We start from the raw sequence: 243,028 nt of genomic DNA on the forward strand, positions 1-243,028 counted from the left end.
AGAACGAATGGCTAAATTCTGGTAACAAAAACTCCATCTGTACTGTGGCTTAAATGACAAAGACCTCTATCTTGCAAGTGCTGGTCTAAGCTTCCTGCCATCCTGCCATTCTCCAGGGCCTCCTCTTCATTTCTGTGGTTGAGCTGGGTCACTGCCACATCCGGGCTCAAGCCTGTAACAGTGGGAAAGAGAGAGCATAGGGGAGGGAAGGCCGCCGCCTCAGTGGCCCTGGCCCAGAAATGGCACCTGTCACTTCTTCCCACATTCCAGTGGTGAGGGGGTCATGTTACCACCCCAAACTGCAAGGAGGGTGGGGGAAGGCGGCCACATACCCAGTCAAAACTCTATTTCTGGGGAAGGAGGGAATAATGAATTTCAATGCATAGTCTCTGCTGCCCACAGTATCCAGCAAATAACAGTCTCCTAAATATTTCTACAGTCAAAAAGATACACAGAAATAAGTGGTCACTGATAAAAGTTTAAGCATTAATCTTGTCCTTGGAACATCTTGCCCCATGTTATATTTTTACTTAAATTTAGCAAGTTAGTCTAGTAAGCAATCAGGGGTTTATTAATTATTGATATCATTTTTAAAATGTTTATCACTTCAGGACTACCGAATTAAAATAGGTTGTGTTTTCATAGAAAAGGAGCTGAACAGGCAGGATTATAACTTCTTTTTCCTTTTCCTGCCTAGTAACCACAGACAAGCATACCGCTGTTCACCTAGGGAGTTCATGGTTTGTGCCTAGGAAGAGATCAGCTGCTCCCAAGAAATTGGCTTTGTAAAATCAACCTGTTCTCAACCCAAGGCTCTACTGTGTGCTCTGGCACCCCTCTGGCCCCGCCCAACCCAGGAGGCCTTGGGAGTGTGGAAGGGGACTGGCTTGTGTTGATCAGTCACTGGGATATGCTCTCTGAGGACAAGGAGAGTAAATGTCCTGCGATGCCCAGGACAGCCCTGTACAAGAGCTGGCCTGTTTAAAATGTCAGGGGTTCCCCTGTTGATAAACACTGCCAGACTGTCACCCTCACCTTTCCTGGGGTGTTAACAAATTTTACATTTCCATTTTCCTATACCCAAACAGCTTATCCAAAGGAAAGGAATGCACTGGGCATTTTTAAAACAGCATTGCAGTTTGCTCATTGTACCCATTCTTCTTTGTTCCATTTGTTTTCCTTGTCTTAACAGAATGTCGAGCAGGACTCACCCCGATATTCGAAGCACAGCTGAGCTTAGCAATCCCAGAATTAGTTTTCTATCCGTCCGTGGAGTCTAGAGTGAAGGGTGGCTTCCACAACATTGTTGAGGGTCTTGTCACCAGCATTTTTGGAATATCGTCTTTGGTGCCACAGCTTTCCCCACAAAACGGCTCTCCCCACTATCAGGTACTGGATCTGTGACCATCCTGCCTTCCAGCCAGCTCTGGAACTTCTTGAGAAATGCGGGTGTAACCTACCTGCCGTTGTCTTGCTCCCCAGGTTGACGTGGAGGGCATGGCCCGTTTGGCCAGCATGAGGAGCACCCTCATGGAGAGGGTTCAGAGCATGATGGCCCTCTGCTGCAGCTATCGGAACACCTTCAGCCAGTATTCCTACCTCTACGTGGAGGATCCGAAGGAGGTCCTGAGTCAGTTCCTGTTGTATGGGCGTGTCCTCACACCCGAGGAAATTGAAGCCCATGCAGAAGATGGCATCCCAAAGAACCCTCCCCTCCTCCATCAATTTAAATCGCAGATCGACTCCTATGAAAAGCTCTATGAAGACGTGTGCAGGCTGGAGTCCATCAGGGTGTTTGAGAGCTGCGTGAAAATTGATGTGCGACCCTTTAAAGCATCTCTACTGAATGTAATTAAGAAGTGGAGCCTCATGTTCAAGCAGCATCCTATTGACTATGTCACCGACAGGTAATAGAGTTGTCCCAGCTTTCTTCCAGCATTCCAAGCTGTTGAGAACACCATGTTTTTAATTTTCTTTATATTTCACTATAGGTTCATTGGTTAAATTAAAAATGAAAGCAGCTATTGGAGGTTCCAGGCTTCTGGACACCAGTGGGAACTTTCCTCCTGCCTTTACTTTGCTCTCCAGATATGGCCTCTTTTTGTTTTATTTTCCATTTGGTGCCCAGTGTGTGAAAGGCACCCAGTAAGTGGTAAATAATGTTCTGTGCACTCATAGCAGATCCAGCCTCCCCTCACAACTCTGACTGTGAAATCTCTTTAAGCCTGGGAAGCAGAGGGCGTCTAATGGACCTCTTAGATTTTATTTCTACCACTTAACTCCTTGTCTCAGATGATCTAGCTGGGCAATGCGGACGTCACTAAATCCACACATTCCTGATGCCTGCCTGGGCCATTCCAGCCATGTGATAGGACTGCATCTGACATTCTGTCTATTCCACTGTGGGCTTAGACTCCCCAGCCCAGCACCAGGCTCACCAGCCCAGAGCATCAGCTTCTGATAAATAATCAGTCTGGGCAGCAGTCCCCTGGTCACCTCACCTTCGCTTTGTCCCTGCGGATCTGCCACAGTCAGAATGTTAACCCCCACCCCCACCCTGAATCTTGTGGGGAGCCTTGGTCTCTCTGTTCAGTGTCCAGCCTTTGATATGACAGCTGGTGCTCCAGGGGAGCCATCCTGTCCCCTCCCCTGCATTCGGTGCTGCTCTTAGTTAAGGTACAGCCTCCCTGCTCAGTGAACTAGAGCTGTGAGCAGAAGGAAAATGGCCAAGTCGGGTGTGTCTGTCTGCAAGCAAAACCCCAAGACGTGGATTAATGATTGAGCATTGACCCCCCTATACAGAATTTTATTGTGGTTAACAACCATTTGATCAATAAATATGAGAGATGCCCTCACAAAAAAAAAAAAAAGTACACACTTCCAATTGTAAAATAAATAAGTAACCAGGATGTAATGTATAGCATAAGAAATATAGTCAAAATATTGTAACAACTTGGTATGGTGATAGCTGGTACCTAGAATTATCATGTATATAAATGTTAAATCACTGTGTTGTACACCTGAAACTAATATAATACTGTGTGTCAACTACCCTTCAATTAAAAAAAAAAAAAAAACCCAAGAGATTTGCAAGGCTGTTGGCCTGCCCCTCCGGGCAACCCCAGAGAAGCATCACAGGGTGTTTTAAACGGGGCTTCCTAGGTGTTCTCTAAGAAGCCAGTTTTCCATGTTCACAAAAACTTTTGCTCCCTGAGGAGCTGAGAGGCAAGGAGCAGAAGCCCTGGTGGGTACGGGGGCAGCAGCAGAGGTGCCCCCAGATAGAGCACCGCTGAGAGCGGCAGCTGCCCTGGCTCTTCTTCACTGGTAGGTCAGATGATCCAGAGATGAGGGGCATGTTTCAGAATACAGGTTTTATTTTTATTTAGGTGTGGCATGGCCAACAGAGAATCGGTAGGAGACGACTGCCATTGAAAAGATAGTTTGTTACACTTGTAAATTCCAAGAGGGAGTGTAAACCCGACATGGAGGGCCACACAGAGAAGCGCCAGGGTCCATCAGGAGGCAGAGGTGTGAGGGGGAAATGTGGGCAAGAGACTCCATTCTGGTTTCCATGGAGAAAATGGGCAAGACAGAGTGAGCAGGTTTGGGACTGGCTTGTTTGAATCATTTCATCAGGCTCTGGGGCACAGTGGCTGTCCCTAGTTGTCTGGCCCCTGGACCCGGGGGGCTAGGGCAGGTGGTCATGGTCTGGATGTGGGCATTGGGTGGAGGAGATGGTTGGGGATATGGACTCTGGGTTGACTGGCTTTCTCACAAAAAAGCGTGCTCAAAGGCAAGTCCTTTCTATCCCTAGGAATTGGCCAGCCCTGGGAGGGGCGGTCCCTTCAGCATCAGCAAGGCCCCAGATGTTTGGGCATCAGGAACACATGGTTGGTACAGGGTGTAGTGACAGCAGCTGCCTTGTCTCTACCACGGAAGGCTTCACGGGATCTAACCATTTCACAGGATAAGCATGTTGTAGAGCAATTAGGAGGCCTGAGTTCTTGTCCTTCAACCCCTATTTCACTATTTCTGAAGGAAGGCAGGATGACTGGGTTCCTCTAAGGTGCCTCTAGTGTTATCAGTTGGTGATTCCATAAACTGAGTGCTTTGCTACACTTTGGGAGAATGTGTTACTGTGTTCTCAAGGATTAGAAAAAGTGAAAATAATGAGGACAATGAGAAACATTTATTACTGTCTGCTATGTGTCATGTAATTATGTGATTCCCCCAACCCTTAATAGGTCAGGTGGAAGCCCCTCAATCCTGCCTCGCCTTACATCTTATACACTTCATTTATGGGCGGAAGCTCAGCCCTTCTTTATCAACTGTTCTTTTTAGCTTGGGCTGTTGTGATACTATGATTTATAAAAAGAAATATGTATTTGGTCTTCATCCTCATCTCTGGCACAGAGCTCCTAAAATCCTTGGAATTTCCTAAGTGATGAGAGTGAGAAGATGCTCTTTGTTATGTTAACAAGGTGACTTTTGAACCCATCTAAGGATGGAGGCAGGTTACCAGGAGGACAACCATGTGGTTAGAAGGTTGGGACTTGCAGTTCCACTCACCTGGCCTTGGGGCAAGGGATGGACAGGAGGCCAATCAATAGCCAATGGCCAATTATTTAATCAATCTTTCTTATATAATAAAGCCACCATAAAAACCAAAAGGATGGGGTTCAGAGAGCTTCCAAGTTGGTGAACATCTGGAGACATGTGGATCATGGCAGACTCAGAGAGGGCTTGGAAGCTCTACACCCTTTCTCCATACCTTGGCCCTATTAATCTCTTGTATCTGGCTGTTCTGAGTTCTGTCCTTTTATAATAAACCAGTAATCTAATGAGTAAATGAGTTTCCTGAGTTCTGTGAGCTGCTCTAGCAAATTAATAAAACTCAAGGAGCGGGTCATTGGAACCTCCCATCTATACCCGGCCAGTCAGAGGCAGAGATGGTAACTTGGGCTGTGACAGGTATCTGAAGGGTGGGCAGATTTGTGAGACTGAGCCCCTACCCTGTGGGATCTGATGCTACCAGATAGATAGTGTCAGAATTGAGTTGAATTGTAGGACACCCAGCTGGTGTGGGACAATTACCTGGTGGTGTGGGGAATGCTCCCCCACCCCCAACACACACACACACATTGGAACTGGAATTCGAATCCTAGTAGCCACCATAACAAAATGCCACAGACTGGGTGGCCTAGAAACCAGAAATTTATTTCTCCCAGTTCTGGAGGATGGGAAGCCCAAGATCAAGGTGCCTGTGGTTTGCTGCCTGTGGGGAGCTCTCCTGGCTTCCTCACTCTGTCCTCATGTGGCCTTTCCTTGGTGTCTCTGCACAGAGAGAGAGATCTCTTTCTTTTTCTCATAAGGCCACTAATCCCTTCTGAGGAGCCATCCTCATGACCTCATCTAACCCTTATTACTTCCCAAAGGCCCCACCTCCAAATGCCATACCATTAGGGGTTAGGGCTCCAACATAGGAATCTGTGGGGCGCACACACATTAGGGCCATATATCATCTAAATTCTCATCCCTGTTCAGCTCTTCATGCCCTGATCTGGCTCACCCCTGACCTTGCCCTCAGCAAGCCTTCCCACAGATCTCAGAATCTTTCATCAGCAAATGCCCACTGTTCCCTTCATCATCCCCCATCCTCCTCTTTCTCTAACTGAACCCTGGCTCGCTCTTGAGGATGCTGTGTTCCTTGCAGCCCTCCCCTGTAGGGCCTGATTTTCCTCCTGTATCCCTCTGAGCCCTGGGCCTGGAGGCACTCTTACTGGTCCTTGCTTCTTCCAGACCATGTCTCCACCATCCTCCCTCAAAATCCCCAGCTTCCCTGGAGCAAGTTCTTCCAGACATCAGCAATTGCCGTGTGTCTTTGCTGCAGCTGCCTCCCAAGCTGTTAGCCATTCTTCCCCATCACTGCAGCTCTTACCATCTGGCTCAGCCTCCCTTCCCCATTCTTCTGCTGACAATCATCCCCAGGGAGCCAACATGCACATAGAGTCTCCATTGTCCCTGCTTCTTACTTTGCTGACTTCTCTCCCCAGTGCCCTTCCCCTCCTCCCTAGCTCTGATGCCTCATTCCATGTCATGCTCTCCATGGGTAGAGGAAAAGTTGCAGAAGTAATTTCTGTCCTTCAGAGCCTCAGGTTCAAGCATTCCATTCTCTGACCACCGCCTAGTATCCTTCCAGCTCATGTACTTGGCAACCCCGCCACATACTTTCTTCAGACCCATCAGGATCCCCAATCCATTCACCCTGATGTTTCTCATTGTGTCCTTGATGTTTTATTTTTCGGTCCCTAGTATAAATGAAATTTTAAAATCATGTTTTCTGTGGAAATGGAATTGACTTTTGTGTATTGATTTTGTATCAAGCAATTGCTAAATTAACTTATTAACTCAAATAATTTGCATCCTTCTTTGGGCTTACCATGGACATAGTCATCATCTACACATTTATGATAGGTTTATTTCTTCCTCCTCAGTCTTTTTATAAAATGCATTTCATCGCTATTTCTTATCTTGCCACACTGTCTAGGACTTCCAGTATAATGTTGAATAAAGTGGTGATGGCAAGTACCCTTGTTGTGCCCCAGTCTTAAAGGGGATGCCTTCAACATTTCATTACTAAATATAACATTTGCCATGATTTTGTGTGTGTGTGTAGATTCTCTTTATCTGATTAAAGAAGTCCCCTTCTATTCCTAATTTGTTAAGAAGATTTAGCATGAATGGATATAGCATTTTGCCAAGTGCTTTTTCTAGCTTCATTAAGATAATTCTGCTTTTTCCCTCAAAATGTTCAAATGGTGAATACATTATTTTATTTCTAATATTAAACCAACCAGGTGTTACTGTAGTAAGCCCAACTACGAAGTATTATCTTTTCAAATATGTCCACTGGGTGATTTTGTTTGCAGATATTTTGTTTAGCACTGATAGGTTTATGTTTGCAGTTGAGATTGGCCTTCAATGTTCCTTCCTTATAAATGAGTTTCATAAAATGAGTTAGGACATAATCCTTCTTGCTTATTCTCTGGAAGAGTTGATATAAGACTGAAATTCTCTGATCCTTGAATGTTTTATTTAAATCTCCTATTGGGCCTTCTGAGCTTGATATTTTCTTTGTGGCAAGAGTTTTACCTATAATTTCTCTAATAGTTATAGGAGTTTTAGGTTTTCCATTCCTTAGTAGGCCATATTTGTCTAGGAATGTGCCCATTTCATGTAAACCTTTAAATTATTGTCATAAAATTTATAATATCCTCTTATCTCTTTAATCTCTATAGAATCTATGGTTATATTTCTTTTCTCATTTCTATTTGTTTTTATTTGTAATACTTTATTTGATCAATATTTCTAGAGATTTATAGAAATTTATCTTACGAACTCATTGATCCTCTTTATTATAACTCAATTTCCATTGTAATTTATTCTCTTATGCTTATTATTTCCTTCTACTTTTTTGGATTTGTTTTCTGTTCTTGGCTAACTTATGATTCTTTTTTTATTGATTTTGAAACTTTGCCTTTTTTAATATAACTTTTAGTTATAAATTCCCTTTTTTAAATTGAAGTATCACTGGTAAACAATCTTATATTGGTGTCAAGTGTAAATTCCCTTTTAAGTACAATTTTACCTACATCTCACAAGTCTTAACATGTAATATTTTTATTATCAATTTAGTTCTAAAACAGTTTTAATATCCATTATGATGAGTTTACATATATTTAAAATTTCCAAACATAGGGTTCTTCTAGTTATATTTCTGTTACTAATTTCTAACAATCACACTGTGGTCAGAGAATGTGATACATGTAGTAACAAGCTTCTGAAATTTGTTGAAGTTTGCTTTATACACCATCTAATGGTCAGTTTTTATAAATATTCTGCACACATTTGAATAGAATGTGTATTCTGTAGCTGCTGGGTCTAATGGTCTGTGCATGCCTATGTGATCAAATGTGTTAACTGTTTCATTCACATTCACTGTATCCTCACTGTCTCTTTTTGTCTGCTTAATTTATCAATTACTGAGGTAACTGTGTTAAAAATTTCCACTTTGCTGGTAGATTGTTAATTTCTCCTTATATTTCTTTCACTTTTTGTCTCATTTATTTTAAGGTTATGTTCTGTGAACATGCAGAGTTTGATTCTTTCTATCTTCCTGGCAAACTGAAACTTTTAGCCATACATTAATCTTCTTTATCTCTAGCTAGATTTCTTGTGTTGAAGTCTGTTTTGTCTTGTTTTAATATGACTAAACCAATTTCCCTTGTATGATATTTGCCTAGTGTCTCTCATTTTACCTGTTGGCTTTCAACCTTTCTGTGCTTTTATATTAGGAGAGATTTTTATAAGCAGCATTGAACTGAATGTTTCATCTACCTCAATACTGACATTTTAATGGGATGTTCATCAACATGTCTTTTGCTATTTTTGGATCCGTTTCTACCATTTTATTATATGCTTTCCATTTGTTCTTTTCCTTTTAATTTTTTCCTTTCTTGCCTGCTTTTTTTGTTTTCTTCCATTTTTCCTTTTTCTTACTCCATTTTCTTCCCTTCTGCTAATTTGGATCTTGTACTATTAAGGTCTCCAGTTCTTATGGTTCCCATTGCTATTTTAATAAGCATCCTTAAAAGAAAGAAATTTGTCAGCATTATTACTCTCTTCACAACCAATGCAAAGACTTTAGAATAGTTTGAACTCAACTGTTCACTCCTAGAATTATATTCTGTCATTCCCAGTAATTTCAATTGCTCTCTAGTATTTAAACTACACAAATTATACTTTATTTTTATACACTCAATGTTTATTTAAATTTACCTACATATTCACCAATATCTTTGCTCATTAAATCTTCCTACATCACAGAGCTCTTACCTGAGATCTGTCCACTAGAGGTTCCCTTAATAAGGGTCTATTGTAGAACTCTCATGCTTCCTTTGTCTGAAAATGCGTGTATTTTGACCTTGTTCTTGAAAAAAGTTTTTTAGAAGATAGAATTCTAGGACAACAGATATCTTCTTTATGTATTAAAGTATTATCCCACTGTGTCCCGGCTTCCATTTTTTCATGGCCTAGTCACATGTTAGTCCGATTCTTTTTTCCCTCCCTGGTTTTGTAGAAGTCTGTCTTTGCTCTGAAGCCATTTAACTACTTTTAAGGTTTTGTGGGTTTTTTTTCCTTTTTGGCAATCTTCAGTTTCATGAAGTACCTATGTGAGGGTTTCTTTATATTAATTTTGCCTGTAATTTGTTGCTTTTTTAATCTCACATTTGGAGTCTTTTAGCAATTCAAGAAAATTCTCCACTAGGATCTCTTCAAAGATTGTTTCTTGCCCATTCTCTCTCTTGCTTCCTCCTGGAGCCCTTGCTACACTTACGCCAGATCTTTTCACTCCTTCATGTCTTCACAGCTCCCAGAGCTTTCCATTTTTTGTCTGTCTGCACTGCAGTTTGGAAAACTTCATGTTCTCCACATAGAGCAATCTAATTCTCTCTTTCAGCTTTGTCTAAATCTCCTCTTTTAACCAATCACTGAGCTTTAAATTTTAATTATACGTTCCATTTTTAGATTTTTATTTGGTGATTTTATTATTTTGCTTGCTCATCTTTTACCCTCTTTTGTTCTTTTCTCAAATTTTAAGGCTTCTCTTTTATTTATTCATTTTTTAAGTTGGAGAACATGTTCATTAGATGATTTTAAGACAACTTCTGATGTGTCAACTTAAAAATTATTTGTTTCTCCATGCTGTAGATTCAAGGTAACATAAAGGCCTACAGGAAATTACTAGCTTCTTTCTCCTGGAATTGTCCATCAAAAAGCACAGTATGATCATTTTTGCATTGCTAAAACACATATTAAAAGCTTTTATATGCTTCCCTTCACAAAGTAATGCCATCACAGGCCATAATTTTCATGTTATCCACTTCAGTGAGTTTTGTCACTTGTTGGAATCCATCATTCAGACAAAGGTCCACATGCTATCACCGGTTCTGGCATATTTGGAAGGCCTCTGAAATTGCTTCCATTCCTGACTCGGAGATAATGCTGAATTTACACTTGAACTTAGTACTGGGTCAGGGGCAGGGTCTGTGACTTATTAAGGCTGTGTGGACTTATCTAGGCTTCTAGAGTGATTCCTGAAGAAAGCACTTCTGTCTAAACTAGCATATGGTGCTTAAAAGGATAAAGTTGTTTTTCTTAGTCTTGAATTGATGTCCAAGGAACTGCAGGAAGTCACTTTCTCCTGCTATATGGGTCAGAAATGATAAAGTGAAACACTCAAACAAGAACTCGTTTGTCCTTTCAATATATTAAATATTGCTATTTTATATTCTGCATCTGAATTCCAGTATCTGAACTCTTCACAGGTTTCGTGTCTGTTTCTGCTAGCTCCTACTGATGGTGACTTCTTGTATGGGTTATAACTTTTGATTGTAAACCATCTTCCTTGGAATTTTCTCTGTGGAAATCCTTTGAAGATTAGATTCCAGGTTCATTCCTCCAAGAATGATTTGCTTTTGTTTCTACGAGTCATCCAGGGGATTCTTCCAATCCCAGACCACCTACACTTCAACTAGCAGTGGCCCACCTAGTGCCCAGGGTAAAGCAGGCAAGTTTCCCTACAGTCCCTTTCTGTGCAGTGTGTTTATTTCTTGTTCATTCTTGCTGTGTTGCAGCTTCCTATTAGCTTAGCCTACCCACCTTGTGTGGGCCCTCGGCTCAAGCAATCAAAGTGGAAGTTCAAGGTCTTCATGGTGCAGTAGAAACCATTATATGAACGCCAACTTAAAACCTTGGTTGGTTCTTGCTCTTGATACGTCTTCAGCCTCTGGAGATTCCTTAATTTCATGCCCTGCTACTGATGTGTGTTTTAAATGATTTTGAAATAGTTGCTTATGCCTTCTAGTTGTTTGAGCAGGAGGGTTACTCATGTCATCATGTACATCATACAGCTAGAATCTGAAGTCTGCCATTCCCCAGCTTACTCTGCAGTCAACCTTGAACTAGACCAGCCCACTCAAACCGCTCATGTCAAGGTTGATAATGGTTTTCACATGGCCACACCCTGTGGTCACGATCTGTCTTCATCTTCCTGTGTACCCCTCAGGAGGAGTTGGCATAGCTGATCATTCCCTCTTTCCCCATTTCTCCCTGTGGCTTTCAGAATACCTCACGTTTCTTGTTTTCCTCCTGTCTCACTGGCTGTGCCATCTTGGTCTCCTTAGCTGGGCTTGTCTCTTCTAGACCTCCACCTATTAGAATTCCTGAAACCTTAATCCTGAACTTTCTTAGCTATCTATACTCATATTCCACGTGATATCTAACCCAGCACTTGAAGGACATCTGTGTGATAACTACCAAATTTATATTTTCAGCCCCATCTCTTAGGAACTCTCCACTGACTAATAAATGTCTCCCTGAAGTGTCTAGTGTCTGGGAGGCATCTTAAACCTCATGTGTTTAAAACATGTTCCTCTTCCCCTTCTCCCTCCACAAAAACTAGTCTTCCCCAATTCTTCCCCATATCTTTTTTTATTTATTTTTTATTTTGGTATCATTAATCTACAATTACAGAAAGAACATTATGTTTACTAGGTTCCCCCCTTCACCAAGTCCCCCCCACATACCCCTTCACAGTCACTGTCCATCTGCGTAGTAAGATGCTGTAAAATCACTACTGTCTTCTCTGTGTTGCACAGCCCTCCCCGTGACCCCCACCCCCATATCTTTTTAAATGGTACCATTGTTCACCTCACTGCCTGGGCCACTATTGATCTCTCTCATTTCCTCACATCTCTCCCCTAGTCCATCAGTGGGTCCTATAGGCTCTACATGCAAAATTATCTTGAATCTGACCACTCCTCAGGTCCACCAGCCAGGTGAAAGTCAATTATTTTCTGTCACATGGACAATGATTATAGTCCCTAAAGCCCTCCTGGCTTCCATTCTTGTCTCCCAACCAGCAAAGCCAGCACCACCATCTTCATTATCACCTCCCGCTAAAACACGTTCTCCTCCAGCTGCAGAGCTTTTGCTCAGAATAAAATCTGGAGTGCTTATCATGGCCAATAAGGCCCTGCCATGTCTGGCCCCTTGCTAACTCTCTGCCCTCTTTTCCCTCCATTTTTTCCCCATTTGCCTCATGCTTCTGCCATGTTGACTTTTCCCCTTTTCCTCAAACAAGTCAACTGAATCCAAGTTCTGTGCCTTCCCTCATGCTGTTCCTTCTATATGAAAACTTTTCTATTTCTCTCTGTGGCTCCCTCCTTCATACCATTTGTTTCTGCTCAAAAACCACCTCAATAGAAAGGCCTTTACTAACCACTCCATAGAGAATAGAGCCATCCTAAATAGTCTCTACCCATTTATAGTTCTCATCACTACCTGAAACTGTGCGGCCTATTCCATCCACTTGTTTCCTATTTATTTTTCCCACTAAGAGGTAAGTTTCAAAAGAGCAGAGCCTTTGTCCTATTTATTCTCTCCTCAGGACCTGGAAGCATGTTAGGGCTCATGTGTTAGACATATTAATTTTTTTCTCATATCATGTAATAGATATAAATATATCTGAGTTAAAGACAACTCTCACAATAACCAGTGGACAGAAATGATTTCTCCCATCTTATAGGTGAGGAAACAGGCTCTGAGATGTTAAATGACTTGGCCATGATTACACATACAACCTGAATATGTATGATTTTAGATACCACAGTATTTTTGTGATTTACAGTTTTTTTGAAAATTTCAAAAAAAATTACAAAAAACATTGCAAAACAGTACCAAAGTTTCCTTTCTGTGCAGTGTATTTTTATTTACTTATTTGATTCATTTATTTACTTTTACCTTCACTCAGATTTCCCAAATGATAACACCTTGCATAACCACAGTACAGTCAAGATTGGAAAGTTAATATTGATGTACTAGTAACTAACCTACAGACCTTGTTCACATTTCCCCAGCTGTCCTACTAATATGTCGTGTCTCCGGAGTCTCCATCAAAGTGCTCATCTTTGTCTTCATGACTCTGACACTTCTGAAAAGGCTCATATTCTTACCATCAGTGTACAGTCTATGCAGAGAGCTGTGCACATGGAAGGTTCTCCATTGCAATAGCTATATTTTTGGGGCAATAAATAAATCTACTTTTTGGGGAGAGGCAGGAGAGTGGCTCCTCATGTTCTGTTTGTGTTTTGCTTAGCTTGGCCGACCTTGAAGTGTTTATAAAAAATAGTCAGAGTTCAAAGGAAGTTGAAAAAGGCGATTTTAAAGGATTGGTTGAGATTATGGGACACCTTATGGCTCTTAAAGAATGGCAGGGCAGTATTGATGAGATGTTTGAGCCCTTAAAGCAAACTATTGAATTGCTGAAGACCTATGGACAAGAATTGCCAAAACGGTGTTTAAGCAGCTGGAGGTCAGTGCAAAATTTGTTTTCCTAATAAAAGAAAGAGTGGGGGAGTTTCAGGATTTCAGAGTCAGGTGAGGTGGATTGAAATAAATGAGAAACACGGCTTAGCAATTGCCCAAGGCCCATAATTTAGAACACTATGTGTAAGGTATGTGTCATATCTAGCACATGGTGGAAACTCAATAAATATGAAACACTGTAATTCTGGAGGATATATGAGAGAATTGATGTGGACAAAGTGTGTCAGGGTTTTTTTCCAGAATTAAGGGTGAACAAATTATTTTCATTCAGAGGAGAAAAGAGCAGATCTGAGGAGTGTTAAGTTGGTCTAAGAGGAAATGAGGGGCATTACAGAAAATAACCAAGTATTCTTGGAAAATATAAAAAGGGAAAGGGTTACTGGGTCAGAGGCTGAGGGCAAGAAGGATAGTGTTGAGCCCAAAGTAGGTGATCATTGATAGAACAACTAACTAGGGAGATAAGTCAAGGAAGGGGAGTTGTTGAAAACGGACAAATGATACCATGGCATTGCAGCAGGTGTTGTGGCACACATGAAGATATCTGGGGTCTGTCCAGTTTCAGGACTGTGGTGAAGGGAGGGAACAATGTGGGTCTGACCACACTGAGGTCTCCATTGCAGGAGCTGCCTAAGGAATGGAACAACATAAAAAAGATGGCCATTACTGTGAGGCAGCAGGTGGCCTCACTGCAAGCGAATGAAGTGAGCGTCCTCTGCCAGCGGTGCACAGCCTTTGATGCCGAACAGCAGCGGTTCTGCGAGTGATTCCACCAAGAAGCTCCCTTCAGGTATGGATCAGTCACCACCACTGCCTCCTTACCTATAAACATGGCACCTTTGAGTCACTGACTGTCTTTCTGTTGAGTTTGTGTTCTTCTAGCAGGTAAGACTAGTTAACAGTCTTCCCTTCCATTACGGTTAGGACGTGGGGCTCGACTGGACAGCATCCTCTCAGAGCCTGCATGAGATGACCACAGGTTGTGCAAACAAAAGACCTTGCCTTCAAAAGTCTAGAAACTTCTGTGTCTCCAGGTCTATAAAGGGATTGTATGTGGTATAATTATAAAGTTTTCACTAAACTGTTGGTATTCTAAATTCTCAAAAACTCCTTTTCTTTTATGGCTGATAGAATTTTTAAATACTTTTGGAAGGCATTTTGGTAGCCTAAATTAGGAAGGATTCGAGGTGAAGGATTTACTTCTTTCATAGCTTAGTAATGCTCAGACACCTCCCTACTTGTGATTAGGGGTCTTTACATAAAACAACTATAAGATGGGCAACACCATTCACATGTGTGCACATTGTGCACACACACATAGGTTCCATTCTCTGAGCTTTCCTCCCTTAGTGGGGAAGACTGCTAGGGTCTGCCTCTGGTCTACTGCTCAGCATCAGAGGCTCTGAAATATTACACTGGGAGGTACATGTTAAAGCAACAAATGAAACAAACAAAAATCACAACTCTACTGAAAGAAAATAGAGCATAATGATTAAGTATTTGGACTCTGGACTCAGGCTGTCTAGTGTCTAATCTCAGGCTTAATGCCCATGTCAGGAAGCCACTCAATATGTCTGTGCTTCAGTTTCCTCATCTGTAAAATGGGGTTAAAAATAGCATGCACTGCATAGGGTTGCTGATAGGGTTAAAGCAATACCCTTTCCAAGTGTTTAGCATAGCATCTGGCACTAGGGTGACCAACCTTCTTGGTTTTCCCTTGACTGTTCCCATGTTACCACTGAAAGGTCACACATCTAGGGAAGTCCCTCTGTACCAGGCACATCGGAGCTGTTGGTCACCCAACCTAGCCCACAGTTAAGGGTCTACTTATTCTTACTGAATAATGTTCACCAAACATTTATTAAGCAGCTACTCTCCCCAAGTTATTATACTTGGGGCTAGAGAGAAAAAAAATGAGTGTGTTGAGAGGAAGGGAAGGGCAGATTTGTAAAACTGTGCAAAAGATGTGTATAGACAGATAAAACACAGGACTCTGAAGCAGTGTGCTACCATTTCGGCTGCACGTTAGAACTACCCAGGGAGCTCTTAAAACTTCCAATGTCCAGTCTGCCCCACAGACCAACTATATCAGATTCTCTGGGGGTAAGACCTGGCATCAGTAGCTTTGTGAAGCTCCCCAGGTGTTTCCAGCATGCAGCCAAGTTTGAGACTGCTGCCCTGGAGGGACGTAACTGCTTCTCTTCTCAGGAGTCAAACCAGGACGTTAAAACTGAGTCTGTCTCCCTCTAGAGTAATTGCCTTAGTAGCTATGCCCTCATTCCTAAGAAACATCTATTGTTCAAAACACTGTGGAACTCCTTTTGAAACTTATCAGACTTTGAAGCACATTGTTTTGACTCTCCTTTTGGGCATGCAGTTGAATTTTTAAAATTCAACACTGGTCATGTAGAGCGAAAGCTGTTGAGGGAGGTAGGATATCAAGCTGAGTAATACTGCTTAGTGTTAACAATCACACCATGGCAGCAGCCATAAAAGTAATGATACTAATAACCTTGGCATTAGTCTGTCTTAAGACTGTCTCCTAAGAAAATTTCAAAGAAGGAATTCCCAAGATGGTTTGGTGAAATGGCTTCCCAAACAGGCTTCTGAGATTGGTTGAAAGGACAATACTCATTTGCTAGTCATCTGATGGAAATCTGGTATTCCTCCTTCATGGTTACATTGTGTACGTGTATTGATTGGCTGTTGTTTTTTTATTTAGTAGCCACACTATTTTTTTTCCCTTTCTTAGCACTTTATCTGCTGGCTATGAGGATATCACTCCCCTTAGCTGGGTTTTCCAAATTCACATCTGTTAATTTGACATGCAGACGAATCTCTGGAAGAGAATGTTTTGAGAAGAACTGCTCACAGCAGTGTGGAAATCCAAACATTACTGCAATTTTGATGTATTTCTCTCCTCAAGAAAACCTTCAGGACTAGAGCAGAATTGTGGATTTACTGATGAAGGGAATCTTCGTGGGTGTCAATTCATTTTGTTTTGTTTCTTAGTTTGGTGTGCGTGAATGTGTGTGTTTAAAATGTTTAGGTACCATGAGTAGCAAATGAGTTTAGTTCTGGTTGCTTCACTTTGAGATCATTGACGAATTTCTAAAATGCAGCCTGTGGTGCATTCCTCGATGCATGCAAGTGTCTATTCCTGATTAGACTACAGATTAAGCTCCCATTTATCTTGTCTTTGAGGAAGAGAAAGAAATAAAGTGTCTCATTAGGCCCTTGCAGTCTGACAGGTGCTGGGTGACATCACATTGCTTGGGTTGAGGTTCTTCATGTCCAAGTCACGTTTTACTTCCTCTTTTAGTCCTAAACTCTCAGCTGTGTCAGCATATTCCTAGTTGAGCTCTCTCACTTCACAGTAATCGGCTAAATCATCATACTCAGATTCAAGGGCTTTATAGAACTCTTAAAATTGGAGACTAATTCTCCTCTTTGAGTGAAAGGGATGTTCTGTGCTTCCAGCAGCACTGTCTTGTTCAGTCTTCCTGACCTTAGGAATGATTCCAGGACATCTTATCCATCTCAAGACCAAGGTAACTCAGGGGTTTCTTAACCAAAGCATTTGACCCCTGCAGGCTCCAGCTTAATGGGGAACATTAGTGGTTTTAGTTGGCTGGCAACCAGATTCTGTCAATAGCTGGGGGGCGTTCTTGAAGACCCCCCTCCCATTGGGTACTATCCTGCATGTACCCAAGCAAGGCTTTCCAAATAGCCCAGAGAGCACGCAGGAGGGAAGAAGGACCTCTGTCTCACTTGGACAGCATCTTACCATCTCTTCAATCACTGGGGAAAAAAGCAACATTGGGTCATTAAATCTCCCAGGGACATATCTATAGTTCATTAGACTACATCATCAGTTGAGCTTGACCCTGTTCTTCCAGCTAATTTGACTCATTCACATGATTCAGGCTTCCATGGAACAAAAGAGGCTGTGGTCTCAACAGTGGAGTCAGCAAAAATGGTGCAAAGGCTAGGATTTTAAAGTAATACACAGTCCCTGACCTCAAGGACTTACAGCCTCAGGACAGTTTCAAAAATGAGTAAGTAGTCATGTTCACTGGATGCCAACTTCAACCCCCACTGGGAGGCAGTTCACACCCCCTAGAAGAGGGTGCTGGAGCCATCTTGAGAATTAGCCACTTGTTCTCCGTCTTCCATTTTGGACAAGTCATTGGAAGGGACTGTTCCACTGCTCACGCAGATGGGGGCCACAGGATGGGAAGAGCTGAAAGAACACAAGTTTAGATCAGATGTGCTGAGTTGTACAATACCTGTGGGGTATCAAGCAGAGGTGTGTCATCATTCGTTGTATACACGTATGGTGCTGAGGTTAACCTTTACCAACTACTAGCTTCCCACAAAACAGTTTAAGTCACTGCTCTTTCTCTGTCTATGCTCAAGTGTAGGTCAGGCTGGCATCAGTCATTTTTCCAAGATCACATGCATGAACACCCTATTTCCATCTCTCTTAATTATGGTTTTATTCATCCAGACTTTCCAGACATTTCTCTTTTAGATTAAAATACTTTTGCATTATTATTTCAATTTCAAAGACTTAGTACACCTTTTTCCCTCCTATTACTTTCTTGTTTTTGTACTGTATTGCTCCCCTGAGTTTAGAGAACCGCTTGTAGTTTATTAGGCACATTAATCAGGTCTATGGCTATCCTGACAATTCACACTACAGTGTTTAAATGGGAAAAAGGTTACCTGCCCTCATGTCCAGAGGTCCTTTTCACTACTTAGGCCGAATTAACTTTTATGTGTGCTTAGCTGTAGGAAATTACTGTCCACAAATTTAAACTATAAACAAAAACTATGCCACAGGGTAGATGAAGTTTGGGATAGGTTTGACAAATGATCACCTCTTACAAATATTTGAGGAACCAATATTGATTTAAGGATGTTCATATGTGCTGAGGAAGGAATGGTTAGGAAGATCATTTATCTTCTTTTGTGTGCACCCCCAAAACTCTAATAGTGCATATCTTACCTATTAAGTTATTCTTGAATTTTACTCCATTAATATATTAAACAGCATGTGGGCTACTAGAATTTGTCTAGTCAATCTTGTGCTAATACCAAGAGGCTAAGTTCACTGCAGTCAAGATAAAAAGTAGAACCTACACAGTGACAATTAGTCTCTGGAAATTAAGAATAAACAGGACCATTCAGGTATGGTGATCTTCCCTGCTGGACCGCTTGCCTTGAGGATGTTACATTTCTTTCCTTCTAGTTCTTTCTCCACTGTTCTCATGGGGGAGAGGGTTCCTTGCCTATATAGATGAAGGGCCCTCTTCAGCTCTGTCATCTCCAAACTCATATTCTGTTCTGAGACAGCTGGCAGCTGGAGAACAGTGAAGACGTGCACTGTTGTTCAGCCTCATTCCCGTGAGGAGTAAATCCACCACCATAACACAAGGGCCAAAAACTATTTAGATGGAACAAGCGGAATCAAACAGAGCAAGCATCAAAGTTAATCTGACACTAATTTAATGGTATGCATAACTGTTATTGTGTTGCATGGCAATTAGGCTTAAGTGGTGAGCGGTTCGGGTAAATGACTTTAATTAGGATCACGTTCCATCCATCAAGTCCAATATTTCCAAAGAGGACTGAGAGAAGAGGCAGTTCAAGAAAGGGAATTTGTATGCCATCCTTCTCCTTTCTCCCCTCCCCTCCCCTCCCCTCCACATCCCCCCAGCCAATACACACATACGGATACGCACACTCAGTTGGAGGAAACGGCCAGTTCTCTAGTCATTCATGTCCTCTCAACTTTCCCTTTGAGGATGGACCCTGGGATGCCCTATTCTGACTTTAGAGGAACGCAGTGTTCACATGTAAGTCGTGGTGTCCCCAGTACCTAACCCAAGCATACAGAAACAAGAAAACCTGAAAGAGGTGATGGCGAAAAAGTGTAAAGAGAGACTGCGGAGGAAAATGAGAGGCTCCTTGAACACTGGGTTCTGGGTGCTCCTGGCCACAGGAACATTATCTGCGCGTGTGGGTTCCTTTGTATGTAGAGTTCTTACATGGAGAGGCCAAACCAGGAAAGCAGGTCTGGGCGGGTGGCAGCATCAAGTAGGTTAACGCTGCTGAGCACCAGGAGCAGAGGACACCTGCCATACACATTGTAGAAAAGAGGATAAGGGGGCGTGAATTAAAACTCCAAAGCTAGATACAGTGTTTACTGGGGCAAGTGCAGAACCAGAGGCCACCCCAGGATGCAGGCAGAGCAGACCAGAGAGGGCGGAGGGGCTGCTGAGCACAGCCTGGAGAAGGGACTTAGATGAGGAGCCCGAGCTGAGGCACATAGTGAAGGAAACTGATGGTGACTGCAGAGTGCCTTGCTGAGGGCTTGTGTTCAAACTCCAAGGCTCCCAGCAGAGGTCCTCAGACTTGGAGGAAAGCACTGCAGGCCATCAACGTGAGTCTCACCACAGACAAGGACACCAGCGGAGCACATTGGAGTCACCCAGGGTGCTTGAAAACTGCCATTGCGCACACCCCAGCCCCAAAGATTCTGATTTAATTGATCTGGGGAGCAGCCTGGCATGGAGATTTTAAAGCTTCCAGAAGATTCTAATATGCAGCCAATACTGAGAGCCACCACTCAAAAGGAAGCGGTGCCAGATGGGGTCAGTGCTGGACTTTTAAGTGCCAGCCCTCTCGCTTAAAGATGACTTCCCACTAGCAGCTCCTGGTAGGCTTTGGCTTTTAGCATCTGCGGTAACATGCGGTGCTCTTTTGTGACAGGTGGTCTGGAAGCCAGTGAGTGGCAGCAGAGTCTGAAGGGGGCTTGAACAAAGGGATGATTCCCCTCTACCCTGGATAAGGGGTTGGGGGAGGTGGAGGAGAAGAGGAGCATTTTTACCTTCTCAGAAGTGAAGAAAAGATCCAAGCAGGGAGTTCCTCTTGGAGTGTCTTCCCTCCAGTGGGTTGTGTTCACTCTACTCCAACCTGCCCTGAATGTCTTTTCTTCCCAGGCTTTGGTGAAACTCACTGCTCTTTGCTCAGATACTAAGCATTTGTGCTCAGCAAAATAGGCCAAGCAGAGAAAGACAAATACTATATGATTTCACTTACATGTACAATCTGAAAAGCAGAACAAAGAGACAAACAAAAAAACAGAAACAGACACATAAATATGGAAAACAAATGATGGTTGCCATAGAGGAGAGGAGTGCAGGGATGGGCAAAATAGTTGAAGGGAATTAAGAGGGATGAACTCCCAATTATAAAATAAGTAAGTCATGGGGATGAAGAGTACAGCATAGGGAATATAGTCAATAATTTCATAATTTTATATGTTGACATCTGGTAACTACATTTATCATGATGAGCATTTTATAATGAATATAATTGTCAAAACACCATGTTGTACACCTGCGACCAATATAATATTGTATGTCAACTACACTTCAACTAAAAATAAAAAGTAAATATTGGAGTTGGTGGTACTTTGGTGATCCTAGGAAATGGGCCTGTACAGCAATAATATTACTAATAAGTGTGCTGTACTTACAAAGGAAACACATTGTGTCTTGTAGATTTGACAGCATTGACCCTTATCAAATGCGGGATGCCTGGCACACTAAGATCCAGCAGATGGCATCCACCATGGCCTCCACTGCAGAGTCTGCCAGCCTGTTTGAGGTTAGTGTTCCAGACTACAAGCAGCTAAAGCAGTGCAAGAAGGTCTCCCAGCTGAACGAGCTCTGGGACCTCCAGCATCCGTGTCTGGGAGACCACCATGTGGAGGGATATCAACGTGGAGGCCATGGATGTGGAGTGCAAGCAGTTTGCCAGGCACATCCGGAACCTTGACAAGGAAGTCAGGGCCTGGGATGCCTTCACGGGCCTGGAAAGCACTGTGCTGAACACTCTGACCTCGCTGAGGGCCGTGGCTGAGCTCCAGAATCCAGCCATCCGGTGGCGGCACTGGGGGCAGCTGATGCAGGCCACGGGTGTGAGCTTCACGTGGGCGAGGGCACGACACTGGCACAGCTCCTGCAGCTCCAGCTGCACCACTTTGAGGATGAAGTCCGGGGCATTGTGGACAAAGCAGCGAAGGAGATGGGGATGGAGAAGACCTTGAAGGAGCTGCAGGCCACCTGGGCCAGCATGGAGTTCCAATACAAGCCCCACCTGCAGACCAACGTCCCCCTGCTGCAGTCAGACGAAGGCCTCATCGAGGTCCTGGAGGATAACCAAGTGCAGCTTCAGAACCTGATGATGTCCAAGTATGTTGCTTTCTTCCTAGAGGAAGTGTCGGGCTGGCAGAGGAAGCTGTCCACAGCCAATGCTGTCATCGCCATCTGGTTTGATGTGCAGCGCACGTGGTCTCATCTGGAGAGTATATTCATTGGATCTGACGATATCCGGGCTCAGCTGCCCCAGGTACTTGCTAAGGAAACCCTGCCCTCTGTTCCCTTCCCGAGTCAAGGGAAGAGCACCCAGTTCCTTCATCCTCTAGACCTTTCCTTCTCTGCTGCCTGCCTCGGCCTCACTCAACAAATGCTTGTGCTTCACGAGCCACCAGAAGTCAGGCAGAGGAAAAGAAAGAAGGTGAAATGCACACCAGTCAGTTTGTCCCTGGGTGGGTGAGCAAAAGAGAACCTGGATTTTAAAAAAGCCCATGTACACAAGAGAAGGAATAGAAAATATTTTGCTACTGCAGTTTGTGGTGAGCTGCTCATGGGTTGTCCCATAGATGATTACAATGCAGCTATCGATTGGCAGAGAGCACTGTTTCCAAGCATATTCACATTCCTTCTCAGCAGCAAGCTGTTCTGTAACCCTCTGGCCTGTGCCACATAGTAAATACCAGTCTTCAGCTAAATACAAAACACGGAATTTCTCTAAAATATGCGTACTTCTCTTTGCTACCTTCCCTGTGGTTGATAGCCCTTTCTAATTTGTCCTAATTAATGTGCCATTAACTTAGCCCCTTCAGTGGACTCTAACTCATAAAAAGAATTTTTTTGGCAGTCTTTCTCTGGGTCCCTTCAGCACAGCAAGGTCTTTGCTTACAAATTAGTTTAATTCCAAAATGTCAAATGACGTCCAGATCTTGCTAAAAAGTTTAAAGCACATTTCATCAAAACATTTTATTTTCCCAGCTCATCCCGCAAAAGCATATTTAATGTAATAATACACATTAAAGGTTGCACATTTGGAGTGGAAACTAACAGAAAACAATTCTGTCAGAGCTTTTGTAATTATGCCAAATTGAATAAGCCAGGTTTTACTTATCTCCAGTGCTAGTGATTGAAGAAGAGCAGGTTTAATTATAAGGAGGTGAAGACTTTAACAGAAGCATTTGAGGACTTTCAATGAAATACAATAAAGAATCAGTATCATTAACTGCTCAACAGTGCCACAAATTTGTGTGTAAAATATGTAAATATGTGTTCTTTGTATTAACAAAACGACAATAGAGACAATCTCAAAACAATAAAATCAGTCATCTTACAACCTAATTAGTAACTATTTTCATTCATTAAGAATATTTCCCGGCTCCCCGCGGGTTTCACCATCTGACCCGGGGCAGGGCCGCGCTCCGGTCGCCCAGCTCGGCCTCGGCAGGGACTCAGCGCCCCGCGCCCGGGGCCGAGGGCGCAACAGAGCCACCCCAGCCCCGCGTTGTCCGGCCCGGCCGCCCCCCGCCGCATCCCCTAGTCCCCTCCTCTCCTGCCCTCCCCGGGGGCGGCCTCGTGACTCCGCCTCTCCCTGCTTCTCCCCGCCCCGCCCGGACCTCCGGACGGGAGGCGTCCGCGGTGCAGCCAGGGACCCGCGCTCCTGCACCCGGTACCTGGGAGGCTCCTGCGGCTACGGCTGCGGCTGCTCCACTTGGACGCCTCCTGTCGGCACTGAGCTCGGGCCAGGCTTCCGGCGGATGACTCGGGGCAGCCAGGAATGGCCGGCCGCGCCCTCGGGGACTGCGCACCCGCAGTCTGTCTCCGGGGGCGCCGGGCCGCGGGGAGAAGAGCGCCGCTCCCGAGCGCGTCCGCCCGAGGTGCGCCCAGCAGGGGACAGGCTTGTACTCCTGGGCTGGTTTGCGCGGTAGTCGTGTTCAGCGTGTGTGTGCCGGAGCAGATGCAAGGTTGGGACTTCACCTTGAAAAGAAACGAAAAGCAAACCAGAGCTTAAAGGTTCCTAAAGGCTGTGGCTTCCAAGCTTTTCTGATAGGATTCCCATCGAAAACAGTTTTTGAGCGTGCATCTCCGCATCACTTTGAATTTATATGTGCTAGTATGCTAAATACTGATGTTATGAACACTATCAAACAAAAATTTAAAGAATATGAAAAATCTTTTTCTTTAGATATACACATCTTTGTACTCACAAAAACCATTTTAAAATTTAGTGACATCAGTGTGATTGAATACATTTGTTTTAATCTTAGTTTAACACTTTGCAATATGCTAATTTGAAGATCTAGTTTTCAGTTCACTTCATTTCTCAACCTGGATTGCTCTCCTTAAGGAGGGAATGCTCTGCAGGAAATAAATTGGTTGATTCAAGTAGAATAAAGGCATCACTGATTGTACTTCATAAACCTTGACACTTGTCTTTCATCCACATACTAATTACCTGAAGATTTCTGGTTGAAATCCAACTAGTAAATTGTATTTATCCTCTTTAAAATCATTTGTTCTTGCAAACCAAACTTTTTAAATACCATGTTTAGTATTTTCTGATTGACAACCTCTGAGTATTTTGCGGGCCTTTATCCTGGCTTGATGTCTACGCTAACGACTCACTTGTTGCCTACATTTCTTTGGGATGTACAATGATACATAACATTTAAGTACTTTAAGTTTACTGGGACACAGACACGGGGAATTCTTTCATTGCTCCTTAGTGTGAGATTTTATGGATAGAAGCAAAATGTTTCATAAAGATATGACAATGTCAGGTACATTACAATTTCCTGTCTTTGGAGCTAGGCATAGAACCTTTTTTATTTATCCTATAATACTGAACCAAAATTGGTACAGAAATCATATATTCTTAAACCGAGTTACAAACGGTTCATGTCAGATCCAGTCTTTCATTTTATTAGATGAGTAGAAAGAAAGCAAGACAGTGTGATATAATCGGCTTCTAAAATGACCATAACAGCTAATGAGACTACCAATAAATAGTTGTGTGTGTGAATGTTTTTAAATAAGTTAAGAGAACACAGCCAATGTATGGAGATTCAATATTACTAAAAATACCTTCTTATAACCAATAATATACATTTACATAAATTAGAAATTTATTCTACTTTATATGATTTCTAAAAGCAGGGATGTTTGTACAACAGCTTTACACACAATAATTTTTTAATAAAATGTTTATTTTGGAACTTTGAAATTCACAGAAAAGTTGCCAAGGTAATACAGAGAACTCTATATGGTAGTAACACAGTTTCCCTTAATGATAATCTCCAACATTACCATGATACATTTGTTAAAAGTAAGAAGCCAACATTGGTGCATTGCTATTAACTGTACTCCAGATTTTGTTTGGATTTCTGTAGTTTTTTGTTTTTTCCATTGATGTCAACATCATAAGTGTTTGTTAAATATTCAGATAGCAGAAAGGGAGATTTAATTTTACCATGGTAATTTGTGAACTATTGAAACTACATTCTTGGGAAAATTCTTGCTTATCAATTTATCTCCCTTACAAAGATTTGTCTTCACTAAATGATGCATATGAAATACAGTGTTAATGATAACACGGTGGCCAAGTAGTTCATGAATTGTAAGACATTCGGTATTTCTGAGATGTAAATAAAAGTCACATTAAGACAAAATGTTAAATGGTAAAAATAAAACTTCTACAAGTTATATAGATACCATAGGGTTATTAGAGTGCATTATTTCAAGATTTATCTGCTAATATTCAAATATGAAAAAGATCTAGGCTACAAACTGATGTTCAATTGTGTTTTTCATTCTTATGATGCATTTTTTATACCATAAGATGGTCTTGTTTGATGAGAGAGATACAAGGTTTAGGGGGTGCAGAATCTCCCATTAAAGAGAATGCTGTTGGTTTTGTTGTGCCTGATGAAGAAGAGAAATGGGTGGTTTGCATTAAATTCAATGGATGGGAGGCTCATTTTTAAACCCACCTCACTCCCAGTGCCAGCGGCAGCCTCTGTGCCTTGCTCATTTATTTCCACATAGGACTTGTGGAAAACATTGGACAGATAACAGGTTTCTCTCTGCAGACATTCCTGAGAAATCAGCTTTCCTCTGGTCAAAGGCATCACTCATCCTCATCCTGCTCAGTGCTGACCTGAGATCGTAAGTCTCTTCCAGCCTGAACCTAGGAAGATGCAGCTGCCCGTCATACAACTGCATCATGTCTGCGCTGGTCCGCTCACTCAGCTTCTCATAGGTGGTGGCCTTTTCCAGCTGCAAGATTGGAACCAAGGAAGGATCAGCAATTCCGAAGGGGAGTAAGAAAGACTGCTTGAGTGAAATCTCTAGATATTACATAGATGAGTTACGGTCACTCCATCACCCAGGGTAACAAAACACACACGTTTGGAAATACAGCATAATGAGATCCTTCACACCGTTAACCTACAGAATCTTCGTTTTGCAGACTGAGAATTCTCAGGATATAGAAGAATTATACCTTGATTCAAAATAAAGTACTTCTATGACAGTATGCAAGACATACACTGCACATGCAAATACATCAATATATATATGCACACACACACTTAGATGTTCACTACACAAAAGCATACACTCTGTGACAAACTATGCCAAGGTACAGAATATATTTGTTTTATTAACATGGGAGACAGTGCTTTGAAAACAAAATCTGAGAGAAAATGTGTATATCCTATAACCATATGAAATTAGTATAAACTATGCAAAAAAATAAAGGAAAATCCCCAAGTCTGAAGAATAATGACTTCTTTAAAAAAAAAAAAAGAGTATTTCCCAACTTTTGTTTATGTATATGCATATTTTTACATAATTGCTCTTGGTGTAATTATAGTTCTCTCAATTCAGCTTTTTCATTTTAACATTGATGCTCGGTATTTCCAATACTTCTATAACCTTGATACCTTTTCCACCCATAACTGGAGCAAAGTATCTCATTAGGGAATCATAATTCACTTTACATGGCCCTGTTAGTCTAAGTCTTCCTGGAGAGGGGTGGAGTACAGAGGTCTGGGGCAGACAGGGCCTGCAGCGTGCTCCTGAGTCTGAATGCTGCCACTTGCAGCTGCGGGGTTGTAAGAAAGTCACCCTCTCTGTGCCCTGGTTTCCTGCGATGTAAACTGAGACTAATACTAGTACCTCTTTCAGGGTACTAGTAATTAAAACAGTGCACAGAGCACATACCGTTGTAACTGTTGTTATATAGTAATAATAATACCACAAACTCTAGGTCCCAGGTATTGAGCTAAAGTGCTTTGCATATGTTATTCTCAGAATCATTTCAACAACACTCTGGGGGGATGTGTGTTTGGGAAAAATGATGACATCTAACTTTGACATCACAAGTGCTGAGGAAAAACTTAGTCTGGTTGCCTAAACTTCTGTATGGACCCAGAAAGAATACTGGATCCACTATCTACCTGACTTAGGAGTTCTGTGTTTGATGCCAACATTTCTCAAAGTGTGGTCCAGTGACCTCCAAGAGTCAAAAGTCGAGGTCAAAACTGTCTTAATAGTAATGTTAAAATGTTATTTTCCGTTTGGACTTTCATTCTTCTATGAGCATATAGGGGAGTTTTCCAGAGGTTGCATGACATATGCTATCACAACACACTGAATGCAGAAGCGGAGAAGTGAATCTACTCATCTCATTAAAGTCCAACATTAAAGAGATTTGCAATAAAGAAAGGAGAAGAAAAGGAACAATGCCATTTTTTCTCTAAGTTATTTTGTTTGGGGGAATATAATTATTTTGGATAAAAGAACATGTTATGTTAACATAATGAGTTTAATATTGTTACTTTTTAAGTTAATTAACAAATATTTTTTAAATTTCTCAGCTTTAGCTGCTAATGTAGAAAACTGTATTGGTAGACAAACGAAACACCTACATACAGAAAAGCTTTTCGTACTCTCCAGTGTTTTTAAAAGGGTAAAGGGTTTTGAAGACAAAAATGTTTGAGAACTGCCATTGGAGGCGAAAGGTATCGCTTTCTTAGCATCTTCAGACAACCTAAGAACAGGTTTCTGCTCCTGACTTGCCTCAGAAGGGGAGATTTTGGAACTGAGGGGGGCGGTAGTTAATGTTTTTCCACATTTTTATTTGCAGGATTCTAAAAGATTTGAAGGGATTGACGTTGACTTTAAGGAGCTAGCTTATGATGCTCAGAAAACTCCAAACGTAGCCACCACCAAAGCAGGTCTTCACGAAAAACTGGAAGATATTCAGAGCAGGTGATGGTCTGTTAGCTGCCCCCTCTTGTAATGCAGGAGATGATATTCTCTTCTCCCCATTCTGTCTCTGAGCTCCTGACCTATTTAACTGCCCAAGTGAAAGAGTGAGTACGTGTGTTTCTGTGTGTGCCTGGATTTGCTAATAGTGGAGTGTTCATTCTGATGGAAATGTATCAGTGTTTATGTTTGCAATACCTATGTTTCTTGCACTCATTTCTGCATGTATTCCATATACTGTGTATGTTCACATCAAGGTCTGTGTATCTATGCACCTAGGCAAACTTAATTAGGAATTCTGTGTCTGTGCCCTCAGATTGTACCTGTGTGAGAAAGCCGTGGCAGAGTACCTGGATACCAAAAGGCTTGCCTTCCCTAGGTTTTACTTTCTCTCTTCTCCTGATTTGTTAGACATACTTTCCAACAGCACAGCTCCACAACAGGTAAGCTGAGGGAGCACCTGTAGAAACATCCAGAAGGCCTCAGGAGCTCCCAGCGGGAGAAGTGTGGGTTCCACTGATGCTTCCTCTCTCTGGCAGTGTTGCCAGAGTATCAGACCTGCATTGCCACCAGCATCATCCCTAATCTCAGTTTCTTCATCCCCTATCACGGCTTCCTGGGGGCCCTCCAGCCTATCAGGGGTGATGGCTCCCCAAAGTAGAACTGGAGAAGCATTGAGGATGGCAAAGGTGGAAAGAGCTAAGCTTTTACAGAGAATGCTGTTGATTTCATTATAAAGAGGGGTCCAACGAATTGTGGTCCAAAGTTAGAGCTAAAATTCCCATGGGGAGATAAGCTTGGAAGTTGTCTTAACTGGACATTGGGTGGTTGTGGAAGGAGTGGGTGTGAGCAGTCCAAACTTTTGGGTTCTAGCCCCTGGTTCTAGCCACTTGGTAACCAAATGGTCTTTGATGTACCACTTCTCTTTGAGGAACTTTCCTCCTCTGTGAATTGGGAGATGCCTACTGTGTTACAGGTTTTCAGAACATAGTAAAGTAACTAATTGAAGCACTCACTGTTATTATTTGGAGCTGTAGACAGGTGTTCTAACCTTGAGAGGGCAACAGAATCATCTGGAAGACTTGTAAAAATACAGATTCCTAGGGCCTGCCCCAAAGTCTCTGATTCAGTAAGTCTGGGTGGGGCTAAATAATTTGCATTTGTAAGGATTCCCCAAGCACTGCTGCTGGTCTCAGGACACACTTTGAGAACCACTGCTATGTATCAAAGGTCTGAACATCAGAACAGCTGATGGGAGGGGAGCTATGGCATCCCTATTGTGGGTTCCTTTGGCTTTCATCCCTTCTCACCTGCCTTGCCTGAGGGTTTCAGCCCAGGTCAAATTCATTATGGTTTCAGTGAGACCAAGAAATGACAACCCGGCAGTCTTGGGGTAAAAGGGTTTATACTCGGCTTTACTCTCCTGGCAGTAGTTGGAGCACTAGAATTACATCCACATCCAGCAGTTTGCAGGTCCATAATCCTCCTTCATCTCTGCTTCTGCCCAGAGCACCAGGCAGAAGTCTTTATATAGTGATTCAGTCAATAATAGCTCCTTGTGTACAGGTGTGGAAGCAGTAGCTTAGCAGCAGGCCGGTTACATGATCAAGTAGTTTAGGTTCAGGTGAGGATACTAGCTGTAGGATGTTCCATGTTCCCTACATCACTCTGTATCAATTCAAAGATATCTTTCTCATCTGCATCAAACTCCATGGACTAATATACCATAGGTTTTTAATACTGTTTTGCAATTACAAATAACTGGCATTGAATAACTTTGAGGTTTGTATTGTTGGAGGTCTATCTTCCAGGTAAATTTCCAGAAGCCAGATTTCTGGGTCACAGGGTAAATGATGTGGTCTTGTTACATAATCCCCTCTATAGGAATTGCAGCCTTTTGTACTACCAGTAATGGATGAGACCTTCTCCAGCAGAGCCAAAAGATGGCACCAGTGCATTAGTTTTCTGTCCTTGTCAGTGACTTTCTAACTTACTGAAATTATTTTTAGATCATTGGTAAGTAATAAAGAGAGAGCTTTCTCTCTCTCTTTATCCCTGGTAGTTAAAGCCTCTCTTTTTTTTCCACTATAGATTCAGTGTTCACAAAGTAGCCCAGGCATGGTGGAGTTGAAATATTTACCACATTAGCATTCTGTTTCTGTAACTATGTGTTTATTAATTCTATGTATAGGAGGGTCAAAGATCATTGTCAGACCTTTTATATCTTTTGTACATAAGGTACTCATTCTCAAATATATTATTTTATTTTTTTCTCACTTGGTTTGAGTAAATCTATACATAGTTGCCCCTTCCATATGACCCCAGAGATGAAGCATGGTAGAGTAATTCCCAATTCCTTCTATATCTGTGACTCTTTGTAGTTTTCACATGGAAGTGATTGAATGTTGGGGGTTGGAATTCACAGCAATTTCTCCTCAAATCCCTGCAAACATAGCTCTGCTGTGTCTCACAGAAGACTTGTACAGACTGCCTGCCTTTTAATTTCACCTTTCTGGGAAGCCTAATTTCTTTCTATTTGGATCTCTATGGAGATGAAAATTTCAATTAAATGTTTAGAAAATTTTTATGTTTATACATTTGCTTTATTTTGTTAATGTTCCCAAGATACACTGAGGTTTTTTCCTATCTGAAAACTAGGGCTTTCATTATCTTAAAAAAGTTTTCTTTCAGTATGCTTTTAAGTAACATTTATATTCCATTTATCTGGACATTTTTTTCCTTCAGGTTCATCCTACTTCTATAAGTTGAAATTCTATTTTCTCTATGTCACATATATTTCCTTCACATAGTTGTACATATTTTTATCTTAGTCCTCCTCTTTGGCATTCTTCCACAGTTTCCCAAGTTTATCCACCATGTTTAATGTTGGGTCACTTAGTCCTTCAGTATTGCTAATATTAGTATAGAACTGCTGTGTCGCTTTATTTCTCCACCTCTACCAACTTATCTTTCAGCTCATATTTCATAAAGATCATGTTTCTTGCATTTAATTGAAAAAAAATACAGTGTGATATTTTCCTAACTACCCCTGTTTCCTTTAGTAAAGCTTCTAATATATATGCTCATAATATAATGTAATAATAAAATTTTGTATATAAATAATTATATACTCTTGCTCTATCAGTTTAGTCCTCTTTTAAGTTGCACGTAGATCCCACATTGGTGATGGCGGTTTTCTTTTTTTTTTAATTCACTATTTTTTCTTGGATAAAGAAAGACCCATGCCATCAAGATATTTGTCCCGAATCACTGTGGGTGGGATCTTCTTGAGCACCTTCACAGTTTACTTCATTACACTTTGAATTCTTCTTCTGAAGCTCATAAGCCACAAAGCTGGTTATTGTAAATTCAAGATCACTATTCAGGATTCCAGCAGCCTGAAGGATCTGGTATTTCTTAAAGCCCTACCAGAAGGCCAGTTTCTGTTTATTTCCTCTCCAACCTGCCCTTTCCCTCCCTTCAAGACCATAGTGTGGCTCTACCTAGCCTCCCTCCTAGAAGTCCTTCTCGGGGCATCCCTAAGGGGCTTGTACCGAGAGATACTGGGCTAGGGAGAAGCCCTGGCATGGCCAGGCCTTCTGCTTGGGGTGAGCCTGCTTGCCCTTCTGTGGATCCTCCAGATACTGGTCTGTGTCATCAAAGCAGTTCCAACAACTGGGCGACTTCTTCCATAGGCCACTGTCACCACTGCCCTGTGGCCCTCTGGATTTGGGCGTGGTAGTGCTCTTCTGCAGACTCTCCTGTGCCTCTCTCCTGCTGCATAGTAGTATTTTCTTAGGAAGAGGGTTTATGAATTAGCCATTACTTTTTCTTCCAATCTGTTCCCATCTTTAGTAGATTAAGCAGAAGTTAATCAAACTTTTATGGCTTCATTGGTTTGTAGCTAGTCCATGATTCCTGCTAGTTTTCTATTTGTTTGGCCACTTCTGCCCAATTCAGTTGGTTCCTGACTTCACGTCATCATTGTTCCTATAGGCTTCCTTCTAAATGTTTGGTATCCAATACGGTAACAGTTATCACATGGTAGCTCTCTCAAAAATACTACTAAGTAAATCCCTGGACACATTCTCCAATCCTTTGGCATGGTGTCCCTTCATAGGTTCAACGCCACCTTTCCAAACCCTTTGACAGTATGGCCAAGATGCAGTTCCAGCTAGATGCCAGTGAGAGACCAACCAAGATAAGTATTGGCATGTACAGCAAGGAAGAAGAGTACGTGGCCTTCAGTGAGCCTTGTGACTGTAGTGGTCAGGTAACGTAAAAGTCCTTTCTCCTTATGTCTTCTCTGTCTCAGTGGTCTGCATTCAAATACAGTCAGCATCAACCTGCAGGATGACCTGTTTGACCTTGGGCCGGAACTGCTGTCTGTGCCCTGGGACTGCCAGCTTCCCTCCATTGATCCGATGTTGGAGCAGCCTCTTATCACCTGCTTTACTCTCTCTGGGAAGGACACATGTCACGATTCATACACCTTCCCCACCCAAAGACCCCTGCAGAGAGGGGTAATATGCACATAAACCACCATCTGAGTCAACAAGAAAAGGATTTTTTTTCAATGATTAGCAGTGCCAGGAGACTTTACAATGACAGCCCCTGGGGCACCCCACCAGGAAGTCAGGAACCCTGACATCTTCCCTGGGAGAAAATGCCCTTTGCCATCAGCCATTTTCCTGAGATGCCACTTCTCTGTGAAAATACACCTCGGAGCCACTTCCTCCCATAGCCCTACCCCTAACAGAGCCAACTACCACCCTGCTCCAAGAACTACTACTTCCAAATCTCCCATGATAATTCAGGAAACACAAAGCATGCAACAATTTTCTCCTTAAGTCTCCTTCCCATCTGGAGCCACTGCCACTAAAATATAATCCCTTCTTTGTTCATTATCCTAAATAATCCAGCAGAGCATTACCCCTGGAGGGTCTAGTCTAGTCCTAAGTAACACCTGGAGAGAGGATCTCTTATAGAATCCCACCTTCTACCACCCATATCTTGGAAGGCAGTTGCAGTACCAGAAAAGAATTGGACATTCTCAGTTTTATGAGAGGACCCTGGGGTTTGATTCAGAATGTGTTCTTTCTGAAGACCCGGAAAGCCCTTAGTTGAAAAACGTAAGCCTGGCTTACTTCTCCATACTCAGTGTGAACACGTCATGAGAATCCACTGACTTATTTACACCCAGCTCAACCCAGATGAAGATTTGTATGAACTCTAGATGGCAGCCCCCCATCCCCTTCACCTGCTACTGTCCTGCATGTTCTAAATGGGCACCACCTGCTGATGCTAACAGCCTGGTTCTCACCTATCACCATCTGGGTTACACAAACAAAATGTGTCCCTGTGCCTTCTGGCTGCCCTTTGGGGTTATACATCATGCTTGGGCTCCATTCTCTTCACTCCCTCAGGCTGAATGGACAAAAATGCATATTACTGATCATATCTTCTTAGGAACCCAGCATCTAACTCAGAGTTGTTCTTTCAGGTGGAAATATGGTTGAACCACGTGCTTGCTCAAAGGAAGGCCAGCGTAAGGCACGAGATGACAGAAGGTGTAACTGCATATGAAGAAAAGCCGAGGGAGATGTGGCTCTTTGACTACCCAGCTCAGGTGGTCTCCCACCCAGGACCTTGTGGGCCCCCATCCTCTGCTAGCTTGACCTCCTGCCTTCAGTTGCTGCCAGATACGTGACTCATTGGGCCTGCGAGGGGTCAGCAGAAGGAGCTGGACTGTCAGTCATGACCTAATCCAAACAATCCCTTGGAGAATCAAGGGCTGCCCATCTTTATCCTCTTTGGCTGCAGTAGGGAGAAAATATAAACAATTCAACTCATTGAACCAGCCAACTCCATGTGTGCCAAGCCCTGTGCTATGTACCAGAGACACCAGCAGGGAGCAAGACAATACTACCCTGCCCCACCCACTGGAGTTTGCAGACTGGCGTGGGAGTCAGGCCCTTCACATGGGACCTGGCTGGATGAGAGACTCGGGGTACTCTGGGAGCATATGGCTAGCTAGTGGGCTCGGGACCCCTGAGAAAATGATATTTAAGCTGAGATCTAAAACTGGAGTGGACAAGTTAATAATGGAGAAGAGAAAGAGCAACTGAGCATAGGGAAGAGCATGGAGTAAAGTCTCAGAAGCAAGGAACAGCCTAATGTGTTCGAGGAATGGAGAGGAACTCGGTGTGTTTGAAGAAAGAGTGAGGGAAGGACCGGGAGCTTAAAGCAGGAGATGGACTCTGGAGAGGAAACTCAAAGCCAATTCTTCAGACCATGTTAGGGAGTCTGACAGGATTCTAAGACACATCTGAATCCTTTACAGGGTTCTCAGCAAGGTAATAAAAGAGAGGGGAGAACTGATGAGAATTTTTGAAAATGACTCTGGCTGCAATGCACCACCCCTCCCTTCCCCTGGGAGCTACAGATATTGGTGGTAATGGAAGCAGTAGGAGTAGATAAGATTGTTCTCAACCAAGTGATCTATTTTACAAGGGCAGAAAGTGCTTTTTTCCCACTGTGTTCCCACTTCACCTCTCCAAGGAATTAGAAGCATGTGGCTCACTCATCTAGTCCATGCTGGTTGAAGAGGGAGGGGAGGAGCTAGTGCCACCCACACAGTTACTTGTGAGCTCTGGCTGGGTGATGAGTGGGCTGGTTGTGGAGACAGTCCTGGCAATGGCTTACTAAGTGCCTCTTGGTGCTACAGGTAGCCCTGACCTGCACTCAGATCTGGTGGACCACAGAGGTGGGCCTTGCATTTACCAGGCTGGAGGAAGGCTATGAGAATGCCATGAAGGACTATTATAAGAAGCAAGCAGCCCAGCTCAAAACCCTCATCACCATGCTGATTGGCCAGCTCTCCAAGGGGGACCAGCAGAAGATCATGACCATATGCACCATTGATGTGCATGCCCAGGATGTGATGACCAAGATGATTGCTCAGAAGGTGAGTCCCTGTTTGTGGGCAACTATACCATGAATACTCTGGCTGTGGAGAAGCTCACCTATGGCCTAAACATGGGGGCCCCAGACTCTGCATTGGCCCGAGAGCTGCAAGAGGATCATGGGGGCTGCTCCTATCTTTTAAAACCCCAGCAAAACAATGCGATCAGAGCAGCTCATGCTTTCTGCGCTGTGGGCACAGGGTGCTGTGCTTGTGTCTAGAGACAGCAGCCAAGTCCGTCAGTGCACTGTGTGTCCTGTGGCCAAGGGGCCACCTACTACCTGCTAACCTGTGGCTCACCCACCTCTTCTGCCCCTGCCACTCTCTCCAGGTGGATAATGCCCAGGCCTTCCTCTGGCTGTCCCAGCTGCGGCACCATTGGGATGATGAAGCCAAGCACTGCTTCGCTAACATCTGTGATGCCCAGTTTCAATATTCCTAAGAGTACTTGGGAAATACACCTCGCCTGGTGATCACGCCGTTGACAGACAGGTGAGTGTGGGCATCAGGCACTGACAGAGAGCCCTACTGCTGTCTGGCTCAGGCCACCCAGTGGCCATCCGGGTCAAGGCCACTGGGACTTCCTGAGGAACTACTAGGTAGTCATACACACCTGAATTCTAACACCAGTTCTAACACATTCCAGCTGCTTATCCATGAGAAACCTGAACCTAATTCTTGGTCTCCTCATCTCACACCACACATGAGTTTTAAGGAGTTTGGTGTATAGATGCTCAGTGAATGATTCCTAATGCTATTTTCTTATTATTCAATGGCCACATTTATTCAGCACCCCTCTCACTCTGGTAACACACAGATAAAAGCAAGGTAGTCTCTACCATGAATGGGGTTTTTAATTTTTTAGGGAACCATATTCTTTGTCATTCATATTAATTCATTTTTTAATGAATTCACACCAGACACTGAATGAGTCACTGGGAATACATAGATGACTAAAACATTCTCTGCCCTTAAACTCCAATTCTAGTGAGAGAAATCAGACATATGTAGATAAAAATTTAAATAGCACAAAGTAGAAACATTCAAGGCCATAGTATAAAAGAGGGCTTAAAGCCATAAAATATCCAAGCAAGTGACTTATCCAATTAAGTATCCAAGCAAGTAAACTCTATGAGCACAGAGGGACACAGCCACTGTGGGATGAAGCGAATAGGACTGGAAATACTTCAGGGAGGAGACGTATGTGATCTGGGCCTTAAAAGATGTGTCAGATTCCAATAGGATGGCTGTCACGGTATCCATGAAATTGTGCAGAAATCTGTGTGCTTGTTCTACTGAGAGGATCTTTATCATTCACCAATTCTTAAAGTGGTTGAGGATCCCTAAAAGTTAAGAACTACTGATTCTGGAAAATGGAATTTTATAGGCAAAGGCCTGGAAATTAGAAAACTCATGACATGTTCCTGGAAGAGGAAACAGACTCCTGATTTGGGTGGAGGTAGTTGGTCATAAGTCTAGGAAGATGGAGTCAGACTATAATGTGTTAAGAATATATTTTTTATCCAGTAAGCAGTGGTGAACTATTGAAAATTTTTCCTCAGAGGAGTAAAAATGATGAAACTGTACCTTATGAAGATTTATCTGACAGTAGAACATGTGCAAAGGAGAGGGGAGATGAATGGGATAAGGTCATGGACCATGTGAGAAATGGTGTTTTAATTCTGCTGAGATTTCTGTAATTTCTGTTAAGAACTGGTGCCCCTTCCCCTTGTAATTCCGTTGAGCACAAAATCTCTTCTATTCCAAGAAGAGTTGCCTATTTGCATAGCTGGCTCACCCTAAATAAATGACTGGTCAGTAATGAAGACATTGTCTTAAGTTATGCATGTTAAAATAGCCAAATAGAATCTGTGCCCTCTTTTACTTAACTTTTTTGTATGCTTATGTGAAGTGTTGCCACCTGTATTCTGGTTAAATCCTCAGGTATGTTTCCAAATGACATTTAGCGAAATTGTAATCACTGTGTTCCTGGAATGAATAGGAGTGTGGGAAATCCAAAGTAGTTGAAAATACCAACGTCATTCATAGACTAAGACCTCATGGTTCATCTCCCTCTGTGCTTTTCGTTGATTTCATTCACCCAGAATCCCTTACAGATCACTCCCAGTTGCTCTTGTGCCTCTTTTTTGTGAGAACCAATAGAGGTCACATCAGTAACTCCAGTTGCTCCCCGGTGCACTTAGACTGAAATATGAATTCCCCGTGGGACTGAGTTGTTCTTGCCCGCTGCCCTGATGCCTCATTCCTGCACTTCTGCCACACTGGCGTCCTTTCTTAAAATCATTTTCACATGGAGCCCCTAACACGCGTGGTTCCCTCTGCCTGGAATGCCCTTCCCCATGCTTTCTGTTCCACTGTTGGCCTCTCATCTTTTTGTTCTAGTCTCAGTTCTCAGGAAACCTCCCATGACCACTCTTTCTAAAAGACAACCTCTCCCACCACACACACACACACACACACACACACACACACACACACACACACACACACACACACACTCAGCAATAATCATGATGGATCCTCTATTTATCTTCTTCCTGACGTTTCCCACATTCTGAAATGATCTTGCTTGCTTGCTGATTGGAAGCATTCCCCTTTGCAATGTGAACTCTTTTCAATCAGAGACCTTTGTCTTATTTATTGCTATGTCACCAGCATCTAGTACATGTTGAATTAACATCTGTAGAATGGAGGTCCAATACTGAAGACCCAGACCATAAGAACAGGCAGAATCAAGAAGCGGAGGTTGGCTTAGAGGAGGGCTCTGAGGACTCTGCGTGCCTTGGCTCTTGAAGAAGGAGCACCAACTCTGTGCTCTGCTCCCAGCTGGGGGCGGACCCTCCTCCCTCCCTCAGCTCAGGATGGGAGGCAGATAAGGTCTGTTGGGGGAACATGCAGGCTTCTCTGCAGCTGGGACAGTAAAGCCTGCAGCAGCAGCCCTGAGGGTTTCAGCACCTTAAGGGTTGTCCTTGGGCTTCATTTGGGCTCACTTGGAGAGGTTCATTAGTGTGGGTTAAAGGAACAGGTTTCCCACCTCAAGCTACATTCAGAGTGGATCCTCCCCTGTGTCTTTGTTTTTCTAGTGATTCTCAGCAAGACACCTACCCTAAACAGGAAGGAAATCTGATTTAGTGTTCTCTTTTGCTGTGAGTTTTTCTACCTGCCTTGGGATATGACCTAATAGTTTGGGAATTTATATCATTTGGGACAGAACAATGAAGCGATTGTATATTTGAGTAATTTGATTGATGTCCGTGTCTCACTCTGGACTTCACGTTCCGTGATAACGATGACTTCGATTTGCCAGGGCTCTACCTCCTGGACCCAGCCCTGTGTCCCCCACATCAGAGGTATTCAGCAAACACTCCCGGAGTGCGTGCGGTGATGTGCGCTCTCAGCCTCTGCATCTGTGCCCCAGCTTCCCGATACCACCCAGAGTATTTCCTTCCTTTCCGCTGACAAATCAGACATTATTATTCCCGGTAATACAAAGTACAAGACCTTTCTTTTGACTGTGTTTTCACACCTGCCCAGGAATTGAAAAAGATAATTGCCTCGCTGGGATGTGGAAGTCTCTCATACGCTAATGTTGAATGCTTCATAGAGGGAAAGGATGAAGTTTGGACAATGAATTATTTCTAAAACAGGAAATAATCACCTCTTTTATGAAATGAGCAAATAAGAATCAAAGGTTTGCTGCAGATAATGGCAAATACTATGTAGACCTTGACTTTGTTTTGCACATTAGATGCATTTCTTACAAATGAGTATGTAGTGAATATTTATATGGCAAATTCCATTTTCTCACTGACTTCCATTATTATCTCAAGTATGTTTTGACCAGAAAAAAATTAGCCTCAACACAGCAAATCACATTTTAAAGAGCGTTCAGCTTTTGCTGGTGTGTAGCCTAAGTACATTTAATTCCCTCCTGCAAGGGGAATTAATCAAATGGACAATTGATCCGTATAACCTCTGCACATTCATTAAAGGCACACCCGCATTACAGTACATCCAACTGACTATGCCTGTTTCTTTGGAATTTCCTACTGGCTGGATGGGACTTAAATATATGAGTACAAGGGCTCAGCCATTGTTGGAGGACTTTGGCCCGCTGCTAAATTGAAAACTAAATGTAAATGTTTTTTTCAGGTTGAACAAAAGCACTGATCTTTGTTGTTTCTTATTCTTCGGGTGATTTGTTCCCCTTCTGGTCCCTTTCCCTCACCTTCACGCACAGACGCCCCTTTCAGCCCTGTGTTGTGTTAAGTACTATTTTAATCAACTAGTTTTCAATTTTGAGTACCTCTTAATTTCTTAGGAACTGCTGCAAGTAGGCAAAATACAATTGATTCATGAGTTTTTGAAGGTGATTGCCTGGACAAGGACACAACTAGCCAAGGTCATATGCTTTCTTTAAAGTTTTTAATCTGATATTTTCCCGGGAAAATTTAGTGATCTGTAAACAAAGAAAATATGAGTTGCTCAATTAATATTGTTAATATTTAGTCTGTGTCCTTTTACATGGAGACTTTGAAAAAGTGAAGTTGCAATCATATGCTATATATAAAATATAGATTGCTTCCTTTATGTAACATTACATCATGTGCATATCCTCTAAATATTATTCTAACATACTAATAGCTGAATTACCTTCTATTTAGAAGTATTATGCAATATAACCACATTGTGGAATACTTAAGTTATATCTATGCTTTTACTATTAAAAATAGAGCTGCCATAGACTCGCTTACACATAAATTTTTACTATTCATTATTTTCCCAGGAGAGTCCAAGAAGCAAGATAATTAGATGATACATATTTCATATTATTCTTAGAAAAAAATGTTTGCACTCTTACTAGCAGTTTATGAGGGTGTTCATCTCCCACCATCTTCACAGACATCAAGTATTATTGTTAAAAATGTTATTTTATAAGTCAGAATGTTATTGCATTTGGATTTGGACAGCCTTAATTACAAGCTTGAACATTCTTATGTGCTTATTGGCTATTAGATTTCTTTCTCCTGTGAATTGTTACTGTCATTGCCCATTTTATCACTCTTACACTCAGGAAGTCCTTGCCCATTTCAAGATCAGTTTAATATAATATTGACCTATAATATAGCTTATTTTGTTTTACTTTTTCTGTAACCTTTACAATTCTTTGGTAAACTTTTTGACTATTGAGTAAAGTGTGTTTTCATCAGAACATTTTGGTTACATGTGATAGAAGCCAAACTCATACTAACTTAAAACAGAAAAAGGACTTGTTATCTCTCATACCTGTAAAATGAGTCCAGCTAGCTGCAGTGTAAACAGGGAGATACCAAAGCTTGAACTCTCTGTCTCATATTGTGGCTTTGCTTTCTTCAGAATGTTGACTTCTTTCTTGCACAGAATTTCTTTCTTTGGCTCAAGATGGTCTCCATGCCCACACCTTTATGACTCCTGACCCAGAAGGAAGACAGTGTTTCCCAGTACCATATATGAGATTCCTTGAAGGGACTCTGATCCTGTTTGGATCATGCGCCGAGCCAATCACTGTGACCAATGAGATTGAGTATTTTGCCCAGCCTGAGCCTTGTGTCCACCCCTGGTGATTGACAGCTCCATTGGAGACACCCTGTATATACATATGTGTGTGTGTATATATATATATATACATATATATAAACAATTTTATTGAGGTTTATTTTACATATCAAAAATTCCACCATTCCCTATGTACAATTCAATGTTTTTAGTAATTTTATTGAGTAGCATAACCACCACCATAAATCAGCTTTACATTTTGATCTCCCTCAGAAAGAACCCTCACGCCCATTATAGTTAATTCTCATTCCTATGTCCAGCCCCAGGAAACCCCTAACCTACTTTCTATCAATTTGTCTTCTTCTGGACATTTCTTATAAATGAAACTATACGACGTGTGATCTCTTGTGTCTCCCTTCTTTCATTTTGCACAGTGTTTTGGGGGTTCATCCATGACAGAGCATGTGTCAGTAGTTGGTTCCTCTTGTTTCTGAATAATTTTCCATTTAATAGATACAACACATTTTCTCTATCCAATCACCAGCTGACAGACACTTAGCTTATTTCTAGTTTGGGGCTACTAAAATAATGCTGCTGGGAACATTTGGGTACAAGCTGTTGGGTAGACATATGTTTTCATTTCCCTCAGGTGGCTGCCAGAATTTCTTGAAAATTTCTGGGTGGTATGGCAGTTGTATTTTTAAATTTTTGAGAAACTGTGCAACTATTTTCCAAAGTGGCTGGATCATTGTACATTCTCACCAGCAGTGTATGAGTGTTCGCATTTCTCAATATCCTTGACATTTATTACAGTCTGCTTATTTTTTGTAACCATTCTAGTGGATGTGAAGTAGTTTCTCATTAGAATTTTAATCTGCATTTCCCCTAAAATTACATTAAGTACCTTTTCATGCGCTTGTTAACCATTTGTATATCTTCTTTGGCATAATCTTTGTTCATATCTTTTGCCTAATGTTTGGTCTGTTTGCAAATATTTCATAGTTTGCAAACATTTTGTCCCAGTCTGTTGCTTATCTTTTAGTTTTCTTAATGTGTTTTTTGAAGTACAAAAGTTTTTAAATTTGCTGAAGTCCTATTTGTCTAATTTTTCTTCTATGGACCATGCTTTTGGTGCTATAGCTAAGAAATCTTTGCTCAATTTTAGTATACCTTTAACTTTCTTCTCACTTGTGTATAGGGGAAGTTTGATTTTTGTAAATTTATTTTCTATTCTTCCTTGTATTAAAAATTCTAAGAATTTTACTCTTGATTCTCTTGAGTTTTCTAAGTCACTTCTAGAATTTCTAATCATATTTGAAACATACACATATGAAGCATAATTATAACTGCTCAAGCTTAGTTACTAGATGTATTAATTATTTTTGCCAGAGAGTTCATGTATCAGCTATTGCTCTCAGTTCTTTCTATCATGCTTTGAGAAAGACATTTACCAACTAGTGTAGGCAAAGGGAAAGATGAGCCCTGGGTGATGAAACATCTCATAACCAAATGGCACAAGGAATAGATCCTAGAATTGAGGGCATTTATCCTGAGGACAGACAATTTTCAAAATTCAAATATTAAAATGCTGTAAAATGGATAAATGTGTTTTAGGCTGATGCTGAGGGCATTCTTCTCCTATTAATGCTGTTTGTCATGTTGATCTTGGAACTTATTAAAAGCTCTGGGTCTTTTCCTGTGAGTTACCAGCTAACCACATCTCCTCCATTCTGCCTGTGTGGAAGTATTTGCTAGGTTAATTTGCATTTGTCCTTAAATTCCACTATTTTGGTCTACCCCACCATTTTCAATTGCTAAAATTATTTAGAACTTTGGTCTATCTTCTATCTAATCAATCATTTCATTAATTCAGATTGCCAATAAACATACTGAACATCAGAGACCTGAGTCCTGGTGATACCACTGGAGGCCTCCACCAGGTAGACTGAACATTACATCTGTGTTCATTCCTCAGCTATGATTATTGAACCATGTGGTAGGTAGACATCTAAGAATAATCCCCAATGGCATTTTCCCTTATATAATCACCTCCCCTTTAAGCATAGCTGAAAACTATAACTATGATGGTGTCATTCTCATGATTATGTTTTGCTTTATGGCAAAAGAGAAATTATTCAGGTGGACTCAATGCAATCATATGAGCCCATGTATCTTCTGACTGAGGGCAGTGTGGAGGTCAAAGAAATCTGAAGCATAGGAAGAATTTGACATGCCATTGCTGATTTTGAGGATGGAGGGAACCACATGTAAGGATGGTAGAATGGCCTCTAGTTGCTGAGAGATGCCCTGCCCAACAGCAACCAAAGAGGACCTCAGTCTTACAGCTGGTAGGTACTTAATTCAGCAAAGAACTCAAATGATCTTGGAAGCAGACTTTCCCCCAGAGTATCCAGAAAAGAGTCCAGCCAACTGATACCTTGATTTTGGCCTTTAAAATCCTCAGTAGAGGACACACCTGGACTTCTGACCTACAAAAGTGAGGTAACAAATGAGCATTGTTTTAAGCCACTTCATGTGTGGCAGTTTCTTACATGGCAATGGAAAGCGAATGCAAGCCAGCTGGGATCCCACCAGCTGTAAGATTAGCCAGACCACATTTCTGGGATAGCTACAGGATCTTCATAGCTGAAATCAAGGTACCACACCATAGTATTTTCTTTAATCTGCCAGTTGAAGAACTCTATCAAAAACAGAAAAGCTATATTTCATGTATTTTTTACTTTAAAAAGTAATACCGTGAAAGTGCTTGGCTTCCTATTTTTCAAGGTGTTTGTCATATCTCTTGTCTCCTCTTATTCTCACAAAAACCTGGAGGGGCAGATAAGAACAAAGCCTGTAGAAATCATTTGCCCAAAGGAGTCAAGACTGACTTCAGCTCAATATCAGCAAGGCCTTTCAAACAATTAGAACTGGCCCACTGCGGAGGGGGCTGCCCTCTAGAATAACAAACCAGCCTTGCTGGGAGAAAAGGTTATGTGATCATATTTGAAGGACTTAAAATGGGAGTGAGCCTGGCATGGTTATAGAGCCAAACCGCTGAGGTCTCTTCCGACACCAAAGGTTCTGTGTTCCCACGAAGCAACCAAACTAACTCGATCTATTATCTGTGTTGGGGTTACCTGGCTAGGCAGGAGCTCTTCTTAAAAAATTTCTTGCCATTCTCAAAATTGCTATTGTTTTTGAAGAAGCACATTTATCTGGATTCCTTTGTACAAAAAAAAATACTGTGTGGTACTTTTTTTAAGGCACCAAGGTCTAATAACGTGACTAAGTTTCACATAATTTGCAATAGAGGCAAGGTTTGAACTCTGAGTCCTGAGTCCTTGCCTTAAACCATTATGGCATGACCTGCAGGCCCCCCCCCCACACACTGAAAACAGGCAGAAGTAGCTGCCTTGGATGTTTAAACAGGTGGACAATCCAACAAGACCACAGATGGCAACTTAGAGCAGGAGTGTTGGATTTTCCCAAAGGAGGACGCCGCCCCAAATCACTCAGGAAAGGCGTCTCTTGATGCAATAAGCAAGAGGAATTTATTCAGGAACCAGCTAGCAGGGGTCCAAGTTAGCCCGACGTAGCGGGTCTCAACGAGGACCCTGAGCAGCTAAAGCCAGAGGTTTTTATAGCATAGCATTTTCAAAAAGACAGTATTTTCTTACACAGTGTTTCAACAAGATAAGCTTGGTATGCATGACTATCCGACCAATGTTAGCAGTCTGAAGGCCGCAGCTGCCCACCACCTGGTGTTCATGATTAACTGATTTGAGGTTAGCTAACTGAAGGTCACTACATTTAACACTGGCTGACTAACTTGTTTTCTCAAGATTCTAATAATTTTCCTTCTCCTAGGTTAGAGGGTGGTGTTTAAGCTTTTAAGATGGCTGTACTTATGCACTTATGCTAACTTTTGATTTTTCAGATCCTACATTTCCCCACTTCTCTTTAGGGGCATTCCAATCATGGAATGTTTGTGTCTTCTTGTGGGGTGAGTGAATGATATTGTTGCCTCAACATCAGCACATGAACAGCACTCACTCTTTCTCTAACAAAGTTATCAGCCGATTTAGTATGCAGGGTCCTAAAGTGAGGAGCAACACAAGGATGAGTAGGGGCCCAGCCAGAGTGGATATCAGGGTTGTAAACCACGGGGATCTAGTGAACCAAGATTCAAATAGCCCTTGGCTGGCTTCTCGTTCTTTCTTTCTCTGGCCTAGCCTTTCCCTAAGCTTTGACATTGAATCTCTTACTATTCCGGAATGGTCTGCATAAAAGCAGCATTCTTCCTTTAAAGCTGCACACAGTCCTCCTTCTTTTAGGAACAACAGATCTAGCCCTAGTCTATTCTGCAAGACTACCTCAGAGAGGGAAGTCAGAGATTCTTCAGGTTTTGTAATGGATTGCTCTATGGTCCTTAGGTCTTCATCAATAGCTGTCCTTAGCCCTTCATAATGTTGGTTCCCTTGGACAATAGCGGCTGCTCCCGTTCCCACTCCGGCTGCGACACCTATCCCTAACAATACAGCTAAGGTCAGCGAGACCGGCTCTCTTCTATATCTATGCCTAGGTTCAAATTCAGCTACAAATGAGAGATCATCATGATACATCAACCTGGGCACCAACTGGACCATGATACAGAAATCACGGGAAGAGTTGAAGGCAGAAGTAGAGACACATGGGGTCACTCCAGTGTTACAAGCCCACCATCCCTTGGGAGGAGGGATTAAATACCTGTTTTTACCAGGGAAGGCTATGGGTATGGTCTCATTCTTTCTTCTACAGATAGAGACTCTAGCTGCTGCTAGGGAAAAGGGGCGATGACCGCTCTGGCTGCTTCGTGCTGAGAAGGGGGCGCAGTAAAGGGTGCAGCTAGGTCTCCATCACTGGTCAGTTGAGAGGGCTTCAGAAGGCTGGCACTTTTATTCTGGGTTTCATTTTTATTACTATTTGCAGTTTTGTGGCTTCTAGGCAAGATAAAACAAATTGTGTTATTAGGTTATGTAGCAACATCTGGAGTTGGATTTTTTTATTCTGGAAGGAGGCGGCATTATTGAAACAATACTTCTCTCTAAAATCACTCGTTTTTACTAGAAGTAACCAGGTTAAGAAAATAATTAACAGCTGGCTTGATTATTTGCACAGGTGCAGCAAGAAGAGCAATTGATTACACAGGCTCTTTTAAATATGCTTTGCTGGAACTTTTTGTAAGGAATTTCAGATTGAACTTTTAAAAGCCTCTTGAGGCTAGACAGCCAAGCTAGATTTGCCATCAGGCTTTGCCTGCAGTACCTGTAGATTTGGATGAATTCTTCTCTTCTCGAGGTCTCTGCACCTGCCAGGAAGTGACCTTCTTTACTCACCTGGTAAGGCTGCTGGGAACTCTGTAAGCAAGGTACCAGGCCAGTTCTTCCAAGGGGCTTTGTTGGCTTTATAAAGTCAATCTTAGTTCTTTAAAGTTGTTCACATCTGAGTCTATACACATGTCTCTCAGGTATGACATTCCAGTCAAAGCCCTGGTAGTATAACCAGTGTTCTTAAGTAGTCTTCTCACAAGGAAAGCAGATTCTTATTGAACTCGTGCAAATAAACATACTGCCATGGAATACAAAAACAGTCACTGAAAGTTTTTAAACTCTGGAGGGATCAAGTAGAGAGAAGGACGTTTCAATTCTGCTCATAAAGATAGTCATTTACTAAACTGTTGTCAGTTTAAGAGAACAAGGTTAAAACACTTTATCAGCAACATTTGAAACAAAAAGACACAAAATCATTTTCTTTAGTTTATGTAATCTTATGTAACTAATACCTGTTCTGCTGAAATCCAGTTCTTTACCAGTTTAGGGATAATACTATGAATGACAAAAGACTTACAAATGACAATGGTTAAAGATCTGATGAGAGCTTACTGTAAAACAGTTGACATAAGGTAATTCAGATATTTCTGTAATACAAAACATTCAGTAACAAAGTTTAGCATCATTCTCTTTGACAGTGCTTTCCTGGTAAATACATATATATATAAATATAAATATGTATATATATATATATAAAGATATATATATATATATCAGATAAATAAGCCAAATTAGTCAAATACTTTCTCTAATGAGAAAAAATTCTTCTGACATGTTCCAGGGGCCCTCTGGAAAATATCAGAGTTAACTAGAGGTAAAAGCACCTTTTTGCATTTAATTTTTTTAGAACTATCATTACACATTTATTGTCTATATACTCAGCACAGTAAACGAGACATCTTAAAAAGGTGGGGCAGCAGGGGAGACTGCTGCTGTCAATTTTTAAAGACAATATACAGAAAGTCAAAATAATTCTAGGTTACTAAGCATTCTTGAGAGAATGGTAGCAGATGGTAGATTCTTCTGCTTTCATCTTCAGGAGGGGAAAAAAGCTATAATAAGAATTCATATTTAGCTGAAAGAACTGTCTAAACTCAAGGCAGAGTATAATATCACCAGGCATACAAAAGACCTGTTAGGGATACATACAAAGAATGAATATGGCTATAGTCAAATTCAACTTAAAAGTTTAAGCAGAATCTCAAATTTAAATGTCCCTTTCTTTCACACAGATATTCAGATCTGACCAGAAATATACTTTGAGATGAAAGAGATCAGGCATTTTACTTCTTCATTTAGGGACTGAGAAATGATGAATTTTGGCTTACAATCAATAGCTTACAAACAGTGAAAATAATAAGAACATAACTCAGCGTAAGTGTCTAAGACCAGATACAAAAAAGCAGAGAAAGTGCTTAAGTCTACAGGTCTTCCCTGAAAGCTTCAAGAATGTTTTACTCTTTAATAGTAGATATAAGCTGCTATGCAAATTCTATTAAAAGCTCTAAGATCATTTGCATTAAAAAATATGGAGAGTCCCCCATGTTTTTTAAAAACATACAGCATATAAATTAAACAAGAAGACCTGGTGGTTCTCAAAAAATCTATTACAACTTTTCTCAAAAGTGGTCACACGTTCGTCTATCTAAACCTTTACAGTGAAACCTGTTTTTCTGGGAGAAACATAATCTTGTCCAGATTCTAGTTTAATTTTTAAGAATAAATTTTGGTTTGTTAACTAAGTGCATTTAATCAGCTGAAAAAAAGCTTTGTTACCATTCTGCTTAGGATAAATTAAGAAAACAAATAATCAGTAACAACTTTAATCATTTGTTGGTTAGAGATTTTTCCACTTATAAAAATATATGGAATAATTCAATTTCTCATGCCATGCAATCGTTTTCAATAACAAAATATTTCAAAGGCAAATAAAGGTTACACAGTTGTTAACAAACTTTAGCTTTTAGTCTTTTTAATATTACGGTTTCATGGCAACTCACTGAGACTTTAAGCATGAGAAACTGCTTTGATCTTTCAACATTAAGAGCAGACTAACAGTTAAAGAAAACTGTTTAACTGGAAACGAGATTCTAATTTTGCTGTGCACTTGATATCAAGACTCACTTGCTTTAATTTCACTAGGCACGACTATATCTGTAAGAATATAGTAATTTATTCTTCATTTGCCCCATGGTCCCAAGCACATAAGCCGGTGAGAATTATGCCTGGGCTTGCCTGCGGCTTGACTGGGTTTATCTCACTTTATCTCTAAACATCCTAACCCTCCCCCCAAAGCAACAGGCTAGGCGGATCTTCCACAACAAAAAGCACCACGCTGTTTTCTCTCTTTGCCTCTCTTTAAATAAATAGCTGTACTTTAGAACAAAGTTACTTTCTTTTATCACAAAACACATTCTTTAGCATGCAGAAGAGTTTTCATTCTTTATACTTTTTCTTATTAAAACATACATCTTCCAGCATAGAGAAATGCCCTCTCCATCACTTTAAGCAGTTCTAACCAGAACTCAAAACTATTAGAAACTTCAAGCTCCAGTGAACACTGAGAAGCAGGACACTGCAAACTGTCAAACTAACATTCCCTAGACTGACAAACTTATGAACACATTCTACAATTTCTGCAACCATGAGCTTCACAGCACAATCTCCCAGCAAACACAGAGCACATCTTCTCAACTTAACAAAACTCTAAGGCCTTAAGTTACTACAAAGATTCTCAGGCTGCAGGTAGGCATACACACTGCAACACACAATTAAAAAGGTGTTCACTTGCCACACTTATCCAGCTCACCTACCTGCAACAACTACACTAGACTACTCACAAGACCCCCACTGAACACTAGACAAAGCCAAGCCTCTAAGCATTCTATTCTTAAAAGATTTAGCAGATAACATGACTCAAATGACTCTAGGTAAACTCAGGCAGCCCACAACTACCAAGACATGCCCGCCTCAGGCAAACTCAAATTAGCATTAATGTTTAACACTTTTTTTATCAGGTTTTCTGGAAGTTTTAGAATACTCAATTTTCACAAGCGCTTGTCTTTAAATCAATTTCATTAATACCATCCGGAAGTAGAAAGATATATTCATTTACACACTTAGGGGGTTGTCTGAGTCTGTCCCATTGTCAGTATAACAATTATTAGGCACGTGAAAGACACAAAAAACAGAGACACACACAGATTAGACACACAGCGGCCGCTTTTTGTTTTTTCTCAGATTCTTAAACAGAAACCGAAAGGAATCAGAGGGTTGATATTCCTGGCGCCTGAAAATCAACCCTATCTCATCAGATTCACCTTGCCGGAAAAACAGACAGGAGGCTACCAGGCGTCCCTGGCCTCCCAACCTCCCCGAGGCGTCCCCCAGGGTTGCAGCCTGCGGTGCTCCTAGTACGTCTACCGACCGCAGTCTCGACCCCTTTACGGGATCGGGACAGCTGCCAGACAGTGGGTACCCCCTTTCAGAATTCTGACCGGTCTTACTGAAAAACAGAAAACAGAATACAGACAAACCAAGGCGCCACTAATCTTACCTCTTCCTCCAAGAGCGACTTCGGGAGTGAAGCGGGGTGAGCGCATGATCCCGGACGAGCCCCCAAAATGTTGGATTTTCCCAGAGGAGGACGCCGCCCCAAATCACTCAGGAAAGGCGTCTCTTGGTGCAATAAGCAAGAGGAATTTATTCAGGAACCAGCTAGCAGGGGTCCAAATTAGCCCGACGCAGCAGGTCTCAACAAGGACCCTGAGCAGCTAAAGCTAGAGGTTTTTATAGCATAGCATTTTCAAAAAGACAGTATTTTCTTACACAGTGTTTCAACAAGATAAGCTTGGTATGCATGACTATCCGACCAAGGTTAGCAGTCTGAAGGCCGCAGCTGCCCACCACCTGGTGTTCATGATTAACTGATTTGAGGTTAGCTAACTGAAGGTCACTACATTTAACACTGGCTGACTAACTTGTTTTCTCAAGATTCTAATAATTTTCCTTCTCCTAGGTTAGAGGGTGGTGTTTAAGCTTTTAAGATGGCTGTACTTATGCACTTATGCTAACTTTTGATTTTTCAGATCCTACAGGAGCATTTGTCCCGAAGGACTAGGACATCCTGCTGGCTTGGTGGCCCAAGCATAATACCCTCAAGCAGAAGAGGAAAATACTGCTTCTTACTTTTCTTTGTGTTTTCTCATGGCCCAAGCTGAAGCCCCGTTGCCCCTGCCATGGTTATTACAAATCCTCAGACAGTCTGATTTCCCTCACTGAGCCTCAGTCTACCCATCTGGGAAATAAAAGGATTGGGTCAGCTGATCTCAAAACTCCCCTCCAGCTCTAGAATCCTATTATTATGGGAAAAATATATTTTGGCATTTCCCCCCAAGGGCTTCTTCTGGGGGTATTCAGAAGCTCAGTAGGTACTCAAAAACATACCCCATTCCACTGATTTTTTTTCCAAGAGATTCTTGAGTTTTCTCTGAGAATTCTATTTCTACAAAACTTGGGGCTTCAGATCCCTTGACAGCCCTCCAGCTCCAGAGAACAGAGGTCTGGGGTTGCCCTCTGGCTAGCAGAGGAGGCAGCTATGGAACAGAAAGAGGGTGGAAGAGAGAATGGAGAACAAAGGCACAGGATCTGGGATTCTGCTGGTCCAGACAGCTGCCTGTCCTGTGGGAGGCACAGAGCTGTGGCAGGCCTCCAATAGTTGTAGTAGAAGCCCGAGGCTGGGAGAGGTGGAAGGCACCGGGGCCAATCTGGAAGCAGAACTCAGGCCAGGAGGGTGAGTATCATGAAGGCTGCACGTAGGACTCCTTGAAGATCTAGCTACAAATGTTTGAGAAAGGAAAGATGCATTGACAAAGGGTAATAGTGACCGCATAAGGTGAAATGGGACTCAGCTTCTCAGCTTGCTCCTGACTCCCCTCACATCCTGGCTAAGATCCAGGCCAGCCTGACAGATCAAAAGCTTAGTCCCTCTGGAAAAGTGAGATGGCTGTGTGAACACAGCTCATCAGGGGTTACATGCAGTTCACTCCCTGATCAGCTGAGTCCCATATCCCACTACATAGGAAACCTCCAGGTTCCTGGGGAAACTTACCTGGGCTTCACTTTCGAAGAGGGAAGTAGATACAGGAATTTCACACTTAACTAAAGAAGAATTCAGGAACTCACTTCAAGTCTTTGCAAACCACTTTGGTGTCCCCATCATCATCTGGCATAAAAAGTGTTAACTCAGAGCTTCTGGTCAACTGTAGACATCAGATTCAGATATAAAGAGAATTCATTTTGGAGGCTCTCTCAGACTGCAAGTTGAGAGCATACACACAGTATTGATTTGCTAGGTATTAAAAAGTTAGGCCAGCACACATTATTAACAGCTTTAGTGAGGTATAAGTTAAGTGCCTTAAAGTTCACCCATGATGAATGTACATTTCAATGATTTTTAGTAAATTCATAGAGTGGTGCAACCATTACCAGAATCTACTTTTAAAACTTTGCCATCACCCCCTCTGCAGTCACTCCCCACTCTCCTGCTTCCCAGGCAGCCACTGATCTGCTGTCTCCATTTTCTGGAGAAATATCCTAAATGAAATAATATAATATGGAATCTTTTGCATCTGACTTTTTTCAGTCAGCATAATGTTTTTAAGGTTTGTCTACATTGTACCTTGTATCAGTACCTCATTCGTTTATATTGCTTGGCTACATCATATTTTGTTTATCCATTCACTGCAGATGGACATTTGAGTTTTTTCCAGCTTCTTGGTGTTATGAATATTGCTGCTGTAAACATTCCTGCATAAGTCTTTGTATGAACATATTCTTATTTCCCTTGGGTAAATCCCTAGAAGGGAAATTACTGAATCATACAGTAAGCTTTACTTTTTAAGAAACTGCAAAACTGTCTTCCAAATTAGCTGTTGCCATTTTACATTCCCAGCAGCAATGTATGAGGTTTTCCAGTTTTTCCATACCCTCATCAACCCTTGTGATTGTCTCTTTTTGATTATAGCCATTCTAGCTGGTGTGTTGCGCTATATCATTTTGGATTTAACTTGCATTTCCTCAATGACTGATGATTTTAAACATCTTTATGTGCTTATTACCAAAAGGCACATTTCAAACTCAATAGAAATATAAATTCTTTTTTAAAATTTTGATATCATTAATATAAAATCATATGGGCAACACTGTGGTTACTAGATTCCCCCCATTATCAAGTCCCCACCACATACCTCTACAGTCACTGTCCATCAATGTAGTAAGATGCTATAGAGTCACTAGTTGTCTTCTCTGTGCTACACTGCCTTCCCCATGCCCCACCCTATATTATATGTGCTAATCGTAATGCCCCTTATTCCCCTTCTCCCTCCCTTCCCACCCACCCTCCCCAGTCCCTTTCCCTTTGGTAACTGTTAGTCCATTCTTGGGTTCTGTGAGTCTGCTGCTGTTTTGTTCCTTTAGTTGTTGCTTTGTTTTTATGCTACACATATGAGTGAAATAATTTGGTACTTGTCTTTCTCCACCTGACTTATTTCACTGGGCATAATACCCTCTAGCTCCATACATGTATTTGCAAATGGTAGGATTTGTTTTCTTCTTATGGCTAAATAATATTCCATTGTGTATATGTACCACATCTTTATCCATTCACCTACTGATGGACACTTAGGTTGCTTCCATTTCTTGGCTATTGTACATAGTGCTGCGATAAACATAGGGGTGCACATGTCTTTTTGAAACTGGGATTGTACATTCTTAGGGTAAATTCCTAGCGGTGGAATCCATGGGTCAAATGGTATTTCTATTTTTAGTTTTTTGAGGAACCTCCATACTGCTTTCCACAAAGGTTGAACTAGTTTACATTCCCACCAGCAGTGTATGAGGGTTTCTCTTTCTCCGTATCCCAACCAGCATTTGTTGATCCTAGTCTTTTCTATGTTGGCCATCCTAACTGGTGTGAGGTGATATCTCATTGTGGTTTTAATTTGCATTTCCCTGATAATTAGTGATGTGGAGCATCTTTTCATGTGCCTGTTGACCATCTGAATTTCTTCTTTGAAGAAGTGTCTGTTCATATTCTCTGCCATTTTTTAATAGGGTCATTTGCTTTTTGGATGTTGAGGCATGTGACTTCTTTATATACTTTGGATGTTAACCCCTTGTTGGATATGTCATTTACAAATATATTCTTCCATACTGTAGGATGCCTTTTTTTTCTGCTGATGGTGTCCTTTGCTGTGCAGAAGATTTTTAGCATGATGTAGTCCCATTTGTTCATTTTTGATTGTGTTTCCCTTGCCTGAGGAGATGCATTCAGGAAAACATTGCTAATGTTTATATTCAAGGGATTCTTGCCTATATGTTTTTCTAAGACTTTTATGGTTTCATGACTTACATTCAGGTCTTTGATTCATTTTGAGTTTACTTTTGTGTATGGGGTTAGACAATAATTCAGTTTCATTCTCTTGCATATAGCTGTCCAGTTTTGCCAACACCACTTGTTGAAGAGACTGTCATTCTCCCATTGTATATCCATGGTTCCTTTATCATATATTAATTGACCATATATGCTTGGGTTTATATCTGGCCTCTCTAGTCTGTTCCATTGGTCTATGGGTCTGTTCTTGTGCCAGTACCAAATTATTTTGATTACTGTGGCTTTGTAGTAAAGCTTGAAGTCTGGGAGCGTAATCCCCCTGGATTTATTCTTCCTTCTCAGGATTGCTTTTGCTGTTCTGGGTCTTTTGTGGCTCCTTGTCAATTTTAGAACTATTTGCTCTAATTTGTTGAAGAATGCTGTTGGTATTTTGATAGGAATTGCATTGAATCTGTAGATTGCTTTAGGCAGGATGACCTTTTTGACTATTAATTCTTCCTAGCCAAGAGCATGGGATGAGTTTCCATTTGTTAGTGTCCTCTTTAATTTCTCTCATGAGTGACTTGTAGTTTCAGAGTATAGGTCTTTCACTTCCTTGGTTAGGTTTTTTCCTAGGTATTTTATTCTTTTTGATGCAATTGTGAATGGAATTTTTTTCCTGATTTCTCTTTCTGCTAGTTCATCATTAGTATATAGGAATGCAACATATAAGACCTAGCAGTTTTGGAGTGGGTTCTTTAGGGTTTTTTATGTACAATATCATGTCATCTGCAAACAGGGACAGTTTAACTTCTTCCTTGCCAATCTGGATGCCTTTTATTTCTTTGTGTTGTCTGATTGCCATGGCTTGGACCTCTGGAACTATGTTGAATAAAAGTGCTGAGAGTGGGCATCTTTGTCTTGTTCCCAGTATTAAAGGAAAAGCTTTCAGCTTCTTGCTGTTAAGTATGATGTTGGCTGTGGGTTTGTCATATATAGCCTTTATTATGTTGAGGTACTTTCCCTTTATACCCATTTTGTTGAGAGTTTTTATCATGAATGGATGTTGAATTTTGTCGAATGCTTTTTCACCATCTATGGAGATGATCATGTGGTTTTTGTCCTTCTTTTTGATGTGGTGGATGATGTTGATGGATTTTTTAATGTTGTACCATCCTTACATCCCTGAGATGAATCCCACTTGATCATGATGGATGATCTTTTTGATGTACTTTTGAATTCAGTTTGCTAATATTTTGTTGAGTATTTTTGCATCTATGTTCATCAGGGGTATTTTTCTGTAATATTTTTTTTTTGTGGTGTCTTTGCCCTGCTTCATATTAGAGTGATGTTAGCCTCATAGAATGAATTTGGTAGCATTCCTGCCTCTTCTACTCTTTGGAAAACTTTAAGGAAGATGGGTACTAGGTCTTTACTAAATATTTGATAAAATTCAGCAGGGAAACCATCTAGTACAGGAGTTTTGTCTTTAGGTAGGTTTTTATTACCAATTCAATATCCTTGCTGGTAATCGGTCTATTCAGATTATCTGTTTCTTTCTGGGTCAGACTTGGAAAGTTGTGTTTTTCTAGAAAGTTGTCCATCTCTTCTAGGTTATCCAGTTTGTTAGCATATAATTTTTCATAGTATTCTCTCATAAAACTTTGTATTTTGTGGTGTCCATAGTGATTTTTCCTTTCTCATTTCTGATTCTGTTTATGTGTGTAGACTCTCTTTTTTTCTTGATAAGTCTGGCTAGGGGTTTATCTACTTTATTTTCTCAAAGTACCAGCTCCTGCTTTCATTGATTCTTTCTATTGTTTTATTCTTCTCAATTTTATTTATTTCTGTTCTAATTTTTATTATGTCTCTTCCTCTACTGACTTTGGACCTCATTTGTTCTTCCTTTTCTTGTTTTGTTAATTGTGAATTTAGACTGTTCATTTGGGATTGTTCTTCTTTCCTGAGGTAGGCCTGTATTGCAATATATTTCCCTCTTAGCACGGCCTTTGCTGTGTCCGACAGATTTTGTGGTGTTAAATTATTATTGTCATTTGTCTCCATATATTGCTTCATCTCTGTTTTTATTTGGTCATTGATCCATTGATTATTTAGGAGCATGTTATTAAGCATCCATGTGTTTGTGGGCTTTTTCATTTTCTTTGTGTAATTCATTTCTAGTTTCATACCTTTGTGGTCTGAGAAGCTGGTTGGTACAATTTCAATATTTTTTAATTTACTGGGGCTCTTTTTGTGGCTTAGTATATGACCTATTTTTGAAAATGTTCCATGTGCACTTGAAAAGAATCTGTATCCTGTTGCTTTTGGATGGAGTGTTCTGTAGATGTCCGTTAGGTCCATCTGTTCTAATACGTTGTTCAGTGCCTCTGTCTCGTTACTTATTTTCTGTCTGGTTGATCTGTCCTTTGGAGTGAGTGGTGTGTTGAAGTCTCCTAAAATGAATGCATTGCATTCTATATCCCCCTTTAATTCTGTTAGTATTTGTTTCACATTTGTAGGTGATCCTGTTTTGGGTGCATACATATTTATAATACTTATATCCTCTTGTTGGACTGATGCCTTTATCATTATGTATTGTCCTTCTTTGTCTCTTGTTACTTTATTTATTTTGAAGTCTATTTTGTCTGATACAAGTACTGCAACTCCTGCTTTTTTCTCCCTGTTAGTTGCATGAAATATCTTTTTCCATCTCCTTACTTTCAGTCTGTGTATGTCTTTGTGTTTGAAGTCAGTCTCTTGTAGGCAGCATATAGATGGGTCTTGTTTTTTCATCCATTCAGTGACTGTATGTCTTTTTATGGGTGCATTCAGACCATTTACATTTAGAGTGATTATCGATAGACATGTACTTATTGCTATTGCAGGCTTTAGATTCATGGTTACCAAAAGTTCAAGGGTAATTCCCCTACTATCTAGCAGTGTAATTTAACTCACTTAGTATGCTATTATAAACACAACCTAAAGGTTCTTTTTTTTCCCTTCTTTTCCTTCCTCCTCCATTCTTTATATATTAGTTTTCATATTCTGTACTCTTTGTCTCTCCCTTGATTCATTTGGGGGTAGTTGATTTGATTTTGCATCTGCTTAGTAATGAATTGTTCTACTTTGTTTGCTGTGGTTTTATTTCCCCTGCTGACAGCTATTTAACCTTAGGAATACTTCCATCTATAGCAGTCCCTCCAAAATGCACTGTAGAGGTGGTTTGTGGGAGGTAAATTTTCTCAACTTTTGCTTATCTGAAATTGTTAAATCCCTCCTTCAAATTTAAATGATAATCTTACTGAGTAGCGTATTCTTGGTTCGAGGCCCTTCTGCTTCATTGCATTAAATATATCATGCCACTCCCTTCTGGCCTGTAAGGTTTCTGCTGAGAGATCTGATGATAGCCTGATGGGTTTTCCTTTGTATGTGATCTTTTTTCTCTCTCTAGCTGCTTTTAAAAGTCTGTGCTTATCCGTGATCTTTGCCATTTTAATTATTTGTCTTGGTGTTGTCTTCCTTAGGTTCCTTGTGTTAGGAGATCTGTGCACCTCTGTGGCCTGAAAGAGTGTCTCCTTCTCCAGATTGGGGAAGTTTTCAGCAATTACCTCCTCGATGACACTTACTATCCCTTTTCCTCTCTCTTCTTCTTCTGGTACCCCTATAATGCAAATATTGTTCTGTTTGGATTGTTCACACAGTTCTCTCAATATTCTTACACAGTTCTCTCAATATTCTTTCATCTTTGAGATCCTTTTTCCTCTCTGTGCCTTAGCTTCTTTGAATTCCTCTTCCCTTTTTTCTATTGCATTTACCATCTCTTCTACTATATCTAATATGCTCTTAAATCACTCCAGTATATGTTTCATTTCAGATGTGGAATTTCTTAATGATTGAAACTCCATCCTAAATTTGTCCCTGAGTTCTTGAATATTTTTCTGTACCTCCATGAGCATGTTAACGATTTTTATTTTGAACTCTCAGGAAGATTAGTGTGTTCAGTTTCATTTGTCCCTTTTTTTAGTGTTTCTGATATTTTTGTTTGAACCAGGTTCCTTTGATGCTTCATATTTGTATGTGACACCCTCTAGTGCCCAGAAGCTCTAGTCTCTTGAGCTGCTCAGCCCCTGGAGTGATGTCAGGGTCGCATGGGAGTGGCACTGGTGCCTGCGGGGAGGAAAGAGCTGTTTCCGGCCTCCTGGCTGCAGTGCCTGTCTCCACTGTCAGAACCAGTGGGCCAAGCACACAGGTGTAAGCCTCTGCGCTTTGCATCTGTAGCTGCAGTAGACAGGCCCTCCCTCTGGTTGGCCTGATGGCAGGGCAGAGACTGATGGTTTGTGAGCTGGTGCCAACAGGCCAGGAGGAAGAGAGAGCAGGCTGCATATCACAGTGGGGTCCTCAGAGCTGAGCAGCCAGCCAAGGGACAGAGTGCCTGAAGATCCTGAAAGTTCCCAAACTGCTGGGTGCAGCACACCCAGACAACCCTGTCCACCTATCCTTTCCCTGCGCAACAAGCTCCATGTCAACCCTGCCCCTTCAACAGCCCTCTTGCTGTTAGGAAGCCTCTCAGACCGCCCACATTTTCCTTGGTCCCAGTGTGGCCAGATGTTGATCCCTGTCCTCCACAAATGGCTGGAATCTCAGTCTCTCCAAGTATTCCACCTGTCTTAGCTTTCCAAGCCCACCAGTCTCCAGAGCACCATGCAGTGTAGGTCTGTGTTCCCAAAGCAGATCTCCAGGGCTGGTTGTTCAGCAGTCCTAGGCTTCCACCCTCTCCCTGCTCCATTTCTCTTCCTCCCACCAGTGAGCTGGGGTTGGGGAATGGCTTGGGTCCTGCTGGCTCAAGACTTTGGTATGTTACCCTGTTTCATGAGGTCTGCTCTGTTCTCCAGGTGTATGCAGTCTCAAGCACCTTTCTTTCCTGTTGCTCTCTGAGGAATAGTTGTATTAACTATATTTTCATATTATATGTGGGTTTGGGAGGAGTTCTCTGTCTCATCTCTCATGCCACCATCTTGAATCTCAATCCAGTATAAAATCCTTTTTACAAAACATCAGAAACAAGCTTAAACATGAGTTTATTTAATTGTCATTAGTAAAAAAAGTCGCAGGAGGATTAAACAGATTGAAGGATTGATCCATTCATTCATGAATTTGTTTGTTCCTTATATAATTATTGAAGACCTATATGTGGGTGGAGCCATGCTAGATTCTGGAGATGAAGCACTGAATAAGATATAGACCTATCTTCATATACCGTATGAAGATATATGTGGAAGATGTGTATGATATATACTTTTGGAAGTTGAAGCAGCCCAGCTGAGGGACACCTCTTCATTTACCTCAGGGTGGAGGGTTCTGGGAATACTTAGTTGGTAATGTCAAATATGAGCCTAAAGGAGTTCATAGCCATCGTACAGGCAAAGATTGAAGAGGAACCTGATCCAGGTAGGCTGGAAGGGTTAAGGAAAGGAGAGAGAGGGACAAGCACAGTCCTATTGTGTCTGGGTATCTTTGTCCGTTCAGGCTCCTATAAGAATAACCACAGACCGGAGGCTTACAAATAACAGAAATACATTTCCCACAGCTTTGGGGGCTGGGACATGCAAGATCCAGGTGCCAGCATGGTCAGGTCTCATGAGCTTTCTTGCTGTGTCCTCACACAGTGGATGGGCAAGGGATATTTCAGGGCCTTTTCCATAAGGGCACTAACCCCAGTCCTGAGGGCTCCACATTCATGACTTTACCCCCCCCCCCAAAGGCCCTGCCTCCTATTACTATAGTCTGTGGGAATTAGTGTTTCAACCTATGAATTTGAGGGAGACTGAAATGTTCAGACCAGAACACTGGGCAAGTGAAGATGGCTCTACAGGAGCAGGCTTCAGACTCCTGGGGGTTTTGAGGAGGGAAACAATGAGAAGTGAGCTAGAGAGGTAAGCAGGGGCAAGACCAGGAAGGGCCTGGAGGAAAGCCACTGATGCCCTTCGGGGAGATAGCCATGATCAGATGATTGTGTAGGAAGCTCTTCACATATTACTGTGGGGAACAAACAGGAGTGGGGGGCTCTGGGCTTTCCTTTCTGGAATCTGTGTCGGGCCTCCCATGGCTTTGAGCCCCAGCCTATCTCGTGAGGACCGAAGTGGGCCAGAATACTCTGTCGGGCCTCCCGTGGCTCTGAGAATGACCTACACCCTCCTGTGTTTGGCAGATGCTACATCACCCTCACACAGTCTCCGCACCTGACCATGAGTGGAGCTCCGTCAGGACCTGCAGGAACAGGCAAGACAGAGACCACCAAGGACCTGGGTCGAGCACTGGGCATCATGATCTACGTGTTTAACTGCTCAGAGCAGATGGACTACAAGGTACAGATCCATCTTTGAGAGGGACTAAGACCAGGTTTATCCATGCCACCTGGCCCAGCTCAGACAGTCAGGTCTCTGTGCCCCTTCCCAGGGGTCCTGGGGGTCCTAGACCCCTGCAAACTTGTCGACCTCCCTATAAACCTCAGCACCATGGAAACTGCTTCCACTGATGAGCTTTGGGACCACAGATGGGTTACCTCACCCCTGGGGTCTTCCTTTTGTCATCTGCAAAATGAAGAAGCTAAACCTATACCCAAAAGCCTGCATTCACTATCTGACCTAGAACCACAGAAAGTTTCCTAAGTGGCCAATATAAAATGGTCACATAAAAGTCATTTGTGCTCTTCCCTGAAAGTGGGCATTTCTCTAGAATTTCTCTTAGAGAAAAGTATTCTGTAACGACAGATTTGATTTGACTTCTGACGACAGAATAGATGAACCTCTGCTCCTAACAAGGGATGCCCACAAAAGACGAGTGTGAGGCTAATGTTCTTCATTCAGGCACTCATCATTTTCATGTTTTAATAAATATTCCAGGTTCGGTGTCATAGAGAAAAGCAAGAGAAGCTAGAGACCCATTAGGTCTCTTCTAAGCTAGGAATATTCTATTCACAACTGGACTTGTATGTAGATTCCTTTTTAAAAACATGTAAAACAGCTTGTCTCACAGTCTCACTATTTTTATTTTGTTTTATTGTACTGCTTTTGTAAACTGAAGTGCCTTTTGAAAACAAGAAGGCATGTAAATAAATTTAGAGTGGAAAAAATTGCATTAAATAGGTCAAATATTTATATATAAATCATGTGATATGTTGATTGCTAAATAAAATGTAAAAATAATTTTAGAGACTGCAAGACGATGTGTGCGGTTGCCACATATAGAACTCTTCAAATGTGATTCATCAGCTATAACTTTCATAATTTCTCTCATCTATAAAATTTTGCTGTGGAAAGAGTTGAAGAATCCTAGAGCATCATGTTTTCTCATAGCAAACAAACAAAATGAAATTCAGACCCGAAATACATGGCAGTGCAGTGACAGCCGGTTTGTGAACCGTGCCGTCAGGCCAGGAGGAAGGTGCAGCAGGCTGGGTGTCACAGTGGGGGGCCTCGGAGCTGAGTAGGCAGCCAGGGGGATGGGGCACCTGAAGCTCCCCAAAGTTCCCGAAGAGCTGGGCAGAGCGCGCCCAGACAACCCTGTCCAGCTCTCCCCTCCCCCGCACAGCGGGCTCTGCGCAAACCCCGCCCCTTCGGCAGCCCTCCTGCTGCGAGGAAGCCTCTCAAACTACGCCTGTCCTCTGGCAGAGTGTCCGGGTGTGGATCCCCCCTCCACAAACGGCCGGAATCTCTCTCTCAGGCACTCCACCTGAGCTCCTCAACGTCCGAGCACCACACAGTGTCGGTTTGTGCTCCCAAGGCAGACCTCCAGGGCTGGGTGTTCAGCAGCCCCAGGCTTCCACCCCCTCCCCCAGTCGGCCGTTTCTTTCCCCCCCCCACCCCCGTGGGTGAGCTGGGGTGGGGGAAGAGCCTGGGTCCCGCCTGATTAAGGCTTTAAGGCTTTTGTACGTTACCCGCTGGGGTGGGGGGAAGGGCCTGGGTCCCGCCTGATTAAGTCTTGTAAGTTACCCGCTAGGATGGGGGAAGGGCCTGGGTCCCGCCTGATTAAGGCTTTTGTACGTTACCCGCTACGATGGGGGAAGGGCCTTGGTCCCGCCTGATTAAGGCTTTTGTTCCTTACGCTGTTTCGTGAGGTCCGCTCTGTTGCTGTTTTAGGGTTAGTTGTATCAATTAACTATATTTTCATTATTTCAATTAACTATATTTCACTATTTGTGGGTTTGGGAGGAATTCTCCATCTCACCTCTCATGCCGCCATCTTAAATCTCTCTAGGTAGATGATAGAGAAGTAAATAGATAAAGGATGGATACGTAGATAATACATGATAGATAAATGGAGAAGATGAACAGACATGGGTAGGTACATAGATGATAGAAAGGTAAATAGATAAAGGATGGATGGGTAATAGATGATAGATAAATAGATAAGGTAAACATTGACAGGATAGACAGGCATGGGTAGGTAGCTAGATGATAGACATAGATTGATTATGATAGAGTATAATCCAGTTTACTTGGAGAGTTGAGGAAGATATAGGAGACATACTAGACAGTATGTAGAATGTGTGTTCTACAAACTCTTCTCCCTGGAAGAAGTAGGGGAAGAGCTACAGAATGGTCAGGAAAGACATCATGGAGGATGAGAGACCCGTGGCTGTTTACTGTGCCAAACGGGGGGTGTAACATTTTAACACAGCCTAACGCATTACAGTGTTAGCTTTAAGGACACAGCCAAGTTCTCTGTGCTGCTCCTGGGGCTGACTTCACCCTGGGCTCTCCTCAGAGAGCATGGTTGGGACGAGCAGAGGAGGAATAGAAGTCAGGGAAATCTGTTGTGCCTTTCACCAGGCATCCGTGTGATGGGCTGTGCACGATTCCCACAGCAGCATGCTCTCCGGAGAACAAGCTAGAAATGAACACAGAGCACTGGTGAGGACATCAGAGTGGATGGGGGAGCAGGAGAAGATGGGAGATAGGGTTGAATAAGGGGAGGGACACAAAACCTCCAAGAGAATGAGACCTCGGTGGTGGGCGGCAGAGACACCCGCAGTCTTTGGAACACGGTAGCATCATGATGAAAGCACAGTATTTCAGGACGACTCCCTGGGCAGCCAGATGAAAGGAGACAGGAAGAGACTGGAAGGAACGAAACTTTGGGTGAGACCATGGCTGTCATTCAAACCAGAGGGCGAGGAGCTGGAGGCTGGGGTGGTAGATGTGGACAAAAAAGGAGAGGCTCAGAAAGCTCCCATGATACCTAGTGGCTATGGAAGGTGTGGGCGGTGGAAGAGGGAGGCGTTCAAGAGGAGAGTGGGGCTGCACTCAAGGACCCACACATCCCCTTTGCCGCAGGATTGCTACGTGGGGCTGTCGGGTCAGCGCTGGACACAGAACAGCATGGAGACTTGGGAAAAGGAAAGTTTTTGCTTTACTCAGTGTCAGTTGGGAAATCTATAAAACTAGCCACTTTCTCTGGAAATGGTTTTAGTGCTAAGACGTTCTTTGTATTATACAGCAGTACTTCCCCCTTGACCTCAATTTGGAGATGCGATTGCTGAGACATCAAAGGGTTTTGAACCTGAAAGAATCTGGAATTATTTGTTGACCTCTCTGCAGCATCAACGCTATAGGACACCTGCGCCCCCTTGAGAAGCGCTGCCCCCTTGGTTTCTGACACATATTTCCACAGTTCTCCTCTAACTCTCTGATCCTGCCTTCCCAGTCTCGTTTCTGGTCCTCTGTTTTAAGTTAAAGTTCTCCCTGGGTACTGATGACTCCCAAATCTACCTCTCTGCTCACCACCGTCTAGCCGTCTCTCCAGCTGGGCAGCAGAGTCCCCATCCGGATGCCCATCTCTCCTACTTGGTTAACCCTCTATTTTCAGGCAGCTCCTACCCACTCCTGCCTTCCTCCCAGCCAGATCCCTCACCCCATCAAGACTGTCATCTCATTGTGCCTTGTGGTCCAGGGCGCGGATCATAAGACACCCTGATTGTAGCATGTCTTCCTTCTTGGTTCCATCAGTCACCAATGTTATTTCTCCTTCAGCACCTCTCACTGCCACACCTGTTGTTACTGTCCTGTCCTAGCCCAGAAGCTCACCATCGATGGCAAGGAACACACAGCCTAGCTTATGGTGCCGTGGTACAATGGCTGGTCACAGAACAGGGCTCTGTGGAGTCCTGGCCTCTGCCCAGGCCCTCAGGATGTAAAGTGAGGCGGAGGCCAGTATCTGCCTATAGAAACTACTCTCTTCTCTTTGATATATTGAATTTCCATTTGATGAAAGGGACCACAACTTTAAAAAGCTTTTAGAATTGCCGTTAATGCAGAAAAGTGTGGATTTTTATTTCTGAATGTCCACGTAAGTATTGGTGACATTGACAGGTTACTTTATATATCTCAAATCTAATAATATAGACAGCATGCCTCATTTTATTGTGCTTTGCTTTATTGCATTTGGCAGATACTGCATTTTTTATGGATTGAAGGTTTGTGGCAACCCTGCATCAAGACGATCTGTGGGTGCCATGTTTTCTGACAGCATTTGCTCACCTTGTGTCACGTTTGGGTAGTGATAGTCAATCTTTTTCATTATTATTGTATCTGTTATGGTGATCTGTGATCAAGGATTATGACTGAGCTCAGATGGTGGTTAGCATATTTTAGGAATATTTTTTATTTTGTATTTTTAATGAAGATATATATAATATTTTAATTAAAGTATTTTTAATTAAGGTATGTACATATTTTTAGACATAATGCTGTAGCATAGTTAGTGGACTATAGTGCAAACATAACTTTTACATGCACTGGGAGCCACAAAATTCATTTGACTCACTTTATTGCAGTATTTGCTTTTTGTTGGTGCGCAACTGAACTCACAATATCTCTGAGCTGTGCCTGTAATATACATTACTATGTATATCTCAAATATTATATATATATATATGTGTGTGTATACACACGTATGTCTATATACACATACTCACAAATATAATAATAGCAATATCTGCTTGCAGGATTGTTTTGAGCACACAGATGCAATGCCTGGAACTTACGTTACCTCTTTAGAGAGACTGTGACTTGCAGTCTGAAATAGCCACCCCACCCTCATTTTAAGACTCCAGTGGGACTCACCAGTATCTGATAGTTCTTTGTTTCTGTGTCATTGTCTGTTTCCCCCCTTATGTACAGAAGCCCCACAAAAATAGGGGCTTTATTTTTCTTGTTCACTGCTGATTCCTCGTGACCTAGGACAATCCCCAGCACATAGTAAATGCTTAGTAAGTTTTTGTGTTCGGCTTGGGGAATCAGTTCATTCAAGGAGCTTACTAAAAGGTAGGGTTTACTCTTCTTTCCTGACTTTTCAAAGTCTGCCCCAAACCCAACCTAGCTTATGTGATGTTAGACTGGTTCTCCTAAAATGTTAATTTTAATCACATTTGCTTCTGCTCCAGATCTCCAAAGAGCCCTTATAATAGTTCAAAGCTTTTCATAAACAAGGACTGCCTTTGGGTAGTTCAGCTTTCCAGCCAAAGTGACCCCTTAATGTTTCTCTGGACATATCTTATTTTGCTTATCCTATGTCCATAATCTTTCCTCCTCCTGGAAAACCCTTACCTTCCATTCTGCAGACACAGATACTGTTCTTCTATTACACCACTATTCTCAGTGTATTTTCTGAAGGTACCATATAGTTCTGTGAGATACCAATGCCCCAGATCCTCTGACTTCTGTTCTTGTGTTTCCACTACACTGTTTGCCAGTATGCATTCTGAGAAAACCAGGGGACATGAGGGGAGGAAAAAAAAAAGCCATATAACGAAGTTGAACTAATTTAATTTTGCCTTCTCAGGGCCCTTAAAATGCTGAGAGACAGTGTGAATTGGCAAAAGTAGGTTTTAGAGTGCAGTGTTTCCCAAACTTGCTTAACCAAAAAAACACTGTCTTCAAGGAGCATCTCCCAGATTTGGCACTGCATGAATTAAACTTTGGAAAGTGCTGTTTTAATACAATCTGAAATGCACCTCTTTGACAAACTGATCACTCTGGAGTGCTTTGACCCCCTCTTCGCTGAACTCTATAACACTTGTGGTATATTATCCATCAGAATCACTGTTCATGTAGCAATTTATACATTTTATTAGTATACTTTATCTCCACAACCTATTTAGAAGTTCTTGGAGGGACTGAGCCCCTCTGTGCCTAGCGCATGAGCCGTGCACACAGCTGATGGTGAGAAAGTGCCCACTTAGTACATGAGTGGGACTTTCCCATTCTTTGCATGTTCTCAGCACTTTAACAATGTCTCCTTGCTCATGGCCTTGAAGGTCTCCCTGTAACCTCTGCCTTTATATTGCTCTGTGCTTACTAGTTCACACTGAATGCCCAGAATGGTTTCTATTTTTAGGACAGATATATTATCTTCCCTCTGAAATTCTTTGCTGTCATTTGAAAAGATTTACCTGTAGTTTATTTTCTACAGATGTTATCACTTCCCATCCCAAGCTCCAGCTTCCTATCACTCTGGAAAACCTGGGTACTTGGGCATGGATTTAAAGATACAAACTTTTTTTTTAAATCAGTGCCTACCAAAGGCTGAATGGCAGGCTTTTTGTCTGTACAGTACAAGAAAAATAATATTTTATTCCTTTCTTGGGATTTTGGAAGCTACACAATCAACAGTAATGCAAACCTGATGGCATTTTAAAGGGATTTTAGTCCAAGTGTCTTGAAAAGGTTCTGTTTGATCCCATGTCTTATGTTGGCACCCATAGCCATAAAAAAGTCAATTGTCCTTGAAATTTTAAGTTAATCAAGTTTAGGCAGACTGAAAGTATCTATAATGAAGAGAATAAAAAATGATGTAGCTGTGTGATGGTAAGCCTGGCACTGACAGCAATCTCATCTTCATGTATTTTGTTGCAGTCTTCTGACAACATCTACAAGGGCCTGGCTCAGACAGGTGCCTGGGGCTGTTTTGATGAGTTTAATCGAATCTTCGTGGAAGTCTTGTCAGTGGTGGCCATGCAGGTATGGGGGCCAGATGCTGTTCAGAGCCTTGCAGTCTGGATGCCACGTGCTGTGGAAGTCTACAGCCTCTTGTTTTCTACCTCTCTTCACCCACTTCCCCATCCCTTTCTCCCTGGGCATTTCCCCTTCCCCCTCTGAACCCAGGCAGGGAGCAGCTTCTTTTCTCCTCTGGTCTTGGGGTTCTTTCTCTCCCTCTCCCTTCTGCCTTTCTCACCACTCTCCTCTACACCCTTCACACCTCCTCCTGCTGGCTCAGCCTCAGGCTGTCCTACCAAATGTAACAGTGTCCTTCCTCGAGGAGGCCATGCCCAAGAGCCACTGTCCCCAGTGCATAATGGGTAGACCCTGCATATTGGCCTTATTTTGAAACAGCCCAGCATGAAGCTGGTAATGGTTTCTCCACAGTCAGTTCCCTTTGTTTCTGAAGTTCTGCTTCTGAAATAAGTTCAGCCTGGAATTCCCTGATGCTTTTACACTCCAGCCTAGGAACACACCCACAGGGCACATTCTCAAGGAAGTGGTCAAACCAAAGCCCAGGAAAAATCTGAGCCAGGACCACTGAAAATCACACACTCAGCCAAGGAGAAAATTGCACCTAACTACTCATGCAGCAATCCAGGCTGGCATATTGGTTCAGGGACTGCACCAGCTGTGGCGTTTCTCTCCCCCTCTGCCTCTCCTCTGCTCGGCAGCTTGTCTGTTGGTGCTCCTTTTCCAGTAACTTCTACAAAAATGAGTATACTTTGGTGTCCTCGTAGGTGGGTATTTTCATGTCTCTGTCAGGTTGTTCAAGCAGAATTGCATATCCAATTGGAAAAAAGTGTGGCAATTCCAAAAGCAATTACTCTGCTATTTTTAAATGTATAACACACTTTTTTTCCTGGAATTTTGCCCTTATTGTTGCAACTGACTCTCTAGGCCTTTTGGGTTTTCTGGGCCCAGGACATGCTCCACCGGGACACACTCCTCCACTTTGTATGTCCAACCCCTTGTCCCCCTTCCACACTCTGGCCAGAAGTCCCTGCCCTTCCCTCCCTCCTCGGTATGAGCCCCCACAGTGCGCTGGGCTGAGGTGCAAAGCAGCCAGAGCTGCAGATCAGTTGGCAAGGCCTTGGGAGCCCCCCAAAGTGGCATTCTGAGTATTCAAGGTGTTGAACAAATGCAGGGGTTTCAGAGCCAAGGGAGCCTTTCTGTGTAACACCCTTTATAGGGGAGCTGAAGTTCTAAGGTAAAAACACAGACACATTTTGAAAATGTGAAAAGAGATGAGGGGGTTGCACTTCCTTAAGGCAGCAGACGCCAGCCTACCACTGCAGGGAGGAGCCTGGCGTGAGCCAGGTAAGATTTTAGCAACATGTGGCACCTGGAGGCAAAGGCTGGGAAAGAGGATAACACCACACACTGTAAGGGGATAAGGGAGAGGGGTGCGGAGAAGAGCTGGGAGGATTCATGTGACATAAAGCAAGCCGATGACTTCCCTAAAATATGTCACCAGCAAGGACTTTAATACTTTATGAGTGGGTCTGAGGCAAGGCCGTAGCCTGGGTGGGGAGAGACAGGGGCAGAGCCCTCTGTGGTCCCAAGTTCCAGTCTCTGAAGAGAGAGGTGTGCTCAGGATATCCAGTCAAGCCCCCTTGACAAGCAAACATGGCTTGTGCAGGTAATAGGACCAATCATTTTAAATCAGGGCTGGCCTACAATATAGAGAAATAAAACCTCTGCATTGAAAATATAAGGCAGAAAGGAAGCTACATCAGAGAAGTGCAGTTACACGTTGTGGAGGCTAGAAAGAAGTGGTAAGCCTGTCACTCGTTGAAGGCCCATGGAGGGAAACGAGGTACAGGGCAGGGTGGCCCAGTGGCAAGGACACTTAATGGACTCCGCCCCACCACAGACCTGCTGTGAACAATCTGCATTTGCAAGAGAGCTCTAAAGATTCCTACTCACTGGCAAGCTGGAGACATGCTGCTCTGGCTGCACATTAGCATGGCCTGGGCAAGTCTGAAAAAATAGGTAGACACAAATGCAGTTTCCATGCCCAAAGATTCTGATTTCATTGGGAAGGACCTACGCATAGAGTTGTTTCATTTTTTTCTAACTTCCCACATGGTTCTCATGTCTAATGTTCAGTAAACTTTGAGAACCAGAGCTGAGAAGGAGACTAAAAAGGAAGGAAACCATCTTGAGGGCTGGGGAGTTTGGTTCACACCAGGACCCACAGGATTGAGTGTGGCTGGTCCAGGTGGGTGACCTACAGGGACATGTCCTCTTCATGGCATGAAGGGAGTGAGGATGCAGGGAGGGGACAGTCTGCAGCTATGAAGGGGACAGGGCAGCAGCAGATCTGAGCAGAAATCTAAGAATCAGCTAGACTGCGGTGGTTCCTGAACTTTAGCATGTATCAGAATCACCTGGATGGCTTATGAAAACTCACCTGGTCATCAGACCTCACCCCCAGAGTTCCTGATTTGGCCCATTGGGGGTGGGGCCAAGAATTTGCTTGGGAATTTGGTAAGACCCAGAGACACAGTTTGTGGACTAGTGGACAAGTGGACAAGTCACTTATAGCTCTTGGCCTCTGTTTTCTCAATGGTAAAATGTGTAATCCAGATCCCAGTTTTCTCAACTTTTGGCACTGTTGTCTTGGGCCTGATAATTCTTTGTTACATAGATGTGTCCTGTGCATTGTAAGACATTTAGCCACATCTCTGGCCTCCACCCTGTAGGTGCCCCCTCGTTGTGCCCACAAGAATGTCTCCAGACATGGCCAGACATCCCCTGGGAGAACACTGATTTCTACTAGCTCTGCATTTTTGTTTGTTTTCTTTAATGGGTGGCAAAGTGCCTTGTCTTATTTCCTGGGAATTTAGGTCTCTAAATTATAACAAACGATTATTTGTAGGGCAAAACAAATGACTCAGAACTGGTATACAGTTGACAAGGGGCCGCATATGGCTGGGCACAGTCTTCCTTCTGGTAGGAGGCAGTTTGGGGAAGTGTCGAAAAGCACTGCTTTGGCACCAGATTGCCTGGTTTTTAACTCAGGTTGCCCCCCTTACCAACTGTTAGACATTTGGCAAGTTTCTTTTAACATTTTATTTTGAACCAATTTTAGATTCACAGAAAAGTTGCAAAAATAGCACAGAATTCCAACATCTCATTTCCATAGCCACCACTAATGTCAACGTCTTACCTGACTGTAGTACAGCTCCTTAGCTGCCTTCTGCCTCAGCTTCCTTGTCTGTTAAACAAGAATCCCCCCATCTACACAGCTGTTGAGAGGACTGAATGGAATGATCATGCAAAAAGGCTCTGAAAAGCACTGGCACATATCAACTACTCAACAAACACCAGTTGTTATTTTGTTGTCATTCCCTTGTAGCTTTAAAATCTCCCAAAGCGAAGAGTTTTTAATGGAGAAACAGACCCCTAGAGTGAGAAGTGTAAGTGATTTCTCAGGTATCAGTCTGTACCTACCTGTGTGCACCTCCAGCCGGCTGGGCTTGCAGGTTAATTCATACAGTCCCAGTCCACCTGCTTCTTCCTCTGGCCCAGCATCCTGAAGGACCGCTGGAAGTCGTCAGGGCCTCCTGGCCCTGACCACTGTTACATTCTGATGGCTCATGCAGTGCACTTTGGCTGCTGCTAAGGCAGTGAGGAAATGCCAGTTGACCTGCTCCTGTCCTGCACAGGCTGGGCCAGTGGAGCCAGCTATAAGCACTAACACACCAACGTTAACAGCATTCCTCGAGTCTGCTCAACATTCAACCCCAAGGGCCTTCCTATAGCATTTTTACACAGAAGCACAGATGCCTGCAGTCCTCCAGCACATCATCAGTTCTCAGTGAGTGTGAGGTTTCTAGTCTTCAGAGTCACAGGAGGGCATGCTGAGTCAGAGCGAGCTGCAGAAGGGGTCTGGGGGTTACCTTTGCCCAAGGGTGCCAGAGCAATTTGTAAGTGGCAATAAGCTCACTTCCCCATTTCAATAACAAGGTGAGAGCTCAGTATATTTTACAGATGGGAGGACAGGGCTGGAGGAGATAACACAGGCTTCACCACTCCCATATCTCGCAGGGTGACAGGGTGGCAGAGGGCTCGGCGGCAGAGCTGTGACATGAGCACCATGAGAAGCAGCAGGGCTCCATCTGTTGGTGGCGCACTGGGCACTGGAGACCACCTTTGCCAGAACGTCATTGACATTCTGTACACGGGAAAGAAGTTTCAGTTGCAAACTAATTGCTGTGAGCTTGAGTGTATTCAGTCATCAGAGCTTTACTCTGGGAAGGAGCTGAATCCTGATTGTGGAACAGGCATGTGTTCGGGCAGCCATTCCCTTCCAGGCACTGGAGAGACAGAGGTGGTCCAGCTGCTGTTTGTGGTCTGGCTGTCTCTCTGTCTCTTTCTCTCTCTGTCTCTCTGTGTCTCTCTCACACACATACCCATCCCTACAGTCCAGTCTCCACAGAAGCCGTGGCTATTCTAACCACCTTGAATGTAGCTGACAGGCTTGGGGCTCATTCAAAATCTTGCACTGAGCCTAGCTTCCAGGTTTTACATTCAAGAACCGTGAGAGGCTGGAAAGACTCAGAAACATTCTGGGGTCCAGCACCCCATTTGTCTTCCTCCTTTTGCTGCTGCTGATTTCTGCACACATTTTTCCAAAGCACCAAATGTGAAAATAAATGGATGAATTTCATTTCTGTTTCTCCTCCCAGAGCTATAAGAGCAATCTTGCAGGTAGATAAGACCCAGTCAGGCTTCAGCTTCAATCTCCTCTGGCTCCAGACCACATTTAAGAAAAAGCCAAATCTCTTTAGAAAGGCCCCAGTAGCCCTTGAAGATCTGGCTCCAGCCTCCCTTTGCCACGTTGGCCCTTTCTAGTCACCACCATGCATGGAACACTCCATCCCTAAAGGGGTCACCTGTGCATACACAGTCTGTTCTAGAACATAGTCTGGGGAGGAGTTAAACCAAGATGAGGATGATCACATTAGCAGTTTCCATGTGAGCTGCAATTTTTTGGCAGCATTTCCCGAATGCTAAGCTCTTTACAGACTGTATTTTGTTTAATCCTCCGAACAATCCCATTGGCTTCATCATGCTGTGGCTAAGAGCCCAGGCCCGGCTCATCACTGAGAAATGGGGACAGTGGTATTGAAGTGCTCCCCTCAAAGGATCATGGTGAAGATCAAATGAGTTAATGCACAAAATATGCTCAGAAAGGTGCCTACATGTGGCTGGTGCTAATACCCTTAGCTGTTTCCACAGAGGGGGCCAATGTTCAGAGAGGTCGGTTCACTCCCAGCCTCTTAGTCAGTGTGTTATGCATATGGATAAGGGTGCCCCGAGTTCTTTTAGAGGTGTAGCCAGGGCCCATCAGTACGGATCCAGCGTGCAATCCCGTCCTTCACTGAAAGGGTCCACAGAGCACGTATGTGAACCATGGGTTCCAGCCTGAGCTGCCACCCACCACTGAAGCACAGTAGAAGCATGTTCTGTTGACTTGTTCACCAGGTGAAAAGCATTCAAGATGCAATTCGAGATAAAAAGCAGCGGTTTGGCTTCCCTGGGGAGGAGATTAGCCTGAACCCCTCTGTGGGTATCTTCATCACCACGAACCCTGGCTACGCTGGCCACACAGAGCTGCCGGAGAAACTCAAGGCCCTCTTCAGGTGAGAGTCAGCTCTGCCCCAGGCAAGTGCCCCAAAGAGAAGTTTCTTTTATTTTTCCCACTGAAAATGTATGACATATGTATCAGAAGAAATTTGGAATGCTTTAAAAAGTAGATTTTACAAAACCATCTTTAATGCTATCACTGCTGAAATTATGTTTTGCTTAATCGTGTTCTGTTCTTCTTTATATGTATACTATAAAGTCATATTTGTAGTCTACATTTGTGGTCTACACACCGTTTCACATTGGTTTGTTTTTTCAGTTCACAGTCTATCTTAATCCTAGCATAAATAGTGTCTTCTCTTAGGCAGTCTTAAGAAATCTTCTTTCATGACTGCATTTTATTCTGTCAAGTGCATGCTTCACAGTGTAATTAACAAGTCCCCATAGTTAAATATTGGGACTGTTTCCAACATTTAAAATGAATTTATGCATAATGTGGTAATATATATCTTTGTATGTAAGTCTTTCTTTTTTCTGTATGCATGATTATTTTCTTTGGCTCGCTTCCCAGAAGTGGAATCACTGAGTTAAGAGGAAGGAACATTTTTAAGGTTCTTGATACACATTGCCAAATTGCTTTCTAAAGAGAGTAGTGCCAAATGACACTCCTAGTAGCAATGCATGAGAGCACCTCTTTTACTTTACTTTTGCCACCAGTGGGTATCGCCATGCTTGTAAATCTTCTTTATTGTGTGCAATAAAAGAAACACAAATGCATTTTGTAGCAGGGAGTGGAGTCTCCATTCTTTTTTCAGAAGAGAAGCCAGCCCAACAAAAAGAAAGTGGAAAGATGCTTCTACTTCATGGCTTTTGATTTTCTGCCTGTGAGCTGGTACCTAACAGAGAGAGGCTATGGGAGCTCTGATAAAGCTGTTGGTCTTGTCTCTAGACTGAGAGACCCAGGCCTGTTTGTTTGGGGATGCAGAGGCTTAGGGGACTGCCTGGAAGCTCCTGTATATGTTGGTCCCTCACATTTAAATGGTTTCCATGGTGGCAAACCCCTGTCTCACTTGGAGAGGTGTGTGGCTCTCCTTCAGGCAGATCCCCAGTTTAGCCAAGAGCTTGTTGGAATGTCAACAGGCTGTCTAAGCTGGTACCACAAGATACAGGATTGTTTGCTATTTGTTTACACAAAGTGTTTATGACATAAGGCTTGTGCTACAAATAATGATGGGGGTGACTTATCACCCTGGTAAGAATTATTCCTTATATTTTGTTGCTGAATTTCAAGGCAATACAGAAGAAAATTTGGGGGGACAAAACAGAAACATATTTGTAAAAACAATAAATGCAAACACCTACTTTAACATTAATTCTCACAAAACCCCTATGGGATTTTCCCTATTAGGGGAACCCCTATTAGTGTTCCCCTTGCTCAGTGAGAAAACAGAGTCAACAAATTGCCAGGGTAGATCCCTGTTACTGGGGTTAGCTAGTAACCTAACTACTAAGCAGCAGTACCAGAGTTTGAACCCTGGCATCTGACTGCAGACACTCTGTCCCTCCCCATCTCGGGCCTGTCATCCTGGGACGCTCAGCAGAGCCCTTGGCATTCTTTCTTCCAATGTGGTATGAACAGTGTTTCTTTTTCAAACTTGGTATGAGACCCTGTATATAGTTTAGTATGTTGCCTTTATTAGTTAATGTTTTCCCATGTCATTAAATAGTTTTTCTCATACCACATTACTTTTTGTGGCCACACTGCATTCTGTTGTATGGATGCATATTTAACTTTATTTCAGGCTTCAAAGTAATTTTGAGCATCTGAGCATTTGGTCGCTCCTTTGAGTTTGGATGCAATGTGAAACAACTTAAAGGAAAGATGTAAGTGACTGATATGTTTTTGAAAATTTTTATCTGTGTAGGAAAAATGCAATTAAAGGAATATAATAACCTTAGGCTCCTATTACATACCTAATAAGTTTTGAAGGTGAGTAATTTTAAAATCAAATGTTTCTAGAGCTAGAGGGGGAAAATCACAGGAAATCCTTATGCACAGATAAAAGTCCCCTTCTATAGTCTCCTATACACCATTCTGTGGCAAGTGGGGTTCATAGGTACCTACTTTAGATCTCAGCATGAGAGATTTCCACGAGTATGTGGCAAGTACAAGGGAAGCCTGAGCATTAGGGCTTGGAGGTGATGCATGTTCTGAGAATGCGGAATGGGGAGATTCTCATTTTCTTGTGGACACCAAGAGAGACTCAGTTCCTCAAGCTTAGCCCTTAATCTGTTATAGAAGATTACCAATCTAGTAATCCACTAATTACTAAGGCTTTACTGATCTGTGCCTTGTGCAAGGCACACAGGATTCAGGTTGCAAGACTCAGCTGTAGCCCCAGTTCTGCCCCTATCTGCTGACATCATCCATCACCTTGGACAAGAGTTCACTTCTTTTATCCTTAGTTAGCTCATCTTTAAATTGAGGGTCTTTGATGAAATAACTGCTAAGGTCTCAGTTTTTGCACTCACAAATGCCTCTGTCCATTGTCTCAGCCAGTGATTCTTGTCTTACAAGCTCCCTGCAACTCTGTGGTTGGGAAACCTAATCGGCTCTCTGTGTCCTTGTACGCAGGTCTTGTGTAATGGTTGTTCCTGACTTTGAGTTGATCTGTGAGATCATGCTGGTGGCAGAAGGATTCATTGAAGCCCAGTTATTAGCCAGAAAATTCATCACTCTCTACCAGTTGTACAAAGAGCTTCTCTCCAAACAGGTGCACTCCCTAGCTAGACTGCTCACCGCTCCTATGTGATTGCCCCAGCTCTGGACCGGTTCTGGGGCCAGGATGTTAGGCAAATGTTAGAGCCTTCTCAAGGACACTCACTCTGTGCTCAGCATATTAAAGCTCTGAACACTTCTATAATAAAGATCTGTGTTCATTTTCTTAGCCCAGCATTTTTAAATGATTTGGTTCTGGAACTCCATTTTTTAAAAGAATACTTAGCAACACCTTATAGATCCAGTGTCCCAAGAGAAATCCTACAGTGGCAAACAAAACCCTTGGAGGCAATGGTCTTTATCTGAAGGGGCATGATAAGGGGAGAGGATTGGAAAGAGAGAGTTAGGCAGTAAGGATCCCCGCTTCTCACTGCCGCTTGTCCTTAAAAGGACAAGAAGGACCTATGGCAGGTCCCCCGGCAGGAATAGCACCTTAAAACATGACTGAGCACCTCTAAGTCTAAGCCTTCAGGGGACCATTTCTTGCCAGCAAGGACAGCCATCAGGTTTCCCTGGGCTGCTCCCACAGACTCCTCTATGGTTTGGGGGTCTCTGGCATGGATCCCATTTGCCACCACAACATGGGCTCTCTCAGCCCTGTGAAATCTGTCCAAGGTGCATAACCACCTCCAGTTGAGCATCTGAAGCTGCTCTTCATGCCAGCCGCCCACCCCAAGCCTACTTCTCCTGAATTCCTCACTTCAGTACCAGGAACCATCATTTACTCACTTGCTAATTCCAGAACACTGCAGGTTATCCTCGACATGTGCCTCTTTCTCAGTCCTACCTCTTATAATGAATGAGCTGTTGTGCATTCTACCCCCTGGATATTTCTCACATGTGTCTCATATTCTCTCTACCCCTTTAGTTCGAAGCACCAATGTCTCTGGCTTAAACTCTTGGAACTGCTTCTCTGCAAGTTTCTCTAACTCTGCTCCAGTTCCTCGAGCCCATTCTTTAGCCACCAGCTAAAGTGATCATTTAAAAATGCTTCTCACTGGTTTTAGAATAAAGACCAATATCCTGATCACACCCTTAAAAGACTGTGTGGGGCTCTGCCTCCCACCTACTTCCACAGCTGCAGTTCACAGCCCTGCACTGGCCTTCCCTAATCTCAGTGTGCATTGAAGGACAAAGACATGGCTGCTGTAATAGGCAGAGGAGCAGACTTCCCTGAAGAAACAACATTAAAGTCCTGATGGCATAGAATTCAGTGAAGCACAGATGAGAAAGAAGTACAGCCCAGGCCAGAAGGACCAGGTTATCCACAGGCTGAGGGGCAGGAAGACAGTCAGTTTGGGGCAGAGCCACCTTGTCCCCTGTCTTCCTTGTGCAGCGAATTGCAGCATGTGTCACAGCTCTCATTAAATAATGATCTGCTATGAAGCAAGGAGCAGAGTGGGGACTTGAATCTAGTTCTGCCTGAGTGCAGGCTCTGCTCTGTACTACACACTTCCCCTACCATGCTGCTCGTACACGTGGTGTCAGCAGTATGGCTCACTCTCCCCTGGCATCTACTGTCAGGACTTGTGACCAGTGAGTTTTACTTTTGACAGAATTTTTAAGGAACTGTTTTTGGGGGAATTCCTTTCTCAGAGTGTTTGAAGGCTTCCTGGGTGGAGTGTGCGAGTTCAGCCTTGGCCATTGCTAAGAGCCAACAAGCTCCCTTCTTTATAACCCTTCCACCTGCTGGATGTACAAGGAGTAGCTAGACAGGTTTGGAAGTGGTTCTGTTTATTTTCCCTGACCTCCAGCCCCTGTATGTCCTGCATCTGTGTTATTGTCATCATAGCTGGAAAACTAATGACATACCAGGAGTGAGGATCCTGTGATCAGAATCTTCTACATCACTGGTCTTTTCCTGTGCCTCTGTCTTGGCCCCAGAAGTGACATAATCCTGATGGGATATCTATAACTTTGCAGACACCAGCCCAAGTTCATGGTGTTCTGCAGCACACAGCCCTGGTCTAACCTGCACTGCCATCCCACAGGATCACTACGACTGGGGTCTGTGGGCCATCAAGTCTGTGCTGGTGGTGGCAGGATCCCTGAAGTGAGGGAACCCTGACCGGCCCGAGGACCAAGTCCTGATGCGCTCTTTGCGAGACTTCAACATCCCCAAGATTGTGACCGATGACATGCCAGTGTTCATGGGCCCGATTGGGGACCTCTTTCCTGCCCTGGACATCCCTTGGAGGAGAGACCTCAACTTGGAAGGTTTGGTTAGGATGGCGGTGGTGAATCTGAAGCTCCAGGCTGAAGACAACTTTGTGCTCAAGGTACGTGGGGTTTTCCCTCCCAAAATTTCTTTGTCTCTTGGTCCTTTCCTTGGGTGATGGGTTTCCTTCATTCTCAATCCAAGGGGTACTTTAGATGTACAAATTTGTATCAATTTAGTAATAACCCAGTTCAAGAGCTCTTTATTAGGGCACTCACAGTGTGGAATGAGTGGTGGGGAATGCAAGAGAAAGACAGAGCCCCTACCATCAGGGAGCTGATGATCTAATGAAAGGAAGAAGACACGTCCATTGTGCTACAGCACTTGTTGCCTTCCTGCGAATTACTTCTACATGGTTATAGAGGGGTGATGGTACAATGTGGAAGTCACGTTGGTTCCTCTGCATTTTTCTGATCTTATAAATGTTTTGAAGTGATCAGGAGCAAGCTTTCTTACAATTAAAAAATTCCTAGTGTTAGGAAGACTGGTATAGCCCCCTGCAAGGTGTCCACATCCTAATTCCCAGGCTCTGTGAATTTGCTACATGGCAAAGGTCACAGACGGAATTAAGGCTGCTAATAAACTGACCTGGAGATGAGATGACCCTGGGTTACCTGGGCGGCCCAATATAATCATAGTGGTCTATAAAAGTAAGCAGAATGAATGTCAGAGTGACACCACAGGAAAGAGACTCGATCAGCCATTGGGGGCTTTTAGAGGGAAGAAGGGGCCACAGGCCAGGAATGGAGCAGCCTCTACAAGGTGGAAAAAGTAAAAACAAAACAAAACAAACAGATTTTCCCACAGATCTTTCAGAAGGATCCAGTCCTATCAACACCTTGGTTTCAGCCCAGTGAGACCCATTTTAGATTTCTGAGCACGTAAACTCTTAAGATAACTTGTGTTGCTTTAAGTCATTAAATTTGCAGTGGTTTGTTACAGCAGCATTAGAAAATGAATACATTTGGCAGTAAATAAAGACTTTAAAAAAAACGTTAACTTTAGTGCAAGGGTGACCAGTTGGCTATTGGAACCATGGTGGTGTTTACATTTTCTGGGGATGCTGCAGGAAGGTGAAGGCATTTCTCTGTTGGGTTAAAACTGTAGATTAATGAAGAAGTGTTCATCCAGAGCAGATCTTTAGTTGTGATCCAAATGACCTTTATTAGGAGTGAATATACCCATGACCTACCTCCTTAAAAAGGAAGCACAGGCCCCCAGATTTTGTGCTGCGAAGGATTGACCAACATGGGGCAAGGTGCAAGTGCTCTTGTGATTTAATTGTGCTGACATTTTTACTAGGATTAGGATATACTGTTGAGTTTTTAGGGCTTCAGATATAAAGTTCTGTACATGTTGAATGGTCTGCCCCAGTCCCTTTTCTCCAGAAGTCTATTACTTTTACTAATTTTGTAGAAAGTAACATTTTCACAATACATACATGTGGTTCCAGAAGTACCTGCACACAAATAGATGGGCCGTGGAGTGAAATATGACAGGTGCCACAAAGGAGGGTCCTAGGGTGTAGGGGTATGGAGAGATTTTTTTTCTTATATAATACTATCTTTAGAAATCATATGACCATCACTTCAGTGTTTATAAGTGTTTTTATATTCAGTATCACATTTGATCCCCACAACATATTCAGCTAATGATGCAGATGAGGGACTTTACAGAGGAAGAAACTGGAATGCCGTTACTTTTCCAACATAAGCCACTAAGTTATTTCATGGGACAGAAGGTGCTCCCCTTTGGGGAACAAACAGTCTGGGGGCAGGTTACTTCTACTCCATCCCAGGAGGTGCTTCTAAGCACACAATACTTCACTGGTTGGGATTAAGCCCTGGTGACATATAAATAGAATCACAAATTGGTATCTGCTTTCATTTCTGAGACCACGTTTTACAGAAAGAAGCAAGACATCACCTGGTCCTCTGCACCTGTAGCTGTTTTCACCGGTGGGCTCATAGCTACACCCAATGTCTCCCCTCCCAAGTTCACTGGATAGACTTTTTAAAGGTAGAGAAGGACAGGAGGGTCTGCCAGGTAGAGGGAAAGGCCCAGCAAAAGGGTAGATGGGGAACCATAGAGATTGTACAGCAGCAGAGAGAGGTCCAGTGTTGCTAAGAAAAAGGTATTGGGGTAGTGGGTGGGCAATAGGACTGAAAAGATACTGTGGACCATAATACAGAAGACCTTGCATGCCAGACTGAGGGTTTCTTCTTAAAGGAAAGGCTCTGAGCCTAAAAGGTGCCCCCACCCCAGAGATGAATTAAATCTGATGCGGTTCCTAAGATGCAGGGCATGGGGCTGATGTCTTAGGATCAGGGAAGTCCACATCTTCCCAGATAATCTGGGAGTTGGCTGGGGCAAGATGACCCTCCTTTCCCATTTCTCCATTTTTTTTCCTTATTGAGAATCTGACCCTCCCTTTCCACAGATTTGTCAGTTAGCCTACATTCTCTTTTCTTTTTTATAACAGGGGGGAGAGTGGACCTCCCTGTCTTGTTTGTGATCTTAGGTGAAAAGCTTTCAGCTTCTCACTGTTAAGTATGAAGTAGGCTGTGCATTTGTCATATATGGCCTTTATATGTTGAGGTACTTGCCCTGTATACCCATTTTGTTGAGAGTTTTTATCATGAATGGATATTGAATTTTGTTGAATGCTTTTTCACCATCTATAGAGATGATCATGTGGTTTTTGTCCTTCTTTTTGTTGATGTGGTGGGTGATATTGATGGATTTTCGAATGTTGTACCATCCTTGCATCCCAGAGATGAATTCCACTTGATCATGGTGTATGATCCTCTTGATGTATTTTTTAACTCAGTTTGCTAATATTTTGTTGAGTATTTTTGCATATATGTTCATCAGGGATATTGGTCTGTAATTTTCTTTTTTGGTGGGGTCTTTGCCTGGTTTTGGTATTAGAGTGATGATGACTTCATAGAATGAGTTTGAAAGTATTCCCTCCTCTTCTATTTATTGGAAAACTTTATGGAGAATGGGTGTTATATCTTCTCTCAATGTCTGATAAAATTCAGCAGTGAATCCATCTGGACCAAGGGTTTTGTTCTTGTGTAGTTTTTTGATTACTGATTCAATTTCATTGTTGGTAATTGGTCTGTTTAGATTTTGTTTCTACCTGGGTCAGTCTTGGAAGATTTTATTTTTCTAGGAAGTTGTCCATTTCTTCTTGGTTATCCAGTTTGTTAGCATATAGATTTTCATAGTATTCTCTCATAATTCTTTGTATTTCTGTGGTGTCTGTTGTGATTTTTTCTTTTTCATTTCTGATTCTGTTCATGTGTGTAAATTCTCTTTTTCTCTTAATAAGTCTGGCTAGGTGTTTATCTATTTTGTTTATTTTCTCAAAGAACCAGCTCTTAGTTTCATTGATTTTTTTTTCTGTTGTTTTATTCTTCTTCTCAATTTTATTTATTTCTTCTCTGTTCTTTATTATGTCCCTCCTTCTGCTGACTTTAGGCCTCATTTGTTCTTCTTTTTCCAGTTTCAGTAATTGTGACTTTAGACTATTCATTTGGGATTGTTCTTCCTTCTTTAAATAGGCCTGGATTGCTAATATACTTTCCCCTTAGAACTGCCTTTGCTGCGTCCCACAGAAGTTGGGGCTTTATGCTGTTGTTGTCATTTGTCTCCATATATATTGCTTGATTTCTGTTTTAATTTGGTCATTGATCCATTGATTATTTAGAAGCATGTTCTTAAGCCTCCATGTGTTCATGAGCCTTTCTGTTTTCTTTGTACAATTTATTTCTAGTTTTATACCTTTGTGATCTGAGAAGTTGGTAGAATTTCAATCTTTTTTAATTTTGAGGCTCTTCATGTGGCCTAGTATGTGGACTATTCTGGAAAATATTCCATGTGCAGTTGAGAAGAATGTGTATACTGCTGTTTTTGGGTGTAGAGTTCTGTAGATGTCTGTTAGTTCTGTCTGTTCTAGTGTGTTGTTCAGAGCCTCTGTGTCCTTACTTATTTTCTGTCTGGTTGATCTGTCCTTTGGAGTGAGTGGTATGTTGAAATCTCCTAGAATGAATGCATTCTGTTAGTATTGTTTCACATATGTTGGTGCTCCTGTGTTGGGTGCATAGATATTTATAATGGTTATATCCTCTCATTGGACTTCCCCCTTTATCATTATGTAATGTTCTTCTTTATCTCTTATTACTTTCTTTGTTTTGAAGTCTATTTTGTCTGATACTAGTACTGCAACACCTGCTTATTACTCCTTGCTGTTTGCTTGAAATATCTTTTCCCATCCCTTGACTTTTAGTCTGTGCATGTCTTTGGGTTTGAGATGAGTCTCTTGTAGGGAGCATATAGATGGGCCTTGCTTTTTTATCCATTCTTTTACTCTGTGTCTTTTGATTGGTGCATTCAGTCCATTTAAATTTAGGGTGATTATCAAAAGATACGTACTTATTGCCACTGCAGGCTTTGGATTCATGGTTACCAAAGGTTCAAGGTAGCTTCTTTACTATCTAACTGTCTAACTTAACTCTCCTATTAAGCTATTATAAACACAGTGTGATGGTTCTTTATTTCTCTCCCTTCTTATTCTTCCTCCTCCATTCTTTGTATGTTAGGTCTTTTATTCTGTACTCTTTTGTGTTTCCTTTGACTGCTTTTATGAATAGTTGATTTTATTTTTTGCCTTTAGTTAGTATTTGGTTGATCTGCTTTCTTTGCTGTGATTTCATTTTCTCTAGTGACATCTATTTAGCCTTAGGAGTGCTTCCGTCTAGAGCATTCCCTTTAGAATACCCTGTAGGGGTAGTTTGTGGGAGGAAAATTCCCTCAACTTTTGCTTCTCTAAAAATTATTTAATCCCTCCTTCAAATTTAAATGATAATCATGCTGGATACAGTATTCTTGGTTCAAGGCCCTTCTGTTTCATTGCATTAATTATATCATGCCATTCTCTTCTGGCTTGTAAGGTTTCTGTTGAGAAGTCTGATGATAGCCTGATGGGTTTTCCTTTGTAGGTGATCTTTTTTCTCTCTCTGGCTGCCTTTAATACTCTGTCCTTGTCTTTGATCTTTGCCATTTTAATTATTGTATGTCCTGGTGTTGTCCTCCTTGGGTCCCTTGTGTTGGAAGATCTGTGGGCTCCGTGGTCTGAGAGACTATTTCCTCCCCCAGCTTGGAAAAGTTTTCAGCAATTATTTATTCAAAGACACTTTCTATCCCTTTTTCTCTCTCTTATTCTTCTGGTACCCCTATGACTCGAATGTTGTTCCATTTGGATTGGTCACACAGTTTTCTTAGTATTCTTTCATTCCTAGAGATCCTTTTATATCTCTCTGCCTCAGCTTCTCTGTATTCCTGTCCTCTGATTTCTATTCCATTCTATTCCATAGTCTCTTGCACCTCATGTAGTCTGCTTTTATGTTCTTCTATTGATTGTTTCATTTCTCCCTCTGGACTTCCTCCCTTAGCTCTTGCATATTTCTCTGCAGCTCCATCAGCATGGTTATGACTTTTATTTTGAGTTCTTTTTCAGGATGTTTGGGTATATCTATCTCACCAGGCCCTCTTTCTGGCATTGTTTGACTGATTTTGGACTGGACCAGGTTCTTCTACCTTTTCATAGCAATAGAAGTGATCGCCAGCAAGTGGCGCGTGTGTCTTGGACTGATACTTAGAATAATTTCTGTCATCATGACTCTAAATCCACAGAGAACACAATGTAGTGAAAAATATCTACAATCATTAAAGTAAGCCACTATTGGTCTTCAACTCTTATAATCATGGGAAATATAGAAGGTCTAAATATAAGTACAGAACAGAATATAAATATTACCAAATATGGCAACATAAGAGAATAATGGGTCTGGAAGAAGAGAGGTGATGGAGAGGACAAGGACGAGTAAAAGTAAGCGTAAGTGTCCTTATATATTTATCTTACAGAAGATATTGTCAAAAGTTGGCAGATTAGTAGCAGTCAGAGAGTAGAAATAACCCATTCATCAGTTGATAAATGGACAAACAAAATGTGGTTTACCTATGGAGTGGAATTTTATTCAGCTATAAAGAGGAATGAAGTAACTGGTACATGCTACAGTGTGGGTGGGCCTTGAAAATGCTGTAAGAGGCCATTCACACAATACCACATATTTAATTAATCTATTTATAGGAAATGTCCAGAATAGTCAGATTTATAGAGGCAGAGTGTACTTCAGGGGTTGCACAAACTGAGGCAGCAATGGGCAGATGGATGTGACCAGCAATGAGTATGTACATCTTTTTTTCCTTTTGGGGTGTTAAAGAGGTCCTAAAATTGGAGAGTGGTGATGGTTGTATAATCCTGGGAATATGCTCAAAACCTTTGAATTTTATACTTTTAAAGGTAAATTTTATGGTACTTGGGTTATAGCTCAACACCACTGAAATGAACAAAATTTGATGGAACTAGAAAGCAATTTTAAGTTTTTCCAGTAGCAGGGAATCAGTAATTGTTGATGAAAAAAGTCTAGGAATATAATACAGTCTCCTTTCAACAGCCAGAGCAGCCCCATCACCACCTCACCTTCCATTATAATCACTTGTCATGTCCACATGACTTGCTTCTCCATCAGACTCTGGGATCATGCTGAGCAGGATGGTCATCTCTGAATGCCCCTCACCTGGTGCACTCTCAAGCACTTAGTGGGTGACTAATAAATTATATAACTGAATGATGAATGAGTACAGGAATCATGTTGCCCCTGGGGTTAGGAGCCATCCCATCTTGAGGGGAGTAGCCCTTCCTCTCTTGATGTCAGTCTCACTCCAGACACCAGCCTGGCCCACAGAAGAGCTGTGGGGAGTAGGTGAGTGACAGATAGGTCCCTCTGGCTGAGTACTGTGTTCCCCCAGGTGGTCCAGCTGGAGGAGCTCCTGGCAGTGCGGCACTCAGTGTTCGTGGTGGGCAGTGCCAGTGCCGGCAAGTCCCAGGTGCTGAGGTCCTTGCACAAGACCTATCAGATCATGAAACACCACCCCGTCTGGACTGACCTCAACCCCAAAGCCGTCACAAATGATGAGTTCTTCGGCATCATCAATCCAGCCACACAAGAATGGAAGGATGGTAAGAGCAGGATACCCCTGGGGGAAAGTCCCCACTACCCTCAGAGGCCCTCAAGCAGGTGTGAACATTGTGAGAAGAGCTGCAGAGGAGAGACCGGTGGGTCGGTCTTTTTGGGATGGGAGAATGAGGTGAAGAGAGAATCAAGGAAAGGAAGAAACCCTTTGGCTTGGAGGGGAACCTAGCCTTTTGGGTAGTCTCTTTGCTTGGGGACTCTGCAGCTGCCCCTTGAAAGGGGACACTCAGAGGATGAGGCCGCCAGGCATTCCCAGCTGCAGTTCTGTGATTCTGGAGCACAGTCACAGAGTCCCTAGCCAGGCAGTGGGTTTAAGACACGGGCGTGATAGGGAAGCCCACAGCCCATTCCTTAGGGAGCAGTGCAGTGTGGCATTCCACGGAGGGCACAGCCCCAGGAGAGATGGGGAAGCTGCCAAAGGGGACATACACCATCATTCATTTCAGGAGAGCCCTAGAACCCTAGTCTCTTCGACGATCCTGAGGGTTCCAAACCTTTGTTCACTCATTGCTGACCTCACCACAGCAACGGGCGAATGTTGAAAAAGGGTCTTTTATCACTGGGTGTGAGCAGAAAAGAAAGTGAAGAGAACTCTCTGTGAGTGGATATGATCTCTTTCTAAAACTGATGTTTCAGAAATGAATGAGGACATCTCGGATCCCTCCTCATGTCTCCATGTCTGACTACATCAGAGTCAAATTGCCTGGGTTCCTAATTTACAACCTTTAGTCAGAGACCTAGAATAAGGGGAGTAGCATCTCTAGTTTTTATTTCAGTGACTATTATGAGGCTTAACATCTCTTCCTTGTTACTGGTCTTAGTAATTGGCTCCTCTGTGATTTGACTCCCCCTTATTATTTTCTTATCAGTTTGTACAGTTCTTTATATGTCAAAGCGATGAACCCTTTATCTGTTGTAGGCATTGCTAGTGGATGTTCCCTATTTGCCATTTTTCTGCACACACTTCATGGCATATTTACCATACACTTTTTAGAGGAGGAAATTATGTCCATCTAGTCTTTTTAGAATGTGGAATTGTTACATAGTTTATAACCCTTTCTACCTTTCAGCTATACATTTGGTATCATAAATTTGGTCCTAGAAATTCTTTTTATGTTTACATTTTTATCCATCTGGAATTTATTTTGGGGCTTGGTATGAGGTAAGGTACAGAATCAATTTTATTTCCTTCCAGGTAGATAATTTAAATTAATGTGCAGCAACATTTATTAAGTAAAGTATCCTTTCCCTCTGAATTTAAACACCAGCTTGTCAAATACACTGAGATCTAACTGGGTTTTCTACTTTGTTCCACTCACCTATTTATCTAATGCCATTCTATTTTAGTCACATTTTATAACATTTTAATGTCTGATAAGGTAGGGCCCTCCTCAATGCTCGTTTGTAATTTTCCTGGCTAGTCTCAAGTACTTCCTATTCCATATCAGATTTAAACTCACATAATATAATCCAAACTTTAAGTGGTGTTTCAATTTCAATTAAAGTTTTATTAATGTGTTCATTAAATGTTGAAAACCTGACAAAATTTATAATAATCATAAATCTGTATTCACTAAACAAGAGAACTTCCAAGTAAATGGAGTATGACTTTATTAAATGTCTCAGAACCACTTAATAAAACAGTAATATAGTGTATTACATTAATGCATCTTTTTCAATATTAGATTCAGTAGACAGAAAAATAAGTATAGACATAAAAGTGGGAAATATATCATCAAACTCAGTATAACACATAGTCATATAACTTTGCATCTTACAAACAGAAAATATTCCTTTCTTGGTAGGTTCATGGAACATTTCCAAAAAGTTAGAGTTTCACTGGGAACGAAAGAAACCAGAATGAATTCAAAAGTGTTAATGCAGAGGCCACAATTTCTAATAATAATGCAATAGAATTAGAAACAAATAGCAAGGAAATGACCAAGAATAATTTTACCGCTTACAGATCAAGAAATGCTCACTTAATCCTTGCATTAAAGGGAAAATTAAATTGCAATCCCTGTAGGAAGCAATGGAAAGAAAAACACTTCATACAAAACCTACAGGACACATCTAAAGCCAATAAGGAAAAACTCTAAACTCTGTTTTACAAGGTAGATGAGAAATGAAGGAAGTCATTATCCATCCTAATTATTCAAAGAATAATAAACTAAACCTGGAGGAAATTGGGAAGAAGAAACTTAATACAGATAAAAGCTAAAATTGGTGGAAAGAAGCAAAGAAAACCATAGGGATGATAAATAAATATAAGTCCATTGTGAGCATGATTAATGGGAAAAAAAGAGTAAAACTGTACCAGATAGGGAAGAAGAAAGAAGATGTAACAATAGATACAGACAAGATTAAAATAGAAGAGAATATACAAAAATCAGAAATAAAATGGTCCACTGGTAAAGTATAATGTTAAAAGATTTACTCAATATGTAGTAGAAAAGGAGTTAACTAATAAAGAGGAAAATTTTAAAATATAGCCAGAACAAAAAAAGATGATTCCAAAATCATAAAAAGGACTTCCCTCAATTCATTTTATGAAGCCAGAATAAACTTTATATCAACCTTTCTGTAGAACCAAAAACAAGAGCCTAATTTCACTTAGTAATGTAGATTCAGAAATTCTCCATAAAATATCAGTAAATAGAATCCAATACTGTAGAGAAAATGGAAGTTCCACGGCCAGGATTCTCACCTGACCTTGGTTTGCTTGCCCACTGTGCATGAGCAGTGCTGGTAGGTGCAGGCTTGCACACCTGTGGGCAATGAGATATTAGTGACTCAATGTAAGGAGCTCCACCCAGTGCTCTGGGGCTGTGTGGCTGCAAGGTGGTGGAGAGGTGGAGAGGCAGAGACTAGCCTGCTGTATGCAGACTGCCCTCAGGCAGAGAGGATTCTAGAGCTTGACCTGCCACCATGAGAATAAAGCTGGCTATAAACCCTTTTACCCCAAGAACATTCCATTGTCACTTTTCGGTCTCATCAAATCCAGAGTGAACTTGCCTGGGGCTGACACCCTCAGGAGACAAACACTATCTCAAAAGAATAACATACTTTGACCAAGTAGAATCTACTCTAGGAATGTAGGGTTACATTGATTATTTTTAGAGTGCTTTTTTTAACTATTAATTATTTTTCTAAGTATTTTTAAGTACTTATTAAGTATTTAAGTATATAAGTATTAAGTAAGTACTTATTTTAAAGTATTAATTAAAGCATTGAAAAATTAAAGGAGTAAGTCATTTGATCAATCAACAGATGCTAAAAACTCACTGGCCACTCTTAATTTTTTAAAAATTCTAAGTAAAATAGAAATAGAAGGAATCCCTTAAATATAATAAATACTCTTAACCTAAAGTCAAAAGGAAAAAGAAAGCATTCTTAATGATGAGAAAGTAAAACCATTTTCATTGAAATCTGGAATAAGTCAGGGAGACGTATTCCAATATTATTAGTCAGGGTTGATTGGTGGGATTCTAGAAGATGCAGTAAGACAAGATAATGGAATACATGGTATAAATTGGAAGAATGTAGAACAATCATTATTTTGCTGATAAAACTTTATGCCTAAAGAAGTCAAGAGGTATTATTGAAAAATCACTAGAATTAATAAGAACATTTATTAAAGGTAACTAAGTATAAACTAAATATACAAAATTTGATAGCTTTTCTCTATACTAGCAGTAGCCAGCTAAAAATGGAAGTACAAAAAAAAAAACAGTCCCATTCACAATAGCAATAAAAACTATGAAATGTTTAGGAATATATTTAGCCAAAGTGATACACTGAAAATGCTATAAAATTGTATTAAGAACATAAAACAATATTTGAATAAATGAAAAGACATACCATATTATTGATTGGGAAAGCTTGGTCTCATAAAAATCAATTGTATCCTAATGAAGATATAAATTTTCTGTAATGCAGGTTTAAATCACATTCAGCCTTTTCTCAAAGTCTGCATTTGATAAGATTTCCCTGGGCTGCAATTAGAAAGGATGAAAACTTACCTAAAAAGGCTTTATGTAATTCCATAATGTCATAGTTGCCTGTCAAAATAATTTGCTGAGTCCCTTGTCACGTATAAAGCCAGTACTATCAGGCATTGTTGTTTTGTGTAGCTGTTCTTACTAAAAGTCAGACTGGAGCAGAGAGAGAGAGTGGGAGTTGCCTCATGGCACTGTCAGATCTTGGTAAAGAGATACAAAACCAGTTCTGTCCTGCCTTTTTATTTACACCTTCTGTAGCTAATAAGGAAGGGCTGTGCTGAGAGAAAGAAGATTGGTGATGAAATGGAAAATAAATTATCCGTGGTTCCTTTCAGGATTGTTCTCTTCCATCATGCGGGAGCTTGCCAACATTACCCATGATGGGCCCAAGTGGATCTTACTGGATGGCGACATAGATCCAACGTGGATAGAGTCTCTCAACACTGTCATGGATGAAAACAAGGTATCAGTGGGGAAGGGGAGTCTGCGTCATCCCTACTCATCTATGAAACCTGTACCCCAGGCACATTTGGAAATCTCGATTCCACACAGGGCTGACCCTGAGTACAGAATTACTACCAGTGTCTTCCTTTTTTTTTTTATCTATTCCAGCTTTATGGAGATATAATTGACATAGAACATTGTGTAAATTTAAGATATACAGTGTGATGATTTGAAGTATGCATATATTTTGAAATGATTAGCACAGTAAGGTTAGTTAACACCTCCATCACCTCATCTGATCATCTTTTTGTTGTTGTTTTTGAGAGCTTTTAAGTGCTAAGATCTACTCTCTTAGCAACTTTCAAATATGCAATACAGTATTAACTATAGCCACCATGCTGTACGTTACATCCTAGGATTAATTTATCTTATAAGTAGAAGTTTGTAACTTTTGACCTCCTTCATCCAGTTCCTCCACCCACCTCATCACCCCCAACCCTGGCAACCACTGATCTATTCTGTTTCTATGATTTTGTTTCTTTTAGATTCCATATATACATGAGATCATATAGTATTTTTCTTTCTCTGATTTATTTCATGCACCATAATGCTCTCCAGTTCCATCCATGTTGCCACAAATAATGGGACTTCCTTCTTTTTATGGCTGGATAATATTTCATTGTGTATATATACACCACATTCTCTGTCCATTCATGTTTCATTGGATACTTAGCTTGTTTCCATGTCCCAGGTATTGTAGATAATGCTCCAGTGAATGCAGGGGCACAGGTATCTCTTCAAGATCCTGGTTTCACTTATTACTGGTGTCTTTAATAGACATCTCAGAATGGACTCATCTGAATGAGCGACTTTCACTTAAATTGATGGCCCTGTTTTTAGCACTGCTGTCATTTCCTTCAAAATCTTCTGCATGTAGATTAATTTAATATTTAGAGCTGAAAGGAATCTTAAATCATCTCTTCCAATCTTTGTTTTTTCTTTCCAAATCAGGAAACTAAAGATCAGAAATATTCTGAGCCTGTCAGACATTCTCAATGGTGACACTCTTTATCCATGGAAAAAATATTTTTATTTTGTTTTATTTTGGTATCATTAATATACAATTACATGAGCACCATTGTGGTTACTAGATTCCCCCCATTATCAAGTCCCCACCACATACCGCTTTATAGTCACTGTCCATCAGCATAGTAAGATGCTATAGAGTCACTACTTGTCTTCTTTCTGCTATACTGCCTTCCCCATGCCCCCCTATATTATGTGTGCTAATCGTAATACCCCTTATTTCCCTTATCCCTCCCTTTATATTTTTATTTTTTATAAGCAATGAAGACTAACAATGCCAATAAACTAGCTATTAAGCTTGTGGCTGCTCCTAAACTTGCTCAGACAGCACATCCATATTAGAAGTGTTACAATGGTTTCTACATTTATAGGATTATTAGAATGAATGTATGTTCTCCCAGAGGGATGACCTAAAGAGACACGGTAGTAATAAGAAGCCTAAGCTTTTTTCCTTTAATAATCTTATTATTCCAGTATGGCCTAATTCATTCAAATCACTGACATCAATGTAAGTTTTTTAGGTGACTTATTTCCTGACTCGATATACACACAGGGGTGGGAGTGCAGAGAGGAGAGAGAGAGGATTATTGTAGAAAATTTAGAAAACACATGTAATCACAAAGAAGAAAGCAATCATCTGTAATTCTTACAGGAGAAATCCAGCAAATCCCCACCAGCTGGCCATGCGCCGTAACTCCTCCCCACCTGTTGTCCCCCCCATTGTTACCAGGTGCTGACCCTGGCTAGCAATGAGAGGATCCCTCTGAATCCCATGATGTGGCTCCTCTTTGAGATCAGCCACCTGCGCACGGCTACCCCAGCCACCGTCTCCAGAGCAGGTATGGCATGAGATAGGACAAAACCACAGAACTACTCGTCTGAAAACAGGCACCACCAGCATCACACAGGACCTGGCTGGCACAGCAGGAAGCTCCCAGAGGGAGCCAGGCACCCACCAGCCAATCCTCAGCCCCAATCCACATCCATGAGCGTGAGCAAGCGCTCTCAGGCCGGGACCCTGTGACCGTCCTAATTCAGAAATGTTATGGTAGGGAAGGGGAATGGCCCCTGGGCTGGACAACTGTACACAAGTGCCTCAAATTAGGCTGCTTTCAAGCCAGTGCTCGCCTCCGTGACAGTGGAGGTGACAAGCTTTGCGACTCTCACGACATCCTAGTGGAAGATAACAACTTTACGCCTTAACTTTCCTCTAACACCAAGGCCAAATTTATTGACAGGCTAGAGGGTAAAGAGATCTCCACCATCGTGACAGATTCCCTTGCAGGGACCTGTGCTGAGGTTGTGAACAGGGCCCAAGAGATTTGCCTCTCCCAGCCTATTCATTTCCAAGGAGCACTGTAACGAATCACAACCTTGGTGGCTTTGCAAACAGCAGTAGTTTATTCTTTCTTCTGCAAGTCAGACATCCGAAATCAAAGTTTCAGGCCAGCTGCCTTCCCTCTGAAGGCTTCAGGGGAGCACCCTTCCTCACACAGTCCAGCCGAGGCACTCCTTGGCTCGGGGCCTGTGACTCCAGGCTCTGTCTCCATCTTCACGTGGCCTTCTCTGTGTGTGCCTTTCCTCTGCTGTCTCTTAGAAGGACACTTGTACGTGTTCCACCCAGATAATCCAGGATGTTCTCATCTCAAGGTCCTGAATTACACCTGCAAAAGTCCTTTTTCAACGTAAGATCGTGTTCCCAGAGTCCCAGGGTTAGGACATGGACAGATCCTTTCGGGTCCCACCATTTGACCTGCCACACACTTCCACACCATGCCAAGTATGCCTAATGGCATAGCCTTCTCTCTTCTTGAGCCTAGAGTTGGCCTTAGGATCCTTTCCAACACTGCTTTCCACCAGCTGTTCTCAGTCCAGAGCTGGCCCCAAGAGCAGACCCACTTGCCCCAAAGTCATCAGCCAGATCTCCGTTCTTTTGAAGTCCAGTGTTCTAGTATGTTTTCTAAACAGAGAAAACAACTCTGGGGTGAAGACTATACTGACACCTGTGGAAAACTCACTGAACAATATTCTCTGTGCTCCCAGGGATCCTGTACATCAACCCAGCAGACCTGGGGTGGAACCCTGCAGTGTGCAGCTGGATCAACAAGAGGGAAATCGAGACAGAGTGAGCCAACCTAACCATTCTGTTTGACAAGTATCTTCCAACCTGCTTAGACACACTCAGAATCAGGTAGGTCACAAAACACAGGATGTAACACATTAAAGCTGCAGAAGAACCGGTTGGCTCACATCCGAGGCCCCCCTGACACTGTGTCCTTCCCCTGAAGTCAGATGTCCCTAAGCATTCCCCTGTGGGTGTGGCAGATGGCAGAGGGGAACGCACACTAGGATGGCCACGGGATGCCTATTATCAGTTCAGGCAAGAAGCGAGGTGGGTGAGGAGGAGGAGGAAGGTGACAAGTGCCTCCCATGAGTGCATGTGGGTATATCCGGCAGAGGCGGCAGGTTGTAATACACAGAAGTCCTTTGGTTTGCAGGACACACAGCTGGTCCTCCTACAGAGGCCAGGCTAACAGACCTACAGGTCAGTGGCCCTCGATACCCACATTCTGTTCCTGGTCATGTATGTTCCTGGCCCAGTAATGCAGGATCGGGTAGAATGCATCGTTCGGCCAGTCCTGCCCCTCTGGACACTGTGCGTTCACCTCTCCTCTTACAGGTCTGCAGGAGCAGAGGCAATAGCCCTGGACACTTATCACATGAACAAGAGATTATTCCTCTTAACCAAAAAGATACTTACAGCCGCAATATCACATGTGTCTGTAAATAGATGTTCCAGCATTAGGCCCCTGCTTTTGTTTTACATTCTCTTTCTTGGTCAATTGATGCATCATTCAATGAATCAGGCACCCAAATTTGTGGTTCCTCCAACTTCAACCATCAGAGGCTGGTGCCGTGAATGCAATGTGACTCAGAGATGCACAGCTCTTAAAGGGTCAGCAGGTTAGGTTCAGGATTGTTTTGGGGAAATTAAGTCCACCACTCAAAATGATCCCTGACTCCTTTATTCATTGGTCTGTCAAGCACAGGATAGAGAACCACTGGCACACACAGAGGCAGAGGTGAATGAGTGCCCCAGGCCCTCTGGCCGCACATGCCTGCCCTCACCCCATCAAAATCCACCCACGTTTAGAGTGAATTTTATGTAACTAAAACCTGAGTTGCAGCTGAGCCATTGACATAGTAGTATATTTTTAGATATTTAATCACACACATATTAATTTTGATTTTGAAATTTTTATATGCCAGGGTCAGTAATTACTTTTCCAAATTTCACCATTTTCATAAACCCATGGAAAGCTTTCAGCCCTTCGTGGCCTGTTGGCCCCGTGGCCTTGGCTAATGAGATAAAGCGGCCCTGGCAGCAGGCAAAGTCTAGAAGTGGTAATGGTGACTAGTGTCTCATGGGGGCAAGGGCAGCAAAGAGGTCAACCAGAAGGGAGATTTTAGGAAACCAGCATGCACCTGTTCTTTGTCATTTGCTGAGACAATTGTCCGGTTTGTCTTTTGACTAGGAGGCCATTCCCCACTCTGGGCATTTAGAACAAGAGAGGCCAAACTCTTGTCTATATGGGTATGGGTAAGTGTGTGTTCGTGTGCATGTGCAAACCTTGGAACAAGCTTTGAAGACACTAACTGTACTAAATCTCTCCAGACACAGCACCCCCCAGTCTCTGAATTCTCGTTATCAAGGAAAAAGCACAGCTGTCAATTATGGTTATCTCATTTAACTCTCACAGCTTTCCTAAGAGGGCATAATATCCCATAGACAAAGAGCTGGGGTTCCACGGTGCTCCCTCGGGGCCACAGCTAGTTAGTGACAAGGTGCACACTTCAAAGTCTTACTGGTATTTTAATCCGTCACGGCATCATAATGCTGGCTTTGTAGGGCCCTGTTACTATGAAGCTGTGTGAGGTCAACATAGCGTGATTTTTATACTGAATGAGCGAGCCTCGTAAGGGATGATTATAAAGCAACTTATTTTGTTTCCCACTGTTCCTTCAAAACCATTTTATGTGGCTGGTTGTCCTCCCACCCCTGGATGACATCTAGGTAAACACCCATTACTTTACCCATCATTCTCCAGTAATAAAAAGGTATCTGATCATTTGTAGTCACACAATCACACAATCACACATGTGTGCACATACACACACATGAAAATTTAAAGAAAACACACAGTAAAAATTTTAAAAAGCAGACTGCATTTAAATGACACTTCTCCCCTGGCCCATAGCTCAGACCATCTTCCAGATGTCACCCTCAGTGCCAAAGGGAAGTGTCCTTGACTTCCTCTGTCCTGACTCTACCAGTCACCCCCTCAATCAGCTGCAGCTTCTGACCTGTCAGGGCTGAAGGGTGATGGAGAGAAGACAGTAAGAGGGAGGAAAGGCCTTAATGACAGGCTCTGGCATGGCCTTAGTTACCCTAACTGTGGCAGATCCAAAATTAAAGATTTTGTGAGTCCTTGGGCCCCTCTCCATCACTGGGGATCTTCCACATGCCTTCCTTTGAAGAAAGTAAATGCATCTCCATCAGCCGGTCTTGTATAACTCCTCATGCAAACTGCTCCTTTGGCCGGCATCTAAAGCACCCCACATGCTCATGGCTCACAGGGGGATCCCAGGAAATACTCGCCCCTCCCTGCTTTGATAAATGGGAGCACAGGCTGCCCCAGCGAGCAACCTCCTCGCTCGCTATGAGATAAGCCAGTCTCTTCAAGGTTCTTCAAGTACAGGTCCTTTGCCACTTCAGAGCGGTCCTACTGAAGCCCTTTCTCCAACTTTATTCCAGGCGAGCACCTGCCTTCCCCGTGTGTGAGGGGACACTTATCGCCCACCAGGTGTTCTCTGTGTGCTAACTGCTGGCCACTCCGGCATCTCCCACTTCCATCCTCTCTTCCTGGAGAAGATGAAAGGCCAAGGTTGTAACAGCCTTTACAGGCACCCCCCCGTTGCTTGGATGTCAGTTTGGAATGGTCCGCCTAGTCGGCCCCTATCATCTTGGTACCTTATTCAAAACTCTGCCTGAGACAGCTACATTTTAACCTTCTGTTGCAAATATGTGTCAAATGAAGAAAAGCCTCTCAAGTACTCAATTTTCCCCTCACTCATGGAAGCCTTGACTACTGGACTACTTCATAGAGTCATTGTGAGACACAACTAGACTGAGAGCAGGTGTAAGAACCAAACACTAAGAAGAATGGAATGTGAGGGAGCGCTGAGGCCCAGTGCTGGAGAAGGACTGAAGGTCTCAGTCGGCGGTGTTACTCATCCTGTAACAGCGCTCCTGCTCCTGTGTGGCCTGTGAGCTCATCTTGCCGTGGGAGGCAGCTGCGAGGGCAGGTGTGCAGGAGAGGTTGAGCGTGTGGGTATGTGGGCACTATGTATGTATGCATGGTGGGCTGAAAGTGCCCTTGTGCATACATGTGTGTGCATGCACGCCTGTGTGTGCGCATGTGTGTGTGTGTGTATGCACACATGCTCCTGTTCCCTTGGGCACAGGTCACCTTGTACATCCCTTGATACCTGCCTTTCAGTCAAGACCTCCAAAGCCAAGGTTAAGAGGACAAACACCAGGCCAGGACAGAGGCATAGAGGCATAGTCTTGGAAGACAAACTCCATCAAGTAAATCATGATTGTATAAAATAATCATTTGTCCACTCTGCACTCCTCCCACCCCAATATAAGACTCTGGCCCCAAGGGAAACATTTTCACTGTGTTTTAGTTACTCCTCTGAGTGGAAGGAATGGAAGCAGCAACCTCAGAACGGCACCCATATTGACTCTTGAGGTGCTTTCTGGCAAAAGAGAAAATTCTGAGATATTTACTTACATTTTCACAGCTGCCCACATTTCCCAAGGATTGAGAGGGGTCATCAGTGTTCAGAGGAGGGAAGAGGGAGGCGAGAGTATCAGAGGAAAGGGTGATAGGAAAAGGAACCTTCCCAGAAACCTTCTGGGCCCTTACTTGTCTTCACAGAGAGATGACCCAAAATAGCTGATGGGGATGCAGGCTGAAGAAGCGTCTGACCCTCTGTAAGCCCTAAGAGTCTGGCAGGTCATGAGCCCACCAGAACCAAGTGGCTTGCACAGCCATCTGACCATGGATCTAGGATGGAAAACGCAGTGTTCTAGAGCACATCTGGCTCTCTCTTTGCAGATTTAAGAAGATAATTCCTATCCCAGAGCAGAGTATGGTGCAGATGCTCTGCCACCTTCTTGAGTGTCTCCTGACCAAGGAGGACATCCCTGCAGACTGCCCCAAGGAAACCTATGAGCTGTATTTTGTGTTTGCTGCCATCTGGGCATTTGGTGGAGCGATGGTCCAAGATCAGGTAAGAGGCTAGGATGCAGTGAGCACCTACATCCATGTCCACAGCAGCAAAACCTGATCTTCCGGCAAGGATTTGGGAGATGGGACAACTAAATGTCAGGATGAACATGAACACACCAGATGGTTTAGTTATCCATGCATTGCTCTGCTGAAGACATGCATTCCCATGAAAAGGTGTCCTGAGGGAGGCAGGTGAGATTTTGATGTTTCTTGTTGAGTTAGTGACTATATCGCTGCTTTCCTGGAGAGCTGCCATGAGGCCAGAGTGAACCAGCATGTCTCCTTACCCTTAAAATGCAGAGCTGCGCACAGAAATTTAGACCAAAAGTTAGTTGCTGGCTGTGGGTAGGAAACCAAAGCAGTATGTGTCTCATAGCATTGGCTGCAGGAGCCTCATGCAGCTCGGAGGTAGGGATGTCAGGCTGGAGTATCTTGGCATCCTTATGCCCTAGCCGTTCCTGTATTCCCAGCCTTTTTCTTTACTTAATTTCATCCAAATAAAAAGTACTTTGTCTAGAGATATCCCATTCAAGGTTATGCAAACCAGTCTTTTACAACTGACTCTAGCTACCAGGCAATGTCACACACAGGCTTAAGAACATGGACTCTGGATTTGAATTGTAACTCGACCCCTCATTATGACTCATTGGGCAAAATTACTTAACCTCTCTCTACCTTACTCCCCCATGGGTACAAAGGAGATGAGGGTGGTGATGGTACCCAGTTCCTAGGATGGCTGTGAGGATTAAGTCAAGGGACACTATTTTACTTGTCTGGCATGAATATGTGCAAAACACTTAAAGTCATGCTGGCACATGCGTGTGTTTGTTATTCATATTCTCCTGCCATAATATCCAGGTTTTCAGTAAATATCTGGTACCTCTTGCATGACAGGGGAGCAATCCAAGCTGCCGTGGTCAGAGAGTTAGTATTTACTCCTTTTGGTCTGACTTGATTGTGGGCTCTTTGGAGAGAGAGCGAAAATGTGTCAGCCTCCTGGGGCAAAGCCTTGTTCTAAGAATCCAGAGTAGAGGTGAGCTGGGAGAATTCACAATTAATTTAGAATTCACAGCTAATTTTTTTTCACAGGCCCTGGCTGTAAACATCCAGCCCCCTCCCACTACCTGCTAACATGTCCTTTTGTGCTCCAAATTCAGTAGGCAGCTCTCACGAGCTCCTGGGACCAGGCCTTTATCCATCTCCCTCCCCAGAGCTGGTGCTGGTGGGAAGGGGGAATCTTCACAGTCAGGAGGAGGCTAGACAGAGAGCTTGACACCTGAGGGTTTCATGCTGTCTGTTCTGTAGCCCCGGGAGCTTCTCCATGGACTGCCTCATTGGCAGTTAAATTTCCTCTTTGAGGCAAGGAGGCAACCAGTCCAGCAAAATGGATGAGAGCTTGCGGAAGGCACGGAGACCCAGATGCATAGGTTAGTGCTTCCCATTAAACACACTCCTTGACCTTTCAGCTGCTGAAATGCCTGACAGCAAGCATTGCTGGGCATCCTCCACTCCCAAGCAGTAGGATATCAGGATGAAGTACTTGGTCAATTTTCTATCTCTGTATGGAAAACTGTAAATCCACTCAATTCTTTTCTATAATCTTGGGAGAAAGCATCCCTCCCATTGTCCTGGGCTCTGGAGTGTCTGGAGCTGTAGGCAGTCATGCTGGCACATGCAGAGAAGACAAGGGCAAAAGCTTTTAGCAGCAGGGGTTGTCCAAGACCCCCTGCACAAGCTGCCTTCAAGTCACACACCAAAAATAGTATAAATCGAAAAGTAGGAAGTTGGCCAAAAGACTCACAACAGTAACACCAGTTGTGCTTACATTTAACAGGCTGTCATTAAAGCAAAGCAGAAATACAAAATGTAGCCCATACCTGAGTAGAAGGTCCAAAAAAGGCCAGGGCAGGGGGAGGTTTTCCCTAAATGCTTTGCAGGGATCATAGGACACAGTCTCTCAGAGAGCTCCATACTGGGAGAGTGAAACCTGGGTTCAGATCCCAATTCTTCCAGATGCTTCTAGATGTGTAACCTTTGAGCTTTTGTCTTTTGATACATTAAAGAGGAATAATTTTCACCAGGATAACTTGGAGGCATTGTGAGGATCAAATGAGGTGATGTTACATTCCAAACTCTGCTACGGTCTGTGGAGACAGCCTCAGGGTCCCTGAGATCAAAGGGCAGGAAGAGAACCAGAGGATTGTCTGAGTCTAAAGGAGAAGGGGCCTCTGCACTTAAGGTCACTGCTGCAGAAACACCACTCCTACCCCCCACAAAGAGCTGAACTGAGAAAGGGCCATCGAATGACTCAGCAGAGGTGACCTTGGTTATATTACAGTGACCAGTTATAGTAGAAGGCGAGGTCACGCAGTGAGACGATATTGGTATAGCCCAGCTAATGGTTTGGTTGAGAAGCTGACTGAGTAACTCAGGTGAGATTGGAGATGAGGAGAGAAGATCCATCCAATCTTCTTCTTTCTAGAGGTTGCCTTCATCTCAGATTTCCCATCTAAACCTAAAATCTGGCTTTTAAAGGTCCTCAAGAATTTTATCAATGAGTTAAAAATAGGGATTTTTCTGAGGCTTCCAATTGCAGAGAATGCTGAGAGACACAGTGTACCCTTAATCAGAATAAGAACAGCAAACAAATCTGTCCTCACAGTGGAGCCTATTTCCATTCTAATTTTAAAGCAAAATAATTCAATCCTATTTACTTAATGGGTAGCAAAATGCCGAGTACCATTCTTCCAGGTCCAGCTTCATTCCCACGCAGCCAGCTTCCTGGTGTGTCCTGCCTTTGCACTTCCTCTCTGGCCTGCCCTCCAGGAACGTTTCCTAAAATGCCCAATCTCAGTCTCTTTTCTTTTTTTAGATTTTTCCTAGGTCTGTGTGTTCAAAGAGGGGGTTTGAACTCCTCCCCTAGAGGGTTGCTAGTAGCACTAGTTTTGTGGCTGGCGGGAGGTGGGGGTGTGCACGTGCATATGGGTGTATATTTGGGCTTGGCCACGTCAGACAGTTTGAGCACACTAAGTGCACAGTGCTATCCTGAGAGGCACAGGATCTGATCTGTATGCATGTCAATTATATGTCTCCACCCATTCCTTTTGTCATGAAGACCCATTTGTGTTTGTCTTCGCTGCTCCTAGACTTAGAATTTTAGCTCTTGAGGACACCTTAGAAGTCTTTTCTTGGATCCTCATTTTATTGATGAGGAAATGGAGGCACATAAAGAAGTGGGGCTCCTCCCACCCCACCACCCTGTGCCCCCAGCATCAGTGGTCACTGTTTTATTCATGCCACTGACTGCCATCCTGGGCATTGCTCAGTCTCAGGGGTCTAGGAAGACAGAGCTCTATCTCGTCGGGAGGTCCTGATCACACTTGCCCACCTTGTGGACGCAGGCTCCCACTGTCCTCCATGTTCCCACCTGTTTCTGCCCATGCACCCCACGAAGCACTGGGGTGACTCAGCTGTGAGGTCCAGCAGCTGGGCATGTTCATGGCTGAGGGCTGCCAGCTGGGCCTTGTCAGGCTGGTGCTGGGGGGAGCAGCATCCTTCCTGGAGGAGCTGGTCCACTGGGCAGGCCTGCACAAACCAGACCACTTTGTGTCCCCTCCCTGACCTCTGCCTGATGCCAGGGCGGCTCGTCCAGCTTACCAGCTCTGGGAAACTGTGCACCCTAACCTGCTTTGTTTTGGCACCTCGTGGACTACCGGGAAGAATTCAGCAAATGGTGGCTGACAGAGTTCAAGACAGTCAAGTTTCCATCCCAGGGAACCATCTTTGACTACTACATAGACTCAGAAACCAAGAAATTTGAGCCTTGGTCCAAGCTCATCCCCCAGTTTGAATTTGATCCCGAGATGCCTTTGCAGGTGAGTGTGGCCAAGTGAACAGACATGTGTGGTCATCCCAGGACCTGCAGAGGCTGCTGCCCCTTATGGGAATCCAAGCGTTCTGGCCTTGCTAGGAACTAGTCATTCCCAGCTACACAGCTTTTCTGGGGAAATTATAGGCGCAATGCAGTACAAGATCCCCCAAAGGGCTCTTGATTCCTGGAGCCCCCCAGCAGCCTGTGGGCAGAAGGTTAAAAAAAACAACTAAAATATGTGAGAGAAGCCACAGGGAGGCAGACAGAGCTGGAAGAGGACGGGAGGGGATACTCGCTACACTGAGGAGGAGTTATAGGATGGCCTTACCATGGCTATGAGAGGAGACACTCCTGCCCGCAGTAGTGAGCCTGCTCCGCCCTGCCGGCAGCATCCCCTCTCCTGAAATGGTCCAGAACGTTTTGCAGTGCATCTGTCTCTCCCACAAGCCCCTGGCACGCTCATCGTGTTCCCGTTCCAGGCTTGTTTGGTGCACACGAGCGAGACCATCTGAGTGTGCTACTTCCTGGAGCGGCTTATGGAGCGGCGGTGGCCAGTCATGCTGCTGGGGACCGCGGGCACCAGCAAATCAGTGCTGGTGGGAGCCAAGCTGGCCAGCCTCGATGGCGAGCAGTACCAGGTGTCAACGTGCCCTTCAACTACTACACCACGTCGGCAATGCTGCAAGGTGAGGGGCATGCTGGGGAGCCAGTGACCCTGTCCTTGACTCTGCACTGGAGCAGTGTGCCAGCACTTGCTGGGTGGGCTTGGCTCCTGAGGCCACACCACTCCTCCCTCTCTGCTGCCCTTGGGCCGCCCCCCTCCTCTCTCCCACAGCACCCCTTAGCCCATGCCCTTTCCTGTCCTTTCCCTACATTCCTCCTTGGCCTGTGAAGCTCCTCCAGGCCCCAAGTTCAACACACAACAAGCAGTTCAGCACCTTGAGGACAAGGAAAGTGGGAAGCCATTGAGAGATTTCAGCAAGTTGGTAGGCTTCTGTCAGTGGAGGCATCTCTAGAGATCATTGTGTTCACACCTCCTATCTTATAGATAGGAAACTGAGGCTCAGGTAATAGTAAGAGATTGCCCAAGGTCACCATCAGGCAGCAAGGCTGGCAGGTGCATCGAGTCTTTGACCACATGAAGCGCGCTTCTCACTGGCTTTCCACGCCTGGCTGCAGCCTCAGGGTCAGGGGCTCATTGCAGGGGTTTCCCCCGCCAGAGTCACTTCCTCTCTGACCCTCACTCCCAGGAGGGTCCCTCACCCCACCCTGCCCAGCTTTCCCAATGAGACCCCAGTGCATGGCCACACCTCCAGGGCAAAATCCCCCAGACGTGGGGAATCAGCACACACCTGCTTGCAATGGGCAAGTCAGAAGTCACAGCTGATGACAGGAGATGTGAACCTTCCATTTCCTCCCCCAGTACATCACCCAGGCCTTAGGCCGACTGACTCACAAAGTGGACTTGCTGAGCCTGGACCGCTTCAGTCCCCCGGTCCTTCCTTGGCACCTGCTCACATGAACTCAAGCCAACCAGTACGGGGTCACCGGTGCTCGGGCCCCCCCGGGTCCCACGGTAGTGAGAGATCAGGTCAGATCCGCCTCCTTTCTGCACTGCGTGCCAGCTCTCCCGGCATCAGGGTCTGGGGCTGGGAGGCCCAGCACTGCCTCTGCTTTCTGCATCCCAGAGCAGTTAGCAGACTCCCACCTCTCTGTCACACTGGCCTCCGGGCTTCATCCTGCTGGGCTGGGAAATGTTTCACAGGTCAGTCTCAGTCCACCAATTGATTCTAGCTACCCCATGGGTGGTAACAAGTAAGACAAAGGGGGTGAAGACTCAGGTCAGAACTTGGCTGGTTTGTCCACAATGTGGGCATCTTCTGAAGGAAGAATGTGGGGCTCTTCACCATGTAAACAACTACAGGTATGACACAGTTTTAAGAGTAATCTGCATTAGCATTTGTCTCCAGCATCTCTTAGGTCTACACAGTAACAAAATAGACCAAGCCCTGCTCTGTATGTCTGCCAGCTTCCGTAGTGCAGATCTTCCCACCATGACCGGTTGCAAGCTACTGATGCAATAAACGTGGTCAGTGAACATGGAGTCAGAGATGCACAGTGGCGCCCCAGTTATCATATCTTCACACTTTACAGATATGATAATGAAAGATGAAAATAACCTGAAGAGCATAGATGGTGGTGAAATGTGGTAGACTAATTTGGATGTAATGAGTTTTGTATAGTTATTACCTTTGTTTTGGATACAATTTACTTAATTGTATGATTGTCTAATTTTTTTTTTCAAACAATGGCTGTGTTTACCAACCAGCTCGCAAAATTCCCTCCGTGTTAGCAATCAGCTATGAAGAGACAGCTCTGGTAAACAGCTAGCTTCCGCTTTGCTCCACGAGGCCTCAGCCCCCACCATGCCGCACAATGTCATAACCGTCCCTCATGGCCCCACACTGTCACGTTAGTGCCCGCCCGTGACCGTGAGCAGGCTTCACACGCCTGGCTGGAGCTTGCTGGGTCTGCCTAACGCAGTTTCCCTTTCTTGTTCATGGAAACATACACCTCTACACCTATCTGGAAGCCTTGATTCCAAGGGCTGATCAGATTATCAGCTCTGCCTATTTACTCCGATTCTGAATTTACTCTTTTTACTTAGTACAACTACACTAAATAATAATGATAATAATGATGATAATAATAATAATTATTATTATTACTGGCATTTATCAAACATCCATCAGGTATGTGTCCGGTGCTAACCTGAGGTTTGCCTTTTTTTTTTTTTCTCTGAGGTTAGACTTTTATACAATTTTTAATCGCTTAATCTTGCACAAACCTGTGAGGTTAAGTACTTACATCATCCCCATGTTATAAATGAGAAAATCAAAGCACAGAGAAGTTAAGTAAACTACCTGAGGCCACACACAAGTGGAGGAGCCAGGGTTCAAACCCAGACAGTCTATGCTCTTAACCACCAGGCTACCTCTCTGGTAAGAAAACACTTTGAAAAGTGAAATAAATAGTTGACGTTAGTATTATTATTTGTGGTACTATTTGAGTATTCTAGAGGGTCTTTTTCCTAGAATCCTACATTGATTTTATAATTCAAAGAATACTTCAAATAGAGAGTAAAACTTCATAGCCAAGGAAAAGGGGATGAGCTTCTACACTGCTCAGACCTCTTGTTCTTACTCTGGGTCCCTCAGCTGGAGGATTTTCTCCTTCTTTCCTGTTGGAACACAAAGAATTATTCAAAACAGTCACAGAATGCTGTCAAAAGAGCCAGGATGGACGCTGGCTCCCTACCACAGCTGGACATACACCAAAACACAGTGCTCTCGGTCTCTTGTTAATTCCCTGGTGGCCTCTCAGTCCCAGCCCTCCTCTCACACTAGATGATGGATGAAGCAGCTGTCCGCTACCATCACCTCTCCAGAACTAACTAGAATTGGTGGGTAACCCAAAGCACCAGGGTAGCCAGCATCCATGTCACAAAGTCCATGTAGCAAAGCTCATGCCCTTACCTCTGAAAAGCACGGAATTCTTTTATTTGGGATCTCCTGCCTCTTACTTTAGTCACAGTCCAAACAACTTTGTTTATCTGACTTGTTAGCCTAAAACAATTTAGACGCAACAAAATGGTAAGAGAAAGGGTGCAACTAACAGAAAAGTGGGAGCTGGAGACTTGGTATCCAAGAGGAAATAGAATTTTTACAAAAGGAGATACAGAAACTCAGCGGGTAGCTTCTCTGGCATTAGATGAGAGGCTAACTGTCCCACCCACGTCGTGAGCCCATCATGCTTCTTACAGCCCAGCATTTTCATTGCTGTTTGTACTTAAGACCCTATGTAATAAAGAAAAGATTAGCTTTGATGTGCTATAGTCCGCTTTAAATGGCAGATAGTACACCCAGACAGATGTGCAAGATGTGTGTTTATAATGTATATGTAATGGCAAAAGATGGGAAATGGCCTAATTTTCCATAGGATGGAATCCTAAGCATTATTACAAAGAATGAAGAACTTCTGTATGAATTGAGTTGGAACTATTTCCAAAGCTTTTTGGAGAGAGAAACAAGATACAGGAGAGTGTATATAGTAAGCACCAGATTGTGTCTTGTTTAAAAAGAGATACATAAAAATTTACATCTATATACACTCACACATCTATGCTTCTGTATACTTAGTATATCTCCAGAAGGCCATACAATCAACTGACAATAGCAGTTGCCTGTGGCATGGAGAACTGGATGCTAAGAGTAGGAAGCAGAATTACTTAAACTTTTAAAAAATTATGAAATATTTCAAGCATGCAGAAAAGTACAGAAAATAATACAACAGATGTCCATGCACCCACCACCCAGACTTCACAGATGTTAAAATTTTGTCATTCTGCTATGGATCTTAGCATCGCAGCCAACACCCACCCCCATCCATTCCTCCTTCTTGCTCCTCAGTAACCAAAGTTGATGTGTATCATTCCAAACTTACACTGTGGGTACATATAGGTACCCATACAGATACACAGTACTGTTGTGTGTATTTAAATTTTAAGTATGTATCTTACTGTAACTTTTTTAGAAACTTCTTAAATCACTGACTGTTTTCATGCATGCAGATCTACTTCATTACTCTCATTGCTGCATAGAATTCCATTGTGTAAATAAATCACAGCTCATTTATCCATTTCCTACTAAAAGGCAGCATAATTTTTTAAATGTTTTCCCTTTAGAAAAAGCATTATTGAGTTATAATCGACACACAATACATGGTACATATTAGAGGATACACCTTGATAAGTTTTGACATATTTACACAGCCATGACGCAATCACTACAATAAAAATAATGAACATTACCATCACCTCTGGAAGTTCCTCATGTCTCTTGCTAATCCCTCCCTCCATCCCAGTCCTTCCACCCTCCCCTGTGCTGAGGCCAACACTGATCTGTTCCTGTCACAGTGGGTTAGCTTGCATTTTCTAGAATTTTATATAATGGAATCATACGACATGCACTCCGTTTTTTGTCTGGCTTCTTTCACACAGCATGATTTGAGATTTACCCATGTTGTTGAGTATATCAATAGTTCATTCTTTTCATTCCTGAATAGCAGGGTAAAATATATAAAACACTCAGAATGACTCCCAGCAAACAGTAAGTGCTGAGTAAATGGAAACTGTTATTACACTAATATTAAAGATCCTTCTCAACTTAAGACCCTATAAATATTTTTTAATAATGTTTAAGTCCCAACTGCCAAAACAAAAGAAGCAGGCAAACCCCTTTTGCTGGAAGGAGTTTAACATAAACTGTGCTAAAGCAAAAGTAATGTTTTTGGAAGAAATATTCCAACTTTCAAATGGGCAATACCCTGCAGCAGGTCCATTCTTTGAGGGCTTCAGGGGCATATTTTGCAGCTCATTCATCCTGCTAGTCAACCAAAAGCCATTTTTCTCAAAATCAGATGTTCTTTTATAAAGGGAGCAGTTACTCCTTCACTTCTCCTCTCTTTCACTACATCCAGCACTGGGGTTCCATTGAGTACTTTCTAAACACAGATTCAGAACTCTTTAAATACAACTGTTGGTTGTGTTTCAAGGCATTGACATTGCTCACCAGTGTTGATAGCACATGGTTTATTTAATGTTTGAAGTGTGCCAAACCTTGTGCTGAGGGTTTTACCCCCTTCAGTTCATTTAATCATCCCCACCCAGTGAGACACTGTATTAGTAATGCTTTTGACTGCAAGCAGCAGAAAATCTGACAAGAATGACATAAACAGAATTTTTTCATGCAACAAGAAGTCTTGAGGTAGGCAGTTGCTAATGCTAAACCAACAGCTCAGTGATATCAGTGCTGTAATATCTATTATTAGCTGCTCCCTCAGGATGGCAGAACGTGTGCTGCTCCAGCCATCACGTCTGCATTCCAAATAGAAAGATAAAGGAGAGAGCTAGTGCCCATGTCAGGAGATGATAGTTCTCCAGGAACCCCATAGCTTTGTGTCTGTGCCTTGTTGTTTAGAACAGCATCACACAGCCACATCAGCTGGAAAGTGACTGAAGAGAAGAAAGCTGGAAATAGTGACCATCACAGATCTGATGATAGTCTCATTTTTACAAGATTAGCAAATGAGGTTCAGAGGTGTAAAGTGACTTCTTTTAAAGTCACACAGTATATTAATAACCAACCTGTCTTATTTCATAGGACTCTAGTGGCCTTCCTCTCTGATAAGCCTGTAAGTCATGCATCTTAATTTCCATAGTAGAATGCCAACTTTCTTCTGTTAGCCTGATACCTAGAGCACAGGGTTATCTTTCCCTTTGATAGGAAATAAAATAGCCCCTTCAGTTCTTCTTTGAAACACTCAGACTTCAACTGACTACCCACCAACAGCTACACAAAGCACAGATTAGTAAACCTGACATCTCAGGTTAGAGGCAGAGATCCGTCCTCATTCTCCTCCTCCTCTGAGCTCCGCAGACGCACTTGCCTTGCTTTCATTCCCTCCACGGATTATAGCCAATGATTGGTCCTTGGGTTTTGTTAAGAGTTAGCGTGATAAAAGATAATGTTAAGTTACTTTTGTATCTTCTGTAAAATCTCAGTTGAAGACCATGCCAATCTTGTAGCCTGATTTATATTTGTGAGTATCCCTGATATATGCCTTTTAGAACTTACTGCCTGGGAAAACTTTTTCATATGAAAGTAGAGGTAGATTTGTGCCAGTAATCTGGATTGGCATGTAAGTAAATACAGATTGAGTCCTGAGCTTTCAAGTAGGCAGGTCAGAAAGGGAGATGTGAGATACATTTTTATTTGGTTATAGTAACTGTGTCCTTCTAGGTTATTGGTGCAAACAAGTTTCTTCCCCTATAGTATCTATCCCTTTTTAGTCTATATTTTAATTTGTCTGTTTTATATCTACTCAAATACCTCAAGCCTCTTCTCATTCCTTTTGAAATAAAAGTAATTTTTAAAATGAAAAAATTCACAATGGCCCATAGACAGGCTAGTTTAGAAAAAGACAAGGAGAAGCAAAGGTCAAGGCATAAAAAGAGTGGGACAGAGATGATGGCCTCCACAATTCTGAATTCTCTCACCATCCAACTGCAATTTAAATTGTTAGTTCAACAAATATTTGAGAGCTTAATTACACTAATTACATAGGAGCTCAGTTGTCTGAGTATAAACAAATCACTGTAACTTGATCATTAAAAGTTTAAGCTTGGATGGCACCGTGAAAGATCTGACCAGACTCTCAACCTTAAAGGAGCAATGAGCTTCCATTATTACATACAGACAGCTCTCTTCTTCTTACCTTAATGTCTTCCAAAAAGGAGACGACACAAAATTAAATCATCAAATATTTATCAGCTAGTGGGCAAGAACTAGTGGGCTAGTAGTGCTTGGAATGGGGGAAGTGAGTTTCAAAGTATAAGGAAATTGAAAACAACACATTTCAGACAAGAGAGAAAGCATTCCATAAATTTTGGTATCTCCAAATTATGGAATGCAATGCAGCAATTAAAATCATGTTTTAGGAGGATATATATTATCATATAAAGATGTTTACAATATGTGTAATGAAAACTTTTACAAGCAGAAAATGCAGTATAATTCTGATTTTGTAAAGGAAAAATCTAACAGAGCAAATAGAATAGAATGAAATATACCAAAATATTGGAAGTAATGCTTACTACTAGGTGATAAAATTATGGGCAATTTTTATGTTCATCATTATGATTTCTTTGCTTTTTAATCTTTAAATAATGAATATGTATTATTTTTTAATCATTCAAAATGTTATTTTTTGAAAGAATAAATGCAAAGCCCTTACTTTTCAAATTCCCAATACACCAGAAATGTCTTAACAAGTGAAAGATTAGACTACATGGAAGGAAAATAGTTAAAACACAGGTATACAAATCATGTTGGTACAAAGTAAGACATGATTAATTGCTAATGTACTCTTGTCAAAATATGGTCAGGCACTGAATTAACTAAACTGGGGATTTCTCAAGGGCAGAAGCCATGAAATAATAATGTTTAAGAAGTAGTTTGTAGTAGTGGTAACAGGAGGTAATCTGGGTTTAAATCCTGGTTTTGCCACTCAGTAGCTGTATGACCTTGTATAAAATCCTTTAATTTCTCTAAGTTTCAGTTTTCTCATTTGTTAAAATAATTTTTTAAAGGTATTGGTAATACACAACAGGCGTTATCTGCAGGATCATTGATAAAATGCATATCCTGTACTCCATACAGAGCCAGTCAACATTTGCATGGATGAATGAATGAATGAATGCACTGCTCTCAAGTTCAGAGACTGGAGGAATCAGGAGGACTGGAATGGTTGGTACACCCTAGAGAGGGATCAGGATGTGAGGACTCACAGGGGCTCTCTCCCTGAGTGATACGAAAGAAGTGTTGGAATCAGTATCTGTAGATAGGAGTTCTAATTCCAGCAAGGTATTTAACCTGCCTTCGCTTCTATTTTCTTAATTACAAAATACAGATAATATACCTTTCTTTGCTTATTCATGAGGTTTGTTATGCTAATAAAATTCATTCATTCATTCACTTAATACATGTTTTTTGAGGAGCCTACTATATGCTAGATAATGTTCTAGGTGCTGGAGTTACGACAATAAGAAAAACAGAGAAAGATTCCTGTCCTTAGGACATTTATAGTGTGGAGGGTTGACATGACACAAAAGACAAATAATTAAAATATCTAGGATATTAAGTGGTGATCAGTGTTGTGGAGAGAAATGGAGCAGGGACAGGGAAGAGGAGGTAGGGGGAAGCATAGAGTTAGAGTATCAGGGAAGAGTTTTTGTGAAAATGACATTTGAACAAATAAATGCCTGATGGAAGTGAGCAAGCAAACTGTGCTGGCACTTGGGTGAAGAAGATTCCAGGCAGAGGACACAGCCAGAGCCAAGGCCCTGAGGCAGCGAGTGTGTTAGAAGCAGGATGGCTGGAGCAGGAGGGGTGCAGAGGGGAAAGTAGAAGGGAAAATGGATGCAAGGTCTGCAGATGTAACCAGATTGGCTTTGCGCCAAGTGAGGGTGATGCCACTGGAGAGCTGACTCTGGCACAATCTGATTTCCTTCTTACAAGGATTCCCCTGAGTGTGCTTTGAGAATACGGTGAAGTGATTACTGGGGGGAAGCAGAACAGCCGTTAAGGACAATGTCTCCTTTACCAGGTGAGTGACAATGGACAAGGAGGGTAGCAGCAGAGATGGTAAAATGAGGTAACAAATGAGAACCCACTTTGAAAATGAAGTCACTCTTCAAATGTAGGATGGTGATGAAATGGTGCAGAAGGAATGGCGAGAAGATAAGAAGAGAGGGCAGCTGGTGCTGCTCCATGCAGTCATGGCCAAATGCCATGCTGCAGAAATTCAGTGAGATGGTACAGATGAGCTCTGCACCCGGCTGTGGACTTGACTCCCAGGGCGTGTTCATGACAATGCAGAGCCCAGATTGCGGTGGGAAAGTCACATACTTTTTTTTTTTTTTTTTTTTTTTTTTTTTTTTTTTGAGAGGGCATCTCTCATATTTATTGATCAAATGGTTGTTAACAACAATAAAATTCAGTATAGGGGGGTCAATGCTCAATGTACAATCATTAATCCATCTCAAGCCTAATTCTCGTCAGTCTCCAATCTTCTGAAGCATAACGAACAAGTTCTTACATGGTGAACGAATTCTTACAGAGTGAATAAATTCTTACATGGTGAACAGTACAAGGGCAGTCATCACAGAAACTTTCGGTTTTGATCATGCAATATGACCTATAAACCATCAGGTCAAATATGAATATTCATTTGATTTTTGTACTTGATTTATATGTTGATCCCACATTTCTCCTATTATTATTATTATTTTTATTTTTAATAAAATGCTGAAGTGGTAGGTAGATGCAAGATAAAGGTAGAAAACATAGTTTAGTGCTGTAAGAAGGCAAATGTAGATGATCAGATGATCAGGTGTGTGCCTATGGACTAAGTATTAATCCAGGCTAGACAAGGGCAGCAAAACATCCACGGATGCAGAAGATTTCTCTCAAAGCAGGGGGGGTGAGGTTCTGAGCCTCACCTCTGTTGATCCCCAAATTCTCACCTGATGGCCCCCCTGCGACTGTGCCTGTCTTAGGTTGTTCCTCCCTTGAGGAATCTTACCCGTCTCTGGCTAACCAGTCATCTTCCGGGGCCATACAGGGAAATGTAAAGTTGGTAAGTGAGAGAGAAGCCATATTGTTTGCAAAGGTTAGCTTTTTACTTCTTTGCAGATTTATGCCCTGTGGCTTCTATGCCCAGCACTTGTCTCGAGGTATCTTTACCACCTGGAGGAATTATGATACTCGGTAAATTCGATATGAGGCACGAATTCTATTTAAAGTTTGTAATTAGGAAGGAAGAAGAAAAGCTATAGATGTAGCATATGAAGGAAACTTGGGAGGATTGATTATTTCTTTGACATATCTTCTTGTATAGTACCTTAAGTATGTATAGGTTTTAAACTACTAACTAATTTGCACACACATATTGACATAATAGGAATATGGTGACATAAACAAAGCAAATCTATAATTACCAACCATCTCCAGTGAAGCCAAGAAAACCATTTAGGCACCCTAGGCATTTGTGAAAATTTATCTATGATATGATGGATATTTTCCAACTGTACTTGAACCATCAGACAAATTAAAGCAGCCCATTTCTGGGATCTGTTCACATCCCATATGTTCTTTTAACCATAGATAGTCTATAGTCATGAGATTTTGGGGTGCTACAACTTGCACCCCTCCCAACTCCTGGTTGAGTTCCAACAGTACAGATCCAGTCAAATTCGTTGTCTCACTGTATGCACATGCCAGCCTAGACATCTCCCTCCTCCTTCTCATGGCAAGTCCAGGAGATGGTGGGCTGGATGCAGCCACAACCGCAGCATCGTCCGGATCCCTGTGGAGGCTTTTTGATGATCATCCCCCGGCACGAGTCCTCCAGAGAGTGCTGATGCCGGAAGCTCCTCCTCATATCGTATCTTAGTTCATTTTCTGGGTATCCAAGCTAGGCCTTGATCTTCTGCGTAGAAACAAACAGACCCTTTGCCCACACTTTGACATGCCCTCTATACCACTGTGCAGAACTCATTGGAGGTCAGCACACAGTAACTGCTTTTTTTTTTTTTTTTTTAATTAAGAGAAAGGAATATTATCAGAAAAGAGTACCTCCATAGCTGATCATCTGACACCCTTTAAGTGATCAACATTAAGGATATTTAAAGCATGCGTTGATCTTTGATTTACCAATAGTTTTATCCTGTTAAGGAGTAATCCCCCTTTTCTTTCTTTCTTTCTTTTTTTTTTTTTTTTTTAATTTTTAATCTACACTTACCTGAAGAATACTATGTTTACTATGCTCTCCCCTATATCAGGTCCCCCCTAACAACCACATTACGGTTACTGTCCATCAGCTTAGCAAAATGTTGTAGAGTCACTACTTGTCCTCTCTGTGTTGTGCAGCCCACCCTCCCCTTTCTCCCTCCCCCCCATGCATGCTAATCTTAATACCCCCCTTCTTCTTCCCCCCCCTTATCCCTCCCTGCCCACCCATCCTCCCCAGTTCCTTTCCCTTTGGTACCTGTTAGTCCATTTTTGGGTTCTGTAATTCTGCTGCTGTTTTGTTCCTTCAGTTTTTCCTTTGTTCCTATACTCCTCAGATGAGTGAAATCATTTGGTATTTCTCTTTCTCCGCTTGGCTTATTTCACTGAGCATAATACTCTCCAGCTCCATCCATGTTGCTGCAAATGGTTGGATTTTTCCACTTCTTATGGCTGAGTAGTATTCCATTGTGTATATGTACCACATCTTCTTTATCCATTCATCTACAGATGGACATTTAGGTTGCTTCCAATTCTTGGCTATTGTAAATAGTGCTGCGATAAACATAGGAGTGCATCTGTCTTTCTCAAACTTGATTGCTGCGTTCTTAGGGTAAATTCCTAGGAGTGGAATTCCTGGGTCAAATGGTAGGTCTGTTTTGAGCATTTTGATGCACCTCCATACTGCTTTCCACAATGGTTGAACTAATTTACATTCCCACCAGCAGTGTAGGAGGGTTCCCCTTTCTCCACAGCCTCGCCAACATTTGTGGTTGTTTGTCTTTTGGATGGCAGCTATCCTTACTGGTGTGAGGTGATACCTCATTGTAGTTTTAATTTGCATTTCTCTGATAATTAGCGATGTGGAGCATCTTTTCATGTGTCTCTTGGCCATCTGTATTTCTTTTTTGGAGAACTGTCTGTTCAGTTCCTCTGCCCATTTTTTAATTGGGTTATTTGTTTTTTGTTTGTTGAGGCGTGTGAGCTCTTTATATATTCTGGACGTCAAGCCTTTATCAGATCTGTCATTTTCAAATATATTCTCCCATACTGTAGGGTTCCTTTTTGTTCTATTGATGGTGTCTTTCGCTGTACAGAAGCTTTTCAGCTTAATGTAGTCCCACTTGCTCATTTTTGCTGTTGTTTTCCTTGCCCGGGGAGATATGTTCAAGAAGAGATCACTCATGTTTATGTCTAAGAGGTTTTTGCCTATGTTTTTTTCCAAGAGTTTAATGGTTTCGTGACTTACATTCAGGTCTTTGATCCATTTTGAGTTTACCTTTGTATATGGGGTTAGACAATGGTCCAGTTTCATTCTCCTACATGTAGCTGTCCAGTTTTGCCAGCACCATCTGTTGAAGAGACTGTCATTTTGCCATTGTATGTCCATGGCTCCTTTATCAAATATTAATTGACCATATATGTTTGGGTTAATTTCTGGGGTCTCTAATCTGTTCCACTGGTCTGTGGCTCTGTTCTTGTGCCAGTACCAAATTGTCTTGATTACTATGGCTTTGTAGTAGAGCTTGAAGTTGGGGAGTGAGATCCCCCCTACTTTATTCTTCTTTTTCAGGATTGCTTTGGCTATTCGGGGTCTTTGGTGTTTCCATATGAATTTTTGAATTATTTGTTCCAATTCATTGAAGAATGTTGCTGGTAATTTGAGAGGGATTGCATCAAATTTGTATATTGCTTTTGGCAGGATGGCCATTTTGACGATATTAATTCTTCCTAGCCATGAGCATGGGATGAGTTTCCATTTATTAGTGTCCCCTTTAATTTCTCTTAAGAGTGACTTGTAGTTTTCAGAGTATAAGTCTTTCACTTCCTTGGTTAGGTTTATTCCTAGGTATTTTATTCTTTTTGATGCAATGGTGAATGGAATTGTTTTCCTGATTTCTCTTTCTATTGATTCGTTGTTAGTGTATAGGAAAGCTACAGATTTCTGTGTGTTGATTTTGTATCCTGCAACTTTGCTGTATTCCGATATCAGTTCTAGTAGTTTTGGAGTGGAGTCTTTAGGGTTTTTTATGTACAGTATCATATCATCTGCAAATAGTGACAGTTTAACTTCTTCTTTACCAATCTGGATTCCTTGTATTTCTTTGTTTTGTCTGATTGCCGTGGCTAGGACCTCCAGTACTATGTTAAATAACAGTGGGGAGAGTGGGCATCCCTGTCTGGTTCCCGATCTCAGTGGAAATGCTTTCAGCTTCTCGCTGTTCAGTATAATGCTGGCTGTGGGTTTATCATATATGGCCTTTATTATGTTGAGGTACTTGCCCTCTATTCCCATTTTGCTGAGAGTTTTTATCATGAATGGATGTTGAATTTTGTCAAATGCTTTTTCAGCATCTATGGAGATGATCATGTGGTTTTTGTCTTTCTTTTTGTTGATGTGGTGGATGATGTTGATGGATTTTCGAATGTTGTACCATCCTTGCATCCCTGGGATGAACCCCACTTGGTCATGGTGTATGATCCTTTTGATATACTGTTGAATTCTGTTTGCTAATATTTTATTGAGTATTTTTGCATCTACGTTCATCAGGGATATTGGTCTGTAATTTTCTTTTTTGGTGGGGTCTTTGCCTGGTTTTGGTATTAGGGTGATGTTGGCTTCATAGAATGAGTTTGGGAGTATTCCCTCTTCTTCTATTTTGTGGAACACTTTAAGGAGAATGGGTATTATGTCTTCTCTGTGTGTCTGATAAAATTCCGAGGTAAATCCGTCCGGCCCCGGGGTTTTGTTCTTGGGTAGTTTTTTGATTACTGTTTCAATTTCTTTGCTTGTAATTGGTTTGTTTAACTTTTGTGTTTCTTCCTTGGTCAGTCTTGGGAGGTTGTATTTTTCTAGGAAGTTGTCCATTTCTTCTAGGTTTTCCAGCTTGTTGGCATATAGGTTTTCATAGTAGTCTTTAATAATTCTTTGTATTTCTGTGGAGTCTGTCGTGATTTTTCCATTCTCATTTCTGATTATGTTGATTTGTGTTGACTCTCTTTTTCTCTTAATAAGTTGGGCTAGAGGCTTATCTATTTTGTTTATTTTCTCAAAGAACCAGCTCTTGGTTTCGTTGATTTTTGCTATTGTTTTATTCTTCTCAATTTTGTTTATTTCTTCTCTGATCTTTATTATGTCCCTCCTTCTGCTGACTTTAGGCCTCATTTGTTCTTCTTTTTCCAGTTTTAATAATTGTGATGTTAGACTATTCATTTGGGATTGTTCTTCCTTCTTCAAGTGTGCCTGGATTGCTATATACTTTCCTCTTAAGACTGCTTTCGCTGCATCCCACAGAAGTTGGGGCTTAGTGTTGTTGTTGTCATTTGTTTCTATATATTCCTTGATCTCTATTTTGATTTGTTCATTGATCCATTGATTATTTAGTAGCATGTTGTTAAGCCTCCATGTGTTTGTGAGCCTTTTTGTTTTCTTTGTAGAATTTATTTCTACTTTCATACCTTTGTGGTCTGAAAAATTGGTTGGTAGAATTTCAATATTGTGGAATTTACTGAGGCTCTTTTTGTGAGCTAGTATGTGGTCTATTCTAGAGAATGTTCCATGTGCACTTGAGAAGAATGTATATCCTGTTGCTTTTGGATGTAAAGTTCTATAGATGTCTATTAGGTCCATCTGTTCTAGTGTGTTGTTCAGTGCCTGTGTGTCTTTACTTATTTTCTGCCCGGTGGATCTATCCTTTGGGGTGAGTGGTGTGTTGAAGTCTCCTACAATGAATGCATTGCAGTCTATTTCCCTCTTTAGTTCTGTTAGTATTTGCTTCACATATGCTGGTGCTCCTGTATTGGGTGCATATATATTTAGAATGGTTATATCCTCTTGTTGGACTAAGCCCTTTATCATTATGTAGTGGCCTTCTTTATCTCTTGTTACTTTCTTTGTTTTGAAGTCTATTTTGTCTGATATTAGTACTGCAACCCCTGCTTTCTTCTCACTGTTGTTTGCCTGAAATATGTTTTTCCATCCCTTGACTTTTAGTCTATGCTTATCTTTGGGTTTAAGGTGAGTTTCTTGTAAGCAGCATATAGATGGGTCTTGCTTTTTTATCCATTCTATTACTCTATGTCTTTTGATTGGTGCATTAAGTCCATTTACATTTAGGGTGACTATTGAAAGATATGTACTTATTGCCATTGCAGGCTTTAGATTCATGGTTACCAAAGGTTCAAGGTTAGCTTCTTTAGTATCTTACTGCCTAACTTAGCTCGCTTATTGAGCTGTTATATACACTGTCTGGAGAGTCTTTTCTTCTCTCCCTTCTTATTCCTCCTCCTCCCTTCTTCATATGTTGTGTGTTTTGTTCTGTGCTCTTTTTAGGGGTGCTCCCATCTAGAGCAGTCCCTGTAGGATGCCCTGTAGAGGTGGTTTGTGGGAAGCAAATTCCCTCAGCTTTTGCTTGTCTGGGAATTGTTTGATCCCACCATCATATTTAAATGATAGTCGTGCTGGATACAGTATCCTTGGTTCAAGGCCCTTCTGTTTCATTGCATTAAGTATATCATGCCATTCTCTTCTGGCCTGTAGGGTTTCTGTTGAGAAGTCTGATGTTAGCCTGATTGGTTTTCCTTTATAGGTGACCTTTTTCTCTCTAGCTGCCTTTAAAACTCTTTCCTTGTCCTTGATCCTTGCCATTTTAATTATTATGTGTCTTGGTGTTGTCCTCCTTGGATCCTTTCTGTTGGGGGTTCTGTATAATTCCATGGTCTGTTCGATTATTTCCTCCCCCAGTTTGGGGAAGTTTTCAGCAATTATTTCTTCAAAGACCCTTTCTATCCCTTTTCCTCTTTCTTCCTCTTCTGGTATCCCTATAATACGAATGTTTTTCCTTTTGTATTGGTCACATATTTCTCTTAGTGTTGTTTCATTCCTGGAGATCCTTTTATCTCTCTCTATGTCAGCTTCTATACGTTCCTGTTCTCTGGCTTCTATTCCTTCAATGGCCTCTTGCATCTTATCCATTCTGCTTATAAATCCTTCCAGGGATTGTTTCACTTCTGTGATCTCTTTCCTGACATCTGTGATCTCCTTCCGGACTTCATCCCACTGCTCTTGCATTTTTCTCTGCATCTCATCCCACTGCTCTTGCATTTTTCTCTGCATCTCATCCCATTGCTCTTGCATTTTTTTCTGCATCTCTGTCAGCATGTTCATGATTTTTATTTTGAATTCTTTTTCAGGAGGACTAGTTAGGTCTGTCTCCTTCTCAGGTGTTGTCTCTGTGATCTTTGTCTGCCTGTAGTTTTGCCTTTTCATGGTGATAGAGATAGTCTGCAGAGCTGGTACAAGTGACCGCTGGAAGAGCTTCCCTTCTTGTTGGTTTGTAGCCTTTTCCTGGGAGAATAGCGACCTCTAGTGGCTTGTGCTGGGCAGCTGTGCGCAGACAGGGCTTCTGCTTCCTGCCCAGTTGCTTTGGGGTTTATCTCCACTGTTGCTGTGGGCTTGGCCTGGCTGGGGCTGTTCCTCCAAAATGGTGGAGCCCCGTTAGAGGGGGAGCAGCCAGGAGACTATTTATCTCCGTAAGGGGCCTCTGTGCTCCCTGCTGCCCAGGGGGTTAGAGTGCCCAGAGATCCCCAGATTCCCTGCTTCTGGTCTAAGTGACCTGTCCTGCCCCTTTAAGATTTCCAAAAAGCACTCTCCAAACCAAAACAACAACAGCAACAATGAGAGAGGGAACAGAAAGGAAAAAAAAAAGAAAAAACACGCGATTTTTTTTTTTTTTTTTTCCTCAGGTGCCGGTCCCAGGCACCCGCGCACTGGTCCTGCTGCCCTGTCTCCCTAGCACCAGGGTCCCTGTCCTTTCAAGGCTTCCAAAAAGCACCCACCCACCGGTCCCGCAGGGAAGGAACGCTCAATATTCTTTGTCCTCAGGCACTGGTCCCACGCACCCGCTCACCAGTCCTGCCGCCCTGCCTCCCTAGCACCGGGGTCCCTGTCCCTTCAAGGCTTCCAAAAAGCACTTGGCAAAAAGAGAGAAAAAAAAGGGGAAAAACGCGCGATTTCTTCCGTCCTCAGGTGCTGGTCTCAGGCACCCACCCACCGGTCCCACAGGGAAAAATGCGGGATATTCTTTGTCCTCAGTTGCCGGTCCCAGGCACCCGCTCACCAGTCCCGCCGCCCTGCCTCCCTAGCACCGGGGTCCCTGTCCCTTTTAGGCTTCCAAAAAGCACTCGCAGAAAAGAGAAAAATAAAAGGGGAAAAACGCGCGATTTCCTCTGTCCTCAAGTGCCGGTCTCAGGCACCCGCCCACCGGTCCCGCAGGGAAAAACGGGGGATATTCTTTGCCCTCAGGCGCCGGTCCCAGCCACCCGCTCACCAGTCCCGCCACCGTGCCTCCCTAGCACTGGGGTCCCCGTCCCTTCAAGGCTTCCAAAAAGCGCTTGCCATAAAGAGAAAAAAAAAAAAGGGGAAAAACGCGCGACCTCCTCCGTCCTCAGGCACCGGTCTCAGGCACCCGCCCCCAGGTCTCGCAGGGAGAAACGCGGGATATTCTTTGTCCTCCGGCGCCGTTCCCAGGCACCTCCTCACCGGTCCCGCCACCCTGCCTCCCCAGCAACGGGGGCCCGTCCCTCTAAGGCTTCCAAAAAGCGCTCGCCAAAAAAAAAAAAAACTGCTCCGGTTTCTCTCCACCCGCCGGGAGCCGGGGGGAGGGGCGCTCGGGTCCCGCCGGGCTGGGGCTTGTATCTTACCCCCTTCACAAGGCGCTGGGTTCTTGCAGGTGTGGATGTGGTCTGGATGTTGTCCTGTGTCCTGTGGTCTCTATTTTAGGAAGATTTTTCTTTGTTATATTTTCATAGCTCTATGTGTTTTTGGGAGGAGATTTCCACTGCTCTACTCACGCCGCCATCTTGGCTCCCGCCGAAAGTCACATACTTTTATGTCTCCTGTGTGTAGTGCCTTCAACATCAGCATGTTTGCTGGAACTTAAACTTCTGCGCCTGCAGTTCTGCCTACAAATGGAAGGACTTGCTACCATTCCATCCTCAATGTGACTTGGAGCAAAGCTTGGCCAAGAAGGGATCAAAATGTGTATGCCTTTTCCAGGGTTGGGGGGGCTCTCTTACTTGGGAGTACTTAACATCATCCTTTTGAGATAATCCAGAGCATTCCAAGGCCACTTCTTGCTGACATGCTTTTCTTCTCAAAATCCTAGAAGCACACAAGATTTAATCAACCCAAATTACAGGGTCTGCTTAATTCCAGGCATTGACTCGAATATCACCACTTTGGGAGGAGGAGAAACAAGTCTTCCTAAGGAGAGAATTTCCTACTAGAAGGACTGTTGCCCAGAACAGGCCCTTGGCAGCCCATTAATTATATTTCATTTTGACAGATCTCATACAGAGTTGGTATGTCTTTAGGGGGGAAGAAGGTGCTGGGTTATTAATTGGTTGATAGTGTATGTTAATTGGATGCTAATTTAATTTAAATTTAATTCATATTTTAAGCACTTAATTCAACTCAGGACCTGAAAAATTAGAATATTCAAGCTTCTTGAAGGAACTTGTCTTTCTGTCACCTTCCTATGTCTATTGACACTTTCTCCTTGTTTACAAACTTGTTTTTTAAGAGAAGAAATCAGATGGTTCTTAGCACTCCAGCTGTAATTGGAACTGTTGGTTCTTGTAAAACATAAATATTTAATTGCTTTACTGGAAAGAAAAGACACATATATCCACCCTATTACTTAAAAGTTTGTTCTAAACAAGTCCTGTCAGGCTGGAAAATGGTGCTGTTTGGTTCTTTCCTCTGGCTGGATAATTGAAGAAATAGCTTCTCAAGAGAGTCTATACTTCGTCTCCAGGAAGGCACTGAGATGCCCTGATAGACGGGCCTCAGAACCTGCAGGCAGTGGGGCAGTGCCCTTCATGATACTGGAGGCTTCTGGGAAATTACTCTGAGGCTGTTGTTTCTGTTCCCCCGCAGGAGAACCACGGGAGGTGAACTCTCTGAGAACACCTTTTATGACATACCCAATAATCCCTCTTACATCACAGGGGAAGGAGGGCCCCCACCTACCCCTGGGATGGGAGCCACAGCCTCACGCTCATCTGTGTCTAAGGTAGAGAGGCCAGATCTACCCAGGATCTGGCTATTTGTAGATTTTTGGAGGGTAGAGTATTGGGACCAGTATTGGGACTATGAAGGTCTCTTCCCATTCTGGTCTATAAACAACGAAAACGGGGGACCACAAGTATGATAGCGGGAGCATAGGCTTTGAAATTTAACTACTTTGGACTTGTTTCCTGACTCTATCTTAGAAGAGTCACTCTTCTAAGTCCGAGTTCCCTCATCTGTATATTGGGATGATAATACTAATCTTGCAGTGATGTTATAAGGATTCAATGAGATAATAAATGTTTGTAAAAACCTAACAGTGCAAAAATAAGATGTTCAACACCTGGCGAGTACTTCCCTGCTACTGCCAGGTCATTTCCAGCTTCTCCTTCTGGTTCTGTGGGGTGCCTGAATCTAGTAGTAGCTGCCACCATCGTTCGCAAGCCTGAGCACATTGCACCATTGCTTGACCTTGACATCCATATTCGCTGGGTACTAGCACCTGCGGTTTGAACTTCCCTGTTTCACTAACTGGCTCTCTTCCTCAGCTGTCCTGGAGAAGCCTCTAGAAAAGAAGGCTGGCAGAAATTATGGCCCCCCAGGCAACAAGAAGCTTATGTTTCATCGATGACATGAACATGCCCGAGGTTGATGCCTATGGGACTGTGCAGCCACACATGGTCATCAGGCAGCATCTGGACTATGGCCACTGGTAAGAGCACACGCAGAGGGGGTGGGAAAGGCCTAAGGCAGAGCCAAAGCCCAGTCTGTTCTGCTGGGGCTGCCAGCCTCAATTTATCTCTGGTGCCAGCTGAGAATCCCCATGGCAAACTGCATTCCTCATAGGCTTCTGTTTTCTAGAAAGCTCTTTCAGAAAGGGCATTCAAACCCACATAAAAGGCTTGGCCAGAGAAGATACATGGCTCTCATGTAAGGAAAAAAGCCTCCTCTTTTAGATTCATGGCCACAAATCTTAACTGAGAGGTAGAAACTTCCCAGGGATTGTCCCATACTGCCTATGCATGTTCACATCTCCACTCTCAGAAAAGTCGGTTTCATATCTTCTCTTCTCGCCTCAAACCTCCCACCCACCTCCACAAATGATCACACACGCCATCTCCATTTCTTGCTTGCACAACTTACTTGCACCCCCATGCATCTTTCTGTCCCTCCTGCTGACACATCTTCCCTGAGGCTTAGCTGTCTACCGCACCTTAACCCCACTCTCTCCAACCTCCTGAGATCCTCACTCCATCATCTAGCCCCCCTTTTCTCCTGATTAGCTCCTTCTCACCAGTATTTTAACTTGCATAAATTTCTCTATTGAGTTCAGGAAATGATTTTCTAGTTACTGTTCTCTCTCTCCCTACATAACCAGATTTCTCTGCTGTTTTCATGTCCTCCTCTCCCACTCACTCCCCGGCCCACTATTATTTACTTTCTGTTTTCCTCAACTTTACTGAGCTGTTTTGCCCAACTGCTCACTGTGTCTTTATGTGAAGTCTGACAGACCTCAGATGTGGGTCATTATCTTTCTTATTCTCTTGACAGCACTTGACATGGCTGACGGCTCTCTCCTTTTGGAAATACTGACTTCCTTTGCTTTCTGAGGTGCCACACACCCCTGAATTTCTGCCTCCCATTTTTCTTAGTCCATCCATATGGTCTCTTCTTCCTATGCTATTCCATAGATATTAGATCCCAGGATCTGGTCTCTTTTCAGTCTCTACCAATGGACCAAGACATTCATGTACTCAAGTGCATGAATAATAGGGCACAGCCCACCACACCTTTACAAGGCATTCACCTGCCTGGGCCCTCACACAACTCTAACCTGTGGTTTCTGACTGTTCCAGGTATGACTGTAACAGGCTGTGCCTAAAGGAGATCATGAATGTACAGTGTGTTTCCTGCATGAACCCCACTGCAGGCAGCTTCACCATCAACCCACGGCTTCAGGTATGGAAGTAGCCAGTATCTGAGTCCTAAACACTCCCTTACCAGGGCAGATGTCCCTTGATTTTAAGTAATAATTGGCCCTTCCCCTGTCCAGCTTCTTAAAGTGGTAAATCATACAGGTTAACCTTCATCAGACTATGACATGACCTTTGTTGTGTAAAAACACCTGACTGAGGTGGGTGGGGACAATGTGTCTTCTGCAGCAGCTAGTATCAAATACCCCAGTTAGGACCAACTGGTGTCTTGGACCACCAGCCCGCAGTAGTATTCACTGTGTACTCTGGAGAGGCTGGTGTCCTGTCTGCATTGCTGACTTGTATTTCTAGTGGGATGGAGAAACTCCTGGACCCAGAGTTATGAAGCTTTTAAAGCTGAAAGGGGTCATCAAGTTCATCTGATATCACTCTTTCTTCAGGATAAGAAAACTTCAGAGGGATGAAATGACTCTCTGAAGCTCATGTGGGTACTCAGTAACATTGAGATTTGGGCTCACATTCTCTGAGTTCAGGTTCTCTTCTTACTACCCCATACTGATGTCTTTGACCAAAAGTCCAAAGCCCATTATTCCCCCAGTCATTTTAGCTCAACCTAAGCTTGGGTTTAGGGTGAGAAATGTGACCAGTATGTAGAATTCAAAGCCTTATAGGAAGTCTTCATAGTGTTATCCAAATCCGGAGACAGTGATTTTTATTCTGTGGTAGATGTCTGACTCTGGGTCCTTCCATATACCTCTCTTCCCAGTGCAGTGCCATTTCAGTCTGTTTGTCCTCTCCTTCCCGGGAGCAGACGCCCTGTCCTCCATCTACAGCACCATCCTGAGTCAGCACCTAACGCCTGGAAACTTCCCAGCATCCCTGCAGAGGTCCGTTCCCCCGCTGATCGACCTCACCTTTAACTTCCACCAGAAGATTACCACCACGTTCCTCCCCACAGCCATCAAATTCCACTACATCTTCAATCTCAGAGACTTTGCCAAGATTTTCCAGGTAGGTCAGTCTGTGCCAGCTGAGATGGCTGAATAATGATCTGGTTTCTTCCATTCTAGTAAAATAGTAGTTAATGCCAAACTCTTAGGCAAGGGCTCAGTTCGTATGGACGCATGAACATAAAAAGGTAAACAGAGTGAGATAGGCCCCGTAAGGAAGGACTTCAGCAAAACAGAGTTCTGTTTGCTAATTACCTTATTTCCCAGTAAGCAGAATGCATTTTTGAGTTGGTTCCTTCCGGCTGGAGAGGGCTCAGCATCTTGGAGATAATGTCATGTAATGATTTCGGCACGCCTAGGAAAGAAAATGACACAGAAGACAGAGCTGAAGCTATTTTGCAGGCCCTGGTGGTATACCTGTTGTTCTTGGGATAAAAAGAAGTCCCCTAAATCATGCAGGAGAGATCTGCTTCTTGAAGAAGCCATATCATAATATCTCTAAGACACCATCTGCCAGCCCTTGGGATGCCTCACTTGTAAAATATCCGAGTTCTTTTCCAGGGCAAAGCCATTTCAGATCCTTGCTGCTGCTCATCTGAATAGTAATGGCCTATCTCTGCCCATCATTTCTAGTTGCTTGGCCCTTCACTGTCAGAGTCTCAGAGGGCAATGCAGCAGACCCTGGCCTCTCTTCCTCTTGGTCAGGTACAGCATCCTCACACGGCAGAGGCCACAACTTTCTAATCCTCCACAAGAATCTGCAGAAACTACTTTTCAGAGAGATCACTCCCAAGATTGCACCAAGCCATTATTGGGTGAAGGATGCCTTTCACACCAAGCAGAGGCCACACCTGTAGGGAAAGGTCAACAGGATCAGGGAGAGAAGCATGACCCTGCAGGGAGCACATGTATGTGTAATTCGTTACCCAGACTCTGGGGAACCTAAAACCAGCAAAGCTTCAGACCTGAGGACTCAGGGCCTGCATGTTCCAGCCAGGACTCTTGTTCATAAGGAGCAGAAGCCTAGTAAATGTTAGCTCAAAGATCCAAGAGCTGTGCTCAGAAAGGCTTTAGGGTTCTAAAGGTGGAGCCACTGAATCCACAGCAAGGTCAAGTCTCAGAATACATGTGAGTTGGCTCAGGGCAACATTCTTGGTCATATACCTCCCAAGAATAAACTCGGTTAAAAATGAAGAAGCAGAGACCCACAAAAATTATACAGACTTGCCTAAAACACCCAACCAGCCAGTGAAGGAAGTGGAAAGCCCGGGAGGGTAAGTCTTGTTTCCCTGGCCCCATTTCTCTACCTGCCCCAGGCAGGCTGAGTGGCAACCCCCTGGGCTCTATGTCCCAGCCAGGCATCTCTGCAGCTTGCCAGCTGTCAGCCACCTGCCACAAGTGTGGGAAAGCACATCCTCCATGGACCACATGCCTCCTTTCAACCAACAGTCCTTCACCCTCCTCTTCCAGAGGGGGTTTCAAGCTCATAGCTTGACCTCAGCCTTCCTGTGCTTCCCTCCCTCCCTGCCTGCTTGTCTACAGGCTTGACAGAAGAGCCTAAGGGGATGGTTGAATGCCCACTAGGAGACAGGCACTGCCCAGGGGGCATGCTGCTTTTCTTCATCCAGCTTGCTCCAAGGCTCAGTCATTCAGACCTCCTCTGCACTTGCTCGTGCTGTCCCCATCAGGACAGAATTTGATAGAGCTCTGAGCAGCAGCCATCGTTAACCATCCCCATCTCAGTGTCGCACATAACTGTCTTCGCACTTGACATGCTCACTTTGACTCTGCCTTTAATTGTCAGTCAGCCTGAGTGATTGGGGTAAGAAGGCTGATAAACCAGCTGACAGCACACCCCGCAGTCAGACACAGTCCTCGGATCAGGATTCCCGGCTGGTGCTTCTTCCTGCCCCATGCGTCTCATACACGGTGGATACCTGGGGGAGCTGGGAAGGAGAGAAGGGCTGAGATGTATGTATGGTGGAGCCAAAGGGACCTCATGTAATTTCTTTCTCTAAGATAAACTTTTATTAAAGTACAACATACAAGTAGAAAAGCATGCAAGTCATAAGCATACAGCTTGGTTAATTATCACAAAGCCATCACACCTATGTAACCACAACTCAGATCAAGAAATAGAACATTGCTATCATCGCTGAAGCTCCTGATTTTTCTTACTTCTGTTCCCTCTTTCCTCCTCCACCCAGAGGTAAATATTGTCTGAATTTCTAACATAATAAGTTATTTTGGCCTATTTTTGGACTTTATATGAATAGAATCATTTGATAAATATTCTTTTGTGTCTTCTGTTCAATATTATACACCTGTATATACAATCATGTTATTGGTAAATAATAATAATAACAATTTCTTTCTTTCTGATCTTTAAATCTTGTAATTTCTTTTTCTTCTCCTATTGTACTGGCTACAACTGCCAGTACAATGTTGAAGGGAAGTAGTGAGAGTGGCATCTCATTGCATTCTAAATTTTAGGGGGAAAAGTTTTTAATAGTTGACCATTAAATATGATGCTTACAGATTTTTGAGGATACTCTTTGCCAGATAAAGAAAATTTCTTCCTGTTTATAGTTTACTGTTTTAATCACAAACATATGTGGAAACTTAAAAAATGATTTTTATGTATCTGTTGAAGTAATTATATTGCTTTTTTTCTCCCCCTTTTCTGGAAATACAGTGTTACACTGATTATTTTTTCATGTTAGATCAGCCTTGCATTCCTATAATCCACCCAACTTAATTGCTACCTGCTGAATGTTTTATATTTTGTTGGATTCTATTTGCTATTTTTGTTCAATTTATGCTTTTATATTAATGAGATTGTCCTGTAATTACTTTTCTTCCAATATTCTAAGGTTATGAGGTCCTCATAAAATACACTGGGAAGCGTTCCCTCTTTTTCTACTCTCAAGAAGTTGTTATAAAACATTATATTGTGCCTTCCTTAAATGTCAGAAGAATTTACTGATGAAACTTTCTGTAGTTTTCTTCATGGAACATGTTAAGTTATGAATTCAATTTCTTTAATACCTACTAGACAATTCAGATTTTCTGTTCATTCATGTATCAGTGTGGTGAGATGCCAATGTCATCAATTTCTAATTTTTCAGCATAAAATTATCGATGATATTCCATTATTATGTTTTAATCATCTATAGTATCTCATATTATACCCTCTTTCTTATTCTGGATATTGATATATGTGTGCCTTTTCTGTTTTTCTGTTTTTCTCTTTTATCAGCCTTACTAGGGAGTTATCAGTTGTGCTGGTCTTGTCAAAGAAACTGGGAAGTATACCAAAATTAGGTTTTTATTTTATTGACTATCTCTATTTGACATCTGTTTTTTATGCTATTAATATTTGTTCCTTTCTTTACAATCTCTTTCTATTTACTTTGGATTTGGGGTTAGTTTGTTCTTTTTCTAACTTCTTGGCATGGCTGCTTGGGCCATTAACTGTCAGCCTTTCATCTCTTCTAAAACACTCATTTTAAGGCCAAAAATTTCTCTGTAATTAAACAATTAGCTGCATTATGCAAGCATTTTATATATTGTATTATTATTATCATTTACTTCATAAAATTTCTTAATTTCCCCTATACTTCTTTAACCTATGGGATACTTTGAAATATAGTGCTTTATTTTCCAAAATTTAGAGATTTTTCTAGTTATTTTTCTCTTATTGATGCCTGCCTAGCTTAGTTCTACTGTCAGAAAATACAATCAATATAATTTTATTCCTTTGAAGTCTGTTGAGACTGGTTTTATGTCCCAAAATATAAACAATGTGCACTTTTGAAAATAATGCATTCTGCATGTGTTGGGTGTAGTTTTATCTATAGGTCAGTTAGGTCAAGCTTGTAAATCATGTTGTTTAAATTGTCTAGATCCTTACTGATTTTTTTTGTTCTGCTTATTGTGTTCATTTCTAAGAAGGGTATGCTAAAATCTCACTGTAACTATAGACATGTCAATTTCTCCTTTTATTCCTGACATATTTATATATTTTGGAATGTTGTTAGATGCACACAAATTTAGAATAAGTATATCTTCCTATGGACTGACCCTTTCCTTCTTATTAAATGTACTTCTTTCTTTCTAAAAATGGTCCTTGATTTAAAGTCAACTTTCTATGGTATTAGTATGGCTACTCCATACTAATTTTTTAGTCAAACCAGTCATACTAATTCTTTTAGTCAGTATTTTCATGCTATGTTATTTTGGAACTTCTTATCCCACATTTTTCTATTTAAGGAAATCTTTATAGGCAGCGTACAGATGGACTTTTAAAAAATATTTTAAAATAATTTAATGATTTTTAAAAAAATCAGTGTCTTCTAATTAAAATGTTTTTAGTGCATTTATATTTGATGTTATTTTATATAATAATGTATTTAGACTACTTTACACTATTTGTTTTCAAGATGTCCTATTTATTTAACTATTTTCTTCTTTCTCTTATATTCTATCAAACTAATTTATATTTAAAAAATTCTTTTTATTTTCTCCCTTTTTTAGCATGCTGCACATTCTTTTGTAATTTACCTAATGGATACCAAATGCATCATTTTATCCTCTTTTCTTTTATGTTAACACTTTTATCAACTGTCATACAATGTAAGGATCTTAGAAAAATTTACCTCCCTCCAATTTTTGTGCTATTGTTATTTCTTTTAATTCAGTTTATATTGAAAACCCATAATACACTAATACTTTTGTCCTACTAAGTCTATGTTTATTTAGATTTACCAACATATTACTTTTCCCATGGCTCTTTATTCCTGCTGAATATTTGTTCTTCCTTTTGGAATCATTTTTATTCTGCCTGGAGAACACATTTAGTATTTAGTTTATATCTGCTAGACAAGAATCTCTAAGTTTTTATTTGACTGATGATATATTGATTTACTATTTCTGGAAGAATTTGGGAGGAGGTTTAGAATTCTAGGTTGGCAGCTATTTTTGCTGTACACATTGAAGGCATTATTTCATTGTTTTCTGGTTTCCATCATTTCAGTTGATAAATAATCTCCAAGTCTTATTGTTCCTTTGAAGTACACATATTTATTTTTTCACTTGCCTGATTTTGATATTTACTCTTTGTCTTTGATTTTTCAAAACTTTCACTTTTATGCCTAAGATGACTAAGGCAGTATTTTTTGTATTTATCCTGCTTAGTGTTTGTAGCACTTCTGAATCTAGTTCAGTGTTCAGTTTTAGAGATGATGCAGCCAGTGTGTCCTCAAATATTGCTTCTGCTTCTCTCTCCTTTTCTGGTTTCCCAGCATGTTTTGAGACCTTTTCACTCTGTCCTATGTCCTTTATGCTTTTTTCTTTTTTTTAAATTTTTTCTCATTGCTACCCAATCTGAATATTTTATGCTAATCTCTCTTCTCATTCACTAATTCTTTTTTCAGCTGTGTCTATTCTGCTGTTAGCCCTATTTGAAATGTTCTTAGTTTCAGTTACTGTAACCTTGGGGTAATTTTTAATTTGAGACTTTGCATTTGATTAATTTTAAAAGTTCCAGTTTTCTGAAATTCTTTACCTTATCATCTAATTTCTAGTCATATTCATCATAGTTAAATTCTGTGTCTGATTATTCTAAGACCTAGATCTCCTGTGGGTCAGTTTTTTTCTTTGGTTTTGGTCCTATTTCCTGTTATTCCCAGTAATTTTTGCTTGATTGCCAGACATTGTGAGGTTTTAAATGTGCAGATAATTTGAGGGTTGAGATGGCATTATTTTCCTTCATAGATTATATACTTCTGTTTCTGGCAAGCAGCTACCAGGGATTGAGAAGATTGAAGCTGAGCATGAGTTTCTGTAAGGATTGAATGATCTGTGTTCACTCATACCCCTAGTGTGTAACCCTTGGAGGCGGTCCCTTGGGGTTGTAGCTCTGACCCCTTCTTGGTAATCACTGAACTCCAGTTTTTATCCTCCCTTCTCCATGAGATGAGAAAACTCTGCTCAGTGTCTTGATCTCTCACTTGTATCTGTCTTCTCAGTTTCTGAAGCTACTGCTCATGATTTGGCAAATGTCTGAAGAGAAAAAATAGTGTCAAAGTTTGGGTTCATTTTTCTTCCTCCTCTTCTCTCTGGTATCTTAGCTCTGACTGCCTTGGTTACTTTCTAATGCCTCTAAAATGATTAAGCTTTAAAATAATTTTCCTGTTTTCTGTAGTTGACCTCACTGGGTTGGTGAGATCAGCTACTCTGCCATTGCCAAAAGCAGAAATCCTGATGGAGGTTCTTGCTATGTTACAGTAATTGAAGGTTTCAATACCAACCCGTTCATTCTTTCAGCAAGCATTCGTTGAGAATGTAGCATATGTCTGGCACCATGCTAGGTACTAGTAATACAATGATAAAAATAAATAACATCCAAATTATGTCTTTCAATTTCCCTGTCCTTTGAGACACTCACCAGGACCTGGAAGATGGAGACCTGTGTGAATAAAAATAATTTTAGAAACTAATAGTTCTTCTGTAATAGAGATTTATACATAAAGCATTATGTGGGGTGCATCAGAGGGAATGCTGTTGGGCAGGAAAGGTGATGTCATGCATGACTTCAACAAAGACATATCAATTAAGCTAGATCTTGAAATGTGAGCATAACAAGCAAAGCAAAAGGCATGAAGGTACAGAAAGTGTGCAGGGTTATTACTGTCAGTAATGAGGAACAACCAAATGGCCACTTTTCCTCTAAAACAAGAATGAGGGCAATGAAGGCAAACAGGTATAGATGACTTTGAAGTTACTGGATTCGTTGAGGTTGCCAAAGGGCTAATCTTGCTGGTCTCCATTTGTCAATGAAAGAGAAGGCTGAGACATTAGCTAAAAGCAACAGAGGAAAGTGACAGAAAAATTCAAAAAGAATAGTGAATATCTGGAACGACCCCTGTGGTACATAGGAAGTAGAACCTACTAGAGCTGAATAAATAGATTGCTGACCTGCAAAAGTTAACTATATTCATTTCCTCACTTGGTCATCAATTTTTCATAAGCGATTGTCACCAGGACTCATTTTCAAAGTGACGCTCGTAGAATTGAAATACAGCAGAGAAGCTACCTTTCCCCCCATTATTGTGGTGATTCAGAATGTAGTGGTTAAAATTCCAGATTGTCCCTTCAGGCACACCTGGTTTCAAAACCTTGTGGTTTTGAACTAAAGCCTTTTACTGCATGCCCTGGGAATGCTTCCTGTCTTTCTGAATCCCAATCTCCACATTATACAAAATGGATATAATAAAAATTGCTCTGTAGGGTCATCATGATGGGTAAGTGAGCTTTGTCTGGCGAAACACCCAGCACAGGACCTGTCACATAACTGGCTTCAATAAATTGTAACTGTTGCAGTTTTAAATTGTTGTTCATGGTTTTGTTTTGTTTTGTTGTCTATTCTCCTTAAAGGGCATTCTCTTCTCCTCAGTGGAATGTGTAAAATCCACACAGGACCTAGTAAAGCTCTATGTGCATGAATCAAATCAGGTTTATCGGGATAAGATGGTGGAAGAGAAGGACTTTAATCTTTTTAATAAAATCCAGAGAGAAGTGGTCAAGAAAATTTTTGATGTGAGTATTGCCTTACGAATTTTTCTTTACAGTTAATCATGTAACTGTGCAGCTGATCCCCCAAATGATAACATTTAGCTCATAAATGGGAAAAAAAATCAGAGATTAGATAAGGAAAGAAAATCTATCATTACTTTGCCAAGGTGAAAAATGTTGAGGCAAGAAGAGACCCAAATTAATCGTGGAATTTCAGCAGTAGAAAGAGATCTTCAGATCCAAGTACTCATCCTCTACTAACTCCTCTGAGCAGCATTTCCCAGGATGGTCGTCCCAGTTGACATGCCAGCCTCCCTGGAGATGCACAGCCTTTCCCAGAGCAACCATTTTGGAACTGCTAATGACTGAACGTATGGACCAGGTTTGAAATTTGGAACCTTTGGAACAGTTTTAAAGACTAGAAATTGATTCTAAGAATTATCTAAAGTGTATTTCCCTGTCCGTCCATCCTAGGTCTACATGACAAGCCTTCAGGTATTTTAAGACCATTTATCTTCTCTTTCCTGGGTCTCCTCTCCTCCAGGCCAAATAGCCTCTGTTCTCTTAGCCACTTCTGATGTGGCTTGTTTACCAGCCTGGAGAAATTTGACATCATCTTGATTAGTCTCCCCTCTGCTCTCCTTTCTGAAATCACGGCACCCAACTTTCATAACACAACCCAGTTGGAGTCTGACCGAAAAAGCAGGGATCATCATTCCTCTCTTCTTATATAGCGCAGCTTTGTTATACTGCTTCCCAAAATGTGTCCTGCTGGAGACTTGTAGTATGGTGTACTCATTGAAAAGAAGGTATCTGTAATGAAATAAATTGAGAAAGTACTTCATATTAATCCCTTTCTTGGAAATCCACAGTGCAGTCAGCACAGTAAAGCCCTGAAAATCTTGAATAACCTTGATTCATTTATCATTTCTCACATGTATTGGGCCCTAAAATTCTTTTCCCTTCATAAAACCTATTAATAGTTTGTGGAATGAATGGTCCATAGAATATGTCTTGGGAAGCACTGATACATTAACACAGCCTAAGATCATAGTTATATGTCTTAGTGTCAAAATTACCCCACAACTAACACAGAGCCTTCTGTTGAGAAATGCCCCATATTTTTCACACATACTGTTTGACTGTCCCCTCTTGAATTTAGAAATAATCAAATCTTGTATTTAAATGTACCACATTGCACCTATGCTCACCTTGCTAGATTTAGCTCCATATTTTTCCCTGATAAGATCCTGAGTCTACCTCTAAAAACATTACAGTCCATCCAACCTATATGACAGCCTTTTGAATGTTTTGACAGCATATTAAGTAGTTTATCTCTGTCTGCCCTTTACTAATCCAAACAGCCTGAATTCCTCCACTTTTCCATCCTTTTTATATGGCCTGATGTTAAGTACTGCCACATCTTAAATGCCCTTCTTTGAGCATGGTAGAATTTGCCAGTTTATGTATCCATTGTTAGCTCTGCAAAAGAGCTTTGAGTATCTTCTGGTCTGAGCTAGTTCTTTGAAGAAAGAACACTCAGTCTTTGAAACAGAAGTCCTTATGTGGGTCTGTATGCTAAGGGCACATCCTTTTGATCACAGACCCAGATATAATTAATACTGGCATTACCTTTCCACATTTCAAATGCCAGCCTCAAGCACTTTTGGTTGCACCAAATCTTGGTATTGGTGTTAAAAAAAGTTGCCAAATTTCCACCAAGGAGGTGATACCATCCTGTTTCTGCCATAAAAGCTTGAAATTCTTTAATTCATGGCCCTTGTGCAATTAAGAAATTTTTGATTCACTATGTGGCTGGGTTTCTTTCCCTTTCACACAGCCTGGTTCTGGTCATAAACTCAGAGGTCTGTTGTTTTGTCAGGTCTTCACAGACCAGGACTTTCAGGCCTGCACTTCAGTGGCCCCTCTGCTGCATTGTTAATATAAACTGCCTGCCATCAGGACTGATTCCTGGGATATTAGCCCATTTTCAAACTGGACAAATGTATTCCCACATCACTTTCTGACATGTTTTTCTATTGCCAGGAATGCTCCCCTGCATTGCATTAAATCTTTTCCAAAGATCTGGATGCTTATCGTTACTGTCTGGCAAAGCCAGAATAGCTTAAGGGTTTTCTATGGTCCTGAAACCACTTTCAAAGTGTACATAACTGTTTGATAATTCAACTCTTTTCACTTCTTTCTTCTTCTAACCAGGCAGCAGCCCTGGCTTCACTGTAGATGTCAGTGTATCCTCACTTTCCCTCCATTAGGTTTGGTGCATCTTGTCTCTTGGGCTTCCAGGGTGAACCCTACAGTGACTTGTGCCCAGGATCATGTCCCCGCTGGTGAATAGCATGCTGATTACATCTTCCTGGGTGGCTCTCCCAGTCTTAGATTTTGGAGAAGAGAATGGCAGGTGGAGACAACTGCTTGAACTGATTCCTACTTATGCATTAGAAAACCTGTTCTTTCTCACACTTAATTCCTCTACATCCTTTCTTTTGAAGTAGCAGGCATTTGGGTTTTGATAAGTGATTCCTTTCTGAAAAATTTTAAAAGTTACCTCTTCAATACTTAGAGGGTAGATTGGTGGAGATGTAAACTCCCTGTCTTTAAGTTAATTGAATTGTACTGGGTATTTATTAAACCTGGTGAGGTTTATCCTGTGAGCAAGAACTGACACACAATCCCAAATCTTTGGGAAAGTTTTTATAGTAGGGGGTTCTATTATAAATGTTTTATGAGATTATCAATGTCCCCATTAAACAAACCAGTCACCTAAGAATGGCTCGTGGTGCATTTTTCAGAAATCAAGCTCTCTGAGCTGAGCCTATGAAGTTGGGGTTGGCAGCCTATAGTGTGCAATCTCACAGGAAGCAGGAAAGGGTGTTTTACAACATTGCTCTGGATTGGAGAGCAAGACCTGTTGGATAGGATGTGGGGGACATGAGGCCACTGGACCATGGACTCCTTCACCCAGCACTGCTGAGGTCCCCTGCTTAGGGACATCCATCCACGTGTCCCCATTCACTCCTCTGCTCAGACCCAGGCTCTTACTGTACATGTAGGAAAGCCACTCCCACCTTCCATTTCACATCCTCAGCCTGCAAGGAATGGCAGACATCATCCATGACTTCATGGGGCTTGGAAATGTGTAGAGCTTCCACCCTAGAAGGGATTCTCAAGAAAATGAAGCTTTCAAAGCAGCAGCGACACTCAGCTTTCAGGGAGTGTTCAGAGAGGAAAAGTGAATGAGGTGTGTCTGCTCTGTGGGGACCAGAACTGAGAGTCAGTAAGAAGGGTGCTTGTGCTTGTGTCTCTTCTCCAGGGTATGGAAGGGACTGTGGAGCAGACATGAAGCCAGGACGTGTATTGCCATTTTGCAAATGGCACTGGCGAGCCCAAGTACCTGCCAGTACAGTTGTGGGAACTTTTGACCCAGACTTTGGTGGAAGCCCTGGAGAACCACAATGAAGTCCACACAGTGATGGACCTGGTGCTCTTTGAGGATGCTGTGCGCCACATGTAAGTGTGCTCCTCTCCTGCCTTCCCTCAGCTGCCTTCTCTTCCCAGTGTCGGGCCTCGTTTGGGCATTAGAGGCCACTCTGATAAAACCAGGAAAGCCGGGAAGACTCCTCCCATGAAGGTCAAGGTGGCGGCTGGTCAGAGCAGCAGCTGTGGCTTTGGTCCCCCGCCCTTGTAGGCAGCATGGTGCTGAAGTCAGGCACAACTGGGTTTACGTCCTTGTCTGCCGTTGACAGTCCCCAGGCATGATTACAGTGACACTGAAGAAAATTTGAAAATCATAAAAGAGGCGCAAGAACAGCTCAGAACTTGCATCCCCACCCCATACTAGTCTAAGAGCCAATTTTAATGAAATTGAAGGTTTCTGCTTAAGTGCTCACATATTTCAAAAATCAAGTATCCTTTTAGGTGTCACTGCTGCCAAATGAATCACTCAGAGTAATCACCAAGCCTCCCAGATAATTTATTCTCATAGCAATGCTATCCCTGTACTGCTCTTTACATCCCCCAGTCTGGGTCATATTTACCATCCCTCCCTGCCTTCCAAAATCTTTCCACCCTGCCCCCCACCCCCGGTACTCACTCTTCAGCAGCAAAATATACTTGAACTTGTCTGAACTTTCTATCGCTGAGGCATTTTAAGTGAAACTGATGACCTCTGAGTTGAATAAAGCTGCTTTTTCTTCCCCGTTCTATGTACCCCAGGGTCTAGAGAGAGGGACACCCTCCTCCCCAACCCCACACCAATGGCATGTTTAAATCATTTCCCCTTTTATCCTCTGCAAAGCCTGGTTCTTTTGAAGCTTATTAACTGGACTTTCATTCTCATTATTCCTCTTGTTAACTGTCACCCACTGACATCCCGTTACTCCCTATCATCTGCAAACTGCCCCAGAGGTTGGACCATCTTCTTCCTTCCACCTGCCTTTCTACATTCCTACCTTTGTCTGTCACCTGGTCTTTGCTTTCACCGGCCTTCTTAGCTCCAGTGATCCTTTCTTCCACCCCGTCTCAGCTGCCCCCTCACGGGCTCCTACCCAGAACTTCTATCATCAATAATGAGCCCACTGCCATATCTCATCTTCAGACATCTCACTGTCTGGCTTGTACCTCCTACCCATCCACTCATCTGCTCTAGTTTCCATTCCAGCTACTCTTTATTCCCATTTTATTAGGGTATAATTGACATATAGCATTGTATAAGTTTAAGGTGTTCAACATAATGTACATGTATATTGCAAAATTACCACCATGATAAAATCAGTTAACATCCATCACCTCACAGTTACAATTTTTTCCTTGTGATGAGAATTTTTAAGATCCACTGTTAGTGACTTTCAAATACACTCTACAGCATTGTTAACTATAGTCCCCGTGCTATACATGACCTCCCCAGCACTTACATATCTTATACTGGAAGTTTGTACCTTTCAACCTCCTTCCCCTAATCCCCCCACTCCCCATCTCTGGCAACCACAAATCTGTTCTCTGTTCCTGTGAGTTTGTTATCTTTAGATTCCACATGCAAGTAAGATCATATAGGATTTGTCTTTCTCTGCCTGACATACTCCACTTAGCATGATGCCTTCAATGTCCATTCATGTGGTTGCCAATAAAAATATTCCAGCTATTCTTTTTTGTTGGTTGCTTGGTACAGGTATATTCATAGCTACTTTATTCAAAATAGTCAACACTGACTCAGCCCAGGTGTCCATCAACAGAACAAAGTATTTTAATGGAATACCACTCAGCAATTAAAAGTAACAATGTGATTTATACAAAAATATACTAAGCCATAGAAGTCTTACACAAAAAGGACACACTGTGTGATTCTAGTCAGATGAAATTTGAGGACAGGCAAAACTAGGGAGCAAAATTCAGAACAGTGTAGGTGGGGAATGACTGGGAAGGAAACTGAGGGAACTTCCTGAGGGGATAGTGTTCTCTGTCTAGATAGGGGTTCAGGCTATGCAAGCACATACATGTGTCAAAACTCAGAACTGGCACATTTGAGGTTTGTGCATTTCATTATATATAACTGTCTCTTCAATAAAAGAACAGGAAGTCAGTGCTGAAGTCTAGTTAATGATGTGCATGCTGAAATGTTTAGAGATGAAGAATACTGAGTTCTGCAATAAGTACATCAAAGATAAGACAGATTGATGAATGAAGAGTGCGATGGATATTCCAGCTATTCTTAAACTTCAAGACTTCATTTCTGGAGGCAGCTACTTTCTCAAACTGCCTACCATGTCTTTACTTTCCTCAGTCACCATAGACCCATCATTCTGATTCAAGCTCCCCTAACTTCCCTGTCATTGCATCCATATGGCAAAATCCTGCTCTACTGAAACCCCACTGTCTTTACATCCCATACCTGCCCCGGAGCACCTGACGATTACTGAAGAAACACCATCATTGTGTTGACTGGAGTTACTTCAGATTTGCAGCCACAAATATCAAACGGGCTGTCAACTTTGCTGGAAACCCTCCTCCACTACCCTGGGCAATTTGTTCTCTTCCCCTCCCTGTGATGACTGCATGACACATTTTTCTCCTCAAGTGTCTAACACTCCTCCCCCTTTCTTCATTCCTGGTTAATGAGCACATCTCCTATTTCACTGAGATAGTGAAAGCAACCAGAAGTGAATTCTGTCATCTCCCTGCTATCAAATCTAACAGCCTATCTGCATTCCACCCACAAAGTTGCTACCAAAGGCCAATCCCTCCACGTGTGCACCAGATCCCATCTCTTTCCCCTTATCCATGACTTTGCTCCTTCCTGCAATTACCCCTTCTCTCTCCCTCTTTCCTATTTTCTTTTCCCCCCTCTTCCCTCTTACTCCACCATCATTAATTCATTGGTTTTTGGATCTTATCCATCAATATATAAACATATTGTGTTATCATTTACCAAAAAAACAACAAATCTATTCCTGGACTCCTATAGCCTTTCCATCTCCTACCCCCATTTCTCTGCTTCTGTTCACAACAAAACTCATCAAAAGGGTTGTCTATACCTGTCATACTTTCTCACTTCTCCTTGGTCCTTTTCTTACCACTTGAATAAAAGAGCTCTCATCAAAGTCACCTCAGTTCCAGCTCTTGCTAAAGTCAGTTGTCAGTTCTGGGTCCTTGCCATGTATTACGTCACTGCCCTGCTGCATTTTTCATGATTAATTCCTTTATATGCCTACCTCCGTTCATTGATCCGTCCACCCAACACATACCTGCTCAGTGCATGGTGTTAGTGTGAGCGTGGGCATCTCTGTGTTACTCACTTCTGGAGCCGCAATACCCAGGACAGTGTCTGGAACATAGCAGGTCCCCAGTATAAATCGTTAGCATGTCATATATGAGATAAATGATGGAGAGCAAAACAGAGAGGAAAGGGGGAGTGATCACAGGTTTAAAAAGGGTGGTCCTGGAGGCCTCTCTGGGATGGCAGCATTTAATAGTACATGTAAGAGCTGCACTTACCATAGAATCATCATGGACCTGCAGCGTCATGCTTCGCATGCACTGATTCATTTAGTCCCCACAGAAAAAGTGAAGAAAGCAAGGTCTGCTATTCTCCCTGTATCATAAATGAGGATACTGATGCCCAGAGAGAGGAGGGAAGTTGCCTAATGTTACGCACCCCAGATCCAGGCAAGCCAAAGCTCACGCTCAGGCACACGACCATCACCCTACAACGCTCCCCATATGCTTTCCTGTCCCCACCTGATGCAGTGTAAGCTCCTGAGCACACAGACTAACTGGCTCACGCTGAGTCCCCAGTGCCCTGGAGACTGTCTGCTGCATCACAGGTGGTCAGGAATAAGACTTCTAGGATGTCTGTTCACTCACCTTGTGAAACTTCTGTACAGAAGTATTTTCCCTCCTCTCCAAGAGCTACCAGAGCCTGTGTCATCGTCCTGGAGTTGAGACAAATCTTCGTCCTTTAAGCGTAAATTTAATTTGGGAGAATAGCAAGTGATTCAGTCAATGCGCCTTCCAACATGGGTGATCTAACTGACTAATACTGATTCAGGAAAAAATAAGGCTGTGAAAACTGACTTTTCTCCCGAGGCTGCTGAACAGACTCTCAAGATAGTTTCCCAGGAAAAGTCTGAAAAATGAACTGCCTTGAGGAAGCAGTTCTGAAGAATAAAGTGTATTTGGATATATAACGTCCTGCAGGTTTGTTTAGAAATATCAGCGTCCCATGACTTCATCCCTGCTACCCCTCCCTCCCCTCCCCTCCCTGGCGCCCCTCGGCCCTCTTGGCTGCTTCAGCCAGCCAGATAGAGCAGAAGCGGGGTCCCAAACGACACAGGTCGCAGCTGCGGGGAGCGCCCACGGCCTCGCAATACTGCACACGGGGCCCAAGGCACAGGCGCGGGACTCAGTCCAGGAAGGACCTGCCTTCTTAGACTCGAGCGCCCGCCGGCGCGGCGGGGACGGAGTGTGCACGCGCTCTCCCAGGACCGACCCACCTGGGCGGCCAAGGAGCTGTGGTTATAGGTGCAATGAGGCGTAACCTCACCTTGATTTTTTTATCCGCCTGTATCTTCTCACCTCTTGAGTGCGTAACATTTTCTTTCGTTTGATTCCCCTACACCTTTCCCAAGCTTTGCTGCTCTCTCTTTCCACTGCTCTCATGCTTAACCCGTAATGGAGCCCTGTGTGGTGGTTAGGGGCACAGGCTCTGCAGATAGAGCCAGATCCAAGTGCAGATCCTGGTTCTGCCACTAATTGGCTGTGGTGCTTTGCAAAGGACACAACTTCCCCAAGCGTCAGTCTCCTTCTCTGAAAAATGAGCATGATAAGAATGCCTACATCTTAGGTCATTGCTGTCTGTGCCAAGTGCTTTGCACTTAATGAGCCGCCCAGAAATGTTAGACTTTTTTTTTTTGAGTGGTTTTCTTTTCTCAGTGGTACCATTTGCTCTCGTATTCCTTCACCATTTCAGCAGAGTCTTGTACTGCTTTTTCTTTCAGCTTTACCCTGCATATTTTCCCTGGCTTTTGGCATAATCTTACTCTACATTTTTCTTTGTTTATTCACTCCCACGTGTATTTTTTCAGCCTCCTCTCTTTTTCTTTTAGAATCACTTCTAAATCATTAACAAAAAAGGAACTTCAGATGTACTTCTATCATGCCCCCTTTTTGTGTGTGTATCTTATCAGTTCTCAAGGGTATGTGTGTGTGTGTGTGTGTGTGTGTGTGTGTGTGTGTGTGTGTGTGTGTGTGTGTATGTGGTCTCCACTGAGCCAGCTTCCCCCAGCTGTGCTTTGGCGCATCTTCAGCTTTTGTTTTTAATCGCCCAGAAATTCAGTAATGGGCTTAACTTAGACTGCCTTGGTTTTCTGGCCCAGGAGCCCTTTAGAATATTGATCTTCCTTTAAAATTTTGTAATTTAAATGCAGAGTCCTTTGCCCTCGTCAGAGGTTGTTGATGAATCCGCAGCTGGAATCCAGTGCTGACAGTTGCAGGCTTCTTTGGAAACTTCGTCACTAATGATGCATTTCCCACTTAGATACCGAATGGCCCATGCTAAGCTGAGTTCAGGCCCTCCTGAACAGAGCTGGGTGCTGCAAGCCCTCCTCCCCCTCCTCCTGCTCCTTGCTTGCCTCTCTCTTCCATTAGCCCATTCCCGCCCCCTCCTTTTTTGAATTAGAGGAGAGGGTTTGTATATCTTGCCACCATTGTTTCTCCTTTTATCATTTAGTCAGGCACCATCTAATGTAGCCCCAAAGCAGGTGGTTCCTTGCACATAGAGTAATGAATGATTCTATTCATCACCCCAAAGGTGATGCTGAGTATAAAGTATATGTAATTCTGCTTAAAATTAACAAAAATGTATCAAACACCTTTACTATGCTAGCACCCTAGAGAATATGAGTACACTCTTCGGATGTCTAGAAACTAGGGTTTAGTAAGGGGGCAAGAGAAGTGTAAATCTATTTGATATAAGATGAACTATCACAGTTACATAATTATAAGGTGAAAAAAGAAGTGCATGAAAGAACTGAATGTAGGTCAATAACTCCTGAATATGTAGAGAATTAAATTTTCACTACAGAGATTTAGTGATATACAAGTTTAGGTCTCCAAAGCTAAAATTTTCTGTAATCTAAAAACACATGGAAACTAACAGGTAAAAGTGACAAATTGGGGGGATAAGTTAAAACATACATAGAGGGGTCATCTCGCCAATCTACAAGAACACTTCAATGAGAAGTGACAATGGATATGAACAGAAAATTCACAAAAGAAAACATATATAACAATTCATAAGAAAAATGCCCAATTCCCTAGAAATCAAAGAAATAAAAAACCACAACATGTTCAACCATCAAATTGGCACCAATTAAAAAAAATAACACCCAGTGTCAACAAGGGTGGGGGCCATACTCTCCTGCATGTTGGTGGTGGGAGTTGTTGACTCATACGTACTTCTGCTAGGGATTTCTTTCAAATACCAAGTGCTTTCCATGAGAGAGCTGAAAGAATGAGGATCCACATTTAATTTACTGATGCTCATTACGACCAAGTCATCAGTATGTGAAAGAAATTTTCAGTAAGAAGAAACTTCAAACCACAGAAGCTCAACATGAGCCCTTTAGTATCATACATACTCCCGTTTGGTTGACATGTCAAAGCTCCCAGGCCAAGACTTCCCCCCCCGGCCCTTTCTCCAAAATGGAGTTACCTAGAACTTAAGCTGCTCCATCCTTAGTTAATTACCATTGCTTAATTTGAACATGGTATTTTTCATTATAATATCGTTAACACAAGACAGGAACACAGGGTTACAGCCCATGCAATTCAGCATCAGTTGTAGCCTCTGCACTTCTTGGTTGGGCTTTACCTGAGTTCTTGTTCTGCATAACTCTTGATCCAAAGGTCACCACACCTGTTGACTCTTCTTCCTTACCCGTTTCTCCAGTGGCTTGATCGCTGTGTTATGTTTCCCCAAATTCACTGACTTAACACGGTCTAATTCAACTAACATAATCTAACATATTCTCATCCTGCAGTATGATAGATTCACCTTTTGATCAACCCTACTTAAGATCTAAATTGGTGACACCATTCCAGGGGGGTGCTTTTCAGAAGCTGTGAAAACTGCTCTACTGTCTGACTTGGCAGTTTTACTCCTAGGAACTTATGCCATGGACATAATTAGAGATACAAATTAAAAATGCTTCCATCACATTGTTTGTAACTGGAAAATGTTGGCAACAACCTAAATATCCAACAGCAGGCTACTGAAGATAAGGAACTTACTATCTGCAATGGAATATCAGTCCACCATGAGTAGCATGGTATATATAGTACAGATCACTCAGTGACATAGTGAAATAATAATAGATCATTAAATGAGAAAAGGGTTCCAAGAAATGATGTTCAATATACACTGTGAGCCCAATTTTGAAAATATAGAATAGAAATATATTGAGTTTTCAGGTGTAATAAATGTATATACACATAAATGTACACTTATAAACATACAGACATTAGAAAAAAGTCGAAACGGACACATAATTAATGTCAGTGGTGTTTCTGACTAAGAGTAGAATTGTAGTTTTTTCCTGTATTTTCTGCATTTTGCACCATGAATAGTCATTGTTTTTAAGATGAGAAAAGAAGAGGAAATAGGGGGTATTTTTATAGAGAATGGAGGTATCTTACATTAGGTATAGAGGTAGTGCTGAGGGGAATTCTAGAAAAGACTGGCGGTGTTTCCTGGAGGGGAGGCTGTGAACAGCTTGATGGAAGACTAGCATTTGAGGAAGGCCTGGAGGGGTGGGAGGAGTGGGTTCCTCTGGAGGGCCTGGTCTAAGCCCAGGGCCAGGGAATATTTCCCCAGTGCTGAATCCTGAGGGTGGTAAGTATAGCTGCAGAGCGAGGAATACAGAAGCCAAGGAGGTGCGTGTCTTCTAGGCTGACACAAGGATCCACAAATATTCATTTCCAGGGCATCAACATCCAGAAAGGATAAAAAAGGGAGAGGAAAAAGCTAAGCCAGGGCCCTCTGCTGTTCTGCTGACCTTAATCTGCTCCTTTCTGAAGAGGAACAAATTGTTCTGTTCCTGCTTGTCCTCTAGCCTTCCCTGATGTTTTTTCCAATGGTACATTTTCTACTTTTCTTTTTCCCATCCCCTCCTTTTGCTTAAATGCACAGATAGGTGAGGCACAGTGAAGTGGTGGGATGTGGCAGAGGCAGGTTCAGCTGGAGAGATGTGGGAGGGTAAGTCCAGGTCCCCTCCTGTGGCCATCACGGGCCCCCCAGTCCTGCCTGGCTGCTGGGAGATCTTCCACCACTGCCCCTAGTTAGCCAGCAGCTTTGGCTTAAAGCAAAGCAGGGATGACTTCAATCTACTCGGACAAGAAGGTGAGGCTAGGTGTGGGGACAATTTAACTCAGATTTCCTACAGCTTAGCCCCTGGTGTGCCTCCAAGGAGGGCTCCAGTTCTCACTAGGACCAGGAAGCATGCTCTCCCAGAGGAAGGTCAGACCGCAGCCATATGCCCTGCTTCCTTCTCTTTAGCTGCCATATCAGTCGTATCCTGGAGTCCCCCCGGGGAAATGCTCTCCTGGTTGGTGTAGTCAGGAGTGGCAAGCAGAGTCTGACCAGGCTTGTGGCCTTCATCAGCTCCATGGATGTATTCCAGATCACGCTGCGGAAGGGCTACCAGATCCCAGACTTCAAGGTCAGAAGGCCGGGTGGGAGTAGGGAGATGGCAGCCTCTCCAATTACCCTCAGCTCTCTGTCACCCTTCATTAGCTCTTCAGTTCCCTTGCCCACAACCTCCCCTTAATCGTCCAGCCATTTTCTTCTTAGATTTTGGACAAGTGACATAAGGGGCTCTTTTCTCACTAGACAGCCTGAGAACACTGGCCTTCACAAGGTTGCATCTGTGAGGACTCAGCTGCTTTGTTCCATCTGGAGAGCCTCAGCTCCTGCCCAAACCAGAAGCACTCATCTCCCCTCTAGATCCAGTAGGAGGAATTCTGACACTCTGCCCAAGTTTCATAAGAAATTCATATTTTAAAAGATGAGTTCAGGAAGCACCAGCTACTGAGACCCTCTGTGACATTTCCTGGTTCCAGACATCTGGCAGGAACGGGCCACAGTGCACACTCTAGAAAGCAGAGAAAGGCATTATATAGGACCTTCAGAAGGCGCTTTGTCCAACCCCGCCCTTTAGTCCAGGGCCACAATAGAGGAACCGTAGGGAGCCATGTAATTTCCATCAGGATACTGCTCCTGCTGTCCCCAGGACAATGTCAGCCACACAGCCAGACTTACCACCTACATAATCTCTTCACATCGTATAAGGTCATTCACTTATATGATGATACAGAGTAACACAGATGAGCAGGGACTATTTCTGATCCTTTGGAAAACTATCAACCTCTCTGCACAAAGCAGGAGCTCCAGAAGCTATACAGGAGCCACAGTGGTTGTATGAATTAAAGATCATCACTATTTAACTTAACTTACCCACCTCTGTCGGGATCAAGGCCTGGGAATGAGACATATTTCCCTGCCTATCAGGGCAAGATAGAACTCCTCCCTACCTCCATTGCCATTTTGCTTTATTTCCCATTAGAGTATATAAGAAAATGGTCCCAATCCTAAAGAGTGGGTTGGGCATCTCTTTTAATCAAACCCTCTTCTCAGAGATCTCTGATATCGATTGTTTCTGCAGGTGTACCTGGCCCGTTTGTGCCTGAAAGCCGGGGTAAAGTATATCAGCACAGTGTTCCTCATGACTGATGCCCAAGTGGCTGATGAGAAGTTCCTTGTGCTCATCAATGATCTCTTGGCATCTGGTAAGTGACTTCTTTGCTCTTGAGTGTCTAATAAATTTCCCCTGGAGTCAGAGTCATTCCAAGATGGAGAGTTGGTCAAAGGTTGGAAGAGCAAGGTCATGGCAATGAGAAAACTGATACAGTGGGCTGTGCACTGAGGTCCTTCTAGGGCTGGTGCTCTGTCTGCTGTCCTGGCTTTCTCATTCTCATTTCATTTCAAAGCAGACAGACAATCTTGGGGCTCTCTCACTGGGACTGGACTGTTGGAAGAAGAGCAGGTCAAGAGGGTGCTAATCTGCTTAGGCCAGAGAGAAGGTGCTGTCCCCTCCCCATATGGAAGACAGAGAGAAACTGGTAAGTGCACAGTATTTTAGGTAGCTCAGGCATTGGCAGAAATATGCACACACATTCGTAGAATGTACACATACAAAGTCTACACAACAGGAAAAGATTAGGCTGCTGATTTAATTAACCCAGGATTCAGAAGTTTGTGGAAGCAAAGTGAAAGCAGTAACAGATGTGGAATATGACTAAAATGATTTCCTTGGTTTCCAAAGAACTTGACAGGGGCTGCCAACTGCTCTGTGACACTATCAGTGCAAGATAGGACTTAAAGGGGGAAATTGAATTATTGATACTTTACTGTCCTTATTTGCTTAGGAACTCAGGACTTATGTCAGCCATTCTGGAAAAAAGTCATGTGTATTTACATATATACATACATGTATATATGTGAAAAGATGTAAATATGTATATAAATATCCAAGAATATAAGACAATTTAGTATATAAATTATACATTTACAGAAATGTGGGGTGGATTGTGTGTGTGTGTGTGTGTGTGTGTGTGTGTATTTATATTTAAATAAGTGAAGGTAGAATATGCTTTCCTGGCTCTAAAACCAAATTTAGCATCTGTTAAACTACGTCTTCATCTGGATTAAGAAAACAAAGTCAGTGAACAGATGTTCCTGAACAAAATGTCTGCCTCTAGCTTTCCAGAATTTCAGAAAGCCCATTTATCCACAGTTCATCCCTGGCTCTTTTACTGAATACTCTTTCTTACTGAGGTACGAAAACCATGATCACGGTACATTTCTCCGTAGTCTATCCCATGTCATATGCAGTATGTTTCAGGATGACTACTACCATTTAATCCCTAGGAAGTTCCCTGTTTCAGAATCACTGCCTCCTTCAAATTCTGTGCCCTAGTACCCCAGGTCACTTCACTGTCACTTATGAAGAGCTCCTGGTCCCTGGTCCAGAGTGTGCACTAACAGGCTCTGTGAGCAACCTTTGGATTGTTTCTGATGAGGACCAGAATCCCAGATTTCTTACTGTGCTGGCTCAAGTATTACACTGATCCCACGTTTTCATTTCTTTCCCAACTTGTTCTGTTTAAGTGAGCTTTATATCCAAGAGTTGCCTGCTTTTTCCTTTTCTCCTCCAATACATTAGGTTTTTCCTTTCCATTATAGTGTCTTTTTAACATCCCACCACCTTCTACAGCAGTCTTTCACCTACAACACTGCATCAACTTTTATTATTTCATCAAGTGATAAGAGAGGGGTCCAACTGCCTTCCTACCCTGAAGCTGTACCCTAAAGTCTAATTTCTAAAATAATCAAAAAAGGTAAAATTGTGCTTCCGAAGACTTATAGCTTTGGAGAGTCTAGGCATGTATCTCAAATGGCACCAATTCAGCCAGGTCATCTTCTCCTTAAATAATGTCTGAGACACAGAAGATGTTATACTTTTACCAATTGAAATTTTATTCCTCAATTAAGTATTCTTAATTTTTCATTTAGAAGATAACATTTTCAAGTTCAAATGAGTTTCTGAAGCCCTGCCCAGTGAAAAAGTAATGCATCAGCTTGCTCCAAAATCATGAAGCTTCAAGTGCATATTTCCATTTTAAGGCTTCTCTATAAAAACAACAAGATTTACATACACATGTTAAAGTGGATATACAATTAAAAGTAATACTATTCTTTTTATATCTTCCTTTCTTTTTTTTCCTAAACCACTCTCACAGGGAGAACTAGAGCATATTTTAGTTCTAATTTTCCCTGGCAAAGAAATAATTTCTGGCTAGAAATTGACTGATTGACTGTCAGTCTAGGGAAGGTTGTGGAGATCCATCAGAACCTCCCCCATTCCCTTAGATTTTCAGTTTTATGGGGTTGTATAATCACTCCACTCTTAGATAACACGATAGAGACTATGAAATTACATGTTGGGCTCCCTTACCATTAACTCATCCCTCTTCAGTTATCTACAAGTCCTGTTCTATTGCAGATAGAGGCACAGTAAGTAAATTCCACTGATTCAGCTCTCCCCCCAAAACATCTTTCACAGTAACTTACTTATCTCATGCCATAGGCTATCTGGTTTCTTCCCACATTTCTTTAGTTCATTGTTTCATCACTTGATTTCCTGACACCAATTCCAAAATCAAACCATGATAATGATTCAGCTCATAAATCCCACTTCTGACACCAGCCAGACATCTCAGAACCCATCATATGCCAGTCGCATCTCAGGTGGGTTACAGAGTGATAGGAATAAATCCTATGCACAAAGTTAAAAAATTAAATATAGTTCCTGATCAAATTTGCAAAAGATACATAATTGTATCAGAAGGAAGTGGCCACATAGATTAGGAATAAATTAAGCATATTTTTGAGTCACATCCCTTGGCTGCCAGAGTCCTTAAAGGGTGTCAACTGCTGGTTGAAATTATGCATGAACTGTTGACCCTTGTTGAATCTGGAAAGTTCAATTTTTACTATGTCCTTATTGCCCTGTTATAATAATTCCTAAAGAATGTACACTGGCCCTCAAACACAGATATTCTTAGAAAATGTGTTCTCTCTTAGTTTTTCAGTCAAGCTCAGAATCAGCAAGCTCTTATCCTAATATATATAGAGAAAACAAAATCATTCTCTAGCTTTCTGGCACAGCACATCTGCTTCCAGCTTTCCAGCATACCAGAGAGCCCATTTAACTGCAGTCCCAGTCTAGAAGGCCCATTCTGCTCCAGATGTAGTGTCTCTCCTTTCCTAACTCTGCCTGATTTTATACTTCATTTTATTTTAGGATCCTATATTAGGTTTTCCTTTTGCTTTTTGAAAAGCTTAATTATTCCATCCAAAATTAAGATTTCTCTTCCCTGGCTCAGACTAGATCCCCTTCCATTTATTCATGTATTCAAGCCATTTATTAAACCCCCATCTTCCAATCAGTAGGTGCTGTGCTCAAAGCTGTGTATCATATAGCTTATATGCGGTCCATTGGAATAGTTTATAACCAATGGCTCCCCTCTCTTGTAACATTATATGTCTCTCCATCTCTAAACCAGACTGTCCTTTTTATATTTGTGCCAAATATTCTCTTGGCATATGTAACATGAGAAGTTCATCATATCTTCCAGATGCTTTAGGATTAGATCCCAGATTGCCATATTAGTGGTCTGCACACATCTTCATGATAATGTAGCCTGGAAGTATTTATAACAGACTTGGCATGAGATTGCTCATCTCCCATGAAAACCTGGAGTTCTTGATGGACTATCTATACTTTATATAAGCTGAAATCTGGCCCAGTTTCTCTGAAAAGGAAAAAGAGAAAGTGTGGGGCAAAAGAGAAGCTGTCAAGCGTGTACCAGATTACCAGATTACCTGAGCATATTTTGTGGTCTCTGTGGATCCATTCACCAAATGCATCTTCAAACCACAAAGAGCACAAATTTAAACCTGCATCTGGTGGCTCTCCAGATCCAAGAAGAAATGCCAAAAGGGTAATGCAAAAAGATGCTTGAATAATCACCATTTTCTTTTCTTCCTGTTGTACTCAATTCCCACATGAGATTTTTTGAGACTGTGCCTTTGTGCATTCTCCTACATTGCTAACCTCTCCCTTACCACCTATATCCAAGCTATAATCACCTGCCACCAGTTTTACCTCCTATTCTGAATCCATATATTCTCTATCATGACCATCATGGCTACACTGATCTTTTCATCTTTTGTTTCAACAAATGCAGACACTACTATAACTCACCTCCCTACCTAATAGGCAATACCTCTTCCAAGCAGTCCCCCTCTCTGGTTCAAAAAAGTCTATCTATACTATAATTACTTCATTAGCTCCTAACTGAATGCAGGGGAATATCCAAGCCCCTTTTGTACAGAAAAATAAATTGTCTTTGACCTCTGTGTGATCTTGTAATTCCTAACTGCTTGAGATAATTCTCTATGCCGTTTCCTGACATCCTTACTTACTCACACTGTTCTTTTTGAACTGCATGCCCTTCTCCCTTGTCTGGATTAACTTCTACCTATGTTGTAAGACATATCTGGGGTGTCACCTCTCTAGGAAATCTTCCCCGATCCCCTGTCACCCCTGGGCATGAGGAACATCCCTCCATATTTCCACAGCACTCCACTGCTGCACACACCACCATTATATTGAAACAACACCATACATTTATGGAAGGCAAAGACCATGTTGTCTGCTGTTGGTTAATTATTTCTTATAAAACAATCCAGAGATACAAAATAAAAAGGATTAAGTACATACCATCCAGTTTAGAAAATAAAACCATACTGATAGAACTATAACCCTCTATAGATACTTATTTTCATCATTTATATTGTCAGCAATTAATGTATTTCTTGGCACATAATCAGTATTCAGGAGGTATTCATTGAACTGAAATGGGTTCATATCATGATAATGATGTGCCATCTTACGTATTACATATCACCATTGGACATGTGGTGAGGTTGCCAGGTATGTAAACATAGGGGCAATGAAAAGGGTACAGAAATTCTCAATCATAATATAAGTTGCTCACAGGGGTGGTAGTACAGCATGGAGAATATCGCCAATGATTCTGTAAAATTTTCCTAAGTTGCCAGATAGTAACTGCGCTAGTGGGGGTGACGATTTAATCATGTGGGTAACTGTTGAACCACTGTAAACCGTTGTATACTTAAAACCAACATAAGATTGGATATCAACGATACTTAATTTTTTTTTTGAGAGGGCATCTCTCATATTTATTGATCAAATGGTTGTTAACAACAATAGAATTCAGTATTAGGGGGGTCAATGCTCAATGTACAATCATTAATCCATCTCAAGCCTAATTCTCGTCAGTCTCGAATCTTCTGAAGCATAATGAACAAGTTCTTACATGGTGAACGAATTCTTACATAGTGAATAAATTCTTACATAGTGAACAGTACAAGGGCATTCATCACAGAAACTTTCAGTTTTGATCACACATTATGAACTATAAACAATCAGGTCAAATATGAATATTCGTTTTATTTTTATACTTTATTTATATGTTGATCCCACATTTCTCCCTTTATTATTATTATTATTTTTATTTTTAATAAAATGCTGAAGTGGTAGGTAGATGCAAGATAAAGGTAGAAAACATAGTTTAGTGCTGTAAGAGGGCAAATGTAGATGATCAGGTGTGTGCCTATGGACTATGTATTAATCCAAGCTAGACAAGGGCAGCAAAACATCCACGGATGCAGAAGATTTCTCTCAAAGCAGGGGGGTGAGATTCTGAGCCTCACCTCTGTTGATCGCCAATTTCTCACCTGATGGCCCCCCTGCGACTGTGCCTGTCTTAGGTTGTTCCTCCCTTGAGGAATCTTACCCGTCTCTGGCCAACCAGTCATCTTCTGGGGCCATACAGGGAAATGTAAAGTTGGTAAGTGAGAGAGAAGCCATATTGTTTGAAAAGGTTAGCTTTTTACTTCTTTGCAGATTTATGCCCTGTGGCTTCTATGCCCAGCACTTGTCTCGAGGTATCTTTACCACCTGGAGGAATTATGATACTCAGTAAATTCGATATGAGGCACGAATTCTATTTAAGGGTTGTAATTAGGAAGGAAGAAGAAAAGCTATAGAGGTAGCATATGGAAGAAAACATGGGAGGATTGATCATTTCTTTGACATATCTTCTTGTAGAGTACCTTAAGTATGTATAGGTTTTAAACTACTAACTAATTCGCACACACATATTAACATAATAGGAATACGGTGACAGAAACAAAGCAAATCTATAATTACCATCCATCTCCAGTGAAGCCAAGAAAACCATTTAGGCACCCTAGGCATTTGTGAAAATTTGTCTATGATATGATGGATATTGTCCAACTGTACTTGAACAGTCTGAGAAAAATCAGACAAATTAAAGCAGCCCATTTCTGGGATCTGTTCACGTCCCATATGTTCTTTTAACTGTAGATAGTCTATAGTCATAAGATTTTGGAGTGCTACAACTTGCATCCCTCCCAACTCCTGGTTGAGTTCCAACAGTACAGATCCGGTCAAATTCGTTGTCTCACTGTATGCACATGCAAGCCTAGACATCTCCCTCCTCATTCCAATGGCAAGTCCAGGAAACGGTGGGGTGGACGCAGCCGCAACCACAGCATCGCCCGGATCCCTGTGGAGGCTTTTTGATGATCATCCCCCAGCACGATTCCTCCAGAGAGTGCTGATGCCAGAAGCTCCTCCTCATATCATATCTTAGTTCATTTTCTGGGTATCCAAGCTAGGCCTTGATCTTCTGCATAGAAACAAACAGACCCTTTGCCCACACTTTGACATGACCTCTATACCACTGTGCAGAACTCATTGGAGGTCAGCATACAGGGACTGCTTTTTTTTTTTTTTTATTAATAGAAAGGAATATTATCAGAAAAGAGTACCTCCATAGCTGATCATCTGACACCCTTTAAGTGATCAACATTAAGGATATTTAAAGCATGCATTGATCTTTGATTTACCAATAGTTTTATCCTATCAAGGAGTAATCCCTCTTTTCTTTCTTTCTTTCTTTTTTTTTTAAATCTTTAATCTACACTTAAATGAAGAATACTATGTTTACTATGCTCTCCCCTATATCAGGTCCCCCCTAACAACCACATTACGGTTACTGTCTATCAGCTTAGCAAAATGTTGTAGAATCACTACTTGTCCTCTCTGTGTTGTGCAGCCCACCCTCCACTTTCTCCCTCCCCCCCATGCATGCTAATCTCAATACCCCCCTTCTTCTTCCCCCCCTTATCCCTCCCTGCCCACCCATCCTCCCCAGTCCCTTTGGTACCTGTTAGTCCATTTTTGGGTTCTGTAATTCCGCTGCTGTTTTGTTCCTTCAGTTTTTCCTTTGTTCTTATACTCCTCAGATGAGTGAAATCATTTGGTATTTCTCTTTCTCCGCTTGGCTTATTTCACTGAGTGTAATACTCTCCAGCTCCATCCATGTTGCTGCAAATGGTTGGATTTTTCCACTTCTTATGGCTGCGTAGTATTCCATTGTGTATATGTACCACATCTTCTTTATCCATTCATCTACCGATGGACATTTAGGTTGCTTCCAATTCTTGACTATTGTAAATAGTGCTGCGATAAACATAGGGGTGCATCTGTCTTTCTCAAACTTGATTGCTGCGTTCTTAGGGTAAATTCCTAGGAGTGGAATTCCTGGGTCAAATGGTAGGTCTGTTTTGAGCATTTTGATGAACCTCCGTACTGCTTTCCACAATGGTTGAACTAATTTACATTCCCACCAGCAGTGTAGGAGGGTTCCCCTTTCTCCACAGCCTCGCCAACATTTGTTGTTGTTTGTCTTTTGGATGGCAGCTATCCTTACTGGTGTGAGGTGATACCTCATTGTAGTTTTAATTTGCATTTCTCTGATAATTAGTGATGTGGAGCATCTTTTCATGTGTCTGTTGGCCATCTGTATTTCTTTTTTAGAGAACTGTCTGTTCAGTTCCTCTGCCCATTTGTTAATTGGGTTATTTGTTTTTTGTTTGTTGAGGTGTGTGAGCTCTTTATATATTCTGGACATCAAGCCTTTATCGGATCTGTCATTTTCAAATATATTCTCCCATACTGTAGGGTTCCTTTTTGTTCTATTGATGGTGTCTTTCGCTGTACAGAAGCTTTTCAGCTTAATGTAGTCCCACTTGCTCATTTTTGCTGTTGTTTTCCTTGCCCGGGGAGATATGTTCAAGAAGAGGTCACTCTTGTTTATGTCTAAGAGGTTTTTGCCTATGTTTTTTTCCAAGAGTTTAATGGTTTCATGACTTACATTCAGGTCTTTGATCCATTTTGAGTTTACCTTTGTATATGGGGTTAGACAAAGGTCCAGTTTCATTCTCCTACATGTAGCTGTCCAGTTTTGCCAGCATTATCTGTTGAAGAGACTGTCATTTTGCCATTTTTTGTCCATGACCTTTATCAAATATTAATTGACCATATATGTTTGGGTTAATTTCTGGAGTCTCTAATCTATTCCACTGGTCTGTGGCTCTGTTCTTGTGCCAGTACCAAATTGTCTTGATTACTATGGCTTTGTAGTGGAGCTTGAAGTTGGGGAGTGAGATCCCCCCTACTTTATTCTTCTTTTTCAGGATTGCTTTGGCTATTCGGGGTCTTTGGTGTTTCCATATGAATTTTTGAATTATTTGTTCCAATTCATTGAAGAATGTTGCTGGTAATTTGAGAGGGATTGCATCAAATCTGTATATTGCTTTGGGCAGGATGGCCATTTTGACGATATTAATTCTTCCTAGCAATGAGCATGGGATGAGTTTCCATTTATTAGTGTCCCCTTTAATTTCTCTTAAGAGTGACTTGTAGTTTTCAGAGTATAAGTCTTTCACTTCTTTGGTTAGGTTTATTCCTAGGTATTTTATTCTTTTTGATGCAATGGTGAATGGAATTGTTTTCCTGATTTCTCTTTCTATTGATTCATTGTTAGTGTATAGGAAAGCTACAGATTTCTGTGTGTTAATTTTGTATCCTGCAACTTTGCTGTATTCCGATATCAGTTCTAGTAGTTTTGGAGTGGAGTCTTTAGGGTTTTTTATGTACAGTATCATATCATCTGCAAATAGTGACAGTTTAACTTCTTCTTTACCAATCTGGATTCCTTGTATTTCTTTGTTTTGTCTGATTGCCGTGGCTAGGACCTCCAGTACTATGTTAAATAACAGTGGGGAGAGTGGGCATCCCTGTCTTGTTCCCGATCTCAGAGGAAATGCTTTCAGCTTCTTGCTGTTCAGTACAATGCTGGCTGTGGGTTTATCATATATGGCCTTTATTATGTTGAGGTACTTGCCCTCTATTCCCATTTTGCTGAGAGTTTTTATCATGAATGGATGTTGAACTTTGTCAAGTGCTTTTTCAGCATCTATGGAGATGATCATGTGGTTTTTGTCTTTCTTTTTGTTGATGTGGTGGATGATGTTGATGGATTTTCGAATGTTGTACCATCCTTGCATCCCTGCGATGAATCCCACTTGGTCATAGTGTATGATCCTTTTGATATACTGTTGAATTCTGTTTGCTGATATTTTATTGAGTATTTTTGCATCTGCATTCATCAGGGATATTGGTCTGTAATTTTCTTTTTTGGTGGGGTCTTTGCCTGGTTTTGGTATTAGGGTGATGTTGGCTTCATAGAATGAGTTTGGGAGTATTCCCTCTTCTTCTATTTTTTTGGAATACTTTAAGGAGAATGGGTATTATGTCTTCTCTGTGTGTCTGATAAAATTCCGAGGTAAATCCATCCGGCCCCGGGGTTTTGTTCTTGGGTAGTTTTTTGATTACAGTTTCAATTTCTTTGCTCGTAATTGGTTTGTTTAACTTTTGTGTTTCTTCCTTGGTCAGTCTTGGGAGGTTGTGTTTTTCTAGGAAGTTGTCCATTTCTTCTAGGTTTTCCAGCTTGTTGGCATATAGGTTTTCATAGTAGTCTTTAATAATTCTTTGTATTTCTGTGGAGTCTGTTGTGATTTTTCCATTCTCATTTCTGATTATGTTGATTTGTGTTGATTCTCTTTTTCTCTTAATAAGTTTGGCTAGAGGCTTATCTATTTTGTTTATTTTCTCAAAGAACCAGCTCTTGGTTTCATTGATTTTTGCTATTGTTTTATTCTTCTCAATTTTGTTTATTTCTTCTCTGATCTTTATTATGTCCCTCCTTCTGCTGACTTTAGGCCTCATTTGTTCTTCTTCTTCCAGTTTCGATAATTGTGATGTTAGACTATTCATTTGGGATTGTTCTTCCTTCTTCAAGTGTGCCTGGATTGCTATATACTTTCCTCTTACGACTGCTTTCGCTGCGTCCCACAGAAGTTGGGGCTTAGTGTTGTTGTTGTCATTTGTTTCTATATATTCCTTGATCTCTATTTTGATTTGTTCATTGATCCATTGATTATTTAGTAGCATGTTGTTAAGCCTCCATGTGTTTGTGAGCCTTTTTGTTTTCTTTGTAGAATTTTTTTCTACTTTTATACCTTTGTGGTCTGAAAAACTGGTTGGTAGAATTTCAATATTTTGGAATTTACTGAGGCTCTTTTTGTGAGCTAGTATGTGGTCTATTCTGGAGAATGTTCCATGTGCACTTGAGAAGAATGTATATCCTGTTGCTTTTGGATGTAGAGTTCTATAGATGTCTATTAGGTCCATCTGTTCTACTGTGTTGTTCAGTGCCTGTGTGTCCTTACTTATTTTCTGCCCGGTGGATCTATCCTTTGGGGTGAGTGGTGTGTTGAAGTCTCCTAAAATGAATGCATTGCAGTCTATTTCCCTCTTTATTTATGTTAGTATTTGCTTCACATGTGCTGGTGCTCCTGTATTGGGTGCATATATATTTAGAATGCTCTTGTTGGACTGAGCCCTTTATCATTATGTAGTATCCTTCTTTATCTCTTGTTACTTTCTTTGTTTTGAAGTCTATTTTGTCTGATATTAGTACTGCAACCCCTGATTTCTTCTCACTGTTGTTTGCCTGAAATATGTTTTTCCATCCTTTTACTTTTAGTCTATGCTTGTCTTTGGGTTTAAGGTGAGTTTCTTGTAAGCAGCATATAGATGGGTCTTGCTTTTTTATCCATTCTGTTACTCTGTGTCTTTTGATTGGTGCATTAAGTCCATTTACCTTTAGGGTGACTATTGAGAGATATGTACTTATTGCCATTGCAGGCTTTAGGTTCGTGGTTACCAAAGGTTCAAGGTTAGCTTCTTTAGTATCTTACTGCCTAACTTAGCTCGCTTATTGAGCTGTTTTATACACTGTCTGGAGTTCTTTTCTTCTCTCCCTTCTTATTCCTCCTCTTCCATTCTTCATATGTTGTGTGTTTTGTTCTGTGCTCTTTTTAGGAGTGCTCCCATCTAGAGCAGTCCCTGTAGGATGCCCTGTAGAGGTGGTTTGTGGGAAGCAAAATCCCTCAGCTTTTGCTTGTCTGGGAATTGTTTAATCCCGCCATCATATTTAAATGATAGTCGTGCTGGATACAGTATCCTTGGTTCAAGGCCCTTCTGTTTCATTGCATTAAGTATATCATGCCATTCTCTTCTGGCCTGTAGGGTTTCTATCGAGAAGTCTGATGTTAGCCTGGTGGATTTTCCTTTATAGGTGACCTTTTTCTCTTTAGCTGCCTTGAAAACTCTTTCCTTGTCCTTGATCCTTGCCATTTTACTTACTATGTGTCTTGGTGTTGTCCTCCTTGGATCCTTTCTGTTGGGGGTTCTGTGTAATTCCATGGTCTGTTCCATTATTTCCTCCCCCAGTTTGGGGAAGTTTTCAGCAATTATTTCTTCAAAGAGACTTTCTATCCCTTTTCCTCTTTCTTCTTCTTCTGGTACCCCTATAATACGAATATTATTCCTTTTGGCTTGGTCACATAGTTCTCTTAGTGTTGTTTCATTCCTGGAGATCTTTTTCTCTCTCTCTATGTCAGCTTCTAAACGTTCCTGTTCTCTGGCTTCTATTCCTTCAATGGCCTCTTGCATCTTATCCATTCTGCTTATAAATCCTTCCAGGGATTGTTTCACTTCTGTGATCTCCTTCCTGACATCTGTGATCTCCCTTCGGACTTCATCCCATTGCTCTTGCATTTTTCTCTGCATCTCTGTCACCATGTTCATGATTTTTATTTTGAATTCTTTTTCAGGAGGACTGATTAAGTCTGTCTCCTTCTCAGGTGTTGTCTCTGTGATCTTTGTCTGCCTGTAGTTTTGCCTTTTCATGGTGATATAGTTTTCAGAGCTGTTACGAGTGACCGCTGGAAGAGCTTCCCTTCTTGTTGGTTTGTGGCCTTCCTCTCCCCCTTCGCAAGGCGCTGGGTTCTTGCAGGTGTGGATGTGGTCTGGATGTTGTCCTGTGTCCTCTGGTCTCTATTTTAGGAAGAGTTTTCTTTGTTATATTTTCATAGCTCTATGTGTTTTTGGGAGGAGATTTCCACTGCTCTACTCATGCCGCCATCCTGGCTCCGCCCCAACGATACTTAATTTTTAAAAAAGAAAAGAGGGCAGGAGTACCGTGATGGCCACCACACCCCCTTGCTTTTTCTCCCTTGAGACCTGAGAAATATTTTGTAAAACGGTGGGTCTATATGATGCCAAAATCCTGAAGCCAGTGTGAAGCTAACTGGCTCGCCGTCCTTTTTCTTTCCACGCTCCAACGAACTGAAGCATCTTAAGCCATCAGGATGTCCTCTCCCAACAGCAGTTATTACCTCTGAGACCCCCAGACTAACACAGAGTAGATGATGCTTACTGTGACTTGTGAAACATTTGGACATGTTAATGATCGCAGGCAGAAACAATGTCTTCCAACTTTAGGTCTCTGGAGGGTGCTTTTCAAATATTTGTTTTCACTTCTCTTCTTCACATCAGAAAATCCCCTCTGGCAATTCAGTCTCCTGTTTTCAGCATGACTACCTACATCACGCATAAGTGACAGGAAGTCTGTCAAGAGAAACCGGAGGGACAAACCTGAAATGCAGACTTTGCTCCCAATTCGGAGGCGCTCAATGCCGTCTGGCAGTCTTCTTAAGAGTTCTTGGAATCTTCTGACAAACACCATTATCCTAAGGACCTGGAAAAAGGCTTTAAATGGCCTGGGTGCTTTCAACATCCTGGCGGTAAGGGTATCACATAAACCAAGGTCAGCAAACTGTTTCAATAAAGGGTCAGAAAGCAAATACTGGCAACTTTCAGACCATGCAGTCTCTGTCACAGCTACTCAGCTCTGTCATTGCATTGGGAAAATAGCCATAGACAATCCCTAAATGGATGAGTGTGGCTGTGAGCAATAAAACTTTATTTATGGTCAATAAAATTTGAATGTCCTATAATTTTCACATATCATTAAATATTATTTTAATTTTTTTCAACCATTAGAATTCTAAAAACCATTTATTCTTAGCTTGCAGGCCATGCAAATAGAGGTGGCAAGCCAGATTTAACCTGTAGACTATAGTTTGCCCCCCAGTACCCAGCAGGTTATACATAGAAACACCAAAAGGAGGCCGCCAACGCCGCGGTCTGCGCCGAGCCTCGTCTGCCCGTTCGTCCTCCCGCGGCGGCGCTGGGGGCAGCTCCTGCTGGCGGCGCAGCCTCTGCGCGCGTTCGTAGCCCGCGGCTCCCGCCAGGGCGCCCCTGCTCACCCAGCGCCGGCCCGGAGGCGAGCAGCGTGGGCGCCCGGGAAGCCCGGGCCTCCCGCAGGCGCGGGGAGGACGGCACGGACGCCGCCGCGTCCCCAGCGCCCCGGCCGGTCCGCCGGGCGTCCTGCGGGGGCGGCGCAGTTGCGGAACAGAGTGCCTGTGTGGCTCCTGCTGGAAGAGCTGTCCGGCTCCCCTACCCTTCCTGCTCGTCTGCAGAACTACCTCCCCCTACCCCAGCGTGGGGTTCCAGCTTGGGAAGGCAATTCACGCACACAGATTTTAGGAGGCTTGAAATGATCTTGTGGAGAAAACAACTTGGTAGAAGAAGGGGGGACATTTTCCATAATTTAAGTTGTCATAGTAACCTGCATCAAGACTCGTACTTGGAAGCCAGGCTTGAAGAATTTCAGTTGACAATAAACATTCCTGTTGCATTCATCATCCTTTTGTCTCCAAGAAAGAACCGTCTACTATTGTGACCTAATTATTTCATTTCTGATTTTAGAAGATGGGTAACAGTTTGCATTTTTTTTAACATTTTGAAACTTAAAACTCATTTGAAAAATGAAAAGTTCAGCTGTTTTTATTTGAAGTTGACATTTCTGATAATGTATTTCAAGCTAGTTATTTCAGATGGAAAAATAGGTTAAGTATAATGGTTACTTCATGAAATATGGAGGAAACAGGATTTGATGAAGATTTGGAGCAATTGCCCCATGCTCCTGTTAGCATGCAAGTCTTAATCTTTTTGTTTCCATGGAGCTCTGATCTGGGAATGTTAAGACGTTTCCTAAGGACAAATTGTTAGTATTTTTATTTTATGGCATCTTGTAATATCATCTTAAGCAAGAATGTATTTTAATCAAAAGGATGAGGTGTTATTTTTATTAGCAAAATAGTTTACTTGGAGAAATTGTATCCAGACATTATTATTTTTAGATCTGCTGTCTTTCACAAAGGACAGTAGAATGTTGTTTCCTAAGAGAAAGGTTTTTTTAGGATTTGCTTTTCTCTTGCCTTCTGTAAGATACTGATTATTGCCCAAGATTATTTGAAGTTACAAGTGTTTTCCATCAGCAAGGAATGTTAGGGGGAAAAAGGAGATGAAACTGGAAGAGTTTGTGGCTAGTCTAATTATTTAAAAATACACAAAATTTGCAGTTATGGTCTATAACTGTGTAGTTATCTAAAAAGTGATAATACTTTCATAGGGACTTTTCCACATATGGATGAGAATCTTAATCAAGTGGAATGTTTTTTTAAAACCAAATTTAAGGTACATGTAGAAAACCTAGATAGTCCATTTACTGGGAAAATGTGAAGGAAAATATAATCACCTATTATCTCACTGTGTAGAGGTACCTATTGTAAATATTTTGTGGGAATCATCTGTAATTTTATAAGCAAAATTGGGATTAAGCTGTCAATAGCCAAAATACTAATAGTGAAAATACTAGAATTTTATCCCCTATTAAAATTAGCAATGTGTCTGCTATCTACTGCTACAGTGTGTCTGCATCACTACTATCTAAAATAACTCTGAAATGTCTAGCCAGTATTAAGAAAAGAAAAAGGAATGAGACAAAGAGAGCTATTGGAAAGGAAAATAAAATTATTTGTACATAATAAAAAATCCCCAAGACAATCAAACTAATAGACTGTAGTAAGATTCCATGTAAATAACATAAATATCTTGATCTACATAGTAGTATAACCAATTCAAAAATTTGAGAAAAAAAAGGAACCCATTCATAATAGCAACAGAAAGTGTGCTAAGGATTAACCTTTGTAAGAACTTGAGTGACCTCAGGAAGAAAACTATTAAACTTTACTCTGAGGATGTGGAGACTCAGTGTTTCTGGATAGGAAACTCATTATTTTCAATCTGTATTGATTTGTAAGTTTAATATATTTCTAATCAAAATCTCAGCAAGAATTTTTTACACGTCAGCAATTCTGAATTTCATTTTTATATAATAAATAAGAGACAAGAAATGTCTATGTAAAAAATAATAATGAAGGGGAATTTACAATGCTAGATATTAATGTAAAAAGTTATGATGTTGATCAAGTAGACAAATACCTGGAAAAGAATAGAAAGCCATAACAACATTGTATTGACAAAAATAGCATTGCAAATAATGAATACAAAGATGTAGTAATATACTGGAAAAGAATATATATGAGTACCTGATCTTGGGCTTGAGGAAGGATAAACTAAAACGTAGAAGCACAGGTTCAAAAAAGGAAATGATTCATATATTTAATTACATTAAACATTTTTTTTTTTTTACATATGGCAATCATTTGAGGGACATATTCTCTCTTCCCCTAAGTGTCTCTCAATAGATAATTATATAGAAAAATAGTTGATACTTATATGTAAAAAATTATTTGTGGTCAGTAAAAATAACCAATACCCAGTTGTAGTTCTTAGTGAGCCATTTAAAAAAGAATACAGACAGATGCAGACCTAAAGATTTTTCAGTCTTGATAATAAAGAATATCATGTTTGGTACAACATATTAAAGATTCAAAACATGTACATAGCATGTGTCTAAGGGACCTATATATAAATTAATGTAAGTCACCATATGTAAGGAGAAGTAAGCTCGCAGTGGTCATATAATGAAACTAGAATGTAGACTGCTCTTCAGCCACTAACAGAATCTGCCTACCTGTCTGCTTATCTATAGTTTTTTAAAAGTATTTAATTAAACGGAAAAATGGTAGTAACCTAAAAAGTGATGATATCAGGGCATAATATAAATTATAACCTTGCATCTTTTTAAGGGTATTGACATAGAAAATAAATGAGGAAGCAATATACAAAAGTGTTAAATGATGATGATCTTCAAGTGTTAGAACTACAAGAAAAGAATAATCATTACTAAATTATTTTATTCTGTAAAACATATGTAATCAAGTACTTGAAAATAGATTGTTTTTTAAAATCTAAGGTTGACCAAATACCTAAGATTCCATTATATGTCTTCTTGAGGAAGAAATTTGCTTTAAAAATGTATTTATTGAGATGGATTATACACAAAATGGAATAATGAGAGGATCATCAACATTTCTGGGCAGGGCTGAACAGACCGCACTCCTAGGCTGCCATTCATGTCGTATCAGACTGCGGTGTATACGTGTGCATCTGGCATTGTGCATACTTCCTCGAAATGTGGGGCCCAACATTCCTGGAAATGATATACAGCAGTGTTTAAATCTCAGTCCCTTTCCCCATGCCTGTTATATCAAGCACCACAACAGTTTAAATGTCAAATGTTGATTGCCAATGACATCATATATAACTTAGTAAATAAAGTTTTTATGGGTTGAAAGAAAAACACCAAAAGGACAGAAATCCTACATATTTCAAATAATAGGTGAAGAACACAGAGTCTATTATTACAAATGTTCTGAGACTGAAGGGAATCCAAGTCCTTACTGGAGGGCTCTAGTGTGTTAACAGACAAGAAATGCAGACTATCAGAGAGATAAAGGAGAGAGTGATACAGGCCACGGCCAGCCCCTGACTCTTACAGATTTATAAGAGTTCTTTATATATTCTGGATACTTACCCTTTGTTCATTACATGGGTTATAAATATCTTTTTGAGTCTGTATATGACATTTTTATCATGCTGATTTAATTTAAACATTTGAATGTTTCCCTTTGAAAAACTTCCCTGAACTCAACTCACAACACATGCTAAATACCTTTTCATTTTCCTAACAGTTTTCTCTGACTCCTATTTTTATCAAATAAGACTGAAATGGATTATTCCATTAGTAAGACCTTGATTTTGACAAATTATAGCCAAGGGTATTTTAAATGCATGCTATGAAATATCTCAACAAATGGAAATTAAATCAAGTTTGTCTAATTAAGGGAAGAAAATAAACGATCGTTTTCATGAGAATTCATTTGTTCATTTGACCTTGTAAATGATTAAGCCTAATCAGTATAAAAGTCTTACTAAACTCCCAGCTACTAGATTAGTGCTGTCAGACTACGAAGACCAGAAACTTGTTGGAAATTGGTGTAAGTTTCCTCCAGGTATAGCAGTTCAAGGAAGTGCTGTAGCCTCCCCGATGGAGTCATAATTCCCATCAGTCTGATTAGTCCCAAACCATTGGGCAAGCCTCCCATCTTTGAGGATGTCACCCAAATCCCTAAGGAAGTGTCATGAGTAGGGTGGCCTCGGTGGCTTCTTCCATCTCTGACATTTCCACGGAGTTAACGTTTCTGTGTTGATTATGGAAGAGGGAAGAGGCATGCGGGTGTGGAGAACTTTAAAGGGGAGCGTGTATATGACTTCAGCTCCTGATGGCCTCCATACCTACCAAATGCTTTGTCCTGGAAATGAGAAAGAGCTTTTCTGATGCCCACAGACTACCCTGGAATGAGCCACATTCACCTTTACATCCTGCCTAGTGTTGTCAACATTTCACCAGTGCTTCCCTTAATTCTTACCTCCCTCAACCTCATATCTCACATTGAGAAAACAGGTCATTTAGTTTGAGCCTTGCGAATACCTGTATACCTCACAGTCTGTCTCTATTTCCTTGTGAACATTTCTTTTCCTCCAATATTACCATGCTTCCTTTCCAAGGCCAGTCCTTCCATCTGCACCAGGAGCCCACCTCTTGGTTCCTGATTCACAGTTCTGCCCTGTCTGCTTTCTTCTTTCATTGCTGCCTCTCCCTTATGGTTTTTACATTCTCAACACTCTCAACAACTTTCTCCCCTTTATGTTTTCCATATTTCTTTATAACATATCTTGGACATTCAGAAAGCAGCAAAACAAACTCCCATGCAATCACATACAGTGTTGCAAAATAGAATCTTCTGTGTGCATGTTCAAGAGTTTCTTTACAGTAGGTGCCCCAAAGGTGCCCCAAAGGACTGACTTGTCTGATATGTGCATTTCAACTTTACTAAAAAATGCCAAATTGCTCACCAGAGTATACTCGCTGTATAAATGAACTCTCTGACCAATACTTCATGAATACCTGTTTGCACCTAACTTCTTCAACACTGGATTTATGTGACATACTGATTTTTGCCAGCTAGTATGAAATGAAATCTCATTGTTTTCCTTTCCCTTTTTTCTTCTGACATCAAGCATTTTTTCAAGTTTTATTGGCTATTCCTCTTCTGTGAGTTGCCTTTTTCTAAATTTGCCCTTTTGCTCTCATGTTCTTTGTCTTTCTCTTATAGATTTATAAGAGTTCTTTATATATTCTGGATACTTACCCTTTGTTCATTACATGGGTTGTAAATATCTTTTTGAGTCTGTATATGACATTTTTATCATGCTGATTTAATTTAAATGTAAAATTTAAGTCTTTTTTATGCTTTCTGCTATTTGTGCTGTTTCACAAATTTTGTCTTATCCAACATCATAAAATTATCTCCTTATTTTTAAATCATTATTGTATCACTTTTCTTATGTATGTCTTTCATCCACCTGGTATTTATTTTTGTATAATGTTCTAATTTTATTTTTTAATGGTGACACTTAATTGTCTTAACTTCACTTATTGGTTAATCCATCCCTGTTTGCACACTGATTTTTAGTATCAACTTCATATTTGTATCTGGGTCTGTTCCTAGGAGTCGCTTTCATTGTTCCATTCATCCCGGTACCAATTTCACTCTGTTTCAATCCTCATAGCTCATAAAGAAACCTGACTTCTGGTAGGGCAAATCTCTCCTTTTGATTCTTCTTCAGAAAGTCATGCCCATTCTTTGCCCTTTGCTCTTCCATATAAATTTTAGAATATGCTTGTCAGGATTGAAAAGAAACCCATTTTATTTTTTATTGGAATTACATTTTTATGATACTGGTAATACTAAGTCATCCACCCATGAGCACAATCTTTCTTTCCATTTATTTAGGGTTTTATTTATGCCCTTCAATAGTATGTTTTAGTTTTTGTATCCAGATCTGGCCCCTCTTTCCATGTACAACCACCTGCCTTATAAGGTATTCACAATTGTTTTTGCTGGTATTCTAAATAGCTTTTTAAGTAACCTTTTTTTCCTTGAGTGCAGCCATGCCATTTTATTTCCGATCCTGATTTTGCATCCAGCAAGCTTGTTGTTGGACATGCTTATGAGTTCTGATGGCTTGTTTATATTCTTTTAGTTTTTCTATGTAGAAAATTAGATTTTGAGCAAAAAGTTTTATTATTTCCTTAGGTATCCTTATACATTTTCCTTTTCTTGATCTTTTTGCATAGTCTAGGACCTCCCATATAACGTTGAATAGAAAACATGCTAGCAATCATACTTGTCTTTTTCTAGATTTGAAAGAGAATATTTTAGTATTTCACAATTAGGTATGATGTTTGCTCTGAATCTGCAGTAGATATCTATTTTCAAGTGTTAACCTAAAAAATAAAAGCATGTAAGTTATTTTATTAGAAGAAATGGGTTTATTCGGGAATAGCAGAGAATTGCAATTTGGGACAAGGCTCGCGCAGCAAAACCGTAGGCTAGTTCAGAGAACAAAGGAGAGGAATGCTCTTTCATAGAGAAAAGCAGGGAGTTGAGAGGGGCTGTTACAAACAAAAAGTCTATGGAACTGGGAGTCGGAAGTGTAGTGGCTTCTCATTGGCTGAGTTGTAATGGTCTGGCATTGGCTGGGCTATTGGCTGTTACAGGATAGGAGGACATCGTCCTTACTCCTGCTGGGGTAGAAAGCATATCTAAATCAGAATAGCCCTGCAGGTCTACCTCTTCTGTGTCTGCAACTGACAAGGAGTGGTTGGTGTGAGAGCTCCCCCTGCAGGCCTCCAGGCTCCATGACAGTGAGGTTTTCCCCTAATTAATTTTCACAAGGTTAAGAGAAATTTCATTTATTCCAAGTTTACTAATGGTTTTTAGAAATTTTGTACGTCTTTTTTAACAGTCATATTGTTTAACCTCTTTAATCTTATTAATGTAATGAATTATTTTCGTATATTTTTCTAATATTTAACCATAATTGCATTTCCAGGATAAACCCTACTTGGTCATCCTATTTTTATATATTTAGTTAAGATTTAAAAACTTTTTTTCTTCTCATGCTGCATTATTAGTACAAGATTTTATCTAACTTTCTGAATTTTGCCAATCTTATAAAAAATAATAATTAGGCATAGTTTTAAAGTTCCTTTATAGGGTTGAGTGTTCATATGCTGGCCAATCTGATTTGCACAAACAAAACAATAAGTAAACATAGCTTCAGTGTGCATATCTTCTGTTACAAGTAAGGTAAAACATTTGTTCACATGTTTAAGGGGCATTTGTATTTCCTGTACTGTGAACTCCACTTTCATTTCCTTCACCACATCTCACTTTTGAAGTATCGATCTTCTCCTTTATTTGTAGAGTTTCTTTACATTTTACGGAGATCAGCCATCTAACTGCAATGTGAGTTATACATATATTTTCTTTTTTTAACGTTTTTTGAATGAGAACATCTAAGTTCTACTCTCTCAGCAAAGTGAGTGTAGTGTTATCAACTATAGTGACCATGTTATACATTAGATCCTTAGACTTTATTCATCATATAACTGAAAAGTTTGTATCCTCTTACCAACCTCTCCCTATTTCCCACTCCACCCCTCCAGGCCCTGGCAAACACTTTCCACTCTCTGTTTCTATGAGTTTGACTTTTTTTTTAGATTCCACATATAACTGATGCCATGCAGTATTTTTCTTTCCCTGTGTGGCTTACTTCACTTAGCATAATGCCTTCTTGGTTCATTCCTGTTACTGAAGATGACAGGATTTCCTTCTTTTAAATAATGTTCATCTGTTTTTCATATTTGGATGTGTATATGTATATTTTTTACACATATGTGTATATATATAATTTTCTCGATCCATTCATCTGCTGATGAACACTTACATTGTTTCCACACCTTGGTTATCATTAATAATGATGCTTCAGGAAGCATGGGAATACAGAAATCTCTGAGCTGTGGTTTTATTTCCTCTGGATATATACCCAGAAGTGGGATTGCTGAATCACTTAGTGGTTCTATTTTAAATTTCTTGAGGAGCTTCCATACTGGTTTCCATAGTGGCTGTACCACTTTGCATTCCCACTGACAGTGTACAAAGGGTCCCCCTTTCTTCATATGCTCGCCAGCATTTGTCTTGTCTGATTGATGACAGCCATCCTGACTGGTGTGAGACGCTACCTCATTGTGGTTTGACTTGAATTTCTCTGATGATTAGAGATGCCGAGCACCATTTCCCACACCTGTTGGCCATTTGCATGTCTTCTTTGGAAAACATGCATTTTCTTCATTGGTTCTTTTGGTTTTGTTATTGCTATTGTTATACTTTGTGTCATTTTTTACATAAAATTTATATTTTTCATACAGTTTATCAATTTATATGTATCAAATATATCTGTCTTTTAAAACATACCAATTTTGATTTATAGTTAGAAAGCCTTTCCTCACTCAGAGTTTATGAAAGTATTCCCCTCATTTTTTTCTATCATTTTTATGGTTTTACTATTTTATAGTTAAATCTTTCCATTCTTTTATGTATCATTCCCCAGCTCTGGGTTTGGAGTCCATATGGTGTCCGTTCAGTTTCACCAGCAAGAGTGGCCTAAAAATGGCCTAAAAATCAAAGGCCGTGTTTCCCAAGGTTAGATAACCTCTCTTGTCCAATTGTACCATGTGGGGAGATGCCAAAGCTGCCCGCCTGTGTTCCATTTCTTCTCAGGAGAGATCCCAGATCTCTACTCTGATGATGAAGTTGAGAATATCATAAACCATGTGGGGAATGAAGTCAAGAGCCAAGGTCTGATTGACAGCAGACAGAACTGCTAGAAGTTCTTTATCGGTCGGGTCCAACGACAGTTGAAGGTACAGAGGGTTTACTGTCCAGGGTAGGCAGGGCCAGTGATGGGTTGTGGAAGCCTCTGCTGCCATTTTGGACACAGCTGTCCTCACTGACTGTGCTGGGGGTGGGCAGAAGGGTGCAGTGGCTTGAGCACCTAGGCAGGGGTGCCCTTCTGATCTGCTTCCTGTGCAGTGGCCTCCCTCTTGCCTCACACAGTCTCAGTATTGTTAATTTCTTGGCTAACAAGAAGGACTAGCATTTATAGATGTTTTTTCTCTGTTGAGTTTGCTTCCCAACTTCCTGGGATATAAAAAGCCTGATGCCAGTCTGTCTACGAGTGCTTCTCAAAAAGCTTCTCAGTTCTCCCCACCCTTCTGACTTCTCAGGTGACACTCTGTTTCTCCCCTGTGGGGAACAAGCTGAGGGTCCGCAGCAGGAAGTTCCCAGCCATTGTGAACTGCACAGCCATCGACTGGTTCCATGAGTGGCCTCAGCAGGCACTGGAGTCTGTCAGCCTCTGCTTCTTGCAGAGCACAGAGAGCATTGAGGTGAGAGGGAAAAGGAGGCATTCCTCAAGATCCTCTCCACCTCAGGGCACAAGGAATTCTGTGTTCAGAATTTCAGGGGTCAAGCTCAGGCTCAGACAGAGTTTCTGGAGCTCAGTTTTTCCACACTATCAAGCATGGTAGGCCGTCAGCTCCAGTCTTCACAGCCAGACCATCCCTTTATTTCCTGCTATGATTTCAGCCCAAGGTCAAGCAGTCAATCAGCAAGTTCATGGCTTTTGTCCACACAAGTGTCAACCAAACGTCCCAGTCTTACCTGAGCAACGAGCAGCACTACAACTACACCACTCCCAAATCATTTCTGGAGTTCATCAGACTCTACCAGAGCCTGCTGCACAGCAGTGGGAAAGAGCTCAAGTCCAAGATGGAGCGGCTGGAGAATGGGCTGCTGAAGCTCCACAGCACATCTGCCCAGGTGAGCCTTAGCGGTCAATCTCTGCTGCCTGCAGAGGGCCGAGGGGGAGTGGGGGCTGCCCCTTTCCAGACAACTGGAGGGATCACAACCGAGGTCCCAACATCATTCATGGTCTTCCAGAGAGACAGGACCAAAAGTTACAGCTGAGCTCCCCCAGCAGCCGGGCGTGCCCTCGACTGTGGTCTGCTCTGCTGTCTTTCACTGACGCGAGAATCCCGATCCCCTGAAGCACCTTTCTCCCTCTTCACCATTTCCTCCCATTCTGCTACTTCCTTTTCCTCTCCACCAACTTCCCTTCCATCTTCAAAACCAAAAAAGATGACTGATTGGGAGAAATGGTTGCAGGGTGATAGCAATTTTTTGTTGTTGTTTCTTGTGTCTTGCTATATGGTCTATCAAAGAGCCACTGGAGCCTAATTTCTTAAACAAATCCTGTCTGATCTTATGCACCTCCTCATCTGTTCCTAAGTGGCTGTCTATCAAAAGTGGGCCCCTGTCATCCTGACCTTGTTATATTTTTCTACTAACTCTTCCAAAGGGATGAGTTTATTTCAGTCAATTTTTATTCTTCCCTTGAGAACTGGGGACAAATCTAGCATCCTCTCTGCCCCTGCTCATGCCCATCAAATATCACTGGTCCCTTGAAGGCCCCATTTCATGCTCTGTTTACCAGCAGCAGCAGCAGCCTCTCATTAAGATGGTGAACTTTCATACCTTTCTGCACAGTGAAACTAAGATTTTGATCAATTTAATTCTTGGACATCACATGGTCTTGCCAATGTCTAAGCCTTTCACTTCCCGTCATTTTCTCAGAATGTTGCTTTTGGAATAACTCTGTACTGAACTTCCTTATTCTGACTTGTCCTTTCTACCCACTTCAGTTTCTTGGTTCATAGATGTACTATTTCCAAATGAGTTCATTCATTTTGTGGGATGCAGTGAGCTCTTGCAGTCTATACACAGAGATTTTTTCTGCTTGGGTAAGTCTTCTTCTATTATCTGGGTTTGTTCATCTGGTCTGGCCTCTCCTCCCAGAGCAATGATCTTCTAGATGGGTTCCCTGTGCCCCATATCTATTATGTTCTCACTCATTGTTTTCATCCCTTTGGCCTTGTTCTCTACATTCCAGGAGAGCTTTCCAAGTTTATCCTCAGTAATACTAATTTAATAGTGAGTAATATTGCTACTGCTTCTCCTGCTTTCAGTGACTACTTTAATGATGCTATTACATTTTTACCATTCTAACAGCCCTTCCTCATCTTGCCCCTTTTCCCTTTCCAACACATCCTATTGCTTTTTTATTTCAGCCTGTGTTTCTGCAATGGTATCACAGGAACCATTCTACAGTTGATGCCAAGCAGCTTTCTTCATGTTTTTTGTAGATCTGGTTAATGAGTCGTTTCCAGAGCTATGCTATTCTTCCTCTTCTATACTGCTATTCCTTTCCTTGTTCTGTATTTATATAAATACCTCTTGTTTTCTTTATTTCCTTGCAGGCACAGTGAGATCTGTTCAAACTCAATGTTTGTCAACAAATGGCATGTAACAATGATCTAAGACACTACTGTCTTTCCATTTGTGTCATATCTAAAACCCCTTCTTAGAACAGCTTAGGACAGGTTGAGGTACATAGGTCCCAGTACAGCTAGTAGCAGTTTGTCTATTATACATCTTTGTTGTGGAAAGGAAGCATCTTCTCTTCCATTTAATTTTTGTTTCTTTCCATCTCTGAACTTCTAGAGAGCAGCATAAGGTAGAATCCAGAATGCAGTCCTACCAGATTTTTTCCCATACCTCCCACCTCTTCCTCTTTCTGTCTTCCCCAACATACAGGGCCCTCAGAACATTCTTCACCCCCACCAGCTCCTGTCTGCCTCCTACTCACTCATCCTTTGTGAATTGCTGATCAGTCTGTGTAGAGCACACTTGCTAGGGAGCAAGTAATGGGCAAGGTACTCCTACGCTTCACAGAGCAGCACGCACAGTTCTCCTTTATGCAGCCTTTTGGCCTTAGGGCAGACAGTGAAGAAAGCATAATGTCTGTTCTTGTGTTTTTAGGGATCTCTAGTAAGGAGAAGCTTGGTTATTATGTGCTCTCTAACAAAAAAGCCTGGTTGTTAGGTCATCTCTAACAGAGAAGACTGGTTGTTAGGTGAGCTCTAATAAGGAGAAGTCAGGTTGTTAGGTGATCTCTAAAATGGAGAAGCCTGGTGGTTAGGTGATCTCTAACAAAAGCCTGTTGTTAGGTGATTTCAAATGGAGAAGCCTGGTTGTTCGGTATACTCTAATAAGGAGAAGCCTCGTTGTTAGGTGATCTCTGACAGGGAACCTGGTTGTTAGGTGACCTCTGATGGAGAAGCGTGGTTGTTAGGTGATCTCTAGTGGAGAAGCCTGGTTGTTAGGTAACCTCTGACAGAGAAGACTGGTTGTTAACACTGCTCTTACAGAGAAGCTCGATTATTAGGTTATCCCTGACAGAGATGACTGGTTGTTAGGTGACCTCTGACAGAGAAGCCTGGTTGTTAGGTGATATCTAATAAGGAAGAGATGGGTTGTTAGGTTATCCCTGACAGAGAAGCCTGGTTGTCAGGTGATCTCTAAGAAGGAGAAACCTGGTTGGGAGGTGATCTCTAATAAGGAAAAGCCTGGTAGGTGACACTTGACAGAGAAGCCTGATTGTTAGGTGACCTCTGAGGGAGAAGAATGGTTATTAGGTGGTCTCTAATGAGGAGAAGACTGGATGTTAGGTGATCTCTAATAAGGAGAAACCCGCTTCTGATGTGATGTCTAATAAGGAGAACCCTGGTTGTTACGTGACCTCTGACAGAGAAGCCTGGTTGTTAGGTTATCTCTGACAGACAAGCATGGTTGTTAGGTCACCTCTTAAAGAGAGGACTGGTTGTTAGGTCACCTCTTAAAGAGAAGACTGGTTGTTAGGTGACCTCTAATAAAGGGAAGCCTGGTTGTTAGAAGACCTCTGACAGAAAGCTGGTTGTTAGGTGATGTCTAATAAGGAGAAGCCTGTTTGTTAGGTGAGCTCTTATAGAGAAGCCTGGTTATTAGGTGACCTCTTAAAGAGAAGACTGGTTGTTAGGTGATCTCTAATAAAGGGAAGCCTGTTGTTATGTGACATCTGACAAAGAAGCCTGGTTATTAGATGACCTCTGACAGAGAAGCATGGTTGTTAGGTTACCTCTGACGGTTAAGCTTGGTTGTTAGATGACTTATGATTGAGAAGCCTGGTTTTTAGGTGATCTCAAATAAAGAGAAGACTGGTTGTTAGGTGTTCTCTAATAGGGAGAAGCCTGAATGTTAGGTGATATCTAATTGTTGTTAGGTGACCTCTTGCAGAGAAGAGTGGTTGGTAGGAAACCTCTGGCAGAGAAGCTTGATTGTTAGGTTATCTTTGACAGAGAAGCCTGGTTGTTAGGTGACATCTGACAGAGAAGTCTGTTTGTTATGTGACCTCTGACAGAGAAGATTTGTTTTTAGGAGAGCTCTGATGGAGATGACTGGTTGTTAGGTGACCTCTGAAAGAGAAGCCTGGTTGTTAGGTGAACTCTAACAAGGAGGAGCTGGGTTGTTAGGTTATCTCTGACAGAGAAGCCTGGTTGTCAGGTGATCTCTAATAGGGAGAACCTGGTTGTTAGGTGATCTCTAATAAAAAGAAGCCTGGTTGTTAGGTGACATCTGACAGAGGAGCATGGCTGTTAGGTTACCTCTAATGGTTAAGTTTGGTTGTTAGATGACCTCTGACTGAGAAGCCTGCTTCTTAGGTGATCTCTAATAAGGAGAAGCCTGAATGTTAGGTGATCTCTAATGGAGAAGCCTTGTTGTTAGGTGACCCCTGTCAGTGAAACCTGGATGTTAGGAGACATCTGACAGAGAAGCCTGGTTGTTAAGACAGCTCTTACATAGAAGTTTGATTATTAGGTTATCTCTGACAGAGAAGACTGGTTGGTAGGTGACCTCATAAAGAGAAGACTGGTTGTTATGTGACCTCATAAAGAGAAGACTGGTTGTTGGGTGATCTAATAAGGAGAAGCCTGTTTGTTACAAGAGCTCTGACAGAGAAGCCTGGTTGTTAGGTGACCTCTGAAAGAGAAGCCTGGTTGTTAGGTGATCTCTAATAAGGATGAGCTGGGTTGTTAGATTTTCTCTGACAGGTAATCCTGGTTGGTAGGTTACCTCTGAAATGGAAGCCTGGTTGTTAGGTGACTTCTGATTGAGAAGCTTGATTGTTAGGTGACTTCTGATTGAGAAGCCTGGTTTTTAGGTGATCTCAAATAAGGGGAAGCCTGCTTGTTAGAATATATGTAAATAGGAGAAGCTGGAATGTTAGGTGATCTCTAATGGAGATGCTGAGATGTTAGGTGACCACTTACAGAGAAGCCTGGTTGTTAGGAGACATCTGACAGAGAAGATTGATGGTTAGGTTATCTCTAACAGAGAAGACTGGTTGTTAGGTGACATCTGACAGAGTAGCCTCTTTACTACGTGGTCTGTGACAGAAAAGCTTGGTTGTTAGGTGATCTCTAATAAGGAGAAGTGTGGTTGTGATGTGACCTCTGTCAGAGAAGCTTGGTTGTTAGGTTATCTCTGACAAAGAAGCCTGGTTGTTATGTGAACTCATAAAGAGAAGACTGGTTGTTGGGTGATCTAATAAGGAGAAGCCTGTTTGTTAGGTGAGCTCTCACAGAGAAGCTTGGTTGTTAGGTGACCTCTAATTGAGAAGCCTGGTGTTTAGGTGATCTCAAATGTGAGGAAGCCTCCTTGTTGGAGATCTCTAACAAGGAGAAGCCAGAATGTAAGGCGATCCCTAATGGAGATGCCAAGATGTTAGGTGACCACTTACAGAGATGCCTGGTTGTTAGGACACCTCTACCAGACAAGATTGATTGTTAGGTTATCTCTGACAGAGAAGACTGGTTGTTAGGTGACAACTGACATAGATGCCTGTTTCTTATGTGTCCTCTGCAGAAAAGCTTCGTTGTTAGGTGATCTCTAATAACGAGAAGAGTGGTTGTTACAGGACCTCTGTCAGAGCAGCCTGCTTGTTATGTGATCTCTGATAGAGAAGCCTGGTTGTTATGTGATGTCATAAAGAGAACCCTGGTTGTTGGGTGATCTAATAAGGAGAAACCTGTTGGTTAGGTGAGCTCCTACAGAGAGGCCTGGTTGTTAGGTGACCTCTGAAAGAGAAGCCTGGTTGGTAGGTGATCTCATAAAGAGAAGCCTGGTTGGTAGGTGATCTCTAATAAGGAGGATTTGGGTTGTTAGATTTTCTCTGACATAGAAGCCTGGTTGGCAGATGATCTCTAATAAGGAGAAACCTGGTTGGGATGTGACCTGTAATGAGGATAAGCCTGGTAGGAGAACTCTGACAGAGAAGACTGACTGTTAGGTGATATCTGACTGAGAAGCCTGGTTATCAGGTTATCTGTGACAGAAGCATTGTTGTTCAGACACCTGTTATAGGGAAGACTGACTGTTAGGTGATCTGTAATCAGTGGAAGGCTTGTTGTTAGATGACCTTGGACAGAGAAGTCTTGTTAGGTGATGTCTGACAGAGAAACGTGTTTGTTACAGAGCTCTTACAGAGAAGCCTGTTTGTTATGTGACCTCATAAAGAGAAGAGTCGTTGTTGGGTGATCTAATATGGAGAAGCCTGTTTGATAGGTGAGCTCTTACAGAGAAGCCTGGTTGTTAGGTGACCTGTGAAAAAGAAGCCTGGTTGCTAGGTGACTTCTGATGGAGAAGGTTGATTGTTACATAGTCTCTGACAGAGAAGACTGGTTGATAGGTGACCTCATGAAGAGAAGCCTGGTTGTTCAGTGATATATAAAAAGGAGAATCTCTGTTGTTAGGTTTTCTCTGACAGAGAAGCCTGGTTGTCAGGTGATCTCTAATAAGGGGAAAACTGGTTCTGAGGTGATCTGTAATGAGAATAAGCCTGGTACGTGACCTCTGACAGAGAAGACTGATTGTTAGGTGACATCTGACAGAGAATCCTGGTTATCAGGTTATCTCTGAGAGAAAAGGATGGTTGTTCGGTCACCTCTTATAGGGAAGACTGACTGTTAGGTGACCTGTAAGCAGTGGAAAGCTTGTTGTTAGATGACTTCTCACAGAGAAGCCTTGTTACCTGCTGTCTGAGAGAGAAACCTGTTTGTTACAGAGCTCTTACAGAGAAACCTGGTTGTTATGTGACCTCATAAAGAGAAGACTGGTTGTTGGGTGATCTAATAAGGAGAAGCCTCTTTGTTAGGTGAGCTCTGACAGAGAAGCCTGGTTGTTAGATGACTTCTGATGGAGAAGCTCGGTTGTTATGTAATCTCTGACAGTGAAGACTGGTTGGTAGGTGACCTCATGAAGAGAAGCCTGGTTCTTCGTTGATCTCTAATAAGGCTTACAGTGAAGCCTGTTTACAGAGAAGCCTGGTTGTTATGTGACCTCATAAAGAGAAGCCTGGTTGTTGGGTGATCTAATAAGGAGAAGCCTGTTTGTTAGGCATGTTCTTCCTGAAGCCTGGATATCAGGTTATCTCTGACAGAGAAGCATGGATGTTTGGTCAACTCTTAAAGGGAAGACTGATTGTTAGGTGATCAGTAGTAAGTGGAAGCCTTGTTGTTAGATGACCCTTGACAGAGAAGACTTGTTGTTAGGTGATGTCTCACAGAGAAACCAGTTTGTTGCATGACCACTTACACAGAAGCTTGGTTGTTAAGTGATCTGTGACAGAGAAGCATGTTTTTAAGATGACATCTGATGGAGAAGCCTGGTTGACAGGCAACCTCTGACAGAGAAGGCTGGTTGTTAATGCAGCTAAATCGAAGCTTGATTATTAGGTTGTCTCTGACAGAGAAGACTGGTTTGTAGGTGAACTCATAAAGAGAACAATGATAGTTGGGTGATCTAATAAGTGACAGCCTGGTTGTTAAGTGACCTCTGAAAGAGAAGTCTACCTACAGTTCTTCTGACAGAGAAGATTGGTTGGTAGGAGATCTCATAAAAAGAAGACCAGTTGCTAAATTATCTCTAATAAGGACAAGCCTGTTTATTATATGAGCTCTTAGAGAGATGCCTGGTTTTATTGAGACCTCATAAAGAGAAGACTGTTTGTTGGGTGATCTAATTAGCAGAAGACTCTTTCTTAGGCGAGCTCTGACAGAGAAGCCTGGTTGTTAGGTGACATCCAAAAGAGAAGACTGATTGTTGGGATCTAATAAGGAGAAGACTGTCAGGTGAGGTCTTACAGAGAACCCTGGTTGTTAGCTGACCTCTGAAAGAGAAGCCTGGTTGTTAGGTGACTTCTGATGGAGAACCATGGTTGTTACGTAATCTCTAACAGTGAAGACTGGTTGGTAGGAGATCTCATAAAGAGAAGCCTGTTTGTTCGGTGGTCTCTAATAAGGCTTACAGAGAAGCCTGGTTACCGAGAAGCCTAGTTGCTTTGTGACACCATATAGAAAAGAATGATTGTTGGGTAACCTAATAAGGAGAGTCCTTCTTATTAAGTGACCTATGAAAGAGGAGTCTACCTACCATTCTTCTGACAGAGACTGGTTGGTAGGTGATCTCATAAAGAGAAGACTGGTTGTTAAGTGACCTCTAAAAAGGAAAAGCCTGTTTATTATGTGAGCTCTTACAGAGACGGGAGGATGTTACATGACTTCATAAAGAGAAGAGTTGTTGTTGGGTGATCTAATAAGGAGAAGCCTGCTTGTTACAAGAGCTCTGACATAGAAGCCTGACTATTAGGTGACTTTGGAAAGAGAAGCCTGGTTGTTACATGACTTCTAATGGAGAAGCTTGGTTGTTATGTAATCTCTGACAGTGAAGACTGGTTGGAAGGTGACCTCATAAAGAGAAGCCTGGATCTTCGTTGACCTCTAATAAGGCTTACAGTGAAGCCTCTTTACAGAGAGGCTTGTTAGGATATTCTGCGACCTCAAAAAGGGAAGACTGATTGTTGGGTGATATAAAAAGGAGAAGCTTGTTTGTTAGGCATGCCCTTACAGAATCCTGGTTATCAGGTTATCTGTGACAGAGAAGAACGGTTGTTAGGTCACCTCTTAAATTCAATACTGATTGTTAGGTGATATGCATCAGTGGAAGGCTTGTCAGACGATCTCTGACAGAGAAGTCTTGCTATGTCATGTCTGACAGAGAATCCTGTTTGTTACATAGCTCTTACAGAGAGGCATGATTGTTATGCGACGTCATAAAGAGAAGACTGGTTGATTGGTGAGCTCAAAAGAGAAGCCTGGTGGTTAGTTGACTTCTGACAGAGAAGGTAAGTTGTTACATTATCTGTAAAAGTGAAGACTGGTTGGTTGCTGACCTCAAAAAGAGAAGCCTGGTTGTCAGGTGATCTCTAACAAGGAGAAACCTGGTAGTTATGTGATCCTTAACGAGAAAAAGCCTGGTAGGTTACCTGTGACAGAGAAGACTGATTGGTAGGGGACATCTGAGAGACAAGCCTGGATATCTGGTTATCTCTGACAGAGGAGCATGGTTGTTCGGTGACCTCAATTAGGGAAGACTGACTGTTAGGTGTCCTGTGATCAGTGGACGGCTTGTCGTTGGATGACTTCTCACAGAGAAGTCTTGTTAGGTGATGTCTGACAGAGCTCTTACAGAGAAACCTGGTTACTACGTGACCTCTGAACGAGAAGTCTGTTTGTTGGGTGATACAATATAGTGAAGGCTATTTGTTATGTGCTCTTACAGAAGCCTGTTTATCTGGTTATATCTGAGAGAAGCAAGGTTTTTATGTCACCGCTTAAAGGGAAGACTGATTGGTAGGTGATCTGTCATCACTGGAAGGCTTGTTGTTAGATGACCTCTGACAGAGAAGTTTTGTTAGGTGATCTGTGGTTGAGAAACCTGTTTGTTACGGAGCTCGTACAGAGAATCCTGAATGTTAAGTAACCTCATAAAGAGAAGCCTGGTTGTCAGGTGATCTAATAAGAAGAAGCCTGTTTGTTAAAAGAGCTCAGACAGAGAAGCCTGGTTGTTAGGTGACTTTTGAAAGAGAAGCCTGGTTGTTAGGTGACTTCTGATGAAGAAGCTTGGTGGCTGTGTACTCTCTTACAGTGAAGAGTGGTTGGCAGGTGACCTCATGAAGAGAAGCCTGGTTCTTTCCTAATCTCTTGTGAGACTTACAGTGAAGCGTGTTTATAGAGAGGCCTTGTTGTTATGTGACCCCATAAATAGAAGACTGGTTGTGGGGTGATCTCATAAGGAGAAGTCTGTTAGGCATGCTCTTACAGAAGCCTGGTTATCAGGTGATCTGTGAGAGAGAAGAACGTTTGTTAGGTCACCTCTTAAATTCAGCACTGATTGTTAGGTGTTCTGCCGTCAGTGGAAGGCTTGTTGTCAGACGATCTCTGACAGAGAAGTCTTGTTATGTCATGTCTGACAGAGAATCCTGTTTGTTACATAGCTCTTACAGAGAGGCCTGATTGTTATGCGACGTCATAAAGAGAAGACTGGTTGTTTGGTGACCTCAAAAGACAAGCCTGGTGGTTAGTTGACTTCTGACAGAGAAGGTAACTTGTTACATTCTCTTGTGACACTGAAGACTGATTGGTTGCTGACCTCACAAAGAGAAGCCTGGTTGTCAGGTGATCTCTAATATGGAGAACCCTGGTAGTTATGTGATCCTTAACGAGGCAAAGCCTGGCAGGTTACCTCTGACAGAGAAGACTGATTGTTAGGGGACATCTGGTTATCTCTGACAGAGGAGCATGGTTGTTCGGTCACTTGAATTAGGAGAGACTGACTGTTTGGTGTCCTGTGATCAGTGGACGTCTTTTCGTTGGATGACTTCTCACAGAGAAGTCTTGTTAGGTGATGTCTGACAGAGCTCTTACAGAGAAACCTGATTTTTACGTGACCTCTGAACGAGAAGCCTGTCTGTTGGGTGATCCAATATGCAGAAACCTGTTTGTTATGTGCTATTACAGAAGCCTGGTTATCTGGTTATCTCTGAGAGAAGCATGGTTTTTATGTCACCGCTTAAAGGGAAGACTGATTGGTAGATGATCTGTCATCAGTGGAAGACTTATCATTAGATGGCCTCTGACAGAGAAGTTTTGTTAAGTGATGTGTGATTGAGAGACCTGTTTGTTACGGAGCTCGAACAGAGAATCCTGAATGTTACGTGACCTCAAAAAGAGAAGACTGGTTTTTGGGTGATCTAATAAAGAGATGCCTGTTTGTTAGGCGAGCTGTGAGAGAAGCGTGGTTATCAGCTTCTCTCTGACAGAGAGGCATGGTTGTTTGGTCACCTCTTAAAGGGAAGACTGATTGTAACGTGATCTGTAGTAAGTGGCAGCCTTGTTGTTAGATGGCGTCTGACAGAGAGTCCTGATGTTTGGTGATGTCTGAGAGAGAAACCAGTTTGTAATATGAGCACTTACACAGAAGCTTGGCTGTTAAGTGATTTCTGACAGAGAAGTATGTTTTTAAGGTGAAATCTGTGGGAGAAGCCTGGTTGTCAGTCAACCTCTGAGAGAGAAGGCTGGTTGTTAAGGCAGCTGTAAAATAGAAGCTAGATTATTATGTTGTCTCTGTCATAGAGGCCCGGTTGGTAGGTGAACTCATAAAGAGAACACAGTTTGTTGGGTAACCTAATAAGGAGATGGCTGGTTATTAAGTGACCTGTGAAAGAGAAATCTACCTAAAAGTCTTCTGACAGACAATACTTGTTGTTAGGTGACCTCCAATTGAGAAAACCGGTTGTTAAGTGATCTCTAAAAAGGAGAAGCGCGTTATTATGGGAGCTCTTACAGAGACGCTTGGATGTAATGTGACCTCATAAAGAGAAGCCTTGTTGTTGGGTGACCTCGTAAGAAGAAGCCTGTTTGTTACAAGAGCTCTGACAGAGAAGCCTGGTAGTTAGGTGATTTTTGAAAGAGAAGCCTGGTTGTTAGGTGACTTCTGATGATGAAGCTTGGTGGTTATGTACTCTGTGACAGTGAAGAGTGGTTGGTAGGTGACCTCATGAAGATAAGCCTGGTTCTTTGCTGTTCTCTAGTGAGACTTACAGTGAAGAGTGTTTATAGAGAGGCCTTGTTGTTATGTGACCTCATAAATAGAAGACTGGTTGTGGGGTGATCTCATAAGGAGAAGTCTGTTAGGCATGCTCTTACAGAAGCCTGGTTATCAGGTGATCTGTGAGAGAGAAGAACGTTTGTTAGGTCACCTCTTAAATTCAGCACTGATTGTTATGTGTTCTGCCATCAGTGGAAGGCTTGTTGTCAGACGATCTCTGACAGAGAAGTCTTGTTATGTCATGTCTGACAGAGAATCCTGTTTGTTACATAGCTCTTACAGAGAGGCCTGATTGTTATGCGACGTCATAAAGAGAAGACTGGTTGTTTGGTGACCTCAAAAGACAAGCCTGGTGGTTAGTTGACTTCTGACAGAGAAGGTAAGTTGTTGCATTCTCTGTGACAGTGAAGACTGGTTGGTTGCTAACCTCACAAAGAGAAGCCTGGTTGTCAGGTGATCTCTAATATGGAGAACCCTGGTAGTTATGTGATCCTTAGCGAGGCAAAGTCTGGCAGGTTACCTCTGACAGAGAAGACTGCTTATTAGGGGACATCTGGTTATGTCTGACAGAGGAGCATGGTTGTTCGGTCACTTGAATTAGGAGAGACTGACTGTTAGGTGCCCTGTGATCAGTGGACGGCTTGTCGTTGGATGAGTTCTCACAGAGAAGTCTTGTTAGGTGATGTCTGACAGAGCTCTTACAGAGAAACCTGATTTTTACGTGACCTCTGAACGAGAAGCCTGAATGTTGGGTGATCCAATATGGAGAAACCTGTTTGTTATGTGCTATTACAAAAACATGGTTATCTGGTTATCTCTGAGAGAAGCATGGTTTTTATGTCACCGCTTAAAGGGAAGACTGATTGTAGGTGATCTGTCATCAGTGGAAGACTTATAGTTAGATGGCCTCTGACAGAGAAGTTTTGTGAAGTGATGTGTGATTGAGAGACCTGTTTGTTACGGAGCTCCTACAGAGAATCCTGAATGTTATGTGACCTCAAAAAGAGAAGACTGGCTTTTGGGTGATCTAATAAAGAGATGCCTGTTTGTTAGGCGAGCTGTGAGAGAAGCCTGGTTATCAGGTTCTCTCTGACAGAGAAGCATGGTTGTTTGGTGACCTCTTAAAGGGAAGACTGATTGTAACGTGATCTGTAGTAAGTGGCAGCCTTGTTGTTAGATGGCGTCTGACAGAGAGTCCTGACGTTTGGTGATGTCTGAGAGAGAACCAGTTTGTAATATGAGCACTTACACAGAAGCTTGGCTGTTAAGTGATTTCTGACAGAGAAGTATGTTTTTAAGGTGAAATCTGTGGGAGAAGCCTGGTTGTCAGTCAACCTCTGAGAGAGAAGGCTGGTTGTTAAGGCAGCTGTAAAATAGAAGCTAGATTATTATGTTGTCTCTGTCATAGAGGCCCGGTTGGTAGGTGAACTCATAAAGAGAACACAGTTTGTTGGGTAACCTAAGAAGGAGATGCCTGGTTGTTAAGTGACCTGTGAAAGAGAATTCTACCTAAAAGTCTTCTGACAGACAATACTTGTTGTTAGGTGACCTCCTAATGGGAAAACCGGTTGTTAGTGATCTCTATAAAGGAGAAGCGCGTTATTATGGGAGCTCTTACAGAGACGCTTGGATGTAATGTGACCTCATAAAGACAAGCCTGGTTATTGGGTGACCTCGTAAGAAGAAGCCTGTTTGTTACAAGAGCTCTGACAGAGAAGCCTGGTTGTTAGGTGATTTTTGAAAGAGAAGCCTGGTTGTTAGTTGACTTCTGATGATGAAGCTTGGTGGCTTTTACTCTGTGACAGTGAAGAGTGGTTGGCAGGTGACCTCATGAAGAGAAGCCTGGTTCTTTGCTGATCTCTAGTGAGACTTACAGTGAAGCGTGTTTATAGAGACGCCTTGTTGTTATGTGACCTCATAAATACCAGACTGGTTGTGGGGTGATCTCATAAGGAGAAGTCTGTTAGGCATGCTCTTACAGAAGCCTGGTTATCTGGTGATCTGTTAGAGAGTAGAACGTTTGTTAGGTCACCTCTTAAATTCAGCACTGATTGTTAGGTGTTGTGCCATCAGTGGAAGGCTTGTTGTCAGACGATCTCTGACAGAGAAGTCTTGTTATGTCATGTCTGACAGAGAATCCTGTTTGTTACATAGCTCTTACAGAGAGGCCTGATTGTTATGCGACGTCATAAAGAGAAGACTGGTTGTTTGGTGACCTCAAAAGACAAGCCTGGTGGTTAGTTGACTTCTGACAGAGAAGGTAAGTTGTTACATTCTCTGTGACAGTGAAGACTGGTTGGTTGCTGACCTCACAAAGAGAAGTCTGGTTGTCAGGTGATCTCTAATATGGAGAACCCTGGTAGTTATGTGATCCTTAACGAGGCAAAGCCTGGCAGGTTACCTCTGACAGAGAAGACTGATTGTTAGGGGACATCTGGTTATCTCTGACAGAGGAGCATGGTTGTTCGGTCACTTGAATTAGGAGAGACTGACTGTTAGGTGTCCTGTGATCAGTGGACGGCTTGTCGTTGGATGACTTCTCAGAGAGAAGTCTTGTTAGGTGATGTCTGACAGAGCTCTTACAGAGAAACCTGATTTTTACGTGACCTGTGAACGAGAAGCCTGTCTGTTGGGTGATCCAATATGCAGAAACCTGTTTGCTATGTGCTATTACAGAAGCGTGGTTATCTGGTTATCTCTGAGAGAAGCATGGTTTTTATGTCACCGCTTAAAGGGAAGACTGATTGGTAGGTGATCTGTCATCAGTGGAAGATATTGTTAGATGGCCTCTGACAGAGAAGTTTTGTTAAGTGATGTGTGATTGAGAGACCTGTTTGTTACGGAGCTCGTACAGAGAATCCTGAATGTTACGTGATCTCAAAAAGAGAAGACTGGTTTTTGGGTGATCTAATAAAGAGATGCCTGTTTGTTAGGCGAGCTGTGAGAGAAGCCTGGTTATCAGGTTCTCTCTGACAGAGAAGCATGGTTGTTTGGTCACCTCTTAAAGGGAAGACTGATTGTAACGTGATCTGTAGTAAGTGGCAGCCTTGTTGTTAGATGGCGTGTGACAGAGAGTCCTGATGTTTGGTGATGTCTGAGAGAGAAACCAGTTTGTAATATGAGCACTTACACAGAAGCTTGGCTGTTAAGTGATTTCTGACAGAGAAGTATGTTTTTAAGGTGAAATCTGTCGGAGAAGACTGGTTGTCAGTTAACCTCTGAGAGAGAAGGCTGGTTGTTAAGGCAGCTGTAAAATATAACCTAGATTATTATGTTGTCTCTGTCATAGAGGCCCGGTTGGTAGGTGAACTCATAAAGAGAACACAGTTTGTTGGGGAACCTAATAAGGAGATGCCTGGTTGTTAAGTGACCTGTGAAAGAGAATTCTACCTAAACGTCTTCTGACAGACAAAACTTGTTGTTAGGTGACCTCCTAATGAGAAAACCGGTTCTTAAGTAATCTCTAAAAAGGAGAAGCGCGTTATTATGGGAGCTCTTACAGAGACGCTTGGATGTAATGTGACCTCATAAAGAGAAGCCTGGTTGTTGGGTGACCTCATAAGAAGAAGCCTGTTTGTTACAAGAGCTCTGACAGAGAAGCCTAGTTGTTAGGTGATTTTTGAAAGAGAAGCCTGGTTGTTAGGTGACTTCTGATGATGAAGCTTGGTGGTTATGTACTCTGTGACAGTGAAGAGTGGTTGGCAGGTGACCTCATGAAGAGAAGCCTGGTTCTTTGCTGATCTCTAGTGAGACTTACAGTGAAGCGTGTTTATAGAGAGGCATTGTTGTTATGTGACCTCATAAATAGAAGACTGGTTGTGGGGTGATCTCATAAGGAGAAGTCTGTTAGGCATGCTCTTACAGAAGCCTGGTTATCTGGTGATCTGTGAGAGAGTAGAACGTTTGTTAGTTCATCTCTTAAATTCAGCACTGATTGTTAGGTGTTGTGCCATCAGTGGAAGGCTTGTTGTCAGATGATCTCTGACAGAGAAGTCTTGTTATGTCATGTCTGACAGAGAATCCGGTTTGTTACATAGCTCTTACAGAGAGGCCTGATTGTTATGGGACGTCATAAAGAGAAGACTGGTTGTTTGGTGACCTCAAAAGACAAGCCTGGTGGTTAGTTGACTTCTGACAGAGAACGTAAGTTGTTACATTCTCTGTGACAGTGAAGACTGGTTGGTTGCTGACCTCACAAAGAGAAGCCTGGTTGTCAGGTGATCTCTAATATGGAGAACCCTGGTAGTTATGTGATCCTTAACGAGGCAAAGCCTGGCAGGTTACCTCTGACAGAGAAGACTGATTGTTAGGGGACATCTGGTTATCTCTGACAGAGGAGCATGGTTGTTCGGTCACTTGAATTAGGAGAGACTGACTGTTAGGTGTCCTGTGATCAGTGGACGGCTTGTCGTTGGATGACTTCTCAGAGAGAAGTCTTGTTAGGTGATGTCTGACAGAGCTCTTACAGAGAAACCTGATTTTTACGTGACCTCTGAACGAGAAGCCTGTCTGTTGGGTGATCCAATATGCAGAAACCTGTTTGTTATGTGCTATTACAGAAGCGTGGTTATCTGGTTATCTCTGAGAGAAGCATGGTTTTTATGTCACCGCTTAAAGGGAAGACTGATTGGTAGGTGATCTGTCATCAGTGGAAGATATTGTTAGATGGCCTCTGACAGAGAAGTTTTGTTAAGTGATGTGTGATTGAGAGACCTGTTTGTTACGGAGCTCGTACAGAGAATCCTGAATGTTACGTGACCTCAAAAAGAGAAGACTGGTTTTTGGGTGATCTAATAAAGAGATGCCTGTTTGTTAGGCGAGCTGTGAGAGAAGCCTGGTTATCAGGTTCTCTCTGACAGAGAAGCATGGTTGTTTGGTGACCTCTTAAAGGGAAGACTGATTGTAACGTGATCTGTAGTAAGTGGCAGCCTTGTTGTTAGATGGCGTCTGACAGAGAGTCCTGATGTTTGGTGATGTCTGAGAGAGAAACCAGTTTGTAATATGAGCACTTACACAGAAGCTTGGCTGTTAAGTGATTTCTGACAGAGAAGTATGTTTTTAAGGTGAAATCTGTGGGAGAAGCCTGGTTGTCAGTCAACCTCTGAGAGAGAAGGCTGGTTGTTAAGGCAGCTGTAAAATATAACCTAGATTATTATGTTGTCTCTGTCATAGAGGCCCGGTTGGTAGGTGAACTCATAAAGAGAACACAGTTTGTTGGGTAACCTAATAAGGAGATGCCTGGTTGTTAAGTGACCTGTGAAAAAGAATTCTACCTAAACGTCTTCTGACAGACAATACTTGTTGTTAGGTGACCTCCTAATGAGAAAACCGGTTGTTAATTGATCTCTAAAAAGGAGAAATGCGTTATTATGGGAGCTCTTACAGAGACGCTTGAATGTAATGTGACCTCATAAAGAGAAGCCTGGTTGTTGGGTGACCTCATAAAGAGAAGCCTGTTTGTTACAAGAGCTCTGACAGAGAAGCCTGGTTGTTAGGTGATTTTTGAAAGAGAAGCCTGGTTGTTAGGTGACTTCTGATGATGAAGCTTGGTGGTTATGTACTCTGTGACAGTGAAGAGTGGTTGGCAGGTGACCTCATGAAGAGAAGCCTGGTTCTTTGCTGATCTCTAGTGAGACTTACAGTGAAGCGTGTTTATAGAGAGGCCTTGTTGTTATGTGACCTCATAAATAGAAGACTGGTTGTGGGGTGATCTCATAAGGAGAAGTCTGTTAGGCATGCTCTTACAGAAGCCTGGTTATCTGGTGATCTGTGAGAGAGTAGAACGTTTGTTAGGTCATCTCTTAAATTCAGCACTGATTGTTAGGTGTTGTGCCATCAGTGGAAGGCTTGTTGTCAGACGATCTCTGACAGAGAAGTCTTGTTATGTCATGTCTGACAGAGAATCCTGTTTGTTACATAGCTCTTACAGAGAGGCCTGATTGTTATGCGACGTCATAAAGAGAAGACTGGTTGTTTGGTGACCTCAAAAGACAAGCCTGGTGGTTAGTTGACTTCTGACAGAGAAGGTAAGTTGTTACATTCTCTGTGACAGTGAAGACTGGTTGGTTGCTGACCTCACAAAGAGAAGCCTGGTTGTCAGGTGATCTCTAATATGGAGAACCCTGGTAGTTATGTGATCCTTAACGAGGCAAAGCCTGGCAGGTTACCTCTGACAGAGAAGACTGATTGTTAGGGGACATCTGGTTATCTCTGACAGAGGAGCATGGTTGTTCGGTCACTTGAATTAGGAGAGACTGACTGTTAGGTGTCCTGTGATCAGTGGACGGCTTGTCGTTGGATGACTTCTCAGAGAGAAGTCTTGTTAGGTGATGTCTGACAGAGCTCTTACAGAGAAACCTGATTTTTACGTGACCTCTGAACGAGAAGCCTGTCTGTTGGGTGATCCAATATGCAGAAACCTGTTTGTTATGTGCTATTACAGAAGCGTGGTTATCTGGTTATCTCTGAGAGAAGCATGGTTTTTATGTCACCGCTTAAAGGGAAGACTGATTGGTAGGTGATCTGTCATCAGTGGAAGATATTGTTAGATGGCCTCTGACAGAGAAGTTTTGTTAAGTGATGTGTGATTGAGAGACCTGTTTGTTACGGAGCTCGTACAGAGAATCCTGAATGTTACGTGACCTCAAAAAGAGAAGACTGGTTTTTGGGTGATCTAATAAAGAGATGCCTGTTTGTTAGGCGAGCTGTGAGAGAAGCCTGGTTATCAGGTTCTCTCTGACAGAGAAGCATGGTTGTTTGGTCACCTCTTAAAGGGAAGACTGATTGTAACGTGATCTGTAGTAAGTGGCAGCCTTGTTGTTAGATGGCGTCTGACAGAGAGTCCTGATGTTTGGTGATGTCTGAGAGAGAAACCAGTTTGTAATATGAGCACTTACACAGAAGCTTGGCTGTTAAGTGATTTCTGACAGAGAAGTATGTTTTTAAGGTGAAATCTGTGGGAGAAGCCTGGTTGTCAGTTAACCTCTGAGAGAGAAGGCTGGTTGTTAAGGCAGCTGTAAAATATAACCTAGATTATTATGTTGTCTCTGTCATAGAGGCCCGGTTGGTAGGTGAACTCATAAAGAGAACACAGTTTGTTGGGTAACCTAATAAGGAGATGCCTGGTTGTTAAGTGACCTGTGAAAGAGAATTCTACCTAAACGTCTTCTGACAGACAATACTTGTTGTTAGGTGACCTCCTAATGAGAAAACCGGTTCTTAAGTAATCTCTAAAAAGGAGAAGCGCGTTATTATGGGAGCTCTTACAGAGACGCTTGGATGTAATGTGACCTCATAAAGAGAAGCCTGGTTGTTGGGTGACCTCATAAGAAGAAGCCTGTTTGTTACAAGAGCTCTGACAGAGAAGCCTGGTTGTTAGGTGATTTTTGAAAGAGAAGCGTGATTGTTAGGTGACTTCTGATGATGAAGCTTGGTGGTTATGTACTCTGTGACAGTGAAGAGTGGTTGGCAGGTGACCTCATGAAGAGAAGCCTGGTTCTTTGCTGATCTCTAGTGAGACTTACAGTGAAGCGTGTTTATAGAGAGGCCTTGTTGTTATGTGACCTCATCAATAGAAGACTGGTTGTGGGGTGATCTCATAAGGAGAAGTCTGTTAGGCATGCTCTTACAGAAGCCTGGTTATCTGGTGATCTGTGAGAGAGTAGAACGTTTGTTAGGTCATCTCTTAAATTCAGCACTGATTGTTAGGTGTTGTGCCATCAGTGGAAGGCTTGTTGTCAGACGATCTCTGACAGAGAAGTCTTGTTATGTCATGTCTGACAGAGAATCCTGTTTGTTACATAGCTCTTACAGAGAGGCCTGATTGTTATGCGACGTCATAAAGAGAAGACTGGTTGTTTGGTGACCTCAAAAGACAAGCCTGGTGGTTAGTTGACTTCTGACAGAGAAGGTAAGTTGTTACATTCTCTGTGACAGTGAAGACTGGTTGGTTGCTGACCTCACAAAGAGAAGCCTGGTTGTCAGGTGATCTCTAATATGGAGAACCCTGGTAGTTATGTGATCCTTAACGAGGCAAAGCCTGGCAGGTTACCTCTGACAGAGAAGACTGATTGTTAGGGGACATCTGGTTATCTCTGACAGAGGAGCATGGTTGTTCGGTCACTTGAATTAGGAGAGACTGACTGTTAGGTGTCCTGTGATCAGTGGACGGCTTGTCGTTGGATGACTTCTCAGAGAGAAGTCTTGTTAGGTGATGTCTGACAGAGCTCTTACAGAGAAACCTGATTTTTACGTGACCTCTGAACGAGAAGCCTGTCTGTTGGGTGATCCAATATGCAGAAACCTGTTTGTTATGTGCTATTACAGAAGCGTGGTTATCTGGTTATCTCTGAGAGAAGCATGGTTTTTATGTCACCGCTTAAAGGGAAGACTGATTGGTAGGTGATCTGTCATCAGTGGAAGATATTGTTAGATGGCCTCTGACAGAGAAGTTTTGTTAAGTGATGTGTGATTGAGAGACCTGTTTGTTACGGAGCTCGTACAGAGAATCCTGAATGTTACGTGACCTCAAAAAGAGAAGACTGGTTTTTGGGTGATCTAATAAAGAGATGCCTGTTTGTTAGGCGAGCTGTGAGAGAAGCCTGGTTATCAGGTTCTCTCTGACAGAGAAGCATGGTTGTTTGGTCACCTCTTAAAGGGAAGACTGATTGTAACGTGATCTGTAGTAAGTGGCAGCCTTGTTGTTAGATGGCGTCTGACAGAGAGTCCTGATGTTTGGTGATGTCTGAGAGAGAAACCAGTTTGTAATATGAGCACTTACACAGAAGCTTGGCTGTTAAGTGATTTCTGACAGAGAAGTATGTTTTTAAGGTGAAATCTGTGGGAGAAGCCTGGTTGTCAGTTAACCTCTGAGAGAGAAGGCTGGTTGTTAAGGCAGCTGTAAAATATAACCTAGATTATTATGTTGTCTCTGTCATAGAGGCCCGGTTGGTAGGTGAACTCATAAAGAGAACACAGTTTGTTGGGTAACCTAATAAGGAGATGCCTGGTTGTTAAGTGACCTGTGAAAGAGAATTCTACCTAAACGTCTTCTGACAGACAATACTTGTTGTTAGGTGACCTCCTAATGAGAAAACCGGTTGTTAAGTGATCTCTAAAAAGGAGAAGCACGTTATTATGGGAGCTCTTACAGAGACGCTTGAATGTAATGTGACCTCATAAAGAGAAGCCTGGTTGTTGGGTGACCTCGTAAAGAGAAGCCTGTTTGTTACAAGAGCTCTGACAGAGAAGCCTGGTTGTTAGGTGATTTTTGAAAGAGAAGCCTGATTGTTAGGTGACTTCTGATGATGAAGCTTGGTGGTTATGTACTCTGTGACAGTGAAGAGTGGTTGGCAGGTGACCTCATGAAGAGAAGCCTGGTTCTTTGCTGATCTCTAGTGAGACTTAGAGTGAAGCGTGTTTATAGAGAGGCCTTGTTGTTATGTGACCTCATCAATAGAAGACTGGTTGTGGGGTGATCTCATAAGGAGAAGTCTGTTAGGCATGCTCTTACAGAAGCCTGGTTATCTGGTGATCTGTGAGAGAGTAGAACGTTTGTTAGGTCATCTCTTAAATTCAGCACTGATTGTTAGGTGTTGTGCCATCAGTGGAAGGCTTGTTGTCAGACGATCTCTGACAGAGAAGTCTTGTTATGTCATGTCTGACAGAGAATCCTGTTTGTTACATAGCTCTTACAGAGAGGCCTGATTGTTATGCGACGTCATAAAGAGAAGACTGGTTGTTTGGTGACCTCAAAAGACAAGCCTGGTGGTTAGTTGACTTCTGACAGAGAAGGTAAGTTGTTACATTCTCTGTGACAGTGAAGACTGGTTGGTTGCTGACCTCACAAAGAGAAGCCTGGTTGTCAGGTGATCTCTAATATGGAGAACCCTGGTAGTTATGTGATCCTTAACGAGGCAAAGCCTGGCAGGTTACCTCTGACAGAGAAGACTGATTGTTAGGGGACATCTGGTTATCTCTGACAGAGGAGCATGGTTGTTCGGTCACTTGAATTAGGAGAGACTGACTGTTAGGTGTCCTGTGATCAGTGGACGGCTTGTCGTTGGATGACTTCTCAGAGAGAAGTCTTGTTAGGTGATGTCTGACAGAGCTCTTACAGAGAAACCTGATTTTTACGTGACCTCTGAACGAGAAGCCTGTCTGTTGGGTGATCCAATATGCAGAAACCTGTTTGTTATGTGCTATTACAGAAGCCTGGTTATCTGGTTATCTCTGAGAGAAGCATGGTTTTTATGTCACCGCTTAAAGGGAAGACTGATTGGTAGGTGATCTGTCATCAGTGGAAGACTTATCATTAGATGGCCTCTGACAGAGAAGTTTTGTTAAGTGATGTGTGATTGAGAGACCTGTTTGTTACGGAGCTCGTACAGAGAATCCTGAATGTTACGTGACCTCAAAAAGAGAAGACTGGTTTTTGGGTGATCTAATAAAGAGATGCCTGTTTGTTAGGCGAGCTGTGAGAGAAGCCTGGTTATCAGGTTCTCTCTGACAGAGAAGCATGGTTGTTTGGTGACCTCTTAAAGGGAAGACTGATTGTAACGTGATCTGTAGTAAGTGGCAGCCTTGTTGTTAGATGGCGTCTGACAGAGAGTCCTGATGTTTGGTGATGTCTGAGAGAGAAACCAGTTTGTAATATGAGCACTTACACAGAAGCTTGGCTGTTAAGTGATTTCTGACAGAGAAGTATGTTTTTAAGGTGAAATCTGTGGGAGAAGCCTGGTTGTCAGTTAACCTCTGAGAGAGAAGGCTGGTTGTTAAGGCAGCTGTAAAATATAACCTAGATTATTATGTTGTCTCTGTCATAGAGGCCCGGTTGGTAGGTGAACTCATAAAGAGAACACAGTTTGTTGGGTAACCTAATAAGGAGATGCCTGGTTGTTAAGTGACCTGTGAAAGAGAATTCTACCTAAACGTCTTCTGACAGACAATACTTGTTGTTAGGTGACCTCCTAATGAGAAAACCGGTTGTTAAGTAATCTCTAAAAAGGAGAAGCGCGTTATTATGGGAGCTCTTACAGAGACGCTTGGATGTAATGTGACCTCATAAAGAGAAGCCTGGTTGTTGGGTGACCTCATAAGAAGAAGCCTGTTTGTTACAAGAGCTCTGACAGAGAAGCCTAGTTGTTAGGTGATTTTTGAAAGAGAAGCCTGATTGTTAGGTGACTTCTGATGATGAAGCTTGGTGGTTATGTACTCTGTGACAGTGAAGAGTGGTTGGCAGGTGACCTCATGAAGAGAAGCCTGGTTCTTTGCTGATCTCTAGTGAGACTTACAGTGAAGCGTGTTTATAGAGAGGCCTTGTTGTTATGTGACCTCATCAATAGAAGACTGGTTGTGGGGTGATCTCATAAGGAGAAGTCTGTTAGGCATGCTCTTACAGAAGCCTGGTTATCTGGTGATCTGTGAGAGAGTAGAACGTTTGTTAGGTCATCTCTTAAATTCAGCACTGATTGTTAGGTGTTGTGCCATCAGTGGAAGGCTTGTTGTCAGACGATCTCTGACAGAGAAGTCTTGTTATGTCATGTCTGACAGAGAATCCTGTTTGTTACATAGCTCTTACAGAGAGGCCTGATTGTTATGCGACGTCATAAAGAGAAGACTGGTTGTTTGGTGACCTCAAAAGACAAGCCTGGTGGTTAGTTGACTTCTGACAGAGAAGGTAAGTTGTTACATTCTCTGTGACAGTGAAGACTGGTTGGTTGCTGACCTCACAAAGAGAAGCCTGGTTGTCAGGTGATCTCTAATATGGAGAACCCTGGTAGTTATGTGATCCTTAACGAGGCAAAGCCTGGCAGGTTACCTCTGACAGAGAAGACTGATTGTTAGGGGACATCTGGTTATCTCTGACAGAGGAGCATGGTTGTTCGGTCACTTGAATTAGGAGAGACTGACTGTTAGGTGTCCTGTGATCAGTGGACGGCTTGTCGTTGGATGACTTCTCAGAGAGAAGTCTTGTTAGGTGATGTCTGACAGAGCTCTTACAGAGAAACCTGATTTTTACGTGACCTCTGAACGAGAAGCCTGTCTGTTGGGTGATCCAATATGCAGAAACCTGTTTGTTATGTGCTATTACAGAAGCGTGGTTATCTGGTTATCTCTGAGAGAAGCATGGTTTTTATGTCACCGCTTAAAGGGAAGACTGATTGGTAGGTGATCTGTCATCAGTGGAAGATATTGTTAGATGGCCTCTGACAGAGAAGTTTTGTTAAGTGATGTGTGATTGAGAGACCTGTTTGTTACGGAGCTCGTACAGAGAATCCTGAATGTTACGTGACCTCAAAAAGAGAAGACTGGTTTTTGGGTGATCTAATAAAGAGATGCCTGTTTGTTAGGCGAGCTGTGAGAGAAGCCTGGTTATCAGGTTCTCTCTGACAGAGAAGCATGGTTGTTTGGTCACCTCTTAAAGGGAAGACTGATTGTAACGTGATCTGTAGTAAGTGGCAGCCTTGTTGTTAGATGGCGTCTGACAGAGAGTCCTGATGTTTGGTGATGTCTGAGAGAGAAACCAGTTTGTAATATGAGCACTTACACAGAAGCTTGGCTGTTAAGTGATTTCTGACAGAGAAGTATGTTTTTAAGGTGAAATCTGTGGGAGAAGCCTGGTTGTCAGTTAACCTCTGAGAGAGAAGGCTGGTTGTTAAGGCAGCTGTAAAATATAACCTAGATTATTATGTTGTCTCTGTCATAGAGGCCCGGTTGGTAGGTGAACTCATAAAGAGAACACAGTTTGTTGGGTAACCTAATAAGGAGATGCCTGGTTGTTAAGTGACCTGTGAAAGAGAATTCTACCTAAACGTCTTCTGACAGACAATACTTGTTGTTAGGTGACCTCCTAATGAGAAAACCGGTTCTTAAGTAATCTCTAAAAAGGAGAAGCGCGTTATTATGGGAGCTCTTACAGAGACGCTTGGATGTAATGTGACCTCATAAAGAGAAGCGTGGTTGTTGGGTGATCTCGTAAGAAGAAGCCTGTTTGTTACAAGAGCTCTGACAGAGAAGCCTGGTATTTAGGTGATTTTTGAAACAGAAGCCTGATTGTTAGGTGACTTCTGATGATGAAGCTTGGTGGTTATGTACTCTGTGACAGTGAAGAGTGGTTGGCAGGTGACCTCATGAAGAGAAGCCTGGTTCTTTGCTGATCTCTAGTGAGACTTACAGTGAAGCGTGTTTATAGAGCGGCCTTGTTGTTATGTGACCTCATCAATAGAAGACTGGTTGTGGGGTGATCTCATAAGGAGAAGTCTGTTAGGCATGCTCTTACAGAAGCCTGGTTATCTGGTGATCTGTGAGAGAGTAGAACGTTTGTTAGGTCATCTCTTAAATTCAGCACTGATTGTTAGGTGTTGTGCCATCAGTGGAAGGCTTGTTGTCAGACGATCTCTGACAGAGAAGTCTTGTTATGTCATGTCTGACAGAGAATCCTGTTTGTTACATAGCTCTTACAGAGAGGCCTGATTGTTATGCGACGTCATAAAGAGAAGACTGGTTGTTTGGTGACCTCAAAAGACAAGCCTGGTGGTTAGTTGACTTCTGACAGAGAAGGTAAGTTGTTACATTCTCTGTGACAGTGAAGACTGGTTGGTTGCTGACCTCACAAAGAGAAGCCTGGTTGTCAGGTGATCTCTAATATGGAGAACCCTGGTAGTTATGTGATCCTTAACGAGGCAAAGCCTGGCAGGTTACCTCTGACAGAGAAGACTGATTGTTAGGGGACATCTGGTTATCTCTGACAGAGGAGCATGGTTGTTCGGTCACTTGAATTAGGAGAGACTGACTGTTAGGTGTCCTGTGATCAGTGGACGGCTTGTCGTTGGATGACTTCTCAGAGAGAAGTCTTGTTAGGTGATGTCTGACAGAGCTCTTACAGAGAAACCTGATTTTTACGTGACCTCTGAACGAGAAGCCTGTCTGTTGGGTGATCCAATATGCAGAAACCTGTTTGTTATGTGCTATTACAGAAGCCTGGTTATCTGGTTATCTCTGAGAGAAGCATGGTTTTTATGTCACCGCTTAAAGGGAAGACTGATTGGTAGGTGATCTGTCATCAGTGGAAGACTTATCATTAGATGGCCTCTGACAGAGAAGTTTTGTTAAGTGATGTGTGATTGAGAGACCTGTTTGTTACGGAGCTCGTACAGAGAATCCTGAATGTTACGTGACCTCAAAAAGAGAAGACTGGTTTTTGGGTGATCTAATAAAGAGATGCCTGTTTGTTAGGCGAGCTGTGAGAGAAGCCTGGTTATCAGGTTCTCTCTGACAGAGAAGCATGGTTGTTTGGTGACTTCTTAAAGGGAAGACTGATTGTAACGTGATCTGTAGTAAGTGGCAGCCTTGTTGTTAGATGGCATCTGACAGAGAGTCCTGACGTTTGGTGATGTCTGAGAGAGAAACCAGTTTGTAATATGAGCACTTACACAGAAGCTTGGCTGTTAAGTGATTTCTGACAGAGAAGTATGTTTTTAAGGTGAAATCTGTGGGAGAAGCCCGGTTGTCAGTCAACCTCTGAGAGAGAAGTCTGGTTGTTAAGGCAGCTGTAAAATAGAAGCTAGATTATTATGTTGTCTCTGTCATAGAGGCCCGGTTGGTAGGTGATCTCATAAAGAGAACACAGTTTGTTGGGTAACCTAGTAAGGAGATGCCTGGTTGTTAAGTGACCTGTGAAGGAGAATTCTACCTAAACCTCTTCTGACAGACAATACTTGTTGTTAGGTGACCTCCTAATGAGAAAACCGGTTCTTAAGTGATCTCTAAAAAGGAGAAGCACGTTATTAAGGGAGCTCTTACAGAGACGCTTGGATGTAATGTGACCTCATAAAGAGAAGCCTGGTTGTTGGGTGACCTTGTAAGAAGAAGCCTGTTTGTAACAAGAGCTCTGACAGAGAAGCCTGGTTGTTAGGTGATTTTTGAAAGAGAAGCCTGGTTGTTAGGTGACTTCTGATGATGAAGCTTGGTGGTTATGTACTCTGTGACAGTGAAGAGTGGTTGGCAGGTGACCTCATGAAGAGAAGCCTGGTTCTTTGCTGATCTCTAGTGAGACTTACAGTGAAGCGTGTTTATAGAGAGGCCTTGTTGTTATGTGACCTCATCAATAGAAGACTGGTTGTGGGGTGATCTCATAAGGAGAAGTCTGTTAGGCATGCTCTTACAGAAGCCTGGTTATCTGGTGATCTGTGAGAGAGTAGAACGTTTGTTAGGTCATCTCTTAAATTCAGCACTGATTGTTAGGTGTTGTGCCATCAGTGGAAGGCTTGTTGTCAGACGATCTCTGACAGAGAAGTCTTGTTATGTCATGTCTGACAGAGAATCCTGTTTGTTACATAGCTCTTACAGAGAGGCCTGATTGTTATGCGACGTCATAAAGAGAAGACTGGTTGTTTGGTGACCTCAAAAGACAAGCCTGGTGGTTAGTTGACTTCTGACAGAGAAGGTAAGTTGTTACATTCTCTGTGACAGTGAAGACTGGTTGGTTGCTGACCTCACAAAGAGAAGCCTGGTTGTCAGGTGATCTCTAATATGGAGAACCCTGGTAGTTATGTGATCCTTAACGAGGCAAAGCCTGGCAGGTTACCTCTGACAGAGAAGACTGATTGTTAGGGGACATCTGGTTATCTCTGACAGAGGAGCATGGTTGTTCGGTCACTTGAATTAGGAGAGACTGACTGTTAGGTGTCCTGTGATCAGTGGACGGCTTGTCGTTGGATGACTTCTCAGAGAGAAGTCTTGTTAGGTGATGTCTGACAGAGCTCTTACAGAGAAACCTGATTTTTACGTGACCTCTGAACGAGAAGCCTGTCTGTTGGGTGATCCAATATGCAGAAACCTGTTTGTTATGTGCTATTACAGAAGCGTGGTTATCTGGTTATCTCTGAGAGAAGCATGGTTTTTATGTCACCGCTTAAAGGGAAGACTGATTGGTAGGTGATCTGTCATCAGTGGAAGATATTGTTAGATGGCCTCTGACAGAGAAGTTTTGTTAAGTGATGTGTGATTGAGAGACCTGTTTGTTACGGAGCTCGTACGGAGAATCCTGAATGTTACGTGACCTCAAAAAGAGAAGACTGGTTTTTGGGTGATCTAATAAAGAGATGCCTGTTTGTTAGGCGAGCTGTGAGAGAAGCCTGGTTATCAGGTTCTCTCTGACAGAGAAGCATGGTTGTTTGGTCACCTCTTAAAGGGAAGACTGATTGTAACGTGATCTGTAGTAAGTGGCAGCCTTGTTGTTAGATGGCGTCTGACAGAGAGTCCTGATGTTTGGTGATGTCTGAGAGAGAAACCAGTTTGTAATATGAGCACTTACACAGAAGCTTGGCTGTTAAGTGATTTCTGACAGAGAAGTATGTTTTTAAGGTGAAATCTGTGGGAGAAGCCTGGTTGTCAGTTAACCTCTGAGAGAGAAGGCTGGTTGTTAAGGCAGCTGTAAAATATAACCTAGATTATTATGTTGTCTCTGTCATAGAGGCCCGGTTGGTAGGTGAACTCATAAAGAGAACACAGTTTGTTGGGTAACCTAATAAGGAGATGCCTGGTTGTTAAGTGACCTGTGAAAGAGAATTCTACCTAAACGTCTTCTGACAGACAATACTTGTTGTTAGGTGACCTCCTAATGAGAAAACCGGTTGTTAAGTGATCTCTAAAAAGGAGAAGCGCGTTATTATGGGAGCTCTTACAGAGACGCTTGGATGTAATGTGACCTCATAAAGAGAAGCCTGGTTGTTGGGTGACCTCGTAAGAAGAAGCCTGTTTGTTACAAGAGCTCTGACAGAGAAGCCTGGTTGTTAGGTGATTTTTGAAAGAGAAGCCTGGTTGTTAGGTGACTTCTGATGATGAAGCTTGGTGGTTATGTACTCTGTGACAGTGAAGAGTGGTTGGCAGGTGACCTCATGAAGAGAAGCCTGGTTCTTTGCTGATCTCTAGTGAGACTTACAGTGAAGCGTGTTTATAGAGAGGCCTTGTTGTTATGTGACCTCATCAATAGAAGACTGGTTGTGGGGTGATCTCATAAGGAGAAGTCTGTTAGGCATGCTCTTACAGAAGCCTGGTTATCTGGTGATCTGTGAGAGAGTAGAACGTTTGTTAGGTCATCTCTTAAATTCAGCACTGATTGTTAGGTGTTGTGCCATCAGTGGAAGGCTTGTTGTCAGACGATCTCTGACAGAGAAGTCTTGTTATGTCATGTCTGACAGAGAATCCTGTTTGTTACATAGCTCTTACAGAGAGGCCTGATTGTTATGCGACGTCATAAAGAGAAGACTGGTTGTTTGGTGACCTCAAAAGACAAGCCTGGTGGTTAGTTGACTTCTGACAGAGAAGGTAAGTTGTTACATTCTCTGTGACAGTGAAGACTGGTTGGTTGCTGACCTCACAAAGAGAAGCCTGGTTGTCAGGTGATCTCTAATATGGAGAACCCTGGTAGTTATGTGATCCTTAACGAGGCAAAGCCTGGCAGGTTACCTCTGACAGAGAAGACTGATTGTTAGGGGACATCTGGTTATCTCTGACAGAGGAGCATGGTTGTTCGGTCACTTGAATTAGGAGAGACTGACTGTTAGGTGTCCTGTGATCAGTGGACGGCTTGTCGTTGGATGACTTCTCAGAGAGAAGTCTTGTTAGGTGATGTCTGACAGAGCTCTTACAGAGAAACCTGATTTTTACGTGACCTCTGAACGAGAAGCCTGTCTGTTGGGTGATCCAATATGCAGAAACCTGTTTGTTATGTGCTATTACAGAAGCCTGGTTATCTGGTTATCTCTGAGAGAAGCATGGTTTTTATGTCACCGCTTAAAGGGAAGACTGATTGGTAGGTGATCTGTCATCAGTGGAAGACTTATCATTAGATGGCCTCTGACAGAGAAGTTTTGTTAAGTGATGTGTGATTGAGAGACCTGTTTGTTACGGAGCTCGTACAGAGAATCCTGAATGTTACGTGACCTCAAAAAGAGAAGACTGGTTTTTGGGTGATCTAATAAAGAGATGCCTGTTTGTTAGGCGAGCTGTGAGAGAAGCCTGGTTATCAGGTTCTCTCTGACAGAGAAGCATGGTTGTTTGGTGACCTCTTAAAGGGAAGACTGATTGTAACGTGATCTGTAGTAAGTGGCAGCCTTGTTGTTAGATGGCGTCTGACAGAGAGTCCTGATGTTTGGTGATGTCTGAGAGAGAAACCAGTTTGTAATATGAGCACTTACACAGAAGCTTGGCTGTTAAGTGATTTCTGACAGAGAAGTATGTTTTTAAGGTGAAATCTGTGGGAGAAGCCTGGTTGTCAGTTAACCTCTGAGAGAGAAGGCTCGTTGTTAAGGCAGCTGTAAAATATAACCTAGATTATTATGTTGTCTCTGTCATAGAGGCCCGGTTGGTAGGTGAATTCATAAAGAGAACACAGTTTGTTGGGTAACCTAATAAGGAGATGCCTGGTTGTTAAGTCACCTGTGAAAGAGAATTCTACCTAAACGTCTTCTGACAGAGAATACTTGTTGTTAGGTGACCTCCTAATGAGAAAACCGGTTGTTAAGTAATCTCTAAAAAGGAGAAGCGCGTTATTATGGGAGCTCTTACAGAGACGCTTGGATGTAATGTGACCTCATAAAGAGAAGCCTGGTTGTTGGGTGACCTCGTAAGAAGAAGCCTGTTTGTTACAAGAGCTCTGACAGAGAAGCCTGGTTGTTAGGTGATTTTTGAAAGAGAAGCGTGATTGTTAGGTGACTTCTGATGATGAAGCTTGGTGGTTATGTACTCTGTGACAGTGAAGAGTGGTTGGCAGGTGACCTCATGAAGAGAAGCCTGGTTCTTTGCTGATCTCTAGTGAGACTTACAGTGAAGCGTGTTTATAGAGAGGCCTTGTTGTTATGTGACCTCATCAATAGAAGACTGGTTGTGGGGTGATCTCATAAGGAGAAGTCTGTTAGGCATGCTCTTACAGAAGCCTGGTTATCTGGTGATCTGTGAGAGAGTAGAACGTTTGTTAGGTCATCTCTTAAATTCAGCACTGATTGTTAGGTGTTGTGCCATCAGTGGAAGGCTTGTTGTCAGACGATCTCTGACAGAGAAGTCTTGTTATGTCATGTCTGACAGAGAATCCTGTTTGTTACATAGCTCTTACAGAGAGGCCTGATTGTTATGCGACGTCATAAAGAGAAGACTGGTTGTTTGGTGACCTCAAAAGACAAGCCTGGTGGTTAGTTGACTTCTGACAGAGAAGGTAAGTTGTTACATTCTCTGTGACAGTGAAGACTGGTTGGTTGCTGACCTCACAAAGAGAAGCCTGGTTGTCAGGTGATCTCTAATATGGAGAACCCTGGTAGTTATGTGATCCTTAACGAGGCAAAGCCTGGCAGGTTACCTCTGACAGAGAAGACTGATTGTTAGGGGACATCTGGTTATCTCTGACAGAGGAGCATGGTTGTTCGGTCACTTGAATTAGGAGAGACTGACTGTTAGGTGTCCTGTGATCAGTGGACGGCTTGTCGTTGGATGACTTCTCAGAGAGAAGTCTTGTTAGGTGATGTCTGACAGAGCTCTTACAGAGAAACCTGATTTTTACGTGACCTCTGAACGAGAAGCCTGTCTGTTGGGTGATCCAATATGCAGAAACCTGTTTGTTATGTGCTATTACAGAAGCGTGGTTATCTGGTTATCTCTGAGAGAAGCATGGTTTTTATGTCACCGCTTAAAGGGAAGACTGATTGGTAGGTGATCTGTCATCAGTGGAAGACTTATCATTAGATGGCCTCTGACAGAGAAGTTTTGTTAAGTGATGTGTGATTGAGAGACCTGTTTGTTACGGAGCTCGTACAGAGAATCCTGAATGTTACGTGACCTCAAAAAGAGAAGACTGGTTTTTGGGTGATCTAATAAAGAGATGCCTGTTTGTTAGGCGAGCTGTGAGAGAAGCCTGGTTATCAGGTTCTCTCTGACAGAGAAGCATGGTTGTTTGGTCACCTCTTAAAGGGAAGACTGATTGTAACGTGATCTGTAGTAAGTGGCAGCCTTGTTGTTAGATGGCGTCTGACAGAGAGTCCTGATGTTTGGTGATGTCTGAGAGAGAAACCAGTTTGTAATATGAGCACTTACACAGAAGCTTGGCTGTTAAGTGATTTCTGACAGAGAAGTATGTTTTTAAGGTGAAATCTGTGGGAGAAGCCTGGTTGTCAGTTAACCTCTGAGAGAGAAGGCTGGTTGTTAAGGCAGCTGTAAAATATAACCTAGATTATTATGTTGTCTCTGTCATAGAGGCCCGGTTGGTAGGTGAACTCATAAAGAGAACACAGTTTGTTGGGTAACCTAATAAGGAGATGCCTGGTTGTTAAGTGACCTGTGAAAGAGAATTCTACCTAAACGTCTTCTGACAGACAATACTTGTTGTTAGGTGACCTCCTAATGAGAAAACCGGTTCTTAAGTGATCTCTAAAAAGGAGAAGCGCGTTATTATGGGAGCTCTTACAGAGACGCTTGGATGTAATGTGACCTCATAAAGAGAAGCCTGGTTGTTGGGTGACCTCGTAAGAAGAAGCCTGTTTGTTACAAGAGCTCTGACAGAGAAGCCTGGTTGTTAGGTGATTTTTGAAAGAGAAGCCTGGTTGTTAGGTGACTTCTGATGATGAAGCTTGGTGGCTTTGTACTCTGTGACAGTGAAGAGTGGTTGGCAGGTGACCTCATGAAGAGAAGCCTGGTTCTTTGCTGATCTCTAGTGAGACTTACAGTGAAGCGTGTTTATAGAGAGGCCTTGTTGTTATGTGACCTCATCAATAGAAGACTGGTTGTGGGGTGATCTCATAAGGAGAAGTCTGTTAGGCATGCTCTTACAGAAGCCTGGTTATCTGGTGATCTGTGAGAGAGTAGAACGTTTGTTAGTTCATCTCTTAAATTCAGCACTGATTGTTAGGTGTTGTGCCATCAGTGGAAGGCTTGTTGTCAGACGATCTCTGACAGAGAAGTCTTGTTATGTCATGTCTGACAGAGAATCCTGTTTGTTACATAGCTCTTACAGAGAGGCCTGATTGTTATGCGACGTCATAAAGAGAAGACTGGTTGTTTGGTGACCTCAAAAGACAAGCCTGGTGGTTAGTTGACTTCTGACAGAGAAGGTAAGTTGTTACATTCTCTGTGACAGTGAAGACTGGTTGGTTGCTGACCTCACAAAGAGAAGCCTGGTTGTCAGGTGATCTCTAATATGGAGAACCCTGGTAGTTATGTGATCCTTAACGAGGCAAAGCCTGGCAGGTTACCTCTGACAGAGAAGACTGATTGTTAGGGGACATCTGGTTATCTCTGACAGAGGAGCATGGTTGTTCGGTCACTTGAATTAGGAGAGACTGACTGTTAGGTGTCCTGTGATCAGTGGACGGCTTGTCGTTGGATGACTTCTCAGAGAGAAGTCTTGTTAGGTGATGTCTGACAGAGCTCTTACAGAGAAACCTGATTTTTACGTGACCTCTGAACGAGAAGCCTGTCTGTTGGGTGATCCAATATGCAGAAACCTGTTTGTTATGTGCTATTACAGAAGCCTGGTTATCTGGTTATCTCTGAGAGAAGCATGGTTTTTATGTCACCGCTTAAAGGGAAGACTGATTGGTAGGTGATCTGTCATCAGTGGAAGACTTATCATTAGATGGCCTCTGACAGAGAAGTTTTGTTAAGTGATGTGTGATTGAGAGACCTGTTTGTTACGGAGCTCGTACAGAGAATCCTGAATGTTACGTGACCTCAAAAAGAGAAGACTGGTTTTTGGGTGATCTAATAAAGAGATGCCTGTTTGTTAGGCGAGCTGTGAGAGAAGCCTGGTTATCAGGTTCTCTCTGACAGAGAAGCATGGTTGTTTGGTGACCTCTTAAAGGGAAGACTGATTGTAACGTGATCTGTAGTAAGTGGCAGCCTTGTTGTTAGATGGCATCTGAGAGAGAGTCCTGATGTTTGGTGATGTCTGAGAGAGAAACCAGTTTGTAATATGAGCACTTACACAGAAGCTTGGCTGTTAACTGATTTCTGACAGAGAAGTATGTTTTTAAGGTGAAATCTGTGGGAGAAGCCTGGTTGTCAGTCAACTTCTGAGAGAGAAGGCTGGTTGTTAAGGCAGCTGTAAAATATAACCTACATTATTATGTTGTCTCTGTCATAGAGGCCCGGTTGGTAGGTGAACTCATAAAGAGAACACAGTTTGTTGGGTAACCTAATAGGGAGATGCCTGGTTGTTAAGTGACCTGTGAAAGAGAATTCTACCTAAACGTCTTCTGACAGACAATACTTGTTGTTAGGTGACCTCCTAATGAGAAAACCGGTTGTTAAGTGATCTCTAAAAAGGAGAAGCACGTTATTATGGGAGCTCTTACAGAGACGCTTGAATGTAATGTGACCTCATAAAGAGAAGCCTGGTTGTTGGGTGACCTCGTAAAGAGAAGCCTGTTTGTTACAAGAGCTCTGACAGAGAAGCCTGGTTGTTAGGTGATTTTTGAAAGAGAAGCCTGATTGTTAGGTGACTTCTGATGATGAAGCTTGGTGGTTATGTACTCTGTGACAGTGAAGAGTGGTTGGCAGGTGACCTCATGAAGAGAAGCCTGGTTCTTTGCTGATCTCTAGTGAGACTTACAGTGAAGCGTGTTTATAGAGAGGCCTTGTTGTTATGTGACCTCATCAATAGAAGACTGGTTGTGGGGTGATCTCATAAGGAGAAGTCTGTTAGGCATGCTCTTACAGAAGCCTGGTTATCTGGTGATCTGTGAGAGAGTAGAACGTTTGTTAGGTCATCTCTTAAATTCAGCACTGATTGTTAGGTGTTGTGCCATCAGTGGAAGGCTTGTTGTCAGACGATCTCTGACAGAGAAGTCTTGTTATGTCATGTCTGACAGAGAATCCTGTTTGTTACATAGCTCTTACAGAGAGGCCTGATTGTTATGCGACGTCATAAAGAGAAGACTGGTTGTTTGGTGACCTCAAAAGACAAGCCTGGTGGTTAGTTGACTTCTGACAGAGAAGGTAAGTTGTTACATTCTCTGTGACAGTGAAGACTGGTTGGTTGCTGACCTCACAAAGAGAAGCCTGGTTGTCAGGTGATCTCTAATATGGAGAACCCTGGTAGTTATGTGATCCTTAACGAGGCAAAGCCTGGCAGGTTACCTCTGACAGAGAAGACTGATTGTTAGGGGACATCTGGTTATCTCTGACAGAGGAGCATGGTTGTTCGGTCACTTGAATTAGGAGAGACTGACTGTTAGGTGTCCTGTGATCAGTGGACGGCTTGTCGTTGGATGACTTCTCAGACAGAAGTCTTGTTAGGTGATGTCTGACAGAGCTCTTACAGAGAAACCTGATTTTTACGTGACCTCTGAACGAGAAGCCTGTCTGTTGGGTGATCCAATATGCAGAAACCTGTTTGTTATGTGCTATTACAGAAGCCTGGTTATCTGGTTATCTCTGAGAGAAGCATGGTTTTTATGTCACCGCTTAAAGGGAAGACTGATTGGTAGGTGATCTGTCATCAGTGGAAGACTTATCATTAGATGGCCTCTGACAGAGAAGTTTTGTTAAGTGATGTGTGATTGAGAGACCTGTTTGTTACGGAGCTCGTACAGAGAATCCTGAATGTTACGTGACCTCAAAAAGAGAAGACTGGTTTTTGGGTGATCCAATAAAGAGATGCCTGTTTGTTAGGCGAGCTGTGAGAGAAGCCTGGTTATCAGGTTCTCTCTGACAGAGAAGCATGGTTGTTTGGTGACTTCTTAAAGGGAAGACTGATTGTAACGTGATCTGTAGTAAGTGGCAGCCTTGTTGTTAGATGGCGTGTGACAGAGAGTCCTGATGTTTGGTGATGTCTGAGAGAGAAACCAGTTTGTAATATGAGCACTTACACAGAAGCTTGGCTGTTAAGTGATTTCTGACAGAGAAGTATGTTTTTAAGGTGAAATCTGTGGGAGAAGCCCGGTTGTCAGTCAACCTCTGAGAGAGAAGTCTGGTTGTTAAGGCAGCTGTAAAATAGAAGCTAGATTATTATGTTGTCTCTGTCATAGAGGCCCGGTTGGTAGGTGATCTCATAAAGAGAACACAGTTTGTTGGGTAACCTAATAAGGAGATGCCTGGTTGTTAAGTGACCTGTGAAGGAGAATTCTACCTAAACGTCTTCTGACAGACAATACTTGTTGATAGGTGACCTCCTAATGAGAAAACCGGTTCTTAAGTGATCTCTAAAAAGGAGAAGCACGTTATTAAAGGAGCTCTTACAGAGACGCTTGGATGTAATGTGACCTCATAAAGAGAAGCCTGGTTGTTGGGTGACCTCGTAAGAAGAAGCCTGTTTGTTACAAGAGCTCTGACAGAGAAGCCTGGTTGTTAGGTGATTTTTGAAAGAGAAGCCTGGTTGTTAGGTGACTTCTGATGATGAAGCTTGGTGGCTTTGTACTCTGTGACAGTGAAGAGTGGTTGGCAGGTGACCTCATGAAGAGAAGCCTGGTTCTTTGCTGATCTCTAGTGAGACTTACAGTGAAGCGTGTTTATAGAGAGGCCTTGTTGTTATGTGACCTCATCAATAGAAGACTGGTTGTGGGGTGATCTCATAAGGAGAAGTCTGTTAGGCATGCTCTTACAGAAGCCTGGTTATCTGGTGATCTGTGAGAGAGTAGAACGTTTGTTAGTTCATCTCTTAAATTCAGCACTGATTGTTAGGTGTTGTGCCATCAGTGGAAGGCTTGTTGTCAGACGATCTCTGACAGAGAAGTCTTGTTATGTCATGTCTGACAGAGAATCCTGTTTGTTACATAGCTCTTACAGAGAGGCCTGATTGTTATGCGACGTCATAAAGAGAAGACTGGTTGTTTGGTGACCTCAAAAGACAAGCCTGGTGGTTAGTTGACTTCTGACAGAGAAGGTAAGTTGTTACATTCTCTGTGACAGTGAAGACTGGTTGGTTGCTGACCTCACAAAGAGAAGCCTGGTTGTCAGGTGATCTCTAATATGGAGAACCCTGGTAGTTATGTGATCCTTAAAGAGGCAAAGCCTGGCAGGTTACCTCTGACAGAGAAGACTGATTGTTAGGGGACATCTGGTTATCTCTGACAGAGGAGCATGGTTGTTCGGTCACTTGAATTAGGAGAGACTGACTGTTAGGTGTCCTGTGATCAGTGGACGGCTTGTCGTTGGATGACTTCTCACAGAGAAGTCTTGTTAGGTGATGTCTGACAGAGCTCTTACAGAGAAACCTGATTTTTACGTGACCTCTGAACGAGAAGCCTGTCTGTTGGGTGATCCAATATGCAGAAACCTGTTTGTTATGTGCTATTACAGAAGCCTGGTTATCTGGTTATCTCTGAGAGAAGCATGGTTTTTATGTCACCGCTTAAAGGGAAGACTGATTGGTAGGTGATCTGTCATCAGTGGAAGATATTGTTAGATGGCCTCTGACAGAGAAGCTTTGTTAAGTGATGTGTGATTGACAGACCTGTTTGTTACGGAGCTCGTACAGAGAATCCTGAATGTTACGTGACCTCAAAAAGAGAAGACTGGTTTTTGGGTGATCTAATAAAGAGATGCCTGTTTGTTAGGCGAGCTGTGAGAGAAGCCTGGTTATCAGGTTCTCTCTGACAGAGAAGCATGGTTGTTTGGTCACCTCTTAAAGGTAAGACTGATTGTAACGTGATCTGTAGTAAGTGGCAGCCTTGTTGTTAGATGGCGTGTGACAGAGAGTCCTGATGTTTGGTGATGTCTGAGAGAGAAACCAGTTTGTAATATGAGCACTTACACAGAAGCTTGGCTGTTAAGTGATTTCTGACAGAGAAGTATGTTTTTAAGGTGAAATCTGTGGGAGAAGCCCGGTTGTCAGTCAACCTCTGAGAGAGAAGTCTGGTTGTTAAGGCAGCTGTAAAATAGAAGCTAGATTATTATGTTGTCTCTGTCATAGAGGCCCGGTTGGTAGGTGATCTCATAAAGAGAACACAGTTTGTTGGGTAACCTAATAAGGAGATGCCTGGTTGTTAAGTGACCTGTGAAAGAGAATTCTACCTAAAAGTCTTCTGACAGACAATACTTGTTGTTAGGTGACCTCCTAATGAGAAAACCGGTTGTTAAGTGATCTCTAAAAAGGAGAAGCACGTTATTATGGGAGCTCTTACAGAGACGCTTGGATGTAATGTGACCTCATAAAGAGAAGCCTGGTTGTTGGGTGACCTCGTAAGAAGAAGCCTGTTTGTTACAAGAGCTCTGACAGAGAAGCCTGGTTGTTAGGTGATTTTTGAAAGAGAAGCCTGGTTGTTAGGTGACTTCTGATGATGAAGCTTGGTGGTTATGTACTCTGTGACAGTGAAGAGTGGTTGGCAGGTGACCTCATGAAGAGAAGCCTGATTCTTTGCTGATCTCTAGTGAGACTTACAGTGAAGCGTGTTTATAGAGAGGCCTTGTTGTTATGTGACCTCATAAATAGAAGACTGGTTGTGGGGTGATCTCATAAGGAGAAGTCTGTTAGGCATGCTCTTACAGAAGCCTGGTTATCTGGTGATCTGTGACCGAGTAGAACGTTTGTTAGGTCACCTCTTAAATTCAGCACTGATTGTTAGGTGTTGTGCCATCAGTGGAAGGCTTGTTGTCAGACGATCTCTGACAGAGAAGTCTTGTTATGTCATGTCTGACAGAGAATCCTGTTTGTTACATAGCTCTTACAGAGAGGCCTGATTGTTATGCGACGTCATAAAGAGAAGACTGGTTGTTTGGTGACCTCAAAAGACAAGCCTGGTGGTTAGTTGACTTCTGACAGAGAAGGTAAGTTGTTACATTCTCTGTGACAGTGAAGACTGGTTGGTTGCTGACCTCACAAAGAGAAGCCTGGTTGTCAGGTGATCTCTAATATGGAGAACCCTGGTAGTTATGTGATCCTTAAAGAGGCAAAGCCTGGCAGGTTACCTCTGACAGAGAAGACTGATTGTTAGGGGACATCTGGTTATCTCTGACAGAGGAGCATGGTTGTTCGGTCACTTGAATTAGGAGAGACTGACTGTTAGGTGTCCTGTGATCAGTGGACGGCTTGTCGTTGGATGACTTCTCAGAGAGAAGTCTTGTTAGGTGATGTCTGACAGAGCTCTTACAGAGAAACCTGATTTTTACGTGACCTCTGAACGAGAAGCCTGTCTGTTGGGTGATCCAATATGCAGAAACCTGTTTGTTATGTGCTATTACAGAAGCCTGGTTATCTGGTTATCTCTGAGAGAAGCATGGTTTTTATGTCACCGCTTAAAGGGAAGACTGATTGGTAGGTGATCTGTCATCAGTGGAAGATATTGTTAGATGGCCTCTGACAGAGAAGTTTTGTTAAGTGATGTGTGATTGAGAGACCTGTTTGTTACGGAGCTCGTACAGAGAATCCTGAATGTTACGTGACCTCAAAAAGAGAAGACTGGTTTTTGGGTTATCTAATAAAGAGATGCCTGTTTGTTAGGCGAGCTGTGAGAGAAGCCTGGTTATCAGGTTCTCTCTGACAGAGAAGCATGGTTGTTTGGTCACCTCTTAAAGGGAAGACTGATTGTAACGTGATCTGTAGTAAGTGGCAGCCTTGTTGTTAGATGGCGTGTGACAGAGAGTCCTGATGTTTGGTGATGTCTGAGAGAGAAACCAGTTTGTAATATGAGCACTTACACAGAAGCTTGGCTGTTAAGTGATTTCTGACAGAGAAGTATGTTTTTAAGGTGAAATCTGTGGGAGAAGCCCGGTTGTCAGTCAACCTCTGAGAGAGAAGTCTGGTTGTTAAGGCAGCTGTAAAATATAACCTAGATTATTATGTTGTCTCTGCCATAGAGGCCCGGTTGGTAGGTGAACTCATAAAGAGAACACAGTTTGTTGGGGAACCTAATAAGGAGATGCCTGGTTGTTAAGTGACCTGTGAAAGAGAATTCTACCTAAACGTCTTCTGACAGACAATACTTGTTGTTAGGTGACCTCCTAATGAGAAAACCGGTTCTTAAGTAATCTCTAAAAAGGAGAAGCGCGTTATTATGGGAGCTCTTACAGAGACGCTTGGATGTAATGTGACCTCAGAAAGAGAAGCCTGGTTGTTGGGTGACCTCATAAGAAGAAGCCTGTTTGTTACAAGAGCTCTGACAGAGAAGCCTTGTTGTTAGGTGATTTTTGAAAGAGAAGCCTGGTTGTTAGGTGACTTCTGATGATGAAGCTTGGTGGTTATGTACTCTGTGACAGTGAAGAGTGGTTGGCAGGTGACCTCATGAAGAGAAGCCTGGTTCTTTGCTGATCTCTAGTGAGACTTACAGTGAAGCGTGTTTATAGAGAGGCCTTGTTGTTATGTGACCTCATAAATACAAGACTGGTTGTGGGGTGATCTCATAAGGAGAAGTCTGTTAGGCATGCTCTTACAGAAGCCTGGTTATCAGGTGATCTGTGACCGAGAAGAACGTTTGTTAGGTCACCTCTTAAATTCAGCACTGATTGTTAGGTGTTGTGCCATCAGTGGAAGGCTTGTTGTCAGACGATCTCTGACAGAGAAGTCTTGTTATGTCATGTCTGACAGAGAATCCTGTTTGTTACATAGCTCTTACAGAGAGGCCTGATTGTTATGCGACGTCATAAAGAAAAGACTGGTTGTTTGATGACCTCAAAAGACAAGCCTGGTGGTTAGTTGACTTCTGACAGAGAAGGTAAGTTGTTACATTCTCTGTGACAGTGAAGACTGGTTGGTTGCTGACCTCACAAAGAGAAGCCTGGTTGTCAGGTGATCTCTAATATGGAGAACCCTGGTAGTTATGTGATCGTTAATGAGGCAAAGCCTGGCAGGTTACCTCTGACAGAGAAGACTGATTGTTAGGGGACATCTGGTTATCTCTGACAGAGGAGCATGGTTGTTCGGTCACTTGAATTAGGAGAGACTGACTGTTAGGTGTCCTGTGATCAGTGGACGGCTTGTCGTTGGATGACTTCTCAGAGAGAAGTCTTGTTAGGTGATGTCTGACAGAGCTCTTACAGAGAAACCTGATTTTTACGTGACCTCTGAACGAGAAGCCTGTCTGTTGGGTGATCCAATATGCAGAAACCTGTTTGTTATGTGCTATTACAGAAGCGTGGTTATCTGGTTATCTCTGAGAGAAGCATGGTTTTTATGTCACCGCTTAAAGGGAAGACTGATTGGTAGGTGATCTGTCATCAGTGGAAGATATTGTTAGATGGCCTCTGACAGAGAAGTTTTGTTAAGTGATGTGTGATTGAGAGACCTGTTTGTTACGGAGCTCGTACAGAGAATCCTGAATGTTACGTGACCTCAAAAAGAGAAGACTGGTTTTTGGGTTATCTAGTAAAGAGATGCCTGTTTGTTAGGCGAGCTGTGAGAGAAGCCTGGTTATCAGGTTCTCTCTGACAGAGAAGCATGGTTGTTTGGTCACCTCTTAAAGGGAAGACTGATTGTAACGTGATCTGTAGTAAGTGGCAGCCTTGTTGTTAGATGGCGTGTGACAGAGAGTCCTGATGTTTGGTGATGTCTGAGAGAGAAACCAGTTTGTAATATGAGCACTTACACAGAAGCTTGGCTGTTAAGTGATTTCTGACAGAGAAGTATGTTTTTAAGGTGAAATCTGTGGGAGAAGCCCGGTTGTCAGTCAACCTCTGAGAGAGAAGTCTGGTTGTTAAGGCAGCTGTAAAATATAACCTAGATTATTATGTTGTCTCTGCCATAGAGGCCCGGTTGGTAGGTGAACTCATAAAGAGAACACAGTTTGTTGGGGAACCTAATAAGGAGATGCCTGGTTGTTAAGTGACCTGTGAAAGAGAATTCTACCTAAACGTCTTCTGACAGACAATACTTGTTGTTAGGTGAACTCCTAATGAGAAAACCGGTTCTTAAGTAATCTCTAAAAAGGAGAAGCGCGTTATTATGGGAGCTCTTACAGAGACGCTTGGATGTAATGTGACCTCATAAAGAGAAGCCTGGTTGTTCGGTGACCTCGTAAGAAGAAGCCTGTTTGTTACAAGAGCTCTGACAGAGAAGCCTTGCTGTTAGGTGATTTTTGAAAGAGAAGCCTGGTTGTTAGGTGACTTCTGATGATGAAGCTTGGTGGTTATGTACTCTGTGACAGTGAAGAGTGGTTGGCAGGTGACCTCATGAAGAGAAGCCTGGTTCTTTGCTGATCTCTAGTGAGACTTACAGTGAAGCGTGTTTATAGAGAGGCCTTGTTGTTATGTGACCTCATAAATAGAAGACTGGTTGTGGGGTGATCTCATAAGGAGAAGTCTGTTAGGCATGCTCTTACAGAAGCCTGGTTATCAGGTGATCTGTGACCGAGAAGAACGTTTGTTAGGTCACCTCTTAAATTCAGCACTGATTGTTAGGTGTTGTGCCATCAGTGGAAGGCTTGTTGTCAGACGATCTCTGACAGAGAAGTCTTGTTATGTCATGTCTGACAGAGAATCCTGTTTGTTACATAGCTCTTACAGAGAGGCCTGATTGTTATGCGACGTCATAAATAGAAGACTGGTTGTTTGATGACCTCAAAAGACAAGCCTGGTGGTTAGTTGACTTCTGACAGAGAAGGTAAGTTGTTACATTCTCTGTGACAGTGAAGACTGGTTGGTTGCTGACCTCACAAAGAGAAGCCTGGTTGTCAGGTGATCTCTAATATGGAGAACCCTGGTAGTTATGTGATCGTTAATGAGGCAAAGCCTGGCAGGTTACCTCTGACAGAGAAGACTGATTGTTAGGGGCATCTGGTTATCTCTGACAGAGGAGCATGGTTGTTCGGTCACTTGAATTAGGAGAGACTGACTGTTAGGTGTCCTGTGATCAGTGGACGGCTAGTAGTTGGATGACTTCTCACAGAGAAGTCTTGTTAGGTGATGTCTGACAGAGCTCTTACAGAGAAACCTGATTTTTACGTGACCTCTGAACGAGAAGCCTGTCTGTTGGGTGATCCAATATGCAGAAACCTGTTTGTTATGTGCTATTACAGAAGCCTGGTTATCCGGTTATCTCTGAGAGAAGCATGGTTTTTATGTCACCGCTTAAAGGGAAGACTGATTGGTAGTTGATCTGTCATCAGTGGAAGACTTATCATTAGATGGCCTCTGACAGAGAAGTTTTGTTAAGTGATGTGTGATTGAGAGACCGGTTTGTTTCGGAGCTCGTACAGAGAATCCTGAATGTTACGTGACCCCAAAAAGAGAAGACTGGTTTTTGGGTGATCTAATAAAGAGATGCCTGTTTTTTAGGCGAGCTGTGAGAGAAGCCTGGTTATCAGGTTCTCTCTGACAGAGAAGCATGGTTGTTTGGTCACCTCTTAAAGGGAAGACTGATTGTAACGTGATCTGTAGTAAGTGGTAGCCTTGTTGTTAGATGGCATCTGACAGAGAGTCCTGTTGTTTGGTGATGTCTCAGAGAGAAACCAGTTTGTAATATGAGCACTTACACAGAAGCTTTGCTGTTAAGTGATTTCTGACAGAGAAGGATGTTTTTAAGGTGAAATCTGTGGGAGAAGCCTGGTTGTCAGTTATCCTCTGAGAGAGAAGGCTGGTTGTTAAGGCAGCTGTAAAATATAACCTAGATTATTATGTTGTCTCTGTCATAGAGGCCCGGTTGATAGGTGAACTCATAAAGTGAACACAGTTTGTTGGGTAACCTAATAAGGAGATGCCTGGTTGTTAACTGACCTGTGAAAGAGAATTCTACCTAAACGTCTTCTGTGAGACAATACTTGTTATTAGGTGACTTCCTAATGAGAAAACCGTTTGTTAAGTGATCTCTAAAAAGGAGAAGCGCTTTATTATGGGAGCTCTTACAGAGACGCTTGGATGTAAGGTGACCTCATAAAGAGGAGCCTGGTTGTTCGATGACCTCGTAAGGAGAAGCCTGTTTGTTACAAGAGCTCTTACAGAGAAGCCTGGTTGTTAGGTGATTTTTGAAAGAGAAGCCTGGTTGTTAGGTGACTTCTGATGGTGAAGCTTGGTGGTTATGTACTCTGTGACAGTGAAGAGTGGTTGGCAGGTGACCTCATGAAGAGAAGCCTGGTTCTTTGCTGATCTCTAGTGAGACTTACAGTGAAGCGTGTTTATAGAGAGGCCTTGTTGTTATGTGACCTCATAAATAGAAGACTGGTTGTGGGGTGATCTCATAAGGAGAAGTCTGTTAGGCATGCTCTTACAGACGCCGGGTTATCTGGTGATCTGTGAGAGAGTAGAACGTTTGTTAGGTCATCTAATAAATTCAGCACTGATTGTTAGGTGTTGTGCCATCAGTGGAAGGCTTGTTGTCAGACGATCTCTGACAGAGAAGTCTTGTTATGTCATATCTGACAGAGAATCCTGTTTGTTACATAGCTCTTACAGAGAGGCCTGATTGTTATGCGACGTCATAAAGAGAAGACTGGTTGTTTGGTGACCTCAAAAGACAAGCCTGGTGGTTAGTTGACTTCTGATAGAGAAGGTAAGTTGTTACATTCTCTGTGACAGTGAAGACTGGTTGGTTGATGACCTCACAAAGAGAAGCCTGGTTGTCAGGTGATCTCTAATATGGAGAACCCTGGTAGTTATGTGATCCTTAACGAGGCAAAGCCTGGCAGGTTACCTCTGACAGAGAAGACTGCTTGTTAGGGTACACCTGGTTATCTCTGACAGAGGAGCATGGTTGTTCGGTCACTTGAATTAGGAGAGACAGACTGTTAGTTGTCCTGTGATCAGTGGACGGCTTGTCGTAGGATAACTTCTCACAGAGAAGTCTTGTTAGGTGATGTCTGACAGAGCTCTTACAGAGAAACCTGATTTTTACGTGACCTCTGAACGAGAAGCCTGTCTGTTGGGTGATCCAATATGCAGAAACCTGTTTGTTATGTGCTATTACAGAAGCGTGGTTATCTGGTTATCTCTGAGAGAAGCATGGTTTTTATGTCACCGCTTAAAGGGAAGACTGATTGGTAGGTGATCTGTCATCAGTGGAAGATATTGTTAGATGGCCTCTGACAGAGAAGTTTTGTTAAGTGATGTGTGATTGAGAGACCTGTTTGTTACGGAGCTCGTACGGAGAATCCTGAATGTTACGTGACCTCAAAAAGAGAAGACTGGTTTTTGGGTGATCTAATAAAGAGATGCCTGTTTGTTAGGCGAGCTGTGAGAGAAGCCTGGTTATCAGGTTCTCTCTGACAGAGAAGCATAGTTGTTTGGTCACCTCTTAAAGGGAAGACTGATTGTAACGTGATCTGTAGTAAGTGGCAGCCTTGTTGTTAGATGGCGTCTGACAGAGAGTCCTGATGTTTGGTGATGTCTGAGAGAGAAACCAGTTTGTAATATGAGCACTTACACAGAAGCTTGGCTGTTAAGTGATTTCTGACAGAGAAGTATGTTTTTAAGGTGAAATCTGTGGGAGAAGCCTGGTTGTCAGTTAACCTCTGAGAGAGAAGGCTGGTTGTTAAGGCAGCTGTAAAATATAACCTAGATTATTATGTTGTCTCTGTCATAGAGGCCCGGTTGGTAGGTGAACTCATAAAGAGAACACAGTTTGTTGGGGAACCTAATAAGGAGATGCCTGGTTGTTAAGTGACCTGTGAAAGAGAATTCTACCTAAACGTCTTCTGACAGACAATACTTGTTGTTAGGTGACCTCCTAATGAGAAAACCGGTTCTTAAGTAATCTCTAAAAAGGAGAAGCGCGTTATTATGGGAGCTCTTACAGAGACGCTTGGATGTAATGTGACCTCATAAAGAGAAGGCTAATTGTTAGGTGATTTTTGAAAGAGAAGCGTGATTGTTAGGTGACTTCTGATGATGAAGCTTGGTGGTTATGTACTCTGTGACAGTGAAGAGTGGTTGGCAGGTGACCTCATGAAGAGAAGCCTGGTTCTTTGCTGATCTCTAGTGAGACTTACAGTGAAGCGTGTTTATAGAGAGGCCTTGTTGTTATGTGACCTCATCAATAGAAGACTGGTTGTGGGGTGATCTCATAAGGAGAAGTCTGTTAGGCATGCTCTTACAGAAGCCTGGTTATCTGGTGATCTGTGAGAGAGTAGAACGTTTGTTAGGTCATCTCTTAAATTCAGCACTGATTGTTAGGTGTTGTGCCATCAGTGGAAGGCTTGTTGTCAGACGATCTCTGACAGAGAAGTCTTGTTATGTCATGTCTGACAGAGAATGCTGTTTGTTACATAGCTCTTACAGAGATGCCTGATTGTTATGCGACGCCATAAAGAGAAGACTGGTTGTTTGGTGACCTCAAAAGACAAGCCTTGTGGTTAGTTGACTTCTGACAGAGAAGGTAATTTGTTACATTCTCTGTGACAGTGAAGACTGGTTGGTTGCTGACCTCACAAAGAGAAGCCTGGTTGTCAGGTGATCTCTAATATGGAGAACCCTGGTAGTTATGTGATCCTTAACGAGGCAAAGCCTGGCAGGTTACCTCTGACAGAGAAGACTGCTTGTTAGGGGACATCTGGTTATCTCTGACAGAGGAGCATGGTTGTTCGGTCACTTGAATTAGGAGAGACTGACTGTTAGGTGTCCTGTGATCAGTGGACGGCTTGTCGTTGGATGACTTCTCAGAGAGAAGTCTTGTTAGGTGATGTCTGACAGAGCTCTTACAGAGAAACCTGATTTTTACGTGACCTCTGAACGAGAAGCCTGTCTGTTGGGTGATCCAATATGCAGAAACCTGTTTGTTATGTGCTATTACAGAAGCCTGGTTATCTGGTTTTCTCTGAGAGAAGCATGGTTTTTATGTCACCGCTTAAAGGGAAGACTGATTGGTAGGTGATCTGTCATCAGTGGAAGACTTATCATTAGATGGCCTCTGACAGAGAAGTTTTGTTAAGTGATGTGTGATTGAGAGACCTGTTTGTTACGGAGCTCGTACAGAGAATCCTGAATGTTACGTGACCTCAAAAAGAGAAGACTGGTTTTTGGGTGATCTAATAAAGAGATGCCTGTTTGTTAGGCGAGCTGTGAGAGAAGCCTGGTTATCAGGTTCTCTCTGACAGAGAAGCATGGTTGTTTGGTGACTTCTTAAAGGGAAGACTGATTGTAACGTGATCTGTAGTAAGTGGCAGCTTTGTTGTTAGATGGCGTGTGACAGAGAGTCCTGATGTTTGGTGATGTCTGAGAGAGAAACCAGTTTGTAATATGAGCACTTACACAGAAGCTTGGCTGTTAAGTGATTTCTGACAGAGAAGTATGTTTTTAAGGTGAAATCTGTGGGAGAAGCCTGGTTGTCAGTTAACCTCTGAGAGAGAAGGCTCGTTGTTAAGGCAGCTGTAAAATATAACCTAGATTATTATGTTGTCTCTGTCATAGAGGCACGGTTGGTAGGTGAATTCATAAAGAGAACACAGTTTGTTGGGTAACCTAATAAGGAGATGCCTGGTTGTTAAGTCACCTGTGAAAGAGAATTCTACCTAAACGTCTTCTGACAGAGAATACTTGTTGTTAGGTGACCTCCTAATGAGAAAACCGGTTGTTAAGAGATCTCTAAAATGGAGAAGCGCGTTATTATGGGAGCTCTTACAGAGACGCTTGGATGTAATGTGACCTCATAAAGAGAAGCCTGGTTGTTGGGTGATCTCGTAAGAAGAAGCCTGTTTGTTACAAGAGCTCTGACAGAGAAGCCTGGTTTTTAGGTGATTTTTGAAACAGAAGCCTGATTGTTAGGTGACTTCTGATGATGAAGCTTGGTGGTTATGTACTCTGTGACAGTGAAGAGTGGTTGGCAGGTGACCTCATGAAGAGAAGCCTGGTTCTTGCTGATCTCTAGTGAGACTTACAGTGAAGCGTGTTTATAGAGTGGCCTTGTTGTTATGTGACCTCATCAATAGAAGACTGGTTGTGGGGTGATCTCATAAGGAGAAGTCTGTTAGGCATGCTCTTACAGAAGCCTGGTTATCTGTTGATCTGTGAGAGAGTAGAACGTTTGTTAGGTCATCTCTTAAATTCAGCACTGATTGTTAGGTGTTGTGCCATCAGTGGAAGGCTTGTTGTCAGACGATCTCTGACAGAGAAGTCTTGTTATGTCATGTCTGACAGAGAATCCTGTTTGTTACATAGCTCTTACAGAGAGGCCTGATTGTTATGCGACGTCATAAAGAGAAGACTGGTTGTTTGGTGACCTCAAAAGACAAGCCTGGTGGTTAGTTGACTTCTGACAGAGAAGGTAAGTTGTTACATTCTCTGTGACAGTGAAGACTGGTTGGTTGCTGACCTCACAAAAAGAAGCCTGGTTGTCAGGTGATCTCTAATATGGAGAACCCTGGTAGTTATGTGATCCTTAACGAGGCAAAGCCTGGCAGGTTACCTCTGACAGAGAAGACTGATTGTTAGGGGACATCTGGTTATCTCTGACAGAGGAGCATGGTTGTTCGGTCACTTGAATTAGGAGAGACTGACTGTTAGGTGTCCTGTGATCAGTGGACGGCTTCTCGTTGGATGACTTCTCACAGATAAGTCTTGTGAGGTGATGTCTGACAGAGCTCTTACAGAGAAACCTGATTTTTACGTGACCTCTGAACGAGAAGCCTGTCTGTTGGGTGATCCAATATGCAGAAACCTGTTTGTTATGTGCTATTACAGAAGCCTGGTTATCTGGTTATCTCTGAGAGAAGCATGGTTTTTATGTCACCGCTTAAAGGGAAGACTGATTGGTAGGTGATCTATCATCAGTGGAAGACTTATCATTAGATGGCCTCTGACAGAGAAGTTTTGTTAAGTGATGTGTGATTGAGAGACCTGTTTGTTACGGAGCTCGTACAGAGAATCCTGAATGTTACGTGACCTCAAAAAGAGAAGACTGGTTTTTGGGTGATCTAATAAAGAGATGCCTGTTTGTTAGGCGAGCTGTGAGAGAAGCCTGGTTATCAGGTTCTCTCTGACAGAGAAGCATGGTTGTTTGGTCACCTCTTAAAGGGAAGACTGATTGTAACGTGATCTGTAGTAAGTGGCAGCCTTGTTGTTAGATGGCGTCTGACAGAGAGTCCTGATGTTTGGTGATGTCTGAGAGAGAAACCAGTTTGTAATATGAGCACTTACACAGAAGCTTGGCTGTTAACTGATTTCTGACAGAGAAGTATGTTTTTAAGGTGAAATCTGTGGGAGAAGCCTGGTTGTCAGTTAACCTCTGAGAGAGAAGGCTCGTTGTTAAGGCAGCTGTAAAATATAACCTAGATTATTATGTTGTCTCTGTCATAGAGGCACGGTTGGTAGGTGAACTCATAAAGAGAACACAGTTTGTTGGGTAACCTAATAAGGAGATGCCTGGTTGTTAAGTCACCTGTGAAAGAGAATTCTACCTAAACGTCTTCTGACAGAGAATACTTGTTGTTAGGTGACCTCCTAATGAGAAAACCGGTTGTTAAGAGATCTCTAAAATGGAGAAGCGCGTTATTATGGGAGCTCTTACAGAGACGCTTGGATGTAATGTGACCTCATAAAGAGAAGCCTGGTTGTTGGGTGACCTCATAAGAAAAAGCCTGTTTGTTACAAGAGCTCTGACAGAGAAGCCTGGTTTTTAGGTGATTTTTGAAAGAGAAGCCTGATTGTTAGGTGACTTCTGATGATGAAGCTTGGTGGTTATGTACTCTGTGACAGTGAGGAGTGGTTGGCAGGTGACCTCATGAAGAGAAGCCTGGTTCTTTGCTGATCTCTAGTGAGACTTACAGTGAAGCGTGTTTGTAGAGAGACCTTGTTGTTATGTGACCTCATAAATACAAGACTCTTTGTGGGGTGATCTCATAAGGAGAAGTCTGTTAGGCATGCTCTTACAGAAGCCTGGTTATCTGGTGATCTGTGAGAGAGTAGAACGTTTGTTAGGTCATCTCTTAAATTCAGCACTGATTGTTAGGTGTTGTGCCATCAGTGGAAGGCTTGTTGTCAGACGATCTCTGACAGAGAAGTCTTGTTATGTCATGTGTGACAGAGAATCCTGTTTGTTACATAGCTCTTACAGAGAGGCCTGATTATTATGCGACGTCATAAAGAGAAGACTGGTTGTTTGGTGACCTCAAAAGACAAGCCTGGTGGTTAGTTGACTTCTGACAGAGAAGGTAAGTTGTTACATTCTCTGTGACAGTGAAGACTGGTTGGTTGCTGACCTCACAAAGAGAAGCCTGGTTGTCAGGTGATCTCTAATATGGAGAACCCTGGTAGTTATGTGATCCTTAATGAGGCAAAGCCTGGCAGGTTACCTCTGACAGAGAAGACTGATTGTTAGGGGACATCTGGTTATCTCTGACAGAGGAGCATGGTTGTTCGGTCACTTGAATTAGGAGAGACTGACTGTTAGGTGTCCTGTGATCAGTGGACAGCTTGTCGTTGGATGACTTCTCAGAGAGAAGTCTTGTTAGGTGATGTCTGACAGAGCTCTTACAGAGAAACCTGATTTTTACGTGACCTCTGAACGAGAAGCCTGTCTGTTGGGTGATCCAATATGCAAAAACCTGTTTGTTATGTGCTATTGCAGAAGCGTGGTTATCTGGTTATCTCTGAGAGAAGCATGGTTTTTATGTCACCGCTGAAAGGGAAGACTGATTGGTAGGTGATCTGTCATCAGTGGAAGATATTGTTAGATGGCCTCTGACAGAGAAGTTTTGTTAAGTGATGTGTGATTGAGAGACCTGTTTGTTACGGAGCTCGTACAGAGAATCCTGAATATTACGTGACCTCAAAAAGAGAAGACTGGTTTTTGGGTGATCTAATAAAGAGATGCCTGTTTGTTAGGCGAGCTGTGAGAGAAGCCTGGTTATCAGGTTCTCTCTGACAGAGAAGCATGGTTGTTTGGTCACCTCTTAAAGGGAAGACTGATTGTAACGTGATCTGTAGTAAGTGGCAGCCTTGTTGTTAGATGGCGTCTGAGAGAGAGTCCCGATGTTTGGTGATGTCTGAGAGAGAAACCAGTTTGTAATATGAGCACTTACACAGAAGCTTGGCTGTTAAGTGATTTCTGACAGAGAAGTATGTTTTTAAGGTGAAATCTGTGGGAGAAGCCTGGTTGTCAGTAAACCTCTGAGAGAGAAGGCTGGTTGTTAAGGCAGCTGTAAAATAGAAGCTAGATTATTATGTTGTCTCTGTCATAGAGGCCCGGTTGGTAGGTGAACTCATAAAGAGAACACAGTTTGTTGGGTAACCTAATAAGGAGATGCCTGGTTGTTAAGTGACCTGTGAAAGAGAATTCTACCTAAACGTCTTCTGACAGACAATACTTGTTGTTAGGTGACCTCCTAATGAGAAAACCGGTTCTTAAGTAATCTCTAAAAAGGATAAGCGCGTTATTATGGGAGCTCTTACAGAGACGCTTGGATGTAATGTGACCTCATAAAGAGAAGCCTGGTTGTTGGGTGACCTCATAAGAAGAAGCCTGTTTGTTACAAGAGCTCTGACAGAGAAGCCTAGTTGTTAGGTGATTTTTGAAAGAGAAGCCTGATTGTTAGGTGACTTAAGATGATGAAGCTTGGTGGTTATGTACTCTGTGACTGTGAAGAGTGGTTGGCAGGTGACCTCATGAAGAGAAGCCTGGTTCTTTGCTGATCTCTAGTGAGACTTACAGTGAAGCGTGTTTATAGAGAGACCTTGTTGTTATGTGACCTCATAAATACAAGACTCTTTGTGGGGTGATCTCATAAGGAGAAGTCTGTTAGGCATGCTCTTACAGAAGCCTGGTTATCTGGTGATCTGTGAGAGAGTAGAACGTTTGTTAGGTCATCTCTTAAATTCAGCACTGATTGTTAGGTGTTGTGCCATCAGTGGAAGGCTTGTTGTCAGACGATCTCTGACAGAGAAGTCTTGTTATGTCATGTCTGACAGAGAATCCTGTTTGTTACATAGCTCTTACAGAGAGGCCTGATTTTTACGTGACCTCTGAACGAGAAGCCTGTCTGTTGGGTGATCCAATATGCAGAAACCTGTTTGTTATGTGCTATTACAGAAGCGTGGTTATCTGGTTATCTCTGAGAGAAGCATGGTTTTTATGTCACCGCTTAAAGGGAAGACTGATTGGTAGGTGATCTGTCATCAGTGGAAGACTTATCATTAGATGGCCTCTGACAGAGAAGTTTTTTTAAGTGATGTGTGATTGAGAGACCTGTTTGTTACGGAGCTCGTACAGAGAATCCTGAATGTTACGTGACCTCAAAAAGAGAAGACTGGTTTTTGGGTGATCCAATAAAGAGATGCCTGTTTGTTAGGCGAGCTGTGGGAGAAGCCTGGTTATCAGGTTCTCTCTGACAGAGAAGCATGGTTGTTTGGTGACTTCTTAAAGGGAAGACTGATTGTAACGTGATCTGTAGTAAGTGGCAGCCTTGTTGTTAGATGGCGTGTGACAGAGAGTCCTGATGTTTGGTGATGTCTGAGAGAGATACCAGTTTGTAATCTGAGCACTTACACAGAAGCTTGGCTGTTAAGTGATTTCTGACAGAGAAGTATGTTTTTAAGGTGAAATCTGTCGGAGAAGCCCGGTTGTCAGTCAACCTCTGAGAGAGAAGGCTGGTTGTTAAGGCAGCTGTAAAATAGAAGCTAGATTATTATGTTGTCTCTGTCATAGAGGCCCGGTTGGTAGGTGATCTCATAAAGAGAACACAGTTTGTTGGGTAACCTAATAAGGAGATGCCTGGTTGTTAAGTGACCTGTGAAGGAGAATTCTACCTAAACGTCTTCTGACAGACAATACTTGTTGATAGGTGACCTCCTAATGAGAAAACCGGTTCTTAAGTGATCTCTAAAAAGGAGAAGCACGTTATTAAGGGTGCTCTTACAGAGACGCTTGGATGTAATGTGACCTCATAAAGAGAAGCCTGGTTGTTGGGTGACCTCGTAAGAAGAAGCCTGTTTGTTACAAGAGCTCTGACAGAGAAGCCTGGTTGTTAGGTGATTTTTGAAAGAGAAGCCTGGTTGTTAGGTGACTTCTGATGATGAAGCTTGGTGGCTTTGTACTCTGTGACAGTGAAGAGTGGTTGGCAGTGACCTCATGAAGAGAAGCCTGGTTCTTTGCTGATCTCTAGTGAGACTTACAGTGAAGCGTGTTTATAGAGAGGCCTTGTTGTTATGTGACCTCATCAATAGAAGACTGGTTGTGGGGTGATCTCATAAGGAGAAGTCTGTTAGGCATGCTCTTACAGAAGCCTGGTTATCTGGTGATCTGTGAGAGAGTAGAACGTTTGTTAAGTCATCTCTTAAATTCAGCGCTGATTGTTAGGTGTTGTGCCATCAGTGGAAGGCTTGTTGTCAGACGATCTCTGACAGAGAAGTCTTGTTATGTCATGTCTGACAGAGAATCCTGTTTGTTACATAGCTCTTACAGAGAGGCCTGATTGTTATGCGACGTCATAAAGAGAAGACTGGTTGTTTGGTGACCTCAAAAGACAAGCCTGGTGGTTAGTTGACTTCTGACAGAGAAGGTAAGTTGTTACATTCTCTGTGACAGTGAAGACTGGTTGGTTGCTGACATCACAAAGAGAAGCCTGGTTGTCAGGTGATCTCTAATATGGAGAACCCTGGTAGTTATGTGATCCTTAACGAGGCAAAGCCTGGCAGGTTACCTCTGACAGAGAAGACTGATTGTTAGGGGACATCTGGTTATCTCTGACAGAGGAGCATGGTTGTTCGGTCACTTGAATTAGGAGAGACTGACTGTTAGGTGTCCTGTGATCAGTGGACGTCTTTTCGTTGGATGACTTCTCACAGAGAAGTCTTGTTGGTGATGTCTGACAGAGCTCTTACAGAGAAACCTGATTTTTACGTGACCTCTGAACGAGAAGCCTGTCTGTTGGGTGATCCAATATGCAGAAACCTGTTTGTTATGTGCTATTACAGAAGCGTGGTTATCTGGTTATCTCTGAGAGAAGCATGGTTTTTATGTCACCGCTTAAAGGGAAGACTGATTGGTAGGTGATCTGTCATCAGTGGAAGATATTGTTAGATGGCCTCTGACAGAGAAGTTTTGTTAAGTGATGTGTGATTGAGAGACCTGTTTGTTACGGAGCTCGTACGGAGAATCCTGAATGTTACGTGACCTCAAAAAGAGAAGACTGGTTTTTGGGTGATCTAATAAAGAGATGCCTGTTTGTTAGGCGAGCTGTGAGAGAAGCCTGGTTATCAGGTTCTCTCTGACAGAGAAGCATGGTTGTTTGGTGACCTCTTATAGGGAAGACTGATTGTAACGTGATCTGTAGTAAGTGGCAGCCTTGTTGTTAGATGGCGTCTGACAGAGAGTCCTGATGTTTGGTGATGTCTGAGAGAGAAACCAGTTTGTAATATGAGCACTTACACAGAAGCTTGGCTGTTAAGTGATTTCTGACAGAGAAGTATGTTTTTAAGGTGAAATCTGTGGGAGAAGCCTGGTTGTCAGTCAACCTCTGAGAGAGAAGGCTGGTTGTTAAGGCAGCTGTAAAATATAACCTAGATTATTATGTTGTCTCTGTCATAGAGGCCCGGTTGGTAGGTGAACTCATAAAGAGAACACAGTTTGTTGGGTAACCTAATAGGGAGATGCCTGGTTGTTAAGTGACCTGTGAAAGAGAATTCTACCTAAACGTCTTCTGACAGACAATACTTGTTATTAGGTGACCTCCTAATGAGAAAACCGGTTGTTAAGTGATCTCTAAAAAGGAGAAGCGTGTTATTATGGGAGCTCTTACAGAGACGCTTGGATGTAATGTGACCTCATAAAGAGAAGCCTGGTTGTTGGGTGACCTCGTAAGAAGAAGCCTGTTTGTTACAAGAGCTCTGACAGAGAAGCGTGGTTGTTAGGTGACTTTTGAAAGAGAAGCCTGGTTGTTAGGTGACTTCTGATGATGAAGCTTGGTGGTTATGTACTCTGTGACAGTGAAGAGTGGTTGGCAGGTGACCTCATGAAGAGAAGCCTGGTTCTTTGCTGATCTCTAGTGAGACTTACAGTGAAGCGTGTTTATAGAGAGGCCTTGTTGTTATGTGACCTCATAAATAGAAGACTGGTTGTGGGGTGATCTCATAAGGAGAAGTCTGTTAGGCATGCTCTTACAGAAGCCTGGTTATCAGGTGATCTGTGACCGAGAAGAACGTTTGTTAGGTCACCTCTTAAATTCAGCACTGATTGTTAGGTGTTGTGCCATCAGTGGAAGGCTTGTTGTCAGACGATCTCTGACAGAGAAGTCTTGTTATGTCATGTCTGACAGAGAATCCTGTTTGTTACATAGCTCTTACAGAGAGGGCTGATTGTTATGCGATGTCATAAAGAGAAGACTGGTTGTTTGGTGACCTCAAAAGACAAGCCTGGTGGTTAGTTGACTTCTGACAGAGAAGGTAAGTTGTTACATTCTCTGTGACAGTGAAGACTGGTTGGTTGCTGACCTCACAAAGAGAAGCCTGGTTGTCAGGTGATCTCTAATATGGAGAACCCTGGTAGTTATGTGATCCTTAAAGAGGCAAAGCCTGGCAGGTTACCTCTGACAGAGAAGACTGATTGTTAGGGGACATCTGGTTATCTCTGACAGAGGAGCATGGTTGTTCGGTCACTTGAATTAGGAGAGACTGACTGTTAGGTGTCCTGTGATCAGTGGACGGCTTGTCGTTGGATGACTTCTCAGAGAGAAGTCTTGTTAGGTGATGTCTGACAGAGCTCTTACAGAGAAACCTGATTTTTACGTGACCTCTGAACGAGAAGCCTGTCTGTTGGGTGATCCAATATGCAGAAACCTGTTTGTTATGTGCTATTACAGAAGCCTGGTTATCTGGTTATCTCTGAGAGAAGCATGGTTTTTATGTCACCGCTTAAAGGGAAGACTGATTGGTAGGTGATCTGTCATCAGTGGAAGACTTATCATTAGATGGCCTCTGACAGAGAAGTTTTGTTAAGTGATGTGTGATTGAGAGACCTGCTTGTTACGGAGCTCGTACAGAGAATCCTGAATGTTACGTGACCTCAAAAAGAGAAGACTGGTTTTTGGGTGATCTAATAAAGAGATGCCTGTTTGTTAGGCGAGCTGTGAGAGAAGCCTGGTTATCAGGATCTCTCTGACAGAGAAGCATGGTTGTTTGGTGACCTCTTAAAGGGAAGACTGATTGTAACGTTTTCTGTAGTAAGTGGCAGCCTTGTTGTTAGATGGCGTCTGACAGAGAGTCCTGATGTTTGGTGATGTCTGAGAGAGAAACCAGTTTGTAATATGAGCACTTACACAGAAGCTTGGCTGTTAAGTGATTTCTGACAGAGAAGTATGTTTTTAAGGTGAAATCTGTGGGAGAAGCCTGGTTGTCAGTTAACCTCTGAGAGAGAAGGCTCGTTGTTAAGGCAGCTGTAAAATATAACCTAGATTATTATGTTGTCTCTGTCATAGAGGCCCGGTTGGTAGGTGAATTCATAAAGAGAACACAGTTTGTTGGGTAACCTAATAAGGAGATGCCTGGTTGTTAAGTCACCTGTGAAAGAGAATTCTACCTAAACGTCTTCTGACAGAGAATACTTGTTGTTAGGTGACCTCCTAATGAGAAAACCGGTTGTTAAGAGATCTCTAAAAAGGAGAAGCGCGTTATTATGGGAGCTCTTACAGAGACGCTTGGATGTAATGTGACCTCATAAAGAGAAGCCTGGTTGTTGGGTGACCTCGTAAGAAGAAGCCTGTTTGTTACAAGAGCTCTGACAGAGAAGCCTGGTTGTTAGGTGATTTTTGAAAGAGAAGCCTGGTTTTTAGGTGACTTCTGATGATGAAGCTTGGTGGCTTTGTACTCTGTGACAGTGAAGAGTGGTTGGCAGGTGACCTCATGAAGAGAAGCCTGGTTCTTTGCTGATCTCTAGTGAGACTTACAGTGAAGCGTGTTTATAGAGAGGCCTTGTTGTTATGTGACCTCATCAATAGAAGACTGGTTGTGGGGTGATCTCATAAGGAGAAGTCTGTTAGGCATGCTCTTACAGAAGCCTGGTTATCTGGTGATCTGTGAGAGAGTAGAACGTTTGTTAGGTCATCTCTTAAATTCGGCACTGATTGTTAGGTGTTTTGCCATCATTGGAAGGCTTGTTGTCAGACGATCTCTGACAGAGAAGTCTTGTTATGTCATGTCTGACAGAGAATCCTGTTTGTTACATAGCTCTTACAGAGAGGCCTGATTGTTATGCGACGTCATAAAGAGAAGACTGGTTGTTTGGTGACCTCAAAAGACAAGCCTGGTGGTTAGTTGACTTCTGACAGAGAAGGTAAGTTGTTACATTCTCTGTGACAGTGAAGACTGGTTGGTTGCTGACCTCACAAAGAGAAGCCTGGTTGTCAGGTGATCTCTAATATGGAGAACCCTGGTAGTTATGTGATCCTTAACGAGGCAAAGCCTGGCAGGTTACCTCTGACAGAGAAGACTGATTGTTAGGAGACATCTGGTTATCTCTGACAGAGGAGCATGGTTGTTCGGTCACTTGAATTAGGAGAGACTGACTGTTAGGTGTCCTGTGATCAGTGGACGGCTTGTCGTTGGATGACTTCTCACAGAGAAGTCTTGTTAGGTGATGTCTGACAGAGCTCTTACAGAGAAACCTGATTTTTACGTGACCTCTGAACGAGAAGCCTGTCTGTTGGGTGATCCACTATGCAGAAACCTGTTTCCTATGTGCTATTACAGAAGCGTGGTTATCTGGTTATCACTGAGAGGAGCATGGTTTTTATGTCACCGCTTAAAGGGAAGACTGATTGGTAGGTGATCTGTCATCAGTGGAAGACTTATCATTAGATGGCCTCTGACAGAGAAGTTTTGTTAAGTGATGTGTGATTGAGAGACCTGTTTGTTACGGAGCTCGTACAGAGAATCCTGAATGTTACGTGACCTCAAAAAGAGAAGACTGGTTTTTGGGTGATCTAATAAAGAGATGCCTGTTTTTTAGGCGAGCTGTGAGAGAAGCCTGGTTATCAGGTTCTCTCTGACAGAGAAGCATGGTTGTTTGGTCACCTCTTAAAGGGAAGACTGATTGTAACGTGATCTGTAGTAAGTGGCAGCCTTGTTGTTAGATGGCGTCTGACAGAGAGTCCTGATGTTTGGTGATGTCTGAGAGAGAAACCAGTTTGTAATATGAGCACTTACACAGAAGCTTGGCTGTTAAGTGCTTTCTGACAGAGAAGTATGTTTTTAAGATGAAATCTGTGGGAGAAGCCTGGTTGTCAGTTAACCTCTGAGAGAGAAGGCTCGTTGTTAAGGCAGCTGTAAAATATAACCTAGATTATTATGTTGTCTCTGTCATAGAGGCCCGGTTGGTAGGTGAACTCATAAAGAGAACACAGTTTGTTGGGGAACCTAATAAGGAGATGCCTGGTTGTTAAGTGACCTGTGAAAGAGAATTCTACCTAAACGTCTTCTGACAGACAATACTTGTTGTTAGGTGACCTCCTAATGAGAATACCGGTTCTTAAGTAATCTCTAAAAAGGAGAAGCGCGTTATTATGGGAGCTCTTACAGAGACGCTTGGATGTAATGTGACCTCATAAAGAGAAGCCTGGTTGTTGGGTGACCTCATAAGAAAAAGCCTGTTTGTTACAAGAGCTCTGATAGAGAAGCCTAGTTGTTAGGTGATTTTTGAAAGAGAAGCCTGATTGTTAGGTGACTTCTGATGATGAAGCTTGGTGGTTATGTACTCTGTGACAGTGAAGAGTGGTTGGCAGGTGACCTCATGAAGAGAAGCCTGGTTCTTTGCTGATCTCTAGTGAGACTTACAGTGAAGCGTGTTTATAGAGAGGCCTTGTTGTTATGTGACCTCATCAATAGAAGACTGGTTGTGGGGTGATCTCATAAGGAGAAGTCTGTTTGGCATGCTCTTACAGAAGCCTGGTTATCTGGTGATCTGTGAGAGAGTAGAACGTTTGTTAGTTCATCTCTTAAATTCAGCACTGATTGTTAGGTGTTGTGCCATCAGTGGAAGGCTTGTTGTCAGACGATCTCTGACAGAGAAGTCTTGTTATGTCATGTCTGACAGAGAATCCTGTTTGTTACATAGCTCTTACAGAGAGGCCTGATTGTTATGCGACGTCATAAAGAGAAGACTGGTTGTTTGGTGACCTCAAAAGACAAGCCTGGTGGTTAGTTGACTTCTGACAGAGAAGGTAAGTTGTTACATTCTCTGTGACAGTGAAGACTGGTTGGTTGCTGACCTCACAAAGAGAAGCCTGGTTGTCAGGTGATCTCTAATATGGAGAACCCTGGTAGTTATGTGATCCTTAACGAGGCAAAGCCTGGCAGGTTACCTCTGACAGAGAAGACTGACTGTTAGGGGACATCTGGTTATCTCTGACAGAAGAGCATGGTTGTTCGGTCACTTGAATTAGGAGAGACTGACTGTTAGGTGTCCTGTGATCAGTGGACGGCTTGTCGTTGGATGTCTTCTCAGAGAGAAGTCTTGTTAGGTGATGTCTGAAAGAGCTCTTACAGAGAAACCTGATTTTTACGTGACCTCTGAACGAGAAGCCTGTCTGTTGGGTGATCCAATATGCAGAAACCTGTTTGCTATGTGCTAGTACAGAAGCGTGGTAATCTGGTTATCTCTGAGAGAAGCATGGTTTTTATGTCACCTCTTAAAGGGAAGACTGATTGGTAGGTGATCTTTCATCAGCGGAAGATATTGTTAGATGGCCTCTGACAGAGAAGTTTTGTTAAGTGATGTGTGATTGAGAGACCTGTTTGTTACGGAGCTCGTACAGAGAATCCTGAATGTTACGTGACCTCAAAAAGAGAAGACTGGTTTTTGGGTGATCTAATAAAGAGATGCCTGTTTGTTAGGCGAGCTGTGAGAGAAGCCTGGTTATCAGGTTCTCTCTGACAGAGAAGCATGGTTGTTTGGTCACCTCTTAAAGGGAAGACTGATTGTAACGTGATCTGTAGTAAGTGGCAGCCTTGTTGTTAGATGGCGTCTGACAGAGAGTCCTGATGTTTGGTGATGTCTGAGAGAGAAACCAGTTTGTAATATGAGCACTTACACAGAAGCTTGGCTGTTAAGTGATTTCTGACAGAGAAGTATGTTTTTAAGGTGAAATCTGTCGGAGAAGCCTGGTTGTCAGTCAACCACTGAGAGAGAAGTCTGGTTGTTAAGGCAGCTGTAAAATAGAAGATAGATTATTATGTTGTCTCTGTCATAGAGGCCCGGTTGGTAGGTGATCTCATAAAGAGAACACAGTTTGTTGGGTAACCTAATAAGGAGATGCCTGGTTGTTAAGTGACCTGTGAAGGAGAATTCTACCTAAAAGACTTCTGACAGACAATACTTGTTGTTAGGTGACCTCCTAATGAGAAAACCGGTTGTTAAGTGATCTCTAAAAAGGAGAAGCACGTTATTAAGGGAGCTCTTACAGAGACGCTTGGATGTAATGTGACCTCATAAAGAGAAGCCTGGTTGTTGGGTGACCTCGTAAGAAGAAGCCTGTTTGTTACAAGAGCTCTGACAGAGAAGCCTGGTTGATAGGTGATTTTTGAAAGAGAAGCCTGGTTTTTAGGTGACTTCTGATGATGAAGCTTGGTGGCTTTGTACTCTGTGACAGTGAAGAGTGGTTGGCAGGTGACCTCATGAAGAGAAGCCTGGTTCTTTGCTGATCTCTAGTGAGACTTACAGTGAAGCGTGTTTATAGAGAGGCCTTGTTGTTATGTGACCTCATCAATAGAAGACTGGTTGTGGGGTGATCTCATAAGGAGAAGTCTGTTAGGCATGCTCTTACAGAAGCCTGGTTATCTGGTGATCTGTGAGAGAGTAGAACGTTTGTTAGGTCATCTCTTAAATTCGGCACTGATTGTTAGGTGTTGTGCCATCAGTGGAAGGTTTGTTGTCAGACGATCTCTGACAGAGAAGTCTTGTTATGTCATGTGTGACAGAGAATCCTGTTTGTTACATAGCTCTTACAGAGAGGCCTGATTGTTATTCGACGTCATAAAGAGAAGACTGGTTGTTTGGTGACCTCAAAAGACAAGCCTGGTGGTTAGTTGACTTCTGACAGAGAAGGTAAGTTGTTACATTCTCTGTGACAGTGAAGACTGGTTGGTTGCTGACCTCACAAAGAGAAGCCTGGTTGTCAGGTGATCTCTAATATGGAGAACCCTGGTAGTTATGTGATCCTTAACGAGGCAAAGCCTGGCAGGTTACCTCTGACAGAGAAGACTGATTGTTAGGGGACATCTGGTTATCTCTGACAGAGGAGCATGGTTGTTCGGTCACTTGAATTAGGAGAGACTGACTGTTAGGTGTCCTGTGATCAGTGGACGGCTTGTCGTTGGATGACTTCTCAGACAGAAGTCTTGTTAGGTGATGTCTGACAGAGCTCTTACAGAGAAACCTGATTTTTACGTGACCTCTGAACGAGAAGCCTGTCTGTTGGGTGATCCAATATGCAGAAACCTGTTTGTTATGTGCTATTACAGAAGCCTGGTTATCTGGTTATCTCTGAGAGAAGCATGGTTTTTATGTCACCGCTTAAAGGGAAGACTGATTGGTAGGTGATCTGTCATCAGTGGAAGTCTTATCATTAGATGGCCTCTGACAGAGAAGTTTTGTTAAGTGATGTGTGATTGAGAGACCTGTTTGTTACGGAGCTCGTACAGAGAATCCTGAATGTTACGTGACCTCAAAAAGAGAAGACTGGTTTTTGGGTGATCCAATAAAGAGATGCCTGTTTGTTAGGCGAGCTGTGAGAGAAGCCTGGTTATCAGGTTCTCTCTGACAGAGAAGCATGGTTGTTTGGTGACTTCTTAAAGGGAAGACTGATTGTAACGTGATCTGTAGTAAGTGGCAGCCTTGTTGTTAGATGGCGTGTGACAGAGAGTCCTGATGTTTGTTGATGTCTCAGAGAGAAACCAGTTTGTAATATGAGCACTTACACAGAAGCTTGGCTGTTAAGTGATTTCTGACAGAGAAGTATGTTTTTAAGGTGAAATCTGTCGGAGAAGCCCGGTTGTCAGTCAACCTCTGAGAGAGAAGTCTGGTTGTTAAGGCAGCTGTAAAATAGAAGCTAGATTATTATGTTGTCTCTGTCATAGAGGCCCGGTTGGTAGGTGATCTCATAAAGAGAACACAGTTTGTTGGGTAACCTAATAAGGAGATGCCTGGTTGTTAAGTGACCTGTGAAGGAGAATTCTACCTAAAAGTCTTCTGACAGACAATACTTGTTGTTAGGTGACCTCCTAATGAGAAAACCGGTTGTTAAGTGATCTCTAAAAAGGAGAAGCACGTTATTAAGGGAGCTCTTACAGAGACGCTTGGATGTAATGTGACCTCATAAAGAGAAGCCTGGTTGTTGGGTGACCTCGTAAGAAGAAGCCTGTTTATTACAAGAGCTCTGACAGAGAAGCCTGGTTGTTAGGTGATTTTTGAAAGAGAAGCCTGGTTGTTAGGTGACTTCTGATGATGAAGCTTGGTGGCTTTGTACTCTGTGACAGTGAAGAGTGGTTGGCAGGTGACCTCATGAAGAGAAGCCTGGTTCTTTGCTGATCTCTAGTGAGACTTACAGTGAAGCGTGTTTATAGAGAGGCCTTGTTGTTATGTGACCTCATAAATACAAGACTCTTTGTGGGGTGATCTCATAAGGAGAAGTCTGTTAGGCATGCTCTTACAGAAGCCTGGTTATCTGGTGATCTGTGAGAGAGTAGAACGTTTGTTAGGTCATCTCTTAAATTCAGCACTGATTTTTAGGTGTTGTGCCATCAGTGGAAGGCTTGTTGTCAGACGATCTCTGACAGAGAAGTCTTGTTATGTCATGTCTGACAGAGAATCCTGTTTGTTACATAGCTCTTACAGAGAGGCCTGATGGTTATGCGACGTCATAAAGAGAAGACTGGTTGTTTGGTGACCTCAAAAGACAAGCCTGGTGGTTAGTTGACTTCTGACAGAGAAGGTAAGTTGTTACATTCTCTGTGACAGTGAAGACTGGTTGATTGCTGACCTCACAAAGAGAAGCCTGGTTGTCAGGTGATCTCTAATATGGAGAACCCTGGTAGTTATGTGATCCTTAACGAGGCAAAGCCTGGCAGGTTACCTCTGACAGAGAAGACTGATTGTTAGGGGACATCTGGTTATCTCTGACAGAGGAGCATGGTTGTTCGGTCACTTGAATTAGGAGAGACTGACTGTTAGGTGTCCTGTGATCAGTGGACGGCTTGTCGTTGGATGACTTCTCAGACAGAAGTCTTGTTAGGTGATGTCTGACAGAGCTCTTACAGAGAAACCTGATTTTTACGTGACCTCTGAACGAGAAGCCTGTCTGTTGGGTGATCCAATATGCAGAAACCTGTTTGTTATGTGCTATTACAGAAGCCTGGTTATCTGGTTATCTCTGAGAGAAGCATGGTTTTTATGTCACCGCTTAAAGGGAAGACTGATTGGTAGGTGATCTGTCATCAGTGGAAGACTTATCATTAGATGGCCTCTGACAGAGAAGTTTTGTTAAGTGATGTGTGATTGAGAGACCTGTTTGTTACGGAGCTCGTACAGAGAATCCTGAATGTTACGTGACCTCAAAAAGAGAAGACTGGTTTTTGGGTGATCCAATAAAGAGATGCCTGTTTGTTAGGCGAGCTGTGAGAGAAGCCTGGTTATCAGGTTCTCTCTGACAGAGAAGCATGGTTGTTTGGTGACTTCTTAAAGGGAAGACTGATTGTAACGTGATCTGTAGTAAGTGGCAGCCTTGTTGTTAGATGGCGTGTGACAGAGAGTCCTGATGTTTGGTGATGTCTGAGAGAGAAACCAGTTTGTAATATGAGCACTTACACAGAAGCTTGGCTGTTAAGTGATTTCTGACAGAGAAGTATGTTTTTAAGGTGAAATCTGTGGGAGAAGCCCCGATGTCAGTCAACCTCTGAGAGAGAAGTCTGGTTGTTAAGGCAGCTGTAAAATAGAAGCTAGATTATTATGTTGTCTCTGTCATAGAGGCCCGGTTGGTAGGTGATCTCATAAAGAGAACACAGTTTGTTGGGTAACCTAATAAGGAGATGCCTGGTTGTTAAGTGACCTGTTAAAGAGAATTCTACCTAAAAGTCTTCTGACAGACAATACTTGTTGTTAGGTGACCTCCTAATGAGAAAACCGGTTGTTAAGTGATCTCTAAAAAGGAGAAGCACGGTATTATGGGAGCTCTTACAGAGACGCTTGGATGTAATGTGACCTCATAAAGAGAAGCCTGGTTGTTGGGTGACCTCGTAAGAAGAAGCCTGTTTGTTACAAGAGCTCTGACAGAGAAGCCTAGTTGTTAGGTGATTTTTGAAAGAGAAGCCTGATTGTTAGGTGACTTCTGATGATGAAGCTTGGTGGTTATGTACTCTGTGACAGTGAAGAGTGGTTGGCAGGTGACCTCATGAAGAGAAGCCTGGTTCTTTGCTGATCTCTAGTGAGACTTACAGTGAAGCGTGTTTATAGAGAGACCTTGTTGTTATGTGACCTCATCAATAGAAGACTGGTTGTGGGGTGATCTCATAAGGAGAAGTCTGTTAGGCATGCTCTTACAGAAGCCTGGTTATCTGGTGATCTGTGACAGAGTAGAACGTTTGTTAGGTCACCTCTTAAATTCAGCACTGATTGTTAGGTGTTGTGCCATCAGTGGAAGGCTTGTTGTCAGGCGATCTCTGACAGAGAAGTCTTGTTATGTCATGTCTGACAGAGAATCCTGTTTGTTACATAGCTCTTACAGAGAGGCCTGATTGTTATGCGACGTCATAAAGAGAAGACTGGTTGTTTGGTGACCTCAAAAGACAAGCCTGGTGGTTAGTTGACTTCTGACAGAGAAGGTAAGTTGTTACATTCTCTGTGACAGTGAAGACTGGTTGGTTGCTGACCTCACAAAGAGAAGCCTGGTTGTCAGGTGATCTCTAATATGGAGAACCCTGGTAGTTATGTGATCCTTAAAGAGGCAAAGCCTGGCAGGTTACCTCTGACAGAGAAGACTGATTGTTAGGGGACATCTGGTTATCTCTGACAGAGGAGCATGGTTGTTCGGTCACTTGAATTAGGAGAGACTGACTGTTAGGTGTCCTGTGATCAGGGGACGGCTTGTCGTTGGATGACTTCTCAGAGAGAAGTCTTGTTAGGTGATGTCTGACAGAGCTCTTACAGAGAAACCTGATTTTTACGTGACCTCTGAACGAGAAGCCTGTCTGTTGGGTGATCCAATATGCAGAAACCTGTTTGTTATGTGCTATTACAGAAGCGTGGTTATCTGGTTATCTCTGAGAGAAGCATGGTTTTTATGTCACCGCTTAAAGGGAAGACTGATTGGTAGGTGATCTGTCATCAGTGGAAGATATTGTTAGATGGCCTCTGACAGAGAAGTTTTGTTAAGTGATGTGTGATTGAGAGACCTGTTTGTTACGGAGCTCGTACAGAGAATCCTGAATGTTACGTGACCTCAAAAAGAGAAGACTGGTTTTTGGGTTATCTAATAAAGAGATGCCTGTTTGTTAGGCGAGCTGTGAGAGAAGCCTGGTTATCAGGTTCTCTCTGACAGAGAAGCATGGTTGTTTTGTCACCTCTTAAAGGGAAGACTGATTGTAACGTGATCTGTAGTAAGTGGCAGCCTTGTTGTTAGATGGCGTGTGACAGAGAGTCCTGATGTTTGGTGATGTCTGAGAGAGAAACCAGTTTGTAATATGAGCACTTACACAGAAGCTTGGCTGTTAAGTGATTTCTGACAGAGAAGTATGTTTTTAAGGTGAAATCTGTGGGAGAAGCCCGGTTGTCAGTCAACCTCTGAGAGAAGTCTGGTTGTTAAGGCAGCTGTAAAATATAACCTAGATTATTATGTTGTCTCTGCCATAGAGGCCCGGTTGGTAGGTGAACTCATAAAGAGAACACAGTTTGTTGGGGAACCTAATAAGGAGATGCCTGGTTGTTAAGTGACCTGTGAAAGAGAATTCTACCTAAACGTCTTCTGACAGACAATACTTGTTGTTAGGTGACCTCCTAATGAGAAAACCGGTTCTTAAGTAATCTCTAAAAAGGAGAAGCGCGTTATTATGGGAGCTCTTACAGAGACGCTTGGATGTAATGTGACCTCAGAAAGAGAAGCCTGGTTGTTGGGTGACCTCATAAGAAGAAGCCTGTTTGTTACAAGAGCTCTGACAGAGAAGCCTTGTTGTTAGGTGATTTTTGAAAGAGAAGCCTGGTTGTTAGGTGACTTCTGATGATGAAGCTTGGTGGTTATGTACTCTGTGACAGTGAAGAGTGGTTGGCAGGTGACCTCATGAAGAGAAGCCTGGTTCTTTGCTGATCTCTAGTGAGACTTACAGTGAAGCGTGTTTATAGAGAGGCCTTGTTGTTATGTGACCTCATAAATACAAGACTGGTTGTGGGGTGATCTCATAAGGAGAAGTCTGTTAGGCATGCTCTTACAGAAGCCTGGTTATCAGGTGATCTGTGACCGAGAAGAACGTTTGTTAGGTCACCTCTTAAATTCAGCACTGATTGTTAGGTGTTGTGCCATCAGTGGAAGGCTTGTTGTCAGACGATCTCTGACAGAGAAGTCTTGTTATGTCATGTCTGACAGAGAATCCTGTTTGTTACATAGCTCTTACAGAGAGGCCTGATTGTTATGCGACGTCATAAAGAAAAGACTGGTTGTTTGATGACCTCAAAAGACAAGCCTGGTGGTTAGTTGACTTCTGACAGAGAAGGTAAGTTGTTACATTCTCTGTGACAGTGAAGACTGGTTGGTTGCTGACCTCACAAAGAGAAGCCTGGTTGTCAGGTGATCTCTAATATGGAGAACCCTGGTAGTTATGTGATCGTTAATGAGGCAAAGCCTGGCAGGTTACCTCTGACAGAGAAGACTGATTGTTAGGGGACATCTGGTTATCTCTGACAGAGGAGCATGGTTGTTCGGTCACTTGAATTAGGAGAGACTGACTGTTAGGTGTCCTGTGATCAGTGGACGGCTTGTCGTTGGATGACTTCTCAGAGAGAAGTCTTGTTAGGTGATGTCTGACAGAGCTCTTACAGAGAAACCTGATTTTTACGTGACCTCTGAACGAGAAGCCTGTCTGTTGGGTGATCCAATATGCAGAAACCTGTTTGTTATGTGCTATTACAGAAGCGTGGTTATCTGGTTATCTCTGAGAGAAGCATGGTTTTTATGTCACCGCTTAAAGGGAAGACTGATTGGTAGGTGATCTGTCATCAGTGGAAGATATTGTTAGATGGCCTCTGACAGAGAAGTTTTGTTAAGTGATGTGTGATTGAGAGACCTGTTTGTTACGGAGCTCGTACAGAGAATCCTGAATGTTACGTGACCTCAAAAAGAGAAGACTGGTTTTTGGGTTATCTAGTAAAGAGATGCCTGTTTGTTAGGCGAGCTGTGAGAGAAGCCTGGTTATCAGGTTCTCTCTGACAGAGAAGCATGGTTGTTTGGTCACCTCTTAAAGGGAAGACTGATTGTAACGTGATCTGTAGTAAGTGGCAGCCTTGTTGTTAGATGGCGTGTGACAGAGAGTCCTGATGTTTGGTGATGTCTGAGAGAGAAACCAGTTTGTAATATGAGCACTTACACAGAAGCTTGGCTGTTAAGTGATTTCTGACAGAGAAGTATGTTTTTAAGGTGAAATCTGTGGGAGAAGCCCGGTTGTCAGTCAACCTCTGAGAGAGAAGTCTGGTTGTTAAGGCAGCTGTAAAATATAACCTAGATTATTATGTTGTCTCTGCCATAGAGGCCCGGTTGGTAGGTGAACTCATAAAGAGAACACAGTTTGTTGGGGAACCTAATAAGGAGATGCCTGGTTGTTAAGTGACCTGTGAAAGAGAATTCTACCTAAACGTCTTCTGACAGACAATACTTGTTGTTAGGTGAACTCCTAATGAGAAAACCGGTTCTTAAGTAATCTCTAAAAAGGAGAAGCGCGTTATTATGGGAGCTCTTACAGAGACGCTTGGATGTAATGTGACCTCATAAAGAGAAGCCTGGTTGTTCGGTGACCTCGTAAGAAGAAGCCTGTTTGTTACAAGAGCTCTGACAGAGAAGCCTTGCTGTTAGGTGATTTTTGAAAGAGAAGCCTGGTTGTTAGGTGACTTCTGATGATGAAGCTTGGTGGTTATGTACTCTGTGACAGTGAAGAGTGGTTGGCAGGTGACCTCATGAAGAGAAGCCTGGTTCTTTGCTGATCTCTAGTGAGACTTACAGTGAAGCGTGTTTATAGAGAGGCCTTGTTGTTATGTGACCTCATAAATAGAAGACTGGTTGTGGGGTGATCTCATAAGGAGAAGTCTGTTAGGCATGCTCTTACAGAAGCCTGGTTATCAGGTGATCTGTGACCGAGAAGAACGTTTGTTAGGTCACCTCTTAAATTCAGCACTGATTGTTAGGTGTTGTGCCATCAGTGGAAGGCTTGTTGTCAGACGATCTCTGACAGAGAAGTCTTGTTATGTCATGTCTGACAGAGAATCCTGTTTGTTACATAGCTCTTACAGAGAGGCCTGATTGTTATGCGACGTCATAAATAGAAGACTGGTTGTTTGATGACCTCAAAAGACAAGCCTGGTGGTTAGTTGACTTCTGACAGAGAAGGTAAGTTGTTACATTCTCTGTGACAGTGAAGACTGGTTGGTTGCTGACCTCACAAAGAGAAGCCTGGTTGTCAGGTGATCTCTAATATGGAGAACCCTGGTAGTTATGTGATCGTTAATGAGGCAAAGCCTGGCAGGTTACCTCTGACAGAGAAGACTGATTGTTAGGGGCATCTGGTTATCTCTGACAGAGGAGCATGGTTGTTCGGTCACTTGAATTAGGAGAGACTGACTGTTAGGTGTCCTGTGATCAGTGGACGGCTAGTAGTTGGATGACTTCTCACAGAGAAGTCTTGTTAGGTGATGTCTGACAGAGCTCTTACAGAGAAACCTGATTTTTACGTGACCTCTGAACGAGAAGCCTGTCTGTTGGGTGATCCAATATGCAGAAACCTGTTTGTTATGTGCTATTACAGAAGCCTGGTTATCCGGTTATCTCTGAGAGAAGCATGGTTTTTATGTCACCGCTTAAAGGGAAGACTGATTGGTAGTTGATCTGTCATCAGTGGAAGACTTATCATTAGATGGCCTCTGACAGAGAAGTTTTGTTAAGTGATGTGTGATTGAGAGACCGGTTTGTTTCGGAGCTCGTACAGAGAATCCTGAATGTTACGTGACCCCAAAAAGAGAAGACTGGTTTTTGGGTGATCTAATAAAGAGATGCCTGTTTTTTAGGCGAGCTGTGAGAGAAGCCTGGTTATCAGGTTCTCTCTGACAGAGAAGCATGGTTGTTTGGTCACCTCTTAAAGGGAAGACTGATTGTAACGTGATCTGTAGTAAGTGGTAGCCTTGTTGTTAGATGGCATCTGACAGAGAGTCCTGTTGTTTGGTGATGTCTCAGAGAGAAACCAGTTTGTAATATGAGCACTTACACAGAAGCTTTGCTGTTAAGTGATTTCTGACAGAGAAGGATGTTTTTAAGGTGAAATCTGTGGGAGAAGCCTGGTTGTCAGTTATCCTCTGAGAGAGAAGGCTGGTTGTTAAGGCAGCTGTAAAATATAACCTAGATTATTATGTTGTCTCTGTCATAGAGGCCCGGTTGATAGGTGAACTCATAAAGTGAACACAGTTTGTTGGGTAACCTAATAAGGAGATGCCTGGTTGTTAACTGACCTGTGAAAGAGAATTCTACCTAAACGTCTTCTGTGAGACAATACTTGTTATTAGGTGACTTCCTAATGAGAAAACCGTTTGTTAAGTGATCTCTAAAAAGGAGAAGCGCTTTATTATGGGAGCTCTTACAGAGACGCTTGGATGTAAGGTGACCTCATAAAGAGGAGCCTGGTTGTTCGATGACCTCGTAAGGAGAAGCCTGTTTGTTACAAGAGCTCTTACAGAGAAGCCTGGTTGTTAGGTGATTTTTGAAAGAGAAGCCTGGTTGTTAGGTGACTTCTGATGGTGAAGCTTGGTGGTTATGTACTCTGTGACAGTGAAGAGTGGTTGGCAGGTGACCTCATGAAGAGAAGCCTGGTTCTTTGCTGATCTCTAGTGAGACTTACAGTGAAGCGTGTTTATAGAGAGGCCTTGTTGTTATGTGACCTCATAAATAGAAGACTGGTTGTGGGGTGATCTCATAAGGAGAAGTCTGTTAGGCATGCTCTTACAGACGCCGGGTTATCTGGTGATCTGTGAGAGAGTAGAACGTTTGTTAGGTCATCTAATAAATTCAGCACTGATTGTTAGGTGTTGTGCCATCAGTGGAAGGCTTGTTGTCAGACGATCTCTGACAGAGAAGTCTTGTTATGTCATATCTGACAGAGAATCCTGTTTGTTACATAGCTCTTACAGAGAGGCCTGATTGTTATGCGACGTCATAAAGAGAAGACTGGTTGTTTGGTGACCTCAAAAGACAAGCCTGGTGGTTAGTTGACTTCTGATAGAGAAGGTAAGTTGTTACATTCTCTGTGACAGTGAAGACTGGTTGGTTGATGACCTCACAAAGAGAAGCCTGGTTGTCAGGTGATCTCTAATATGGAGAACCCTGGTAGTTATGTGATCCTTAACGAGGCAAAGCCTGGCAGGTTACCTCTGACAGAGAAGACTGATTGTTAGGGTACACCTGGTTATCTCTGACAGAGGAGCATGGTTGTTCGGTCACTTGAATTAGGAGAGACAGACTGTTAGTTGTCCTGTGATCAGTGGACGGCTTGTCGTAGGATAACTTCTCACAGAGAAGTCTTGTTAGGTGATGTCTGACAGAGCTCTTACAGAGAAACCTGATTTTTACGTGACCTCTGAACGAGAAGCCTGTCTGTTGGGTGATCCAATAGGCAGAAACCTGTTTGTTATGTGCTATTACAGACGCCTGGTTATCTGGTTATCTCTGAGAGAAGCATGGTTTTTATGTCACCGCTTAAAGGGAAGACTGATTGGTAGGTGATCTGTCATCAGTGGAAGACTTACCTTTAGATGGCCTCTGACAGACAAGTTTTGTTAAGTGATGTGTGATTGAGAGACCTGTTTGTTACGGAGCTCGTACAGAGAATCCTGAATGTTACGTGACCTCAAAAAGAGAAGACTGGTTTTTGGGTGATCTAATAAAGAGATGCCTGTTTGTTAGGCGAGCTGTGAGAGAAGCCTGGTTATCAGGTTCTCTCTGACAGAGAAGCATGGTTGTTTGGTCACCTCTTAAAGGGAAGACTGATTGTAACGTGATCTGTAGTAAGTGGCAGCCTTGTTGTTAGATGGCGTCTGACAGAGAGTCCTGATGTTTGGTGATGTCTGAGAGAGAAACCAGTTTGTAATATGAGCACTTACACAGAAGCTTGGCTGTTAAGTGATTTCTGACAGAGAAGTATGTTTTTAAGGTGAAATCTGTGGAGAAGCCTGGTTGTCAGTCAACCTCTGAGAGAGAAGGCTGGTTGTTAACGCAGCTGTAAAATAGAAGCTAGATTATTATGTTGGCTCTGTCATAGAGGCCCGGTTGGTAGGTGAACTCATAAAGAGAACACAGTTTGTTGGGTAACCTAAGAAGGAGATGCCTGGTTGTTAAGTGACCTGTGAAAGAGAATTCTACCTAAACGTCTTCTGACAGACAATACTTGTTGTTAGGTGACCTCCTAATGAGAAAACCGGTTGTTAAGTGATCTCTAAAAAGGAGAAGCGCGTTATTATGGGAGCTCTTACAGAGACGCTTGGATGTAATGTGACCTCATAAAGAGAAGCCTGGTTGTTGGGTGACCTCGTAAGAAGAAGCCTGTTTGTTACAAGAGCTCTGACAGAGAAGCCTAGATGTTAGCTGATTTTTGAAAGAGAAGCATGGTTGTTAGGTGACTTCTGATGATGAAGCTTGGTGGTTATGTACTCTGTGACAGTGAAGAGTGGTTGGCAGGTGACCTCATGAAGAGAAGCCTGGTTCTTTGCTGATCTCTAGTGAGACTTACAGTGAAGCGTGTTTATAGAGAGGCCTTGTTGTTATGTGACCTCATAAATAGAAGACTGGTTGTGGGGTGATCTCATAAGGAGAAGTCTGTTAGGCATGCTCTTACAGAAGCCTGGTTATCAGGTGATCTGTGACCGAGAAGAACGTTTGTTAGGTCACCTCTTAAATTCAGCACTGATTGTTAGGTGTTGTGCCATCAGTGGAAGGCTTGTTGTCAGACGATCTCTGACAGAGAAGTCTTGTTATGTCATGTCTGACAGAGAATCCTGTTTGTTACATAGCTCTTACAGAGATGCCTGATTGTTATGCGACGTCATAAAGAGAAGACTGGTTGTTTGGTGACCTCAAAAGACAAGCCTGGTTGTTAGTTGACTTCTGACAGAGAAGGTAAGTTGTTACATTCTCTGTGACAGTGAAGACTGGTTGGTTGCTGACCTCACAAAGAGAAGCCTGGTTGTCAGGTGATCTGTAATATGGAGAACCCTGGTAGTTATGTGATCCTTAACGAGGCAAAGCCTGGCAGGTTACCTCTGACAGAGAAGACTGATTGTTAGGGGACATCTGGTTATCTCTGACAGAGGAGCATGGTTGTTCGGTCACTTGAATTAGGAGAGACTGACTTTTAGGTGTCCTGTGATCAGTGGACGGCTTGTCGTTGGATGACTTCTCACAGAGAAGTCTTGTTAGGTGATGTCTGACAGAGCTTTTACAGAGAAACCTGATTTTTACGTGACCTCTGAACGAGAAGCCTGTCTGTTTGGTGATACAATATGGAGAAACCTGTTTGTTATGTGCTATTACAGAAGCCTGGTTATCTGGTTATCTCTGAGAGAAGGATGGTTTTTATGTCACCGCTTAAAGGGAAGACTGATTGGTAGGTGATCTGTCATCAGTGGAAGACTTATCATTAGATGGCCTCTGACAGAGAAGTTTTGTTAAGTGATGTGTGATTGAGAGACCTGTTTGTTACGGAGCACGTACAGAGAATCCTGAATGTTACGTGACCTCAAAAAGAGAAGACTGGTTTTTGGGTGATCTAATAAAGAGATGCCTGTTTGTTAGGCGAGCTGTGAGAGAAGCCTGGTTATCAGGTTCTCTCTGACAGAGAAGCATGGTTGTTTGGTCACCTCTTAAAGGGAAGACTGATTGTAACGTGATCTGTAGTAAGTGGCAGCCTTGTTGTTAGATGGCGTCTGACAGAGAGTCCTGATGTTTGGTGATGTCTGAGAGAGAAACCAGTTTGTAATATGAGCACTTACACAGAAGCTTGACTGTTAAGTGATTTCTGACAGAGAAGTATGTTTTTAAGGTGAAATCTGTGGGAGAAGCCTGGTTGTCAGTTAACCTCTGAGAGAGAAGGCTGGTTGTTAAGGCAGCTGTAAAATATAACCTAGATTATTATGTTGTCTCTGTCATAGAGGCCCGGTTGGTAGGTGAACTCATAAAGATAACACAGTTTGTTGGGTAACCTAATAAGGAGATGCCTGGTTGTTAAGTGACCTGTGAAAGAGAATTCTACCTAAACGTCTTCTGACAGACAATACTTGTTGTTAGGTGACCTCCTAATGAGAAAACCGGTTGTTAAGTGATCTCTAAAAAGGAGAAGCGCGTTATAATGGGAGCTCTTACAGAGACGCTTGGATGTAAGGTGACCTCATAAAGAGAAGCCTGGTTGTTGGGTGACCTCTTAAGAAGAAGCCTGTTTGTTACAAGAGCTCTGACAGAGAAGCCTTGTTGTTAGGTGATTTTTCAAAGAGAAGCCTGGTTGTTAGGTGACTTCTGATGATGAATCTTGGTGGTTATGTACTCTGTGACAGTGAAGAGTGGTTGGCAGGTGACCTCATGAAGAGAAGCCTGGTTCTTTGCTGATCTCTAGTGAGACTTACAGTGAAGCGTGTTTATAGAGAGGCCTTGTTGTTATGTGACCCCATAAATAGAAGACTGGTTGTGGGATGATCTCATAAGGAGAAGTCTGTTAGGCATGCTCTTACAGAAGCCTGGTTATCAGGTGATCTGTGACCGAGAAGAACGTTTGTTAGGTCACCTGTTAAATTTAGCACTGATTGTTAGGTGTTGTGCCATCAGTGGAAGGCTTGTTGTCAGACGATCTCTGACAGAGAAGTCTTGTTATGTCATGTCTGACAGAGAATCCTGTTTGTTACATAGCTCTTACAGAGAGGCCTGATTGTTATGTGATGTCATAAAGTGAAGACTGGTTGTTTGGTGACCTCAAAAGACAAGCCTGGTGGTTAGTTGACTTCTGACAGAGAAGGTAAGTTGTTACATTCTCTGTGACAGTGAAGACTGGTTGGGTGCTGACCTCACAAAGAGAAGCCTGGTTTGTCAGGTGATCTCTAATATGGAGAACCCTGGTAGTTATGTGATCCTTAACGAGGGAAAGCCTGGCAGGATACCTCTGACAGAGAAGACTGATTGTTAGGGGACATCTGGTTATCTCTGACAGAGGAGCATGGTTGTTCGGTCACTTGAATTAGGAGAGACTGACTGTTAGGTGTCCTGTGATCAGTGGACGGCTTGTCGTTGGATGACTTCTCACAGAGAAGTCTTGTTAGGTGATGTCTGACAGATCTCTTACAGAGAAACCTGATTTTTACGTGACCTCTGAACGAGAAGCCTGTCTGTTGGGTGATCCAATATGCAGAAACCTGTTTGTTATGTGCTATTACAGAAGCCTGGTTATCTGGTTATCTCTGAGAGAAGCATGGTTTTTATGTCACCGCCTAAAGGGAAGACTGATTGGTAGGTGATCTGTCATCAGTGGAAGACTTATCATTAGATTGTCTCTGACAGAGAAGTTTTGTTAAGTGATGTGTGATTGAGAGACATGTTTGTTACGGAGCTCGTTCAGAGAATCCTGAATGTTACGTGACCTCAAAAAGAGAAGACTGGTTTTTGGGTGATCTAATAAAGAGATGCCTGTTTGTTAGGCGAGCTGTGAGAGAAGCCTGGTTATCAGGTTCTCTCTGACAGAGAAGCATGGTTGTTTGGTCACCTCTTAAAGGGAAGACTGATTGTAACGTGATCTGTAGTAAGTGGCAGCCTTGTTGTTAGATGGCGTCTGACAGAGAGTCCTGATGTTTGGTGATGTCTGAGAGAGAAACCAGTTTGTAATATGAGCACTTACACAGAAGCTTGGCTGTTAAGTGCTTTCTGACAGAGAAGTATGTTTTTAAGGTGAATTCTGTGGGAGAAGCCTGGTTGTCAGTTAACCTCTGAGAGAGAAGGCTGGTTGTTAAGGCAGCTGTAGAATATAACGTAGATTATTATCTTGTCTCTGTCATAGAGGCCCGGTTGGTAGGTGAACTCATAAAGAGAACACAGTTTGTTGGGTAACCTAAGAAGGAGATGCCTGTTTGTTAAGTGACCTGTGAAAGAGAATTCTACCTAAACGTCTTCTGACCTACAATACTTGTTGTTAGGTGACCTCCTAATGAGAAAACCGGTTGTTAAGTGATCTCTAAAAAGGAGAAGCGCGTTATTATGGGAGCTCTTACAGAGACGCTTAGATGTAATGTGACCTCATAAAGAGAAGCCTGGTTGTTGGGTGACCTTGTAAGAAGAAGCTTGTTTGTTACAAGAGCTATGACAGAGAAGCCTAGATGTTAGGTGATTTTTGAAAGAGAAGCATGGTTGTTAGGTGACTTCTGATGATGAAGCTTGGTGGTTATGTACTCTGTGACAGTGAAGAGTGGTTGGCAGGTGACCTCATGAAGAGAAGCCTGGTTCTTTGCTGATCTCTAGTGAGACTTACAGTGAAGCGTGTTTTTAGAGAAGCCTTGTTGTTATGTGACCTCATAAATAGAAGACTGGTTGTGGGATGATCTCATAAGGAGAAGTCTGTTAGGCATGCTCTTAGAGAAGCCTAGTTATCTGGTGATCTGTGAGAGAGTAGAACGTTTGTTAGGTCACCTCTTAAATTCAGCACTGATTGTTACGTGTTGTGCCATCAGTGGAAGGCTTGTTGTCAGAGATCTCTGACAGAGAAGTGTTGTTATGTCATGTCTGACAGAGAATCCTGTTTATTACATAGCTCTTACAGAGAGGCCTGATTGTTATGCGACGTCATAAAGAGAAGACTGGTTGTTTGGTGACCTCAAAAGACAAGCCTGGTGGTTAGTTGACTTCTGACAGAGAAGGTAAGTTGTTACATTCTCTGTGACAGTGAAGACTGGTTGGTTGCTGACCTCACAAAGAGAAGCCTGGTTGTCAGGTGATCTCTAATATGGAGAACCCTGGTAGTTATGTGATCCTTAACGAGGCAAAGCCTGGCAGGTTACCTCTGACAGAGAAGACTGATTGTTAGGGGACATCTGGTTATCTCTGACAGAGGGGCATGGTTGTTCGGTCAGTTGAATTAGGAGAGACTGACTGTTAGGTGTCCTGTGATCAGTGGACGGCTTGTCGTTGGATGACTTCTCAGAGAGAAGTCTTGTTAGGTGATGTCTGACAGAGCTCTTACAGAGAAACCTGATTTTTACGTGACCTCTGAACGAGAAGCCTGTCTGTTGGGTGATCCAATATGCAGAAACCTGTTTGTTATGTGCTATTACAGAAGCCTGGTTCTCTGGTTATCTCTGAGAGAAGCATGGTTTTTATGTCACCGCTTAAAGGGAAGACTGATTGGTAGGTGATCTGTCATCAGTGGAAGACTTATCATTAGATGGCCTCTGACAGAGAAGTTTTGTTAAGTGATGTGTGATTGAGGGACCTGTTTGTTACGGAGCTCGTACAGAGAATCCTGAATGTTACGTGACCTCAAAAAGAGAAGACTGGTTTTTGGGTGATCTAATAAAGAGATGCCTTTTTGTTAGGCGAGCTGTGAGAGAAGCCTGGTAATCAGGTTCTCTCTGACAGAGAAGCGTGGTTGTTTGGTCACCTCTTAAAGGGAAGACTGATTGTAACGTGATCTGTAGTAAGTGGCAGCCTTGTTGTTAGATGGCGTCTGACAGAGAGTCCTGATGTTTGGTGATGTCTGAGAGAGAAACCAGTTTGTAATATGAGCACTTACACAGGAGCTTTGCTGTTAAGTGATTTCTGACAGAGAAGTATGTTTTTAAGGTGAAATCTGTGGGAGAAGCCTGGTTGTCAGTCAACCTCTGAGAGAGAAGGCTGGTTGTTAAGGCAGCTGTAAAATATAACCTAGATTATTATGTTGTCTCTGTCATAGAGGCCCGGTTGGTAGGTGAACTCATAAAGAGAACACAGTTTGTTGGGTAACCTAAGAAGGAGATGCCTGGTTGTTAAGTGACCTGTGAAAGAGAATTCTACCTAAACGTCTTCTGACAGAGAATACTTGTTGTTAGGTGACCTCCTAATGAGAAAACCGGTTGTTCAGTGATCTCTAAAAAGGAGAAGCGCGTTATTATGGGAGCTCTTACAGAGACGCTTGGATGTAATGTGACCTCATAAAGAGAAGCCTGGTTATTGGGTGACCTCGTAAGAAGAAGCCTGTTTGTTACAAGAGCTCTGACAGAGAAGCCTAGATGTTAGGGGATTTTTGAAAGAGAAGCATGGTTGTTAGGTGACTTCTGATGATGAAGCTTGGTGGTTATATACTCTGTGACAGTGAAGAGTGGTTGGCAGGTGACCTCATGAAGAGAAGCCTGGTTCTTTGCTGATCTCTAGTGAGACTTACAGTGAAGCGTGTTTATAGAGAGGCCTTGTTGTTATGTGACCTCATAAATACAAGACTGGTTGTGGGGTGATCTCATAAGGAGAAGTCTGTTAGGCATGCTCTTACAGAAGCCTGGTTATCAGGTGATCTGTGACCGAGAAGAACGTTTGTTAGGTCACCTCTTAAATTCAGCACTGATTGTTAGGTGTTGTGCCATCAGTGGAAGGCTTGTTGTCAGACGATCTCTGACAGAGAAGTCTTGTTATGTCATGTCTGACAGAGAATCCTGTTTGTTACATACTCTTACAG

General features: G+C 42.5%; 1 protein-coding gene and 1 pseudogene across 1 annotated transcript; both read left to right on the forward strand.

The window, feature by feature from the left end:
* Positions 1 to 13,441: 13,441 nt before the first annotated feature.
* LOC140848601 (dynein axonemal heavy chain 9-like) lies at positions 13,442 to 175,785 on the forward strand (annotated as a pseudogene).
* Positions 119,671 to 129,944, forward strand: LOC140849027 (dynein axonemal heavy chain 9-like). Its single transcript, XM_073234822.1, has 5 exons — positions 119,671 to 119,829; positions 120,974 to 121,076; positions 121,818 to 122,062; positions 129,439 to 129,600; positions 129,744 to 129,944. Exons 1-3 carry the CDS (start codon positions 119,708 to 119,710, stop codon positions 121,893 to 121,895), a joined length of 303 nt encoding a protein of 100 aa, XP_073090923.1. The 5' UTR covers positions 119,671 to 119,707; the 3' UTR covers positions 121,896 to 122,062; positions 129,439 to 129,600; positions 129,744 to 129,944.
* Positions 175,786 to 243,028: the final 67,243 nt, after the last annotated feature.

Source organism: Manis javanica, chromosome 4 (genome assembly GCF_040802235.1).
Source record: "Manis javanica isolate MJ-LG chromosome 4, MJ_LKY, whole genome shotgun sequence".
Lineage (NCBI taxonomy): Eukaryota > Metazoa > Chordata > Mammalia > Pholidota > Manidae > Manis > Manis javanica.

Excerpts from the sequence above, each read along its gene's own strand:
- LOC140849027 (XM_073234822.1), top strand. The coding sequence starts at position 119,708 with ATGGCCCCCCAGGCAACAAGAAGCTTATGTTTCATCGATGACATGAAC. Across the intron at positions 119,830-120,973 it reads CATCTGGACTATGGCCACTG|GTATGACTGTAACAGGCTGT; the intron begins GTAAGAGCACAC and ends TGACTGTTCCAG. Across the intron at positions 121,077-121,817 it reads CCATCAACCCACGGCTTCAG|TGCAGTGCCATTTCAGTCTG; the intron begins GTATGGAAGTAG and ends CTCTCTTCCCAG.